We start from the raw sequence: 250,708 nt of genomic DNA on the forward strand, positions 1-250,708 counted from the left end.
TTTTTGAGGCAATTTTGTTTCTTTTTAAATCAGTAAACAAGTTTTCTTCAACTGACCTGTTTGAAAATCTAGCAGTCTACCTGTTACTACATTCACATTGCACTGCTTCTTTTGAGATTTAAAAACTTCTAGATCTGACACTGTAGAAAGTATGTAGCTGGTTGTGAAACACTATTATACACAGAGGTAATTCTGAAAAAGAAAAAAGTACAGTGATGTATTAACCTACAAGAGATGCCATAGTTTTATCTCACTGTTCTTTTTTTTCAGTTTCAACCCTACACCAGACGGCCAGACCTGTAATTATTATCTGAAATCCCTGGAAGATAAAGATTCAAGTTGTTTCTGTGGAAATTGTCTGCTGTAATTTGTTTAGGCTTTGCCCCTGTCACGGTTTACAATTTGAACTCTGACCCTACTTTTTTTAAATGTATATATATATATATATATATATATATATATATATATATATATATATATATATATATATATATATATATATATATATATATATATATATATATATATATACATATATATAGCTGTCTGAGGGAGTATTCAGAGAAGTAGTCTGGCATCTGCCATAGATGCAAATACCATCTGCTTTCCTGCAGCACAGCATGCCTCTACTCCCCTCCCACTGTTTTTATGTTTATTGAGGACTGGTATGATGCCTGTGCAAGCCAACCTCTATAAAATGTCATTCATCTCCCAAGTAAATCCATTTATTCACTCGAGTATTCAATAAATAAATAAGCAGCTCATCCACAGCAGGGTCAGTCCCATTTAAAATGGTACCTTTTCCATTCCTGGGCCGTTAGTGTCGAGATTTAGGTCAGATGGCAGCTCATAAAGGGGGAAGGTTTTAGACAAATAAAATACTGCCACCATGTGGAAGAAAAGGCTAACTAGGCTGTAAACGTCCATCGCCAGGAACCACAGACTAATTACATTATTCTCTTTAACTTAGATGCATCTAAATGTGTGTTCATGAATTATATATATTTTTTAAATACACACACTGAATTACCATTTGGCAGCCTCCAAATAGGTAAAAAGCATGTCACATTATATTTCACTTAAAAGCAAAGCTATAATTACAGATAAAAAAAAAAAAACATACAAAACAAAATAAATATGCAAAAAGATTAATCTCAGAAGACTAGCAATGTTAGCAGCCATCACAAACAGCTTTTTGACATCACCCAAACTAACAATGGCATACTCTGGCAAAAGGAACATTTACAAGCAAATGTTGAGACATTAAATCACAGAAATGATCAAAGCTCTTTCACTATGGCTAAAACATCTGCTTCATAGCATAAAGAGGATTTGGAATAACACAGATCACATTAAATGTCTACTCATTAAACTAGATTACTGCTAATGGTGTGATGTGAGATGATGGATATGCTGATAAAGTTAATCCCATTTGTAGACATTAAACATTTACATTTATTTAATTGGAGGCTAAGGTCAAATTGGACAATACCCACTATGCAGCTGGCCAACAAATATTTAATCACTAATCTACTGCGTATGATTTCTTATTTTATAGCATGTCATATCATGCATTATGTCAAAAGTTTAAACAAACACTGGGAACGAAAACTCTCAATATAATCACCTCCAGGTCCCAGCATTAAGAATTTAGCTTTGTTAATACACACTAAGAATATTAAAAATGGTGCAATATGCTCAGCAAATGAGGACAATGTTGTGATCGGCAATAATATCTGTGTTAAAAACCACTGTGGACATACTCACTGGCATGGTGGTTGGTTTCTGTCCCTGGGCCTCCGGAGAAGGAGCTGTTCGCAAACGAGGAGCTCCAGGACACTGAGTGGCTGATGGCAGCATTGATAGGAGTCTGTCTGTCGGCTCCAGAGGAGCTGCAGGCCTGATTCTCTAGCAGGGGGAGGAACATGTAATTGTCTGGATAACATGATCCTGCAACAACACACACATACACACACAACATATTAAAAATATTCATGAAACAGAAATTACAGTTTTAGCAATTCAAATTGTGGATCTTTTGAAGAAAATGTGATTTTAATGTCACTAAATGAATGTCAAATTGATTTTTTAATTTAGCAGCTGATTACAGCAATCCAGTTGCCAGCACCGTCTCATATTACTGCACTCATACATTTTTAAGATGAATTCAAACAGCCTTTTTGCTCTCTGACACTTGACACTAATGTGAGACAATGAAGTTCTGGTTTGTCAAAACCAGCTGCATGACAAGTAGTTTTTGAAACTAAGTGGCAGCTCTATGCTTTTATAGATTTCCATTTTACAGCAGTCACTCTTTAATGAAGCCACGATTGTTGCAGGTGGTTGCATTTCTGAAATTATATTTATTTTTGTTTTGAATGGTAAAGTTGTAACTTGGATGTGTACGTGCACTAATGAAGTGTGTTTGTTGATATTAATTTTAATATGCATTCCTGAATCCATGCATTGATTTCCACTGAAGAATTAATCGTGTCTGTTTTAAATGCAGTGCTCTCCTGCAGATCTCACATGATTAATGATTAAGGACTGGACAGCCCTGTTTCCCTTTTTGATCACTTCTCTACAGAATTTCTTTTTTTTACAGAGTCCACTTGGTTGCCTGTCACTGAAAGGCAACATTTTGAATTTGCAGTTTTAATTTCAGCCAGTAAAGTAAAGTTAGGGGATCTCAGTAATAATTACTACATGCAGGTTACTCAAGCTCCATGGACTGGTCAGGAAACACACACACACACACACACACACACACACACACACACACACACACATTCAACCTTAAAATGTGTCCATTAAAGCTGTGCAGGCTAAGTGAATACAGTCCTGATTATATGAAAACTTTGAGACATTAGACAGATCGATTGATGACCGACTGCATCCTGCATGAACTTCCTGTCCCATTGATTATGTACACTTATTTTTTAAAACCCAAGGTAAAAAAGATCATCCCTAGAACAGCAATAAATATTTGATGAGGTGTCAATGAACTTAATTAACTCCATGAGAGACTAATTTACCTAGGTGGAAAGGTATCACATCTAGAAAGCCTGGTAAGTAGGCTACTATTATACTTCCAAATACATATTGAAATTTCAGTCGTTTGAGACATTTCATAATATGATTAATTGGTTTACAAAATCATGAACATCAGCTGCTAAAAGCAGAACTTGTCATTTGTTCTAAGTGCAGCTAGCTGCACATCTTCAGCAGGTAATTGAGTAAGAGAGACGTGTTTATCAGCAGTAATACATGTAAGCTTAAGGGGCTGTACCTCAAGTGTAGAAGCCATTTACAGTGCAGTATTTCCCTTACATGACAGGCACTCTTAGCTGATGTATGTGCTTTACATTAGTGTTTGGAGTCATAACACTCCTGCTTGCACTTTTGTAATCCAGACTATGCATACATGGCCCTGAACTTCTTTGAGTATGAAGACAACATACTTAGAGAAAAGCCAAAACTTTATCCAGAAGAAGTTATGCTGATGCTTCAGACAAACAGCATTAAAACCCTTTAAAAGGTTAAAAATGATGATGAGATCTATTAGCAGACTGATGGTAATTAATTTATAATGGTCCATTTATATCCACTATAAGTATAAGAGTAAAGTTGTCAGTGACAACAGAGAATACTTGCAAATATAAAGATTTAAACTACTGTGTATTATACAAACAACTCAGAAGGGCACTGTCCTATCTTAATGGAAAATGCTGCATTAACCATTTCCATCTGTTCCTGAGGCAGTGATGATTGGGAGCAGCTAATAAAAGTTGGAAAATCCATGGATTGGTTACCTCACTGATATAAATTAAGTTGCACATCATTGCTGCTGTAAAACAGTCATGCCTTTGTTTTTCCAGTCTTTGTCTGACCACTGTATCCTCACAGAAAAACAATTGACATTTCTGAATGCTTTTGAATTCTGTTCGTGATCAAATTTACACAAGTACCAGAGAGGCACACGAAGCACCTCATGTCGATGAATACCATACTCCATGTTCAGATGTGACCATTTAATCTAGTTTTCATTAACATGATAATCACATGGAAAGAAATATATCTGCATGTCACTTAGGATTTCTTCACTAAGTTTCATGCCCATTCATTTATTTAGCATTACACTGTGAAATACTTTAAGACAAAAGGATCAGTTTCCATATAATAGATCTTCAGTACAATTCATGCATAGTGAGGTTGTCTGCGCGTGTCAGACTTTGCCAGTTTTACTCCAAAAGACTAAACATCTAAGATTTAAGCAATATATTATATATGACTTTACGATATGAGTCTGAGAGAAAATATGTAACCTGAACATTCTGAAACACCATATTAACATCTTAAACAAATTGACTGGATGCTTGATAAGTAAGACAAAGCAATTTACTGTAATCTGATAACAAATTTATTAATTCATGCAGTGGCTATTAGTTCACTTCAATTGTTAACTTTTTTTAAAAAACTTTTACAGTATTACTTTTATCCAAGACCCAATTTTTAGAGTGAAGAAAACCTACCTGAGGAAGTGCCATCAGCCAGTGACACTGTGATTTCCATGACATGAAATCACACCTACAGAATAAATCTCCTATTGATAGATCCAATTTCATGAATCTGTTATTCCCACAGTGCAGTACTTCAAGCTGTGAGACAAACCGGACACTGCAGTAAAGATGAATAGGTGGAGTTTGAAATGTTGACAGACAGATAAGAGCACAACATTAAACTCTCAGACTATTGATTGTAGAGTATTGATTTGACAGTACTGCTGCTGTATGAAGCATCACTCTCTCCATCGGGGTTTCTCTTTGGTAAATGTTACCGACAAAATAAAAAAAAAAGAGAGAAAAAAGCTTGTATTCTCTCAAAGATAGGATTGCTTTAATCTGCTTTTGTGAACTGAAGAATTTAAATATTGTTTTATTTATAACTTAGAACTGACAATGCAAGGCACCAAAGTACACATATTGCTTTTTCATTCATTCATTCATTCATTTTCCGAACCGCTTATTCCAATACAGGGTCGCGGGGAAGCTGGAGCCTATCCCAGCCGGCTTTGGGCGACAGGCAGGGTACACCCTGGACAGCTCGCCAGTCCATTCATTCATTCATTCATTTTCCGAACCGCTTATTCCAATACAGGGTCGCGGGGAAGCTGGAGCCTATCCCAGCCGGCTTTGGGCGACAGGCAGGGTACACCCTGGACAGCTCGCCAGTCCATCGCAGGATATTGCTTTTTTTGTGGGATTTTTTTCTTTTCTTATTCTTCTGTTTGTTTTTTTTGCCATGCTCCTCATGCAACATTAAGAAAACTGATACAACTAAATTAAATGATGTGATTAAAAAAATGCCTTTCGCAGCATAAAACGTTAAAAGGTACCCACGCAAACCACAAGAGTTTTATAGGAAAATGCAGCCTCAGTGGGAGTGCTAAACGTCTGGCATCAACATTATCCAAAGTTTATAAAGTCATGAAAAATTAAACCTTTACTGAATGAATAAATAATTGGTTGTAGGTTTAGGCTTAGGGTTCACACTAAATTTCAGTTTTCATTTTAAGAAATTTGGATTTCATTTTTAATTTGTGATGGTTTAACTTCAAAATATTATCCTGGAAATTATTCAAAAACCTTTTGTCTTAAACTTTTTTATGCCAAAAATGTATTCTGTCCCCACTGAACAATGTGACCATTTTTGCAATAAGCCATATGGTTTTCTTTTAAATGTTCTCAAAGTGCAAAGTAAGCACAACTACAATTCAAATTACCCACATTATAACTGAGCTCTGAAGTTTCCAGGCAAATTTGAAAGTTAGGGGTGTCTTAATCTGCAATAAAATACATATAATACTAAGTACACAAAAAAGAAACTGTTACATATATACAGCGGTAATTTATATTCTCCCTCCCTCTTTGCCCCCTCCAAAAAGATAGAAATAACCATAGCAACCAGTGGCTCAGAAGGTTCCAAGTGAAACAGTCCATTATGAGTGTTCTACGGAGCCTAAATTTCATAGCCTCTGCGCCATCTTGTTAAACAGGAGAATTAAGTGAAATTATTCAACAGTTTTTAGAACCAATACAAAACAATCAAGCATTCACTTGAAATAATCATTTTCTGAATTGTGTTCTGTGGAATCATCCTCTCATATCACTGTGGGGAACTTTTAGCACACTCTTCTGTATAATAGTACTTCAGTTCGTTGAGGTTAGTGGGCATTCATTTAGTTCTCTCGATGTCCCAGAACAGCATTACAGTCAGTTTGAGGTCTAAACTTTGACTGGCTTCACATATGACATTTGACTCTGAAGTACTTTGGCATATAGCAAAGCTAATGGCTGACTAAATGAGTGAGAAATGTCCACCAAAGCACTGCATGAGCTGCAATATTAATATTACTAGTTTCTAGTTTGTTTTGTTTCATGATCATATACATACTTGTGAAATATAGATAAAACGATGCCATTATTATTGACTCTTTGAGCACAGTATTTTTTTAAAATAAATTTTGAATAGATAAGAGTCAACATTGGAATTAAATTTACTAGCTAGATAGAGCCCACAGAAGAAACAGAAAGCAAGACAGATGCTAAATTAGCTTTCTTTAGAGGGCATCACAGTGAGAAAATGTGCCAAAATTCAGTAGTGGGGCATTAATATGGTTTGCAAATCTTGTATTTTGTTATTTTAATTCAAATAAAAAAATTGAAAGTCAACAATTGCTTGGAGTCATGGGAATGGTACAGGTTTGGGGGTCAGTGATACTCTAGATGCCCAGTCAAGTTGGAGAAAATAAAGTATTCTATGTACTTGGTTAAAACTTAGTAAAACATTCCTTGGCAAACATTATTATTATTATTATTATTATTATGTGTTTGTTTTTTCAAAATATAATTTATTCTCAAAATCATTCAAATAGATAAAAGTCACTATCAGTGGTGTTAGTTGAGAAAGGATGCATGAGAGTGGGGGTAGTTCACAAAACAACAGAATATGCTCAGTCTGCCAGAGCCAAGGTGATCGCCCAGCTTAACCCAGGAGACAACTCAAACAACTTTATTTATCCCTGATGGGCAATTTAGTAATGGATTCTAGGATACAACAGTGATGATGTGCCCAAGTTGTGCATCAGGAGAAGTTTTCTTAAACAACATGCAACATATTTGACCTGTTTTGCATTGTACTTTTGCCCATTTATGTATTTTTGTCTTGATATCTTTTTTTGGCCTTCAGGCTCAAGCAGTGCTTTGTAGTTATTCATTCATTCATTCATTTTCCGAACCGCTTATTCCAATTCAGGGTCGCGGGGAAGCTGGAGCCTATCCCAGCTGGCTTTGGGCGACAGGCAGGGTACACCCTGGACAGCTCGCCAGTCCATCGCAGGGCCACACACAGAGAGACGAACAACCACACTCACGCTCACACTCACTCCTAGGGGCAATTTAAAGTGACCAATTAACCTATCATGCATGTCTTTGGTGGGAGGAAGCCGGAGTACCTGGAGAGAACCCACGCATACACGGGGAGAACATGCAAACTCCACACAGAAAGGCCACTGACCAAACCAGCCAAGGATCGAACCAGTGACCTTCTTGCTGTGAGGCCACAGTGCTAACCACTGCCCCACCGTGCAGCCCTTTGTAGTTATTATGCTTGCTTATTTATTTTGTTCTGTTGTGACAAATACATTGAGAAATTACTTTCATGAGTCATCAGCAAAGGCAGGCAATACAGTTTTTCCAACGAAAATCTTCAAGGGAAACAGAATGCAAAATGCAATGCAGTTAGTTTTTAACAAATAAAAGAGAAAAACAAAAGAGAAACAGATTTAACTTAATGGTATTGTAGCCTCCTCCCTGAGCCCCCACCTTATCAAGGTGTAGGGGTTTGTCTGTCCTGAAGATCCTAGCAATATATTGTCAGGGGCTTTATGCCCCTGGTAGGGTCACCCATGGCAAACAGGTGTCTATGGGAGGGACCAGATTAAGTGCAGCTCAAAGACCCCTATGATGACAACGACCATGGGCGGAAATGTTCCCTTGCCTGTACGCGGATCACTGGGGCCCCCCTCTTGAGCCAGGCTTGGGGGTGAGGCATGAGAGCGAGCATCTGGTGGCTGGGCCTTTGCCCGTAAGGCCCGGTTGGGCTCAGCCCGAAAGGGTTACATGAGCCCCACCTCCCGTAGGCTCAACATCTGCGGAAGGAGCCGTAGGGGTTGGGTGCAACATGAGCTGGGCAGCAGCAAGAGGCGGGGACCCTGCTGGTCCCATCCTCGGCTGCAGAAACTGGCTCTAGGGATGTGGAATGTCACCTCTATGGTGGGGAAGGAGCATGAGCTTGTGCACGAGGTTGAGTGGTTCCAGCTAGATATAGTTGGACTCACCTCGACGCATGGCTTGGGCTCTAGAACTAGTACCCTCAAGTGAGGCTGGACCTTCTTCCACTCTGGAGTTGCTCATGGTGAGAGGCGCCCAGCAGGTGTGGGCATTCTCATAAGCCCCCAGCTTGGTGTCTGTACATTGGGGTTTACCCCAGTGGACAAAAGGGTAGTTACCCTCCACCTTCGGTAGGGGGACGGGTCCTGATTGTTGTCTGTGCTTATGCACTGAACAGCAGTTCAGAGTACGCACCCTTTCTGGAGTCCTTGGAGGGAGTGTTGGGGAATGAATCAGAGCCAGTGTTTTGTTGTTGGACTTCTGTGCTCATCATGGATTGTCCATAACAAACACCATGTTCGAACATAAAAGTGTCCATGTGTACACCTGGCATCAGGACTCTCTGGGCCACAGTTCGATGATCAATTTTGCAATTGGTTATCGGACCTGTGGTCACATGCCTTGGACACTCCCTCAGGGGCGGAGCTGTCAACTAATCACCACCTGGTGCTGAGTTGGCTCAGGTGGTGGGGGAGGAAGCCGGTCAGATCTGGCAGGCCCAAACATGTTGTGAGGGTCCACTGAGAACATCTGGCAGAGTCCCCTGTCCGTGTGAACTTCAACTCCCACCTTCAACAGAGCTTCAACCCGAGTCCCGAGTGAGGCGGGGGACATTGAGTCCGAGTGGGCTGTGCTGTGCTTCTATTGTTGAGGCAGCCAGCTGGAGCTGTGGCCATAAGGTCATCAGTGCCTGTCGTGGCAGTAATCCCAGAACTCGTTGCAGGACACCAGCAGTGAGGGATGCTGTCAAGCTGTAGAAGGAGTCTTATTGGGCCTTCTTGACCTGTGGGACTCTGGAGGCAGCTGATAGGTACCAACAGGCTAAGCGGCATGTGGCTTTGACTGTTGCCAATGCAAAAACTCGGGCGTGGGAGGAGTTTGGCGAGGCCATGGAGAATGACTTCTGGATGGCTTCGAGGCGATTCTGGTCCACCATCTGGCAACTCGGAGGGGGAAGGAGTGCGCAGTCAATACTGTTTACTGTGGGGATGGGGGAGCTGTTGACCTCAACTCGGGACGTTGTGGGTCTGTAGAAGGAATACTTCGAAGACCTCCTCAATCCTACCAACACGTCTTCCAGTGAGGAAGCCGAGCTGGGAGACTCAGGGGTGGACTTTTCTATCTCTGGGGCTGAATTGCTGAAGTGGTTAAAAAGCTTCTTGGTAGCAAGGCCCCGTGGGTGGACGAGATCCCCCTGGAGCTCCTTAAGGCTCTGGATGCTGTGGGGCTGTCCTGGCTGACACGCCTCTGCAGCATCGCATGGACATCTAGGGACAGTGCCTCTGGACTGGCAGACTGAGGTGGTGGTCCCCCTTTTTTAAGACGGCGGACCGGAGGCTGCATTCTAATTAGGGGAATCACACTCCTCACCCTCCCCGGTAAGGTCTATTCAGGGGTCCTGGAAAGGAGGGTCCGTTGGATAGTAGAATCTCGGATTGAGAAGAAGCAGTGTGGGTTTCGTCCTGGTCGCAGAACAGTGGACCAGCTCTATACCCTTTTTGGGGTACTGGAGGGGGCATGGGAGTTTACCCAACCAGTCTACATGTGCTTTGTGGACCTGGACAAGGCATTCAACTGTGTCCCCCGGGGACTCCTGTGGGGGGTACTCCGGGAGTATGGGGCACCGGACCCCCTTGTACAAGCTGTCCTGTCCTTGTATGACAGGTGTCAGAGCTTTGTCCGTATTGTCAACAGTAAGTCGGATTCATTTCCAGCGAGGGTTGGACTCTGCCAAGGATGCCCTTTATCACCGACTCTGTTCTAGGCGCAGCCGAGGTGTTTAGGAGATCCGGTTTGGTGGCCTCAGGATTGGGTCTCTGCTTTTTGCGGATGACGTGGTGCTGTTGGCTTCATCTGGCCATGATCTCCAGCTCTCACTTGACCGATTTGCAGCCGAGTGTGAAGCGGCTGGGATGGGAATCAGCACTTCCAAATCTGAGACCATGGTCCTCATCCAGAATAGGGTGGATTGCCCTCTCTGGGTCAGGAGTGAGGTCCTGCCTCAAGTGGAGTAGTTTAAATATCTCTGAGTCTTGTTCACAAATGAGGGAAGGATGGAGCATGAGATTGACAGGCGGATTGGTGTGACGTCCGCAGTAATGCGGACTCTGCGCCGGTCTGTTGTGGTGAAGGAGCTGACCCAGAAAGGAAAGCTCTCGATTTACCAGTCGTTCAGTGTTCCTACGCGCACCTATGGTCATGAGCTTTGGGTCATGCCTGAAAGAACAAGATCTTGTATACAGGTGGCTGTAATGAGTTTCCTCCGCAGGGTGGCTGGGCTCTCCCTTAGAGATAGGGTGAGGAGCTCAGTCATCCGGGAGAGGCTCAGAGTAGAGCTGCTGCTCCTCCGCATTGACAGAAGCCAGTTGAGGTGGCTCGGGCATCTGGTCAGGATTCCTCCTGGAGCCTTCCTCTGGGAGGAGACCCCAGGGGAGACCAAGGACACGCTGGAGGGATTGCATCTCTTGGCTAGCCTGGGAACGCCCTGGGATCCTCCTGGAGAGTTGGCAAATGTGGCTGGGGAGAGGGAAGTTGGACGCCTCCATTACGTAGCTAGGGACAGGGGATTAGTGAGTGTTCTCCGAGCTCCTACGTCCAGACTGCACCCACATAAAATGCAATAAAGCATACAGAGCTGATCAGCCCTGCCAGCACATTCCTTCGGCCCTGCAGACTTTCATACCTCGGCCCCAAAGGAGGGTCTTGTCGTCAGACCCGGGCAGAATAAGACATCACAATATTTTTTTCATATAATTCATATTGCGAGGGCGGCATGAGCTGCCACACAGTAAAGGTCTGGTAACTTTCTGGTAACTTTTTTTTTTCTTCTCAATTATGTAAACACTTTAAAGATACTTTATCATTTTTCATATTTTTATTAGCTGGGTTGACAGGGGGTTAACTAACTGGGTGCACACACTTAGTTAACTTATATTGTCACCTTGTTAATTTGGTTTATTTTGTCACCTTATCAATTTGCTTTGCTTTCAGTTAATATACTTTCCTTTTGAGTTGCCAGTTCCTTGGTATTCCCAAGCCTGCCGAAGAAGAGTCCTGGCTGCACTGGAGCTCCTTAAATCAGGCTGAGGCCTAATTGGGCAGAACCATCTTTTTTTATTGGAGGGAAGTATAGGAGGGGTTTAGGTTTTCTATTGATTGTCAGTTGGTTTGTATTATTTAGGTATTTCAGATTGTTTAGTTTATTGTCCTAATTGATTATATGTAACACTTGTTGATAAGTTAAGTTTATGTTACAGTTGGTATATAGTATTGTATTGTCTCCCCCCTCGTGTGTCAAAATGGCCTGATCAGCCAGTATATATGTGTCCCTTGTGTGTCAGTTAGTGTTTGAGGTCTTTATGTTGATACCTAGGTTGACGTTTGGTTTCTTTGACCTGTTTTACGGGCCCACAGTTATTGCACTGAAAGATTTATCTTGTTATTTTTGTTAAATAAATGTAGACATTATATTTTTCTAAAAACATTCCTTGTGCTTCTCTGGTTTTTTCGGCTCGGTCCCTCACACATATATTTAGTTTATTTCAAGAGCATAACTTTAATTAATTGTTTTTAGAACTTTTATAAGTCCGGTGCACAGTTATTTAGGGAAGCCAGCCGGACGGGTGGCGCTCCACGTTCCTGTCGTCATACGTGGGCGTGATCTTACCTGTGGTTGCAGTGATCCTAAACTGGATTCAATGTTGAATCCCCCTTGTGTGATGTGTGGTGCTGTGCAGTTACTCTTGTGAGCCTTTGGGTGCACTGTTTGTTTGCAGTGTGGACATGCTGAACGAGGTGTAGCGCCATGCCTGCTGACGTCTTTCTTTTTAGCTGCATCTTCAGACATTTCAGAAGATCATTATTGTTCTAATGAAGTTAATTGTCTGTACCTGCAATCTGTTGTGCTGGGTGCTCTTTTGTCTCTGACACTGGACCAGACCGGATGAACAAAGGTGGTGGCAATGTGACAATTTAAAAAAGAAAAATGATTACAGTATAATTAGCTTGGTCAATCTTCCAGTCCGATTGGCGGCGCTAATACACCAACAACGTTTTCTGCCAACAACAATCAAGCCTAAAGGAAGAAAACAAACCTAAACAGAAAAGTGCTTGGCTCACGCCGTTTGACTGGGTCATTTATATTTTTGCTTTTTCCTTTCTTATTTCCAAATGCAGCGTCGATTGAACAAGAGGTGTGAGGAGAGATAATTTATTATGCGCTTTGGAGAAACCAGCTTGGCTTGTAGCTATAGCTTACACTAGTCGTTGGCTGGGACGCTTATGTTAAAATGGCTAACTGAACCGTTAAAAGCTGTCGGTAACGTTATGCCCGATGATCCAACAGCAGTGGGTGGGAGTAGAAGCTGCCGCTTCTTTTGCCTTGTCTACCACCCTAGCGTTTTGAAACCCCCTGAAAACCAGCTTGTTAGATAGCTGCTTAAACAGAGATTCAAACAACTTTGTTCTACGTTGCCTTTTACTGTGGTAAAAACATTTCCAGGATGGGAATGTGCTTACCGTGCCTTGGAGGAGCGACGGACGACGTTGTTGTCACTCCAGATCCTGTAAGCTCCCACTTCAACTTTTGTCGTAATAGTGTCTCCAGGAAAGTCTGCCTGTCTTAATTGATTAAGTTTAGTATTGATTAAGAACTGATGGAAAGATATGGGCTGACACAAATATCATTAATAATCCAGAAGACACTAAAACTAGGCCCTGCTGTTGAATAAGAGGTGTTCAGCTTCAGTAAACTCGTAGAGGATGCTCCTGTCTGGCCCAACATGGTAAACACACTGCAATAGTTTTTTGGTTTTTTTTTTTTGCTAATAAACTGTATTTAATCTGTACAGGAGACGAGGAGACGGCAACTGGCTGAAGCTGCTGAGAAGAGACAAAAAGAGGTGGGCTATGAATGATTTTCTTTATTTGTTCGTGACAAACGGTTTAAACACAATAAACCCATGTAGTTATTCTAGCCCTTAAGGCACATTTATTTCTCAATAAAACAAGAGACCATCTTGCCACAGCATCATACCATGTGATGTGCCTCGTGGTAGATGGATAAACTAAACAATATATGGGGGGGAAAAAACCCAGGAAGTGGTCAGGAAGGAATTGTTAACAGGGAAGGATTCTTCATAGTATCATACAAAGCCCTTTTTTAGTTTTATGATGTAAAGCACTGTGCTTTTCTGTGAAAAGTGCTTTTTTAAAAATATTAAATGTTTATTAAAATGACAGGTAGAGAAGGGACAATGAAATCCTCTTCTCTTTTTGCAATACAATCAACTACATGGTATAACCAGAACTGTTTTTAATGCAAACCTTTGATAGGCTACTTACCAAATTTTGTGGCCATGTTTTGCATGGTTGCAGTGCCGTCAAAAAATCTGACCACATACATAACTTAAGAGAACATTCGACTGACAATACATATGTTCACACACAGACTCAAAAGGTCAAATCTGTACTGCAATTATATCATTTAGGAATGTTTAACAGTTTGCTACTATCTGTAGAGTTGAAACCAGTAGTTTTATTGCATATGCTGGGTTGTGTTTCTCAAGCTGTTAAGCATAAGAGTGTTACCAGACTTCAGTGTGACATTTCCCACAGTTGTTTTGCCACACATGGACAAAAAAATCAGGAAACCTCATGTTTGAGGACTTTATGACTGGAAATCTTCCAGAGCAATGCCTGAATAATGCCTGAAACATGGTCCAAAAGCTTAGTCATGGTTAAATTGCAGTGTTTAATTTACAGAGCATCAAAAGTGATGGACAAGCTTCCAGTTTGCTTGTCACTTTGATTATTTTTTCATATATATGTCTCACAACCATTTAAATTAATATACAGTGATGCAGATAGAGGCTGAACCAGCAGAAACACACACATTTTTTAAACACATCTATAGCCAGTCAGACAATACCTACTCTCTGTGATGTGGACAAGGCATTGTAAATTTCCCAAAATTGGCTTCAAATTATTCTCACGTTTGTTATGATGCATGCTTTTTGTCTAAAAATTACAGGACTTCAGTGAATGTATGAAAATGACAACATTAATTCTGGTGTTGCTAGAGATGCCTTTCAACATAACCACATACAAGTCAACAACAAAACACATCAACACCTTCAATTTAATTTAATTTAAATAACAAATTTAAGCTGCACCAAAAACTGAATATTAAAACCTTTATAATAACTGTAATGTTTTATATCATGTAGTCTTATGCCTGAGTATAAACATTTTAGCTCCATACTCCCACTTTTTAGATTAAAGTACTTTACAGCATGGTGAGTAATTTTCTATTGTGCAGAAAAGAAATTTGCAAACCCGTAAGAGCCATGCTAAAGTTGTATCAAGGTAAGTGGAAATAGGCTAAAATGAAACCCACCTTTGGAATTCACAACTTTTTGCTTTAAGTCACTTTTTTATCTTTAAATCTTCTGACATTGTTATAATTTACACATGTTCTGCTTGAGGCCCAGGTGCTGCGCTCTAACCCCACAGGTCATGTTCTAGTAAGCAGCACAGTTAAAAGAAGCTGATCCCTCCCACAGCTGCACTGCCATATTAGCAGTTGAATGCTCTCTTGCTCGTTGTGGCTTATCATAACTCTTGGATTTGCATTTGGATGGTTGCAAAATAGTCAATTAAAACTGCTTTTTTAAAACAAATGCATACCTGTTCATACAACATTTTTTATATAACAAAGAAGTAAATTTCTTTCTTTTCACTTAAACTATTTTTCTGTTGGTACTTAATCATATCCTCTGATTTTCAGACGGCATACAGGGGGGTTAAAAATCCAGAAGCGGTTGAAAGAAAAAGGAAAAAACAAGAGGAGATTGAAAAGCAGGCGATGACCACCTCAGTTTCTGGTGGTGGTGGGTTAAAGGTTAGTTTTGTGTTTATTTTAATGCCATTAGTGATTGCCAGTAAAGCGGCACTGTTCCAAACACAAAGTAGAGTTTGGATTTGTGGGGAGGTGACAAGTTCTGTCTTGACAAATGAGGATCACTGTAATTTTTGTCCCCTTTTTTCTTTCTGCAGTGGCAGGTGGGCTAAATATCCTGAAGCAATGTACTGCAAGGTTCTGGGTTCCAAAGCGGTCTTTAACAGGATGGGATATATATTTAGTCTTTTCCAGTTCTGGTACAAATGGAAAAACTTGTTTTTTATTTCCACATTATTGCCCCTCTGTTTATAGATTAAATGAAATTGATCAAGCAAGCAGTGATTGCCATACAGACTATGAAATGATGCTATAAAGCTATCTAATATTTTCAAGCCTTAAGTTTAGTGTTTTAGTCATTGCTAACTCGGTTTTGAAACTGCATGTTTGACCTACTAAGAACACATGGACACTGTGCATGCTTCTATCCATGAACGATGAAGATGAGTGACTCAGTTCACTGCCTTTTCACATGCTGAAGTGTCCTTGGAGTAAATCATTGAGCTTTGTATAGACAAAGTATGTTGTCAGTTTTGTATTTTCCCAGCATTAAAGCACAACCACCTTTTATTTAATTTAATTTAATTGAGACGGTTGTTCAGGAAAAAGATCGTCATGTGCTGTTTAAACTTGCAACTACTTATTAGACCAGAAAACATTCAGGGAACAGCAAACAAATCCAATTGGGACTTTGTCTTCAGACCAGATGGCCATGTCCTTTTCAATTATTTTTTCCTAAAAAGTCATTTGGAAATTTTCAAGATGGTTGAAAGAGGCCATGAAGATAGTTTTGGGAAAGGTCTGGTTAAAGTGAGTTTGATGTCACTGAAGATTTAACAGTCAGATTGTGGATGTCATAGGGACTGTGTACAAGCTATGCTTAACATGCACCATAGAAACATCCATGTACAACATTTCATGGAGCATTTTGGGACAGCCAAAAAACATGTTAGCCATTCTGTAAGATGGAGTAGCACAGTGAGTTTGCTTTGCTTTAGACAAGCATGTTTCACTGTTTTGACATTTCAGCTTGTACAGACTGCGGTTATCGGTCTGGCAGTAAATACTTTTATAAGCTACAAAGCCTACGATTACAGTTATCTGGCAAAATCTCTGCATTATAATGGCAAACAAAATGTAGCCTTTGTGTAAACAGTTAAGAGTTTAATAACATTTTAAAATCCAGAGTTTAGTACTAAGTGTTTTATTATCTATGCTTTTTAAAAAAGTCACAGTCTGGATGAATTGAATTGGAAAATATGAAGGAACTCTGAGCATTACTTGATGTTGGAACTGCTGTCATCTTCTCTTTTCTTTCTCTGCTTTTTTTTTTTTTTTTTTTTTAAATATTAATTTGTTTATTTTTTACATAAACAAGTGTTAGCATTTGTCAAAATGTAATGCAGAGCAGTCTGGACCTGTTCCAGACTGAACATAGCTGCACTTGCCAATTTAAACAAGTTTGAACCTTTGGACAAGTCAGGATGTTAAAGCAAACACAATGTCCCCTTTTAGTCAATTTTTATTGGACAGCCGATTAGATATATTGTACTAGACTATCATGAGATTACATGGAAGAGCTTATTGATAAAGTTGGTCATAACTTTTGCTGTTCTAGGTTTTCATAGTGGAGCATTAGGAAGCTCTGTAGCTGTTAATGGACATGTAAGACTCTTAAAAAACATATTGCTTCAAATGTTTCTGGTTGATACTAACTTTGTTTGGCACTCTGCTTCTTGACACTACATAGACTATTTGAAATGTCCCTTGGTGTCTCTTGTTGAATTTGCTTTGCTTGTCACTAATGTATTTTTGCAACTAGTACTGTGCAAATACCACCAATGGGGAATACTTTTCTGAGATGACAACAGCGCAAGGTAGTCTTATTGCCCCCCCCCCCCCCCCCCCCCCCCCATCTGTGTCTAAATTTTGAACAATTACTAAAACATTCTCCAGCCAATAAAAGTGAAGGCAGTGTGTGTGTGCAGTCTTATTAACTATTTGCAAAGGACCCATTGCACTTTACACCAGTTGTCCTGTTTTAACAACCCTGCTAGTTTTTTTTAATGTATGCATAATTTAAGTTTATTAGTTAAAATTATAATATGTGCATAACACTAATAAGATCATTGCTTTATTTAAATGATATATAAAATGTTTTGGGAATTGCCACAAGTCATCCGTTGTTAGATGCTTGTTTGTACCAGTTTGTCAGTATTTGGTGAAAAGCAAATATTTATTTCACTCTTGCCCGCTACAATGGAAATAGGATAAAAGAAAAAGAAGGAACTGGAAGAAAATGTAGTGAAATATTTACTTTTATTTTGCTCTATTAAATGCACTTCTTACAGCCTTCTTTTGATCCTTGAATGCTTCTGGTGCTTTTGCCATTTTGTAGAACAGAATATATGATATTTGCAACAATAAATGAATCACATTTCTGCTACTTTTGTGTGAATTTTTTGTTGAATCATGGTTTAACATTGAAGTGAGTCACATTAATGTTGGATACTGAAAGTCTACAGCTCATAAAAATAAAATAAAACATTTTTTCAAGAAAATTTCCCTTTTCAAGATTTATTTTATTTTTAAAAAAAAATAAAAAAAAAGCAAAGCAGATTTGATTAACATATTCAGAGAATGAAGATATGTCTTTCAGCAGGGATCACCAACTCTGGTCCTCGAGGGCCAGTGTCCTGCAAGCCCTGAGTGTACCTGCAGCAACACACCTAATTCCTAAAATTGTTAACACACTGCAGAACTTGACAATAAGCCGTTGGACATCAATTTTATAGCTTAATCGGGTGTTCTTGCAGTAGGGAGAAGTTCAGAATCTGCTGGACATCGGCCCTTGAGAACAGGACTTGGTAATCCCTGACCTACAGTAATAAGTTATGAAGGTTTGAAATTTTACACAAAAACTGTCTCCTCTCACTGCACATAAAAACTTATAAACAAACGTTACACAACCAGTGAGTTCAGGATATGACTTATTTCAGGAATAAAGTCAAAAATAGATGTAAGCATTCGAGATGCTTTTTTCACCCACTGAAATGACTGCATTGCCTCTAGAGGTCAGTAACATCTAACAAACTGCATACGGACCTCAAGTAAATCTGCTGAAGGCTTTAAGCCATCGAATCAAAGACATTATCATGATGACTAAAATAAAACTGCATTGCACTGAGATGAGAATTGTTTCATTTTTGGTCAAATGCATCATTAACACAAAAACCTTGAACATTTTACAATTATCTTAGACAATGTAGAGATTTGGCAATGTTTGCAGGAGCACCATACAAATAAGACTGGCTATTTTCTAAAGGTTATAACAGTTTACTTTTGCACTGTCATTTAAATCAGCGTTAGACAGGAAAATAACATAAAGAAAGAACAAAAAATGAAGGAGAAGGGAGGGGCAGTAGGGCACAATACATTGCCTTAAAAAACACCTGATCTCTAGTATACACGCGTAAAAAAAAAAGTTCCACATTTTGTAGCAAAGAAATATTGGCTTAAAAAAGTGCTGAAATCTTAATTCTAATCAACCAAGTTTCCAACATGTACAGACATGCAAAGGCCTCTAAATACTCCTGTGACAATAAGTACTGCTCTGCTTCAAGTACAATTAATGCTTAAAAACAAAAATCTGGAAAATCTAAAACTTCTTTTGCTTGCACCTATTACCTCATTATAATGTCAAGATCAGCACAATTTTTAAAAGCTGGCTTTTGTAAGGTAAAACTAAATTATACCAAAGTCAATAGGATAACAAATGACAGATGAAACAAACATAATATTAAGGATCGGTTTAATCACAAACAGTCATGATAGCCTCCCCCCTCCACCAAATGTGTCCTTTAAATAATGGCACTTTGCAGTTATATGTCCTCACTTCTTGCTGCGATAGTGGGCTGCCACCACTAAATAGCTGTCTGGCGTAAGGTCTTTGATGTTGGGGGACTTGGTGCTGATGGGGGATGTCTTTCCATCCACTCTGGAAATTTGGAGCATGCGACAGGGGTCGTGTTTCAGCAAGTAGCTCTCAAAGGTCTCCCAGCCTCCACCAACCCGCACCATCACATGCTTGTTGTGCAGCATCTGTAGGGAGAAGTTGGATAATGGAGTCAATTGTAATGCAGCAGATATCTGATAAATATACAGAAGCCATATCACAAATGAACTTTTTGCCTACAAAAATAATCCCTTTATTTAGAATTTGAGATCTGTGAATAATTTTCGATCTTCCTGAGTTTTTATTAAATCTCTATCAAAGTAAAAAAAAAATCTAAGATAATATCTCACCATAACAAAGGCTGCAGAAAAGATTTTTGAATTGATGAACTTTTGCAGACAATTTATTGCATTTTACATGTAGCTGCGATCCATGTAATAAGGCTTTTCACAGCAGAGAATAAGTAGAATTATGAGGATAGAGAAATTTAAGACAGTCTACTCAGTAGTTTGATTTACACCAAAGTTCTACACTGACCTGATTCAGGCTGTTAATGTGGCTGCAAATGTTCAGGATATTCCATCAGAATATATTTGTTTAAATGTTATTGCTAATAATCTTTCACAATAAGGTTTTTAAAAACTATTTTTCTGCAGCATTTGTTTCAGAATGATGCCACCTGCTGCATCCGAGCAGATTCTCGGTTTGCTACCATGGCAACATTAGCTGTTTTAGTAAAGAGAAGAAAAAAAAGGCACTGGTATATTGGATGATCAAACACTTGCATTCCCAAGAGGCCGTTCTCATAAAACATGTCTGCCTTACTGTGGAGTCTTATTGCGGTTTTTCCTTGTTAACACACAATTACACCTCCGCAAAAACAACTTGTTCACTGAAGAGTAAATAAACATGTTCTAATGAGTACAATTATGAAGCTGAATGAGTAATTAAAAACAAATACAACTAAAATTCTGGAATAACCCAAACTAAATAGTTTGATAAAAATGATAAACTACCTCATGATGCTGTCACAACAGTATGACCAGATATGAGACTCCCCACCCTCCAGTAGCACAACATACAACATTTATAAGCCTCTTAAAAGAATCAATCTACAATGCAGCAGTGGGACACTGACTCCAATCACCAGCACCATGCCTCAGGCCTTGTTACTATGGATTTAATGGACCTGTGATGCAGAGGGGTTTCAATCATGCTGCTTTGGGACGAGAACCACACTGGAGTCAAGTCCTTTCTCAGCAACTCATAGAAGTGGAGAGACCCGAGGCTGAGCTGGGACAGCACTTATCAAAAACACTATGATGTTCCTCTGCCTTCTCATACTGAAACTACAAACAGCTCATTTATTCCAGGAGCAGGAAAGGTCAGTCTCAGGTTAGACGGGTTATTGTGGGGTGAGACTATTAGATCTGCTGGATTGTCCTTTCAAGTGCCTACGGACAGTAACAACCCCTATGGTAGTGGTGGTTTTTTAGGAGAGGCAGCTGCTTGGTGGTGGTGGTTGGGGAGAGGCGATCAGGAAGTGGGGGACAATGGGAGTAATTTCAGTTGAAGTATTTTCACTGTACTTAAGCTAAGTTGTATTTGTCATTTCATTGCCACCTTTAAATTGTGTATATTTCATATATTTATTATAAAGAGTCTTTTTGATTAAGTTCAACATAGGTTGACTCTGTATACATATCACATATATGAAAGGCCTTTCACTGTGGAAGAGGGTACTCTAGGTGTTTGGGTGGAGCTGAGCATCTGAAGTCCTTATCTTTTATGTTGGTAATAAAGATTAAGCCAGACTCTGTAGTGTGTACAGACAGAATGAGCTGGACCAACGCCTTGAGCTTCTCACCATTTGTCCTTGGTTGCTCAGCAACACCAGGACACGAGGACTGAAGCATTCAGTCAGCATTACAGTATATATGATTCAGATTCACAACATGCTCTTCCAGCTGAAAAAGCTTTCTATTACAAAATAGGGTCTTATAAAAACAGTCTTCTTCATTCAAGTCTTTACAATAAGTTAGTTTTGACTTGGATAGGAATAGCTGCAGTATCATGGGCTGACAGCAGAGGACACCCAAGAGTAAACTCTCTTTTGCACGCCTGGAGATCTAAAACGCACTGTCGGCATGAATCACATTGTTGGAGGTGTGAATCCTGGTCGCAGGTTGCCAAGTAACCAGGATCCCAAGGACATTGATGCTTCTTGTATAATTTGTTATCATTCATTTATCTTTCTCAATAGCTCATCATTCTTCCACTCAGGCAGTAGGTTAACATTTCTTGCACTGATGGAGCACTTGTGATTATCGGATCCAATAAATGTAGCAGCCAGAACTGTGTAAGAGTAAAAAATGTCTAACTGATAGCTGTCATGAGATCAAATGGAAATAGATGGGTGTTTCTTTTTCTTCACATACAGAAAGCTCTGTTATATTTGCATGAAACACCATGAGGTGTAAATGACAGTTCACAGCAAAGGGTGGGTCTCCAGACACAATGGATGACTTTCATCCCCAAGCCAGCAGGTATCATCATACTGCCATATGCTGTGTAAATGGAAAAGGGCATGCGTCTCAATGAGACTTCACGTTACCAACTGCAAACTAGGTGGAAAAACAACAATTAATGAACCAATGCAAAAATAAAAATCCACAGGATTTTTGTCATATTTTGTCTCTTTGATATGTTCTTAAATTTGTTAATACCATAAAATACAGTTATTTCATATATTTACAAACGCATATTTTTATTCCTTAACTTGTGTTTCTCAAGCACTTTAAACTAAAAGCAAACCAGGACCTTGTTCAACAATTTATTGCAGCTTAAATACATGTACAGAGACATGCTCTCAAAATGTAGTCTCTGAAGATGATTATAGAGTGCTAACTCCACTGATTTGGATGAAATTTATTATTTCACTTTCAATTTAGCATCTTTTCATTGTATTATTCAAGTCATAAATACTTTATTGCAACTATTCAGAACTAAACTATTTGCTAAAACATGTCATATTAGACAACAATATAATATACTTACCCGTATAAAGAGCATCTTCTCCCCAACTCTGTATCGTCCTTGTGACTGTCTCTCCACACAAAACTTATTCACACACCTGCAGGGTGGCTCATCAGTAATACGTCTTACCTGTAGCACAAACAAATGTAAACACTTTACTATTGTGCCCCCCTGTGATATCAAATGCTGAACCAAACCAGAGGTAAACTTTTTTTTTTAAACTTACAGCATCATCCAACAGCTTCCCAGTACTTTTTTTGCTTGATGTGACTTTTGTTGGAATTGGGGATGAGGATGAGGATGGAGACGGGGATGCAGACGGAGACGATGAGGGAGATACAGGGAGGGGCTGAGCTGGGGGTACAGGTGATAGAGGCGGTAGAGGTGCCGCACTTTCCTCTTGTTCAATCTCCTTCTCCAGTTTTATAAGAGCAGGAGGTTCCACGTTGTACCTACACAAGGAAACAGGCTGTTGTGAAGTGGAAGTAATATAGAACACGCTCTAAAAAAGTAAATGAAAAAAAATCTAGGATAAAATAAAATCAACACAGAAAAAACTATAAAAAGCCAGAACAAACCGTGATGCTATCCGGCCCAACTCTAAAAGACAGAGGCACACCTCTCGCGGCTGTTTATGAAGAACTGAAAGGAGAAAGCACCCTTTAGCAATAGGTAATTAACACATTGTAATGTATCTGGAACAAGCGGGTAAGTGAGAATGGGTGGCTGTGTGATGATGAGATCCACATAAAAAACAAACTCATGAACTTCATGCAATCAAACATGGCTCTCTTTAATCCTGCTCAGCCCAAATTAAATAGAAATGAGTGTTGTCCAGGCTGGGAAGGTACAAGTAGACTTGAAATGTTAATTTCAACCTTGCCAAATGGCAGACCAGAAGGGAAGTGTGGAGGCTAGAAGCATGATAAATGTAACAAACAACACCATGCAATATAGACAATATATGCAGTGTATGATAGCAAACCTGATGCTGTAACATCTACTGCTGAACTGATCAATTCATCCAAAGAAAGAAAGAAGCAAAGAAAGAAAGACATTCATCAGCTGTTCGTGATTGCTGCAGTATTTTCACAGTATATTATCACATTTGATACAGATCATTGTTGATCATATGTTACTGTGGGTTATTTGACCTGTTGGGGAAAATGATTTGCATAGTTTAAGTAGTTAAAGAGACCTGTGGCCAGAAATGGCCACAGAATAATACTATATATTAAACTGTAAGGACAAAAGTCCAGCATAGAAATATAATCACTTCCAGCTTATTTCCGTCAAATAAAATGCAAGAAATGTCAGCAAGATTCAGAAAATAAATTAAAGTGCAAAAGAGGGAGGATAAGATTTATCCTGACTCTGAGCTGATGAACACATTTGCATCATGTTGTCCTACTTTCCCAATAACTCTCTGTTGTGTCTGTGCTCCACTTATTTTACTTTTGTTCATGAGCACAGTATTTAAGATGTGTTGTTGTAAGGTGGAGCTGCTCCCACTCCTGCACTCCCAGCAGATTGGATCCCTTGTGAGTTTTTTTGTTAAATGTCAAAGGTGGTGATACAGAAATGTGAAGGTTCTGGACCTCAGCACAGAGGAGATGGAAGCGCTCCAACCTGTGCGATACTGTAGAAGCACAATCCGCCCATTCATAGGGCACAGAAATCTGAGACTACTGAGTGCTAGCTTCTTTGTAAGGTCCCGGACCTTGTTTGTTATGCACTGTTGAGTAAAACTAAGAAAATATAGACGTACCTAAATCTTCTGATTCAAAAAGGCATGTTTCTCCAACTCCAACCTCGCGGCACCAGGCCAGGAAGTTGGCTGTGTTGTCCCGTGCAAAGAAAGAGCCAGAAGGAGCACTCTTTCTACAGGGTATCCTCCGAGTTGGAATTCTCTTCTGGAGACACAAAGACACAAAACAAAAACCAAAAGAAGATGGGGGAACATCCTCTCACGTTCACTGATAAACAGTAACTGTACACAGATCACAGCATTCTTGTTTAATTCTGCATTTAACTAGTTAGAATAAGTATCTGCTTGCTCAGTCCGGAGTTTCTTTTAAAACAAAGAGCCACACAAAATTTGGCTGGGTCTTTGCGTTGATGGAGACGAAGTAGACAGCACTGTCTACTTCACTTGCCGAGCCTCCGTTTTCAGCACAGGATCAAGAGCCTTTTTCATACAGATCAATATGAGAGATGACGGGTTAGAAAAGCAGTGCTACTTTACCAGGCCTTCCATGATTTGGGATCAAATGACATGCTTATGGGTTTCAGCCCCCACACGGTCCATTTGGGGAGATTTATGCGCTTTGCTGTGGTTTTATACAGGATATGTGTCTGTGCTTTGAGAAAGGTGCAGTGAGCTCATGCGGGAAATATGCATGCTTTTGTGGGTATTTTTATTCTCATTCCAGGCTCTCATTTGTGCTGTTCAATTTTTTTTTGCATTACTGTGGAAAAAAGGTTGACTCTATTGCTAGTGGTGTTCTATATAACTATCAGAAGAGCATTTTATCATTTGTGCTGTTGCTTGTTGTATTATCCACATCTTTGTGTGGGTAATTGCACACAAGTCCTTCTGGAAACAATATCTCTGTGCAGATGGTAGCAATAAGGACAGGGAACTACATCTCTTCTAATGAACAGCGGCAGATACAATCACACTATTTTCTTTTATTAAAGAGGATTGTAACGACCCAGCTGTTTGTGAATGCTTAAAAGGAAAAGATTGAGATGTCGTGAAGTGAATTTACTTTTTGCAGGTGTTAAGATGAGAATAGCATACTGTCATCACATCTGTCTACTAAACACGAAGCAATCAGCAGCTTTCTTCTGCAGCTTAGCATGAAGACTGGAAATTCTGATGAACTGTCTTTGATACACTTTACTGTTTATCCAACTATGTTCTCCAAAATTTCAGGAGTCATGAAAAGTTTAAATGAAAACAGACTACAATGACATGAAAAGAATTTAGACTTATCAAGATGAATCTGAGAAATGTGCTGGTGCCTATCGTAGCAGTTACTAAGCAACCCACAGGGAACACCCTGGACAGGGCCACTCACTAGCTCACCAGCTCGCTCGCTCGCTTGCTCACTCTTCTTTGTTTGCCCATTTTTTTCCTGATGCTCTTTCTTGGTATTTATTTATGCATCCTAGAGAATAGAGCACCTAAAATAAAGAAAATAAAAACATTTCACAAAACTTAATTAAGTAGGACTCAAAGACGGGACACACTCATCTGGGTGTTGTCTGTATGTTTGTTTGTTACATGTTATCATGCAAACTTTATTTGTGGATTTAGAGAGAAAAAAGAATATTCTGAAACCACTGACTCAGTTGTCAGCAAACAGTTGTGAGTTTCCTGTAACTTCATCCCTGAAAGACTCATCCCTGCGATGTTCTTTATATACCCAGTTATGTTACTGATTTGTTCCTGAATAGCTTATGGACTGTTGTACCAGCTGTTAAGCATTAAACAACTTTTCCAATCTTCTGTAACCCTAGTCCCAACAGTTGTCAGACTCAAATGAGCCTATATTTTAGCAAAGTGTCTCAGTTTCAACATTTGATATGCTGTCTTAGTATGATTTCCAGTTGAATTTAGGTAATCGCATTCATCTATATTTGTACTTTACATGAAACGGACTATTAAAAGAAGAAAAATATCATAACTGTGAAAACTAATGATTTCTGCAAACATATGGAAGAATGTTTAAGAAACAGCATCACCAAGGTGTGATTTAATGTTTCTATCTCAGCATTCATTAACAGTAGCCCCACTACACACATCTCATCAACTCAACAACAGGGCCTGAAAACAGATAAGGATTCTTATAATCCTAGAACTTATCAGCCAAGAAACAGTTGCCATGATAAGTGTCATAGGAGGAAATACACAAGAGTATCAGACATGGGAAACAGCATGAATCTTTCATATCTTATTAAACTGAAAGTATTAAATATGAGTTATAACATGGACAATATATCACGCTCACTGCAGAATGTCTGTGTCAGAACTCCTCTGCCGTCTTTCTGTGGGTCTCCACAATCAATAGGCTCCTCTATTTCAGTAGCTTCGCTGCCATCCCACGGTCACTGACCTCAAGTATTTCCTCACATCTGTGCTGCTGCACTCACGCTGAGATCAGGAGACCCACCGTCATCAGTGCAGTAATGCCTCAGTGAAAACACCAACAACTCTCACTGAAAAACCAACAAAAGAGACTTTGGCTTCTTTCCCTCTAAACTAGTAGGATCATCAGTGTTTCCCTGCGTTAAAACCTTGTAGTCTCACTGAGCACCAGATGCCTGATCAGTGTAGTCACTAATATTGTAAAAATGTATCGAGTCATCTGGATAATGCTTCATCAAAATAAACTTTTTTCATTGTGAAATCCTTGTACTGGAGGCTGTGTCTATTGGACCTCTATAGACTGGCGACTGAAATAAGTAACTTAAAATATCTGTATTTTGTATTTTGGTTTGTCAGAAAACATTGAAGACAAAAAAAACTTTGTCTTTCTCTCCACTTTGGAAGCTGTAGGATGCCCATCTCACACCTCACTCTTTGTTCATTCTGCTCTTAAAACGTGGAGCTCTTTGCAAAGTATTTTAATTATAGGTGATTATTTTTAAGTTTTTAGTTCGACCCACAACCACCCCCCTGCCAAACACACACACGCACACCTCACCTCCCCCACCCCTACACACACACGCAGACAACCCCCCCCCGATGTTATATCTGCATGTCTTTAAAATGTTTAAGATGAGAGGGATTCAAAAGGAACAGTATTGTTTTTTTTACATTGATTGTGAAAGGAAAGTTATTATAACCAGTAAGAGTAAATCAAACTCCTGCATCAGTTTGGTTTCAATAAAATACATTTCAAGACTGTTTTTTAAAGTATAATTTAAGAGGCAACACAAAAAAATTTATTTTTAATGCTGGATTTAAGCCAAGAAGCTGTTAAAAAGACCAAAATGACTGTTTTTCAATCTAATCAAATAGGTTGTTGCTTAAATGACGTTGTCCTGCTCTGAAACAATCCTCTGCTAAATCATTCACACTGAAAGTTAGTCTTTGAATGTTGTCAGCCAAGAGTTAGTCTCTAAATTAGCTTTTCACTGTAACCTGTATCACGCCAGGCTACTGCAATTCCCCAATTTCTTCATACCTTTCTGTTGCCAAGGGCAAGCAGGTCTCCATTACTTTGCCTGAACTTCTCCTGTAGTGTCTCAGCCAGCTGGCACAACAGGGAACCATTGTCTAACCGATCCATGAAGCTCTCAGCGGTGATTTCCAAACCTGAGCGGGGGACACATAAAGAAGGCAGACAGTCCAGCACCATAAATCCATCATAAAATGCTCATTTAAAATATATAAAGAGATGAAATTCAATCTCCAGTCCATTCCAGTCTGAGGCTGAACCTGATGTAATGTTGTCAACTCCCAGTATAGCTTTAAGGATTGAGCCGTTCTGTTGCTGCAGTTCTCAGAGACAAACTCTGAAATATTACAGGACGTGGGAGAATCTGGAGGGATTTCCTGGTAAAACACCATTGGATGGCAAAGACAAGGACGTATCAAATGGTGCATCTGTTTGTGCAGGACAATGCTTCATATTACGCCTCTGCACAGTTGCAGAGATATATTGGTGATCAACATGTGGTGTCCAGTTGACTGACTTCCAGAGGACCATTCTTTCTAAGTTAGATCATTGTGAAATAGGAGGTGGTGGCAGGGGGTGTCTGTGGAAAGAAACTGGAGAGATTGCTTTTTTTTTTTCTTTTCTTTTTTTTAAAAAGACCTTTCTGTTTCTTATAAAAGGAGGGGTTTGGGGGTTCAATGTTTAATGAGTTCCAAATGTTGCAACTGAGCCCAAAAAGAGTGATTGAATCTTGAGAATTACTCAGTGAGTTTCCTTTTTCTGCTCATACTCAAGCCATCGCTCCCTGTGTGTGAGAAAAGCATATAGCTAAAAGGTTTTTAATAGATATTTCAATTCATATGCTGAATTACTAAAGCTCCCCCACTTCTTTAACCTCAAAGGTCAATAAACAACATGACTCATGTATATACTAAGACATACCTCCCATCTGCAGCTCCTCCCAACTGAAACTGCCCTAATAACTTATATCAGCAATAGTGTGTGCTAAATGGAAACTCATTGACATTTCTGAAGTTTGTGGGTCCTTTACCCATCATCACAGCAGACCAGAAGTTTCTGGCATGGCTGGTTTTAGTGTAAACATAACACCAGAGACAACAGGGAAGACTTCTAAGTTGTTTAACCCAGCTCACACATGCACACACACACACACACACACACACACACACACACACACACACACACACACACACACACACACACACACACACACACACACACACACACACACAAAAGCAAACAGGAGACTGTACCAGGAACTAAACCTGTTTAGAGTTATCTTAAGAAATGGTTGTATACACAGCAGCATGCCAACTATACTAAACTCAAGCTGTTAAACACACCTATGTTTAAATGAAACACTACAGAAAATTGCTGATGAATATTTTTCACCCATTAAGTCCAAAGCAGAATTGAAAATACTGTTCTAATACAAACATTGGATAACAGCCTTTTGAATTTTATTCTAAATTACTGCTTTCCTCAAAATGTTAATCACTATGTATGAATGTATGTATGTATGTATGTATGTATGTATGTGTGTGTGTGTGTGTGTGTGTGTGTGTGTGTGTGTGTGTGTGTGTATGTATGTATGTATTTAATCTTTTGTTATCTCAATGTTAAACAACATGCATATGTTGCATCTTATTGAAAAGGAGAGCGGGTGACAACATTACGCATTGCATCAGGCGAAAAACTGCCACAGCATACAAATATAGGTATATGCATACACTGGGGAACCTCAAGCCCATTGAAATATTTAAACGCTAATAAAATATTGGTTAACAGAAACTTTGACATTCAAAAATTGAGCAAACTGTTGCAAGTTCTTGTGTGCCGCTACTGCCTGTAGCACAATCACACCTAGCAGCATCTTTTGGAGATGAACTTAGAATTCTCCAGGTTATTTACTTAGTCTTTTCATTAATCTTAACCATATTTCAGGCATAGCTTTGTACCTTTCATCAACAATTCTCCTTAAATCAGATCAGTGTGCTTTGTTTATCTATTTGTGGCTGAACTGTTGAAGTGCACTTCACAATGCTTGTGCTTCCCTCACTACTCATTCTTCACCAGTGGCTGTGCATTATTTAAGAGAAGTTAATGATGTCCATTCTTCATTTAAGGTAATGTATGGAAAAGTGTGGAAACACTGAAGCTGGTTCATGCACTCTGTTGACTTTAGAAAGCTTTGTAATGAGGTCCAGATTGATTCCAGCGCCCTGTAGAGGTGTCCACGTCAGCATTACCACTTAAGTTAATGCAAAAGACACAATGAGGAAATTTGCAGGATTTTTCAAGCCACACTGTTTCTAGATACACATTAAAATAAATCAGTAAATGCACCCTGGTTGTTTTTTTTTTCGCAGAGGTAGAAAAATGAGAGTGAAGTAAATAATGAACAACACATTTGATCCACATAAAGCACTACAATGCAGAAACATCAAATGCCATTGTTGTGACTGCAATTGGTTGTATTAATGAGAGTAATTCTTCACATCATAATTGATTGTAATGTTGCAAACTGGTTACACATTACCCTGATGCTCACAGATTTCCATATACAGGAACTTCTTATATACTTATTTTTATCTAGATGGGACCAGTATTCAGGAGCTACACTAGCATATTGTGTATGAAAGTAGCTTACCGAGAATATTAGAAAGCCAAAGGGCCAGGTCTTCTTTCATGGGCAGCAGGCTGGCTTCATGTCGACTGGAGAGCCACTGGTGATACTGTTGCATGTCAGTCAGCCCGGGGCCACAGGGCTGTTTTGGGCTCAGAGAGCTACACATTGTTCTCTACTGATGACCTAGAACAAGAAATATTGGAAAACGTGGATGATAGAATTTCACCTTTCTGCGTGCATGTATATTTTAAGAAGTGACACAACGTGCAAACTGCCTTAATTAATGAGATGTTGCTCAATCTATTAAAATGTCATGAATGCCATGTAAGCTTTTGATGCCACTGTTTTGGTGTATACTTTGTACCGATATTTAAAAAATCATCTGCTTTCCACCACACGTTGGCGCTTGTAGTTTGTTCCCTGTATGCATGTAGATGTACATTTGTATGTCTATTTCTGTTGTATGTATGATTGGATGTGTAATGCTTAATTGATACAATGCATTTTTTCCAGGCTTATTTGGGTAAGAACTTAGTTATTTTAATTATCAATTAATCAGATCACTTTTTCCTTCCTTATACAAAGATAATTTCTTCAGCAGTGTCAAAAGTACAACTATGACCTTGTCTGTATGTCTTCACCAATTAAACAAATCATGATGTACACTCATTCTTATGGCCACCTGAAATTAGTGTTACCAGCTAGGTAGACAGCTAAATGCCTTCATCAGTTCCTAAATTGTAATTTTGAATAATAGTTGAGAGAATTGCCTTTTTTTTCTACATTTTTTTCTTTAGCAGAACATTATGATGTAGGAATAAAGTTTACCTTTGACCTTTTGGTTATAAAATGTCATTGCTCTTATCCTATCATACAATTACATAATTTGACAATTTGATAATTTAAGTGTAAATGCAACTTTGAAATGAGACTTATCTTGGTATGGACAACCATAAGAAATAAAAACCTAAAACTATATTTAATGTGGCCAAAAATGCTGCTGGTCGCGTATTAAACTTTAACAGTCCACACTACAGTCACCTTCAGATCATTTATTTTAACTCAGAAACAGATACCCAAAATTCTTCAGCTGACTGTGAGTTAAAACAGAGGATGCTGAGTCCTCATATTTCAGTAAATCAGAGAACAATCTTTCTTTTTTCTCTTAAAAAATAGCATCAGTTATTTCTCATTCACAGTAGCTGCATAATAGTTTCCTGGCTACTGACTTCTACTCTTATACTGCTACTCTTTATATGTTGTGTTCAGGGTCTAAGGAATTTCTAAATTCAAATAAAGACGCGCTAAGAAATTTTTTTACATCCATGATATAATTGATTTCACACAATGACACTTTTAAACAGCTGCTCTTCAAAGTCATTTTCCAAAAAGAAAAAAAAGGGACCTAATAATATGGAGAATTGTGATTTTGAGAATTTTTGTCCTCAAGGCCAAATCCTCGTATGGATTACAATCCACCTGGTGACATTAGACAGTAGCATTCTAATCCATTTCTTCATTGGACAAGAGACACTTTCATATCAGCCAGACTCATACAATAAGAGTTTTATTTCCCAAACAAAGAGCTCTTTCACTTTACATATCCATCTGTAACAGAGTCTATCAAAGGATCTATATCAGTCCAATGCAGTCAGTGCTGCAGTGGAACTTGCATGGATCGACCACATTTGACATCAATATCAAGAGAATATTTTAGCAGTGGCTTTCTCTCCTGTAAAGTGATTTCATAGAGCGAATAAGACATTTCTTAGAGCTATCAGATGTCAGTTGACTCATTTCAAGATGTACTTCAGAGACAAATGGGTGACTTAGATAAATAGTATCTGCAAGTTATCAGCAGAGTACAAACACAAATCAACAGTTCATCCACTCAAATATAAGCTGTGGTGACCTCAGAAGGAAAGGAAACAATGTTGTGATGCAGACACAGAAGGGACAACCTTGTGTAAAAAGAAGGATCACACTCACAAGCATACAAATGCATTTTTCAAGGCTCAATCTGGAAGTTGATGTAGACATCAAAGTCACAATCAAAAACACGAAAGAATAAATAAAATATGCTTTTAAAAAAAAAGTTATTTAGAATATGTACTTAAAAAAAAGGTTACACCAGATGGAAAAAATCTATTCAGGTACAGATTATCTACTACACCTATGATGGGTTTCTAATTTAACTGGCATTATCTTATGACATTGTTTTCCAATAACTGAAATGAATTTCAATTAAGTTAAATTTTGAAACTGTAGTAAAGATACATATTAGACAAACAGGACCGTTTCACTTGCCTCTGTAGCAGGCAAATAGCAACAGGACATCTGATGCAAATTACTAAAGTAATTTATTCAAACAAGGAAGCAAAGCTACCATGAACAAATAGTTTATAGTGTGCGATGGCTAAAGATCTCCTCTGAATACTGAAGCTGTGTAACACAATGTGAGGAATGTGACCTTTATATCTGTGAGACATTTCAGGGTCCCTCTGGAATTACATGTAACCAAATCATACTGTGGTGCAAAACTGGACATTGAGACCTTGATGTCTGACTGAGGTTATCTTATGTCCACAAGGACAACAGCTTCTCACATACATACACATAGTAAACTCTGGAGCTCAGTGGTCACGCATAGGCACTACATTCCCATGTCCAGTGTGGTGGCGGCTGACAGAACAAGGCTACTGGAACAGCTTCAGACAAGCTCATTTCCTGGTGCTACATGTAAATGAACAAGAAAATGTGACATATTGTAAACACAGTCAGCTTCTGTTCAATTATTGATTGTTAAACAGTTTATTTTTAACCTTTTTATCTAAACTGTGCCAGACACTGAGAACAACTCATCTTTCAGTTTGAGTTTTTCTAAAGACTTAGTCATTAAAAATCCACCGAATTGGCAGAAATTGTTTTGGAGGGTTATTCTCATTTATTGTTTGATAAATATAACATACAAATATGCTATTTTTCTGCTTAACTGAGCTAAATATCAATATTTTTAAAGAGTTTTATGGTTTTCTGACAGGGTTTTGGATAAACGGTCTGCTAAATTTGCCCCACGTATTTTCAAAAGTCTCAAAGAAACATCATAAAACGTACATGTTTCCTCTCACCATACTGTAGCCTGACCTCTTCAACTTTAGCCCCCAAAACACCACGCTGTTAAAGCTGTGGATGTTATTCTCTGAAAAGAGGTCAGAATCTGATTCTTGATGATTATTAAGACACACAGAGATATAAATATATATTGTCAGTCCAAAGCCTCATGACTTCTTCAAAGCCGTCGTAACATGCCCCAGTTTGCTGATTGCTTCAGGAAAGGCATAAGGATGGGAATTCTGACTGTCGAATCACAGCCATTAGAAAATACAACAGTGGTTCTGTACTGCTAATTCTCATTGCCTTCCATGTCTTCCCCCATAACAACAGTAAATTGATTCAGAGTGGATTTGATGATTTACACAAGGAAACACTTCATGTTTTTTTACTGAAGTACTCAGGTACCAAACTGTGTCAGTTACTGTAGATACTTGGCAAAGTAAAAAAAAAAAAGTCTCCAGTAATATGCATCAATAAAACCAGTGTATAACATAAATTCCCACAAAAGAAAAACTACAGCAACAAGCCTGTTTATATATTAAAATATCAAATCTCATATTCCAGTACAGAACTTGATGGTTTATTAGTGTGCCATGGTAATTATTCACTGATTTCTTGCTGATTTTACAGCCTTATAACCAATAAGCAATGCCAGACATCTAACTACAAACCTCAGTGTGTGGTCGTCATTCTTACCATCAACAAGCAGCATGTCTGGCACACAATATGTCAAGAAAACAGATGCACACATTTTACTTTGAATTTAGTGCAAAGACATAATTTGATATTGGGTGGAGATGCATCAGACTCTGTTCTTCTTTGGAGAAAAAAAATTCAACTGCAATAACATTTTTGACTTGTCTCCTCTTTTACAACAGTCACAAATAAAAACAACCACAAGAAAGAATTTACCACTCTGAAAATAGGATCAAATGAGGACGCCTTGTGAGTTATGTCTGAAATCTGAGCACACACTAATTAAAACCAGGGCGACAAAAAGCAGTTGCCCAGGCAAATATTTAATATTCTGTGCAATTAGAAGTACCTTACACTGAATTTTACATCAATAAAGCATTGAAAATCCCCAGTCAACCAATAAAAATACTAAACCTCAATTTTAAATAAGCAAAAGATGACATTATTCTGGAAAGAATAAAACTTTCTGAAAGAAAAGCATTAAAGCATTAAGGGACTAAAAAATTTACAAAAACTAAAAGAAAGAAAACAAGAAAGAAAGAAAGGATATGCATATTGATTACGAACAGCATAGAACAGACTGAATATGTGCAGAAGAGTTTTTACCCAGTTGCTGCTCACCTTCCTCTCACTCGTCAGTGAGCTGCTGAATTCCAGTTTTCATGGTTTTCACAGCAGCGAGCACAGGTTTAACTCCAAAACACTGAGCTAATGTGAAGTGAAGAGCTCTCACGGTGCGTACCAGAGATCTGACTGTACACACAAACACACACACTCACAGCATGCTGCAGTTGATGATGATGATGATGATGGGAGGGAAGTTTGATCTTGCTGGCCGCACCACGTCCCTCCTCTTGCTTCCTTGACATAACATTTCTGGATTCAACAGGTCAGCCTGTGAAACTTTGAAATGATTGTGGGTTTTTTTATTTACTCTCTGCAAATGCTGCTAAACTAGGGTCACGTTGTGTTCTAAAAGAAGCTGATGTGTCTCATGACGGTCACAAAGAATAGAATCGAAGAACAGAAATCACGTTACTTTGGTCGTTAAAATGGAAATAAGAAAGAATACTGTTAAGTATTTACTGATCTTTCATAGTTGTATTCAGTTATGTGGATTAGGCTTAAGGAAAATGTAGTTAAGGAAATAAAGTTAACATTAACGAATGGAGAAAAAGGAAAAAATGTGAACGTTTTTTCATCGTTCGGGGCAGTGGGGGGTTTGGGGTAGTGTGTGTGTGTGTGTGTGTGTGTGCGGGGGGGGGGGGGGGGGGGGGGGGGGGGGTCGTGTCTGCTTGAATTTCGCCATTCAACAACGCATGCGCACTGAAGCGGCGTAACCCCACCGAAACTCCGAGTGGGAAACTGAAGAGACAAGTGAGTTTTACAACAATATAGTTTACTCGTGTTAATGTGTCATGTTCACATTTTATCACATTTATTATGAGTTGCTGCAGACCACTGTCCTTAAACTAAAATTTAAGAAATGCCGAGAAATTTGTTACCGGAAGTCATGTTTACGAATCCACAGGCTTGTCGGCTATTGCTAACTTATGGCTAACTAGTTAAGTATTTTAATAAAATTATAGCAGATTCTAAGACGAATGGAGTTTTGAGTAAATGTTGTTTATATATTCTCCTTCAGATGTTGCTCATCTCTGGAGATCGGAATCAAAACTCTGAATGCCGAGAGCGCCACATGGAGGCGGTGCTGAAGAACCTGGTTAGCACGGTGGAGCTGCTGGCTGTGGCAGCTCACAGCGGATCGGTGAAGCAGTGGAACGAGCAAACTTTGTGCAGAGCCTTTCACTGGGCCAAGTACTGCGAGCACATTCATTCCAGGTTTCACAAAAATTCATCGATAAGAGGACTTATGGAGAAGCAGCTGCACATCGTGAATCAGAATCTGCAAGAAGCTGTACCCGGATATTCACGTGTGTCCTTCTCGGACCTTCCCTGCTGCCAGCACTTGTTGCTCGTGGGCTTGTTGAACAATCCCAAACTGCCCAGCTCCATCATGAAGATACTTTTTGACAAAAATATGCCTGTTAACGTAATGGACAATGAGTATGGGGATGTCACAGGGTTCTGCAGCCATATTCTTCAATGTAAATCAGCTTGTAAAGTCCTGCGTCCCCTTTCAAGCTTTTCCTCTGTTGGTGCTGATGCTGAAGTGCAGGGTGAGATGCTGATCAAGAGGTTGGATGCTCTGCTGGGCCAAGGCAATGACCTCCACCAGGCAGAGGAGTTTTTATGCTCAGTCCAACAATTATTTGAAGGAGCAGCGCAACATTTTTGTCTAGTCATCGCCACAGCACTGCTGACGACTGAAGACTCTGCTGCACAAACTGCTTCACAGGGTTTTCTCCTGAACTGGCTGCAGAACCAACACAATGTGCTCCAACAGATGTGTTTTAAACTTCCTTCTACGCTTCTTAAAGACCTTTTAAAAAGACATCCGAAATTTAGAGATGCATACTACCGTGAGCTGAAAAAGTGTGCATCAAAGATGGAGTACAGTGTGCATGACGGTGATTGGGTTCAAACTGGAACAACCCTTGCAGTGTCCTTCAAGAAACTTGCTGAGCTTTTATTGGACTTTTTTGAGGCCTGTCCCTCTTTGAAGGCGAGCACAGAAGATGAGCTGAATGCCTTGAAGGTTTCTGATGGAGACTTTGATGTAAGCGGTTTGAGCGTGTGGGGGGACCTGCTGTCAGAATTAAGCAAGTGATTTTGAGGCTTCTTTAGAGGATAATGAATGGCATATAACCAGATTTGATAAAAAAAAAAAAAATTGATGATTTAATGATATAAACTAAAAGTTTGCACATATTTTCTGGAAATGGCCATGTTATTCTTAAGGTCAGGTAGTTACAGTTGTAACTTTAATTGTTAAAAGCTAGTTTTTATGTGGCCTTATTTGTTGTTTCATGAACAGCAGTGACATTTAATAACTTTGCTCTCTTTTTATTAATATTTATAACAGGAATGCCACTAAGTAATTTCAATATGAAAGCATGTCTTTATGTTTGGTTTTTACAGACTGATCTTACTGAATTTCTTGTAAGTTTATGAAATATAACAAACACATGAAAGATGTCATTAATCTTCCTTATTCGTCTATATGAAAGCTGAATGACAATTATTTTATTTTGTGGCACTGGTAAGACTTTAATGATTAAACTCTCCTTTGAAATACTTTTGTCATTAATTGTTCTTGTGAGATTGTGGGTTTCATTTTTAATGATTTCTTATCAGGATGGATATGTACCCCAGCTACTGGATTTAGATAGATTTTGACATTACATGCTGTCCTTTTAGCCATGGCACCACGTGATCTGATGGTATTAGATTGAAAGTTCATATAGGCAGTGTATCATTTCCACTTATAGATGTTCTTTGCAGGTTTAAGGACAAAATGATTTTTAAATTCTCTCATATCATTTACCAACAACCCCTTGAGCTTTGATATAAACCGGTACATTTTCAGCATAACGCCAGCTATGTGAGTTAACTGCCAATTCACACATCTCAGGCCTCGTCTGTGTGTCAGAACACCTCTGTGGCGAGGGATCAATTAGTCAGATCAGGCATCTTAAATCAGAGCAACCACAAAAGCTGATGTGTGACATGTCTCTGACAGGCAGCAGATTAGAGCCCTGGCTGCCATGTGGAGGGAAACACCAACACAGCTATGGCTCATTTAACACACCGTGAAAGCAATCCACGTAGAGACAGACAAGGGTCAGTGAATAAAGGGCGGCTTGTACACAAGCAATTTATTTTCAACCAATAAAGAAAACATCTCAGGATGGATGTAAACCAGCAACGACTGAGTCAGTCTGAGTCTCTTCTATGCTGAAGATATATTCAGATTAATTAAATGATTGCACTGTTTTACATTTAAAACAAACATAAAGGCAATATTTAAGTATTGTTATATTGTTATAGAGGTTTCGGTTTTGCCTGTGATTATCTGTCTGTGTCTTTGAGTGTATTTTTGGCATTTCTTTTTCTGAGAATGGGTCTTCATTTAACTTAGATTCCATTAAATTTTGGGCGTCAGCTGGAAGGAGTTGTCAACGCAGACATTTTTAAAACAAATATTCATAATCGGGGTGAAAATGAGCTGCTCGGCAGAGGTTTGCACTCTGAGTGGTTTCCTAGTTCCAAACACTAATGAGAGTTTTAGACTTAAAAATTCTCACTCTTATTAGCATCCTTAACACATAACTGGCAGATCGGGTGTGCAGCCATGGTGACGACTCAGATGTGTTACTGTGTGACACCCCACACACTCCACGAGCTAGACAATAATTTAGTTCACTCTGCCGGTGTCTAAATATTTGTTCTGCTTTCTTTTTGAAACGAATTGTTTGGAAAGCTTGACATGTAAAAAACCAGTAGGAGAAAAGAAAAATATGTTCTCACTGAAAAGGCTGTTATGTTCTATACCTTATGTATCTATACCTTTATGTATTGATGTACGCCAACTCTAACAAGAAAATACCATATTTCGATGTAAATGATTGTTTCTACTCCACCCACATTTTGTTCCTCCTTTAACTGATATTCCATCCAGTGTCATATTGTTCTCTGTCAGCATGGGGTGAAAGACTGCAGCGAGACATGCTGAGGAGGGAAACTGCTGTTCAGCGCCTCCTGAAGGGTCATGAAGGACAACATTCATTAAAACTCAGATCCAGCCACCATCTGGTGGTGTGAATAGGGAGTCCTCCGAGGGGGTGGGTGAGACAGAGTAGAGCCCTCCCTCGGCACGTGCCTAAGCCGCTCCAGCTTGGCCCTTATGTGGCCCCAGTGACTGATCACTGTGGCAGACGGACCCCAGTGCACACCTGTGTCCCACTCAGAGTATGCAGATGATTATCATGTAGCATGCAGTGAGGCACAGAAATGCTGTAACAATAAATGTGAAAAAAGATTCACGTAAATGTTACTATTTTTGATAAATGTTTCAGCCTGCAACAACAGCTGCACTGTTTACTTCATGACTTTCTAAAATCTGCACTGTCAGACTCTGCGGGCAGCTGCTGTGTTTGCTTAAGCATTTTCAAGTTTTGAGGAGAGAATAGGAGATACTCTGAAGTGTTGATAAAACAGAAAGGTAAAGGATGAAAATAGCTGAAAGTATAAGTTAATCTTCAAGCAAAATATCCCATTTATATCTTCTTTACTGTTCTTAAATGAAATTTAAAGACTATAGAAATTAAGTAATTGTGTTTTGCAGTTGATTTAGGTTACAGGCAAAACAAAGCATCACTAAAGGCTTCAGAAAAATTGTTATAATTACAAATAATTGGCTAATTGCCTTACAAACCTGATGCTGAAACTATGAGCTGGCAGTTTTTTTTGTAAACAAAAAATACAAAGCAAAAGTGAAACAACTGAAATATTTTATTAATCTCATCTTTACTGATTCAGATATCCATCCCAACTTGTAATGCTTTGTCATCCCTTTTAGTATCGTGTTAAATCTTATCATCCTTTGTCTTTCTGTGTGATATGGGCATGTTTGAAGGTGTGAGTGTTATCTGATACTGGGGGAGGGGAACCAGACCTCGAAGATTACATCACATGCAACTGAAAGAAACAGGTTTTGTGCAGGAAACCCAGTCGAAGCAGAAATCTTCTTCTGGGGAATTTCTTATTTTCTGCAGCTCTGAAAACATCACCACCTTGTCACAGTTGGTGATTTAAAAGCTGGAGTGGTGTTAACAAATGTTTAAGTGGGACTGGGAAGTAAGCACAGATGAATGTGTTGGTAGCACACAGTCCTCCATTGTTACTGGGAGCTGAGCAGGAGGAAGATTTGGGCACCATCTGCATATCACAGAAGGAGTTTTTTTTGTGCTGGCTGAGCATCCTTAGCAGAATATTATTTCAAAACATTAAAAAGAGAGAACAAAGAAGTTTGGAAACAGCTATGTTTTCAGAATAGTTATTTAATTTTGCACATATGTTATAGTGGGTGAAAAGCAGTGATTTATGATGTTATTATATGTAAAACCAATTTGGGCTGGCTGCTCTCCATTAATAAAGCCATTAACAAGGGAGGGGAAGGAGGTGTGTGCAAATTCATTTGCCCCGAAGCAGTGTATTGTCATGCAGGCGGTTGTTATAAAAAAGTAATTACTTCAATGTCGCTGTGAAACGCAGGGTTATAATTATTAGATCTTTTAGCATATAATGGAGCAGAATTGTACTTTGGAAATGAAAAAATATTGGGGCAGCAGTGAGAGGAGTGTGATGTGGACATTTGGAGGAGGGATCAGGAGGATAATTGCATGCAGGCAAAGTCTCAAGGGAAGTGTGCAACCCCGTCATCAAACGCTCATTCTGGCTGGGCCTCATCCCATTACAGTCCCAGAGGAGCTAAAATGCACCTGCCCCACTGACTGACAATTCCTCAACCTCCCTTCTCTCAGCCTCAGATTACACAACCAGACAAACATCACAATGACTAAGCCTGAGATGCAGAAAAAATAAAGAGTCAGTGTTGCAGGCAGGCGAGAGCAGTGAGAGTTTCACCTCTAAATGTTGATAGATTTAGCTGATTTACTGGTCGTCCTAACAGGCATGTCACAGGTGTAACAGCCATGACCACTCTGGCTGGTTAGGCATGAGAAAACATGTTCCACATGAGTGGTGACACAATTGTGTTTGCTGTCAAATTAACATGCACACTGAGAGGCAGGCAGCGGTGAGTCGTTAATGGCATCCCTCCTCAGCTCGACAAATAATCAGAAGAGAAACTGAGATTTATTGTGATTGCTGTCAGTGCTGCTACTGGGGATGATTCCGACATGGAGCTGCTCCCTATGATCCAACCATCAGTCAACACAGGAAATAAAGGATGTTGCACACAGACTGTCCATCATGTGCAGAAAACCAGTGGTCAACACCTTAAAACTCCACCCACACAGGCTTCATTCCTGTCTACATTGCACTTAAATATGAGACAAGCTGCAAAGCTTAATGTTTATTTATTGAAGAAGCTGCAGCTGTTTTCCGCAGTGCATATTCACACAGCACTGCGATCAGTGCACAAGGAAAACCTACACATTTAATGGGTTAGTCAAACCGACATCATGTTTAATCAAGTCTTTCAAGAAGCTAGTTGGACTAAATTATAGACTCATACACTGCTACCATATCTAGCATCTGTTTCACATGACTCAGTCCCACCTGCAGAAGCTGAAAGCTGCAGCAAGAGTCATAACATCTGTAGAAACCACACCAACACGGCCTATCATGTTTTTAGGAAGCTCTAAGAGAGATGTGTGTTGGATTATCATTTTCCACAGTGATGTACTGGACATGCAGCATAAATGCAGCATTAGCTGTTTTTTTTTAAAAGTTATTTTACTTGATCGTATTTGTTAAAATTTCAAGTACTTGCATCAACAATGTCATCTGTGTATGTGAAAGCTACATGTAAGCTCATTTACTTCAGGAAGTATTTAGACCCAAAGCACTTTTGTGCACTTTATTCCATTGTAGTTTTTGATATATTTTACAGTATGAATTTTTACTCATTAACCTTCAATGACATCACATAAATGTCCTGTTTTTTCACTAAGCCTCTCTGAGCCTTTGCTGTGACACTTCATGTGGTATCCTGGTGCATTATGTTTCTCTTATTATCTTTGGGATCATATTATATCTACATTGACATATCCCTGAAATAAATGTAAGAGATGAGACATAATTTAGGAAGACACACACCTCACCAAATATATATCAAGGGCCATTAACTGTGAAATTGATAGTTTACATACATTTTCTTTCCTGTTAATTTAACCCTTAAATGTTCTGCCAGCAAGAATAAAATAAACTATACCAAGTATGTTTGAAGCCTTTGGAGACCCAGTCTCAAAGAGTAAAACAGTGATGACTGTCAGTTTTGCCGTTATAAGTTGTTTATTTGTTGTGTATATGTGTCGTTAGCAAGCAAATCCCATACCACACAGAATTAATAACCTCAGCTCATTTTCAATATTTCTCCTTAGAAAAGATTTTCTGTTAACAATGTAAAAGCATAATAAAAGAAAGCATAAATTAAAAAGTAATTATTTATTTATATTTAGGAAAGAAATACTTGAACCATCCTTGAGAGAAATTCATAAGCCGAAATGACTGATTAATTATATATTAAAGGTTAGGATTGGAAATTTTTACATAAACACTTGTGGAAATGTTTTTCCATGTTGTATCGAGTCATTGAGTTCAGACTGATGGCAAAGCCTTCATCTGGAGTCACTTAACTGTAACTGTCACTTAACATTAAGAATAAAGAGTGAAAATATCCAAAACAATCTCCAAGCATTTTTCAATTAATTTCCCCTGTCACAGTTTAATATTTCATTGACTTTAAGTATCACTTTGATTTCCATATTTAACACCATTTTCTGGTTTTAGATTTTTTTTTTTATTTCTTATATTTTTATGATAAAAAAGTTAACTAGTCAAATTAATATAAATTTCAACTTTCTATACTGTCACCAACTATAGGTTTTTAAATGTCAGTGGCTTCAGGAGTTAAACAATATTGATTTGTCATTTGATTGAACTTAATGAGGGAGCTGGATCAATAACTGAATGTGTTACATGAATAGTGACCTCAGTTGTTCTCAGACAAAAAGAAACAGTGATTTTAATTTTCCACCTAATATTCTCATTTTTGCAGGGTTTTTTTTTTTTGTCTTTCCTTTACATAAACGTGTGAGCTACTGTTGAGGAAATTTAATGGATTCATCGCACTTTTATACACCAGCTTTATACACCTCAGCAGCAGCTTCTTCACTGCATATTAAAGTCAGAGGTCTTTGCAGAGACAGTTGGTCCCAGTTTGTGGGAGTGTAAACTGTAATAGCATTAACATTACTATACTTGATGGGCAACAAGGTCCAGTAATCTCTCCTGCTCTCCAAACACCTCTTCCATTGATTGACTAATGAGAAACATGGGGAGAGCAGGGGACACTTGACGAAGGTTATTACCTGGTTAAATAGTTTACATCCAGTCTGTGAGGAAGACAGTAAATCACAGAAAAACAAACAAAATCACAATGACAAGATATGGCTTTTTGGTTATCTTTTTTTATAAAATGATATGAGTATTTTTATAACACTTTTTGACATCAACATACCTCTTCATTAAACACAATATTAGAAGCCATAAAATCACATTTATCTGTTTACAGAACCTTCAGGCACAAAGCCATAATAGCATCTTTTGGTCATCATAAACATTCTTAAATATTCATATATTTTAAACATCCTTGCAGATTTCATACAGCAAATGAGAAGAGTTTAAACAGCAAATTAAGTCAAGTGGAAGAGCCATCTATTAATTCATGTGGTGCACTCAAAAATGACAATATCAACATGTCGGTAAAGTGCTCATAGTGGCCATGATAACAACCAAGGAACAACAACTTAGTTGTTTGCACATAGCACTCGATTCCTCACTGCCAAAATGCAACATCTCCTGCATCATGAGCACTAAAGCTGGATTTTCCAGATACTAGGAAATTGTTAAGAACACACACCTAAATGTTGATCATCACATGACTCCAAAACAAGTACAGTTAGATACAGCAAGCTATTTTTACGTTACAGAACAGAATGTGATGGGTAGTAGCTGGTACACAGAATTTATTGCAGTACACACCAAACATCAATAAACAATGTTTTCTGCGTAGTTGCCCTCAAAACTCTTTTTTTTAAATATATTTTTCATTTGTCTCACATTAAAACCTGAACCTGATCTTGAAAACTTATCTTATTATTCACAATGGCAGAAGACACTTATTTAAGAAGAAAGCTGTTGGCTGGATGAGGACTATCAGTGGCTGTGAGGCAGCTGCATCTGAAACATTAATCTGAGCAAATTCATGCAACAAACACACACTAAAACTCTACGTTTCAATTTCACTCACGCTATTTTTGTCTTATAATGTTATTGTAGGCTTCACTCCAGAAGAAGAAGACCTTTTTTGCAAGCAGACATCTCCCTGAAGAGGTACTGTCCATGAAAAATATGGCCTTTTATATTTATGTTAACACAGATCAACGACCCAAAATCCACAATAGTCTCACAGAAACAGTATACAGGTATATACAGTACATAAAACACATTTGAGAAACAGAATAGAATCTTATTTTTTAGAACACTTAAGAGTTTCAGTGCAATCAGAGTGGTATGTCAGAAAAAGACCCCTACATGATGGTCAAATGCAGTGTTATCTGGCTCACGTTGTTCAAGTAGATCAATGAGGTTTGGTCGCCTAAGCAGACTGCATGTCTGCAGTTTTCTTTGCAGTTACTGTCTGTGAGTATAGTGAAGCCCTACTGTATGCAGATGTGATGAAAAACATGAGATTCTAGTGAGGATTGTTCTGCATTGCAATTAAATTTTCTTTAAATTTTCATTTGAAACTACTTGAACACACAAAATGGATTTTAAATATCTGATATATAATGCTTCTTTGTGCAATCTGTGAAGGAGAGTCTCTTTTTCAGCAGACTCACCACAACTGTACGGTTTAAGAATAGCCACGCTGAGAATACATCTTTCCTGCTGGCTCCTGAACATATTCTTCTGTCTTGTCCCAGTCCTGCACCCACCCACCATTGAGTTGTGCTGTGGCTCCATAGCTTTTAGCCGTACCGCCCATCGCTCCATAGCTCTGCGTGATGTCACCTGTTTCCTCGGCCAGCTCATCTTCATCTATAAAGCCACACTTTTCTTCACTGGTTTCTTCGGGGTCGGCCCATGGCTGTTTCTCCCCAGAGGCAAAGATTCCATAAAACACCACTCCTCCATAATGCACAAGGGAAGCGATGAGGAAGACATACTGCCATTCTTCACGGGTCTAGAAACATTAGGAGTGGAAGTCAGACTCTGTGACCTCAAACAAGCTTCGTAAAAAAAACTTGTTTCAAATTTTCTGAGGTTAAAATTTTCAAGATTTTGTCATAATTTTGACCCTAAACCTTATTCTGACTTGGTTTTAGAGAAAGATAAAGACAGAGCAGAAAGACAACTGAGACAAAAATACTATCAATGGTAATTTGTATATTTTGGAATAAAACACACAATCTGTGACAAGAGCATAAACTGCTTTCAGTATCTTGTCTGACCGCTATTGTGCAACTCTTCCTTTAGCTTTTGGTTCCTCATACATCATTGATCAGTTTTGCTTATATAAACTTCCACCTGCCCATCTGTGCAGACCAGTGTCAGATTTGTAATGTTGGTGGGTTTCTCCATATGAACTTCTCAGTACAAGTCTTGCCACACATTTCAATTTGATTATGTACAAAACTTTAACATTATCAGTACAAGAAATTCACTTCAATTATTTTTTCAATTATTTTTATATTCAATAAAAAAATCCCTTCAATTCATCTACCCAATTCTTGGGTAGATGACCCCTTTGTATCGTTAAACATCCTGCAACCATGCCTTCTAGATCGCTCCGTTCCACAGACATCGCTTGTTTCTTTTTGTTCTGATCCTAATATCGCCTTGAAGTTATAGAATTAACTGCACCTGCATGTGTAGAGGCTTTCAAAACTTCCTGTTTTTAAATTTTGTCTCACAACATTTACTTTGTCTCTTCTTGAGTTGTATTTATGTATGAGCTTTTTTTTTCTTTTCTTTATTGTTTCTGTTTATGTAACTGCTTTATTAATTGATTTATTTGAATTGTGTTAAAGCCATTTGTCTTTCATTTCAATATTTAGGCTGTATTTAATTACGTTTTAAAAATGTGCAGCAAAACATCAGTTTGATCAACATGCCCAGTTTGTCCAGATGCAGCCCAAACCATGATGGTACCACCAATGTTTTACAGATATGATAAGGTTGTTAAAGTCTGGAAGTGGGGAGGCTGTATATTTATTTGTTTTTTCCAAACATATCCTTTTTAATAAAAACAAACAAACAAACAAAATCTGTTGGATTTAATCTAGCTACAAATCATGTATCTAACATCTTTCTGGTTTGTTCATGTTATATTTATCCAAATGTAGACTGGGAGTAAGCTTGTTAAAGTAGAACCACAACTTTAGCCAACGTTAGAGAGCCCTTTGCTTGCTCAGAATTCAACTTAGCACATGTTAGCTATGTGATTGTCACTTGACCGCACCTGGAGAAGGTAACAGTACTCTTAAAATCCTTTCATTTGTTTACTGTTTGTCTAACTCTATTTAGTCAAATTCAAGCTCTTTATAGAGCTTTATCCATGGTATTTAAGTTATCTGTATTATAATCATAACATTTCCATCCAGAAAGACTTACCTTGTTCTTTGTCATTGCACCCACAATGAGTGGGCATACCATGCCTGATAAGGTGCCAACCCCATTGGAAATGCCCATGAGGATACTGGCGTAGCGAGGAGCGATGTCTAAATGGTTCACATTGAAACCTGCAGCAAAAAGAGGTCAATTCCCCAAGCTTGGTGCATTATCGAATATACTCTGGGTATTCTAACAAGAATCCATTCTTTTAAGACTCACCTGATATTGCAAAACCGCTGAAGCCCACCGCCAGGACAAGGAAAGAGATGGCCACCCCTTTACTGTGAGAGTAGCCGACCACTAATAGGAGAGTTGCCTCCATGCCAAACCCTGAACAAAACAGGATAGAATGACCGGATGAGAACAACTCCAATCATTAGGAACAAACAAAAGTCTGATAACGAAAGCCTCACCTCCACAGTTCATGATTTTGCGGACCATAGTAGTAGACATGATGTTGTTGCTCCGCAGGTAGTCAGCTAACTGGCCTCCTAAAGGCACGATGATGGTCATGACCAAGTGAGGGAGAGCTGACAGTGCTCCAACCTGAGAAACCATCAAACACTTGTCTGAAGCTGAACTGTGACAGCCACAACGAAACTGTCATAACAGTCTGGGAACAAATGTCCCTTTCAATCAAGAGTTTCAACCTCTGACACTATGGAGTAATAATTCAGCTCAGTAAGGGCAGAAACTCATCCGGATCCTGAATTGGACCTGTCAGCGTAGCTTGAGTCATGGTTTATACTCTCACTGGAGGGCAAAGATCATAACTGTTTGCGATTGGCTGTATTCTATTGCCTGGATGGTATGTGTAATCTACAATCTATTCAAATGTTTCTCCTGTTTTATTAAACCTGTAATGAAATAGGAACACGTTAAATGAGAAATATATATCAACTGTCCTTGTAAATTCCACTAATACAAATATCTACCACCAGGGATTTTACAGCCAGGCAAAGGAAACTGGGACTGCTTGGATGGTATTTCATTGAAGCTCACATTAGAGAATATATTCAGGGGTAAAAACAGGCATTAGGAGGGGTCTATTCATTTACCTTGCTGATCTCAAAGCCAAACACCTCTTCAAAGTACGCAGGCTGACTGATGAGAAGCAGATAAAAGGTCCAGCTTCTGCAGAAATTGGCCACAATAATTGCATAGACAGGCATAGAGGAGAAAAACTTCCTCCAGGGGGTCTTGAATTTCTGTTGAAGGCGTGTGACAAACAGACCATTAGCTGGACGTAGGGAACGTTTTCTAGTGTTACATGCCAAGAAACAAAGAATGGAAACTCACTTCCATTGCACCCATCAGCTGGGCACTTTCACCAATGCTCTCCTCAATATAACGACGCTCCTCTTCGCTGATGGTGGGGTGCTCTGCTGGACTCTCATACGACACCAAAATCCAAAACATGTACCAAACGATTCCAAAAGACCCTAACCGGCACACAAGAACATGTTAGTATGACAAACAAAATGTGCCATGAAGTTATGTCCAAACCCATAACTAAGAATCCTGTTGGGGACCTTAACTTCTCATACCTCTTGGGAATATAGGTAAGAGTATTTTAATGGTTTTAGACATATGAAAGGATTAAAAAAAATGAGGCAAAGTGGTTTGGGTTTTTCAGTTACACACGACTATCTATCTACATATTGTTACTAATTCAAAGTTTATTTAACATTGTAGCATCACAGCTTAAAAACGCATAGCTTATTGCATCAGATTTCACCTTTTTCTAATAAAATATGAGTAGCTGAGTCTCACTTTAGGATGTAAAAATAGAGCAAAACTCACCATATACATAGAAGACTGAGGACCATCCTGTATACTGCACCAGGACACCTGCTAGCGGCATGGCTATCACTGCACCAGCGTAGGATCCTGTACAGGACACATTATCATGACTAAGCAGAATGTGATCCTGCCTGTTTATCCTGACAACAGTGTTGTTCCACTGTGTTACTCACAAATGTGGTCAGCACAGATATTTAGTGAGCAATATTTTGTAATTCTAAACCTGCATTTCAGTGTGTGGAGTAATAAGATGATAAAATCCCTCTGACACCAATGAGTCGATCTTGCTTTTCCTCAAAAACCACACTACAAAGTGTACATTTCGTACCACAAAAGGAGAGGGTTGCCAGACGACTTCTTTCCAGCGGTGGAGCCCATTTACTCCAGATTCCATGGCAGGCTGGGTAAGTTACTCCCTACACGGTGACAAATAACATTACAGTCACTGTAATATCCGACATGGATCATTTACCTGAACAAAAGTTGTTTTACCCGTTCTTTCACTTTAATTCACGGCTTCACTGCTGGAGTGATGCAGTCTCTTCTAATTTGTCAAAAATTTACAGAACAAATTGTAGTTAATAACAAACAGTCTGACGTGCATTGGAGCTGACCTTTCTAATAGAGACTAATGGCTTAGGTGTGAGTCGGTGCAAATTCAAGCTGACTCCTCACTTCATAAGAAAAAAAAAATCTAAATTGCTCCTATTAAATCTTCATTAAACACTAAGTGGCATACAATCAACTATTGATAGACACAAATTGCTGAGGCTTGCGGTGGGAGACACCCTGAAATGCGAATGCTTAATTTGTAGTAACAAGTTGTGGTGCAGAACACAGGCAGCTCTTTCTCTCAATGGTCATGTGCAGCTATTGAAATGACAGAATGCAGCTAAACAAAATAACAAAAGAGGCTGACCTTCAGTCTGATAATAGCATCTCTCTCCCTGAAATGACAGCCCTTCTTGAGCTGAGGGAGCCGCCTCCATCAAGTGTTGTTTTTTTTTTTATCTCTTTTGTTCGATGTATTTCATGTTAACATTGGGCTGTTTCATCTAGGCAAACCAATACACACACACCCTGCTATTCAAGGTTTCATGTTGTTTGTTGATTAATCTGTGTACAGTATGATGAATGGAGCTTGCTTATAATGGGGCTCATTTTCCAGTCAAACTCAAACAAAAAAAAACCTGGAGGGTTCAATGTGGACAGAGGATTTATGTATAATGTGGTTACATACAGAATGTCAGGACAATTTCATCAGAGGTCAGGAACAGCTTGACAAAGATGCATCATTTGTAGCCTTTTTAAATGTTGATATCTGATGTGCAAACTGTATATAAGTACCTCCACCAATCCTTGCAATATCCTCACAAAGATGACACATCCATAGTGCACACGGGCAGCAGAAGGAATGAACATGTTGAGGGTGGATGTCAGCACGATGGCAGCCCCGAAAACTCTGGATAAACAATTTGATGGCGTGTCAATTATTATCAGATCAAAAGCACCATTTTATCCAGAGGGAAAATATTCAGCAAATTGTTCATACATTCACAACACCAAAGAATAATCACTCACGATGAAGATAAACCACTCCTAATTGGATGCTGCACACTCTCACACACTCATATATCAAGCAGTTATTCAGTTTCCAAGGGAGTGAGGAGAGGACTGATCACAACAGAAGGCATCAGTGGCTCAGATACTTGGCACCATAAAGCCCTTCTGTGATTTGCATCCTTGTCTGACTTCCCTCTTAAATCAGCATTTTAACAGAAAACATGCAAACTGTTTTCCAAATTCATACAGATTTATATCTTTTTTTTTTTTTTTTTCCTGTTAAGAGGTTTTAGTTCTCCCACTTTTTGCAAAGTGGACGTTTACTTCCTTCCTTTGCGCAATTCTTGCTGACTAACCAGTCGTCATCATGTGATGATACATGGTCATTAAAATCGTTCTACAACCTTTTCTTAAAACCGAAATTCACACAAGGCTTTAGCTGGTGTGGTTACCATGCCGCTCAACAAAAGGATTAGACACGGTGGTCCCACAGGGGCTCATTAACATGAGAAGGCACGCCTGGCGGGCATCAGCCAAATCCCCAGTTCATCAGCTGGTTTCTATGACTGACGGGCACAAGTATTACTGGCTACCTTCAATTCAGTAAGATATAAACATTATTTAAACGTCATCTTATTTCCAAATCGTACACAATGATTTTCGAAATCGAGTGTTTTTACCTGTTTGCAGCCAGTCTTGAGGAGATATACCCTCCTGGAATCTGAGTTACTATGTAGCCCCAGAAGAACGACCCGTGAATCATCCCCACGGTCTCTGGGTCCCAGTTGAATTTCGCTTTCTTGCAGGCACAGAAATAAACAGAATTATTTCATATTCATAAGTGTAATTCGGTCATCATAAATGAAAACATATCGCGTGGTTTGTTAACTGGAGATAGAGACAAACTAACCTATATATAGCTTTTATTATTAGGTTCTTATAATTAATATACTGGTGAATTAGTAATGAAAAGAAGTTAATTTTCTAGAAAATTGAATAATACATTAACAAAAATACTACAAATGCCATTTAATTCTATTTGCCTTTCTTTCAAATTAAATGACTAAATGATTAAATTAAATGAGAAATATATTCAATCTTGTCTTTTTTTTTTTCTTTTCCCCGTGCAAATCTCTTTATAGTAGATATCTAACCACAGAAAATCTATTGGTTTACTGGTTCTGGCCCTCATCACCTATCAGATAAGAGGGTCCCTGTGTGGAGGGAGGCGGGGTTTACAGGCACCTCTTTGATGATGATCTTGCCGTTTTGATGGATTGTGCTGTTATTGACCATGCTGACGATGGCCACACCCAAGTTACACCGGATACCGAAGGAGATGCAGAAGCCGAGCCCACTCAGCACAGCGATGATGTATCTGCGTGGCAGCCCGAAGCACGTGCAGTCACACAGGGGTGTCTTCCGCTCCTGGTCCGCCCTGGGTCTCCCATCCTCTGTCAGCTCGATCGCCTCACCTGTTTGCTGTCTTCTTTCAAGCCGCCTGCACCACAAGGCATTATATAACAGGATACTCTGTTTTTTAGGTTACATTCAGCCGACTTGGATGTTCAGTAGAATATGAACATCCAAGTCATTCTTTTTTCACCAGACAAAATATGATCGATGTTTGTTATCGGAACCCCCATTTTTTTCCATCTCTTTTTAAAGAAAAAAATATCCACTTGTGCAACTATTCCTTTTACCCTCATTTTAAGAATTTTTTTTTTATTTTTTTTTATTGAAAACAGACTCCTAGTTTTATTGTGCTTTTCTACAACAGGCCCGAACGATGTCTCTACATATCCGCAGGCCGTAAAAAGTCTGTACAGTGTTTATAAAATCAAAATGTGGTTTATTTTCGTTTCTTGCAGGGAAAAAAAAAGCCCAGCTGTGAACCTAAGAAAAGGGTGACCCTCATACCGCATTGCAGTGTTATCAGCATCAGCATCGGTTGGGGTTCATTTTTACCTTTCTGGTTCAGTTCTCGTCAATATGCAGCTGGAATTATTTCTGTTTTATTTCTGTTTAATTTCTTCACGGGAATCCAACAAATTCTTAGCTGCATACTGAAAAGTGAGGCCGCACAGGGAAGATGTCAGGCCTGCTGCTGCTGAAATGCATCCATTACATTTTGTTCTTTCACGGGTTTTGGTCACGTTTCTGTTACAGCATCAAAATGTACAAGTCAAACCTATTGCACACCCTAACAATAAACGAATACGACTTGTGCTTGCACAAAAGGTCTCTTAAATTACGCATAAAAGCTCAATTTTTTTGTGTTTATTTAAAGCAATTTGTTTTTATATTTAACGATTAAAACAATAAATGTAATCATTATATCCAGTTATAGGTAAAAATATTTCTGTTCTAATGAGTTCTTACAACATCCAGCTTCTCTACAGTAAATCTAAACTGATGGGTCTGTGAGCAGCTTTCCTTGGGACTACATTTTCTGTAGGTGTAGTCTACCACTGTAGATTTTCATGGTAAAAAAAAAATATATAGAAAGTCTACTGATATGAAGCTCATCGATCTTGAATTAATACGGATGGATACGTAAGGTAATAGATATCCTCCGACCTTGTGTCACGACTCGCTCTGTTTCATTAATTATTTAAAAACACCCACAGCTGCTGGTGGAGGGTACCATCCTCCTGGGAAATATCTGATCCTTAAATATTCGGGCCACACGACTCTGCTTTCAGCATTCCGTACGTGATTCGTGCTTTAAAGAGGAGATCTCCCTTTTGATTTAACAATTTTGCTGGGAAAGAAAAGAATATACAGGACTAATTGACGTTTTACGTGTCAGCTTTACATTCACACATTTTCTACATTAATTAATCAGAACTTGTCTAATTCTGTGCTAACAACAAATGAATAATTCTTTTCCCCCTCTCTCTCTCTCTCTTTCTTACCTGTACAGACCACCCAGGGCCTTTCCTGCGATTTGTTTAAGCCCCTCTTTGGTGGTGGGGAGAGCTTTCTCCTTGCCTGGCTCCATATCCAAATGATCTTTTAACAATCCTACGATACTATAACAAATGGAAGTGCAGCATTAAAGAGCATATTGTTGAAATATTAATCCAAATATTGCGCCTCTTTCGTTTAAGCAGAACAAGTCTTGATGTCCGGAGGAGGATGAGCCAGAAAATGGAGAGAGAGAGAGGAAACACGCTCAGTCTGAAAGAGCTGGTTTCACAGTCACAAAACAGCAGTCAAATAAGTCCGCTTCTGCCTTGCGCAATGTTAATCCTTGCAGAGCCATTTTAACATCCAGTCAACGATTAGGAGAAAAAAAACCCAGCAAAACAGATATGGAGAAGATTGGATAGAGTATTTTCTCCTTTCTTTTCGGACATCAAAGTGGTGGGGGTGTACGTGATGAGTTCCAGCTGGTGGAGGTTAGTGGAGCTCCGGTCCAACCTGAGGTGAGGGTCTCCGGTGTGGCAGCAGCCGGAGGAGCTTTCAGTACCGTGGACAGCGCGCAGCTCGTGTACCTGTCAGCCTCTCCTTGCGGCGCCCCTCCTCCCTTCTGCTCCCACTGCACCGCTCCTCTCCCCTAATTCAATTACAACTTGAAAATCTGTGAATGAGCACAACTGCTTAACCAGACATCTTCACTGATTCCTAAGTGAAGTGAAATTAATTTTAAGATGATTTTAGGTGTTAATCACTTACTGCACCGCGGGCTCAGCAACAAAGATGCTTGCTTGTAAGGTCTGTCACATTGGGTGTGGATGGACCTGTAGCATTAAGTAGCTGTTTCGTATTTGGGGAATAAACAGAATAAATTATTTACTTAAAGAGGAGGGTGATTAGGTGCTTCCATTGTTCAGACGTCTTTGCTGTTTATGTGGAGACAAAGTGTAAAGTAGGCTACAGTATGCAGTCAACCACGCAGAGGCAGTGTTGTGTCAGGATAGACCAGCCTCAGCTAGTAGCCTATGAGATGGTATCTAAAGTAAATGAAACTGAACAATTGGCTTGCAGAAAGCATTTATTTCTCTCAAATAAAAGACGTTTTTCTTTACAGTTCTATGAAATAGACTGCAATTGGAAAAGCACATTAGCCCATCCAGTTACATTGCCGCTCAATCTGCGCACACAGGTGGGAAAACACCGGTATTTTCCTTCCATCATCATCCGGGTGTGTTTTAGAGAAGCCATCTGCCCTGTAGCAAAACGCCTTAAAACCCCTGAACCTGCAGCTTCTTATCAACCAGGCGAAAAGAGGATAGTTTAGGCCGGAGAAGTACACCTTCAAAACAAAAAATGACAACAGGGAAAAGCTGGTCGGCTATTTCGTTTCCGCGTTTTGTGGCGGCACCGGCGCGCCCCGGTGTCCATCTGCTTAGGCGTCTGTAGCGGCGGGAAAACAGGGGCAGTTCGTGGGTTAAAGGGTTTTTCACCGCGGTCTCACTCAGCAGTATGTAAACACTTCTCTTCTAACGGTGTGACAACTGCCAGGCCAGGACCAGACCCATTCCCGCAACAAAGAGCAGAGTGATCACAGTTACGCACAGCAGACATGTCTTCCACATGTCCAGAAAGCACGAGGGGGCGGGACGAGTGCACGACGCTCAGGTATATTTTGTGATGAAGATGCTGCTGAGGTAGAAGTAGTTGTAGAACCTCCAGGGCAGCTTTTACTATGGCCCATCCAGATGGTATTGAATGAAAGCATGGCAACCAGCCAGGAAGGGGTTTGCCAAGGACAGGTTGAGAAGGAGCAGGCAGTTCTGACGCGCATTGCTATTTATGAGGGTCATCTATTCAGTCAAGACCCAAGTTTCATGTACTTGTAAACGTTAAGGGGCTTAGGTAACATGGAAAAAAGAGAAAGATGTACATATTAATCACAGCTTGCTATATTAGAGAACCATGTCCATATTAGAGAATCCATGTTTCCATGACAGAATCATACTTAAAAATCACACTGAATCCATAAAAACTACCTAAACCAGAGTGTTGCCTGTTTCTTTGTCACAGTGGCTTCTGCACTGTCGCCAAGGCAAATAAGCCTGCCAGCATACTTGGGTGTAAAACACACCCACCAGTGTAAAAAAAAAAAAAAAAAAAAGCAGCAGCACAGAATTACTTATCAGTAGTCTCTTTGGCCATCTGTTCTGTGAACAAGTCTAATTTCATCAGGAAACAGATGAAGTTCTACGGCACTCAGGTTTACACCAAACATGTAAAACAACAGCACAGGTTAAACTGGTACTTTATTTAAGAGATTTAACTTTGTAACATATTACAGTATAAGAAGATTTTATAGAGAACAAAACAAAATAAAACAGCAAAAAATTCAATTTGAGCATACAGTAAACTAATTCACTTTCATTTTGAATAAAGCATTAGAAAATTAAAATCCAAGTCATAAAGCATAACAAAAGAGCGTACACAAGAATAGAAAAAAAGGTAAAAGAACTAATAATGAAAACAAAGATTTAAATGTATTAAGGCCTCCATGGGCATGAGTTCAGCTGAGCACAGGGCATAGATAAGGCAAACTGGAACATGGTCACATCTAAACACCTCAAACAGATTTAAATGCCTGAGTCTGTAGCACTCAGTCAGCTCCTGTACATATAAGTTAAATCTTTCGATAACATATCTATTACATATTTCAATCAAATACATATTTAAATGTCCTTCATATTCCATTCAAAAGATCTCTTTGACATTGAAACATGAAATCTTCATCGAAGCATCAAATCGAGAAGAGTTCTTATTCCACTGGACAGCTTCAAAACAATGATCTTGAATGTATAGTGTCATATAAACTACTAGTTTGATGTCTTGACGCCTTGGTAGTCGTGCTTTAAGTGCTTTGTGCAAAAATAAAAAAAAGAATCTATATCTTTCCTTCTACACGCACACAGCTGAGGAAACCAAAAGCACAACAGCTGCAGTAGGTGATGGCTGATGTGCTTAGTGTGACGGAGCAAACATATGTGGAGCAGGTAATCATCAGCTGCAACGTGCTGGCTGACATGTAACATACACCACCTGCTGCTTCTGCGGCTAAACAACTGGCCACTGCAGGACAAAATCTGTCCTTGCTCACAGTAATAACAGCACAGATTTTTTTTTAACTACTTCACATGTCAGACTGAACACTGGAGAAACTGGAAGGGGATTATGAAATCAGATTAAAAAATTTTTTAAAAATTCTCCAGGTTTTAAAACAGCCTCTAAAATTAGGATGCAATTTGGTAATTTATTATATATGCAGTGATAATGCAGAGAAACAACCAGGTGTTCACATTTTTTATAAACTGTTAAAGCAAAAATGAAAGGTGAACATATATTTTGATAAGATATTAGAACTTTTCACTGTGTGTCCTTAAAGTACAAACGTTCTGCCCTCGCAGATCCAAAGATAAGTTGGTGATTTATTAAGGCATCCAGTCTTTGGTTACTTATAGTGGCACTTAAAATAAATAGTATTATATTAAAACAAAGGTAAGCTGTCAGCTTTAGACACAGTGTGAAAGATATTCTCTCTCATTACAGCATATTCTGATTTCCTTCATTTTCATAACTATAAACACAAGACTTCCATATTTATAAAGAAGACTCAAATTTCAAGTGTATCAACCTGTCAGCATGCATGCAGACTTAGTTTTTCATGCTTCTCTGTGCTTCTCCACTGTCAGCAGGTAAATAGAGGAAGGATGGCTGTGAAGTGAGTGAACTCTTAATTAAAACAAAAGGAAAACCGCAAAATGATGATCGGTGTTAGAATGCACAAGCAGGGAGATGTACATCGCCGTGTCTGGCTCACTGACCAGCAGCTCGTTGGGCTAGAGACACTCTGACAGCACCTCATGTTTGGGTAGCGATGGATAGATCATCGGCGTGCAGGTACACTCATTATTGCTATGTTGGCTGAGTTGGATCTTCAGTTTCTCCACTTCATAGTTGTGGAGATATTCCTGAACCAGGTAGCGTTCCCTTTTGACCCGAGCCATCACATCAGAAGGAACATCCGGAATCAACCAAGCCACAAAGTACTTGACCATAAAAACAACATGCTGTGGAGGAAGAAGATGCAAGTGATTTAACCCTTTCGTGCATGGTGGACTTACAGCGGACACCTATTTACAAGCTTTTTTCTTGCGTATTCATGAATGAGGATGGTATTTTTGTAAATAAACCAGTTCAGTGGATGTTAGTGAGTCATCCAAAAGGTTTCCACTCCCTGGAGAATTAATAAACATATGCTATAATCTAACATTATGTAATTACGCACGTTTGCCTTTGTGAAAAATAGGAAAAGGAAATGATTGTTTGTTTGTTTTTTTTATGGAAGATTTGCATAATATGATTATATATTATTTCAGAAATATTTTATTGAGTACTTTAAAATTAATCATAAATCACGATAGATTTTAAATATTACTAATAAACAAAAATAGTATCACCGCATACGACTGTAGAGGTAAAATACTGTATTAAAAAAAATACTTAACTGTTTTTTATTAATTCATGCATGAAAGGGTTAAGGTAGAAGATAATTCACAGCAAGTATGAGTGCTGATGAAGTTTCTATTAAGTTAAAGATGAAAGAATACAAAGAATGAATGGCGAAGAGGAAAGGATATTTCATACAAACATAACTACAAAAACCTAAAGAAGAATATATTTAGGAATTTCTGTCAATAAGAAACTCTAAAATGAAAGTTTGGAGCGACTTCACCACTCAAAACAAACACAGTTGGTGGTTTTTTGTTTTTTTTATCATTTGATAGGTATTGTTTAGCTGAATATGTGTTAGAGAGCAGTTTTATTCTGTGACTACTGCAAATATCCCGTTAGATGACGCAGGCTGTAGCTTTTAGGTGGTTAGAAATAAAAACACATGTTAAGAAACACGTTAGATTAGATGGGAGTAAAGTTGCTCATCTCTCTTGTATATAGAGCAAGAATTGGCGAACAGCTGCAAAAGTTGAAGCTCTTCAACAGCGAAAAGGTGTTTTGTGTGCTTTCTCTAATCTGCTCTGTATCCCAGACAACAAACACATCCTCACCAGTTCAGCAGGGAGCCTTTCAAACCGTCATCTCATGGTATAATGTGGTAACACGTATTGGCTCTCTTTCGGGACATACAGCCTGTTTCATTTAGTGATGTTACTTGATGCATTTTTGACACTTCGGGGGTTAACTATTACACAAGGCAAGAATGTACACCAATCAGCAATAACATTATAAACACCTCCATAATACTGAGTAGATCCTCATCTAGCCAGTCCTGGCTTTAACAAAGAACATCTGAGGCCATGCAGGTCAGATCCTTTGGCCACAGTGGACTGTTGTGTCTGTGGATTGGTCTTGTTTCCCACAGATGCCATTAGATTCAACAGGATTAATGTCTAAGGAGTTTAAAGGCTATGTGAACAACAATTTGTTGTCTTTGTTGTGTATTTTTAGCCTTAACCAATGTTTGCAAGGCACAATGGTGTCTTGCTGGTGGAGGCAAATACCATGAGGAAGAGCGGCCAGGTTGGGATGTGGGTCAAAGTAACAACTAGAAAAAGGTTTTCTCAGCAAACCCCTTGACCCCGTAACAAGATGAAGGGTGTTATTCACTTCACCTGTCTGAGATCATAAAGTTAACGGCTGATCAGTGTAAGATTCGGTTTAAATCTCTGTAAGTGTTGGTGATGGATCGAGGCCTGGATTTACCTCCATTATTATGATGAAAGCCAACTTGGCAGCCAGAATATGCCAGAACTGCATATTGTGGGAGTACTGCTTCTCGTGTCCAGGAGGGTAGCGGTAGTCACGATACCTATGAAAGACCAGTGTATAAATAAGATGTTTAGACATAATGCAGGGATGAGATTGTCATTCTGAAGTCCACTTGTGCAGAGGAGAATGAAATCATATAGGACATTGCACAATTAGGTCTGTAAAGCAATATTTCAAACATGACAGCGTTGCTATGCTTTTTTTTAAGCAAAAAATGAACTTGTATTTTTCCACAACAGTTATAAGTGAAAATATTTTCTAACCAAATCAAATCTAATCAAATCAAAGTTTATTTGTATAGCACCTTTCATACAAGAACCATCTCAAAGTCCTTTACAAATATTAAAACAAGGAAAACAAATAGACACACAATCATTCACACACACATACTGACACCCCCTAAATCCCATGTTGCTTGAAAAAGCTTCTAAAGTAATTTTCTGTCTCTTTAACTGATTATAATAACAATGGTAAAAGAAAAATATAAAAGAGAAAACATCTGGCTTGCAATCCACACTTGCAATCTTACCTGCAGGTGGTGATGGAGCTGTTAAACCAACTAGGATTCTCCCCCTCTTCTGGTCTGTTGGCCAGTGGGATCTCAGAGATGTTAAACACAGACAAGCTGTTGTCTATGTAGCCTTTCATATTGATCTCACCCTGTGGCTGGTAGGCATACATATACACAAGCCGGGGGATCATATCAGATGTGAATGCCACAATGAAAGCCTACAAGAGAGGGAAGAAATCAGGCGTGGCTGGGTTAGGAAAATCTACATTTTGTATCTGGCAAAGACTCCTCGGCCAAGTTCAGCACTCACATTTGTGACAACGGAGAGTACGGCCACCCCATTGAGGATTTCCTCCCACGCTCCTATGCTGTGAGCCTTGGCTGCCACAGGACGCCTGAACTGAGTGGTGAGCTTCCAGGCGTCCACTCTGACCTCAATGATGTTGTTGACGAGTGCCAACAGGGGTGCCAAAGGGAAGGAGGCCACAAACAGTGTGATGAAACCAAACTGGATCACTGGGACACAGAGAGAAGAAATGTTGGAGAGGATGAAATGGAAAGAGCGCCACCTGCAGGACTCATCTATTTATTCATCTGTTAAGGACAAATTTATAGTTTGATAAAACCAGAAAGACTTCATAGCATTTAACTTTTTCTGCGATTTCTCCACTGAAATGCAGTGATTCCAGAGCTTAGTACCAGGTTTTGCTGTGATCATGGTCTTGGTCTGGGTCTGAATCAGATCAAATTGTACTTGATCTTGATAAGGATTAAAACTCCAGATTAAGATGGCCCTTTAAACTTCAGCTTTCATCTGTCTCTCTGTAAATGAGCTGATAATTTGCTGGTGTCTTACCCATTTCCAGGTACTCATAGAAGAGGCCCAGCTGACCAAAGCTCTGCAGGTCGTTATCCTGTTCCCAACGGCTGTATAGACTCTCTGGGTGGCTTCGTGCCTTCCTGCTGCCCCACCAGTTCATCATCCACCTGCATGGCACAGGGGGGCGACAGAGAGCTTTCAGGATGGGATTCTCCTGTTTTCCTTCTCATTTCTCAGTTTAATTACAGTCTAAATGACATTGCATTTATTTTTGTAATCATTACTAAAGCGATTATAAAGAAATCTATCATAGGCCTTTACTCAACTTGCCTTTTGACTTGCACCAATGGTGTATGTTGCTTTTTATATTTCTGTTAGTAAGACAGCTTCTTATTCAGTTGTCTCTGTCTTAACAGCGGATCATGTATGTTAATACATTAAACCTTTTTCCCAATGCATGTGACAGCAACGGTTTATATCTTTATTTACGGAAACAGCACATAAAATCTAAATTTCCTTTGACCAGGAAAATGTCATTTATGCAAGCTGAATGTAGGTAGCTACCCTCGTTCCAGGCTGGCAAATATTTGCTAACAGTAACAAACTAAAGTGATAAATTGTCTAAACAGTGTGCTGTTTTATTTTTTTATTTGTTTTTTTAACAATCTTTTCAATTAGGGAAAGTAAATAGTTAAACACTTTTCTACACAAGCGCCTCCGTAATGTTCTTCAGAGAAACAATGACAAACAAGCTACGTTAAAAATATGCATTTCTTTTAGTTAAAGAGTGTTAAACTGCTTCTGAAACATGATGAATGTGTACTCACGGGACCAAAGCTTCCTGAATGTTGCCCCACACCTGTTTGCCAGTCATCACAATCACCAGCTGTGTGGTCAGCTCAATCAGACAGCCACCCGGGTCACACTGAACACACATAGGACGAGATGGACAACGGACAGTAGAGTAATGGACGCTAATTCAGGTCATTCACGACTTCATGTCATCACTGTGAAACATTTACACGATAATGAATGAGGTACCTCTTCATTCCTCAGCTTGCTCCACTTGCCAAACATATAGGCATAATCTCCAGGATAGCCAACAAACTTCCCCTTAAAGAAAGCCACGTAGAAGCATGAGGAGTAGTAGTTAACAAACTGGAAGAGGAACATCTTCACAGTCAGTTTATTCTCGTACTCCAGGTGGGTCTTTGGAATTTCTGTAAAAGGTTTTAATACGTTGATTTTGAATAATATTTACAATAATTACATTTAAGACACTTTCATAATGAATATGTTATCATACTCCTGCCCTCACCCAGGTCGGTGATCCAAACAGCCACTCTCTCATACATGAGGTTGAGGATCATAATGATAATAAAGTTGATGCAAGAGGCAGTGACAGAGGTGGCCAACTGAGGGGTGATGTAGGGTCCAACCACCTCCAGGTTGTTGGTGGGACTGTTCTTCATGATGCTAGCAAACGCTGCATACACAGCCAGACGGTAGGCTATAACCCCAATGATGCAGGCAATGATCAATGAAATCTTCAGGGCAGAGAAAACAGAGACGACATGAACGGACAACAACATGGAACACAAGACGCCAAAAACATCTTTACAAAAAGCAAAGTGATTGCTTATTAACCCATGCAGATGTTAGTGGTGCTATGCTTGAAAGTGTGCGCACATGCCCCCGATCGAAATCTACCATTCTCTCCCTTTTTACTTCATCATATGTTGCAGTTTCTAAACACCAATAAACAACAGAATGACATTTTGGGCCAGTAAGGATAAAACTAAAAGTGTAGTGTTTGAAATTTAGAGAATCTCAAAATCTTGCCTTATATACAATATTTAGACACTAAGCACTACCCTTGATGTAGCATCAAGTGTTACAACATGGTATCAGCTGTCTAAATTCTTTAAGACATCTCCATACATTTAGTTTTACAGATACCAGCCCTGTTAGAAGAATATTAGTGATGATGGTGAATGGCATGATGAAAAAGACATTTGAGACGGGAAGGAAAGAAAAAATGGATGCTTTTCAAACTGATCATATTTACCAGAAAAAAAGAAAAAAAAACTATGCTCACCCACAACAGGACGGTGGCTCCAGACAGGCATGTGCGTGCACACTTGCTTGTTATGGGTAAGTAAGGCTCCATTTCCTAAATCAGAGGAAAGGTTGCGAGCAAAGCATGGACAGTAAGTCACCCTTTTGTTAAATCCTGAAAAGAGAGCTCTGAAAGGCCAAGTTCCTTAAATTACTTCTAGCCTCACATGTGAGGCCAAACTTCTTTGCCCAATCCAAACTCTTTGACTGGGTTTGTGTTTTCTTTATCTACTGGTCTCCTGGTGAACCAATGCTTTGTTAAAAACACCCTTACAAGGTAGCAAGACAAACACTGAAGGACACTTATGCCTCTGAGTCTTTCCAGAACCATCTGTTACCAACACAAAGTACACCACAACAAAACCTCTTCTTCACCAAACTAGCATTCCACGCTTACGGCCACCCTTACCCAGAGGATCACCGCAGCCCAGCACAGAAAGAGTTTCCCCACGAGATCTGTAGCCGTTCTTTCAAGTACCAACTCTGTTTCCTAAAGATGGGTAGGATGTGGTCATGGAATATTGCAACAGTCTGCTTCTGCTCATTTTACCAGACGCTATAGGAGTAATACTGATTTTAACATCAAGTTCATTAGTTTTCATTCAAACCAACTTTTTAGTTCTAATACCTGCGTACAAATAATTAACTGTTCCAGCACATAAAATGGTTAAGTTGTTATATTCAGTCTTGTCACAGCTAAACAGCTCAGAAGCTGCACTTTACGCTTAATATTAGTATTTCATTAGCTCAGACACACCTGAGTGATGCGGTTCATCTTGCGGTTGGTGCACTTGGTCTCATACTCTGGTCGAAGCTGCAGTTGCTGTTGTTCCTCCTCAAAATCGACCAGATCCCACTCGTACTCGAGACGGGCCTGCCGCCTCTTCCAGAACTCCAGAAACAGCGTCACTGCAGAGACACAAGATCCACCACACCACATGTTTCACTGTAGGACAGCTTTGGTCTTCAAGGGTCATAATCCTCCACGTTTTCCAAGCATCCCTGCTCCAGCACACCAGACTCAAATTAATCAGTCATTATGCAGAACTTCAAAGGCTGCTGGATCCATTCAATGGGAGTCAGGTGTGTTGCAACAGGGATACACAGAAAACGGCCAGGAGGACCGCGGCCATCGAGGACTGACACTGGACAGTTGTGGGACAATCATCCAGTTTTTTCACGTACCGTCACAAAAAAAAAAAAAAATTGTATCAAATATATTGTCTTGATTAGAAAACCTTATTTTCATGCGATTTTTCATTTTTCTTGTGGTGGTGAAGCTTCAGTTTCAGCCTTCAAGCCACAGTATGCAGGTGAAAAAAAACAAAGAGAATTGATAAAATTCTGCTATTATTTGTTAATCAATATCTCCATTTACTTTTGTTTGCTTGAAGCACTCATGCAAGTGGTAAATATAATTTAAACCATTAAGCCCACTAGATGGTGCACTGGGTTTAAAGACACATCATGCTGGAAGCAGACATTTTCACTTACCCCAAATTCCCATGAAAATTGCAAAAAACACCGTTCCGACATTGTCAAATAGATGCGATTGCTGAAACAAGAAATTCCCGTTTATGATATTAAGAGCTCATGGGAAACTAATTTTTATCCAATGTGTACTAGTCATCCTTTAAATGTTGTGTATTGTGGGTAGAATATGAGTCATGATGACCAAAAATCACTCACCCACGAGGAGTTGCACGTTGAGTTGAGTTTCCAGAAACTGCATTTCTTATCACAAAGAGGACACATGACAATGTTGCCCCCAATTTCCTCACTGCATATTTCTTTACTGTGGGGGACATAAAACATGATGAACAAATGATACAATGCTATCTGAAAGACCAAAAAAAAGGGGATTTTATCCTTTGTAGAGCTCACCTCCACTCATTGTCATCGTAGGTGAGGAACCCATAAATGAAGCAAATCGTTCCTACTACTGCAGCGAACAACAGCATCTCAGTGTAGAAGCCAAGCCAAGCAAAGTAAATGCCCATTTTCTCTCCATAATACTTCCTGAAGAAGAAAAATAAAGCAATATTTTTCTTTTGCTTCCTGCTGCTACTTTAATGAATAAGTGAATAAGTAGCAGATTAGAGGCCTTGGCTCTGATATCCTACCTAATGAGGTCGAGGGGTTGCTCCTTGAAGAAACAGAGGAATCTGGCCCAGTATTTGTAGAGATTGTATCTTTCACTTTCACAGTTAGCGTCTCTTGATCTTGTCCAGTACCTCGACTGCAGGCACACAGAAGACACATTTCAATTTGTTGGATGAATTCATCCCTACATCTCTAACAGCACCACTTTTCATGGCAAGAAAATGACCACATGTTGATATAGAAGCTCACGTCATGCAAAGGAAATGCAGCAGTGTAGCTCCCATTGTTCAGTAACCTCTTGATTCCCTTCTTCTCTTTGTCTCCACATTCATCCCTGATGTACAAGCAGCGTGACAGGATATAGTAGACCTGATGAGATAAAGAAAGAAATTAGGCTTTTATGTTAGCATTTTTTAATCAGTAAATCTGTAGTTTGTTCAGTCTTAAATGTTCAAATAATTTTGGGATTTGAATGTCCCAAACAAGTCAAACGGGACTCTGCTTACTATCCTGTTGCGAGTCGAGGGAGGGAAGAATGTGTCCTTGTTGTCAATAAGAAAGAAGTCGGACTTGCTCTTGTTGAAAGGAGCAGTGAAGTAGTCTGGTTCAGGGTGCATGACGTGCTCCGGCAGGCGAAAAGGTGTGGACAGCCAGTTCATTGGCATCTCCCTGTTGTCTGGGATGTCATTGACCTTGAATGGAACCTTGATCTTCAGGACATCTGCATAGGTGGTCAATACTTCCCATGGAGCGTGGATCTTCACAAAATATGTCTTTCCATCCTCTGACTCCTGATGACAAGGACAGTCAGCATGCAGCTAGCTTAGAAGTAGGCAAATGTAAATGTTCTCTTGTAATAGATACTTGTGGTTTTTTGAGTGCATGCCATTCAGATTATAGAATTTAGGATGACATGAGAGGCATCAGAATTTCAATTTAAAATAATTGATAATGATCAAATCTGTGATCTTACCAATTTATCTTCTGTTTCCAGCTCCAGACCAACCTTCACTAAGTTGGCCTCAAACACCCTCCTCCTCTCCTTCAACAGAAGCAAAACACTGAGTTATCAGCAATATAGACACAATATGTGCAAATGTAAATTAATATGATCAGATTAAAAAACAATAGCTGAGAAAATGTTAATATTTCAAGCCTATTTGGAAATTTCAGAAAACTAACATTTTTATTATTAAGTGAACAAAGTTAAATGAAATCAATTAGGCAAAGCCAGCAAATGTAATGGGACAGAAAATTGTTAAAGATCTGAGGTCAGACTTAATGCAGAGGATATATAGGTATGTCTCAGAAAATTAGAATATTATGAAAAAGTTCAATATTTTTCATCACTCACTTCAGAATGTGAAACCTATATATTATATAGATTCATTACACATAGAATGAAACATTTCAAACATTTATTCCTTGAAATGTGATGATTGTGGCTCATAGATAATGATAACCCAAAATGCAGTGTCTCAGAAAATTAGAATATTACATAAGATCGATGTTAAAAAAAAAAAAAAAAGGTTATTTTAAAAAGAAATCTCAAGCTTCTGAAAAGTATGTTCATTTCCATGTACTCAACACTTGGTTGGGTCTCCTTTTGCATGAATTACTGCATCAATGCGGCGTGGCAATGGAAGTGATCAGCATGTGGCACTGCTCAAGTGTAATGGAAGCCCAGGTTGATTTGATAGCAGCCTTCAGGTCATCTACATATTTGGGTCTGGTGACTCTCATCTTCCTCTTGTTAATACCTCATAGATTCTCTATGGGGTTCAGATCAGGTGAGTTTGTTGGCCAATCAAGCACAGTAACACCATGGTCACTGAAGCAGCTTTTGATACCTTTGGCAATGTAGGCAGGTGCAAAGTCCTGCTAGAAAAATAAATTTAAAAAATCTGCATCTACACAAAGCTTGTCAGCAGAAGGAAGCATGAAGTGCTCTAAAATTTCCTGGTAGATGCTGTGTTGACTGTGTACTTCAGAAAACACAGTGGAGGAACACCAGCAGATGACATGGCTCCCAAATCATCACTGACTGTGGAAACTTCACTCTGGACTTCCAGCAACATGGATTCTGTGCCTCTCTACTCTTCCTCCAGACTCTGGGACCTGGATTTCCAAATGAAATGCAAAACTTGCTTTCATCTGAGAAACAGTCCAGTTCTTTTTCCCCTCAGCCCAGGTGAGATGCTTCTGTCATTGTCTCTGGTACAGGAGTGGCTTGACACGAGGAATGTGACATTTGTAGCCCATGTCTAGGATTAGTCTGTGCGTAGTGGCACTTGATGCGCTGAGTCCAGCTTCAGTCCACTCCTTGTGAAGCTCCCCAAATTCTTGAATGGATGTTGCTCGACAATGCTCTCAAGCTTGCAGTTCTGCCTTTTGCTGGTGCACCTTTTCCTTCCACTCAACTTTCCATAAATATGCTAGGATCCAGCACTCTGTGAACAACCAGCTTCTTTAGAAATGACCTTTATGGCTTTCCCTCCTTGTGGAGGGTCAATGATCGTATTCTGGACACCTGTCAAGTCAGCAGTCTTCCCCATGATTGTGTAGCCATGTGACCCAGACTGAGAGACCATTTAAAGGTTTAGGATACCTTTGCAGGTGTTTTGAGTTAATTAATTGATTAGGGTATGACACCATGACTTTGTAAGATTTTCACAATATTCTAATTTTCTAAGACAATGCATTTTGGGTTATCATTATCTATAAGTCACAATTATCAAAATTTCAAGGGTTGAATATTTAAAATGTTTCATTCTATGTGTAATGAATCTATATAATATGTCGGTTTCACATTGTGAAATGAGTGACAAAAAATATTGAACTTTTTCATAATATTCTAATTTTCTGAGACATACCTGAAAAGTAGAACTGCTGCACTTTATGAACCATCACGGATAAACTATGTCAATAATCTAGGTATACTTTACAGTAAGGGTTGTTGCAGTAAAGCAATGGGCTGTAAAGACAAGTCAGAGAAGAAGGAGTATGATTAAAGTTATTATATGTTACTTTGGTTGAACCTTTTCAGAATCATGAATATGGAAAATGATTGTATCAGTAAAAAATAAAATAAAATCAAGCAAATAAAAAAATAAATCCTTCCTCTTAGAGCTGCATTTTAGAATAGTATTTTACTCAGGATCTGGATAATCTGCAGGAAACAACCTCTTATTTGCCCCTCCTCAAACTGTGGAAAAAGCGAGGCAGCTCCAGACGAGGCCAGAAGTTTTACTGTTGAGTCACAGACTGAGACTGCTGGTAAAGTGTGAGTCGGCTGTGTCCCTACAGCCCAAGAGTTGTAACACTCTGCCATGAAAACTGACAGCTCACTATGAAAACTCAACATCTTTCAGTGTAGATAAGGAATTGCACATATAAGGAAATATGGTACTACTCATTGATTGAGTGGATTTACTAAGAATAAATTGATCTACAATCTATCTATATGGTTAATGGCGTAGAATTTTTCTTCATAGAAAACAACTTGACAAGATTACTGATAAGCAATGAGCTGAGACGCCATGTTATCTAACTATCAGTGTTATTTAGGGAATGTTGCAGACACAGATCTCAGGAAATGCTACGTGGCTTCAAATAGGACTTTAGTAGTGCTGAAAAACATGGACATGGCTGCATTTGGTGAAGTAAGAAAATGTAAGTTACAAGCTAGAGACTACTTCTTACCTGTTTCCTCTCATCATCTTTATCATCAACATAAGACAAGACAAAATCAATCCTGCGGGCTCCATCACGAAAAAACACAGAGTCTTTACTGTGGTGCTGTTTGTCAATCTGTAACGAGATAACACAGAAATGCCGACACTTAAACACTCACAACAGGTATAGACAGCAACAGTGTCAACAAGTCTCGGGATGCAATCACCACAGCAGACCAGAGCAGTCAAATTATGCATCCAGAAGCTAATTTAAAGAATAAGCCTCCAAATCAGGACACACACATTGATAACCATGTTTTCACTCCAAATACAAATGGCATGCTAACACAGGGCATCTGTGATACTCTTTTACTGATGTTGTACATCAAAGTACAGAGAAATCTCTGACTCTGAACTTATCTGTAAACTCTGTAAAGATCTGGTTGTTATGAACCAACCAGATTCTTCAAGCCATCAGGGTCAAATTTACTTTCTGTTCCGAGTCACGACTAAACATGGAGAGAAAGTGCTCAGTTTTTATGCTCTTCACACGAGGAAAAACTCCCAGAAAACTGCAGGTCTGCTGAAACTCTCAGCAATTTTAAATGGTTAAAAACCTTCCTCTTATCTGTTAATTTCTCACACTTACTATTGATTCATACATTTTATATACTTTATTTTAGCTTTTTATGTTTTAATTTATTTTCTTTTTTTTAAATGTACTTTTCAAAGCTTCCTGCACCCAACTGTAAGGCTTTTATTGTTGTATGTAAAGCACTTTGACATTTTATGTCTTGTACATAAAATGTGCTATGCGAACAAACTTGCCCTGCCTAAACGGATGTTATGATTGTACTCTATGATTCTGTTTTCATTTTGAATTTAAAGTTGTTAAGGCACCAAAATTTATGATAAGAATACCAAGAATGATAAGCTAATGCTAGCACTGTAGAAGCTCCAAGGCTGAAAAAATGAGCTGCACAGGAATGTTTAAAGAGAGGACAAGGCAGAGCTGCTTGCAGTCGGTGCTGCTTCAGCTGTTCACAAGGGTAAAAATAGCTACATTCAGTCTACCTCCCCGAACCTAACTACAGCAGCAACCTACACACGAGTGGCATACAACACAGAGAATTCATCGAGTTAATAAATAAATAAATAAAACTGCCACATCTAGTACACTCATGAACTCAGCCAAGTGTTGTTTTTGTATCGTCATCCTGACAGAGTTTGCTCTGCCCACTGGCCCAATGCTGCAGTGGAATGGAGGAAAGGAAGTGCACTTTACCTCCATAGCCCACTTGCTTTACGGTTGTGATGCATCAGCAGAAAGGCCGGCTCCCTCACAGAGCAAAAATTGCCTTTCTCCAGGGAGTAAAATCCAACCGGAAAGCACTGCCTCACTCTCACTCCATTGATCTCCGTCCAGATGAGATCCAACCAGCCCACTGACCATCACAGACTCAGTCATCCAGTAAAGACAGAGCAAGATGAACAGGGGGTGGGGGTGGGGGGATGATAGCAGGAGAAAAGCAAAGTCCTAAAGATGACATCAGCACAGGGGTAACAGAGCTGCTGCCAGCTAGCTAATTTAATAAGGCCACAACCTGAGAGAATGGTGGGAGGGGCTGGGGTGCTCTGCTGTACAAACAATCCTCCAACAAGCTCACATTTCACATAATAACTTTAAATGCTAATCAAATATCTTTGGATTAGCAATCCATGTGCTCTTTGTTAGTTGATGCCCTGCTTTTATTATTCTAGTCTGTATCCATGTGCAGTGCTCTTGTCCTATTTTGTGAATTTACTTGCTTAACGTGGGCGATCTGTTTCATCAATGTCCTGCAGAAATGTCCTTTTGTTTTAGTTAACACGTGTAATATTAAAACGAGATAATTAAATATCAACATTTAATTTATTTATCATTCAAGAACAGTGAAAGATCGGGGCAATCTGTAGAGTACAGAAAACTGATATGTGTGGTGTATTATAAACAAATCAAACAACGTGAAGACACTGACAAGGGTAAAGCAGAAAATCTGTGGAAAAAGGGAATGTTGGGGGCAAACAGCTGTTTTTCACTTCTAAAGCTTCAGTAGGTCCATCTACGTTCCTGGTTCCTGCCTTTGTTTTTTAAACAGGCTAAAAGTAGTTAAACATGTACAGCATGTTCGCTGTCTCTACATTTCTACGGTTTTCTAATCCCAAATTGTGCATACTGTAAATTATAACCACTGGTCTGCATTACCTCCCAAACCAAATAGGACAAAATAAGACCATGTTCACCATAGCAGGATGGGTGCTTTATTTAACTGCAACGCTGCTGCAGAAACTCTCTAATTTGCCGTAATTATAGATCCACCATATGGAATCGGTGTATCTGCAGAGGCAAGCCCCTCTGGTTCCAGCCACAGATTTCTATACCTTTACTGAGTAACCCCTAACTACTGGGCGTTTTAACATGTGCATACCCTCTTTCTTAATTAAGGAGGATTAAACGTAAAACACAGTGTACCATAAGCAGCCTTTCAGTTTCAGGGAGGAGGTCATTTAAAATATCACTACTAACACTACATTTCTGTTTTTAGACCGAATGATTGGGAAACTGAAATTTGGGGTCATTTGAGTTGGAATAAATGCAGCTGCTAAGCCAACTTCATATCAAGCTTCAGGTTCTGTGCTTCAAAACTCAAATTATAAATATAATTTAATTCAATTCAGTTTTACTTGTATGGTGCCACTTTACAACAATGTCATCTCAGGGCACTTCACAGACACATCAGTTCAAGCCAGTGCATAATAAATAGCCCTGCTCAGGGAAACCAACAGACTGTATCGACAAAAAGACATTACTGAAAAGAAAGACACAAATGAAACAAACAATATCACTGTTATACCAAGAACATATAAACTTAAAGGAATTTTTATAAAAGCTCATGGTGAGCATGGTTAAAACTTTTTCATTCTGCTATAAACACAGGGTGGGGCTTTGGATACTATATATGTTGTATACTTATGCGTGCACACACAACACACTAATACAGATGGGAAAGTTCTAGTACGGAGTGCAATGTGTGTGAAACTGTGTAGGTGCAAATATGCACCCTCCAATTATACAGTAACACAACAAGACTGTTGCCTTCTCTTCACTGAAGCGAACAGTTATCACGGGTGAGAAAATCAGCAAGTTTTAATACATTTTCCATTATAATTAACTCTCATGACACATCAGTTCTTGTTTCCATAACTCTCTAAAGAAACAAACATGCTTTGCAAAAATAAAGCATCAACTCTCCACAAAGAAATGTGTACTGACGTCCCTCATGTCCGGGCTTTGGTTTAATATCTAGTACTGGAAGCGAAACTCAGCACTGAGCAGAAACTATGCAAGGAGGAGATAAAGTCTGGAGGTCAAGCAGGCATATGCAAAAAGCTGCATCAATCACAAGCCTGTTTTACCATGCCATACCCTGGAACGATACTTCAGGAATAGCGCCCGCTTTCTCGAAAGCTGTGGAGGAACCGAGCGTATAGTGAGAGAAAAGCCTAACAACATGACAAATTCAATAGCATAATGCTAAAATTGTAGCAGCAACCTCACAGAGGGCATTGAATAGATCAGTATATTAGGCATGCTGCACTTGCAACACGTCAAGGCTACACATCTTTTAAAAGTTACATCCACAAACACTTAATAACACACAAACACGAGTCAGGTCTTGGTGAGTTAGACGTTTGAGCACCAAGTTAACATGAGAGGACACAAAAACGCACACTGACACAGGAGCACGACTGGCATCTTACCCCAGTCGAATCACTGGTTTGCTCTAAGTTTTGACACTGATACTGCGGAGAGTCACTGTGGTCAGAGGGGGCCATGGAGGCTAAGCTGGTGCTGAGAGACTCACAGGTCTCTATGCACACACCAGGCATTAAAGAAGTCTTCATGTACAGTGTGAATGGAAAAAAAATAAAGCATGATGGGGGTTATGATTACCTCTGCCATAAGACAAGTCACAGTCATGGTAATAAACAGATAACAATTAGGTAATATAAACAGTTAACTATTAACTGTGACTCCTTAAGATACAAAACCTGTAATATTCTGCTTATGTGGGTGGGAAAATGGAAAGGAAATGATAAGGAAGGAATTCTAAATACAGCTTTTTCTTTGTGTACAATAACTTCCTGCAACCAGAAGGTGATGGATGAGTTTTTACCGTGGATGGCCCCTGCTGGAGGGATCCTGTGCTTGAAGAGGCATGTTGGTGATAGCCGTTTATTTCGTCTGCAAGATACAGAGCACAAACAGAATTATCAGACCATAAAACAAAATAGGAAAAACAGCGAGTCACAATAATGCACAATCTCAAACAGGCAGTGAAGTTTCAGGCATATGAGCTGGTGCATGAAGTAAACAGGGTAGCACTGACGGACGGCCAATGTTGTGGTCTATATTTGTACAGAGTTTTGTGGTAGAGGTCCCCCAGGGCACACAGGGTGACTTAACAAGATCACTCTGAAAGAATATACACAGTCATGTTGCTGCAATTCAACTATAACAGGAGTGACTGAAGGAAAGAAGAATGAGAAGTCTGGTCAACAACTTCAATGTGTTTGAAAATAAGCAGCCTGTGTGATGAAGAGTGACATTAACTACAACAAAGTTCCTCTGTTACGCTCTGCTCATCGCATGTCAGATGAAATGAGAACTTTCCAGAGCTCATTCTGTGAAAAGATTTGCATAAACAAATGGACAGAAGGATAAACAAGACAACCATCAGGTGCTGTTGTAAGAAAAAAAGATAGGCAGTATAAAAAAAACAGAAACAGCATAAAACAATGCACCAAGCTTCATGTCTTTGATTTGACATGAAATTGCAGCGGTTCTAATTGATGGTCTCTGAGATTATATTTAGACTGGACAGAAAGCAGTAAATGCACACACACACACACCCACACCCAAAGCTTTCTAAGCTTTGCTCCACATCATTATGCACCTTAAAGTTTTGAAACTGCAATAAGCAACATTTACTGCAGCACAACCTGTGACACAAGCTCCATTTTGATGTGCAGAATCTCTGTAATCTGTTTAGCCTTTGTAAACCTAAAGTGCCCCAATTTATGAACATTTTTGAGTCTGTCTGAATTGTCTGTTCTGTTTCCTTTAACAAAGTGGGGCTTTGCAGTGACAAGGTTCTCATACTGCACTATGGTTTGGTAGGAGTTAACAGCTACAGCTGCATCGTCTCATTGGTGCTGCCTTTAGAGAAACCTTAAAATTTTTTCTTTAAAACTTCAGGTATTCTCCACCAGAACAGCATCTATTTATATTTCAACATCTTAACAAATCTCACAAATGCTCCCCCCAGTATGTCAGTGTTATTTCTACCTTTACAGGACATTCAGGAGGAGGCGCTGTTTGAGGAGCATGCAAACGTGCAATAAGAACGTCTTCACATCTGTTGTGTCCGCAGCTGTTGATGTGTACATAAAACTAAGGTCTTGTCCACAAACAGCGAGCCCTTAAATAATCGTTGGTTTTACGATGTAACTTTTTTTATGAGTTTTCCTTAGATTTAAAAAACTATAATGCTAAATATGTACCATTTTTCAGAACAGCTTTTTTGTTTTATTAGCTTATAAAACAGACATGATCCTGGCTTTGATTTGAATGCATTTCATTCACAGCACAGGAGAATGAAACAAACAGCTGAGAATTTTGTTTCGCAGTTGGACGCTCAATTGGATGCAGCATGAACTTCCCAGTTCCGCCAAGAGTCTTTTCCTACTAAGTAGCCTCCACAGTTGAGGCTTTGTTCCAGAGTAAGCAGCTGATCACAGTGGAAATGCCACAAAAATGTGTCTGCCTCTTCTTTTTCAATCCTCAGAAACCAAAAGCTCTGAGAAAAGCAATCTTTGAGTGATTTTTTTTTTTATAAATACAAACTGATTAAGTTAGCTTACAACTCAACATGTAGAAAAAAATGTTCTTAAACTGTTTACATTATAGAGGTGAAATTTTTTCAGCACCCATTCTTTTAAGCCATCTACTCCAGAGGCCTCACTTCCTACATCTTGCTGGTGAATAAACTGGGAGGGTTTGTGTGATTTCCTGAGTTATGAGCACAGTGTTCAAGTCTGATGCTGGCACAAGTTTCACATGTATACAGAAGATACCCCAACACCCAGTTCCATTTTACATAAAGCTAAGAGCTAGTGTAATGTCACACAATAATCCATTTTTGTCTGAATCCTTCTGATCTAACAACATCTTCAAACAGAATGGCAATCGGTACTATGCTGGAAAACAAAGATCAACAGAGGTACAAATGTTCTCTGAGACGTCCCGACTTGTTAGGTTAGCTATAAGTATAACAAAGTGATCATATAAGTATATTTTTATGTCATGTTTGGGGTTAGAATTTGCTGAAAAAGCAGACATTGCAGCAAGGTGTACTGATATAAATGGATCATTTCGAGTCTAGGACAGGTCAAATCTCTAAACGGTGACATGTGTTTGAATTAATGTTGTGTGGTTGGAAGATTGTATAGGTCTATGGGGATTTTTATGACTGTAAAGATGAAGGGACATTCACAGAGCAATAGAGAAGGAGGAAATCTGGATAAAAGACCCTGGACGTAATAGATGGATATTTTCAGCAATAACAAGTGTGTGCTTACAATACTCATGCCTTTGTAATTATATTTAACTTGTAAAATTAATTTTCTCTAAATGATGTACGCATCTGCCTATCATGTTCCTGCTCGGGTGACACAGATGGAGAGATTTCTCAGCTCTTTTCTCTGTCTCATTCCATAGATGTAATATGGTTAAAAAGAGAGACTGGACATGCAACAACGGCACCACAAGCATGTGCATTGTGGTCAACGAAGAATTGCAATAAGCTGTGAGAACTTAAGTATTACTGAAATGTTATGTTGTGTGACGCGTGGCTAACCAACTTCCATTGTTATCTCAACACACAATAAACACGCAACACCAAGATAACAGGTTCACAATCCGGCAAAAATCCCTCAGATTTTCAACTTCACCTGACCGCATTGCTGTGAAGTTCTCAGCGCTGCAGATGAAACACTACACTTACCATCGATTCGTGCTGATTAGGGTGGCCAGAGAGTATCCATAGTTATTCATCTTTCATTCAGCACAAAGTAGTTTGCAGCCATAAATGGCTAAATCACACAGGCCACTGTGTAAGTGTTTGTTTGGGATCCACAGTCAGCCAGGAACAGAGAGGGATTTGGGGTTGTGCTGTGGATAGAGTGACTCCCTGTAGGTGACAGACTGTTTCCAGTGGGCAGGCCAGCTGCTAAGGCCTGGCTGCCTGTAAATCACTGCTGCTCAAATGGAAAGAAAGGCAAACTATGAAGTGTTACGGGTGTTTAAGAGGGAGATCAAATGAGGCTACTTTAAAATGTTAGTTGAAATGATTTTTTATCATGGCCTGAACACACATTATAATCACACAGCTTGTCACAAGCAAAGTAAACAAAATTAACAGTGATTATAAAGTGATGTTTACATTTAGTTATCAGCAGGAAATTCATTTAAGGCGCTTTAATCTTTCATTTCAAGCATATATTAATACCATCAATGAGATAATATCACTTAAAATGTTATAGTTTATGTTGTAGACTATTTTTAAACTCTCTTTAAGGACTACAGATTGGGAAATCTCATGTTTGCAGCCATTACTAAGGGTCTAACATATGAGGAACTAAGACAGTCCAACATGTCAGTACTCGTAAAGACTGGGTGCTGGTTCTGTTTTCTGCTACTCACCGTTCAAAGAGTCAGTCGGGCTCATCTCAATCAAACTGTCCCCTCCTGGTTTCCCCGTTATTCGGTGCATGTTGAATATTTCCGCGTGGCCAAACAGCCCCCGTTGGCCTTCGTTTAGTAAAATATCCCGTGTCAGGTGAATATTGTCTCGTCAGGCCACGGTTAAACTCCAAACCACCCTGCTCCACTCTCGTCGTGCCTCCCTGCTCGCCTCGCCTGCACCGCCTCGCCGGGGTGCCAGCCCTCCTTCACCGACTGACCGCACATTGCTGCTCCATCTCTCGGCCCAAAGGGAGGTCTACGAGGGGAGGGTTCACACGCCACAGGCCAATAGTTTCAGACCTTTGGGCGGAGAGACACGGTATTTACATGGCCACATGTAAATATGTATAACTCAGGAAGCCGAGTCAAGTAGACTAATGTTGAGCTAATAGTCAAGGTATTTATTGAGAAACTAAAAGGTACAGGAGAAGTTGGAGATGCACGTTTCCCCTTTGTGTTCATTAAATCTGTCGGTTACATTTGTATTACAATATGTTAAACACAAAGTTTAAAAAAAAAAAAAAGAAAAAAAGTTTACATGTAAGTTAAGAAAAAGTGGTTTAGAAATATGTTTAGTGCTTTTGTCAATTCTGTAAGAACAAAGAACTTATTGTCAGAAAAAAGGGGAAAAGTTTTGGTTCAGCTCTGCAAAATGGCTGGAAAAAACCCTCTATCCTGTAACATCCTGAAAATGCCTAAAACTAAGAGAAAAAAAAAGTTAGTTAATTATATATATAATATATATATATATATTTTTTTTAAAAAGTTACAACAAAAATACAGATTGATTTAAAAATTAAGTAAAAACTAATTTTACAAGTTCTGAAAGCTATGCAATCATCTCCACCATGATTGCCATTAAAACATGTAATGGATGAATACCTTTAAAAACATTATTCCTGTTTTTTAATAGCATCCCAGAGACTTCGAAGATATTTTCAACTGGATAAATTGTGTCCCAACTTCTTTTAATAATGCTCTTCTTTTATGAGAGAGTTTTGTTCATTCAACGTCTGCAGCAAAATGTTGCACATCTTGAATAATAATTTTGTGGAATGGGATTCGTTTTGAAGCCATCTGTTGCGATAGCAGCGAACTATCACTCCACTGGAGCTTGCTGTGTAAACACATTGCACAAGCTGTTGTACAGCAAACCCTCTACACAAAACAGTGATTAAAAAACAGAGGAGTTGGTTCAGACAGAGGCTTCTTCACCGTTAGTCCAACAATAACAGTATAGAGAAGGTAATTGCTATCCACAGGAATTACATTTATTTCAATGAACTATTATTTGTCAGTTTATAATGCAGTAGTAAGATATCCCATTTAGGGATTAATACAGTATCATACTTTTCAGTAATTTTAGAATAAAAAAAAGACTGAGGTGTGAGGTTATGCTTTAGGACTGAAGTTATTGTTTTGTAAGGGAAAAATTTTCATACTAGGAAAAATTTTGTGCTTTATTGGGAACAGAATACAGCAAATAATAGATTATTGTTTTTAAATTCCTTGGAGTGATATTTCCTTCCTAACACACATATCAGCAGATAACTCTGATAACAACAGATAACAGAAACAATTATAGGAAAACTGCAACTATGATAAAAAGAAATTCAAATAAATGGAAAATTGAATGTGCTTTATACCCAATCTGAAACAGTTCTCTGATATATTAATTAAACTTTGGAGCCCTGCTTTGGTAAATGTGGTTCATAGTTTGAGTGCAGCTGGGGGTGTAAATAAAGTATTACCAACCATCTGAAGAAAAAAAATTGTTTCTGTGTAGATGCTGTGTTGAACAAACAGATCATAAAGCTGCAGGGTTTCTTTGTCCCTCTTCGCGTTTATAGTCAGTGTTCCCTTGGATACTTGATTTGCTTAATTTGTTTCACAAAATATTCTCAATGAACTTCCTGGATCTGAAGATTGTTTGAAGATTGTTTGATGCTTTTGTCTTTAGAAAGACCTGTTTTAACAAAGCCCTCACCTAAAAACTATTGTTTAAATAATTCTTTATTTTTAAATCTGTGCTGAATAGATATTTTGCTGATTATGTATCTTGATGACAATGATCCCTTCAACAGGCAGGATGTTTTGTTAAGTGTTTTGTTTGTTTTCAAGCAGCTCTGTGTTCAGTTTCTCTCTCTAGGAAAGTAACAGATCTGAATATTTCTTCCTCTCTGACACAGAGTTCAAGAACTCCTCAGCTCATTGCTGCCCCTCCCAGCAACTTATACAGTCTTTACATCCACTTTGGTCAAATTTAGCAGCAGTGCCCCCCTCTGTTGCCCTTCAAGTGGTTTACACAGTGCTGTGTGGCTGTAATTATGTTATCCTCCTCTGTGGGGTGTGGCCGGGTACAGAAATACAGCTGCTAATTTACTATACCACATCATTTTTTACTCTAGTCTCACATCACCTCTACTCTTTGAGATGTGGGTCTTCTTGGGTGAGCACTGCCCTTTAAGGTTTCCTAAACTAATGGTAGAATCTTCTCTAATAACAAGGCATGGAGGACCACCCATTCATGTTACTTTACTTTCTGTGTTTGACAGCCAAAGGGAATCATTAGGAATTACAGTCAAGTGTGTGAAAATAAAGTAATGATGTAAAATATTTATGTTTAAATTAAAACAGAATATTGTCTACTTTCTAAGCTGCTTCATTTTTTATCCACTGCAGTGATGTTCAGACATTTTTTGTAAATTGTGCAACTTGGAAGGTAAAATCACAAATGGTGTAATTCTAAGATACAGAGACCAAATTAAACAAATTCTTATTGTGCTGATCAATGAAATGGTGAGTAACATTTTAGAAAGTCTAATAGTCAAAGGTGGATTGAGAACATTTTGATGGGTGTGCCAGATAGTGGCACAGACTGAGGAATGAATGGCACATGCAAATGAACCTTTGTTTTAATTCATTTTATTTTTTTCAAAAGCCTTTTTAAAAAAAAAAACAAAAACAAAAAAAAAACTAATTTTAATAACAGAAAGTGTTTGTCCAGTGTAAATGCAAACAATAAAACATATTCCTTTACTTGGGATGATCAAGCTTATCACAAAAACATATATGGAATTGATCATAAAAACTTTCACTGGGCCAAAACTCTGGTTTTACTAGTGTTTCTTTAGCATTAGTATGATTTTAAGTGAATTAATTAAATAAATATAAGCAGTTAAGAAAGACAAATATCTCCCACAAGGCTGTAGGTGAAATGATGCCGAAAGCCTAAACACCAGTCGAAAGTTTGGACGCACTTTCCCCATTGTATTTAATGGAAAATGTGTCCAAACGTTTTAACTGGTACTGCACATACTACACTGTAATCATGAACTTAGTAGTGCTGATGTAAGACAAAAAAATTAAAGTTGATTTTTATTGCATTTACTTGCACTTGGGCATCTGATGTTAAAAGGTTAAAGGTCAGTTTACATTAAAGATTTGTTAGAAAATGATTGTTTATTCTTAAGGTGGCTTCTGGTTGGGCCAGTCAGATGTTTAGAAGTAGCCCAGTGTGCACTCTTGGCCCTTCCTTGCAATACGTTGCATTCTACTGAAAAAGACACAGGTTTGTATTGTGTTTTAGTAAAACTAAAGTTAAAGTAAAGCAGTGATAAAATGAATATTATCAGATGCAACTACAATAATTAACAGAACAAAAGTGATAAATTAATATTAAATTTTAAGCTTTCTCCTTTTCAAGACTATAGTATGATTATCAAAAATGTTTATTTATGGGGCTGAATTCCATACTACCATTTATATCTTGGTATATCCTCTTTTTTTAAAAATAGAAACTAAAATGCAGAAGCAAAACAGCTGAGACAGACTTTTATTTAAAGGATGAGCTTTTCCATTATGATGAAATATGCTTTCATCACACGACATTTGATATGGCAAGTTTACTCTGAATAAGGAATTAAACAGTGGGCAGCCTCGTGTCTCGTCTCTTTCTTTTTTCAGCATTGATTGAATGGAGGTTTCAGTTTTGACATGACTTATTTGCCTGTCATAGATAAACCAGTTCAGTTTATATATTATATTGTTCGGGATACTCTCAGGTTGTAATTCCTTGGGGTAGAGGTAAGTCAAACTATTAGATACTTAAATGCACACTACCAGTTAAAAGTTTGGACACGGTTTCCATTGGATTTAATGGGAAACTGTGTCAAAACCTTTAACTTGGACTGTAGCTTTGATGCACTTGTACTTTCATTACGTTTTTTGTGACATGTTGCTTACCTACTGACATTTCTAAATTAACAACTATGGCACACCCAAAAAACTGGTACTTTCCCTTTTTACGCACATGTACATTAAAATACTTATTTACTTTTACTTGGACATTACTTGAACAAGAATATTTTTCAGGATTGATACTTTTATTCGAGGGAAGTTTTTTTCTTTTATTTTCTTCGCAAATGTCTGCGTTAGCCTTGTTGACTGATGTGTGGGATGATTCAGAGCCAAGCCAGAAGTTATAATCAGCAAGTTTGCTGCCACCTGGTGGTAGATGAGTGTAATTTCCAACCATGAGGAGGATACAGGGAAAAAAAAAAACAAAAAAAAAACATTCCATCCCATTGCACCTGACAAATCAAAACCACTCTCTCTCTCTCTTTTTTAAATCTGTGACTACAGTATAATACGATAGGCGCTGATTTCCTGTTTCTGACCACATAGTGGGCTGTGAGAAGATTAAAGGGTGGCGGCTGTGAAGATCAGCGTGGTAAGACCAGCAACAGGTAGTGTCGTTTATAGCTTACCTTCCCCCGCAAAAACCACTCTTTCAAGAGGAAATCCGGAAGTTGTTCACTGTCTGTTGAAGATCAGTCATGTATGTATGTATATTTCTTATAGCTAACCTGACTGGGGCTGAAGGGGCAGTGAATGGTCACTGAAGATTTTTCATTATCTGGGAGATCGCCGCTACATTGCTCATCATGCCTGGCGGCCACAGGAGGCAGGTGGGTAATCCTATTAATCATGTGGATTCGTAAAGAAGCTGTTTTCATACCCGATCGCTCTTTAAAATCGTGTGTTGTATCACCAAAGGGTCGTGTTTGGCGTGACTGCTTGTAATGTTCTTATCAGACCAGACAGCTTCAACAGAGCTGAATAAGGGCCACATTTACACAGACCCATTCCAGATGGGAAAACATTCTAGCATCAGTGTGTTCATGTTGTGTTTCAAGGCTGGTCACATCTTTATTATTATTTTTTTTAAGTTAAAACTTACATCTTACATTTGAACAGCTGGGAGTGATTAGCATGGCTTGGCATAATACTTATGAAAATGAATGTTGTTCACTTAAGTGCAATGAACCCACAGCAACAGTTTTCTGTGTTGAGTCAGGTTAGTCGCATGTTTTTCTCTTAACTGGAGCATTCCTTGACACACCTCCATGTTATAGTTAGACCAGATTCTTTTTGTAGGCGACGACCTTTCTACTGATTGTCAAAAGATTATTATATCAGATTTGCAAAGCCTATTTATCTGGTAAAAATAAACTATCACTCAGTTTTCATGCAATTGAATAATATATATAATGAATTGATTTGAGCCATGTTGCTTACAGTTGTGTGAACTACTTTTCTTTGTAACATTTCTGTTATCACTTTGCGGTAAAGAACAGCATTGAACTGCTGGAGTTAATGGGAGTGGTAAGAGAGAATGGCAATGAACAAACATCACTTCCTCCTGTGGTGAGATTGTTTACATTACTTGTATTAAGAACATGTATTGCTCTCCTGGTCATATTAATTTGCAGATTATGGTTAACCATTACATTATCAGGTGGACTAAATTTGCCATTTTTCTCACGCAGCTCACACCACTGTCCTATGACTATATCCTGGTTGCCAAAATGATGGATGATCAGGAGCGACAGGTTTACAAGAAACATATTGAATACATTGATGAGTTGAGGAAGAAGAACTTCAAAGTGACAGTGGGTCTTTTGCAAATAACAAATCACTCTTACTCTTTACTTTATATGTTGTAAAAAGTACACATTTCCACTTCATTTCTTCCTGTCAGAAAATTATTGATGATGATCTCATCTTCTACGGGATTCAAGCGCCGAAAAAGATATTTGAGAAATACAGGTACCTGCTCAAAGTGTCTGATGCCTGTAACTGGAGCTCAGCTCAGAACATTGTGCCTCTCAGTACAAGGTAAGCTAAATGCCTCTAGGAGTTTTGGCATTTTAACATTTTCTGTTGTTATTTGCAGCCCCCGCATTGTTTATATGTGACATATAATTGCATTATTACATGTCCAAAAAACTTTGATTAGGTCAGAACTATATTTTTTTATTCTGTAGCTTTTGTTTTACTCTGCAATACTGTTGGGATGTTTGTAAATTATCTCTATTCTCAACTGTTATTGTAAAAATGCAAGTTTTCAAGGATTCACTGTGTAAATTGACATTTTTAACCTCATTTGCTTTAAGAATGTCTTTACAAATTATTCTTATCCTGGTTTCAGGATAAGGGTTGTTCACTTTATCTTAAATCACACCTTTATCCATTCTGGAGGTGAGAGGAAAAACTACTAAACGTATCCTTCACATTTAACAAGACTTCATTTTTTAAATATTAATGTTATATGTTATGTTATGTTATATTCACAGAATGCCTACGGGATCTCATGAAGATGAAGGTTTTTGAGGCAAAATTCTGCTTACATGAGGTAAAATGAACATTGCAGGTGTGATATAATCATATCACTAGTTACAATGATGACTTGAGCTTTGATCATTGAAATCTTGAAAAGAGCTTTTCATCATCGGCTTCTTTTGGAAATATTCTGAATTAAAACAGATCATAATAGACGTGGAAAACGTGTCTGCAGTTGACTGCATCTGTAATCCCTGAGAAACCATAGAGAAAACAGTCAGATGTCAAGAGTATGCTTAACTGTGTTTTTCTTTTCTTTATTGCTACAACAATTATAAAGTGAAACTTGGCAGTGACCTTTCAAACAACAAATTGTTACTAAAAAAAAAATATTTGCTCAGAGATGCAATGATAGTCATATTAATGCAGTGAGTCATCCAGTGCTGGGAGTAAGTGGGCATGTGTGTGAGCATGCAGTGATGCATATGTGACCATGAAAACATTGACATATTTGTTCTTCTGTTTTCTCTCTGAACACATGCAGATTCAATTAAGTGTCCTAAAAATGCAACAGCACACTGAACTTAGAAGGGTTATTGTTCAGTTCTGAGGTCATATTTGTCTTCGATGCTTAATGATATAAATAAACAGGCCAAACCGGTTTTTTTTTCCAAAAAGAAGCCAGTTTCTGTTGTCACACTGTAAGCTCTACTCTCAGTGTAACATTGCCCTGTTTTAAGCTCTTCTTTGTGCTCATAATTCTCTTTAATTTTTTGTGCCTCTCTTTTTAGAAAAGGAAACAGAAAGAGCTGAAGGACAGATGGGCACGATGGACAGCCTGTCTCCAAGGGCAACCCATAACTGATATCAGGTTTGGACTGAAACACAGCCTATTTATTATTCAGATTTTTATACAGTTGCCGCAATGGCAGCATGATTGCTGCCAAAAGACAACTGCAAACATGTTGCCAGCGTGGAATAGGGATTCTTTAAGCAGGATTTACAATGTGTGCAGCATCTTGGTGTGTTGTAGGCTGAAGTAAGAAGAGTGTCTGTGGATTCACTTGCATACTGAGAATACAGTGCCAGCATTAATGTAAAAGAAAGAAGCTATAAATGCTGTCAATGCTGCAGACAATTTAAAAGGCTAATTAGATTCAGTTCATCTTAATGTTAGAAGCAGGGACTAAATGTCAGGGTTTTACTGCAGCTCTTACATCAGGCCCATCAGCAGACAGCTATGGCATGATGCATGATCATTATTTTTAGTGCACATTTTAACAGCCAACTGTGTTTTGAACACACAACTTTTCTTTGGAACAAGAAATTTATTGGATTGAACAATACTATGTGCATTGTTAATTTCCCTCCCAAAAAATCCTGGTCAGAAGAAGATACTTTTTAGTGTACTGGCTTTGATGTTGACTATCTTTAATTGGTTTTAAAAACCCAACATCTTCTTTCTGCTATTGTACTTCAGTTATCTCACTGTTAATCACCATCTGTCAGTTTTGAGTGGAACTACAAGCATAGTTGTTATTGCTTGTAAACATAGCATTAAGACTGAGCTATTTATGCTGTCTCCAACGAGTGGAAGAGAAATACTTGTTTGTATAGCAAGTGGGCTCGTGAATGAAAGGGTCAAGGGTGCAGCAATTGTGATGACAAAGAAGCCAAACAACAGAAATGAACAGTTATTGTGTGATTGTATAAAGAGGTTACATTCAAAGCACATATTAAAAACAACCACACTTTGGTACAATCCTGTGTGATGGTGCCACATTGCTAAATTGTTTGAAAGCACTCAGATTGCTCGGACAACTCAGACTCTATCTTTAGATGTTCCTTCCTCCCTGGTAGTTAGAATCCGGTGATAAACAAACTATACGTATTATCTATATTGCAGTTAATAAGCTAATTAATTAAAGAAAGACAGAAAAAAGAAAGAAAATCTGGACTGAAATTAATGGGTACTTTGGTGAAATTCTAGCTGAAGTGAGGCTTAACGATAACATGCTAACAGTATCATGCTAATTAGCTGACACTGCTAACATTTGAATAGTATTAGGTACAAGATTTAACAAAATTACCATTATATTTCAGGAAAGCATATTAATATTCACTAAGCAACACAAAAAAGAAAGAAAAAAACTGCTGTGATGAGATAAAATTTCAGCATCTTCTATCTTGGGAATAGAAATTGCCCTCATTGAGCATCTGGTGTTGTGTATCATGCTTTACACGTCATCAGAAATATATAAAGTATAAAACTTAGAAAGTATACACATATTAAGTCAGTTTACCAGATAAATCGCATAAACTTTGATTGATATAATATTAGTACTGAATATATGGTTGCATAGAGAGTTAAACACAAATTTGCGTAACTACACTAGCCACATTATATTTGTGGACATGGTTCATGATTTTCTCCCTATGTGTTTTTGTGTCAGGCAATACTTTGGGGAGAAGGTTGCCCTGTACTACCTTTGGTTGGGCTGGTACACATATCTGCTAATCCCACCTGCTCTCATAGGGGTCATTGTATTTTTCTATGGCTTCAACTTCTTTGAAAACTCACCCCTCATGTAAGTTTTCCACAGGTTTTGCTCAGTTGTTGAGTTACAATAAAGCATTTCCTCTGTAATTACGCCTCCATAATCATGCCCTTACTGTCTTGTAGAAAAGAGGTTTGTGAGTCTGACACAATCATGTGTCCACTTTGTGACAATTCTTGCAAAGTGTGGAACCTTTCAGAGACTTGCACATATGCCAGGGTAGGTCTTTATGTTTATTATTGAATAGCTGAGTGGTAATAATTGTTTGTTGGTGCTGAATGTAGGTGTTTTCTATCCACAGGTGACCCTAATATTCGACAATGGAGGAACAGTGTTCTTTGCCATGTTCATGGCAATATGGGGTGAGTTATTCAACAATCACATTCATCTTCAAGATAGATTGTGATATATAAGTCATACTCCACAGCCACTTAAATAAGATCAAATTTGCATTAATTATTATAGGGAACAGGATCGATCTCCAAAACTTTAAATTTGTCTAAATGTTTTGTAGCTGTACAGGACAAGTTATACAATCTTTTTTTTTTCTTTTTATTTTCTTTTATTTTGTGTAACTGCTAGTTTTTGTGACCACTGAGGTATGCACTGCCAAAGAGATACCACTTCATTGACAACCTCCTCCTCAATAAACAATAAAATATGTGTATTACTCCGTTTTACTGAAGATAAACTATTAATTCAAACACTAGTTTTACATTAAATACATGGAATAATTCTACAAAGACTGGTCCTCTTTTAATGAAAATTTTCAAAGATAACATACATTAAAAAGATTATTTGGGTCACACTTGATGGGGAAAAAAGCTTTATCACCTTAGAAAGCATTTATTGATTTTTTTCCACAGCAACTCTGTTTTTGGAGTTATGGAAGAGACACCGGGCTGCATTTGTGTGCCAATGGAAAGTCTCTGACTGGAGTGAGGAAGAGGTATAATTACTTTAAAATATTTCAGCCCATTAGGGTAACAGCCTGACCGTCCTGAAAGGGTTTCATGACTGTAGTTTTCTTTTTGTTTTCTTCATTTTAAATTCAATTACAGGAGGAACTAATCCTGGAAATAGTGAATGATGCCGAATGTGAAACAAAACCATTCAAGCACTCCTACCTACACAGCACCTTGGTCTTGATCTGTGTCACTGCTATGGTGAGAGAGATTTTCATTCCATCTGAAATCTGAAATGTCAGATTTCCATTCTAAATACATTGCGAAAGATTCTTAAAATTTGTTTCTGGAAAAGATTTTTTTTTTTTTTTTTTTTTGCAGTCACATTGAAAGGCTGAAGTTGAACAAGTGGGTGTTTGTCTCCACAGATACTGGTGATCATTGGCTTGACACATGTCTTGGTGGTATTCAGGGTGATCATGGCTGGAGTTTTTGCTCAGGAATCATGGGAGTTTCTGAGCAACCACTCAAACATTGGAGCAATGATGCTGGGAGCTGTCCTCCATTACCTCATCATCACTGTCATGACAAGGGTATAAATATCTTAAAAATTGGATCTTTTTGTGATTTTAAAAGTATTCCACATTAACCTTACCCATATTCATATAACACCTTTTTTATGTCATATTTGTGTCTTTACAGGTCAATGAGATTGTGGCCATGAAGCTCTGTGGAATAGGTATATTTATGGTCTGAGCCAAAATGTTCCAAATGTTTATTATTGTAAGCCCATTGAGTGCAAATATGACCCCCTGAATACCAATGAAAAGTTGTGAAATTTGGTCCACACAACAAGGCCAGTGAAAAATCTGACAAACTATTGTCTGCAAAGACTCCAACGCAAATTCAGCTCTACAGCGCCACTTAGACAAATGAAAAAAACTCCAAAAATTAATTGGGTCCCAAACATCTACTTTGACATAAGACAACAAAATTTCGCACACATGTGTAACACCCCAAGACAAGTACAACAAAAGGTCAATCAAACACCTGTTACCATGGCAACTGGGTGTCCGTGATCTTGGAGTTTACACCCTTTACCTGCATCATATTTGAATGAACTAGTCTGACAGTATTCATGCCATTAACTCCAGAACTCATTGCGAATCTTCCTGACAAGTTGGGGACCAAACTTTTAATTAAAATCTGTCTAATAAGACAAACCGTGTTACCATGCCAATCTACAGATAAAAATATTCTCGCAGTGAAACATGGTTTATTCATATTTCATTAGAATACATAAAATCTACATCAAATATGACAGCATTTATATTTGTTATGTTCTTAACACATTACACCAAGCTGAGTTAAGCTAAATGGGCGTATGAAATGGGTAGAGGGGGTAATGATGCTTGGACCCTATGGCTTGCAAATTTAATTACACTTCCTGTTCAAATTTTCAGCAATAGGAATCATCAAGGCAGAGGCAAAAAGCAGGGAACAAAAATCGAGGGAAGATAAAAAAAAACAAAAACAATGAGTTACAGTGTCACACAATCACAGGCTGTTGTCTATGACAGAAACAGACTTGGGAGCATATTGCGTGACATGGCTCAAAACAGTCTGATTACAAGACCAGCAACTGTTTGGCATATCAACCCTTTTCAGGTATTTGAGCACATTTTCTGCAAGTCTATAGTTACTGAGTGAATCATCCACCAAAGAAAAAAGCAGGTTACATTTTAATTCCAGGCGCAAATTCCAATGAACTGATACCATGAAGACTTAGTTTACCAACATTCATGTGATTATCACCTGCCCTCTTATATTTATCTTTACAACAGGTAGTTTATGATATTTCAGTATTCTTGACCCAGAACCAGTTCCTTATCACACATGGACATAGTACTGCGGTATGTGTATATCTCCATGTATGAGCAGAAGTATTTGGGTCATATTTAAACCACGGAAACATGAAGCATGACAGATGTAGACTATTGTTTAATCGGGGCGCTGCTGCATAGCATTTTGTTTGGGTACTCGATTGTTCAGAGATCTTCAATTGCGGATCCTTTACAACAGTTGTTTTATCTCATCAAGATGGGAGAAACACACACTATTAACTCTAAAAAGCCAAAGGTTTTATATTTGACACATATAGTTTCTGAGATATTTTGCATCACTATATGGTAGAAACTTTACTCAAAACCCTGTTGTACACCATATTATATTGGTCTTCACCAATATATTTTAAAAAAGGGACTTTTCTTCCCAGTGGTGCTTTAAAGGTTTAAATAATAATAATAGATGTAAATGTTTAAAGTGTGCCTAAAAACAGGTCTCTGCAACTTGCATCTATAATTAAAATTTAGCATCTGTTCAGAGTTTAGTAAACCCTAGTTCATCTTTGCTTCCTGAGAACCAAAAGGTCAATTATGAAGTGCCTTGCAAGGTTCAAGTCAGTTGGATTTTATAAATACTGACCAGTTTAACACTAGATTTTGACCCTTTTTAAAAACTGAATTTCAACACAGACAATAATGTAAAGTAAACCTACAACAATATTTATCCAAAGAATTTAATTGGGTCATCTGGTGGCCAAACAGTGAATTGCATGCATACTAAATCAATTCTTTTGTTGTTAGAGAAAACAAGATCATTTGCTGCAACAGAGAAGAGTTTCACGGTGAAGATGTTCACCTTCCAGTTCTTCACCTACTTCTCCTCGCTCTTCTATGTGGCCTTTATTCTTGGCAGGTAAAACTTTGTTGAGACTCATTGCATAAACTTCTCAAACCAGCTGTCCTGGCAGATTTGACTGGTAATGGCATGTTTTTGTTTGTTTGTTTTGTGTTAATCTATGTCGACAGGATAAATGGCCATCCAGGTGAATATGTGCGAGTTGCAGGAAAATGGAGGCTTGAGGAAGTAAGCAAACATGAAGACATTTTTACTTATATTTGTTTTACTTGAAGTGTCTGAATGCATCTAAAATATTTCACACTGTCTCATAAAGTGTCACCCCAGTGGATGTCTAACGGACCTGTTCATCCAAATGACCATTATAATGGTACTAAAGCAGACTTTCAACAATGTGTTTGAGTTCAGTGGCCCGTAAGTACAATTTAGTTTACTAATTACTTACTGCATGTACAGTGATAGTCTTGGCTGATCAGAGCTGTTCGCTTTTTGCATCAGTTGGTTCCGCCGGTTTCTGAAAAGAAAAAGAACCAAAAAGCTACAGAGGAAATGTGCTCACTGCTATCTGAAAGATGAATCAGAGGCCAAAGATGGAGCTGACCTATGTGAGAACTGCAAGCTCAGAGACTGGCACAACAACTACCAACTCAAAGACGTCAATTCTTTCAGCTTGTTCAGCGAGTTTTTAGAGATGGGTATGTGCTGTATGGTCAGGAAATCAACAGATGGTAATATAGGATTACTTTTTCTAGATATTCTTCTTTTATGCTCCCACTTTTAGTGATCCAGTACAGCTTTACCACCATATTTGTGGCAGCATTTCCACTTGCTCCTCTTCTGGCTCTATTTAATAATGTAATTGAGATCCGCTTGGATGCCATAAAGATGGTAACACTGGAGCGCAGAATGGTTCCCAAGAAAACCAACAATATTGGTGAGTCACTGCTGGACAAAAATTCACTTGTTTTCTTCTTATTACATAGTTGTTCACATCGATGCCCCATCTGCTTCATCTCAGGTGTGTGGATAGACATTTTGGAGGCTATTGGTGTCTTAGCTGTCATTGCAAATGGGCTGGTGATTGGTGTATCCTCAGACTTCATTCCCCGACTGGTGTATCGGTATTACTATGGGCCCTGTGCCATTAACAGCACAACAACTATTGAGTAAGATTTTGCATTAATCTGGAAATTGTGTACATTTTGCAATTATCAATGTAACATTTACTTCAAATGGATTCTTCTCCTGCTGTAGCTGCATGGCTGGCTACATCAACAACACTTTGTCCATTGCATCAATGGATAATGACAGAATCACGTTTTTACCAAGCCAGATGGTCACTTCTGATGGCTTAAATGTCACTTCATGCAGGTTTGTATTTATTTTATATTCTTCTTTCATAACATTCACAACTTCACATAATGCTGACAATGAGGTTACAACAAGTTGAAAGTTCAGTCAAACGATCAAAAGTACTAATTACCGAACCACCAGCATTATTAGGTGTTCGGATCTGATGTATACTATTCTATTCTACAGTCATTTGGCAGACAAAGCGACTTACATGTGATGAGAGATCAATTAATCATAGCAATTTACCTAACATGTATGCCATGTGGGTGGGAGGAAGCGAGAGTGCCCGGTGAGAACCCACGCTTACATGGGGAGAACATGCAAATTCTACACAGATAGGCCACTGTTCAAACCTCCCCCCCAGGCGAGGCTCGAACTAGTGAGCTGGCTGTGAGTCCACAGTGCTAACCACTACCCCACCGTGCTGCCCAAATATTATACTTGGATATTGTTGTTAAGGTAGTAATGCCTGTTGCTATACAGGTTCAACTTTCACTGGACTTTGACAACTTTTCTCTACAGCCATCCACTTTGTATTGATGTTTCAGAAGAAGAGAATAGATGCTCTCCACATTTCTCTTTGCAGCTATAAAGACTACAGGAGTAGTGATTACAGTTTTACTCCACAGTTCTGGCTGATTTTAGCAGCTCGCTTTGCATTTGTCATCCTCTTTGAGGTAAGCCTTGACAACAGTTTTGCCTTGTTTGAAAGAGTTAATATCTAATGATTCTGTATTTTCACCATTAGAAAAGAGGTCCAGTTTTAGCATTGTCTTCTCTGCTTGCAGCATGTCGTCGTCATATGCAAATTCATTGCAGCTTGGTTTGTACCAAGCGTCCCCATGGACGTCAAGAATGAAAAACTTACAGATAAACTGAGCAGACTAAAAGAGGAACTTAAGTAAGTAAATGAAATAGCAGCAGTTTTTTCATTGGTTTTCAAACTATTAAGCAATAGCATATCATGTGACTCTTGAATTTTTTTCTTAATACTATAAAATAAAAACATATCTTCCCAGGAGTTTCAAATCATACCTTGCTGTAACATGTAGACCTCATTTGGGTCATAATCTACTTAAGATACCATCCTGTTCTTTATCACTTTTCTGCCACAAGGAAATTTGCTTCCATTACATGTTGACTTAATTTTTTTATATAATTTGGACTAAAAACTTTCTAAATAATTTCCAAGCAGCCAAATTCATTGACAAACTTTGTGTTAGTGTTGATAAGAAGAAAGTTATGTCAGTTACTCCTGCTGCTAAAATGTAATTTGGTCTTCATTTTAACAAGTTAATATGTGCTGTTTTCACCAATATCAAAGACAGAGTAATGCTTATTATCAACTGATCTTGAATAAATCATAGTAGTAACTGCAAGGGTTTTACATTTCCTAAAAACAAATTATATTGTTGCAATAGAAATTCTAAGTATGAAAGTACGGATAATTAATCAACAGTCATTATGAAAGGGACTGTCAAAGGCCATTGTTGTGGGCATGAATGTTACCCTGCAACAGTCTTTCAATCAACAAACATTAGAAGCCTCTGAGTGCACTCCAGTCAGACACAAGTCTGTCTGATTTGATTTGAAAATGGATTTGTTATCAGAAAAAAAAAGTTTGATGGCCTTCATTTAAATAAAAAGCTGTTTATAATGATTAAATAAATGTAATTCATTGACTCTATTCACCAATTCTGCAGGACCGGAGCAGTTTAAGCACAGATGGACGATAATAAAAATAATTACTCATTACACTGCATTGCAGATGTAAAAAAATCAGATGTAAAAAGGATCTGTTAATTAATATATCTACTGCATATTTTTCCTCCATTGTTAATTTTGATGTCTGGAGGAATATTGTATACAAACTCTACAGTCTAGACAAATTCAGTAGTATTTCAGTATGAAATGTGTAAATTAATCCTAACCATCAGCATGGCAATGCATAAATACAAATCTTTGGGGTTTTTTTTTTCCTTCAGGTCTTTTCAAGAGTGATAGCGTTCACACGTTCAAATGGGAGATATTTTACACCGGAGATATTAAACCCAGTGTTGCCTTGTGGATTTAGTGTTCACACTATCTAAGTGTTGGGACAACCTTCTTCTCTTTAAGGCTGAAGACCGATAATTATCTTGCTGAAGAGTTCAGATGGAAGGTCATGGCTCTGTTTGCTGTCAGATGTGCTGGCAATTTTTTTACATCTATTAAGTGGACTTTGAAGACAGTTTTTTTTCCTGCGTGTGTGTGTGTGTGTGTGTGTGTGTGTGTTTGTGTGTGTGTGTGTGTGTGTGTGTGTGTCTGCAGTAGACTAACTGATATTACTGATCACACCTTTAATGGTTGTATTGCCCTTCTATTACTGAGAATGCACAGAAAGCTTAGTGTTGGAACTGTATTTGTGAGCCATTTGTGTGTTTTAAAGAGAGCCTAAAGTAAATAAAGTATATTGCTATTAAAAATATATTGCTGGTTGTTTAATGATATTGCCTTACATTGTAAAACAAAGCAGGGGTCGTGATGCTTTTTTGCCCTATTACAGACAGGCTCTGATGGTGTGTTTTGTAAATCAGAATGTTTTCCTTTATATTTTGTATTAATTAATAAAACTTTTAAAAAATCTGAAAAATATTTTCTTTATTCATAATATGTTCAGATATGGCTTAGTTGAACTTTTGAAGCTATAAGTTAGCAAGTGGCTATGTATATTTATTTTTGCCTAAATTAAGTAGTACTTATTTATATTTTAAGTGGCTGCTGTCACTGAAGTTATTTTTGTTATTACATTAAAGCCACACATCTCTTTAAGGGTGATTGAACATTTCTTATCCAGAAATAATTCCTTTCTAATTGGTTTACACTGTCACTTCCTCATAAGATACTAAAACATCAAGTATCTTAAATCAATGGTGACCAAATTTAGTAGTGTTTCTTATGATGTAGAATGCTGTTGAACATATATGTTTCAAAATGTTCTGAAATGTAAAGTATTATAACATAAAAGTAAATGCTAAAGTAGTGGCCACAAAATAAAACTTTTTAAGCATGTTATGCCTAAATGCGAACCTTGGAAGAAAAAACAAAACAATTAAAAAACAAAAAACAAGTTAATTTTTTGTGTGTGTGTGTGTGTTAATACCAGTTACACATAATGAACACCAGTCTGTAGGGGTTTTATTTGTTCATTAACTTATTTATAATAATGTTAAGTCCTTTAAGAAAATATTATATAAAAATTTTTACAAAAAATTATGTTGTATGATTTCATAATTTTTGAAGATTAAACTGATTAAACTTTTTTTTTTCTGGTTTTCTGCTTTCAAAAAATAGAACTTTCTGTAGCAGCTATTTTGATTGGTCAGAGTAAAGGGACAGGTGAAAATAGTAACATGGACAAAATATTTACTGTTTGTGTCCCAGTAAACATGTCAGCTATATAACACGCACCAACCATGTTCAAACATGTCTGACAAACCTGTTCGTGTTAAAATATCTATCAGGAAAACAGTTGGTATACTTCAATTACTTCCCACAATTGTTATTCAGCGAGTTTTCCATTGACATATGCAGGTAGAAACCGGTGTGAGGATCACGTGAACACGAAGAGCCAATCATCAGAGCTTCTGGTTCTGCCAGCCAGGTGCAATTGACGAGTACGACGGCTGACGTCTTTGTAGTCCCCTCCGCAACTTTGCGAGAAAACCGAACTATTACATACAAGTTCGTTTATTTTGTTGCGATGCAGGTTCACAAAAGGTCTTGAGGCTACTTGACTTCCAACCCCAGAAAGGACGAAAAGGGAAAACTTTGGCTCATGGCTGTGATTTTAGTTGTCTTCATATTTTTGAGCTTCGGGTTATGGAACAACATTTTCACTGCAGTCGGTAAGGATGAACAAAATGAAACTTTAAAATGGTTGGGAACTTTTAAAAATACAATTGTTATCTGCTAAGAGCTATCATTGCATTCGTATTTGTTTATATTAAAAAAAATAAAAAATGTCCGATTTTTTTTTATAGCGATTGTTAGAAATACCAGGTCAGTGCGCGTGGGGTCAGAGTGTGCTGTGTAACGCAATTGTCACAGTTGTCACATGATGTAGCCTGGCAACAGAATCAGATCCGGACTTTGGACCCGGATGCTTCTGAGGTTAAATAATTTGCATACAGTATGCGTTATATGTACAGCACCAGTCAAAGGTTTGGACACACCTACCAGTCAGGTTTTTATAAGTATAGGCGTCCAAACCCTTGACTGATACTTTCATACAGAAGTCATTAGAATGATTTTCCATATAAAGTCAGCAAAACGCCCATTTGTTGGGAGGGTGATAGAGTAAACATCTTTAAGCACCATCAAACACAGTTTTAGATGAGAGCTCTGATGAAGACACACACAGTCTTATAGCTCCTGGGAGTGTATGCAAAGTGGTTTCTCTAAAGGAAGAAGAACCAGTCATATTGAATAAATACAGTAATTTTGTACAGATGGATCAGATGGGATCCTACTTGTACATTACACATTACTTACACTGATGTTTAGTGTAATATTCAGTAATTAATCAAAGAAGGCTAAAGATGTGAAATTAAGTGGCATTTGTATAGGGTCAGTATTGTCAGTATATTGTCAATGTTGAGCTACCAGATTTAAATGAGAAAATTATATATTTTTGTATCCTTAATAACACAGTATAACACTTTCTCTGTTGTAGGCCAGATTTGTGTGGATGAAAGCAGGTTAAAGGAGCAGGTGGTATATGTTGGACTGCAAAAGCCTCCATATCGACTGCAGTGTCTTCTGGAGTCTCTTCAGCCAAACAGCACCCCTCAAACTGAGCTGACCTGGCAAAAGGACTGTCTGTCGCTCCCGAAGCAGGAGGGGAAGACTTTCCTGGAATTTGCCAGCTTCAAATTGAAAGATCAAGGAAATTACACTTGCACAAAACAAGGCAACAGCACATCATTTACTGTGAGGCTCATTATTAAAGGTAATGGTTCTCTATACGTGTAACTATAACAGAGTCATCTCAAACATTAAATGGTATTGGTGTAACTCAGTACAGTATGACTTATCCCTGCCCCAAATTTTCACTATATGTGTGTGAGACAAATTTTGAAGGGGATGGATGAATTGAAACACCTGTACAGATGCCTTTATGCTTTCCAGTAGCAGTATCAGTTGTTACAGTACAAGAAGCTCTATTGTCTATATTGCTCACAGTGAACACAGATAACAGTGTCTTATGTCTTTGCACAGAGTCTCAGTGCTCAAAAGCTCCGGAATTTAAACCAAAACAAGGCTTGACCAAACTCAGGAGGAATGTGGGATCCACAGTGAAACTGAACTGTACTGCTCTCCTCCTGTGGGACCCATCAGAGGAACAATGTGACACTACATTGCATTGGAGTAAAGCTGGCCAGCCTTTGACCAACCACACACTCTACTCGCACAACACATCCTCATGGTCATTAAAAGATTTTGAAATATTGATTTTCCATTAGTTTTACCTTAATCAAGGGTTGTTTTTTGGTTGAAGGTAGGATAATTTTTTTCTGCTACATTTTAGGTCTCCTGCTGCTGGCCAATTGATAGTTAATAGTTTGCTGGAGATCTCCATCAGAGTGCCAGAAGATTTTGGTCTCTACAGCTGCACAGTGAGGAATGTTTCCTCTGACTTCAGCTTAGACAATTCAAGTAAGAAAGGTTTGGAGAGTTGATGACTTTTGTCTTTCATCTTGTCTTAAACACCACTTCCATACATGAGCGTGAGAGGGCGTCTGGGTTATATGTGGACAAAGAAGACTGTGTACAGTTGTCTTTTTATATGTTCTTTACAGCATCAGGATTGATCCTAGGTGTGGTTTTAAAACTAGAAATATGCTCAGTTGGTCGGGCAGATTATTAGCCGGCTGTCAGATCCAATGGCTCAATTGTCAAAAGTCCCTTTTAACCAAACAGGTGGAACAAACTAATTGGAGGGAGTTTGCAGATAAATTAAGAACATATTTCAATATGATAAATACTGTTAATGTGTAGCCTTTTATTTAAGTTAAGTTAAAACATTTGATGTTGTTTTTATTATTTTTTCAGCTGCTCTGGGCAGCAAATCCAAGCAAGTTCTTAAGAGACCTGTGATGGACACTGTTGCACTTTGCAGTTTTTCATACTTTGTACAAGAAAGGTGTACAAAATTGTGGCTTTATTATTAACTTTTTTTATTTTTATTATCAATTTTGCGGTGAAAGATCCATGCCTCTTGTTTTGTCAAAGTCTCTTTCAATCTGCAAAGGCTGCCCCACTCTTTTTAAGCGGCAGACCCCTTTTCCACACACTCATCAGCACTTCTCTCCGGGTCATTGCCCTGCTGATGATAAAGGGACAAACCCACTCATGCAAATACTTTTTGTTATTAAACAAATGGGCCACTTAATTCCTCAAGACGTCAAGAGTAAACATGTGTTTTCTCGTGTACCCTCCCTGGAAAATGTGTAAAAATTCTGGCTTGCTGTGAATATGTTTATAGATGATTAATGTGTATATTTCTGATTTATGGGCGTATTGAAACCAAATCTCCATGAATTCTTTGTGATTACAAACAGTCTATTTGCAGAATTAATGTGACTTTATTTCCCCTAGGTTCTATATTTGTGTGCTTATTTTTTATGTTATTGTTTGTTATCTATGTGTTTAGGCAATCCCAGCCACACTGCTGCTGTTATTGCAGCCATTGTCATCATCGTTCTCTTGGGCATAGCTGCTGTTGTGTACACTAGGTGTCACCTGAACATCAAACTCTGGTACAGGAACTCCTACGGAGACTATGAAGTGAATGGTGAGACTTCCAATGACTCCAAAGAGACCATTGTACTCCTGTGTAAAAAGGGCAATTTTAACAGTGATTATGTGTTTGTCTTTCTGCATCCTCAGATGGGAAATTATATGATGCCTACATCTCCTATGTAAACAATGACTATGATAGAAAGTTTGTCAGCTTTATTCTCAAGCCTCACCTGGAAAATAAAAGTGGGTACAAGGTGCACCTCAATGACAACGACATCCTACCTGGTGCAGGTAGGACATGTTTATAAGATTACATTTTTAAATTTGTGTCCCATAGTTTTTTTTGAGCCACAACTTTTGTTTCCACAGGGTTACATAAAATGTTTATTTACTAAATTTGAAATCTGTCTGTCTTTGTATAACTTCTGCAGAACCTTCTGCAGAGCTCCTTATGAACATGAGCCGCTCCCGTCGTCTCATCGTTCTACTCTCTCATGCTTATCTTGAACAGGATTGGTGCTCCAACAACTTTAGGTTAGCCAGCTCAAGCATCTTTATACATACATGATTTAACAGATTTGCTCAAGATGAGGAGGAAAAAACTGAGAAAAATTTCAAATGCATCATTAAACTGTACCACCTGATGTCAGTGTTGCTGCTGTACAGTAATACTGGAGTGCCTCTAATGGGCTGTGGCTCTATGGTTTTAGACAAGGCCTTCTGCACATGTTGGAGTTATGTCAGCAACCCATCCTCATCATGTTGGAGGGTCAGTCCAAACGCATGAGTCCTGAGATCAAACAGCAGCTCAGTGAGCATCAACATCGCCTCACCCTTCTCATGTGGAGGCACAACTCTGTGGTAAGCTCCTCAGTGAGGCTTGCTTGTTCAAGTTTTCACACAAGATGAACTCTCACAAAAATAACTGCTACTCAGTTAAACATCTTTCCTTTGCAAGGACAATGTGTAATTTCATTGACCCTGTAATAGAGGCAAGTTAAAAATGTTCTAAACCCAAGCATTGTGGAAAGCTAGTTCTTTACACCCGAGGGCATTTGACATCAGATTTGTCAGCTTTGACAAGGGCCCCCTTTTTTTCCCCTAAAACGTATAACTACCTGAGGTCTTAGCATTTTTGTTGTAAGTTATTTCAATAGTAACTCTGTACCTTGTCTGCAAAGATTAATTGAGTGAAATTTTGTTGTTGTATTGCAGTGTTCAGTAGTGTTGCGCAGATTGAATTAGAGCATGTCTTTTGTCAGCTTTGACTGACTGTCATAATATTGAGGTTTCAAAATTTCACCATTCTGACTTGTTTCTGAAGGTATGCAATGTTCCCATTTTTAAGGTGCTGCATACTTGAACTCAATGACAGGACCTCAGGCCAAAACAGTAAAGCCAAAAATAAATCAAAGGGGTTTTTGAGGGGTTGTTTGGTCAAAGTAGCTGTTTTAGTCACTTAATATGGAACTGCCAAGATCCTGTATTTGAAAAAGATCAACTTTTTATGATTAAATATGTACAAGCAAACTTTTTGCATTTAACAAGGTTATAGTTACAAAAAGTGTGATGCTCTGTGTTGAAAGTGATTTTTGTGTTTTTTTATGTTTAGACTCCCTCCTCAGTCTTCTGGAAGGAACTGTCTTTAGCGATGCCTCACAGACTTGTCTTCCGCACAGAGTCTGCAGGTGACCCTCAGATTATGCTCCAGGATGACAAAGACCCAATGCTGACCACTGATTCGGACTATCTGGACTGCCGCTCTGATGCTGATCCTGCTGGAGATCTTGGTTAGTGGACAAACAGTCCCTGCATACTCATATAAGGTTTATTCTTGACATTAATGCATAAACTTTGAATATAAAATTAAATGAATTTGTTTGCACGTTCAAATTCAAAATACACATATGAAACAATCTTTACTAAAAATCACTTAGAGAGCACAGACCTCCCCCTAAAAAGCTCATTTCCACTCTGTTATAGTCCTACTTCCATTTTATATTCACTGCCTGATTTATTGATGATCAAAACATACTTTTAGCATTTAAAATAACAATGATATTCACAATAGTCCAGTGATTAACAGTATAGCAACCTTGTTCCTGTTCTTCTTTTCCTTGGAAATATGCTATAGGCCCAGCAGCAGTTCTTTCCACACAATATTTAGTGAAGTTGTTTTTTTTTTTATGTTGATGGCCGACTCTGCGTTTCAGACGTTTAACTAGTTTTTAAATAAATTTAAATTATAACCAGCTTATCCTCATATTTTGATGGACACTATGTTAACTATGTTAGCTCAACATGATACTGGATTCACCGTAATATTATTATAATCTATCTGGGAGGTACAAGCGACTTCTCAAATATTTTCTGTACCATTTAGATATGCAAGTATAATTTCATTGCATATTAATAATGTCAAGTAAAAAATAAATCTTTATTTTTGCACTATTTCTCTATTTTACAGTGGTAAAAGATTACTTCCAAAATTAAATGGAATCTTAAGTTGGACCACCACCCATTCTCAGAAAAAAAAAATCTGTCAGTGAAGTCGATTTTTCTGCTACTTCTCTGTTGGATGTAAACCAGACAATTATTTTTGCTCTTGTATCTTATGAGAATGAAAATATGAAACAATCGCACTTGTATGCAAGTTTTGTCAAAATACAGTTTAACATGCAGTGGCATTTACTAGCTTGAATCAACAAACACTGACTAAAGTGCATCAACATAATTACATTTACCAGCATTTCTTGAATATAATGAGTTTGCTCATCTATACTTTGGCATCTTCTTTTGTAATTGTTAGTGAAGCTGTATGGCAAAGATGTAACAATGTTAAAATAATTATTTGGCTAAACTGAAACTGAAACTGTTAATCTTCTTTGACTTATTTGGAGAAAAAAAAAGTGTGTACATACTGCTTTAGTGGTGGTGGGTTGTAGAAGGGCTTTTGGTTTGCTCCCAGCCGCAGAAACATTTATTAATCATTATCAAACATTTATTATCCTATCAACTCAGTAAGGAACCTCATCAGCTATTCTTGATGAAAACGGCAATTGTCCTGGACTCTCTAGAACCCAAATCTCAGATGGCCTCTATGGGAAGCAAATCTAAAACAACCCACCAAAGAATTCATTGCACTTTAAGAGCTTTTTTTTGGTCTTGCTCAGCATTTAAGCAGGCAGAATGATGGTCTGGATGCTGTGTTTGACTGAGCAAATTTACTTTGATATAATGATCCCCTTGATTTCCTGTATTCTTAATTTATTTTTCTATTTACTTTGCATAATTGTCTGTATTACAGAGTTTGTATAGTACTGCTGGACCAGACCAAAGAGAATAGAAAAAGATAGAAAAATAACAGAAAAGGAAGAGAAAAAAGAGGAAACACCCCATAGCGAGAGCACAAAAGCATACATACATATGCATATACGTCCACTTATATACACATACACACACAGATATACGCATGTACATACAAATACACACACAAATACACTTACAAGTCAACCACAGATTCATGGTCCCACTGCAGCAGAACAAAACCAACAACTGCCAGGAGCACCAGAAACTACCAAACCAGAAAGACAGACAGAAAACTACCTGCTGTTAGTGAATAAACCTGCAGGATGACTCAGTGACTGTCTCACTTGCAGAAAATACGGAGTGTAACGCGTTCGGAGAAAAGCAATCGTGTCAATCTGATCCCATCCACACAAAGGCAAGAGGCAGGCCAGGAGGGTCTGAGACCCAGGCAGCCAGCAGCTGCTCCAGCCAGAGTCCCTTGCAGTCAGGGGGAACAGGCCCCACTGGGCCCAGACCAGCAAAGGCCGGCCCCACCAGGCGCCGGCCGCCCAGGGCAGACAGAGCATGGGCTCTATGGCCCAAAGAGCACAAATGCAATCCCCCACCCCTACAGACAGAGAACATAGTCCACGCCAACGGAAAGCCAGGACCCCCAGCCCACCACCAAGCGGCAGCCAGGGCACACCTCAGTGGTCCAGCTGCATCACACCCACCCCCACTTAAGAACATTTTTCTAATGGCCCAGTACCAGACAACTCTGGACACTTTACAGATGTTCCTCATCCACATCACTGACTTGTCAGGTCAGTTTTAGCAGCCTCAGTAATAGCTATGTAGTTATAAAGTCATGGCTACACTGTGTACATTATCAGTTGAGAGGGAGAAAAAACGTATGTGATCCAAACCAGAACATTTCATCAGCAAGGACGCTCTAAACATGAGAAAAGGTTTTGATTTTCACTCGTGCACCTATTTCTTTCTATTTACAGGACTTCGCCTGCCTGTTTACAAGGCTCTGGCCTGTAAGGCTCCAGTTCTTCCTGCTGCATCGTTTTCAGCTGCAGAGCCAAAACCCACTGACATTGACGTGTCAGATCTGGGCTCACGCAACTATGAAGCACGATCAGACTTCTACTGCCTGGTCACTAAAGAAGACATCTGATCACCACCTGTGTGAAATTATAACCACCACTGCCACTTCTTTTTATTTGTATTTATTTGTATACGGTTACTGAAATCAATGTGCCATTTGTAATTATCTAGATTTTTGAGAGTGGTTGAATTTTGTAGCTATGCAACATATCTAGTCAGAAATGAACAGCAGTCTGGATCATTAAAGCTTTTCCCAGCTGCTATTAGACAGTTCACCCCGGAGAGGTTATCAGTTCATGCAAAATGATAACTTGTGAAGAATATACAACAAAAGGATTTTTTAAAAATGCAAGTAATTTGTCTTCATGTCATAGCTAATGATAGCTGGCAGAGATGCAACAATCAACAATACAATGTACTTATTTAACACTGAGCTGTTTCCCTTCAAGACTGACAGCCTGTCCTCATGGAGTAATGATTACCTGTGATGACCCGAGGGACTCAATAAGGGTGCAGCAGGGAACATCTGGTATTGTTCCTGTCTGAGCAGGAGCAAATGTGTAAACAGGGTGTGGCTGACATTTCAGCACGTTAGCGTCAAGTCTGCTATGACAGCACAGACAGATGACGAGAACCAATGTCATGATTTCATTTCCAAGTATGTATCTTTATTTGTTAAATCGCATAGTACATCTGTTTGTATGCAACATTAAAAGCAATAAAATAAGCATCCTTGCAAAACCCACACTGGTTAGTAATGCTTACAGTTTTAACATGTTATGTTCATTTTGCAAAACAAACTAAACTTTTATACAAATAGATCTTTGTCAAACTCGTAAGTAATTCTCATTCACAATAGTAGCACACATGCAAAGCAAAGATTTTCACTTGTTATGCTACAAAGTAAAAAAAACTACTTTCACCAATGTTTCACCATTACTCACACTCCCCCAAATAGATCAATCATATTTTAAATGGCTGGACTGGTTTTTACATGTCTAAAAGTAAATGGAGAAGTCAAACTTTGAGAGATTATCTTCTAGAGCAAATATATTTACATCCATATTTCTATAAATCTCTGGTTTACATTAAAACGAGTTAGTCACATATATTTCTAAACAGAAAAGTACAAATTATGATGCCTTATATTCAAACGAATTTCTTTGTGGAATCTGAATCTTTATTTACAAAAAAGCACTGCTATCAGATGTGTTGCTCTTGAGCTTGCAAGGAGGCAAGTGTCCTTGATGTTGTCTGTAGGCAGTTTAGAAACTGCTATAAACATGCTGCTCTGGCATGAAAGCAATCCCTGATTATACACGAAGCACACACTGTCCATAGAAAAAGGCTGAGGCGCACACATTCATATCAGTCTATTCATAGTCTTAGTAGATCCACAGTTCTTGGACTGCAGCGATGTCCATCATGTTGTAAAACAAATTCCATTGCATCCATTGGTCAGATCTTAGATCACAAGTGTGATCTCATCACAGAGTTGTTTAGATAAGGACTGAGCCTTTAGACTGAGGTGTCTGCAAAATGTGCTCTTTCGTATCCTTTCTGTAACATAAAGACACAAAAAGCGAGTGTTAATGACACTATATGAACATAAACAATTTTTTTTTAAAAATATAAATATATTTACTATGCTAGTATCAATGACAATATTCTTGTTACTCAACCTGGAACGACTTTGGACTCAAAATAAAAAAGAAAAAGCTAATCACTGAGATATTGTATTTATGTGCCCACAAAATACCAGACAAAACTAGAATGAAGGTTGAAAAACTGTATCTATGACAAATAGAGATGCTTTTTTTTCCCCTTTGGTTTGTTTGGACTTGTTAGTTAACAGGCTACACCACACCTTGGGGAGTGGCAGCTATAAAAGGCAGTCTCATCTAGTCCAGCCCAGGACATAGACCTGACTGCCTCTGCGCGCGCGTGTGTGTGTGTGTGTGTGTGTGTGTGTGTGTGTGTGAGAGTGTCTGTGTTGAAAGAACAGCAACATGATCACCTAAGACATACTTGAGTTTTGAACATGTGCCATTCATCTAACAGTCACCTGTCTCACACACATACAAGTAGATCTAAGAATTAGGGTGGGCCGCTCTGGCAAGGAAACAGACTTTGTGCTTTTTGGTTATTCATTTTAGTATATGAGAGTCTGGATTTAGACATTTTCATGTCTCTTGTTCTGAACTGAGAGTAATAACATGGAAAAAATATTTTAAAAAATAAGAATGACATATACAATTATATTAATATAAAAGGAAATTAATCATACAAGTATACAAAAATATCACAACCAATTACTAGAAAATGGCTGCAACAAAATTCAATCGGTTAGTCATCTGTGTCAAAGTGATTAAAGGTTTCTTTTTGCAACTGACAAGCAGGGATACAACCACAGTCATGCAAGTAGGTAAAATGTTGCAGAAGGACAACAGTGTAAACATCATAGATTCATTATGAACACTCAGAGCCCAGACCTCCAGCAAAATGTTTTTGCGCATTATTTTTTAGTTAGAAGCCCCATGAATTCCTATCTCTGCATGGTAAAGTATCTTTTAAAGGTAAAAATTTCATGAAGACAGACAGACAAACCAGTGCCAGACTTTCCAAGACTTTGTTTTGGACACTTAAGTTATTCATCATCCGACCTGTTTGCACTGATAGATTTCACCCAGATTCTACTGCCGGTCAACCCAGAGAAGGAATGCATCACTAATGCACTGTCTCTTACCTTCTTGTACTCTTTGTGCAGTTTCTTGTAATGGAACATGTTGGTGAGGACTGTGGCTGCTGCTTTGGCTGCTTTAATCCTTCCAGGGCTAAAAAAAATTTAAAATAAAATAAAAAAATAAACATATAATTTACGGTTAAAAGTTGCCATAAATGGCAGATTGCAATATTTTGTGCAAACACCAGAACTTTCTCATGACACATTTAACTAGAGTAGTATGTTTGATCAGTTGTCACATTACACACCTGCTGTCATGTGTGTTCTTGATGCCCATTAGCTTCTGCAGGCCATTGAAGAAGGTGATGTCTCTGGCAGCCATGCTGCTGCCGGTCACCAGGTTATTGAGAATACCGCAGATGTTGACGATCACTTCGCTGGAGGGCTCCTTCTCTTGGCCATTTTCTGGCAACTTTTCCACTAAGTTACTTATACACTTTGTGGCTGAACAAACCAGAAAGAGTAGAAATAAATACATTTTTAATCGAATATTTATTTTCCCAGATGGAATTTGCTCGTAATTTTTAGTCTTATAACTACATGTTCTGTATGAGTCATTTAATGGAATTTAGGTGTGACTGGTCATCCGTTACTTCATTAATTTCTCCAAATTACAGTTTTAAATTTTTGAGTACATTAAGTTTCACTACAACTCAGATTTTGAAAATTTGAAACTTAAAATTTGCTTGAAATTTTGACCAAATATGAGGGGTCAGATTTGGCATGGAAAAAAATGGAATCAAACAAAAACCACTTAAGGAAATCCCATCTCAGGTAATCACTAGAAAGAATGTCATCTTACAAACAGTTAAAAAAAAAAAAAAAAAAAATACATTAGCAACTAGAAGCATAGAGTGCAAACCTCTACCAAACCATTACTTTTATTTTTTTTAAGGTTCTTTTTTGGCAATGATTGTGCACATTAATTTTGAGTTACAAGCTCTAATGGCAAAATTGTCCCTTTATCCCCATAGAAAAGAAAGTTTTATTATATTCCTGAATTCAAGAAGTGATATGTTGTAACTTATTCCATTTCAGAGATTTCCTAAAAAAAAATTATCAATATCTGTCAATAACCTTTTGAGCTATATTGATAACCACTGATGCCTAATACAACCTCCAGATAATTAGCTACTGACCCATGTCATCCTTATTTGTGGCATGACGGGATAGATTCCTCATGAATCCTGTGAGAGAGCGCAGCTCCACATCTCTTTTTGTGTTCATGAGTTCAAGCAAGGTTGGCAGCATTCGCTCCTGGTCCAGAGCCCAGCTTGCCAGCACTGAAGCCCACTGCAAGTTAAACATAGATTTAAAGTATGATACGAACAGTTTTTTTTTTCAATCAAGTTCTATTAATGCAGTATGCCACTCACTCTCTTGTCTCCAGCTGTAATGTTCTGCAGAGCTCCAGAAGCTGCCTCGCGGGTGGTGGCATTAATCTCACAAGACTTAAGCACACGATGGTACACCCCCAGGATCTGTGGGTGCCACAGCCACTCCATACCTTTGGGATCCTTTGTAACCTCACTAAACGTGAAGCCGGTCTGATTCTTTTTCTACCAATCAAAAGAAAGTACATGGCGTCAATGTTTACATACATGTCTAGGCCTTAAAAACACAAAACCTGCTGATGAGTGACCTTTTTAGCTTTTTTACTCTGAGGTGTAAAGCAGCCAATAGTGTCACCGTTGCCCGTGGACTGATCTCTGGTTGGTCCTTCCAGACGTGTTGCAATGGATGGAGGAAGTTCATTGTAGAGTTGGTACGAAAGATTCCTCAAAACACATACCGCATTTTCCACCTCCTGAAACGTAATCACACACAAGTAAGAACACAAACAGAGCGAGACTCGGTTTAACAAGAAGAACAATATAAACCCACCTTGACTTCTCCTTTGTTCTTATCAAGAGAGGCCTTGATGTAGTCCACCAAAGATGGCACCAATCCTAAAGTTTCTCGCATTTGATGGCGGGTCTTATCACTCACTGAGCTCAGATTCCTGCACACACACAGGGCAAGGGAAAGTTCAGAGGGCTATCAGGTCAAATTCCTCCCTGACATTAGCCAGATAGCAGTCAAAGAGATGGTCCCAATCTGCCTGTCAGATGGCTAAGCATACCTGAAAATTGGTTTATCCAACAATAAAAACTTAGCGAGTGTGGTAAAACTTCCAGTGGCCATTAGATAGTACATTGGCTTGTGCGTTACACAGGAAGAGGTTCATGCAGTTGTGGGAGAGAAAAAAACTTAAAAGAAACTGAAAAGAAAAGTATTTTATAAATTTAAGGAGCCCTGTCACAGTAAGACACTCCAAAATACGATGCTAAGGATATACTTGTGGAAAAAGTACCAGACATTGACCTCTCCTAATTAAATCAAGATCAAAATTTTTAGTTGATTCATCAGAAACCATCAGCAGAGCATTTGCAACCCCTCACAAAACTGTCTGCCAAGCACTTCCTTGTGCTTTTATCAATCTTTTGGAAATGCTTTGAGGTTGCTCTGATGTGGAAAAAACCTTATATTTCCTCATCATCTGTATTCAAAGAACACAATATATCAGTGGATGAAATGATGAAACAGATCCTGGTTGTTCAACGATTCATTTTTACATGTTGACGGCAGATTTATGTCCATCTAAAAAGCTATATTAGAGCTTTATTTTAAACTACTGTCTCAAAATCTCTGGATTATTTATTTATACAAATGTATACATTACATTTGGAATATTGATTGCATTTTAAAAACTATATACAGTTATAAAATACAGTATAATTATCTGTTGTTGAATGTTTTCTTTTAATCCAGTGTTATGCAAAATGTTTTGTATTTTGATAAACACTAATACAACAATTTAATTTATTTCTGTTATATTCTAGACATGAACGGAATACTCTGAATAAAATAAAATCATATTAAATTAAATTAAAATAAAGTAAATTAATTAGCCACCTTTAATAAAATGAAAGATATCTTTGTGACTATCAGTGCCCCAGCTGCCTCAGTTTCATAAAAGTAAATAGATTATATATTTATTGATATCATCTAAGAAGAAAAAGCAGAATGATGGGTTCATTGTTAGTTTACTTTCCATCCATCCATTTCACAAAATATTTGTTGATCTGTCTTGATACTTTTTAAGTCTGGCTCATGCATAAGTCAGATAGTCTAGAGAAGCAAGATTTGATATATGATTTGCACCTGAGACATCCTGTGGTGTTGCAGAAGATTTCTGCCTGAGAAGGAGACTCTGTGATGTCGCCATATTCTGTGATCTTTTCTGCATTTTCCTTCTCATTGGCTGCCACTGGGACAAGAATCTTCTCCGTGAGGTCAGAAAGTGTCTCCTTGGCCAGTTTCTCCTTCAGGTTGTCTTTGGATGACAGATTCCACAAAATACCTGCACAAAACAGAAAATAAAGCTATTGTTTGTGCCTGTTCATTAACAGGCTATGAATTAGCTGAGCCATGCCTTATGCTGCAAGCTTTTTCTAGTCATTTAAAGTGTCATTTAAATTCATCTATCTTCTCAGTTAAGTTAAATTAAGTTAAAAAAAAAGGTACATAGAACCAACTTATTTTACTTAATGAAGTATTCTGCTATTGTCTTGAGAATGAAATAATCCTTTATGAGCTGGAAATCTTGCATGTTTGTTCTTCTAATCTAACACTTTTCCAAAGATTTAGGCTAAACTCACAAAATCAAGGTGTAACTGCTTGAAGGAAAAAGTGACAAGGTGTCCTCTCATAAAAGGCAGAAGCAGTTATATAATCCTAGATTACAGGCCCAGACAGCTCTTACACACTCCCCTATATTCACACACACCCTAAAAAAATTACAACAGCTCCTGCTGTCTGTGCACTCAGACTTGATGTCTTGCAAACCTCCAGTCCTCTCCTTTTTATCGTTGTGATATCAATTTCAAAGGCTACTGTTCACTCAAAGAATGTCAAGGACATTGGCGAGATGTTTCATCCAGAAAACACAATTGCAGTTGTTTGTAACGGTGATGAAACTCTATAACCAGAGGATTATGTTTGCTCTGCTTTTCTTATTCTAAAACTAAGCTAGAAACTGATGCAGACGTGTGTGCAACGTTGCAACTTCATAAAAATGAATGGGAAAGAGGTCATTCAATTCTTGAGTAGATATGTCTTACTTTCTGTAAGACTGAACTGTTCGGCATGGACCTCAGTGGATGTCTCTTTAAATGTCCTTCTAGCTGTAACGATAATGCTGATATTCTCGTACCTGTGATGTTTTTGCGGAGCTCGTCATCATTCTCGTTGAGTGCCTTGACCAGCTCTGGGATACCACCCTCTTCAATCAGGGCGATCTTGTTTTCCATGTTCTCATAAATAAGGTTGCGTGTGGCACCAGTTACATAGCGCTGCACTTCCTGGTTTTCGCTGTTGAACAGTTTCACCAGATCACCGATGCCATTCAGATTGCGTACCTAAAGAATAAAGATTATTTTAATCTTTTTCAGAAAAATTAGCTTTCATTCATTAAATCTTTGTTGAAAGTTTTATACAACTGCTGTACAGTGCACATATCATCTGTATGTATTTCTTATATAAACACATCTTACATCTGCATCTGCTGTGAAGGACTTGTTGTTTTACTGGACTACTTTTATTGGATCCTTGCTAATGTAACAGGATGCTTTTTCTTGAAATATCATCTGCTGCTGGAGTAAAGTATTCCTTAAAAAATAAAATCCACTTGTGACTGGTCAGAAACAAGTGTTTACTGAATTGACAGTTTTGACTGTAGCCTGAAATTGATTACATCATTCAGATCTCAAGAACCTTCGTTTCCAGTGGTGTATAACAACTGTAGGAATGTGGGATGAAGGCGGAGTAAAAATTATTTGTCACGCCTCACCAACAGGAATGTCTCATACCAACAGCTTAAAGGAATAGTTTATAGTGAGGAAAATATATTTATTACACAAAATTTAAAATCCTAATCATATTCAAACATTTGAGATATTCAGAAGACTTTGTTTCTTCAGACAGACATAGGTTGGTTTAATGTTTCCTGTCTTTATGGAGTCATAGCTTAATATTTACTACTCAAATAAAAGTTATACTCGTCTAATCTCATCGAACAGAAAATGAGCATGCTTACATAGCAAAAAAACAAAACAAAAAAACTGCCTTTATCTCTTCAAGAAAATCTTTTAAAATAGTTCACAACAGCTGTAGACAACTTAGAAAAACTAATAACTGTTTTTTATCACACCAGTTGATCGTTTTTCAACACACATGCAGAGTACTGCCACATCTGGAACACAACAGAACAGGCACAGCTGTAGCAGCTGTAGATAGTTAAAGATTACTATATATCATGCTATATTTTCTTATTTATTTATTTCATCGCATGGTTTGCATTGTTGCAACACTTCTCGTCGGGCTCATTTCTTGTCTGCTTCTGATTGGTCAGCTTATCATGTGACATAATGATGAACTCAAGTGAAGAAAAATAAAGCATTGCCAAAGAAATTAAGCATATCAAGCAGTTTAGGGGCAGGATCTGTGTGGGAGACAATAACTCTCACATAACTTAATGTACTGGAGGCCTTTGCATGAAGATGAAAAATATATCCCACACTGAAGGGAAAGGAAAACCATGAAAGCATTACAGTTTATGGTTTCTTTAATGCCAGCACAAATGGAGAAACATAAATCAATGGCTGTCCCTCTTTTTGAAGGAGAGCCATTTTCATGGCTGCACTTCTCTCTAAAGGAATGCAGAAAGGAAGAAGCCTGAGGAATTCCAACCACAAGTTTAATCTGTGAAAGTACCTCATTTTTAGCCTCATTTTCATTGTAACACTGATGCTGAATGAATGCAGCACCAAGGACCTGCAGCTCATAGTCAGGATTTCTCAGGTGTTGTACTGCGGTGGGCATGTCCAACGAGGCAAACCTGCCGATAGGATTAAAAAAAAAAAAAAAAAAAAGAGAAAAATTTAATCCAAAGAATCTAAAACATTTTTACTGTCTTAATACCACCGCTGTCATTTTTAGTGACACAAAATACTTCTTTTGGGAAACAGCAGCCGCAGCAATTATTCACAGATGATTTGTCACTTTGTGAAAAATTCAGCCTGCTGAATTTCTTCCAAATCACACAGTGTTCTGCACACCCAGGCACTTAACCACAAGTTGTGGGATGTGTGAAATGTTAGGCCTGAAACTGAGTTGCCCCACCCCAAACCTAAACGAGTTCCACCACTATGCAGCCACCTCCCAATTCACAGCTATTGGGAAACATAAACCCGTCCCAATGAAACCTTTTGACCCATGCATATTGCAACACCATCGCATTGATTCATAAATTTCAGGAACAGTAGTAAACTGACATTCAAACTAAATTAGTCACCTGAAGAAAAGACAATTTACTGTTAATGAGTAAGGACTTTTGTAACATCTTTAAAAAGAATCTATTAGCCTGTCTTAACAGCCTTAATACTCACTGCCTTTCAAAAACATCTGAATGCAATGGATTACTTTCAGATATAGATGAATACACATTTAGTATACCTCAGACAACTTGGGGATGCAACTTCAGTACAGTTCAGTGCATTATTAGAGAGCATGGTACCATAAAGTGTAGCAGATTTTTATAGGATAAAAACAGGATTATGCTACTGTATATCAGTGACATAAGAAATAGTTGTTAACAGGGTTATCTTTTGTTGAGTTGTTTAAACCTGCTTAAAATCTCTTAAGGAGGATGAAATCTAACAAACCAAATGTGAACAAAGATTTTTTTAGCAGTTACTGCTTTCAATGTAAGATCTGTCACAGCAAAGAAAACACAATATTTCCAGTGTTTTAGATGAAAACACCATTCATAAGTAAATAAATAGTTAATACATCTGAAAGTTCCTCACCCGCTGAGATTGCTCATGCTGACGCCCATTCCCATCTGCCCGAAGACATCCATGCCTTTGCCCACACTGTGAATGCTTTTAATTGAGGCAGCACGGGATAAGTTGCCCTGACGCTGCATCATCAGGTTCCCCTGGGAACCAGAGGATATTGTGGATACCATGAACCCTCTGTCCACTCTGTCTCCTCCTCCACCAAAGGAGCTTGCACTTGAGGACGCCTGGTTCCCAGACACTGATCCAACGCTCATCCTGTTTCGATTTGTGATTCTGTTGATTGTACGGTGGGCTGGGCCTTTAAATGAGTGCTGTTGCTGGATCATCTCAGTCCCTCCGCCTGCCATCCCGCCACCACGGCAGAGAGTGCCACTTAGGGATCGCTGCATGGGTGCCGGATAAGTCATGGTGCTACCTCCTTGTCTTATCTGGCCACTGAAGCCGTTGACTGCACTCTGAGCATACTGGTGAGTATAGGTGGCATCCCGGTCAGAGACCAAACTGCCAGCATCACTGGTGTCTCCTATCCAGGAATTCACTGCAGGCAGGTTTCGCAAAGAGTGCACAGAGATGGCGTCGTGCTCCATTCGGCTCTGTTGCCTGATGGGTACGTGATGGCCGCCCATACGCATCTCTTCTTGGTAATAACCACCACTGCCACCCCCTGCAATTCCACCCCCGATACTCATCCTTTGAAATTGGGCCAGGTCTGGGCCAGCAGACCGGCAACTGAAGTCTGTCCTCTGGGATACACGAGGACCCTGAGGGTACAAAGAGGACGAACAGTTACAATTCACCATGCTTAGTATGATCGAGTAAACTTTATGTGTCAATGACCTGGTTGCAAGTCATTAACCGAAAGAAAAACAACTTTCTAAATTTGACCAGAGGAATGTGACTCGCATCAACAAACATCCTCCCTTTTCTGTTTCCTTCATTCATTTCCATTACTTATCAAAGTGACAGCATTCTGGGGTCAAAAATGCAACGCACTCTTGCACTTCCAGCTACATTTGCAACACAAAGTTTGTGTCTTTCTGAATAACCACTAAAAAAAGAGGAATCTAGTGGGAGGACTAGAAAACTCAGAGCTGATCTCATCACAGCCTCCTGTGAAATACCACACTTGGTGTGCCCCCCCCCCCGAATTTGACCCACCTTTTCTCCCCAACATCCTGGAAATTCAAGTTAAAGTAGAAATTATTTGTCAACATGACCATTTTCCCAATATGTCCATTACATGCTGTTCTCACCATCGTTCTGGAGCCTGTGTACATGTAGGATGATTTGGAGCTGAATTTTGGGCTGTAGGTGCTGTATTTCATTGTGGATGAACCACCGTAGTCTGAAAAAAGCAACACATGAGAACTTTATTACATCTAATCAACAAAAACACATTTTGACATTATTTTGTAAATAAATATTGAACAATTAGCTATTCAAAAAGGATAATCAATAAAAATTGTATTCTTAGAACAATACATTGGTTTAGTTGAAAGACATTACAGTTTGTATAGTTGGTGTCCTGTTGCACAGAACACAGAGTCTCGGTCACCAGGTCTGAGGTCTCCAGTTACACGTTACTTTGAGAACAAATTTCCCTCGGACACACAAAAACGCTGGCATGTTTCTCTCAGCACACACAGTATGTGAAAGTCTCGCTCTCATTCCAGATTAGAGTGACCTGACGGGTGAGTGGTGAGTGTGACAGCAGGCATGTATCACAATGCTCACTGCAAGGAGACTAGAGCAAGTTTATTGACCTAAATAACTACTGTATGACAACAGAAAGCAGAACATGTCAGTGACCGAAGTATTTTAATCATACCCTATCTACTGTGGCTGTAATTAAGTTTATAACATTTCTGATCGCTGCCAGAAAATTAGGCAATTCTGCACCCTGTCATTTACATTTGTGTGTTGGCGCTTGGCGCTAAAACCCAGTAAACAAAGCACAGCTGTCCCAGTTTCAGGGTGAATCTTGAGGACAGTAAAACATATGTTAGTTACCAAAGCATGGCAATAAAAAGTAAGAAACCTAAACACTGAATTTGCATATAAGGGATTTAATTTTCTGTGCAACATAATAGTCTACATAAAGTTATGTGGCAGCTGACTAAATCATATTTGAAGTTCCACTCCAGCAGTAACTACTTCCTGAAAAACTCACCTATGCTCCTCAAAGCCATGTTTTCAAAAGGTTTGCCATGATAAGAAAAACCGGAATGTTAATCTATTCATTCAGTTTGTGGGGATGTATTGATGCAAATCAGCCATGAAACACATCTCCATCTACCAGCAGATAACACTGCCGGCCCTGTTGACGCTATGCCCTATTTACAGTATAACATTTGGACGACTCAGCTGTACAAGCTTGAATTGGAGAGTGAGTAACTGCTACATTATCCTTGATCACATACAAGTGGAAGTATTAGATTTGTAATGTGTTGATGTTTTGGCATTTTCACCACATCAGAAACACACCGCTTGCCTACAGCTTGTTAAGTTTCAGCCTGAGAGCTGTGGCTCATTTCTAAGCCTTGCATTTACTGCCTTATTCTCTTGCTTATTCTAGCTGCTTATTTCAGCACTCCCTTGCAACATGCAAACATCCTCAACCAGCAAGATGTCAGGACCGATATTTCATGATCTTTAATCATTGTTAACTTATTTCAAGTTAATCTTTGAATTTGCACATGGAGTTTTAAATATACAAATGTGATCCTGCATCTGTCTCTACATCAGTGTTTCTAATTTCCGGTCCTCAGGCCCCCCTGCCCTGTTTGTTTTAGACATGATCCTCCTCCAAAGCACCTGAGTCAGATTATTGAACTTCCTTATCAAGTTCTTTGCAACCTGCTAATGAGCCCTGTATTTCATTCAGGTGTGTTAAGGTAGGGTTGCCTATAAAACATGCAGGGCAGGGGGGCTCTATATCAACATGTTGAGCATAACTGCAGCTGTAAGCCAACAATACCTAATGTCTCTAAACTCCCCAATGACAAGTTGCAGTATTGGAGATGGCGAAGCTGAAACCTTGCGCTGGAATTTCATTCTGAGGAAGAAGAATTAGCAAAAGATGTTTGTTTCATCAAGGAATTTTATTTTAGGCATCCTTATTGACAATGACAAAATGAGATTCTGGCTTGACTATGTTATTAAATAACTGATAAAATGTTGCAAATGTAATTTACACAGAATTGGCTCATTGGGTTTGTTTTACATTAAATCCTTGCTGGTATACTGCAGTTTAAGGCTGGAAATACTCAGCAATGGTTTTGGTTTGACTGCCTATTGGACCCACCTTACAATGCCACAAAGGCGTGTTAATTGAGGTTAAAACTTTGTGTTGAATTAAGTCTTAAAAGTTCAGACAAAAAGCTCAAGTCAGTGATCTGTATTAAATCTGAGTCAGTTTGATCTTGGCTCAGAAGTAACTATTCCCTCACCTTGACAGAATTTAAATATGTAAAAGACTTTGAACTCAAAAATAGAAATGATAATATCAATTTGAGAAAACCTTTCCAAAACTGCAAAAACAGGTTTTCGTGCACAGTCTCCAGTGTGGGAAATATATTGTGCAAGTGTCTTCATGCTGTCTCTGAGAGGCTGCAGGTTTTCCATTTCTCAGGTGAGTGATGGCTGACGGCTGGGCCCATTACTATGTAACACACAACATCAAACCAGTTCTCTGGCGTGACCAAAACCCAACCCTGACAACACCCAACAGACCTCAGACTGGCAGTCTTTATAGCACAAACACACACAAGCACCCTGAGCAACACCTTCAGCAAGGAAACTTTATTCTTCCTCTGTGCTCTTCAGAAACATTCCTTTGATCGTTCTCCCTTTGAAAAGTTATGCTTTTCTGCCAAGACCCTTCGTCCACTTATACACAATCATTGTTCTAATGCACATAAATGCAGAGTTGCAGCAGCTTGCAGACACAGAGGAGGAAGCAATCCTTGCAGAATCCTCTTGGTATTTTGTTTTTCTTGTGTGCAAGCATTTATGCATTCATAATAAAGTCCTCAGAGGCCACAAACCACTAAAATGCCAGTAATTCTCTCTGTCAAGTCCCACTTCTGCGCAGGTTTCAGAAGATAACTGATGTGAAGACACACTGAAAGCACACTGTATGATTATATGTTTTTCTCCAAGCAAAGCTCAGGGCAAATGTGAAAGACACAAGGTGAAAGTGTGTGACTAGTATAATAGAAGTAAAAAGAAAAACAGAACAGTGACCTATTTAGCAGACGTGTTGTATTTCACTGTGCTTACACCTTTAAAAAAAAAACTGCACGAACAGCATGTTTGCATGTCGAAACAGGTATTGTCAATGCCTCTGGGAAATGCTAAATCAAAAAAAAGTTTAAGCATTTCCCAGACTTCTGTTTTGCCAGGAAGCAGCTCAAAAGTTAGAGGTCACATGAACAAAGGCAAAACGTTCCCCTTGTTCTTTTCGGTTTGACCAAGCGCAGACACTAAAAGGTGGGGAAATTTCCCCTCTCTGCCTTTCATGATTTTAACTGCTTCAGATCATCGCGTGGAATAATCTGAGGCAAACTAATCTTCATGAAATACAAATTACAATGGACTATAATAGAATAGAATACACTTTAATGTTCATTAGGGGACATTTACTATGCACTTACAGTGCCTGTAGCAACTACCTGTACACACAATAAATAAACAAATATACATTTAACACCAACACTACATATCCCTGTACAACATGAAACATGATGATAATGTGATTGTGTGTATTTCGTCAGCAGACTGGACAACAGCTGCTTCTCACAGCTGAGTAAGTCCTGAAACCCAGAGCCTCGGGGGAGGCTCTCACCTTAGTCCTCTATCTGGAAAGTTCATGAAAGCAGCACTTGTTTAGGCTTGTTACACATTAACAGTCACTTATGAGCAGACCTAAAACACACTGCCTGAGTGCTGCTGCTTGAAAGTGAATTAAAAGAAAATTCCCAGATGTGGCAAAGAGAAACAAATCCAGAGGAATTCAGTGGGGACAAACATGCATAAACCTCCCCCCCTCTCAGTCACTCTGACAGCTGAAAGCAAAACGCATTTGATGATATATGACTCATTTGATCTGTATGTAATGAATCACATGCGTAAGTGCGTAATCACTCATTTAAACAAATGGTTATTCAACACAAAATTTATACATTTTTGAAGCAAAATGTTAAAAATATTAAATAAAAATATAAGAAAAGTCATAAACTTGATATGGTATGACTTAAATAGAAAAAAAAACCTTTGAGTTTGAATGTTTCCTAAATTAAAAATGGATCATAGCTTTGTCCATTGTCTGATCTAAAATACAAAAAAAGGTCAAACGTCCAATTAAATATTTATTTTTAATCTTATTTAACTTTTTTTTTTTCATGGCCAAGTCAAAGAGTTAATCAGCCACTGGTTATAAACTTCTCTGGTTACATAATGGTACCAACACCTGCACCTTGTTCCATGATGTACTGTACCTCTAAAGCCTCCCACTTCTCAGCCCCGGACCCAAGTTCTGTTCTTATTCTAAACACGAGGTCAAACATGTCTGCTCTACACAAAGCAAAGAAACTTGTTTCTATTCACCTGACATGGCATACTGCGAGGACGACCCATTCTGACGCGGAAGTGTGGTCTTCTCCGCCAGCCTCATCTGGACCTGCTGCTGGACGCGCCGCGCTTTCGCCACCTCGTCCAGCACGGCGCTTCCATTCCCGAGCTGGATGTCTGACGGCAGGGCGTAGGTGGTGACCGAGCTGTTGGGCTGCAAAGCAGTCAAAAATACGCTTTCTGAGGCAATGGCACTCATGGTGAAAAGTTAAAGAAAGACCCAAGTAGGTCGTCTGGGCTGAACACCGCCGTGGACAAGTTTTCTTCGCTCGGCGTCGAGGCAAGGTATCCTGTCTGCGTGGACAGTCAGAGCGCGGAGGGAGGGCGGGAACAGGGCGGTGGGTGGGACCTCAGATGAAGACCCGGGTACCTGACTCATAGGTGAGCTAGTCCCCCTACAGATAAGGAGCTGGGTTGATTACATACCTGTTCGTCTAATCTTTCTTGGAGAAATGTTGAGCTTATTCTCCATGTTTTAGGAATGTTACCAATGTCAGTCGCAGCCCACTTAAGTTTATAGGAGTGTAATTACATGTAACACATATAGCTTATGGCTTTGTGTTTTGCTGCAACTGTATAAATACGCATATGGTACATATAGCCTAATAACCTACATATGATAAACTAGTTTTTTTTTTTTTTTTTTTAAACCTAAATATAACATGTTGGTTTGTCTGTGTGTTTGTCTGTCTGTTAGCAGCATAACTCAAAAAGTTATGGACAGTTTTTTTTTTTTTTTTCAGGGAATCTCGGGAATAGAATAAGGAACAAGTTATTAGATTTTGCATCAAGGATGTTGCTTAATATGCAGAGAAATATGCAGAGAAGCTCTCATAATTTTGCCATGAGAGCTTCTAACTAAAAATATCATTTCCACAATCATTCGCCAAAAAGAAAGAAAGAAAAAAAAGACAATGGCATCAAAACAATGTTTCTACAGGTATTAGTTTTATTTTCATGAGTTTGTTGCGAAAAACTGTGGAAATTTGTTTTCACAATATTTATTTATTGGTTATTTATATTAGTCTCAGATGTTAAATTCAGCTCCATGTGTGTAATATTTACTCCAAGCTATTTAACACAAAGTTGGCTATGATTGTTAACAAGTTGTACAGCTAAAGAAAACCTAAATGAAGTACAGCCTCAAGTAAAAAAAAAAAAGAAGACTATATTGTGTAGTGATGAACTTGGAGGGGTGGCTCACACACTCTTTCTCATCAGGGTTTCTCAGAGCTGATAATGTTATTTTCATTTTCTTGTGAAAGAAATGCCTTTAAAGAATATAATGGCTTTTGTGTTTGTTTGTTTTTTTTTTTATCATACTGATGTAACATGATTATGTAACCAATTTCTCAGATCCTCCATAAAATAGTATATGTTTTTTATTTGTGAATGCAATTATTATTGCATTTTCATTGTTGTTCAAAAGAAAAAAAAACTTTACTTGATTTATGCATTTATTTCCAACTCATTCTTTGTCTAATTGTTTTATATTCTATCCAGCCCATAAATTAAAGGCATTTATTTTATTTTTATTACTGTAATTTTGTTTCATTTTTGGTTGAGACTACTCTTATACAACTTCGAATTTAACCTTTTATTGTTCTTTTTTTATATTTTTGTTTCTTTAAAAAAGATCAGAACTCTATATGTTATTTCCAGATATCATGTTTTTCTCAGTTTCACAGCCTTTAGTCCCTTATACTAAGCTACTTTTTGTTTTGTTTAAATAGTTTCTGCTATTTTTTTTTACACATTTACATAAATCTGTGTTAGATTCAATTTGTATGAAAATAAAAGTGAAAATGAAGCCAGATTAATTTATTGACTTATAAAATGCAAGTCTGTAGATGCAACTCAAGTCCTTTTTCTTTCTTTTCTTTTCGTTGGGACATAAGCTGCCCAATGAACTATTTGTTGTGTGGTGGGGCCCCGAGGATGGTCAGACTCAACTGCATGGTGACCATGGCTACTGCACCTCCTAAAGGCAGAAAAATAGCAGTAAATATCACCACAGGGATGTGGGGCTGCGTTCTCTCACAGGATTCTAGAGAAATCGGTTCCGTCATGCCATCAATAACGATGGCATGGATCAGTAGTTAACTGAGTTGTATTTGGCAGCGGTGATTTGTTTGTTATCAACATCACTCAAAAAGTTAGAAAAAGATTTAGATACATTTTTCAGGAAATCTTAGAAACGTAATAAAGAACTCATCCAGATCACTGCCTGGATCTGTGAATTTTCAAAGGATTTTTTTTTTTTTTAATCATGGGGAGTTAAAAGAGCTTGTCACAAAAAAACAAAACAAAAAAACAATGGTTTGCCAAGAATCCGCCCTCTTAGTGCTTCTAATTTCTACTACATTCTTTTATATAAAAAAACTAGCATCTATGAGTCAAAAGTAAGACTTTCTTTTTGTTTTTATTAACCCTTTCATGCATAGTGGCCCTGCAGTGGACACCTATTTTAAAGCTTTTTTCTTGCAGAAACATGAATGAGGATGCAATTTTTGTAAATAAACCACTTCAGTGGGTGTTAGTGAGTCATCCAATACATTTCCACTCACTGGAGAACAAATAAATATATGATATAATTGAACATAATGTAATTACACAAGTTTGCCTTTGCAATAAATAGGAAAAGAAAATGATACAGTTATATGTTACCCAAGGTTTACATAATATAATTATGATTACATATTTTATAAATATTTTATTGAATACATTAAAATAAATAATAAATCATGATTAATTCTAAATATCACTAATAAATTAAAAAGTATAAGCGCATATGTCTGGAGAGGTAAAATACTGTCTTTAAAGAAATATTGCATCTTTATTTTTAATTAATTTGTGCATGAAAGGGTTAATAATTGATTTTAATATTTGAAAGCATATTTAGATGTAGATATGTAAACGTTATGAGCAAATATGGCTGGATTTTTTTCAGGACAGCTGAGGTAGGAAAATGTCAATTCTTTAAAATTGTAATGTTTTTCTTTAGCAGAATATCTTAATAATCATTCATTCATTCATTCATTCATTTTCCTAACCGCTTAATCTGGTTCAGGGTCGCGGGGAAGCTGGAGCCTATCTATCTTAACAGTCCACATTAGGAAATTAATGATGTAAAATTTAATGATATAAAATAATCTCTTTTTGTTTGGGCCACATGTCTCAGTCTTGGGTTCATTTTACTGTGACTCCTCATGGGAAGAATACATTTAAAGTGTCACACAGGGGATGGCAAATAAATGGAAAAACGAACAAACAAAAAAAAAAGTAAAAAAGGTTGGGACAAGGTGCGACCAGAGTAACTTTGATGTGTCTTGGCATTAATTTTACAAGTCTGTGCTATTTTAATAAATGTGTTTTAAACACATTAATCCAAAATCTACTCTTATTGGATGAGAAGACTGCAATGGCTGTTCACACTATTTCCATACTCATCAAATCATTTGGTGAGTCTTTATGTTCTGTGAATGAGAATCTGCATACCAAAGAGAGACAAAACCCATCGGGATGAAATGCTGCATCATGCTGTAGCTTAAAGGTGAGCAACTTTGTGCTGATTTGCGGTGACCCTTCATTCTTATTGGACAAATAGATCTAACACCAAGTCATTGAAATGCTTGCCTTAGAGTTGGTTGAAAGACTTTCTTTTTTAAAAAAAAAAAAAACTGAATCCATATCTCTTAGTTTTCTTTAAAATCTTTGAAACAAACAAACACAAGGACATCAGCATATGACCATATTTGTAGATTTTGGAGAATATCCAATTAGAGATCAGAACTGATCTATGAGTTGTAAAAGTTGTTTGCACAATTTGACATGATATTCATTTCAGTTTGACAATGATGTTAACCGTGCTCTAAGGTGTGGTCCAGTCGCACTCTGTTATTACGTGGGAACCACACCTTAGTTTTATTTGCTTTGTTGAGCTTGAGCATAGCAACAAGACTTGGCGTGTCTGATACAGAGAAAAATGCATGTACTGCATGTCTGCAGGGTCTATTATGGTGAACAGATATTTTGTTGTTTTGAAAATTGAAATCTTATCTTTAAATGCTCTTTTTCAAGAGTCCTGGGTGGCTTGTCTTTTGCACATTTCTTTGGGGGGGGGGTAGGATGGGGGGATTAAGTGAAGAAACACAACAAATTCCTTCCGCTGGTCATTTAAGGCCAAAATAACTGGATTTACACTGATCATAGCATTCTATAAACTTGACCATCTTGCTCAGTTTATCAGTTTAGAAATCAGCATTTTCTCAGACCCCCCCACAATGAACTCCACCCTAAGTGCCATGATGTACTTGAAAGCAAAAAGAATAAAAAACTGTACATACTGGAACTAAGCGTAAGAGGAACATTAGGATGAGTATAATTTAGCTTTAAGATTAAAACTTAATGAGAAAACAACCAATTTCCAATGAATATCCATGAATAAGTTTGTACTCACCATTGGGACTGGTGTTGAGTGTTGATGTTCTCCTTGGAAGTATTTTACCTGCTCTGATCCAGTCTGATGAGACTGTCAAAGTTTTGAAAGTTTTATGTACAGTTACCGCCCTGAAGATATTAATTCACTTTCCTGTATGAACATGCCAGTAATACTAAACAAAGAGATGAGTCAAGGAAGGGCATGACATGGGGTGTGTTTAAAGAACAAAGCCCAAACAAAAAAAACCTGGTAGGTCATCTGGCTTGCCGGCAGTATTGATGGGGGGGTAAAGCAAAAAAAGGAATTCGAGGTTGCTTTTAGTAAAAACTCGCACCTTTTCTCTTGTCTTCCTGAGGAGTGGCAGCTGGGTTTGTATTTATAATTTATATTAAAGGCAGCTTTAGTTTAAGTGTAATTTGATATATAAATCATAAACTTTTTAAAAATTTTGAATCATAACAGAATCAATAGTTTTTTGGGAGCTGACTCAGAGTAGTAGATGATCAGAACAGCACTCCTGCCGCACATCTGAGGTGTTGAGTGATAGAAATAAACTAAAAGAGGACTGTCTCAGAACTTACTTGCGTGCTGTGGGTGTGTGAGAAAGTGACTGCATGAGGATGACACCCTTTTTCTGCCTGCTGTCACATGTATCAGCAGGTAACACCTGGTCTGTCTGTGGCAGTTACTGAAACAATACAACATGGTGCAAAGTCTGTGAGCCCCCAGACATTACAGAGGAAAAAGAAGGAAAAAACACAGAAGGACATCTAAAGAGAAGCTGCTCAGTGAAACTGCTCTAAGGGATTGAACCTACAATCTGTAAATTCACACTATTTGCATGACTATTTAATGCTTTGTCAGCAAAAAATAAAGATATATTCTGTGATTAGCCAGGAGGCAGTAGAGGGAGGTGAGAATACTCATTAGTATGCGTTTCATCTGCTTTTTGCTTGGTTCTGACAGACCATGTTTCTGCATTAAAAACCTACCTAACCGCAAAACCAAACTAAAAATGTTCTCGCTTTGGTCGATGTGTGGTTTTACACAAATGAATGCTTTAATTCTACTGTGACTGACTACTCAAAACATTAAAAGTGACTGAACATATCTGGGCAACTCTTGTGTATGAGTGATTACTCTAAACACAGAGGCAGAAAGTCCTCACAAACATCCTGAGTTCACGTCCTTGTGTCTTGCTCTTTGCTGCTCACTTCCCCCTCTCTCTACACCCATTTTCCTGTAATCAGACTTTCTGATAAAGAACACTAGTGCCAATAAGTCTCTGTTTCTTTTTGTTTTATTGTTTAATACTCACAGATTTCTGAGTTTGCCAAACCTCAGTACAAATCAAACATTACCCATACAGAGTGTAATTATTAACTGTCGATCACATTAATATGTGTATACTAAAGCTCTCACAGTCTTTGGCAGTAAGATTGTTGCAGGAAACGACTCCCAAATCAAACACAACAGCATCTGCAGTCAGACACTGGTCTTGGCTATTGAGGCCCCTGTCTCACATTCAGTCTTTCACTTCATCATTAGGAGCATTGTCTTGCTGAAACAGGAAAGTTGGCTTCCTCTAATTGTTTGCACCTTGTTCAGCATACCACACGTTTGGCTAAATATGGTTGTCTGCGATAGCTGTAGGACGTCTCTAATCCAGAGCCAAAGGACAAAGTTCAAAACTCCAGCAACAGACCAAAGGAACAGTGGCAAGGGTGAACTTGCAGCAGAATTACACATCCAACACATACCATAAAAAAGAAGTATGAATGAAAAGTGTATAAATGCAGGCCATTCAAGAGGTTCATTCTGAGACTGTGTTCAACATTTATGTGAAATTGTTGGTCTGTTCGAGCTCAAGGTTATCCTGAAATTTAAACTTTGTTACACTGCACAGATTCTTTTTTCTCTGGAGAAAAAAGTGAACCTGTTCGGTTAACAAATGTGTCTGGGTGTGTCTGCTTTAATTGTGCTGGAAATACAAGTCAGTTGAGCTGTTAATGTCGTTAGGAGGGCTGCGTGGGAGAGTCCAAACTGAGGTAGCGCGTATGATGGTGCCCCCTCGTGGAGACCAACAGAAACTACAAGAGGCCTTTTAACTCAACTGATTCAATTCAATTCAATTCAGCTTTGTTACAGGTTCACTTCACAACAAAATACACCCCAAGGCAAGATAAAACAAAACAAAACAAACAAAAAAAAAAATCATAATACAATCCACTTCAGTCTAATTAACTGTAATCTAATGAAAATCTAATTAAATTAAATTCTTTACCATCTAAAATAGTCCAAATAATAGCTTAGCTATCAAAATCAAACAAATATATCAAATCTTGCCAAATAAAAGCCAGTAAGAGCAGCCATCTGTCTTGACCAGTTAGGGGTTGAACGGGCAAGAAAAAAGAAGGGTCAACAGCCAGCATAACTTCAAAGTAGGGATACTGCAAAACTTTACCAGGGATATTTCAAAACTGCTGATTAATGAAGTGTTTTTAAGTGTCTTTGCAGTTGAAAAATGACTGAATGAGGGAACTGCTCCCTGCTTACCATAGACTGTATAAAAGGTTGCTTACAGAAATAGAGCTCAGCCTATGATGGGAAACACATCTAATGGGTTACATGCAAAAATAAGTAAGTTAAAAAAGGACAGAAACAAAGTAAAACTGGTACAAGAGAGGTGACATAATTTATTAGCATTTTTAAAACAGGTTCAGACAGAAAGCATACAAAGTTTGCCTCTATCCAAGGAGAGGTGTTTTAAGTTGCAACAGAAAGAGAGGGTTCATCAGGGTCAAAGAGGAGACACAGTTGACTGAAAGCATCTTTGCTGATTAAAGAAACCCCGCTACTTAAATAATACTGTCACACTGCAGTAAGATGCAACATCAACAATCAACCAAAGAAAACACACTCACCAAAATGTTATCAACATACATGTATATCTACAATTTATACATCCATAAAAACAGAATCAGTCACATCTAGAGAAACATTTTCCAACAAACTGCGTGTATAAAAGTAATACAACCTGTGTTGATGACTAAAGATTGTCTCACCTCAAGAATGTAAACTATTGTCTTAAGATCAGTGGTGATAGATAAACAACTTTTTAAAAAAAACATGTCTAGTCTAAGATAATAGAAGATATAGCCATCTCATGTGAAAAGCAAAAAAGCCAAAGCACAAAAACACTTTAGCGTTGAGTAATGTGGCTTGTTGCTGCTTTCTGGACAACTAGTACACTCCTGGGCTGTTACGGATCCCACAGCAGAGCACCATGGTGAAGATCATCTCAAATATCTAAGTGAAGAAAAAAATAATTATGTTTAAGCAGTTACACCTCATAAAATGGGAGAATTCTTTGAAATATTGACAAAACACAAGACGATCATATTGATCATATGAATGAAATTCACCATGATGACGGCGACCACCAAAGCAGCCAGACCGATGAGGTAGAGCTTCTCGGAGAACAGCATGATCAGCTTATCATGACAGCTCTGAAAGTAGACGGAGGCGTGATGAAGAAACTATGACTAATGAGTTCTAATGTAACTCTCTCTTTCACACACACAGACATACACACACCCATTCTGTCATGGATTACAAGTTATTGAGAACTTTGTTAAAACAACAAACTCTTTTAATCACTAGTGCTGACTGTACATTTATAAAGAACTGATTACATAAAATATCTGATTACAATGCCAATACTAACTTGGAGGTGGTTTGAGTCAAGGTTATATGCTACTTCATAACACCCATGTGGACAAAAGCATAACTGAACACTATGATTCTGTCCAGAGATGTCAAAGTCCACTTGAAAGCCACTGTCCTGCATATTTTAGATGTTTCCCTGCTTCAAGATGTCTGACACAAATTGATGGATCATTGTTGTGTAGAACAGTAGCTCCCAACCTATTTCTGGGACCTATTTTTCATGCAACTCTTAAAAAGCTGTGGATCCCCTCCACCAACCTGCTGAAACTATGCTTGGCTCTGTATTGTTCTTAGCTAACTTCTCATCATAAAAGATGTGTTCTGGTTGAGATCTGCCATTTTCTATAACCACAGTTGAGTTAGAAATGAAAATATGGCCTTTTTGTAGGGTTGCACTGGACACATTTATGAAAGTGTCACGAAATAACATTTGTTGATGTGTTTGGTGTTTTGTCTTTAGTTCTAGTTTCCTGTTTTATTTTGTAGATTTTCCTTGTTCAGTTCGCTTGCCTTGTTTTTTGTGTAACCTTTGTTCCTGTTCATATTTTTCAGCTGGTCTCGTTAGTTCATCCATTTAATCTGTGTCTTGTTTTGTTTCCCAGTATTTATAGCCCTTGGTTTCAGTTCTGTTTGTGTCTGTTCAGTTCAGTTCTGAGTTCTGCAAATAAAACGTCTTCATTCATCATTTCTGGCTCTGTTCCTGCATTTGAGTCCTCATCTCCTCATCCTGATATGAAAGTACCAATGAGAAATGACGATGAATCAACAAGACAGAGTTTAAGTACTAAACAAAGAGAAGAAAATAAGGTGGGGCATATATGCCGTTGGGCTTGACCAGGTAATGGTCAACTAATATTAATAATCAGTTGTAGGTAATGAAGAGAGACCACAATGTGTTGTGTGTATCAAAATGTTATTATCTGATATTATGAAGAATGAAGACAAACATGCTACAGCCATTATTACAGTCCATGAAAAGGGGGCCCTGCAGTAAAAGTTTGGGGACCACTGATCTAGAAGAACATGAAAGAAGTGATTTGTTTACTCAAACAGCAATGCCATTAAACCTGAAAGATACATTTTTTATTTGTTCCAGAGATAGTCTACTTTCCCTCTGTTCTGCAGTCAATTAAACTCATGAGTTAAGTTTGTCTGCCAGACAAAATTCTTGTGGCCAAATATTAACTAGTATCATAAAGTGTTTCTTAATAACTAAATGGAGAATTTGGGCATACGTGGGATCTCTGAAAAGTCTCTAGATGTTTTCCAGGACACAAGGTAGTAGCCACTTGCATGAAGAGATTAGTGTCATCTCCCTTTCCACAGCAGTCGAGCTGAAGGAGAAAACAAGAAAAGGAACATTGATTAAACAACCTGCGCAACAGAAAACATATTTCTTTCATTATATATGACAATCTAATGTTGCAAGTGAAAATGTTCTTTAATGACATACCGTACTGTGGAAAACCCCCAACACCTTGATAGCTGCATCTTTACTGGGAGACCCTGAGACATCCACTGCCTTGATGTATGCAGAGTCGTAGAAATTAATAAGCTCTTTGGAGATCTATGGATAATCAGGATCAGGCAGCACCACAACAAACAGATCAGGTTTACTGGAGCAGAGGAAGATGCATACATGCAATATGCTGTGTGTGCTATGCTGTACTTACTGTGTCTCTGTTCATGAAACCCCAGATCGCTGCAGCAACTTCACAGGCAAAGAGGATCACCAAAAAGAAGAAGAACTACGGAAAAATAATCCAAATATTTAGAATTACATAAATGGAAAAGAATTTCTTCTGGAATAAACAGAACATTGAGCTACTAAGTCTATCAGGGAAACACTCACCGTCCCTAACAGGCACTGAGATTCCTGGATGGCACCATAACATCCAAGGAAACCCACAAGCATCATTACAGCTCCAACAGCTATGAGTATGTACACACCTGTGAACAGAAAAAGGGGTCAGTCAGACACTTGGTTCATCATAACACCACTGGGGGGCAGCAGTGATAGCGCTGGAGGTCTCTGCTCCAGCTTCCTGGATGTTTCTCCTGCCTTCTCAGTGACATGACATGTTGGCATCCTGAAGATAAACAGCTCCAGGGTGAGAAAGGGGGAGCTGACTTCACATAACTGTTGGCCAGGTTGAGGAAATGCCTTCCGGACACCCCGGACTTCCCTGCAAATCCCTTTATGCCCTGACCGCTGACCCTGAGCATTCCCCAGGAAACAGGATGGACCATGTAAAAACACATGCAGCCATACACACACTTTTTTGAGCCACACTGATGTAAATAAAAATCTATAAACATTTAGATGCAGAGAAGAGCGTGCAAAGGGCTCCACTGGAGGAAAAAATCAACTAATAGAAAAAAAAGCTCCATTTACAGCAGGTGACCGGGTTATGTTTTCTCTAGCTTACAAACGCACTGCAGAGATGAAACTACAGTATTTCTCCTAAATGTCCTGTACTATTCTTCAGATAGTTTAATTTCTACAAATTCTTTTTTTTTCCTTGAAAATCCATTTAAATTGCAGGATTTTTTGAATGCATCAGCAAAATGTTTTGAATATTTCAGAGGCTGAAGTAGGCTCAAAGAAGAAATTCTTAGGAATAGGTCTGTTTTCTATTTATCACAGGAAGAATGTGTGTGTGTGTGTGTGTGTGTGTGTGTGTCAGAGGGTGAGAGGGTGTGAGCTGTTTAAACAGGAAGTGACAAAAATAAATTCACATTTTAAATTCCCAAAGAAGATTAAATTCATTGTGATTGTTTGATAGTTATCTGATGACTAACCTTATTTGTTTTACTCCATTACCCACATGTAAGCACCCTCCCTTGATTTGATGGCAGATATGACATAAAAACTAAAAACATGACCATCCAAAATGCCGTGTCTTGTCAGGTGCTACATATTTAGTGCTATCATTTAAGTTAAAAAGATTATTTTTCTTTTATTTTAGTGAGACTCCATGGGAAAAATGCAAGTTTTCTGTTCTTAATCACACCCAAACAACCACACAAAGCCTCTAATGTCGCCTGTCAGAGCTCTCAGAAAGGAGCAGACCGTTTCAGACTTCTGCCAGCCTCTAACACCTCACACTGTATCTCATTTATCACGCACAACCAGTCCCCATCCTTATGTCTACGCCCCCCATCCCCCCACCCTGCCCCCTTTTTCTCTTTCAGAACTTTTGTTGTACTGAGAAACAGCTACCAGGGCCAGTAACTCTGCAATGCAGCAAAGGAGTCATTATTTCCACTGCTTTCCATTACTATGACAACACCCTTTGAGGTTTGGAAGCTATTGAGTCTTTAAAAGAGACATGCAATTTAAGGCCCCCGGAGAAGTTCATTTATTTCTTGTCTCACGGTGTAATCTCCAGAAGGAATGGGAGGGAGAGGAGGTGAACACCAGCTTAAAGCCTTGCTTGCACTTCTCACCCAGCATTTCAAAAAATAAGAAAACTATGAGGTCATTTTCACACTGCTGGAGAGCGACAGAAAAAAACTGAAATGAAATACGTCACATGTATGTAAATGGATAAATAATGAAGATAAATTATTAAGAAAGACCACATTAACCTTTCCCTCCATCATCTGTGCCAAAGACAGACTTTAAAACAAAAAGAGGTCAGAGAAAACATGCACAGAGCTCCGACTCACTGCAGTGAATGTCAGAGTTACCCAGCATGGGTATGACCCAGCTTACTGTAACCCAGAATGAGTCACTTCTTAGAAGATGTGCCACTAAAGGTGCCACTCAACATTTCTGGTTACTGGGCCTCCTGTAGTTTTGGATGACAATTATAGGGTATAAATAGCTACCGAGTTCAGTTATAGTTTAGTTACAGACAGCACAGTCTCACAAAAAAAAATATGTGTGATGTTTGTCCACATGTCCAAAGCATAGTACTAACAATGAACAATAAAAACCATTTTGATTTTTTTTTTATATACAGAGGCATTAAAATAACATGATGCAAATCTGTAACTGTTTGTAGGTCAAGCTGAGCCTTGCCAGGTCTTTTTTCATTTCTTTACCCTGTTTTTTTTTCATTTTTTATTCCTAACACTACTTAACTATGAAGGACACAAAGGTGGAAAAATGAGATTTGATCTCTTGCCTAATATTTGTGGAGCCAGAGTGAACAACCTCCTACCTAAGAATAATCAGTGATGAACATGTAAACATTGCGGTACAGGACATCTGTGACGGTTTCTGATCATAAAAAACTTAAACCTGTTTCAATTAACAGAGGGAACCTTGGCATGTAACATTTCCAACCTGAACCCTTGGTTGGTGGTGATTTGCATCACCAGTGACGCTGTAGGACAGGGTAAAAAGGGTAAAGGGTAAAAAAAAAAAAAACAGCAGTAATTTAACTGTGCTTGAGAATTAGTGACAATGCAATACAACAGCATGATGTAACATCACTCAAAAACATGTAACATCTATTATTTTATCATATACACACACACATATATACATATATATATATATATATATATATATATATATATATATATATATATATATATATATATATATATATATATATATATATATATATATATGTATGTATATATATATATATATATATATATATATATATATATGTATATATGTATATATGTGTGTGTGTATATGATAAAATAATAGATGTTACATCACTCAAAAACTAATGTTACATCATTCATACATTAAAATTTATTGAACAATCCTTTGATGTTTTCACTACAGTCTAGTTTTTTCTGCACTTCTCAATCAGACTTTTGCCCCTGCTGACAGGTATTTTGTCCCACTCATCATAAAAGTCATTTGTCCAGAACCCATTTGTTTGTTTTCCTTCAACTCAATTAAATGAAAAAACGTTGCCTCATATCAATAAATTATATTTAGCAAATATTTACTTATTGTTCCTTGTTTTACTTTCCAGTTATTTAAGTGACTGTTGTAAATTCAGCCTTTTCATTAATAAACAGGTATGAATAAATTTGAGGACACTGTATATATATCATGATTGTTAAACTTTACAAGATAATTTTTTTAAAAGTGGAAATCGGTGAATGAATGTGAGAACTTTGCTTAAATATTGATTATGTATTTGGGAAAGACTGAATAATGTCACAAGAGGTTACAAACAAAACAAGGTATGACTTATTAGTATGTTATACCAGATTAAATCCTAGTTTCTGAGTATGTGAAGTAACCCAAAATAATATCACATAAAGCTGTTAAAGCAATACTCAGAGCTTGAGTAAATGTACTTCCTGTCTCTGTAAATAACTATCTGTATCCTGCCTCCGCTCTCATGCCATGTTAACTCTCTACCCATTAAATATGAAGCTGGAACCAGTTCCCTGCCAGTCAGCTGTTATCCACCCAGCCACTTTAGCGTTTTAGTGGACAGATCCAGGCCAGCTGTTCCCCCCCATTCATTGTCTTTATGCAAAGCTAAGCTAACCCTGACCCGGCTGGGACTGCGTATTTACCATACAGACATGGGAGTGTGATGGTTTTTTCTCATCCACCTCTCAGCGGGGAGTTGAAAAGTTGAACTACAACTGTCTGAAAAGCCACAGCACTAACCAGAGCGGAAAACTGCCACCAATAATGATTTCAAGCACTGGTGCAGAGGTAGGAGCAAGTGTATTCTCAGTCTTATATAAATACCACTTTACTGAGCCAGTATGCTAAAAACACCCACTTCATACACTAATTTGAGGGATAATATGCACATGTAAGGCTGCTTGAATTATGCAAGGGCGTGTGTTTTTAAGGGAGGGTTTAAAAAAAAGAAACATTCCCTTGATATCACTTGGGTGGGCCTCTCTTGCCGCCCTGCTTTTAAAATCACGAGTTTGCCTCTCTTCTATAAAAAGCAGAGGTTTGCCTTTGCTCTGTATACTTACGGAGGGGTAAGTAGTACGCAGAGCGGCAGGAGCCCAAATGTAAATTAATAGGCTCACTTCAGTTCACCACTACAGCAAACCCAGATGATGGACCTTTGAAACATTTACATCATGTCATGTATTGCAGCCTGTGGATCACAGGAGGCAGAGAAGAAGGCAAGACAATGACTTGTGTCCTGAGTTCATGTAACGGCCACAACTTCTGACACATGCAACTGATTCTGTGGTATCATTTTTGCTAAAGCTAGCAAGTGCTTCTTTTGCAGTTTCAAAAACCATTCATATGATTAAAAAGTGTGAGCAAAAGAAGGCATTGGCTCTTGTTTTTTTTATTTATTTACAGTCCTTAAAGGCTATTTCTTCAGAGTCCACATCTGTCCAAACAGCTGTCTGAAGCATCTGGCTGCTTTCTTGAAAGTGCTTCAGCAAGACGCAAGACTAGTATTTTCTTCCTCAATATTTATCTGATACAGAGATCAAGGAATATCATGTGGTAAGGTAGATGGTAGCTGGGACACTTAAGTCAAGCTGCGGATTTACGTAGGTCCTGTTTCCTGGTCTTTTCTTAGAGGTCAGGACGCCCATTCTAACTTTACACATCACAGTCAGCTAATATTAGAAAGCTGTTTATAATATCTAGTTAACTTTAAATGTACATTTAACTGTGAAATTTTTTTTTTTATAAAGACAACTTTATGATAAAATATAAATTTACAGGAAATAAATAGATTAACAGAGTTAATTTACATAGTAATCTCTGTATGACTACTTCTCTGGTCACGACTGTAAAATGTGTAAGCTGAAGAAATTAAACTAAATTGGGCATGGGACATCAATGAATCAAACAATACAATCATATTTGTCTAAGAGATCTAGTCTTTTATTTGCAGATAAATCCTGTAAAGAGCTTCTATAACATCTTATGTCCTTAAGCCTATCTGAGTCAGAACAAATGTAAAATCCTTTTACAAAAATACCTGGGTATTGTGACCTAGTGTAGTGAATGTCAGACAGACTCTATTATTGTACATGACCTGTAGGTCTCCTGTAGTGTATACTCACTGATGTAAAAGGTGCCCGGTGCCTGTTGACCTTCAAACTGCAGTATGAGGAGGTTGCTGGTTTGGCTGTCATGTCGTAACCACAGAGCCACTCCTAGGATAACACCTCCAGCCAGCTGGACCCCCGACAAAAAAATAAATAAATAAAAAAGAAGGAAAGAGAGAAAGAAAGAAATGTAGGCTTTAATTATTTGCTCTTTCATTTCTCACTTTGATAAAACCTTTGGGGACAATACTAAGCGGCAGGAGGAATGTTACAATGATTTTTTTTTTTTTTTTTAAAGCCAGTCATTAACTTTTAAGACTTTAAAAATCCAGTCAAGGTGTTTTCATACATAGCCAAGCGGGAAATCTATGACATCTGGGTCAGCATAGAATAAGAATAACCAAGGATCAAATTGATATCCATCCTCTGTGCCTCAGTGACCTGCAGCACCGACTGAGCTGTCACAACATTGTTTAAAACATTCTGTATCTTTAAAGCAGATTTTTTCTTACAACTGTTATCATGAACTTTATTGTCCCATGCCAGCATTTAAATCAAGATAGCTGGCCATTTTTTCCCCCTATTCTTTTCTTTCTGCCCTGCCTCGGCTCCATTGTTCTCACATAAAAACAGGAAACTAAACCCTCTACGCTCTGAAAAATAGCTGAATGAGGAAGAGGGAGCTCAAGAGTTTTCACAAGTGACAGCTCTAAACCAACAGAGGAAACAGTCAATCAATGCAGTGTGTCCAGGATTTGGTGGCTCTATACCATCTAAGCCATTTAAAAAGTTAAACAACTGACATTTAACAAGCAAGTGATCATTTCTTCACAACCACAGGTCAACACCCACACTGTCCGATTTGATGTGAAGATGAGGGCATGGAGATGTTATGCCTTGTACCTTGCTACTGAATAAGTGCTCAGAAAACAAGATGAACTCAAGGAGAATCTTGAAAAAGAAGACACGTTATGATGAGGGATTTCTGCCTTTTTTAGATATTTTGAACTGCATTTTATCATCTTGTACTAAATAGTAGGTGTCTCCTTAAATACAACATAAACAATCATAAATTTTCTGCCAGTTCAGGACAGTGTCACGACTAAGTCGAGGAGATGCTGGATCCGAAGCAAAGTTAATGGGACAAACAGATAAAAACACAGCTGAAGAGGTCTGGGGAAGCCAACCCACCACGAATGGCTCACGTCTTTGACGTTTTAGTCACCTTAAACTGCTGTGGAAAGTAACTGGGCATTTACAGCTCCTGTTAGATTTAGTTATCCTGATTCTTTCCTTTGACCAGATTGGGCCTGTTGGGCGGGAATTTCTCAATTTTAAAACCAAAAGATCTGAGTTACACACATGCATGTATAAATATGCTTTAAAGCATCTTTAAAATCAGATGTTTCTGTTTTTAGGCGTTTTAGGTAAACAAGCGCAAGACGAAAATAAAAAGTTAAATAACTTTGACTCACCCAGAAAATGAAATTAAAGAAGAATAACATGTATTTTATGCATTTCGTGCAGCCCGCAACAGCCATGTTTTCACTTCTTTATCAGCTCGTTGCCTCGCCCCAAATCAAGAATTTGTGAGACCAGTCTACTTCCAGCGATCACACACTCTCTGCCAAAAGACTGGGTTTATTCAGGCCAGTTAGTATAAGCATCCATACAGCAAACTCCTCCCCCATAATGAGGAGTGAAAACCGAGACGGGGAACTGCCCACCAACTACAGCTGACAGGAGAAGAAGGCTGAGGGGAAATAAGATCTTTATCTAAGCCAGAAGATACCCCATTTCCCACTAAACGATGAAAAAATGAAGGAAAGAAGCCGTTTAAATTGCGAAAGAAAGGCATTAATCAGAATCAAAAACTTGATTTGGAAGTAATTTTCCTGAAATAGTTTTTCATTCTTTCCACATTTCTATCTATTTACTTGTTTTCTTATTTATTTATATGTCATACAATAATTACACTTGTCAGAAAGCGCAAAATGTGGGGATACCATCTTTGCAAGGGTAAATAGCGCCCTCTTCTGGTAGAAGAGGAAACTGTCTCATAAATTTGATCACACGAAACAAGTGCAGCTCAGCGTTTGGGCGAATTAATATCTGTTGTCATGGAAGCGTGCCTGATCTTAATAAAGTGTCACAACTATAAATTGAAATAAAAAAATAAACCAGCATTCTTAAATCGTACATTCGCAATTAGTGGTGTTATAAAATGGTGCAGTTTATTATCACAGTTGTTTTCCCTTCTTTTGTGTGTTTAGGGCGCATCTGCGAGTTCATGGCTCCAGGTCACACCTTCTCCAGCCAGCTGTGCGTGAGACTGATGAGTCCCCTCCTGACTGTTACAGCTGCTCACCGACCACAAGCTCCGAGCAACGACCTAATGTGAATTTAAAAAAAAAAAAAAGGTGGAAAAGAATAAGTGGGCAGCTTTAATCACTTCAGCAGCCTTAATTGGAAACTTGACAGCCTGTTTAAACAGACTGAATGCAAGATCCTCCACTGGGCATGCTCAATGTGAGCTGAGAGGAGCAGGGCTCGACGTGAATAACAGGCAGTTTGGGCGTTTTGGAGGAGGCTTGTCGCCCTCTCATCTTTGTTTTTTTGTTTCTCCACTTGATCGCGTTGCAGAATTGGGGGACATTATATTCCCTCAAACAAACTGTGGACTTCTTGTTAGGAACGCATGAATGAGAGGGAAAAGTCTCTGTGCAGGGTATAGCGTCTATCTGCTGAGACAAAGACCTGCTGTTTTGTGGCGGCGTGTCGTCAAACGCAGAGAGGGAGCTGGCTGAGCTCAGTGTGAAGGAGGTGAGTCTGTAGGCAGCAGCAGAGGCACCGAGTAGCGCGGAGAGCAGCCGGACAAGCGCTGTCCGCTCAGCACCACCGCAGTCACCTTGCTCTGAAAGTCACAAACCTACTCAGGACTCATCTGATCAATTGCGGCAACCTGGTGAATCCAATGAGCTGGATTTAATCTATTGACAGGGGGGGAGGGAGCGGGAAATTAGTCCGCGTTTGTGCTTTTAACTCGACATCTTGGATTAACCAGCGATGTGACGTCCATTCTTAATGTGATCCCATTGGCTACAAGCATTTTGGATAGAGATTCTTTACCTTTACAGCTGCAACTGTTTGAGGAGCTTTCCAGCTGCGTGACAGGTGCTTAAAGAAAGGGATGTAGCCTGGCGCGTGTCACGCACTGCTATAATTTCCCCCCCCCCATTCAGAGAGAAACGACAGGTGGCTCTGTGCGTAATTGTTACTGTCTGTCCAAGGTACGCCTAGATTTACCTTTGCGATGAGGGGAACTTATTGGAGAAATGCCTAGGGGACGCAATGGGCCTGAGCGACGACAAGGATCGCATTGTTATAAACGTGGGAGGGATCAGACATCAGACATACCGCAGCACCCTGCGCACCCTACCTGGCACTCGCTTGTCCTGGCTGGCCGAGCCTGATGCACCCAACCACTTTGACTATGATGCCAAGATCGAGGAATTTTTCTTCGACCGCCACCCTGGCGTTTTTGCACATATCCTCAATTACTACAGGACAGGTAAACTGCACTGTCCAGCTGATGTCTGCGGGCCGCTCTATGAGGAGGAACTGGCCTTCTGGGGCATTGATGAGACCGACGTGGAGCCATGCTGTTGGATGACCTATCGTCAGCACCGGGAGGCAGAGGAGGCCCTTGATAGTTTCGGCGGAGGAGGCCTTTTAGACCTGGGGAGCGAAGATCCAGAGCCCGAGCAGGAGCATGCTGAGGATGATGCAGATGAAATGACGAGGAGGCTGGCACAGGGGGACTCACCTGATGTCAGGAGTGGAAACCTGTGGAGTCGGTGGCAGAAACGGGTTTGGGCTCTGTTTGAGGATCCCTACTCTTCTAAATATGCAAGGGTGAGTTGCTTTTTAAGAGGTCTGCCTGAATTTTGGCTTTGTTAATATCTATAAGGCTACTTAGATATCTTAGATATAACTAAGATCTAAGGAGATCGTGACGAGGTACATTTAAGCCAAATATTGTTCCAACGTTTAATTGTTGTTTTTTTTTTTTTTGTTTTGTTTTTTTTAGACAGTCAATGCTGCATCAAAAGGAATCAACCTGTGAATTGTAGTCCCTCTGCTCCTTGTTGATTACTACAAAGACTAATGAGATTGAGAGGCTTTTATGACCTTGCATTGCTCTCAGGGGTTTCCATAACAGGTCGATGTTAAGAAGGAGGAAGCAGAGGGGAAAAAACTCTGAAAAGAATCAGTCTGATGAGCTAAAACAATTTAGATGCAAATCATTACTTCCACTCTTCCTCCGTCTTGTATCAGGAGATAGGGAAACTCATCCTGACTCCCACTGATCTTTGAACTGATATTTCCAGGGCACAGGGATCTCTGAGCTGGCTGGATCTTTGATTAAATAGGCCAGCTAGACATTAAACCAGCTCTTTGGCACCACCAGAATGTTTGTGGCAGACCTCCAGACAAAAAATGAGGTTGCTGTTAGAGGTGACATTTTTCATCTAGGTTATGGGCACTTTTCCATCTGGGCATAATGCCTCCAAATGGAAGCAATTACCTGCCATTTTAGATCTTTTAGTGATTTTTGACCACTGTGCTGCATGCTATTTGACAGGTGTAAAAACTCACTTAACATAATTAGTTATCAACTATATAACTGTATAAATTGGCATACTCCTACTCTTAAATGTGTAACCCCACATTGGACATATACTTGCACATTTAACCTTCTACATAAAAGAAAATCCCCCCCAAGCGGAAAACTCAGACATGTCCCACATTCAACAATAAGCATAATAAGAATGTGGATTGACAGAGCTCCACCAAGATTGGCAAGAAGATTAATTAGATGTGAGCTTCAGAGTTAATTACAGACTCTATTCACAGTGAATACATCATTGGAAAGGCCTTGTCACTGCATACAACTGTAGGTCTGTGGCTTGACAGCAACAATGAGAATCAGGGAGCAAACAATTTCTTGCCAGCCACTTTCCCCCAAGTCCACACTGTTCCTAAAAGTCTGTTTGATTAAATGCAGTATTTGCTTAACAGTCTGAAAATTAGGATACTCAGAAGACTGACAAGTCACCGTGTTTGAGGACAAAATGAAAGTAGCATATATTTAAGAAGGTTTAACATACTGAAGTTTGATAGAAAGTTTTTTTTTTTATTCCTTGTGCCATTTGAGAATAATCATTAAGAGAATAATCTTTATTTCCATCATGATTTTCATTATTATATTTATTCATCATTATTTATTCATTCATTCATTAACAGTCTAAAGTCTTTGTTTTCCTCCAAGCTGTAATATTCTTTGAGGTTATGTTTTGCAGTGCAGCTGAACTGGATTGTGTTAGGTCTAGGGACTACATGCTGTTTTGTACTGAACATACTGTAGAGGGGGTGGACAATACAACAATATTATGCAATCTGACATAACACCATCACTTGTTAATGCTTTATAATCTCTCATACCTCATATCAACCAAAACTAAGCATCATTAGCTAAACCAGCAGACTAATATAATTCTGCATTTGATTTCCTACATCAATCAATCAGTCCCTGCAATTAAAAAAAATCTTTGCTTTTAAAAAGCTTTGCTGACAGAAGTCAGTGTTCTAGAGTCAACACAGTTTCCCCCCCGGACTATTATACTAACATGGAAGGGAAGCAGACATTCATAAAGAGCAGTGATTTCCTCTGAACAATGCGATGAATTACCAGTGATGAGCTGTTATAATGAGGGTCTGTTTTCCATCTCATGCTGCATGCATGCCTCACTGTGAATGGATGCATCTGCAGAGGCACAATTTCCTTCACTCAGTAAAATACCCAGAAGACTTCATGCCTGGACCTGTCCATTTCCAACTTACACCTTCCTTTTAGTCATTCATTATCCTTGCCTGCTATATGACAATGCTGTGCATTAGTTTAAGAGGTACTACACAGGCCCTTTAAAGACATTTTCATGCAAGAACAGAATGTTATTGATCTAACTTTAGCATTTTGCATTTCATAGAATTGTTTTCTTCCCTTCCTGTTTTCTTTCCTCTCCATCTCTGATCCATTCACTTCAGGTTCCCATTAAGGGTATTCACTCATCAGTCATATAATAAATAAAGTACATCTTAAGATAGTAAGGCTTAATATATAGGACATAATAGAATACAAACTAGTTTTTAGCATTTATACATCTTGTATATCCTGAGATGAACAATGCATGACACACAATGTATACACGAAGTAATGCAAAATGCGGAAATGTGTAAGAATTGAACTACAACCTCAGCGTAAATGCTTCTAAAGGAATTAGGAAATATGCTCAGATGGTGCTAATTAAAGGAAGTTGATTAACTGATCATCAACTCATGTGAGCACTTCTACTAAATCATAGATTTTGACAGTATGTTGGTCTGGAAGATGCCAAAAAAACATCAATTGTTATTATAGAAAAGGTAATAATGCTGCTCATCAATCTGGGAAAGGTTATAAGTTCCAAATTATTCAGAGTCCATTGTTCTGTGGTAAGACTTTTCACAAATGGCAAGCATTTTTAGACAGTCGTCAATCTTTCCTGGAGTGGACATCTCTGCAAATTCATCCCAGTCATACCATGTAATGGTCTGAGAAGCTTTAAAAATCCTAAAGCTAGATCTCAGACTCTACAAGTCTCATCTGGCATGTTAAATGGCTTGTATTGCATGCATGGGCTCCTGACACCTTGTTGTTATTGAGTCAGTTCTGATCTCCATCCTAAATCGACATTTTCTAAACTCATAGGTAAAGCAATCACACATAGCCTACATGTGACTAGAATATACGTGTTAAAGGAGCTAAATCTAAACAAAGTTACTGAGATTGCTGGGACTAAGTAGGTTCGACGAGCCACTTTGCCGTAATTGATTTCCACTCATTTCCATTACTTCATTGCAGATTCAATCATCTTTATTCTTTTATGCATAAATTTGTGGCAAACAAACTACAACTTCTCGTGCCCTGTGGTCAAAAACCCTTTACCCTTCTGGGTCAAACAACTGCCAAACCAGTGATTCATTTAGCCTATATATGTCACCTGTCCAGGTAACAATATAGCGCCCTCTAACAGCAACAAGTTGGAAACCAGTTAAACAAATAGGCTCCTATAACATGGCCGAAACTGGGTCAGGAAATAGGTTGCAAGTAAATCTACAGCAGAATGACTATAAAGGAAAGAATGGATGCATTGCAATCAACCTCCGCCTACCTAAATATCCTGCACCTTAAAGCTTGTTACATTCTCCACAAGAAGTGAGAACTTTCTTCTTGCTGTCGAGGCCGCAAGAACAAGAAAACAATTCTTTTTTGTCTGGTCTATTCATACTCCACAAGAACCTTCACCTGCAATGGGGTGGGGATCACTGTGAGCTGAGATGTCTCCTTGTAAGTGTAATGAATGTGGTTATTTTATTTTCAACGAGAAACTTCGGGTTGTACATGTGTGTCCATATGTTAAAATGCCACATATAAAGAAGTTGGCATTTTCTCACCTGTCTGTTTAACCTGCATCATCAAAAATGAAGAAGAGACAACTTTCTGCTTCATGCTTTTTCGTGTTAACCACGCCCACTTCAAAATTCCAACCAATCACATGATACTTTTTAAAACTCTACAAGAAAAAGCTTTGCCAGCCTGATGAGTTGAGCACTGTCTTCTGCCACGTCCACGAAAACAAAAGTTATTTTTTTCTCCAGGCCTCAAGAACAAGAAAATAGTTCTTGCTTCTAAAGTATGTAGCAGGCTTGAATTATATATATCTACATGTCTATGTCTATATCTATATCTATATTTGTATCTATATTTATATCTATCTATCTATCTATCTATCTATCTATCTATCTATCTATCTATCTATCTATCTATCTATCTATCTATCTATCTATCTATCTATCTATCTATATATTTACATATGGTGTATTAATATTGACCTGAGGTTGATTATTTTAACCTAATTTTAATGATGGGGAAAACCACATGATCTATTCATGTTTTTATTTATCAATTTTTGAGTGTGTGTGTGTGTGTGTGTGTGTGGCTTGTTACATAAAACCTTGAAATTTAAAGATAATTTACTTAGTTTAATGTCTGTTGCTGTATGTGTAACATTACGGTAACAACCATTAGCAAACTTTAAAAAATAAAGTATCATGACATGAAGACATCATGAGAACTGGCCAGCAGTCAGTACCCTAGGGGAGGTGGTAGGCGGGGGGTGTTACTGTATCAGTTACACTCATGTAGTGTACATTAGAAATCTCTGAACCTAAATGTGATGAAATTTGAACATGAAATCAATACATAATGAAGGCTAAAGTACTCTTTTGCCATTAAGGGAAATATGGGCTTGTCTAAGCTCATTGTGATTCCCAGGAGTTGATCATTTGGACAGTATGACCTTGTGTAGGGAAGACCTTCTGTAGTGGCCATGCTGAAGGGAAGAACCCCAGCTAAATTTAGTCAAGAGAGTTGACACTGATGTCCTGTTTGCTTGTGCTGCTGCTGCTGCTATTGGCTCTTTACAATTCTGCGTGTAGCACACCCATGAAAATGCCTTGACCTTGAGAGACAGCAGAGGCAAGTGAAGGAAGAGCAAGCACATACTAATTGTCCTTTTTACAGTGACACTTCAGAGTCAAGACACACATGGGGATAGGATGTCAATGTCACTGTCAAACTATAGACGATGCTATTGTCTGAGATCATAGAAGGAATTGGATTGTGCCTAGCTAAGAACGGCTGTTAGACTGTCAGGGTTGATTTTGCTGCATTTGTTACTGTGCTCATTCTGCTCTCTGCCCCCCCCCCCCCCCCCCCCCCCCCCCCCCCCCCCCCCCCCCCTTTTGTTTCTTCTATGGCACCCTGTCTCTTTTTCCTCCTCAGTGGATAGCTCTGGCCTCACTGTTCTTCATTCTGGTGTCCATCACCACTTTCTGTCTAGAGACCCATGAAGCCTTTAACCCGATCATGAACCGCACTGAGGAGGAGCAGGTGGGCAACACCACAGTGATTAACACCTACCAGGAGACCGAGACTGCGCCCTACCTCACCTACATTGAAGGCGTTTGTGTGGTGTGGTTTACCTTTGAATTTCTAATGCGAATAACTTTCTGTCCAAATAAATGTGATTTTATTCGAAACACGCTCAACATCATTGACTTCGTGGCCATCCTCCCCTTCTACCTAGAGGTGGGTCTCAGTGGGCTCTCCTCTAAAGCAGCTAAGGATGTGCTGGGTTTCCTGAGAGTCGTTCGCTTTGTCCGGATCCTGCGTATCTTCAAGCTGACCCGTCACTTTGTGGGACTGCGTGTACTGGGCCACACTCTGAGGGCCAGCACCAATGAGTTCCTCCTCCTCATTATTTTCCTTGCTCTTGGCGTCCTCATTTTTGCCACGATGATCTACTACGCTGAACGGATTGGCGCTAACCCCAATGACCCAGGAGCCAGTGATCACACACAATTCAAGAACATCCCAATTGGATTCTGGTGGGCTGTGGTGACCATGACAACCCTTGGCTATGGAGATATGTACCCTCAGACGACCTTCGGTATGCTGGTTGGAGCTCTGTGCGCCTTGGCAGGAGTGCTGACCATTGCCATGCCTGTCCCTGTGATTGTCAACAACTTTGGAATGTATTACTCGTTGGCCATGGCGAAACAGAAACTACCAAAGAAAAAAAACCGGCATATCCCTCGTGCTCCCCAGCCAGGTTCTCCTAACTACTGTAAGTCAAGCATCAGCTCCCAGCATCCGAGCCCAATTGCCCATGACGATGTTTTCGAGATCAAATTTCAAGGTAAGATACAAACATGACCCACATTCTGACACAGTGTTGTGTCACTGCATCCCAGTCATTCTGAAGCAGCCATATAACTATCAGCTGTTTAGCTCTTCCCACACTTCAATCAACCATTGATAAAGTCATGAGATTGAACCAATGAAATTATGAGATAAGTCAATAAAATATGTCATGAAAAGCACATTTGACTGAATGGGACGATAGAGAGACTGAGGCAGACCCTGAGTAATCTTGTTATTGATTTTGCACTTCTTAATGCAGTGATTCACTCCTCCTCTCTCTTACGGCTAACAGAGCGGATGTATTTCTAATGTTATGGACAACATTAGTAGATGTCAGAAGAAATCTTCATGCTCTTCTGGTGATGCTAGTGCAAACATATATTGACATTTGATACAGTTTGTGCTAAAAAATACAAACAGAACTTTCACAAAGAAGAACAAGGTAAACATCAGACAACAGCTACACAGCCGGAGATATTGTTTGTATTAATCCCTGTGTGCATTGAGTTGTAAAGTAGGAAGAAAGGACAGACTGAATCCAGATGTGTTTGTTTTCTTCATTATTTCAAGACTCTAAGCTCAATGGTGAGGCAGCTAACGCAGCTCTGGCTAATGAAGATTGCCCCCACATAGACCAGGCCATATCTCCAGAGGAAATCTTCAGCCCCAGTGAGAGAGAGCGGCCCTGCTTCCTGGTCACCACTGCTGAATGCCCCAACCACACAGGGGGGAGAGTGAGGAGGGGTACGTACAGTAACAGCCAATCACAGGCCCCCCCGAAACACTGACACCCTGTAGATGGTAGACAGGAAACACCCTTCTTTGTCTCATCACTGACTGTTACACCTCAGTTTTTCACAAACACACAATGACAAACCTCTTTCCACAACGCTCACACACTCTCACAGCAGCTGCTTTTCCTTAATCAGCCTGCTGGGGATTGTTTTTTAATCTAACCCACAACAGCATATGTTAAAGCCAAGCACAATCATCACAAATGTCAAGAATTATTGTCAACATCTACATAATATATTTTTTGATACCATAATGTAATACCCCTATTTATTTACGAATAAGAAAGCTATTTTCAAGATTTATATGACTTAGAATGTGTTGTCTTATATGGCTAAGAAACTATTTATGTGCTACATGTGTACCATGTATGTATATGTGTTTTAATGATAATTATCATTTGGGAACTGGACTTATGAGTACATTCCTCTTGACCATAACGGTGCATGAAGTGTCTTGCTGATGGGTGCTATCAGTATGGTGAAGGAGCATAACACAAATGAAAGAGTGCTAATGTTACATATTATCGTTACTTATGAAAGATAACATGACTGATTTTGGTTTACTAATTCAAAACTCTCAAAAAAAGTTTATACAAAATATATTTTTAATTGAATATTGATTTTACAAAAATGTTGTAGGGCTGTGTGCAGTAAACAGCATGCAGTATGAAATTCTACCTGTAGCTGATTAAACATTCCCTGCCTGAGGTGCCTACCTTTTTTTTTTTTTTCAGTGTTTTACTCCAAACCATTCCAGTACCACCCGGTGCATGCTGTTGTACTCCTAATGCATACAATGCATGGAGAATAATAATCTGTCTCATGTCTGTACTGACCTGTTTCTTTGGAGACAAAAACAAGAAAGCAACAGGTGTAGTGTTAGCAGTGAGGAGAATCAAAACATTCTGTCATGGATTAAGCACTGCAGTGTACTCAGAACGTTCTCTGTTTTTCAACTGAAGGTTATGAAAAGCCTTGGAGCCTTAACAGCATGTCTGGCATGAGCGGGGATGCCTCTGGAGTGTCCTCAGTGTCCGCCCTGCCCTGCAGCCCACCCTGTCTAATGCAGCACTCACATTCTCCCATCCCATCCATTATGTAGCATGGTTAAGTAGCAGACACAATGCCATTGGAAGGCCAGTCCACAATCTTTTCTGTCAAATTTTGCTTTGACACTTGCCTTCGCTCTTGCTTTATTTTCTTTTCCTTTTCATTTTGTCTCTTTATTTTTCTGAAAAAAAAATGTATCCTAACTGTGCTGATACTCAAGCTTCCCAAGTATTCTCCTTGGGGTGTGTCATCATATGCTAGAGTAGACAATGTTGGAACATACTACTCTGCATGGGTCAGCTGAGTTGCAGACAAAGCACTGTTCTACTACAGGCAAACTCCACCTTTTTTGCCCTTGTGTTTACATCATTGCCTGTTGCTCTGTTGCTTTTGATCTCTCATACTCTTCTGCTAATAACTTTGATCTCATTTGCTTTTAACAATTTTTGTGAAACTTTCATGAGATGTAACCCCTGCTAATAGTATGCTGGACATTAATAACACATGACTTTTAAACATATCCAAAAGCTGTTAAGGCAACTCTTAAGTGCTTTGTGCGTTGCAAAGTAGAGACGTTCACATTTTTAAGGTGCAATCCAGAGAAGACTCAACGTTAGCTGAGTGGCCATTACAAAAACATTTGAACATGATGATCATGATGTCCAATGCAATGTGGAGATGATGACAAGTCCTATGAATACATCTATTGTCAATAGAACTAAAATGTTCATTTGCATGAATTGCATGAGAAATTATGTCCATCAAGGAGCTTACTGTAACGCAGTAAGAAAAAAAATGTTAGAAAAAAATAACATATTTCTTTGAAAAGCTTTCAAAGCTTTGTCATTTTTATGCATTCTGAGACAGCTTTACAAGAGACTCAGTCATAGCAGAGATTTCCATGTAGCCACCATTCTTTGCCTTTCCCCAAATTCATACTTTTTTTTTTTTTGGATTTATTTTAATAGGGCATCCAACTCAAACAGTGTAATTTAACTTGAAAAATCTGCCATGAAATCCACCAATGCTATTATGAGAATAAATAGCTTTTATACCAGTATGTTTATTGGTAGTTATAGTTTTTAAACAGTATTTATGATCTGCAGCAAATTCTGTAACTGCTGTGCTGCTAAATTGATGCAGGACTGATAAATCATAAAACAATGGTGCCTTCATACCTGGTGAGGCAACGTAAAAATGAGGAATAAATTAACAAGATATACAGTAAGTGCTCCAAGTGTAGCATAATTACTCTGAATACCAGGCTAATAACAGTGTATAAGCTTTATTTAATAAAGTGGCACCTTGTACCTTTTGCACCATTATCATATTTATAATCACTGCAAAACTGCCATCTTGGTTATTGTTGTAACACCAGTGAGCACATAGGATTGAACCTTTAGTGGGATTCATAATACCATGCAAAGCAAAAATGAAAAAAAAGGAAAAAAAAGAGCTAAAAATGAAAGGAAATAAACCGTTCAAACCATAGCTCTTTTTGTATATTAAAGCACAAAATAAAACAAAAGGGGACCAGGCATCATAGTATCTGGAGTTATGATCAGCCAGATGTTATAATAAGTACAGCTGTATTGATATAACATCAATACTGTTACATGTATTGATACTGTCCTAATAATTATGCACAAGTTTTCAGGGCACTTTATTAGATTTTACAAAGACCAGTCAGAAATGTTGATTTCAATGAGAAAATATAGTAAAGTGACCATAGCAACTCATCTAATTATTGTTCTTATTCCAAATGAGCAGAGTTTTACATTTTAAGTCATGTCTCTTGTGGTAGTTAATGAACGTTATATATATGAGAAAAAAAGAAAAACGAAATATTGTGACAAGTTTATGTGAAGAGATGCAAGTGAATCATATGGTCATGCAATTCAAGTGGGTAAAAGAAAAAAAAAGGTACAATCCAACCTAGAATCTTATGTGGGTCTACTTGGGGAAAGGTAAATGCATGTATTTTACATTTATGCAAAAGAAAAGTATTCAAATAAAAAAAATGTACATACAAGTCCTTGCATGAAATAAATTTTGTACACAACAAGCATTTAGACTCCGTTTTTATTCAGCACATGCATACATACATCATTCCTTTTCCACTGGCTTTACTGCTAGTGTTTTCAGCTGCTGTTTGAGCCTCTGTCTACTTGTGTTCGGGAAAAGAGAATCCAACAAAAAAAACAAGGGGGACTGTGAGAGCATGATGCAAAGTATACAAACGCATGACAATGACCGAACTACTCTACATCAACCTGTAAAATGCAGCATGATTGGGCATGTTTATTAACTGACTCAGAGTCCAACCTGTGCACCTCAGACAGCAGTTTGGTGTCTGACGCCTTGGCTGAGCATGGGAAGTACATGGTAAACCCACCATTTACCATGAGGAACTAACGGAGCACATTTTCTTTACCCACCATCATCGCCATCATTTCCACCATTATACATAATTTGTGTAATAATTTATTTTTGTTATTTATTTTTTTTATATGTTTATAGAGACCCAACGACAGCACCGGAGCAGACAACCAACAGAGTCAGTTTGTGTTATGAACCATGGTGTACCAACCACTATGTGTATGACCCATAATGGCCCATCACCCACCTGATAGTGCTGTAGCATTGTTGTGTGTATTACTTAGTATTTTTAAATGGGTGTGAAAGTGACAACTTGTACATCACAAACTCAGCATAGATGTAGCACTGAGGAAGTTTTGTTGTCAAGCCTTATGTAGCTCAGTATCTGTGACTGGTTACTGTGTTGTAATTTTATGTGCCTATTTTTTTGGTGTGTGCCAGTGCTGTAAATACGCTTTCTGTGTGCTGAAGTTGTGTGTACCAATGTTTTTGAGTGATCATCAAATATCTGTGTGCTTCTTCTGTTAAAAAAACAAAACAAAACAAAACGAAAGTCAATATAAGTCATACACCCTTCAGCAAAAACCTGTCACTTGTCATGTCAGCCAGACTTAACAGTTATAACTTTGCACTGTCATGGTCACATCTTCGTAGACTTTTGCACTGTTTTGCACCAGTGAACTTTTAACATTCCTTTGATATTTTTTCAAGCATCATAGAGATAACATCCACAAAAAAAAAAAAAACAAAAACAAGGGAAGAACAAGAAAAAGGGTCATGTTAAAAGAAAGCACAACTCTTACCTTGTTACAATGAGGCATTAAAATTTCAAGCTCTGATGTGAGGAATCATAAATCATAAAGAATAAAAGTGGTAAATGTTGTGCTTTAATGAAAATTGACAGCTTACATATAAAATATGCTGTATCACGCCTCAAACACCATTGGTTATTCTGTAGTACAGTAATAATTTAATTGACAATCATTTATAATTGGATTTTTTTTTTGTTTTTGTTATGCATGTATGCAGTTTGGTATACTAGTATGTAATACAAACTATTGCCAAACCATTATCATCATACTGGACAAGTGCCTCTGTTATGCTAATTTTCTGACCATTCAGGAATACGCAACACAATAACTTAATGTACTGTTTACTTTAGTTATCACTATCCACTGAAAACAAATATCAGCATCAGCTCAGCACCCCAAAACACCTTGTTACAACAAAGACCCCATGTACCGATCAGCTCCCTAAGTTAAGCAATGAGCATATCTAAATAAAAACTCATAGGATGATCAATGAGTAGAAAGCTCTAATGGATTGTTTGTGTGGAAAAGTTAGTGAGAAGGGACCAACTTTTTACCAAACAACTGCAATTTCACTGCCAATAGCTTGTTTAGATGTACCTGCAGTGAGGTACAACACATGATTCTGCCAACAGAGCTGAACATAAATGAGGGGGACAGGGTGCTGAACATTGTTTGACACAAAACTTTAAAAAAACAACAATACAGTGGCTGTTATTGTGAACAGAATCAACAATACAACAATGAGGCAACTAATGTATGCCATTTAGTGAGATTTCAGAGTGTGTGTTTTGAACACAGTGCATTCTGTGGTTAGTTATTTCCATGAGGTGTTCGGTGATCGTATTGGTTGGTTTGTTGTTTGGAGATTTTTTAAAAAAATATTTTTTTGTGTCTTTTTTTGACCAATACAGTTCCGACTTGTACAATAAATAGTAATAAATAAAAAACAAAGAAAAAAAAACACATAGAAATAATCAGCTTTCAACGAGTGTTGATTTATTTTATTTATTTTTTAAACAAATCCTGGTTAAAAGCATTTTAATTTTTATCAATGCATACTTTCAGTGATGTTCCACATTGGAGTTGCAGAAACCACAGTCATTAAACACAAAGAAAATAAAATAAAGAAAAACTAAAAGATAAATACAATGCAGAAATGGTATTCTGCATCCTGCTTATGCCTCTGACCTTGTCACAGGCTTAATAGATGCACTTGGTACACAGATGCTGCACTGCGGATGTCTCCTACTTATAAATATGTAGGTTGGGTCAGATAAAGTTGATAAGTTTCTCCCAATATAAATTAAGTATGACAGTGGGAGAAATTAGATAAACAGAGGATTAAAGAATATGACACAAAATGACAAGAACATTGAATGTGTGTTAGACCTTTATTAAAAGAATAAAAGGTAGAGACTCATAAAATGTTAAATCATACAATGACAGAGATTTTCAGGATTAAGTGCAAGAATTGATGACCTCCTGACACTCAAGATCCCAGCAATAAAGTCAGTGACGTGGGAAGATGGAGCTTTAGCACCAGTACAGTCAATCTTTCATATGATCCACAGCAGCTTCAGTCTGGAAGACTAACATGGCAGGTGGACCAGCAGCTAAAGGCACAGCCATCTCCTCCATCATGTCCATCAAAGTGACAGGCTAGCCAGAGAAATGATGGCTTCTGCCAAAGGAAACATAAATCAGGCTGTGTCTAACTACATCAGAGAATTTATCACTATAATACTTTGAAGTCTGGCCTGCTTAAGTAGCCCATGTGGCCTTTTAAAAGGTGAATGCTACTGCACAGTGAAGGGCACTTAAAATGATTGCATGTGGGCTTTTACAAAGTACCAACAAGCCACTGAAACAGTAATGTGGTAATACCCAGAATCATTGTGGGTATTTTTATTTTTTATTATAAGTCTCTGATTGTCAAGCCAAGTAATGTCCATGCTCCAGTATTATTCAGCTGGAGTTAGAGGACTGTCTTAAAGTAGTTGTCACAGTGCACACTGCCATAGAGTGTCCAGCTCCACAGCCAATGAGAACAGGTCTTAGATCAGAAATGAGATGAGGATGAAAGATGTCAGTCCGTGAACCGTCTCCACACATCCCATGTTCATTCCAGCCCCACGAGACGAGATGCTCGCCTGAAAAGGAGAAGGGTCATGGGTCAGTGAAGCTGATAGGAGAGAAGAGGCACCAAAAGTGTTTAATGTAGCCTAAAATTGGTAAAATAGTACAAAAAAAAAAGCTGCAAGCAAAAACACAAACCAAAATAAATGGGAGAAAAACATGCACTCACACAGAGCTTCTTTGATCAAAACACTGACACTTGGCCAGTAATAAATCCTCCCTGCTCTTCACAGCTGGTGAGCATGTTGGTGGGTGTGGTCAGGTCTGCACCACAGAGGAGACACGTGCCATGGCAACACGGTTACCTAATAGGCTCCATTGCCATAGCAACAGAAGCGAGCTTGCTTTCTCAAGGGTAACACATCTCCAAGCTTTCCCCATTTGGTAGCCGTGTGTCTTTCATGTCATGTTTTCATTTATGTCATTGAGTGGTTTCTTTGTCTCTGTTTTCAGTCTGTCCCTCAAATTCGGCAGCATCAAAGATTCAGATTCACCAACAAACACATATGTCTTCACCAGTTAAGAGTCTGCGATATGCCAGCAGCTTTTCAGTGTTACATTCTGCTAGATACAGCTTATGTATTACAAACAGTTAGTCCCGTCTTAGAGATAATGCATGAATCTGTAAGTAGACTGCATTTGGCATGATCTTTAGTTAAGTCTGTTCAGTAAATATTCTCAATTGGTGAACTTGATGCTTTGAAGCTTTATGCATATTGGAGAAAAATGCCTCATATTGGTGCTGAGCTAAATTCATGGACACACTGACTAGAAAACAGCACATCAGTGTCTCCATGGTAACAAAGTGCCTGCACAAAATCTGCTCAACAAAAGGATAAAAAAAAAAAAAAACACAAGGAACTCAAACCGAAAGCCATTTCCTGGTGAACAAATCCGGTCATTGACTTTCACATTTGACAGTACAGAATTTCTCACCTAATTAGCAGCACCACAGTGGCATAATCTGCAGGATTTGCCTCCTTTTTTAGACTGACTTGCATGAGCCTACAGGTACAAGTAAAACATAAGATCTAATCTAAGGTTTTATTTTCTTCCTCAGTCCCCGTTAAGTTTAAGTATTCACATAACAATTTTTCCTCAGATTGGAAGAGCTCTTCCCACAGAGTGTTTGGCCATCTCCCGCCTCTGACCACCGATGATGAATTTCACACACGAGGAACACTTGCTAAGGTGCAAATGGGCATGGGCTGAGCAGGCAACAGATATCATAAGCAGCATGCAATGCTCTCCGTTCCTTTCCGCCTGACCTACTTCAGCACCAGAAATAGCAGCACTCAGGTCTCTGCTTCCAATCCTGTTTTGCTATTTCATTGCTCCTGCCACCACGCACAAGTCAGGAGGAGAAAGAGGAGAGCATGGCAGAGGAGCGAGGTGTTGGATGTCCGCACGAGTCCTACCTCTACTGGTCCTGCTTTTGTGTTGTCTAATCAAACTTCTAAGAGTAAAGGATGGTACTTCCTGGCAACTGTTGTGATGGAAAGTCATTAAAAATTCCTTTGTATATTGACATATGCATCATCCTTATTTTGATAATTAAAAAATTGAAAGTGGGTGGCATGGATGCTTGTTCTGTAGCAACAAGAGCTATGTTCACTGGTTCAGTGTTCCCCCTCTCTACTGGAACCTTCTGCTTGCATTTCAGTGTTCATCTGCGATATTTTTATTCATGCTGATGTAAAAAACTGGGTCAGTGTTCAAAATTTAATGTAAAAGATTTTACATCCAAAATGTTTCATATTTGTTAGGTGGGACTATGGAAAAGCAGGAGAAATTTACCAAGCCTGCAAAGAATAAAAAGATGTTTGATCTCTGCTCTGTGGAGTTCTGATAAATAATTACAAACAAACATTTGTCTGTTTTTATTAAGTATTCATTGAGGGATGCTGCAGAGTCCATCTTCACCATCACTTTTGTAGATAGAAGGAAACTGCTTTCACAATATCTCACTGGAAAAGCATGCCTGTAAACATGCATGTAGTTAATTAGGCTCTTTTATAGGCCTAATCGCCTCAGTAATTGATACCCGTCTATCCATGCTGTAATTACTTCCTGATGCAAAAGACCACGGAGAAGTGAGGTGACCTCAGAAATCCTCTGCAGCTTTACAAGGATGTTTTTTTTCTTCAAACTACTGTTTAATTATAATAAATTAAACATTTCCCTGTCTACTTCCTCAGGAACAGGAGATGGACAGATTGATACAGGTCAGTTTCACCTGTGTGCATTCCTTGTTCCTCCATGCAACCTGAGTCAGTTCTGTCAGTCCTAAGAAATATATATTTCATTCATGAGCACTTAAAGCAACCAATAAAGCCCTGTTTCGGACAACGCATTAATGGCACCAACAGCCGGACATTGTTGTTAGTCTTTAATAATGTTCTAGACAGCTTTAATCAGATGCAGCTGTACAGTCAGTATTATAAATAACACTTACTGGCCTCTTACTTGAGGACACCTATAGCATAGTCAGTATTAACAGAAAGCACCTTAAACGCTATTTAGGATATGTTTGTCTTGTTAGTGTTGGATAATAGTGCCTAAGTTCTGCAGGTAACTGTAAAAAAAAAAGCATTGGAGAAGGAAAGTTTGAAAAGCAATGTTATTTATTCATGCAGGAACACAACTTGTCTTTGTCTTATTAATAAGACAGGAGCAGCAGTTCAGACTTGTACCAGATTGAAAAGTGATGTAAGCGTTACAAATCATTTTTCAAGGAAACTTTATGCATTACCAAAGCAACCTTTTATGACTGCTGTTGCAAATGTATTACAAAAACACACCAGGTTGCTTGCTGAGCCACCAATTAACATTTTCATCTGCTATCAGATCAGTGGAAAGCAGTGCATAGCTGAAAGGGGACTTTCCTTCTCTATTTATGCATTCTACTGCGGCTGTAAATGGTCACTTATGCAACACAAAATGTTAACATTTTGAATAAATACTCACCGACTATAGCAAGGTTATGTTCAGATCCACAAGCGATCTATGGAGAAAGTAATTTAAGTAATGTATTTACAGGAACATGTCAGAAAATTTTAATATTATGAAAAAGTTAAATATTTTTTGTCACTCGTTTCAGAATGTGAAACCCATATATTATATAGATTCATTACACATAGAGGGAAACCTTTCAAACATTTATTTCTTGAAATTCTGATGATTGTGGCTTATAGATAATGAAAACCCAAAATGCAGTCTCAGAAAATAAGAATATTACATACAATAAATGAAAAAAGGGATATTTTCAACATAAATAAACATAAATACTTTCAACATAAATAAAAGTACTTCTGAAAATTATGTTCATTTCCATGCACTCAACACTTGGTTGGGTCTCCTTTTGCATGAATTACTGCATCAATGCGGCGTGGCAATGGAAGTGATCAGCATGTGGCACTGCTCAGGTGTTATGGAAGCCCAGGTTGCTTTGATAGCAGCCTTCAGGTCATCTACATAGTTGGGTCTGGTGACTCTCATCTTCCTCTTGATAAAACCTCACAGATTCTCTATGGGGTTCAGATCAGGTGAGTTTGTTGGGCAATCAAGCACTGTAACACCATGGTCACTGAAGAAGCTTTTGGTATCTTTAGCAGTGTAGGCAGGTGCCAAGTCCTGCTGGGGAAAAAAAAAATCTGCATCTACACAAAGCTTGTCAGCAGAAGGAAGCATAAAGTGCTCTAAAATTTCCTGGTAGATGCTGTGTTGACTGTGTACTTCAGAAAACACAGTGGAGCAACACCAGCAGATGACATGGCTCCCAAATCATCACTGACTGTGGAAACTTCACTCTGGACTTCCAGCAACATGGATTCTGTGCCTCTCTACTCTTCCTCCAGACTCTGGGACCTGGATTTCCAAATGAAATGCAAAACTTGCTTTCATCTGAGAAACAGTCCAGTTCTTCTTCCCCTCAGCCCAGGTGAGATGCTTCTGTCGTTGTCTCTGGTACAGGAGTGGCTTGACACGAGGAATGTGACATTTGTAGCCCATGTCTAGGATTAGTCTGTGCGTAGTGGCACTTGATGCGCTGAGTCCAGCTTCAGTCCACTCCTTGTGAAGCTCCCCAAATTCTTGAATGGATGTTGCTCGACAATGCTCTCAAGCTTGCAGTTCTGCCTTTTGCTGGTGCACCTTTTCCTTCCACTCAACTTTCCATTAATATATGGTACTTGGATCCAGCACTCTGTGAACAACCAGCTTCTTAGAAAAGACCTTTATGGCTTTCCCTCCTTGTGGAGGGTCAATGATCATCTTCTGCACATCTGTAAAGTCAGCAGTCTTCCCAATGATTGTGTAGCCATCTGACCCAGACTGAGAGACCATTTGAAGGCCCAGGATACCTTTACAGGTGTTTTGAGTTAATTAGTTCATTAGGGTGTTACACCATGACTTTCTAAGATTGAAGTTTTTCATAATATTCTAATTTTGTGAGATGCTGCATTTTGGGTTTTCATTATTTATAAGTCTCAATTATCAAAATTTCAAGGATTGAACATTTGAAATGTTTCACTTTATGTGTAATGAATCTATAAAACATATAGGTTTCACATTGTGAAATGAGTGACAAAAAATATTGAACTTTCTCATAATATTCTAAGTTTCTGAGATGTACCTGTAAAATACATGTTGAATACAGAAAAACAAAACAAATTTAAGGTTTTAATATCAGGGAATTGCTGTGCTGTCAGGGATACATACATAACAAAAAACATCCTGTAAAATGATAGAAAATAAATATCTATCAAATATGTCAGATATTCTATGTTTTGGTTTCTATAATACAAAGCAACAACTAAAACATCCTGGAGAAGCATCGAATTCATTCTATTCATTCCTTCATTCATTCTGATGCATCTAATTCAGGTGGCCATAAGCCTTGCCATTCGAACCAAAATCCTCAATTTCACAGCTTTTCTCCCTCCTCCGCCCGGTGACAGGAATGGAAGGAATGCATTCAATATGTTTACATTCCAGGTATAATAAAAACACTACTTTCCTGCACATTTAATCTATTTCTTCAACACAGAACTATTTTCAATAAGACAATGTTGGAATTAGGCATATCCTTGTGGGAACTTAGAACAACACCTACCAGTTATAAACCAAAGACATATCTTACTTTGTTCCATCAAATATGTTCACGTCTCTTACAATTTTGGCAACTCATTAAATCTTTTCTTTGTAGCTGCAGTGTTTAAGCTCTATATTGTAGCAATAAGAGTTATAGTCCTATCATCCATATTATCTCATGTTTTACTTTTAACACACACACACACACATACACACACACACACAAGGTGACTGTGCTTTGACATTCACTAACACTACTGCAATGATCTGGGCACAGTGCAAGAATGATCCAGCACTTGCCCTTGCCCAACCCTGACATCCACTTTATTGACAATCTTCTGATGCATTCAGACCCCAGGTTAATGGATGCAATTCTAATGCTCAAAATAATTGCTCTCACAAGAGGAGAGACTTCTGCTTTTACTAAATGTAAGTGGTCCTCCCCCTACTGGGTTAAATATGATGTGTCCTGTGGATGTAGGTTATGGGTGAAACAAAGCTTCTTTTAGGGAGCATCATGTTTCTTCCTTTTCTAAACAACCTTGACTCCAATTGTTATCTGCAGTTGTCTGCTGCCCCCTTCTGGACTTTTAGACATTTAAAATTCAACAAAGCACAGATAAACAATAAGAAGGACTCTCGCATTCTTGTCATCAGAAATCCTTTGGTATTTAATTAGCAGAAGTGTTTCTCAAAATATTGTACCTGTGTTGCTCCATGAAGGACTTTCACTTCTGCCGACATGCCAACCTCCATAGCTTGGCTAATGCCTCCAGCTACAGATACAGTTGACTGCTCCTCTGTGTTCTGACTGGCTGACCCTTGTCGGCCCAGCTGTCCGTAATCTCCTCTGCCCCACGTGAAAACTTTACCACTCTCTGAGACAGATTCAGATCAGGTTGTTCAGATACAGCAATTGTGAAACTGGTAAGCATCTCTCAGATAAGATGTACTATTGTGCTTGTGTACCTGTTTGAGCAACAATGTGAGTCCAGCCACTCCACACATTCACAACTTTCTCTTTATTCAACAGCGATCTCCTCAGAAGTGCTGGAGAGGACAAGTAGGGCTCTGACACAGTCAGCTGGCCATGTTTGTTGCTTCCCCACAGAAATAAATCGCCGTCTTCTGCAAACATGACATAGGTAATATTACTCTTCATCTAATGGAAGCAGCAGCAGAAAGACAGAAAAATAATCACGGCACAATAAATTTCAGGACAGAGGGCAAACTAGACATGACAGATGTGTATGAACTGGAACACAGCTCTCTAGGGATGCACAGATCCACTTTTTTCCCCTTTTAATACGGATACCTGAGATTTAGTATCATCCAACACCAAAACAGATTAGAAAGGGGTCATCCTGCAGCATTCTCTAAATATAACGCTGGAAAACTTAGAATTTTCACAAGATAAGGAGGATAAAATAGGTTTTTGAAGGATTTGGTTCCTTACTGTAAGAAAGCAGCTACCTACATGCCCAACATTAGGTTATTTCACTGAGATAAGGCTAAAGGGTATTAGCGCATCCTTCACTGTAACAAGATTGCAGAATGTGCTGCATATTTGTTTTAAAATGACAGCCACACTGGTTTTATCTTTGCATCTAAAGATTAATTAGTTTCTTTAAAAAGGTATAAAATAATCAAAACAGCATGCTTTTTCTGTATACAGTTTAATCTGATTCTTGTCCAAATCTGGATTTCCTACCTGTAAGACACACACAGTGAGCTGAGCCTGCTGCCACCAAGCATGATTTCCTTTTATTGAGACCTGCAGCATAAACACAAACATCTGTCACTTCTGTAAGTCACTACTGTCATCACTTTAAGATAATGGTTTTAAGTACATCTTTTTCTGTTATTATTTCTGCTTAGTGTACATTACCTGGCACCAAACAGGGAACCTGAGAACACAGGTGCGGTGGAACAGGGTTTGGACTGAGAGCCCGCTTTGCATAACTGAAAAGACCAGTTCCCCACTGATACACACAACCTGAATCTGAAAATCAAATATAAAAAATAAGATTTATGGATGGACTGCCAAATATAGCAAATAGAAAAAAAACATGTTATGGTGCTACATTACCAGTAACTGCAAGTGAGTGTCTGAGTCCTGCTGCTACACTCACTATAGGCTCCCTCAGACTCTGAAAGCAAAACACAACTGCAATTGGTTTTTGATGACCAACCAGCAGGAAAAATTTGTTTTCTAGAAATTTAAACTTACTACTTAGGCATGATAAATGATCAGGGCTCACATTTTATTAGGGACAACCTACAAATATACATGCACTACGACTTCTTGAGTACATGCTCACCTCAACAGCCAGCAGATCTGCAGTGTGTGTGACTGTCTGTCCAACACCCAACTGTCCAAATGAATTGGAGCCACATCCCAGTAGTTGGCCACAGTCTATTATTGTAATAAAAAGAATAGCATGCACAAAAAAAATATATCAGCTGGGAACAATGCCATGCAATGGTCTGCCTCTTATTTCACATCAACTCCAGAGAAATTTTGGGAGAAGGTTCAGACAGTTTGGTCCAGTATTCTTCTGCAGTTGCTGCTCACATAAGTACATCCCTGCAAGAGACTATCTGCTGAAACTGTGAAGGGGGAGCCAGAGGTGTGTGGTACAGCTGTCTAATGGGCATAGGAGGCATCACGTGATGCAGAAATTATTGCATGGAAATTACTGTCTTTTATTTAAAACACACTGACAATGCCAGATGAGACTCCTTATTGTGTTGATATAAGTACTGCATGTAGTACTTTGTGTATATTTACAATTCAAAGAAGCAACCAGGTTGGCAGAAAGGACAAAGTCTCCCCAGCACAAACAAACAGTGAATACTGTTTGTTTGTCTTGTCTGCTAATTATCTGAAAATGTTACTTCGGGCAAGTGTAGAAAATCCTTTTGTGAGCTTTGTAGACATTTGCTTAGTCACATGCCACTGCTCTAAAATATTTCAGGAGTCCACGTGTCAAAGCAGCTTTCCAGAGGATAAACACTCTGCCCTCAAGCCCTACAATGGTTTGAAACAACTTCATCTTGGAATGCAGGTCAGAAGAAAAAAAATCTCCTTTTGATGACATGAAAGAGTTTGTGATCAAACAGATTTATGACTAATATTTATCTGTGAAAGACCTTAAGCAGAAAAAATATCTCCAAATCTTTATGACATGAATTTACCTCTGCACAAAGTCTTCCTGGCGATCACAATGATTTTATCATTATTACTTTTGCTGGTCACATTCATGGAATGGCAAAGCAGATTACATCTATTTCAACTGTTTTGAAATGTAATAATTATGAGTATGTGAGTTATATATGTAATACTAGGCTGTCTTAAACAGGATTATTTTTATGCTAAGCGGATTGTATGAATTAGACATAAACACTTAACCTAAAACTATTTGCAGTAAAAGTACAGAGTTTAAGTACAATTTAAAGGATATTTTTAGAAATGACTATTGAGTGTGAAATAGTGCTTTGTGCTCACCAGTAAGAAGCAGGGTAAAATCCCAACCACAGGCTACATTTATGACTCGCTGATTCAAGACGGAGCAGAGTTGAAGAGTTAAGATGTCGTCTTTGTGACCAAGTCCCAGCTGGCCTCTGTTGTTCTGTCCACAAGTGAACACTTCCCCACTGTCTGTCCGGTACATAACACATTACAAATATCTTGATTATATGCAACATATAAACATATTGCATATGGTAAAATGTTGCCATCTGAAATACAGGTACCACATGTGCACACAGAGCACTTAAAAAAAGAGAGGCAGATGAAAGTGTTGTTACAGTAAAATAAACAAACAAAAACAAAAGAAATAATAAAAAACAGATCAGAAATTAAATCTAACCAGAAATTAAGCTTTTTTTCTTTATATGTATTATATAATCATAACTCATATAGACAAAGCTGGCTTTTACCAAGTAACCCATTTTTCAAAACATTAATTAAATCTCTGCACTGATTTTTGAAAATAAATGTATTTTCAAAAAACATTAAACATTGCCCATTTACATGTTTTTATTTATTTGTTTATTATTTTTACTTTTTCAGCCAAGAAAAATGCAATATTACAACTGTCATGTAAGAAAAAATCATTTGTTGTCATTTGATACATAACATTAAGCAATTTACATAACGTTATTAGGAGTTCAAAAACATTTTTATTTATTTTAGGTTCATCTTACACATCGATTTCTTTTGGCGTAGGCTACAGGTTCACTATAACAAGGAAATAAGAACAAAAGCAACCATATCTACTGAAAACACCTAAAACCAACAGTTGTTTTTTTTTTTGGCCAGGAGGAGGCGCTATAAAACCTCAGTTTTTTGTTGTTGTTTTTTACCATGTTGAACATTTCATTTGAAGTTTTAACCCAGCTGGGAGAGTTTGATTTAGAGCAGTAACTTACCGGTGATAACCACGGAGTGTCCCCCGCCGCCACTTACAGTCTGGACGGCTCTGTTTTGAAGTGCTGCGTTGTCACAGAGCCGAGGGACAGACTGGTCCTCTACATGTCCCTGTCCCAGCTGCCCGTAGCTGTTAGCTCCCTGACAGAAACAACACGATTCACTCACTAAGACAAGCAATTCGCTGTAAGTTAAAGTAATCCGCAGACATGTAATATGGACAGCTTCCAAACTTCCACATGGGAGCTAATTGGTGATCTGCTAGCTAAGCTAGCGTTACATCGCGAGACACTGATGTTCTGCATTAACATGCCCCTTGGCAGTTAGCACGTGATAAGTATGTGAGGTCATTTAAGTACAAGATTAGACTTATATAGCATTTGGCAATTTAACGGTGAAGATACAACAAACTTACCCAAGAGTGTAAACAAAACTGCGGCCGTGAATGTGTTTCCATGGAGAGCCTCGCTTATGGGAACAGTATGATTTACGATACTGTCGTAGTGAAAGTCTTGGCATTCAACCGCAGGCTTATTACAAAAAATTGCAATTATGTGCTTACGTCCAACGGAACCTACAAATAAAACATATCGGTGAATGATAGTAAAAACGCATACTTACGAAGGAATGATTTTTAATAAAATCGCTTAACGAGCAGATGTAGCAATGTGCACATATACACCGCATTTAGTCCATGCTTCGTACGTCAACGGCGCCGCCGTATTGGTCCTGTCAAGTTCTCTATTTTCAACAGGATTCAACCACGTAAAGAGGCATAGATCTTCTGCATTTTGGGCTGAACAAACTGTAACAGATTTTAACATGATCACCATGAATTACTTTTAACAGTAACAATAAAAATAAATCGATAACTTTCTTTTTCTAACAGACACATGACAGAGAAGGTACAAGTACCACTGTTGTTAATGACTTTTTTATGGTGATAATGCCAAATATAGAATTTTAAAATGACATGTAACTTAGTTGTTTATTTGTTAATGTGTTTAAAAAAAAAAAAAGCTTCTAATTTCTGAGATTTATATTGCGGTTTTATTTTGACAACACTGGTTAAAATTACAAATTTATTAAATGTAAGCAATATATATTTTACAATTATTTGGCGACCCCTGTTAAGGTTCTTCTCCCCAGTTTGAAAACCACCAATTTACAGTACTGTATGCCACAGTCGAAACTTTCTGAAATGTGAAGTCACAATTTTCCAAACAAATGGGGAAAAGTTAAAATCTTAAAAGTAACACAATGGTTTGATGTCAAGTGTATAGCTGTGCAATTTGAGAGATAGTGTACATATTTGATTTGCATAGAGTAAGTGAAAGTAAAACGTTGTGCTCCCCATCAAGGGCATCAGAGTTAAATGACAGTGTATCCAACATAAGCAAAGACCAGACTTGTAGACTACAGATTTGTAGCCACAGATACACAAGATATGTTTAACCCTTTATACATAGTAGTCCTATAGTGGACACATATTTACATGCTTTTTTTTTGCATTTTCATGAATGAAGATGGTATTTTTGTAAATAAACCACTTCAGTCGATTTTAATGAGTCATCCAATATGTTTCCACTCACTGGAGAATAAATTAATATATGATGTAATTGAACATAATGTAATTACTCAAGTTTGCCTTTGTGATAGAAAGGAAAAGAAAATGATACAGCTATATTTTATACAAGATTTACATAATATGATGATTATATGTTATTTTATGAAGATTTTATAAATATTTTATAGAGTACATTGAAATAAATCATAGATCATGATAAATTCTGAATATCACAAACAAAAAAACAAATCTTTGCATTTGTCTGTAGAGGTAAAATATTGTATTCAAAAAGATTTAGCATTGTTTGTTTTTTTTTGTTGTTGTTGTTTTTTAAATTCATGCATCAAAGGATTAATGCAGAATAATAAATTAAAACAGGAAGAGAACATCAGATTTTACTTAACCACCTTACTTCACAGTTAGTAATTTCTATTGAGAGGAGCTATGCAAATTTTATTCCCTTGTTTTTATTGTCAGAAAAACAGGGAATTTGACAGTTACTTGAATATGTAAACACAAAAGGAAATACAGCACATAAGACCCAAAAAGAGTTTTTACAATTCTGACAAGCTTGAAAGAGTAATATTTGGTACGACTCTTTATTTTTTTGAACACCACCTCTTCAATCCTCTTATAGAAAACCTGTCTTTTAATTTTTTTTCTCCTTTGGAGTTTGTCTGTCTTTTTTCTCTTTCACGTTGGTCCCACTCTGCCTCAATGATGTTGAGGTGATTTATGACTCCGCAGGACTTGTACCTACTGTGTTTCAGTCCTTTTCTTCTGTAATTCTAGCTTTTCTCTCTAACTTCCCTTCTTTATCAGTGGTTTGTTGACAGTCACACTTTCATGGGCAGATCCCTTCTGAGACGGACAGCAGATCGATTGATGCATCTCTTAAAACTATTGTTTGATTTTTGTTGGCTTTTCCCCCCTTATTTCTGAAGGAAATCCTCTTTAAGTACTGTTCTTCTACTGCAGATAGTTTTCTTCTAATAGAGTTGTGATTCAATATGTCGGTGCAAAAATAGCATATCTGTACTATCTTTGGCATTTTTCATTTGTGCAATTCAAGATATGGGACCAAACTAGGAGTCTTTGTGTCACATTGATGTTAATGAATTGCCCAAAGAAACTACTTAAAATCACAAGAAGGCTGACTCCTTGGAAGCAAAACACATAGAAATGATTGGTGGCTCAAAATATGTGAACAGTTCTGTAATTTTAACATACAAAACATTTCCAAGAATTTAGGTTACTTTTTTCAATCTCAATGATTTTCATAGTTTTAATGGGTTAATAGAGAGATGAAGGGGAGACAGAGAGAAAAATAATAGTAGACACAATGGATATTTTCATAACATGTATTTTTAGTTTGAGACATAACCTACACTTAATTTCTATATTTCTTTACCGTAGAAAAATAATGTTTTGATTTCCAGAGTACTACAGTTATATTCACTTCAAAAGGAGGTATTCAAAATAATCACTGTAAAATCAACTGAAATGGGCCAAATCTGTCATAATTATGAAAGCATCTTTATAACACTAGTTATTGAAAGTTTTCTCTTTCATAATTTTTTTCAACAGCACACAAAAGACAACATTATACATACACCAAAAGAATAAAAACAAAGTACATTTTATAAATATCACTGAAATGAAGATGAATAAATGTAAAGAAGGATGAAGTTAAATACAAAAAAGGTCACATGATCATACACAACAGCAGCTGACAGGAAGCAAAAGAAACCACACGTGTTTGTAACAGCTAGGGGTGTTATAAAAGTGTACTTAAGTACCATGAAAGCACGTTGATTGTTTGCAATACAGAATCCAGTATAATCCAGGTACAGTGAAAGCAAAACGGTGTCTCAGATTAAGCAGCTCTTTGGGTTTGTGAAACATGCTGACATGAAGGACTAAACATACCTACTGCACCTATTAAATGGCATCAGCCATATACAATACAGTGGAGACAACAGAGCATTTTGTCAAAGTGATGCACATTCAATACACTGATGAAGAGCAAAACACAAGCAATATATCTACAGCAGTGCTGGGGATGACATGGCAAGCGTGGAAGGGCTGTAGATTGTTATGTCAGCTGAACTGTGGACAGTCAGACGCCCAACTGTTTGTTCAGCCGACTGAGTGCATCACCCACGATATCGAGCTCATGTCGAAGCTCCTCTACCACGCTGTTTATGCTGGGAGTGTCCTTTAGCACATCCACACTCTGGGTGTATGGGTTGTATCGAACTGTGAAGGGACGCTTGATGGTCTTGGCAAACTCCCTAAAAAGAACAAACCCCATATTGAATCATTTGTAAAACAACATACAAGGCTAGGTAGCAACATCATTAACATAAAGATAAATGACGGAACAAGCAGTCTCACCTCATCTTGACTTTGGCCTCTTCAAAGCTGTCCGACACAAAGTAAACATCCTGAAATGTTGTGATGATGCATTCTTGCTTGGATGTAACTTTTGGGTCAAAAGGCATTATCCTTGCATTACCAGAGAGTGCATGCTGTATAAGAGAAACATGATGTAAATGTTAGAAATATTCTAGTCAATCATCCTGTCAGTGTCATTCTTTTTCCAAAATGATTAAATCAGTTAGACCTAAAGGAGACAATTCTCTCTGCCAAGTTAAATTACATAACATTTAACATTTTTCAGGTACTTTATTTCTAGTTACACAATTAGAAGATGTCAGAATAATTCATGCATATTATGTTTCCTTCTGAGGCCTGTTTTAATGTCTTCACCTTAAGCTCACTGATGGATGACAGCAGCCCAGCTCCATATGCCCGCAGCTGTCCCTCCTGCTTGCATAGTCCAAACTCCACTGTGAAGAAGTAGCACTGCAGCACAGGATTACAAAGAAGCAATCATGGTTGTGTCTGGGGATTTCAAATCTCAAATATATTTGGGCAATGCCGTCAGCTATGGTACTCACTGTGGCCAGTTTCTGAACTGAGTCATCTGAAGCCCCGAGTGATGCAAGACCAATCTCCTGAGAAAACTGGGCAAAGCTGGGCTCTGCTAGCAGTGGCACATGACCCAACAGCTCGTGGCATGTGTCCCTTTGTAGTGAAAGGTAAAAGAATATTTAGACCATTGTTTTAATTGTAACACCACATGTTTGCTTATTGTGGTGATTATTACTCACGGTTCTGGGGTGTACAAGGGATCAGAACTGTGCCGCACATACTGGGTACAGTGGAACACGCGGAAGGCCAAACCAGCTAGGAAGTCACGTGGAGACAGGTAACCTGCCACAGGTCTGATGGTAAATCCAGTTCGCTCTGAAAAAAAACATTTGTTGGTTTTCTCATTAAAGACAAGTGAAAAAAAGAGTATTTGTTTAGAATAAATAAATAAATAAAAAAAACAAAAAAACAAAAAAACCCACCTCTAAGGAAGCGTGAGACATCTTCCAGCTGAGGGATATTGTCCTCCCGACATTCACAGTATTTGGACAACAGTGGCAGGTTCTTCAAGTATTCCCGGCAGGCATGGGTAGGATACAACTTGTTGAGCTCCCTGTACACAACTCCCCAAGTCTTCACCTCTTCCTCTGTGAATTCAATATGAGGGATGGGATCCCCACTGGAACAAAAAAGAAAAATCCTTTAGTGTCAGAGAAAATTTTCAGATTCTGAAAACTATACTTTAGAAACATACTGTTTGTAGGCCATAGCAAGATCAGCAAAGTACTTTCGGCGTTTGCGGTACACATTGTCTTTGAAACCCTGATAAACAAAGAAGATAAACATGATTGTCTGTTTTCTATAGCATTGAACTTTGTTTGCTTTTCTATTTATTATTCTGTTTTGTTTTCTTACGAAAACTAAGCCTAATACTGTACCGGGTGGTCAGCATCCAGCTCAGAGCCGTACATCAGGACACGATTTGCACATTTGTCCAAGTCTGCAATTTTCTTTGGAAACCAAGGTACCTTGTACATATCTGAAAAAAAGAGAAAAAAATACATTTTTACAGTTAATAAGGTCTGATGTGATATGTATCACACAGGTTTCAGAGTTTCAGTTGCTGCTGTCTCACCTTCTTCTTGTAGACAGGAGTTATCTGGGGGGTCCATGTCCACCACGTTCACATGCTTTCGAAGAAGTTGGATGATTTCATTCAGTTGTTCATGGTTGCTGTCGCAGTCCACAAAAATCTCAAACTCAGAGTTGCGTCTTTTGGATTTTCTGGATTCAATGTGTACAAGATTGACATGGTTTTCCTGCAAGAAACAATTAAAAGCATATTTAACTAATTTTGCATAATTATCTCTGTGAATGTCGAAACAGCAAGACGGCTACTGATGGAGAAAATAAACAAAATTATATCTTATAATGCGGATACTGCTTTCTGATTTAAGTCACTTCTAAACAGTTAGTTGTTTTATAAATTGACCATACTTGGAAAAGTTTTAGTGCCTTTACAAGTCCTCCCACTTCATTCTTGAGGGAAAAGATGATTGTTGCTCTTCCTTTCTCTGATGTATTCTTCTTTTCAGTGTTTTCTTCAATTTTTGTGAAAGTTGATTTATTTATCTGCAAATATCAATTAAAGGTTGTTAGATTTAAATCTGCCTATAGGTTATGTAATTACCAACTCATACAACGTCTGGTAACAACCAACATCCTCATATATTCATCTTATCAGCCTTTCTAATTTGGTTTACACCTGCATCAAGTTCATCTAATGCACTTGTTACAACTCAACCAAAGCTTAGCGTACATAATGACGTGAGTGCACAGCTTCTAATCACTTAAGATCATCTACCGATCCAAAAATCCTTTGAACATCTTGTCACACTGTATGTACGTGCATCACTAGCATCAGGTAGTGAGCACGGAGGGTAAGAGTCAAAGACAGGTAAACTTGGGGTGCATTAGTAGACAAATATTTCTAGCACACTGAAGAAAAAATACTGAAGAAAAGAACAACCACAATAAAACAATAAAATAGGTTCCCTATATCCACCAATATAAAATATTCAGTGTGAATCTTGCAGATCCAACACAAACCTGGAAGTTTGATCAGAAAAGTAAAGAGAACAACGAGCTTGTCCATTTCAGCACCTCGGACAGCGTCCTCACGTTGACGCACGGCTGCACACGCCAGGGGAAAATTCATGTAATCCTGTGTTAGTCTGTAGAAGTGGAACTGCTAACACCACAGAAAAGCTAATCTGTTTTAACTAACTGCAGGGTTTTATCGACCACTTTGCTTGAGACACAAAGTTGAGACAACAATTCAGAAGTAGAAAACTTTTAGACGTCCCATCAACTCATCGCACAGTGAAATGTACAAAACGTCCGTTCACACAGGAGGTATCCGAGCTGCAGGGAACCTACGAGAATATGTGAAAGTTAATTCAATCGCTTCCTACCATATTTCGTCCTTCAAACATTGTGTAGACAGCGCGGCAGACCAGTTTTCGGTGAACCCTTGTTAGCAACAACCCTGAAAGCATTAGTGCATGGAGACTGGATCAGGACGCTCTCTGGGGTCAACTCTTTGCGTCTCGGTTTAACGAAGATGAACTTGTCTGTCTCAAAGAATCGCCTTATGGCAATCTCATTTAGACAGCGGAGAAGCCTATTATTAGCTCCCTGCAAGTTGAAATCTTATCAGACTTTAGGCAGCGTTTAATCACCGAAGCAAACACGTTTTGGATCCAGTGAATTAAGCTTTTTATTCTAACTTTAGTTTAGTTTAAACTTTCCTTACATATCAATCCATTTATTTGCTGTCTGCCATGTTTTCTTATCTTCGTGCTGCAAAAACCATAAATGGATATGCGTTCTGCTTGGTAGAAAGCAATAGGAAACATTTTGAAACAATGAATTAAATTACTCGTTTTTAATCAATGCCACTGTGTATCTAATTGGACTTTGTGCAGTTATTAATGCAACATAAGTCTAACTTTTTATAGCGTGCAGTCAATTGTTTTGTAAATGACCTGATAATCCCCCAGAAAGATGCCAGCCTCTTATTCATGTGCCCAAATGAGACGGACAATGTAGACAACATGATGTTTACCTTCTAACGCATCTGTCGCTTGCTAGAGAAATCGATGTAACACACAAGTGAAGCAATAATCGGTCATTTATCAAGTGAAATTTGAAGGTATCCTCATCCAACCCTCTTAAACCTTTGACGCAAACACTATAACACTGCTTAAATTAATCTGCACTGACGACGAAAGTGGAAGCTTATGATGACCCGAACTGATCGACCCACCACTGTCACGGAAATTTTTTTACATTTTTACTCATTATAAAAACCCTTTTTGCTTTGCTAGTTGTCTTCACCTCGAAGTTCTCATCATGTAACACCTGTTACACTGTTCATATGGCTTAAAGTCATCTAAGTGCATCTTCTTTCTATCTTTTCTTCTATTTCACTGACGCATTTCTTACCTCATTATTCAGCAGTTTTTCCTCAAAGCCGATGTTCATGGAATCAAAGGATCTGCCTCTACGTGGTCCTTCAACTTTGTTTGAGTACATGTTAAACTACACCAGTTTAGTTAGTCTCTTTTTCTGTCCTTTTTTTTCCTTTTACCCAACTCTTCCACAGCTAGATAGTCTGAATAACCCTTTCTCAGTAAAAGGGGATTATCTACCCCGAGAAGCGGAGAGCTTTGCTATTTAACCATCCTGGGTAACAGGAGGGGGAAATAATCGCTCCCACAGCAGCAAATGGAAAAAGAGCAGCACCGCCCACGTCATTCAGACAAAAGGTGTCTTTTTTCCAGCTAAAGGCTTGAAGGCTTCAATGAGATCAATCAATCCAGATTTTAAGAGAATATAATGCACAGTTAAACTGGCTTTTTAATAACATAAAAGATAACACTTAACAGGAATAAAAATTACACTAAAATGACGCATCTTTCTAAAAAACAAGCAAATATATATATATATGGATTTTGTTCATTTTGACTGTATAGAAAGCATCCAAATAACTTATTAAACATTGAAAATATGGTATGATGGTAATTCTACATTTTAATGGAGACCTGAAAACTTGTGAGCTAAGATTTCATAATATATTGCACAAGCAATTATAATTTTCTTGTTTGTTAGCTCCTTTACACAAAGAAAAGGTCAAGGTTTAAGAGGATTCAAGTGCAGACCACCTGCCTTCACTCTAATGATCCAAACATGATCAACCCCCACCCGTGTCAAAATCCATTCTTTGGCTCTTTAAGCGCCTCTGGCCCCTTTGTGCACATAAGACATATAATCTCCATGTTTTCTTCTCTTTAACACCCTTCACCTTTTAATAAGATCAAAACAATCAGTGGAAAAGGCTTTCAGAAGCTTCAGCAAGTAAAACCAAGACAGGGGAGCTCTATGAGACCTCATTACTTTAAACAGATAACACCACTGTTCTCTAAGCTAAAGTCACCTTACAAATAGGACAAGAGAGATGTCTGGAGCCTCGATGAGCCATGTACTTCTAGCTTCTAGCCAGGTCAAAGTCCCCATGCACTGATACATGTGGCTGATTCACACACAGTTTGTCTCAGGTGGACCTGCTCTGTGTCACCCGTGATATGAACTGATGCTTTACACAAGCCAGGAGGTAGTGAAGGGAACTTCCCCTTCTCTGGAACTGAACCTGGATCTGCTCTTAGATGTTGTGTTAGACAGTAGCATTGACCAGAATTCCGCTTAAAGGAACAGTTCACAACCAATTATGTTGTCTCTGTGCTTCATGGCATTCATGGACACACACCTGGCCCTTCCCACTGAGGTCCTGCAGCACAGGGCAACATCAGCTGTCACTCCATGTTACAATTCGCTGTGGGCACGAAGTTTGCAGGAAAGAACATCCATTTTAGTTTAGAGATGCATGGGTGAACTTGTTTACCTGGCTGTCAGCAAGAGCTTTTTTCTATCTCCACACACAAAAAGGCAAACATTTCTGCCTAATTCTGGAGTCACACTGTACACTGCCAAAGCAAAAAACAAACAAACAAAAAAAAAAAACACATGAACTATTAATATTTTAAAGAGTTACAAACTAAAATGGAAATGGAGCACTGTCTCATCATGTCTGCAAAGTGACTATGAAATGTCTGTGACAGCTGGTCAGATTGATAAAGCAATGAAGTTGTTATCACTTTAAATAAAATACATTTTCGTAAGACTTGAGTTTGGCTGCAGAGTTCAAGGAGTTTAAAGAGTTAAAAATAAGTGAAGTAATCAGAATTTCATACAGAAAAATGGTGACCTTGGCTTTGTAATTAGTGTTTAGAGACATTACAGTGGCCTTCTGTTATTACCTGAGTACAGTAGAGGGAGCTGATAAGGCCACTGCCAAAAAAACCCAAAAGAAAACCCAAAAACAAGTTAACGTTAGAAGATGTGAACTCATGTTGTCCAGATCTAATAAAGTGAATGCGTCATTCGGACAAGTTGGAGACTTGCTTCCTTGTCGGTAACAGATTTAAAAACAAGGACAAAGGCAAAGCAACCAGGTTATTGTTCAGGATTCACTGACGACATACCTTTCATCAGTCTCAAACCCTCTAGCGCGCTGGTTCACAGCAGAATATATCATCTCCATTTTGTTCAATTTCATGTTCGATTCAGCAGAGAAATCTTTTTTTCTGTCCATCTTATAAACGGCACTACACCATGTCTTCTTTTAATCATCATTTGTCTAAGCAGCTCATCCATGTAACTGTTCTTTTCATTTGTAAGTAATTGTAATTGTGATGTTGCTTCAATTGATACTATTTGCTGCCTCTTGGCTAGGATTCACCTGAAAAATAGTTTTTTTTTTTTTTTTTTTTTTATCTCAATGGGACTTTCCTGGTGAAATAAAGGAAATAAATAAATAAATAAAATACAAACAGTCTTGGCTTGACCACTCAGTGTGTAAATATTACATATGCTTACAAAGGATGCAGTGGCAATAGAGAACTCTTTGGGATTCACTTGCCTTTTTAAAGGTCCCATTGTAATTTGATTTTAAGCTCAGTTTAACTTCAAGGATTACAAGCAGACATTAAAGATACTGATTAATATTTTCAAAGGGAATCATTCAGGTCATTCTCAGCTAGAGAAGTCCATTTAAACTATAGTAGGGATATTCTTCTGGATAATGCTGTGCAAAATGTGTGAATGCAAAATGTGTCAAAAAGATGCAAGTAGATATTCCTATTTTTCCCATCCTGATAACAGATGTATGTCGAGTTTTAACTGCTATGGGAATTTTTCGTCTTTTAGTTTCTTTAATCCAAAATAAGGTTGGATACTGAGCTCTTGTAGATTCTGACAAAGCCTCTCCTGCTCTTTAATGGTCAGGCTTTGTGAGCACACAACACATTCATTCATGCCACATGTAGAATAACTTACTTCTCCAGAAAACAGCACCGGGAAGTTTCTTATATTGCTGCCAGGCTTACCAGGCCACCAAACAGACTAATACCCAACTAAAAAGAAAACTGTAGAGATGCTCTTATGACTAAGTCTGTGATAGATGTTACTGTGGGTGTTAAGAGCTACACTGTGACCAGTCTGTCCCAGTTCTGTTCACTCCAATCAGAGGGATTTACTCACAGTGTCTGAGCATCAAGCTACAAGAGATCTCTGCAGTTAATCTCACCCATGGCACTAAGACACCATGCAAGAGGAACATTTAATGAACTAGAAGTTTATGGCATCTCGTTGTGTGGTTGGGAAAGATGTGATATGAAAACACAAAAACGATATGCGTTCATATTGTATTCTTCAGTGGAGTCAGGGGTTCTGGTTCAAGTGTCAGAGATGCTGCTCAAAGATGCTTCAGCAGGGCAGATGCCACCCGTTACTGCCACTGTCCATAATAGAAGAAATTCATCATAAAACACTTGTGACTGTAATAAGTACTTCTCAAACTTGCTCCGTATGATAAGGCGACACATGCACAGAAAAAATGAGGCACTACAGAGGTCCAAACTAATGTAAAATGTGCTTCTAATCTCTACTTCTAGCACACCTTTGAAGAAATAAATAGCGAGATCCTGGTTCATTGATATGTTCTAATATTACCTGCTGCATGTACAGATACAAGAGTTGGACATTTTAAAAAGCAGAGTGATTCTAGATTTTACATTACATTTACATTTTGCCATCAATAAAGAAGTTATAAACAAAGGAAATATCAGTGTAAGGTTTTCTCAGTATTTTTTACCCTCCCTAAACCTTTAATTTTTTCTTGACATTAAAAATCAAAATAGGCATGTTTGTACATTGCAATTAAGCTGCTCTCTCTCGCTGTCTTTTAAAGTCGAATGTATATTTTTTATTATATGAAAATTATTGCACTGTGCTTTATTTGAAACACTCAGTTTTTGGAGAAACAATGTTTTTTCTTTAGTAGATAATATTTTGTTCATCCTTTGTAGTACGTCTGGCCTCCCTTTTCCACCTTTAATTATGACACCAGTGTTTAAATTTCCACATATTCAAGGCCTTGTAATATCACCTCATCAATAGAATTCCAGTCTTTCACCTGATGTCTGAGGCCTGTTTGAACAACTAACTAATCAGAACAGTGAATGGTCTGCTTACGCACACTTCCTGTAGCAGGACTGCATCTCTTTAATTAGCTCCAATTCTTTCATTGCTGAGCAAACAGCAGCATGGGCTGCTTGGTGACAGACGTCAGTTTACACAGGACAGGCCTGCAGCAAGAAACACCTGCCACAGTTAGGATACCTGTGTTACATGACTGGAAAAATATTAAGAAATACCTGCTTTATAAACATCACACGAAGTAAAATTTGTTCTGTAAATGTTTTGGATTAGGTTCTTAATATTTTTGTTTTTTAAAGTTTACCCTATATGATTTTATTAAAATAAACAGATTTCAAATGATCTGGATTTTGATGGCACATGCTTTCAACGTCACACAAAATGGGTTGTTTACAGTGTTATAATATGGTGTACAGACAATGCCAAAGATCATAAGCTGACTACTGTCTACCTTTTTTTGTGATCAACACAGGTCTGCGTAAGTGACATCAAAGATCAAATAAGGGGAACATTTCATTGTAAATCTGTTGACAAGAGATAGAAAGCCAGGGAACGCAGGAAATGAGTTGAAGGGGGCTTTGATTGCACCCACTAGCATCATGTATCTTTACTAACACACCTTGACCAGGTGGTGAATAAGGCAGGGCTTGGAATCAAAGGAAATGCAATTTGAAAGTGCACACGTACGCTTTGTCCGTTCATTGTCACACGTACTTGCACTCTATCAGGTACAGAAGGCCACATACAGAAGGGCTAATTATCATAATCCAGGTTTGTCTAATTGTGATTGTTGTGGTTATTTTCATTTTGGTTTTTTTTTTTTTTTTTTTTTTAAACCCCCTTTGGAAACAAAAAGTTCTTCACCCAGTGCAGAATGTAAAACTTCCAAGAGAAATATGCTGCAATTTCTTCCATAGAGCGTTTCTAAGTTCAGTTTCCTCAATACATGCTTCAGAAAAATATATATATGTTTATATCTTCCTGCAGATTGAATGTTTATGTCTGCAAAATGAATGAACAAAAAAACCCTTAAAATCTAAATATTTATAAAACAAAAGTTATTTAATGTCAAATGTAGCTTTTATTCTTCTCAGGCCTGAATGAATGTGGTAGGATGTAAACTTCAATAAAAAAAATTAAAAAAAAAAAGACAAACCAGACATGAGCACTTAATTTCTTGTGAGGCAAAATGTAATATAATTTGAAAGAACGTCAGACTGTGTGGGCAGGGTTGAGAAGAGAACTAAATTACTGACATTCAGCATCAAAACAACCAGCAGGGGCTCATAGTCACGGATGTATGCAGTAGAATGCACCATTCACACATGAAGTCAGATCATATCAGGCTGCTTTAAAGACCACCAGGCTGAAAATGAAGTTTGGCAGAGCAACAGGAAACATCTGGGCTTCAACTTGATTTCCGTGACATGACTTGCCTGCAGCGAGGCCTGCAGAAAGATTAGCCAACAGAATGCAAGTCATTGCCTACAAGCAGCCTTGAAAAGGCCAAGCATGACTATATTGTTGCCATTTAAAACACATATGAGATAGTTTTCACATGAAGGCATCAATAATCCATGTGCATCAGGTCTTGACGATGCACATTTCATGTCTGGCATGAACATGGTTTAAAAGATAAGTTTTACCCCCTCCCCCACAGGACGATCACTTCCTCACGTACACTCTAGACTACCTTGGGATTTCCATAAGAAAGAGTGTTCTACATATCAATCCAAGCTTTAATTAAAAAGCTGCTATATTCAGAGGGCCTTCGTAAGCCTGCTGGAAATGCGCAGGTTGTCCTGCTCTTCTCCATGAGTGGGCGAAATGGTGCATTTGGAAACCAAATGAGCGTATTGTTGCCGGCTTCAAGCCTTTCATCTAATTTTATTATCCTTATCAAGTAACTATCACCCTCTGGTAAACACTTGATGTTGTCATCAGCATTAGGACCATTACTCATATGCTTAAGAAGGTGACGCAATCCAGCTTCTTTTCCTTATGCGTAAAGATATATTGAAAATAAACACAACAGATTTAATATTGCGTGTTAAATAGATGCAAACAAATACATTATTTTTGGTTCGATAGGCTAGATGACAGATTTATTTGAAGCCATGTAGAAACTTAAGAAAATAAAATACAGAGAAATCTAAATGTAAAACTGTGGCATGCTCCAGATAAATTTTATGTTAATGGACTTCCCTGTTCTCATTTTTGTCTTTTTTTTAAAAAAAAATTATTTCAGACAAGTCAACATTATTTATGTTATTTTTTACATACATATATGTATAGCCTCTACAAAACCCATGTATTCTGTTGACAGGTCTAAAAAGGGGTAGGAAGAAGTATAACTTATTTGCTCCTACCCCTGCACCCAAACTACCCCTATACATACTTACATTTCTACAAATATACACCTCTACTCGTTCTCACACCCATGTATACCCCAACATAACCACCTAAACATTCATGGACACATCTATATACAGTCCTTTTTCTCCCATTTGTACCTCCTTTGAACTCATTTCAAACTCTCATCCACATACTTACTGCAAAGCATCTGTCGAAATCTTTTTTTTTTTTTAAATAAACTCATGCTTGAACATTGTTTCAGCTCATGGGTGAGCTTATTCCAAACCCTCACACCACCAACCAAAATACACATCCTCTTCAACGTAGTTCTTACACTCCTTGTTTTGAAGTTAAGGTTTTCCCTGTAATTATAGTCCCCATCTCTATCAGTAAAAAAAAATCTGTATATTATTTGGTAGTTGTTTGTTTCTGACTTTATACATTAATTGTGCTGTTTGAAATTCTACCAGATCTGGGAGTTTTAATTGACAGGAGTTCATAAATAGCTCATCAGTATGGTCCCGAAACCCCACTTTATGCACCATCTTAATGGCTCTTTTCTGGAGTGTGCACAGTGGTGGTTCGATTTCATTGAACAACATAATGAACTTTTGTGATGAATTGAGCAGCTATTTTTTGCTTTTTTTTGTCCAAAATTCTTGATTAGTGAATCCCCCCTCAACAGAATTGACCACTTTTTGCTTTAGACCTGTGTGTCCCACCACGTTGATGGCTCTTGTAAAACACATTGATCTTTAATTTTTAAAAAAATACATATAAACTGTCACCCACTTGTTACAAAAATACTGAACAATTGAAAACTTTTATACATAAATACAACTGTAATCAGTCTAATTTCATTGTGGTGAACAAGATTAAAACAAAATGATTAAAGTCCGTCATTTGTGATGTTGTCTCCCCAGTGGAAACGCAAATATTCTGACATGAAGCAGGATCTTTGGAGAGGAAATACTGGCTGCTATAAAAAGAAGTGTGTGAAGTCTAAATGAGTTCTTAAAATGGATCTGGAGGGATCTTCAGACAGGAAACTGTATCCTCATCGCATCTGCCAACTGGGGATCAGCCTCAGACAACACGGCCAGTAGGTGCTGAAACTGTACAAGAGGAGGAAGGTTAGGATGGAAACATGATGTTTACTTTCCACAAAAGCTGGTGCAGCTTCAGTCCCTCACATCCTCATTGCACACAAGCTCTAAATAAATCCTTCGGTGCTGTATTAATAGCATCACAGCAAATGAGAAACTCGCCTAAGGTGAGATTTAGTTGCATTTCAAGGTATAATTCCTTAAATTAATAAAGTTATTATGAAGTAGTTATGAAAATAGGATTGCCCTCCTTTTAATCCTTAAGTTTTATGTATCAGAGAAATAAATGGGGAAAAAAGTGATCTTTTCAATGTTTAGAATTTACACAAATAGGCAAAGCAGGTTTATTTGTATAATAAATTTCATGTATAAAACAATTCAAGGTGGTTTACATAAAAACATTAAAGCATAAAAACTGAACCCCATGTTTGGTTCTGACTTGGAACAGAAAGTAGACCTGCTCCTGATGACCTGAGTTAAAACTAAACACCAAATATTTCAGTGCATCGCTACATAATCAATATCATCAGCGGTTGTGAGCACCTTTAAGAAAAGCAATTGGTTGGTCTAGAGCACTCAGGTGTGTGTTAACACAAAGCCAATGGGGAAAGACATCAGCTATGATCCTAAAAAAGCAATTTTTGCTGCTCATCAATCTGGGAATGCTTACAAAACCAGTTCCAAATAGATCTTAAATCCATCCTTTTGCAGTAAAAACGATCATTAACAAAGTGAAAAGATTCAACATAGTTTACGATCTTGAGTCTCTACCAGTTGCATTTAGCATGTTAAAGCTTGTGAAGATACATTCAGAAAAAGACAGAAAAGGCGTGGCTCTTTCGAAGGGATGAAGTCTTCTCCTTCTTATGACAGAACACCTTCATAGTCTGTACAAACAATAAGATGTTTGGCCATAATGCTGAGCGCCTCTTTTGGTGAAAACCAAACATGACATATTTCACTAACACTGAATACCAACGGCCAACCTGATCATTTGGGCTTGTTCTAAAGCCACAATAATTGCACACCTTGCAATTATCCTATCAACCACAAACCAAAACATTAACCTAAAAGCCAATTCTGAAACTTTATCTGTGGCGGCTAAAGCTTGGCTTGAAACGGTGTCACCGAACAGGACAATTATTCCAATCACACTCTGCTTCTGCTTTTCTGGCTTTGCCTAAATGATCACATTGTTATACTGCAGTTGCACCATCTGATGAGCTTTCCTTGTTAGAGAGTCTATGAACACACTGTTACAGTGAGTAGTTCTGAATATAAAATTCAGATACAATACGCTTCACTATAAGGTCATGAAGTTAAAGTCAGAACTATACAGTAAAGCTGAGTTTTTTTGCAGAACATGAAAGTCAAAAGTGATATTTTTTCTGGTCTATTTCATTATTGGTCACTGTGCTCTTTACAGATATCCATTATGATCATGACCCGTCTTGAAGGACATTACAAACATACTGATAAAAGTCCAGGAGCTTCTACATTTTCTGTTTACTGCACACTTTGAAAAGTACTTACTGAAGTTTTAAACTTTGGAAGTAAAATGGTGGCAGCTGTGAGACAGGTTTTCTGTGTCAGGTGACCTTTGTTAACCAAATCTGTAACCGTGTCCTGCAATGAATGGAAAAACAGTCACAAGCTGCATAAAGGAATCTCATAAAATTATCTGAACTGTGAAAGATGAGCAGACCAAATCTACCTGAGGAATGTCATCACAAAGGTCGGCTAGAAACTCAGCTGTGATGTCAGCAAGAGTTTGCAGCTGGTTGTCTAATGGGTCATCTTTGCTTGTAGCTTCTTCTTTGCATTCACTGTGGTACTGACACACCCGCAGAATGGTCTCAATGAGAGGCAGAACTGAAGATAAATCAAATACAATTAAAAATAAAACAAAAAAAAAGAACAAATGTGAAAATGATCAATTAATGACTGCATAGTCTGAGAACATTTGCTCCTTATTGGTGTCTTTTCATTGTCATGGATAACACAACTGCACATTAAACACACACCCATCACCTACTGTGTGGATGGCATGATGGCTGATCAGATAGTCACGACATCTGCCTTTGGAGTAAAACGTGTAACAGCAGAACGGTGGAGCTGCTGGAAAGCTTACTTGTGTCACTCCTGCTGCTCTGCTGATCCTGACATCTGTACAGAGCCTGCAGCACAGCGAATGCCTGAACCAAAATGTTCTTCTGCTCATGCAAGACAATCGGAAGATCGTTTGGCTGGCAGAGATCCTCACACACAACGTCACAGACAAAGTCCCACACCAGTTTACCAGGCCCATCAGATGCAGCTTGAAGAAATAAAGATGACAAAAGCTTAGTTCTCTCTATTCTTAGTTTGTGATAAATGTAGCAAAACACCTTTAATCACTGTAATAATGTTTAAAAAGCAAAATGAAACTAAAGTGGGTGGTCTTACCAAAAACCTGAATGCCTTCCTCGACAGTGGTGAGGAGCTGGAGGATGTGAAGGTAAACCTCGATACCATTCAAACTCTCTGACCTGTGATAATGTGCATATCATCATCATCATCATCATCATCATCATCATCATCATCTGCTGCATGAAGCCAACAATAAACAACATGTCTGTTGTAGTCAGTGATAATCATGCAAACAATACAAACTATAAGAGTCTCTCACTCAATTCCCACCTCAACTGTTTGGCTCCCTCAAGGAGACATAAAGTCAAATCCAGGTGGCTTTCGTGTTCATCCTTGCCTTCCTCATTTGGCTGAGCTGTTATCCAGCTTTTCATTAACTCTTCATCAAGGTCAAACAATTTATCCACCAGCTCTCCAACCTTCTCCAGCAAATCCACTGAAAAAAAAAGAGATTAAATATAGACTTAAATTAAGGATTTTACAACCTGGACAAAATTCTACAAATAGTGAAGATAAACAGCATAAACATTTGGAGGCTTCAGGGTATTTTTGATTATTTAACAAATCTTTAAACTGGTAAAAATTGAGAAAAAGAAAATCACTGTTGGTGGAACTGCGCATGATGAAACAAAGGTTGGAGCACACAGATGTCTGCTGTTGTATTCGCTGAAGCCACAGGGATGAGACATCTTTTTGGGACAAGCAGGTCAGCAGCAATCTGCCAAAATCAGAAAGTTGTTATTTCATTCTCAGTCCTTCCATTGCAAAAGTTTGCAGAAAACACAAATAATACCTGCAGGTTTCCAAAAGGGTGGGTGGATCTGTATCACCAAGAAGCAGCAACAGCACAGCACTGTGGACGCACAGGGAGCTGCATTACCCAGAATCTTCCACACCAGAGTATAACCTCTATGAAATAGTTACTATTTCATAGAGGTTATACTCTTACTATTTAATAGTAATTAGGGACGATTGCTTTAACTTACCCCAAGTCCTCATTTTGGCTCAGAGTCACACAGGTGTCAGGGAAACAAGCAATATTCCCAAGGATTCCTACACTTATTTCCTAGTAAAGGAGAGAAGCGTGAAAGTGATTAAAGCTTAGAAATAGCAAAGTAAGAGCTCAACAAAACATGAAGGATTTCATTCTGGGATGAAGTATCATTTGAAAAGATTTTACTGACCGTAAGCCGTGGGCAACGAGATTTGGCTATCACTCCTAGGAGGATATCAGCAGCTTTGAATTCCTGCAGAAAACCAACTACATCCTGCAAAGATAGTTCATAAACAGTCAGTAAATAAGAAAACAACGAATATGTTACTTAACTATAACAACTGGTGTAATTAATTACAAATTAAATTTCCTGAGAGTTTATTTGATCTGGATAATGTTCAATTTGAAATGTATTTTAGTACAAAACTCTAATCCAGAACATAGAAAATGTCTACAGGACACTGATGACAAATTGCACCTTATCCATTGCCATATCCCAGATTTTGCACAGATTTTCTTCATCGTCATCAGAGAGCTGGCCTTCAGAGTCCTCTTCTGAAGGCTCTGTGACCATCTGCAAGACCAGTCAATTTTACACATATTAACATAAAGATAACTATAACAGCCTGCAGGAGAGAAGACTGTATTAGAGAAGGGAAGTTTGTGTGTAATCACTATTAATTTAAATTTGTGAGCTCATTAAAAGCTGCTTGTTATATTAGCTGAAAAAATAAACTAAAGCATTCCCCCATAATCTCACACATACATACCTGTGTCTAAAACAAATTTTGACCACAGAGAAGTCTAAGAGTAGAATCTGAGCAACCAAATATGTTTCTTGATCAGATGAAATTTTACAGTACTTGTCTGATACTTCTCAAGCAATCTAAACTAGCTTATTATTAAAAGGTATTTAGAAGTGCTCCAGGTTGAACTAAATTAGCAATAACAGGATTCCTACATTAATGAGGTGAGTCAAAGTGCTGAAAAGCCAGTGCTTGCTGTAAACCGTGTCTCCAATGGCATCTAGGTCGTCTTCCTCCGATCCAGCAGCTGTGTCTGGAGGTGGCGATGGGTTGCGGTCCATCACAGGAGACTGTATTTCAGCCGGGGATGAGGATCTCTCCTTTTCTTCCTGCTCTGCACCATCAACACTACTGTCTGGATAAATGAAAACGAACAACATTAGAAATGGAACAGATGGGCAACATGGGTAGATTAAATGTTTTTTTTTTTTTGTTTTTTTTTGTTTGGTTTTTTTTTGGGGGGGGGGGGGGGGGGGGGGGGGCAGCCAATATTTCTTGTGTTTTGAGGGTATCATTAAGCTTCTTCTTGGCGGTATTTCATTTTACGCTATACTTCCGTTTTTAAATCAGTTTAAAAGATCAGGTAAAAGAGGACAGAATCTGTTGTTCGTGATTCCTACAAATTTAAATTGTTCTGCTAAACTTTACTTTAACTTGTGCATGTTTTCAATATTTATTAGTTTAACTAGTACCAGTAAACAAAGCAGCCCGAAAGCATATCTTACCTCTGAGGAAGTTACTAGATTCAGTTTTAAAACACAAAGTAATACAATCCTCGGAGTGTGTAGTACATGTATCAAAAACATAACCTAGCACGTAGCTTCGGTGCCGTCTGGGAAACGTAAAGCTAGTCACCGTAAATCGCTGGTACAGCGTGCAACGCAACATTAACTGACACACATTAACTTCAGATACATCGACTTACCCATAGTGGCCGTACCTGACGATAAGTAACAAGCTGGTAATTATAAATGTCAACTTTATGAGATTGAATATTTAACTTCTGTACAGCTCAACTTCAAACACCCTCCATATAAGACACATTGCATTGCGCATGTGTAAACTTTCTTGTTGCGGATGAGCACTGAACAATAAAACGAATACCGCCACCTGTAGAACAGAGGAGGGAATGACCACTGGAGAATAACTCATCCAATACAATACAATACAATGGCATGCATACAATACAAAATTTATACAATACAATGCTTATGTGAAATATGTGAAGAACTGTGGCTACTGGTGCAGTTTTTTTTTCCCGTGCTCAGTTAACACCCAGAATTTTGTCTGCATATTTCTGAAATTGCTACAAGAGAGCAATTGACAGACAGACAGACAGACAGACAGACAGATAGATAGATAGATAGATAGATAGATAGATAGATAGATAGATAGATAGATAGATAGAAATATGAAAGATTACAAAAGTCGTTATGATTTTTTATTCATAAATGTTTGGCCCTCAGAGATTAATGCATTCCTTTTTGCCAATTTCAGAGCCATGGTTACTGCTTTGTCTAGTTTGCCTTGAATATGTATTTGTTATTTTTGCAAACACAAAAGAACAAAAACTTAAAGTACCATAAATAACCAAAGTAGAAATAAATAATAACTTTTTCTTGCATTTTGGAACTGTATATTACTGTTTTTTTTTTTTGTTTTTTTTTGTTTTTTTGTGATTTTAACTAGATCATGTAAATTTAAAAAGCTTAAAAAAGGAAATATTTCTCAACAAAGTATAAATTAACAATAATTTCAAAATTTGAATAAAAGTCCAGTAATTTTTAGCTCATTGTTGAGTTATATTGATGTATTTGGCAAAGATAATGTTGTATTCTGACGCATACAGGTATATGGAAAATTATGACAATGCTGGCTGTTGAATAGCATTGTCAACAAAGATACCAATGTTTTAAAAGGTATAAAAGAAGATACCATTTGTACTGTCCTCCTTCAATCAACATAATAGCAATAACTGAGGATCATTCTCATTATGCAGCTGTTCTTCTAAGGGAGTGGTGTGAAGCCCTGTTTGCGCTTTGAGGAGCTTAAACTGGCTGGCTATATGAAATGTCTCCTATATTTGTTTCCAAGATATGATCACAGATTTTACAAATCACCACAGTTTTTGTCAGAATGAATTGTATAAATGGTTCACAAAGGGATATTTGACCAGCTTAAGCAACGCATCATCTTTAAAGTTATGCATTGGCTGTAACATTGCAGAGCTCTAGACCATATAATTTTGTTTTTATAAAAATTACTATTTGCATACCATAAACATTCTGCTAATGATCAGATTAATTAGGGCAGTAACCACAGATCAGAAACATGCAGCTGCACAGGTACAAGGAAGAAACTGCGGAATAAATGAGAAAGCCAAATTAATGTGACGCGGCAAAAAGATGATGATAGTAGTCAAGGATGTTGCACAGTTAGTGTAAATGCACATCCTGTGCTATTCATCAAACATGCAATTAAGATTTTACAGTATTTACTTTTGCAACATTCAAACAAATATTAACTTTTAGGTACTATATTTTTATGACTTTTGCTATTGGTCAAAAGGGTTTGATTTGACTTGAAATCTAAACAGTTTTTAGTGTTGCATCTATTTTTTAGACTTTAATGAGATTATTTATTTTTCTAAAGGTTTTTCAGAGTCTTGGAACCCAAAAGAAAGATGGAGAGGAACGACATACAGCAAAAGGACAAAGGCCTGGGACTTGAATCCGGGCTGCTAGCACATGGGGAACCTGCTCAAACCAGAAGAAGTACCCAACACACATACATCTTTTAAAATTTGAAAAAAATTCAATTAAACAAAAGACACAATACTGACATCAGGAAAAAACATAAAGTAAGACTTATCTATGGATTAAAATATCCCACAAAAGCTAAAACTACACCAGAAGTTAAAATGTCAATTGCCAAAGTCAATAATTTTGTATTGGACTTTTTTTTTAATTTTAAATTATAATTTTGAAATCAAAATAAAACAAAATGCAATGACTTGCAAATTTCATAATCCCAACAAAAAAAAGTAACAGATAATGGAATTAAGACACTTTACATTTAAAGGAAGACTGGAAGACTTAGCTCTTTCTGTGTTTGAAGGTAACAAGATAATATTACTTATAATTTTTAAAAATATATCATAATTAGCGGGTTGCATGGTGGTATAGTGGGTAGCACTGTGGCCTCACAGCAAGAAGATTGTGGTTTGATCCTCGGCTGACTTGAACAGTGGCTTTTCTGTGTGGATTTTGCATGTTCTCCTCATGTATGTGTGGGTTCTCTCCGGGTAGTCTGGCTTCCTCCCACAGTCCAAAGACGTGTGTTGGGTTAATTAGTTACGCTAAATTACTCATTGGAGTGAGTATGAGCGTAAGTGGTTGTTTGTCTCTGTGTGGCCCTGCGATGGACTGGTGACCTGTCCAGGTTGTACCCTGCCTTTCGCCCAAAGACTACTGGGATAGGCTCCAGCTTTCACGTGACCCTTAATCGGACTTGGAAAAGGAATGAATAAATATCATAATTAGTCATGTTTTTGTTGATATGAGCTGTTTGTGCCATTTAATCTTGCTAATCCCTGTGAAACTGAATCATTTGAAATGCCATTTATATCACAACTTTTTAAAAAATGTGTTTAGAAAAGATGTGCTCAAGGAGCTTTAATGATTATCTGTAAGGATGCATATTTTGAGTTGAAATACAAACATATTTGTTCAATTAGGAGATAAGGAGGATGTAAGAATAATTTATATGGGACTTGTGAGAGGCGTTGGACATCTACTCAGCAAATATTTGCCTTGTCCTGATAATAAAAATGAAAGTTCTATTCAATGAGAGGGTGTGAGCGAAAAACTGCATTCTCAATATAAACGGCAGTCAAACACATTCTGACAGCTCCAGTTCTGGTGATAGCAAGCCCACAGTGGCAACAATGAGGTGGAACATGGTGTGGTTGTGTTTTCTTGCTCTGTCTTTTGCCAGTTTCTCTGAAGTCCAAGCCAGACTGGGTAAGACTGATGTTGTTTTTTTTTAATTATAAGGTTTTTCAAAACTAAAAATTGGTGTAAAATACTTGTATAGGACTGTATCCATTGAAAATCTAATGTCACATACTTGTTTCAATGTTAATCTTTTCCAGTGCGCAACCATGTCAGCAGCATCTGCAGCACATGGGGCAGAGAGCACTTTAAGACCTTTGATGGCAGGGTGTACCAGTTTCCTGGTATATGTGAATACAGTCTGGTCTCTGACTGCCATGAGGCATATCAGGAGTTTTCAGTGCACATGAAAAGAACAGAAAATAACGGAAAACCTGCAGTGATTTACGTCGTGGTTACCATCAATGACCTTTCTTTCCACCTCAGCAAGAATCGGGTTGCTGTCAACAGTAAGCAGTAAGTTAAAAAAAAAAAAAAAATGAGAGAGAGAGAAAACATAAAGCCACTGGAAGCAATTGTAATATAGGTTCATAACAGTTCAATAATTAATCTTTTTTTCAACTAGGATCTCATTACCATTCCACCAAAAAGGAGTTCAGGTGGAAAAAAATGCTGTTTACATCAAACTCCAGTCCAAAGTTGGATTGACTGTCATGTGGAACAGTGATGATGCTATCATGGTAAAACCTGAACTCTCCTTCAAGACTTCAACAAGTATTTATGATGCAGAGATTATTTAAAGTCCTTCATGATGAATTTTAGTAATCTAAGATCAAAATGCATTCTTCTATTATTCTATAGCTGAAGAACGCCTGAGATACAGCGTTTATTTGTGTATATAAAAGACGTGTTGGCTTTGTATTTCAGGTGGAAATCAGTCATGACTATGTAAACCAGACATGTGGGCTTTGTGGAGATTTCAATGGTGATCCAGTTTTCAACGAGTTCATTGTTGATGGTATGCATTTTTTTCTTTTAGTTTTATTTAGTTATTTTTATTTTGGTTTAATTAATGTCTTCAGCGGGCTGCACGGTGGCGCAGTGGTTAGCACTGTGGCCTCACAGCAAGAAGGTCGCTGGTTCGATCAGTGGTTTGGTCAGTGGCCTTTCTGTGTGGAGTTTGCATGTTCTCCCTGTGTATGCGTGGGTTCTCTCCAGGTACTCCGGCTTCATCCTGCAATCCAAAGACATGCATGTGAGGTTAATTGCCCCTAGGAGTGAGTGTGAGCATGAGTGTGGTTGTTCGTCTCTCTGTGTGTGGCCCTGCGATGGACTGGCGAGCTGTCCAGGGTGTACCCTGCCTGTCGCCCAAAGCCAGCTGGGATAGGCTCCAGCTTCCCTGCGACCCTGAATTGGAATAAGCGGTTCGGAAAATGAATGAATGAATAATGTCTTCAGTCTGTGACACTATAAACTCGTTATACACAGGTCGTGAAATCAGCCCAATTGAGTTTGGCAACAAACATAAAATTCATATACCTAATGATGATTGTGAGGATCCCTATGAAGAGGAGGATGAATCACTGGAGGACGTGAATGTGCTGGATTCATGCAAGGAGTTTGTGAGTTTGTTAACTATTACATTAACTATTACATTTGGACATCGTGGTAATGTTGGAAGTAGTAAAAGCGTAACTAGACCTCTACTTCCTAAATTTTCTCTTTTAGCAAACCACCTGTGAACAGCTGCTTCTATCAGAGTCCTGGAGCTCGTGTACCAACTTGACCAAACCTGAACCTTACATCCAGGCATGTGTGCAGGACATGTGTGGATGTGGCAACCATACAAATGGCTCCTGTGTCTGCGACACATTGTCAGAGTTCTCTCGACAGTGTTCCCATGCAGGCGGAGAGCCTCCCAACTGGAGAACAACTGAGTTCTGTGGTAAGGATGCTTATTTTCTCTGTTTTTGGTTCTTATCTCCATATTGTGTACCATGTCATGTTGAAATCATACAGAACACTAAAGTGATGGAATTTGAACCTGGGTCTTCAAGGCCCAGGTCCACTTCTCTAACCAAGATACCACTGCCTCTATTTGGTGTGACATGTGCATGTTTAATATTTGATGTACTATTTAGAAATTCCCATGAATTCCCTCCCAACTTTAATTATTCCTAACATTACCAAATATCCTCACAGCTAAAGAGTGTCCATTCAACATGGTGTATGAAGAAAGTGGTTCACCTTGCATGGATACTTGTACTCTTCAGGACACAAGTTCACTGTGTGAAGACCACAAAATGGACGGCTGCTTCTGTCCCCCTGGTTGGTTTGCATATGAATCACATTAAACTATAGTGTTGCATTGTATTATTACACACAAATTAATCTGCTTTCTTCAGGAACTGTGTTTGATGACATTTCTGAGAGGGGTTGCATTGATCAGTCTGAATGCCAGTGCAAACATGGCAAAATCTATAATTCCGGAGAGATTTACCATCAGGGCCGAGAGGAATGGTAAACCAGTCACCTCAATATGCAGGCAGAATTTAATATTGCAGTAAATATATGTTTCATAACAATGACTTGTTTTTTATTTCAGTACCTGTGTTGAGGGGATGTGGGATTGTATGAGTCTTGAAGCACCTGGTACATGTGCAGTTGAGGAGGGTTCACATTTCACTACCTTTGATGGGCAAACATACACCTTCCACGGAGACTGTTACTACACCCTCGCCAAAGTAGAAAGCAAGGTGAATCAGTCAAAGCTAAATACAATAAGTTGCAAAAGATAATGTTGGAAATGCAAATCATTGTTGAATTTATGTGTTTTCGCTTTGTACATTTTTAGGATGGGACAAGTCCAAAGTTTACCATCCTGGCCCAGCTGTTGCCATGCGCTCATCAGCAGTTTGACACTTGTCTGAAGACCGTTAAAATCCTGCTGAACAATGACAGAAACAATGTGAGTTCATTTTTATAAATACTTCTAAAAACTCCCGCTGCCGTCTATAGAACTTTGTTGACCAGCTTTGTTTTAATTCAGGTTATAACCTTCAGCCCTGATGGAAAAGTTGAGCAGAATATGCAGTCCATCAATTTGCCGTACATGTCAGGTTTGTCAGACAATAAGAAACTCAAACTAGCATTTGTCTTTTTCGCTTTTACCTCAGAAGGGGAACTTTGTCATTTTGTATTTCTTTCTTTTCAAAGGAGACATCAGTATATTTGATGCTTCATCCTTCCACATAATCCTTCAGACCAGTTTTGGTCTACAAATCCAGATCCAACATGTTCCCGTCATGCAAGTCTACATCAGTCTGGAGCAGAGCTACAAAACAAAGACCCGAGGTGAGTTTGGTATTTCACATGATAAACATTTAGTCAGATATGTTGTGATTAATATAAACATAATACTTTCAGTTTGTCCTCACTGGTAGTTTTAATGGTCTAGTTTGATTAAGATAATTACAGTTATGTTTTATTTGAACTGAATTAAAACATCTGTCGTCTGATTTTGCAATACACAGTTCCAAATGATTATAGTATTTCTGTTGAGCATGATTAATTTATTGACTGATTCTTTTTAAGTGCCATACAATTGCGTGACAAGCCCATTAGGCTTACATAGCATTAGTAACATTCAAAGCTAGAAGATGACTAAAATACAAAATATAGACTCAGTTGCCCCAAGGTGAGTTTGATATTTCACATAACAAACATTTAGTCAGATATGTTGTGAGTAATATAATAATCATACTTTCATTTAGTCCTCACTGGTAGATTTAATGGTGTAGTTTCATTAAGATGATTATTGTTAAGTTTTATATGCAAATCAATGAAAACATTTGTCTTATTCATTATTCACATGAAAACTAATTAAAATAAATCATTATATGTATAGCATTTTAAATAGGGGTTTTGGTTTTTCTGTGAGAGTTTTAGTTTGTGTTGTTTGATAATTAATGTCCCAGGTGAGCTGAATTACTGGGGAAACTGGGGAAGGAGGCTGTTCCACACGATTTAGCAAGTCACAGTTTTCATGTATTACAGGAGAGAAAAGGATCTTTCAACAAATTAAAAGCATGAAACAGTACAATGCTTTGTGAAAGAAATGGAAACAGACATTTAATAAAATCTTAAGTGAGATCAACATACTGTTAAGAAATTGTGTCTGAGCAAATGTGTTCAGAGAAAAGCGCAACAAAGAAAGTCTCCATCAGGCAAATGTATTGTATCAAACGAGCAGCATTTAAAAACCCACTGATGAGCAACAAGCAGGTATTTCAAGCTGCTGGTGTTTGTGGAACTCCCAGAACTTCCATGCAGGATACTCCAGATACTTACTTATTGGCCATCCTTAACCAGGGATATCAATAAGGGATCTTTGCAGCAGACTCAAGAAACACAAAAAAACTCATTTTCATTCACCGATGATTGTTGTACTACACTTGATGATCCAGATAGATGGATTACTGGATGACTGATGGGTGACCACTATTTCCCTCCGTAACTGAAAAGTCAGCAATGTAGTGGTGGAGTGATGATTTGGGCTGGATAATATATATATATATATATATATATATATATATATATATATATATATATATATATATATATATATAGATAGATAGATAGATAGATAGATAGATAGATAGATATAGATAGATAGATTTATTTTTTTCATTTTCTTAATTGCGAAGTACAACTACATACATCCACACTAAGGATCACATGTGGAATTATGTTGTTAACAAAAAAGTGGGAAATAAACCAGAATTTGTTTTATATTTTAGATTCTTCAAAGTAACCACCTTTTGCTTTGGTGACAGCTTGGCACACTCATGACATTTTCTCAATCAGCTTCATAAGGCACTCACTTGGAATGATTAGTCATTAACAGGACTACCTTGTCAATAGTTAATTTCTGGTATTTCTTTCCTTCTTAATGTGTTTGAGACCATTGGTTGTGATGTGCAGAGGTATGGTTGCTACAAAGGTCTATACAGTGGTTTCACTCTGTTTGATCTCTGTTATAATCCATATTATGGCAAGAACCACTCAACTAAGTCATACTTTAAGACATGCTGGTCAGTCCATCAGGAAAATTTCAACAAGTTTGAAGGTATTCTTTAGTGTAGTGAGAAAGACCATCAAACACTATGTTGGAACTGGCTCTCATGAGGACCTCCTCAGGACAGGAAGACCAAGAGTGACCTCAGCTGCATAGGATAAGTTCATCAGAGTCACCAATCTCAGAAACCGCAAATAAACAGCACCTCAGATAAGAGCCTACAGAAATGCTTCACAGAATTCAAGATGGTGATGCGTTCCAACATCGACTGTTCAGAGGAAACTGCCTAAATTGGGCCTCCAAGGTCAAATTGCTGTAAAGACGCTACATCTGAGAAAGAACAATAACAATAAGAGACTAATTTGGGCCAAGAAACATCAGGAATGACCTCATATCAGTGGAAATCTGTGCTCTGGTCTGATGAATTCAAATTTGAGATTTTTAGTTACACTCCCCATGCTTTTGTGAGATGCAGTAAAGATTAGCAGATGGTTTTTATATGTGTGGTTCCCACGGTGAAGCATGCCAGAGGAGACGTGGTATGGTATGGGGGTTCTTTGCTAGTGAAACAGTTGATTAATCAGTCAACATCCAAAGAACTCTTAACCAGCATGGCTACCACAGCATTCTTCAGCGACATGCTATCCCATCTGGTTTGCACTTAGTGGGACCATCATTTGTATTTCAAGAGGGCAATGGTCCCAAATACACCTCCAGACTGTGTTGGGGATGTTTGACTAAGAAACAAAATGATGGAGTGCTATATATAAGACAACCTGGCTTCCACAATTGCTTGACCTTAACTAACTTGAGATGGTTTGGGATGTTTTGGACCAGAGAATGAAACCAAAGCATCTAACAAGTGCTCAACACCTCCAGGAACTCATTTGACACTATTGATAAGATATTCCAAGTGAGTGCCTTATGAAGCTGATTGAGAAAATGTCATGAGTGTGCCAAGCTGTCACCAAAGCAAAAGGTGGTTACTTTGAAGAATCTAAAATATAAAACATATTCTGGTTTATTACCACTTTTTTCTTGACTACATAATTCCACGTGTTCCTTCACAGTGTGAATGTATTTAGTTGTACTTTGCAATTTAGAAAATAAAAAAATAAAGAAAAACCACTGAGTGATGACATGTGTCCAAACTTTTGACTAGTACTGTGTATATTTAATATACACAAGGTTCCTAACTGACCATTTCCTGTCGTGCATAAAATACCACTGAATCTTCTGCATTTATAAATGAAGAAAAAATTCAGCCCCAACTTCAGCCCCACTGAGAACCCGTGGAGCACCTTGAATAATAAGATCTGTGAGGGTGTAATGCAGTATACCTCCAAACAGCAACTTTGGGAGGCGATTCAAGAATCCCCATAATCAGAAATTGTGTCATTAGGGTGATACCAATGAATCAATCTGTATGTTTAAAAAACAAACAAAAAAAAAAAAATACAGAAAACATCTATTTAACGCAAAAAAATATGACAGCTGAAACGTATCAGCACATTACAACATTTAAAAAATACTGGTGTTTTATACATTTTTAAGCACTAACATTATATGTTTTATTCTAATTTAACTCTTACACATTGGCTGTTATTCAGGGTTATGTGGGAACTTTAACCTGGTCCTCTCTGATGACATGAAGACTCCTCAAGGCATTGTGGAGGGCAATGCAGCAACTTTTAGTAATTCTTGGAAGGCAAAGACCTCCTGCACAGACAGGAAGGACAGAATAGATCATCCCTGCTCCCTCAGTGTCGAAAATGGTAAAGAGCAATAGTTGCTTCTTTTGTTAATCAAGTTTGGTGTTCAAAATACAATTTTCCACTATGAATTGATTCATTATAAATGGACAATATTAAAGACATTCAAACCAAAATTGTTCTCTCTCAGAACGGTATGCCATGCACTGGTGTACTTTGCTCTTAAGCTCAAACAGTACATTCTCCCAGTGCCGATCTGTGGTGCATCCAGACATATACTATAAGGTAGAGTAAAACCTTCCTGTCACATTGTCATTGAATTTAGTGAGTTTGTCATTTCCTAAGAATTTTCTATCTCCTGCAGCGATGCCTTTATTCTAGCTGTAGCTGTGAGAAGAGCGAGGCCTGCCTGTGTGCAGTTTTTTCCTCTTATGCCCGAGCTTGTGCAGCAAATGGAGTGTACCTGACAGACTGGAAAGAGACAATGTGCGGTAAGAGCAATTTCAATCATGGCTAATGATTTTTGGAGCTGAAAAATTTTTTCTTCCTTATGTTTGGTTGAAAAATTAAATAATAATCTCATCCTTACAACAGACAAATACATAAAGAGCTGCCCAGAATCTCAGGTCTTCTCCTACAAACAGAGATGCCAGCTGACTTGCAGATCACTGAGCTCTGAGCAGCAGAGTTGCAGCTCCGACTTCTTGCCTGTTGATGGATGCGCTTGTGCTGAGGGTCTCTATCTGAATGAACACGAAGTTTGTGTCCCCATGTCAAAATGTTCCTGTTACCACAATGGAGTCTATGTTAAGGCAGGAAAGTCCATCACCATAAACAATGAACACTGGTGAGTTAGTTGAGGCTCTTATATTAGTCATTCAACATTGTATATACAGCGTGACTATAATAAACAAAATATAAAATGTTTTATCAACAAACAGGTACTAATCTGTCTTTTAATTCTTTTTCCAGTTTGTGTAACAATGGAACACTTCATTGTCATTCTTGGAAAACCCGTTTATCAGGTGAGGTTGTTTGTTAACTCTTTACTTTCCCACATGAGGGTTTGGTTGGTACAGTGTATGTTCATGCAATTCTGTTTTGTTTGTTTTTTTGTTTTTTTATACAGGGTGTATATCTCCAAAAGTGTTCTTCAACTGTTCCACTGCGGGCAAAGGAGAGCTTGGAGTGCAGTGTGCTCGCACTTGTTTAAATCTGGACAGTTATGATTGTGTGAGTTGCTTTTGTGATGTTGTTTTTGTCGATCTCTCAGTCTCAAATTGTAGGGACTTATATAATTGTTCCTAAAGTAAATGTGGTGTGTATGTTATGTTTTGTAACTTTCAGTTTATATGCAAACAGCAGTTTTGAGTTACAATAATCCACAACATCGCAAGTATTGCCTATCTTCTTTGTTTCTATCATTGTGATCTTTCTGCCTTTGCAGGACTCTGCAGACTGTGAGTCTGGATGTCTGTGTCCTGATGGCCTCCTGGATGATGGCAAGGGTTCCTGTGTGCAAGAAAATGAATGCCCATGTATGCATAATGATCAGCTTTATGCCCATGGAAAACAAATTCCAAAAGACTGTAACACTTGGTAAGGCCATATTTCAATCAAATATATAATATGGAATAAATATCATATTCTGCACAGTTTACTTAAAGTATTCAAACGCTGCATCATATTGCAACTTTTCTGATAAATCTAGTACCTGCAAAAGTGGGAAATGGGACTGCACTGACAAAAAATGTCCAGGAACCTGTGTTATATATGGAAGTGGTCACTACAATACATTTGACCAGCAAAGATATGGGTTTCAAGGAAACTGTGCATATATTGCTGCCAAGGTAAATAAAATACAGGCCAAAATCAATTATGAAGGTATTTAGACAAAATGGAGGTTAAAAAAAAGTAACTCAGAATTTGGAAATCTGTAACTTCAAGATTAAGAGGTAATAGTAAGATGCTTTGACTCTTGGAAACATTCCCAATTTATATTGATTAATAGCATGTTGGAATAAAAACTGAATGCTTTCTAAATGTTCTCTTTTCAGAACAAATGTGGAAATAAAACAGCTGAGAACAACTTTACAGTTATCACAGAAAATGTAGAATGTGGATCTTTGGGTACCACTTGCTCCAAAATAGTTAGAATTCATATTGGGGTAAGATCAGACACCCTTGTTTTCTATGACCAAACTGTACCGTATGATTAATTTAATTTTTGTAATAATTATAACGCAAAGCTTAAAATGTCTATTTTACATTACAGAGAATGGAAATCAAACTGTCAAATGGTGAATATGAAGAAGTGGATCTGGAACACGGTCCACAGATTAAGTACAGAATAAGGAGGGTTGGTTTGTACCTGGTGGTAGAATCTGACATTGGTCTGGCAGTGATGTGGGATCGCAAAACAACTGTTCGTATTCTTCTGGAACCACAACACCGTGTAAGTCACAGTAGTTGTTTATTGAAGATGACTCATTGATATGTCTCATAATGGTCACAAATGCCTTTTGCATAAATAAAAACTGTGAGCCATCACCTTTTGTGTAGCTTCGGGTATTTATGTATGTGATACTTCGCACATACTGTCACTTTGAAATGTATAAGACATTTTACATTTGTTAAGCTCCAGTGCATCTTCATTCCCAAAGGACCTTTAGGCAAAGCACAATTTTAGAAGTAGTGGCCACATTTTACATAAACAAGACATTTCCACAGGGTATGAGTAAGATACACTGAAAATCAGGCCCAATAAGTCAGCTAAAGTAAGTCACTCTTTGACAATGCTACACTGATTTCACAGCAGCCAAATAAGAAAAAAAACAAAGAAATCAATTTTAGCTGTGTAAACTTAAGATTTTATTATATACTTATTGCTTAAGGCTGCTAAAAAATTGTGGTAGATGTTGGTAAAGTAAATTTTTTTTCTATTCAGCCATAAAACAAAACTATAATTAAAGGAAACTGATAAATGATTTATTGTTTTAATCCACCTCCTTTTGTCAAGATTTTGTTAGAATTAAAGTGGTTCATTTAAAGCATGTCTTCACATTTGTACAGGCCATAATTGCATTTATCTCAATGTCGATTTTTTTAAAATATTATTATTTATGAATAAAACAAAAATCTATGGATTCTAATCAAGTGGCAATGAGCTATTGCGTTTACTCAGGAAAGTATCATTCACACACAGTGATAGAGGGAAATAAAACATGAATCCAAACTGGCCCAGCTTTCTACCAGTACTTCAACGTGGCATATGTGGTACATGCATTTGAGCTAAGAGTGCAAGAATGGGATCAGTGCACAAATATATAGCCTGATATGTGCTGTATACACACATGTAAACAAGTATTGCACAAGAAGCTATTCAAGTGTAAAAACAGTGACATGTGTGATGTTGATGTTAATATCTGTACGTAGCTAAATCTTTAGTTTGCAATGTGCACATTTGTGAACTTTTTTTACACTGTCAAATTATTTTGTATTTGTTTGCAGATTAGTGTGTTAGACACTTTTGTAATTCATGTTGATATTGATGTCTCTCGATAACAATTTACTCAACTCAACTCAACTAATCTTTAATTATAGAGCACTTTAAAAAGATGGATATTGACCAAAGTGCTGCACACACAAATATTTCCACATAAAATAATTAAGAGCACAATAAAATTTTAAAACACTTAGAATAGGTGAATTAAAGCAAAATTTAAGACAATAAAAGAGGAAATAATAAAATAACTATCTTCTCACACTCATTTAAAGCCAAAGAGAAAAAAAGTGTTTTAGGAGAAAATTTAAAAGATGGAAATAAGGTGGTCTATCTGATGTGCAAAGGCAACTTATTCCAATAAAAAGTGCAGTCACATTTATAAGAAATTGACTTATAAATGTTATATATATAATGTTATATATTATATATATATATATATATATATATATATATATATATATATATATATATATATATATATATACATATATATATATATATATATATATATATATATATATATATATATATATATATATTTATTTATATATATATATATATATATATATATATATATATATATATATATATATATATATATATATATATATATATATTTATATATATATATATATATATATATATATACATATGCCAATGACTTCGTGACTGTTTTCTGTTTGCACAGGGAGAAGTATGTGGATTATGTGGAAATTTTGATGGCGATGGGCAGAATGACTTCACAACGCAGGGTCAGCTGGCCGTGAGTAATCAGTTAGAATTTGCAAACAGCTGGAAAGTGTCCAGCTCTTGCCCAGATGTGGAAGAGAATGTTGACGCTTGTGTCGCAGCTCCCCAACGACACAACTGGGCTAAAATTATGTGCAGCATCATTACAGGACCTACATTCAAAGACTGCCACAAAAAGGTTTGTGTAAACTTTTCTCTTTGAAGTGATGTTGTTTAAAAATTTAACAATGTGTAAAATAAATTATAACTTTTGAATGACTGAACAGGTAGATCCCCGTCCATTTTCTGAAAACTGTATACAAGACTCATGTGCGTGCGACAGTGGTGGAGACTGCGAGTGTTTCTGCTCAGCAGTTGCAGCTTATGCTCAAGCTTGTAATGAGGCTGGTGTCTGTGTTGCATGGAGAACGCCAGACATCTGTCGTGAGTGAAACATTTACTTATTCTTGAAAATGACATTTTTTAAATCTTAATTGGGAAGCATATCTGAAATTTAACTCCCTAAAAGAGACACAAATTTACAAAACAACTGAGAGGTTTTAGCTTGATTTGAAGAGCTTTGGACCTCTTTAATACAAGCTCTGTCCCCTTTTCTCCATTCTTATGGTAAGGGGTAAATCTAACATTCTTCTTGGCATATTTGTAATGCAACAATTTTTCCCAGTTCAAGTGTATGAAGACAGAGCTGGAAGGAATTTTAATGCTTCACTTTGAGCTAGAGTCAGACTGTTTACAACACGGAGGGTTGAAAGGTTTTTCTCACCACAGACTGCAGACTCGGAAAAAAAACAAAAATTACATTTTTTTTTTTTTTCATTCTGGGTTTAATCTAGAAAGATGGGAAATAGTCATTTTAGAATTAAATCTAAAAAACAGTGATGTGGAAAAAGTTAAGATGTAATAGTTTCTCGAGCAAATTATTATTAATATGAATGATATATGATTTGGTGACACCAACTAATTTAAAAGGCTAAAAGGAATGTTAGATTTAAATTGTTTGCTACTTTATTGTTGGCTTTAACATCTATGCCCAATTTGCACAAAGAAATTGGTCAAATTAAATTTTGCATTCATTTATAAGTTGCATATTCGATGTTCTTTTTTAGCTGTGTTTTGTGACTATTACAACAACCCAGAGGATTGCATATGGCACTACAACCCTTGCCACACACCTTGTTATAAGACATGTTTAAATCCAGAAGGAATTTGTGACAACCCTATACCCAATCTGGAAGGTAAGACTCTATCTTTTTAATTTTTAGCTAACAGGTTTAAAAAAAGATTAACTCTTAATGTAATAAAAAAAAAAAAAAAACCCAACATAGATGAAGAATTAAAGGAATTGTTTTTTTCAGGCTGTTATCCAGTATGCCCAGAAGACAAACCAATATTTGATGAAGAAAACCAGATATGTGTGGACATTTGTCCTTACTGCATATTCAACGGGACAATCTATGATGAAAATGATGTTGTTTACAATGTCACTGACAACATGGGGATGTGCTACTATGGAATCTGCATTAATTCAACTGTGACACATATAAGTGAACCCTGTGGATCAACTACACCACCTATTACCACTCCAAGTACAACTACACCAACAACTACCACAAAAGCTACAACCTCACCCACCACTCCAACTATAACTACCCCTTCCACAATCACAAAGTCTACAACCCCACCCACTACACTGACTAAAAGTACACCATCCACCACCACAAAAGCCACAACACCACCCACAACTCCAACTACAACTACCCCAACCACCACCACAGAACCCACAACACCACCCACTATACCATCTACAACAACCATGGCAACCACTACACCTATTAGCTCAGTAACACCTTGTGTTCCAAGGTGTGAGTGGTCAGACTGGTATAATGTGCATAACCCAAAAACAGACAAGAGTGACTGGGAAACCTATGAAAATATAACAAATAGTGGCCTACATATTTGTGACAATCCCACAGAAATTGAATGTAGGTCAGCTGATATGCCAGATAAAGATTTTGATGACTTTGTGGAAGAAAATAAGCAAGTTGTTACATGTGATGTGAATTACGGTTTAATCTGTAAAAAAGAAGATCAGCCTTTGCGTCCAGGAAAGTGCTTTGACTATGAAATCCAAGTATGTTGTCCAGTGGTAATATGTGAGACCACAACACCTGAAACTCCATCTACCACACCCGCTACCACAACCACCACAAAAGCTACAACCCCACCTACTACACCAACTACAACTACTCCAACCACTACAACTGAAGCTACAACACCACCCACAACTCCAACAACTACCCCAACAACCACCACAAAAGCTACAACCCCACCCACTACACCAACTACAACTACTCCAACCACTACAACTGAAGCTACAACACCACCCACAACTCTAAGTACAACTACACCAACTACTACCACAAAAGCTACAACCCCACCCACTACTCCAAGCACAACTACACCAACAACCACTACAAAAGCTACAACCCCACCCACAACACCAAGTACAACTACTCCAACCACTACAACTGAAGCTACAACCTCACCCCCTACTCCAAGTACAACTACACCAACGACTACCACAAAAGCTACAACCCCACCTACTACTCCAAGCACAACTACACCAACAACCACTACAAAAGCTACAACCCCACCCACAACACCAAGTACAACTACTCCAACCACTACAACTGAAGCTACAACTCCACCCACAACTCCAAGCACAACTACCCCAACTACTTCCTCAAAAGCTACAACTCCACCCACCACACCAAGTACAACTACTCCAACCACTACAACTGAAGCTACAACACCACCCACTACTCCAAGCACAACCACGCCAACTACTACCACAAAAGCTACAACCCCGCCTACCACTCCAAGTACAACTACTCCAACCACTACCACAAAAGCTACAACACCACTCTCTACTCCAAGTACAACTACACCAACTACCACAAAAGCTACAACACCACCCACCACACCAAGTACAACTACTCCAACCACTACAACTGAAGCTACAACACCACCAACTACTCCAAGCACAACTACACCAACAACTACCACAAAAGCTACAACCCCACCCACTACTCCAAGCACAACTACACCAACGACTACCACAAAAGCTACAACCCCACCCACTACACTGACTAAAAGTACACCATCCACCACCACAAAAGCCACAACACCACCCACAACTCCAACTACAACTACCCCAACCACCACCACAGAACCCACAACACCACCCACTATACCATCTACAACAACCATGGCAACCACTACACCTATTAGCTCAGTAACACCTTGTGTTCCAAGGTGTGAGTGGTCAGACTGGTATAATGTGCATAACCCAAAAACAGACAAGAGTGACTGGGAAACCTATGAAAATATAACAAATAGTGGCCTACATATTTGTGACAATCCCACAGAAATTGAATGTAGGTCAGCTGATATGCCAGATAAAGATTTTGATGACTTTGTGGAAGAAAATAAGCAAGTTGTTACATGTGATGTGAATTACGGTTTAATCTGTAAAAAAGAAGATCAGCCTTTGCGTCCAGGAAAGTGCTTTGACTATGAAATCCAAGTATGTTGTCCAGTGGTAATATGTGAGACCACAACACCTGAAACTCCATCTACCACACCCGCTACCACAACCACCACAAAAGCTACAACCCCACCTACTACACCAACTACAACTACTCCAACCACTACAACTGAAGCTACAACACCACCCACAACTCCAACAACTACCCCAACAACCACCACAAAAGCTACAACTCCACCCACTACACCAACTACAACTACTCCAACCACTACAACTGAAGCTACAACACCACCCACAACTCTAAGTACAACTACACCAACTACTACCACAAAAGCTACAACCCCACCCACTACTCCAAGCACAACTACACCAACAACCACTACAAAAGCTACAACCCCACCCACAACACCAAGTACAACTACTCCAACCACTACAACTGAAGCTACAACCTCACCCCCTACTCCAAGTACAACTACACCAACGACTACCACAAAAGCTACAACCCCACCTACTACTCCAAGCACAACTACACCAACAACCACTACAAAAGCTACAACCCCACCCACAACACCAAGTACAACTACTCCAACCACTACAACTGAAGCTACAACTCCACCCACAACTCCAAGCACAACTACCCCAACTACTTCCTCAAAAGCTACAACTCCACCCACCACACCAAGTACAACTACTCCAACCACTACAACTGAAGCTACAACACCACCCACTACTCCAAGCACAACCACGCCAACTACTACCACAAAAGCTACAACCCCGCCTACCACTCCAAGTACAACTACTCCAACCACTACCACAAAAGCTACAACACCACTCTCTACTCCAAGTACAACTACACCAACCACCACAAAAGCTACAACCCCACCCACTACACCAACTACAACTACTCCAACCACTACAACTGAAGCTACAACACCACCCACAACTCCAACAACTACCCCAACAACCACCACAAAAGCTACAACCCCACCCACTACACCAACTACAACTACTCCAACCACTACAACTGAAGCTACAACACCACCCACAACTCTAAGTACAACTACACCAACTACTACCACAAAAGCTACAACCCCACCCACTACTCCAAGCACAACTACACCAACAACCACTACAAAAGCTACAACCCCACCCACAACACCAAGTACAACTACTCCAACCACTACAACTGAAGCTACAACCTCACCCCCTACTCCAAGTACAACTACACCAACGACTACCACAAAAGCTACAACCCCACCTACTACGCCAAGCACAACTACACCAACAACCACTACAAAAGCTACAACCCCACCCACAACACCAAGTACAACTACTCCAACCACTACAACTGAAGCTACAACTCCACCCACAACTCCAAGCACAACTACCCCAACTACTTCCTCAAAAGCTACAACTCCACCCACCACACCAAGTACAACTACTCCAACCACTACAACTGAAGCTACAACACCACCCACTACTCCAAGCACAACCACGCCAACTACTACCACAAAAGCTACAACCCCGCCTACCACTCCAAGTACAACTACTCCAACCACTACCACAAAAGCTACAACACCACTCTCTACTCCAAGTACAACTACACCAACCACCACAAAAGCTACAACCCCACCCACTACACCAACTACAACTACTCCAACCACTACAACTGAAGCTACAACACCACCCACAACTCCAACAACTACACCAACTACTACCACAAAAGCTACAACCCCACCCACTACTCCAAGCACAACTACACCAACAACCACTACAAAAGCTACAACCCCACCCACAACACCAAGTACAACTACTTCAACCACTACAACTGAAGCTACAACCTCACCCCCTACTCCAAGTACAACTACACCAACGACTACCACAAAAGCTACAACCCCACCTACTACTCCAAGCACAACTACACCAACAACCACTACAAAAGCTACAACCCCACGCACTACTCCAAGTACACCTACACCAACGACTACCACAAAAGCTACAACCCCACCCACCACACCAAGTACAACTACTCCAACCACCACAACTGAAGCTACAACCCCACCGACTACTCGAAGTACAACTACACTAACTACAACCACAGAATCAATTGTCACTGGTCCCCCAGAATCAACAATCTCTTTTTCAACTCATCCTCAAATCAGTATTTATACAACAAGTACACACTCAACTCAAACTACACCCAGTTCCACAACACAGTGTTTCTGTATTTTTAATGGAACCCATTATATGGCAGGTAAGATTCAAACATGATAAAAATCTCTCAGTTTTTAAAAGAACCTTTCCTTTATTCATTAATTCCTGCATTGTTTTTTTTTTTTTATTCTTCACTTAATCAGGGGAAGTCATTTTCAACATGACTTACATTGGATCAGGCATATGTCTGACTATAATATGTTCGGATGTTTGTGAAATCCACAACAAGACTTCCATTTGTTTGACCACCCCTCCACCTACACCTATACCAACACCGACGCCAACACCCATACCTGAATGTCCTGAATGGGATGTTGTTGTAAGACCTTTACTGTTTCTTACATAATAAAATAATGCTATTTAGTTATTTTTTTCTAGAACATAAATATTTGCATCTCAATAATTGCATTTAATTACTAAAAAAGTATTTTGCTTTAGCAATTTTTAAGTAAAATACCTGTTGCATCTGTTGTTTAATACATTTCCTCTATAATCTGTTCCTTTTCATTCTTTAAAGCAAAATGAGACCTTCTTTTTGTGCAACTGCACCATGGCCAGATGCATTGAAAACAATACAATTGAAATAATTGAGTATGAGTGCCCACCCATCCAGAATATAACTTGTACTAATGGGAAGAAACCAGTTCTTGTTTATGATGAGTTCTACTGTTGCCAACATTATGTGTGTGATTGTAAGTTATTTACACAAGTTAGTTTACATTTGACTTTTTGTCTGTTAGCCTATGTTTCTCCTCTGATATATTCCTGATTCTTTTCAGGTGTTTGTGAGGGCTGGGGAGATCCCCATTACATCACATTTGATGGACTTTTTTACAGTTATCAAGGAAACTGTACTTATGTTTTGATGGAGGAAATCACAGCAACACATAATTTAAAGATTTATACTGACAATGTATTTTGTGATCCTACGGAAGATGTTTCCTGTCCACGATCAATAATCATATCATATGGGTCACAATCTGTCACACTCATAAATCATAACCTTATTGGAGCACCACAGCTGGAGGTAAAAAAAAAAGATATATCTGCATTTGATTTATATTCTACTTAAGATTTATTTTATCCATTGAGATTATTTCAATTAACTTTTGTGGAAATATTCGTAACAACTTACATTTTTGTCTTTATTTTTTGTTTGTGGTATATTTTCAACCTTTAGGCATTTAAAAATGGAGTAAGTCTAAAACTGCCTTATTCACAAGATGGTATTAAGATCATGAGTTCTGGTATTAACTTGGTGTTTGAGATCCCTCGCCTAAAAGTAGTCACTACATTTGGAATGACTGGCTTCAGTATCAACCTTCCATATCAGTACTTTGGTAGAAACACACAGGGTCACTGTGGTAAGAAATGCCTCTCAAGTGACTTTTTCAAATTTAGTCTTTTTTTTTTTACGTTACTGTAGCAACTGAAGTGACTGTATTACAATACTTTTGTTAGGAACATGTACCAACAATCAGACTGATGATTGCATGTTGCCGGGTGGTAAGGTGGTGGAAAATTGTGCAGTGATGGCTGACTATTGGCCAGCAAATGATATTTACCAACCCAACTGCCCAACACCACCTGTGTTACCCACCAATGCACCTGAACCTCCATTGGAACCAACACCATGCAAACCAGACTCCATATGTGACATACTTAAGAGCAGGTAGATATTTATCTCACTAAACTAGTTAACTGTCCACACAAATATAGTTATGTAATTAAAGAAGTTTGTTATTTTGTTTTGCAGTGTCTTTGCAGAATGTCATCCTTTGGTCTCCCCAGACAATTTCTACAGAGGTTGCGTGTTTGATAGTTGCCATGTGTCCAACCCGGTTGTCGAATGCACAAGCTTGCAAACTTATGCTGCTGCCTGCACTCAGGCTGGAGTTTGTCTCCACTGGAGAAACCACACCACACGGTGTGGTAAGTGTCTCCATCATTCAGGATGGAGTAACTGGAATCAGGAAATATGTTACTTTTTCTTTGGTGGAATTTAGCCTTCAACGAAGATGCTAATTTACATTTTATGATATGGTTGGGAGTATTTATTAAAAAGAGTCATTCGTGGTTATGCCACATTGCCATTTATTTTTCCATTTGTCTTTGTTTCATCACCAACAGCCAGCAACTGCCCATCGGACAAAGTTTACAAGCCTTGTGGTCCTGCAGAGCAGCCAACGTGTGAAGACAAGTACGTTTATGTAAAACAATAAAATTATTCTGTATTCTTTGTGTCAACATTTTTTTTTCTTGTGCTTTTCTTAACACCATGATCTTTATATATTTTACAGTCCCAATGAAGTACCTATGAACTTCACAGTTGAAGGCTGCTTTTGCCCTGACGGAATGAAACTCTTCAACAGGGAGTCTGGAATATGTGTTGAAAAGTGTGGTAAGTATGGTGTTAAATAGAATCTGAACAGCCTTTCCACTGAATGACTCATGAACTCCTCCTGGACTATTGTTGACTTCTAAACAGGATGCCTTGATCCCGAGGGAATTCCTCGTGAGGTGAGCTAAAACTTCATGTCACACTTCAAATCCTTTCCCTTATCGTTTACTTGCAAAAGACAATAAATTTGTAATTGTGGTTTACTCTTTTAGTTTAACGAGAAGTTTGAGTACAAATGCCAGGACTGCATTTGTGATGAGGCCACAAAGACCGTGATTTGCAAGCCTAAGACATGCCCAGCACCACCCATCTCTAACTGCACTGGTGCAGGGTTTGTCCTTGTGAGCCAAACAAATCCAGAAGACCCCTGCTGCTCAACCTATGTTTGCCGTAAGATATATAGCATCAAAGCACATGCACAGTAACATTTAAAGATTATTATTTGCTGCTGAATTCAACAATAGTAACATCTTTTTTTCATCTCTACAGAATGCCAAATCAACACCTGTATAGTACACAGCGTAACCTGCCCTGTTGGATACAAGCCAGTTATCAGTGTTCCTGATGGGAAATGTTGTCCAGAACATACATGTGGTAAGCTAACTAATTTTATTTGCCCTGATTTTTACATGAATAATAAATTACTTTTGTGCAATTTTTTGTTACTGTTTGTGTCTTACTCTTTACTAGAACCCAAAAGAGTGTGTGTACACAATGAAGTTGAATATGAGGTAATAAAAATCAAATGCTTTGTTACTTATTTTACCATCTTTTACATGTAATTAATTCTGCTGCACATGCTGTACATGGCTAAAACTGTGAAATTATTTCCCTTTTTCTGTAAGCTCGGTTCTTCAGTTCCTGTAGTTCAATGTCAGGATTGTACCTGCAGCAATGAGGTTGACCCAAAATCCGGTCTGTTCAAAATAACTTGTGTGGTGAAGCAATGTGAAGAGAATTGTGACTTGGTAAGAATGTCTAAAGTCATTCACACATAAAACGCACCCCATCTACAATGTTGCATTTGAGTTTCTTTATTTCCTTTGAAAAAGGAAAATGTATATAAATGGACATATATCATGTAAATATACAAGATTATCGCAAAGCTAATTTCTACACTTGGTCTCTTTGCAGACTATCACTTTAAATCAGGCTGCTGTTGTTTATCTCAGTGTGTTGAGTAAAAAGGTGAACTTTACTGCCTTATCTTTTAGGGTTATGAATATGTGGAAACTAACTTAGGTGAATGCTGTGGAAAGTGTGTGCAGAAAGAATGTGTCTTCAATGTAAATGGTACCGAACAGCTCTTAAAGGTAAGGCAAAATATTTTTATGGGATCTGATTCAGCAATTTAATGATAAGAATGTGAAAAATACCAGAAGTTTGATATTTATTTGTACTGCTGCTTTTATGTGCTGATATATTCATGTCATTCCTCTCCAGCAAGGAGAAACCTGGTCGCCATCTGATAACAAGTGTGAGCATTACACCTGTATTAAAATTGGAGAGACATTCACACCAATCAGGTCACACATAGTCTGCCCGCCATTCCAGCAAGCAAACTGTCAACCAGTGAGTATTTCTTTGAAAGAGTTGGATTGTTCACGTATGTGGGAAACCTGCAAACCAACTTCTTTATTTTCATCCACAGGACACTATTCAGACAGCAGCAAATGGCTGCTGTAAAATTTGTGAGTAGAACATCTTTGTTTCAGTTGCTTAAATGACGCTGAAAAGAAAACAAACTAATGGAAATTACTTTTTTTCAGGTGTGGAGAAAGAGAAGGCGTGCAAGTTAGTGCCCATGAAAACTAAAGTTTCCAGCCGTGGCTGTCAGTCTGAACAGGAGGTGGATATGCCATACTGTGAAGGATCCTGCAACACTTTTACCAAGTAAGGATACAAGTTCCATTTATTGTCTCCTCTAAAGTGTCAAAAATATTCAGGAATAATTGGTTTCAGTGTATTAAGGCCTGCCCTTTCTTTCTTCAGATACTCTGAAGCAGCAGCTGCAATGCAGCATTCTTGTTCCTGCTGTAAGGAGATGCGTTTCAGCAATCGCACTGTTGACCTGGTGTGCCTGAATGGAGACACACTTCCTCACACTTACATGCACGTGGAGGAGTGTGGCTGCAGCCACACAGAATGCACCAAACCTGCTCGTAGAAAGCGAAGCATCACACTGCTGTGATCGTACACATCTATCATTATGTTGATAGACGTGAAAAATACATCTTTCATTTACACAATTCAAAAATCATTCATCCAAATATTTCTCAGCTGATCAAATAAAAGATGCAACTCAGTTACCGTCTCATTGTGCTGTTTTCACCATTCAACTTTTTAAAATCATTCATCATTTTCAAACCCAAAAATGTCTTTTGTTTTTTTTTTAAACAGCAGAAATTATTGTACTGCCTTTTTATTTATTATTTACACCTTCCATTTATAAATACCATCCTTTTTTTTTTTTTTTATCGTTGCTGTTTAAATATTGATGTTAACTGTTTTAGTGAATTTGATTTTGTGTTAAATAAAACTGAGTTTACTAGAAAAGCACTTGGAGAGCATAAACCTCCGCCAAGGGCCACAGCTCTAAGAAATTCCTGGATCCAAACAGTGATCTGGATTACCACTGAAACTAAATCAGGTCTTGCTTTTCACACAACCAACAACTCCTAAAAATATCATGAAAATCCGTCCATAACTTTCTGAGTTATTTTGAACACTAACAGACAAACAAACAGATAAATGCAATGCTACATAGATCTGGATAACAGATCAACTAATATAAAAACACTATCTCCTGACCAATCAGTTCTCTTGGACAAAAATCTCCATCTCTCCTGAGGCCACAGAGCCAAGCAGGCTGGGCTTGCATTGTCAACCCTGGACTTAAAGCCTGTGACTTGCTCAGTGTTGTTTGACCAATAAGCCCATATTATGTTCCAGTTCATGATAAAACTCCATATTTACTCAAAATTACTCACATAACAATCTAACATGAGAGTCAATTCTGAAACATAAGAAGACAGTATCTGAGGTATTGCTATCTTAGTATTTCAATACACTGTGTAACTCAAAGTTGCTCAAATATTTTGCCTCCCAAGAAGTCAGCCCTTCCCAATCGCACAACAGAAGAGCTTTCAGAAAAACCTAAAAATTTATTTTGCACACAAACATCAGAACCAAACAATTATAAATAATTAAGTTAATCAAATCAAATTAAACAAAATATAAAAAAAACATAATAGGTCTAAAAAGTTCAGAATATAATGCTAACCTGCTAATCCTGGCTCATCCATTTCACACTACCACCATGTATTCTACTCAAGAGGAAGTCACTGCAGTGTCTCATTTTGCTGCCAGCAGTGTATTCTTTTATACATTGTGCATACAAGGACACACTGGTGCCCTTAGCAAGCAAACATTATTGAGCCAGATAACCTAGAAGTCAACTGGTTCACGTTTATTTTTCAGCTTAGTAGAATGTTTTTCACTTCCCTGTTACAACCAACTCATTATGCAAGTTGCTTTTAACGTGATTTCTGTAATGTTGGAGTATTTAGAAATGGTAAACACTGACACCATTTGCTCAACTCACTTTTTAAGTAAAGAGGACTATTCTCAGTATCAGGCATTTAAATTAATAATTATCAGAAGTTATTTCTGCTGCTTTGAAAAATATAATTTTGTACAAAAAACAACCCCAGAGATGGATTTGGCTTGACTTTTAATAAGTTAAATACTGGAAATCAATCCCAAAAAAATTAAGTAAAAGTATTTACAAATTATTGTAAATGAATAATTTGAAGAATTATAAGTATTTTTGTGACCAAAGTGTTATAAAACCAGTCTTATCAGGCATTTTGAAATAATACACTATCCATAATATATATATTAGATGTAATGGCACTGCAATCATTTTATGTTCTATCATATTTGTGAAATTGTAAAATTTATAAAAATTTTGAGAAGTAATAAAAGGCAACCTTTTCCTTTCTTTTTTAAAAAAAAAAAGAACTATTGTATTGTGTCAACCAGGGGGAGTTAAATCATAATTTAAGATTATTTAGATTGATTTAAGGCTTTAAATTAAGTAGAAAAATTCTACAATACTGAAAACCATTACACCACATTGAATTAAAATGTAACTGTATGAGTATATATATATATATATATATATATATATATATATGTATATGTATATATATATATATATATATATATATATATATATATATATATATATATATATATATATATATATATAAAGAAATTTTAAGTTTGATCAAATAAAAGTTATACATTTAATCTTCTAATCTCTTCAGTACGGGCTGACTGAAACACACAAGACTACAAGCAACATTGTATGAATTTTTTTAGGTACGAGAAAAGAAATAATGTGATTATCATTTACCATTCAAGGGGAACCCATAATTACAGATGCAGCCCTCAAAGTTTGATGCAATGAGCTAAAATCCCTTTACTTAATATTCAAGTTTAGTTTTTTAAAAATGAAAGGGAAATCTAAAATTAATTGACATGTCTGCAAGTTACTACTCAGGGATGAGCTCCTCCAAGAGTAAACATGACTTTAGATCTCCTGCAGACAGATAGAGAAAGAAAAACAAGAAGAAGAAGCTGTAATGTTTATATACTGGGAGGTCGTTACTTTGTCAATTTACATAGAAGGAGTTGTGATTACAAGTGAAATTGTTTAAGATGTTATCAATGCTGATACAACATTGTTTAATTTCCAACTACTCATATTGTTCCACAAATAATAGAGGAAAGAAACAGTGGAGGAATGGTTAATGGCTACGTAAGAATAGATCATAGACATTAATGAAATACAATGACAAAAACATGTCAAATAGAAGTTTCCATCAATTTTTAACTTCCCTTTTGTGTTTGATTATGTATTATTTCATATGTAAGTACTTTTAACAGTCTTTATGTATCTTGTTGTGCTGTGACTTTTTAATAGTGTTATCGACTGTAATTGAAAATGCTCCAAACTTATTAATTATGTTTACAGTGAATCCAATAGAAACTGAAGCAAATTTCTCAGCTACATTTTACATTAAACTGATTTGCAATCAGTAAATGATAAAAATAAAATTTCAATAATTGTATGCGAATCAAAAAGAATATCACAAATATAATGTGTTACCTGGATAACTTTTGATTACAGAGTCAGTGTTCAGTCTGATACTAAATACTGTTATAATCAAGCATAAAATGGCACAGCTGGTTATTGTTTCATATTGATCTGTGTATGGTGCATGTATGTTCAGGCAAAATATTTTTTATAAAAAAAATTTTTATTTTACCTTTTTTTTAACCAAAATCAAAAAAAGCAGAAATACCACCACCAATTTTCCTTCCTTTCCTCTCCTTGCCTGCCATTTTCCTGCAGTTGGGGGCCTCTCAGGTCTTTCGACCAGACAGGTACTTGGCATTTTTACATGCTGAACATCCCAATCTGCCAAAGCATATTCAACATTTTGTCATTCTGAGTTGCCAGTAGGTATGGTTGTGCTGTTTTCTCAGTACAAATGTAAATGGTGGCGTTTACAGAAGGAATTGCATTAGTATTATACAGGGCGACTTCTAATTATTTTCTTGCCCAACTGATGTTACCAAATTCCCACAAGGTGGCAGAGTCAAAAGGGAAAATGGACTTTGGCAAATTACACATACTGGAGTCAATATTCCATGAGGGAATGAGAAAGAATGAACATTGTACCACACACACTCCGTTGTACAAAGGTAGCTGATAAAACACTTTCAACAACAGAGGCTGATATTGAGCCTCAGTGAATATCAGCTTGAGTGTAATCAAGATCTGTTTCTGTGTTTATATCTGTATGGAATAAGAATAATAACATTAACACAGTCCATTTAAGAATTAACCACACGCTATAGTAAATCCTATTTAAATCAAAAGTTAAATTCTCTAGTTTTCCCATACTGGTAATAACCAAAAACACAATTACTATATTCATTAACACTCTGACAGTAATGACAGACACAGTAATGACAAACTGAAACTGTAGTGTGTAACAGTTATACTTAATGTTATCAGTGCCAGGCTTGTGTTCATAACAATAGAAAGAGAAAACAACCAGTTTGCAAAGAAATAACAAAACTTTTCATTTCTTAAATTCTTTGAACCAACTCAATAAACATAACTTCATGCTTGAAACAGAAAAATATATTTCTAAGGACCAGTTTAATCTATCCCCTGATGACAGGCTGGAGGATGTCTATGATGTCTTCCAGTCTTGTCAAACAAAACTGCAGGTCCCCAAAGCTTCTTTCTCTACATTTTGGGCAATTGGGTGAAGTTATCACCCATTCTGACTCAGGTGTCGCACACAATCAGACTGTGACAGTCGTGTGCACTTGTCTGACCATCCCATCTACTAATGTTAGAATGACTTATCACTGTTCTGTAATTATATAAAAGAGACTGAAATCAAGTTGGCCCAAAACGATTATCCTGATCACTCTGTTACCTGAATATTGCTGTGATGGTAACCATACTATACCCGAAAGTAGAGTTGACATCATCTTACATATCTCTATAAATAACACATTTAAATGTCCTTGACAGAGGTGGGCTGGGTCGATATTTTCTTGGTTGTGGCGTATTCTGCCTGCTGATCAGCTGATAGCGCAAGCTTTTCAAATTTTTCCGCTCTATCTTTAGCATGATGACAACTGTGGGAACAAGTAAAATTTAAAGAAAAATATAATCTGAACTAGCCCTTGACTCACTTCTAAGCTAGGTACATCTCTACTGTGACCTATAACAGTATAATTTATATAAGCGCTATATCCATTTTGCATTTAAAAAGTAATCACTGTTTGAAAACATTAGCATAGTTTAGTCTACAATAAGAATACTTACCTTCCTTCTAATTTTTTGCAACAATAACATATAATTTAGAATGTGCAATTATGCGATATTGGCTTAAAATACAAAAAAAAGTGTTTAATAAGGTTCAGTGTACAGAACAATTACTCACAGTTATCGTCTGTGGTGAAAATGTTTTGCATTGTAGTTTATTTTGGGAAAATGCAATGTTACCTACGGAAGCATATTGCATTCACTTGAAAAAAATAAAAAGCTCTGTTTTTCTGAATTAACGAGTTAGGTTTTTCATTCATTCATTCATTCATTCATTGTCCCAACCGCCTAATCTAACTCAGGGTCGCGGGGAAGCTGGAGCCTATCTCAGCAATCTTTGGGGAAAAGGCAGGGTACACCCTGGACAACTCGCCTGTCCATCGCAGGGCCACACAGAGACAAACAACCACTCACTCCTGGGGGCAATTTAGAATAACCAATTAACCTCACATGCATGTCTTTGGATTGCAGGATGAAGCCGGAGTACCCGGAGAGAACCCATGCATACACGGGGAGAACATGCAAACTCCACACAGAAAGGCCACTGACCAAACCCCTCCCCAGCCAAGGATTGAGCCAGCAACCTTCTTGCTGTGAAGCCACAGTGCTAACCACCATGCCACCGTGCAGCCAGGAGTTAGGTTCTTCAAAAATAAAAAAAAATCTGTTTTCTGAATTAACGACATAAATAAAAATAAAGAAAAAAAGGTTATTTTTCTGAATTAACACTGTTGTATTTTATAAGCCCATAATGCTGTTGTATTGTCTAAGCCCATTAGCTTTATAAACAGGCTTGATCCAGAGAAGGTTCAACATGTCCCATTCATGTAGTGTAATTCATTTTTACTTTGTTTTGGGATTGTGACATTGGAAAATGCTTTAATACTCTAAGTTATGTTTATGGGATCATTATTAGTTTGTCCACAAGACACCTGTTTTTGTGCTTGTTTATAAATAAAACCCCATCTGATGCTCTGGACACAGTATGCTCCACAGATATAAGCTGATGCATATGAAATGTACATACATTAACTCAGAAAAACAGAACTGGCTTTTTGTAAAACCTATCTCGTTAATTCAGAAAAACAGACTTTTTTTTTTTTTTTTTTTTAAAGTGAATGCAATATAAATATGCTTCTGTAGTATTAGTCACCTATCCTTCTCTTTCTTTTTTTTTTGCTGATTGTGATACATGTTCTTGTCGAGGGGCATTATTTGCCTGGAATTTTATCACCAATACCCCAGCCCTGCACAGAAAATATATACTTTATGGATCATGAATCTGGTTTTCTTTGTTTTAGGCCAGCACAGGGTACAGCAAAAATATTTACAAACATGAAAGTTGAATATATGGTGGTCTTATCTTGTTTTACGTCTGGGGTGCAGACCCCATCTTCTGAGTCTGCATCAAAATATTTCAGAAGCGCCCCAAAGTGCCCCTGAATTTACATTAAATTACAATATGTAAGTTTATGCAAATACATTAAACATGCATTACTTATCCAATTAAAATAAAAATGCCATTATACACACGTTTTTGAGCATTGAAAATGCATAACACATTAGTTAACACACAATTGCCTTGGCATAAAACCCTCTAAATTATTTAAAAAAAAAACTAAAAAAAAAACTATATCACAAAGAATAAGTGCATAAGTACAATCCCAGTAGTTGCACTTTGCCTTTTTTTCTATACAAAGACCTTCAGCTGTAATATCTGGATCAGACACCTGCAAACAGTCTTAACCCTGGTGTCACACAATAATATTAGCATATTGTTTAACCTTTTCATCCATTATACCTTCCATGTGTTGACATGCATGTCAGTGTTTTTCCAGTGTACACTTGCTTCAGCACCTAGATAATAAATATAGAGCCTGTCTGCTGACATTACCAGAAAAAATATTAACTCATAGCAGCATGTTACTAACACCAATATGTAGAGCTGCCAAAGACACCATCATTTAAACATTAACCTAAGACAGCCAAAGCAGTTATAACACAACAAATGGGAAAATCTCCTCTTTGTTTTATCGCAGTCTTGTGTTGGTCGTCGCTTTGGCCTGAGATTCCACTGCCTCTTGAAAAGATGTGCACATGGCCTGCTAAATTTTTCATTCATTCATTTTCTGGACCGCTTAATCCAATTCAGGGTTGCGGGGAAGCTGGAGCCTATCCCAGCTGGCTTTGGGCGACAGCGTGCTAAATTAATGTTGCTAATTCCCATCAGATTTACAATATGCGATGAAAGCTTAAAGTAACACCAGCAATCAAACACTCCCAAACCACAGAGTGTTTTGTCCCTCGCTGTCTAAGAAAAGCACTCCGGCATTTCAACTCTAGAGCAGATTTTCCCCTAAAGCTAGGACAACACTGAGAGTCTCACTGATTCATCTGCGTGAACTTTACTAAACTAAGCACCAACTACCTCACATTTTGCACACCTCAAAATATCCAGACCAAAACAGTGAAGACAGAAAATAAATTTTAAGCTCAGTTTAACTTGATTATTGTCCAAGACTAAAGAGATGCTCTGGAGGTAGACAAAACTTTCTGGGAAGGTACTTGGACAATAAACTGAACTGAACTGGACTTATTATAGATGCACACTGTGGTAAGGGTCCTGCAGTGAACTGCTGATAGTTTATCACTGTGAATTCTTTTTTAGGCTGCTCTTTGCTATAAAGTTGGGATTATGAAGAGGGATGCTGGAAAACTGGACGCACTGGTCAAAAGGTCTGCTTTGTTTCCAAAATGTCATTCATATCAGTGGTTGAGAAAAGAATCTAGGACAAGCTGCTGTCAGTCGTCGGTAACAACTGCTATCCCTTGTACAGAGGAGCATGCTCAGTGGAAGACTTCGGTCAATGCATACCCAGACAGCCTGTGGAGGTCGTTTATCCCAGCTGTTCATCTGCACCCAGAAAGATTAGTCTGATGTATTCAACAACCAGCACATCATATGAGCCCCAACCTTCTCTGTTGCTCACATTAGCTCGTGTAAAAGCTATCTTTTTTTTCTCTCCAACACAAATGACTGAGTGCAAAATATTATTCAGTCTACTTATTCAGTCTTTTAAAAATATTTTAACTGTATTGTAATCTGCCCTGTGATGGACTGGCAACTTGTCCAGGGTGTACCCTGCCTCTCGCCCAAATATTGCTGGGATAGGTTCCAGCTTCCCTGCAACCCTTAATCAGACTAAACAGTTCAGAAAATGAACAAATGAATGAATGTGTTGTAATCTTGCTGTTGGCAATGATATTTGTATGGCGAAAATCATATATTATTAACACTCTAACCCAGTAAAACCACAAAGGAGGCATAAAGGGTGTGTGTGTTTTGAGGTCCATTTATTTTTTCTGTTTTTGGTTCCTAAACCACACAGAAGGAAAGTGGGAAAAACACATAAAAGGGGAGTAGATTTTTTTTTTTTTTTTTTTTTTTGAGACTGGTAATGTGACCCCATATATATGATCTCTGCTCAGTGTATGATATATTGGCTAAACCTCCATAACTGTGTTGGAATCAGAAAATCATCACCATAAATACGTACAGAATTCAGTATTTCCTTAAGGGAAAATATTGTTACAATTAATTAGTTGTAATGTGATAACTATTGTATCCTGCTCTGTCAAAAGTACCTAAACAAATTGGCAAAGAGAAAACGCCAAACCTTGTTTTCCTTATGTTTGCATGAACACGGACAGTAAAAATCTGATAGATTTCACATGTGATTATATGGGTTTTACTTGGAAATTTATACAGGTGTCGTATGTTATTATAACCTTAATTTTCCAAAACCCATATATTTCCCATGTCCAAGAAAAATGTTTCATTGTTTTACATATTATATATGTTGGTTTAAAAATTTTATTAAACATATGACCCATATGATTACGCATGCGTAAATAAGAAAAGAAAGGAATTGTAAGGATCATGACACCCTGATTTTATTAGTATGTTTTTAAAAAAAACTCAAGTTGTCCAGAGAAGCATCACGGTGGGGAACATTGGCTTCATGTGTCAAGTTGCTCTGCATCCTTCTCTCTGACACTGTCATCCTGCTGATGAACAGAAAAGAATAAACAGATAACATTTCTCATCACGCTTACCATGCTTACATTGTCAATATGTGCTCAACTCATTTTGGATAGTTGCATCTAGCAACTGTGTCCACATTATGTCACAAATGAGGAAAAGCTTCCTTCTCTTTCCAGACAGCTCCAATTGATGCATGATCAAACAAAACTATCCAAAGGCATTTTCAACTTCCACCTTTCCTCAACATATCATTTCATTAATAAAAGAAAACAGCTGAGGGATCCCCTTGTTAACCTGTTATCATTAAATATTTAAGTATTTTAGAAATATTCAGAATTTTTAATATCACCAATCATAAATTTTCTTTTTCTCAGTTATTCAATTCAGAATCAGTTATTCTTTGCAGTAGTTTCAACTATTTCTTTATCTCTAAATAACTTAAGAGTTATGCGTCAGACAAACATGTTGGTATAGGCTCTCTGTTTTCTGTATCTTGTGTTCTTACAGATCCTGAAGTAAAGTTCATCTTTCACAAACAAACATTACAATCTCAATTAAATGTATTGTTATTCTAAAATGGTATCATGTACTTCAGAGGTTGATCAGCATCCTTCTCTCTTACAAGTTCATCCTGCTGATGAACAGAAAAGAATAAATAAGATTTCTCATCATTATTAACGTGTGTACATTGTCAATATGTGCTCAACTCATTTTGGGAAATTGCATTCAGCAACTGTGTCCACACAATGTCAGGAAAACTTTCTTCTCATTCCAGACAACTCCAGACAGCTCCAGTTGATTCATGATCAAACAAAACTGTGCAAAGGCATCTTCGACTTCCTCCTTTACTCAACGTATCATTTCATTAATAAAAGAAAAAAAAAAACAGAACTATGACAATTTCAATATTCAGATAAAGCAACAGAAAGTAAATGGTTTGACCACCATCGGCGTCACAATGAAACTGGATGGGACCTTAGTGGAACTGGCAAACACTTGGATGATAATTAATGATAGACTGTAAGTGTGTGGTTTTAGTTGATAAGGGTTTTTTTTTAAATTGCCAGCTAATGTACTGGTTTGACTAGTGGTGAATTTCTTAAGGTAATCATTTACTTTTCCTTCCTTTGTGTCTCCATTCACCACACCAATGCAAATTAAAACTGTATTTTTAATATCAGGGAGAATTTATTTGAAACCAATCATCGTTTTGTAATAATTTAACAATTTCTTTTACTCTGAAGAACCTGTAACAGTTCTGTGTTTGTCAGGCAAACTTTTAAGGAGGTGTCCTTCTACATCTCACGTTCTCACAGATCTTGAAGCAAAGTTTATCTGTCACAAACATGTTTCACCATCTTAATTATGTGTATTATTATTCTAAAATGTGATCATGTACGTCAGAGGTTGATCAGCATCCTTCTCTCGGACATGTTCATCCTGTTGGTGAACAGAAAAGAATAAATAGAAAATATTTCTCCTCACGGTTACAATGTTTACATTGTCAATATATGCTCAACTCTTTTTGTCACGTACGAGGGAAAACTTCCTTTTCCCTCCAGCCAGCTCCAGATAACTTTGGTTGTTTCATGACCAAATAAACTATGGAAAGTCACCTTCAACTTTCTCAACAAATCATTTCATTATGAAAAGATAAAGGGAAAGAAAAATTTTGTAAACCTGTTCTCATTCAATATTTACAGTCCTCAGAAGTATTCATTCCCTTTCATTAAGGAAAAGGCTGAATTTACAACAGTCACTCAAATGACTAGAATAAAAATAAAGAACAATTTTTTTTTTTTTTTCAAAATTATAATTTATTGATATAAGAAAATGTTTTTCATTTAGTTGAGTTGAAGAAAAAAACAAACAAACAAACAAATCGGTCCTGGACAAATTAGAGCACTTTTCTGATGAACAGTGGGACAAAATACCTGCCAAGAGAAGTCTGATTGAGAGGTGAAGAAAACAGCTGATTGTAGTAACAACATCAAAGGATTGTTCAGCAAAATATTAGTTTATGAGTGATGTATTATATTTGATCATATTTGTGTGCTTTAAAATAATATTTCTATTGAACCAGAATTAGAAAATAATCTAATAATTTTCTTTTCATTTTTAAAAATTTTTTCATTACTTTTGTCAGTTTAAGCTTATATCACAGGCAGCTGTGGGTTTTTTTCCTTCTTTAATGGGAGGGTATGAATAAATGTAAGGATGACATATGCTACTTTCATTATCATAAGACCTGAGGATCACTGAAGGCAGTGAGAAGGCCTCTTGAAACCCTTAACTCTTTTTATTATTATTTTGATCCTTCTGTCAAATGAATTATATTAACAATGCTTAGAAACGCCCCATTTTTTGTGGTTAAAATGAAGAAGTCTAGCTTTGACTCCCTTTTTCTTACCTATCTTGTTTCATTGTCATAAAAGTGCCTTCTACAGAGTTCAAAGTGGATGTTAAACCCTTGGAGTTTCTCCAGATTGAGAACTGTGGAGTGCCTTCAATTGCAACTATTTGAATTATTATCAAAAATTACACCTTGTGGCTCAAATCTGGAATACAATCAAAAAATTATATTTTGGACTTCCTGATTTCACTCACATTAGAGGCCAAGGTCCTTTCATAATGCACCCAATTTGTGCATTCTTTCCAAGGTATGACTGACTCCTCCTTCCACCTTAGCAACATGCTCTCTCAGCCCAGAATTAAACTGAGCCTTGAGTTCCACTTCCATCAGACAATTTAATGACTGAATGGTTGCCACAAGCCTAGTAAAAACTTTTCGTCACCTTCTCTTTCAAGTTTTTATAAGTGCCAGTTTAATTTTGTCAGTTGTTTGGCCCATTTTAATACAATGCCATAGGTCTGTCCATGAGCCCATATCTTTATTCTGTTTGAATGGTTCTCGTGCATCTTGAGTAGGTCACTGCAGCTTTTCCAGTCATTATTACTGTCTTTGCTTAATTTAAATGCTTTCTGGGAGAAAAACGGGCAACAGAAACAGTATACACCTTCTTTTTTCTTTGAATACATCATCCATGTTCTTTTCATTCTCTCCCAATTTGCCAGTTGTCTATAGAACTAGCGGTGATGGCAACTTCTTCCACCCTGGTATTTGGGGGGATGTGAAATTTGATTTTTACCACATATGGGCCAACACTGACTAACTATGTCTTCTCAGAACTAGACAAGACTGGAGTCCAAACATTAGGATCAGGGGAGGTTGCTATGAAAAACTCACAAACACCTACTGAGGTTGATGAAGCTTCTTCAGACTGGTAGACTGCTCTAACATTGGGTCAACTGGTACTGGGGCCTTCTTCTGTCAGAAAATCAAGCAAACACAACATCTTATTAAGAAGACCTTTATACATGCATCAGTGCAATCATAAGACAAAGGTGTTAAGTTTTTGACTGTGCTTTAACTGTCCTAATATTACAGTATATATTTATTACGACCAATAAAATGATGAATAAAAAGGGTTGGATGTAATTAGTTACTGTTACTTTTGACAGCAGAAGATTTAAACTAACAGCGACAAACTTTTGGCATTGATGTGTCAGTATATTAAAGAAATATTTAATTCAATGACAAAAATCTGCAAGACTCACCTGGATCTACATTTTGAAGGAGTGTCTCACTTGCTGAAGCTCTGCTGCTTGACAATCTGCTACGGTGGGGGAAAAAAAAGTCCTTCAAGCAATCAAATAATTTTTTTGAAGAATTTTTCATATGTAAGTTATGTAACACATGAACCACGTAGTGGTTTAGTTATTAAGATGATTCCCTCATACCCCTCAAACCCCCCCCAGGCCCATGCACTCTGAGTGACACAGCCAGTCAGTCATCTTTAGGACATTTCTGTTCCTGTTCATTCAAGGTTCTTCAGATCTGCTTGCTACAGAATTAAGGATCGAGGCGAGGCTCAGATTGTTCAAAGAGGTCTGAGGTCTGTAGTCGGTAATTCACTTCAAAACCCTCCATACAGAAAGGGGGGTAGGGGTAGGGGGGCCGTTGACAGTGGGCTGCTGCTGAGATCTCTCCGAAAACACATATCTATGCTCTCCTCACTTCATTGCTAAACCGATTTTCCCCCTCTGTGTAGCAGTCCCTGTCTCCGCTTTTGAAAGATGCTTCTTCTCCTTCCTAATCTGTCTGAGTTTGGCTGCGAACCAGGTCTCATCAGTTCAGGCTGCGTTATTGGCGCATCAAATTACAGAATATTGTTCTGTTTTGTTTTTTTTTGTTTGTGTGTTTGTTTGTTTGTTTGTTTTAAATATATATTTTGCTTTGTTTAGTCATTAATTACGAGGAAGTGAAGTGGAAATCAAATAGACGTAAAGAATCCCCCTTTCTCTTTCTCTGTCTCTCTCCCAGCCCCATACTCTTTTTTTTTTTTTTTTTTCTTTACGGCAATTCAACGCCCCTTCCAGCAGATGGCGCCCTAGGTGACTGCCGAGGTCATCTATGCCAGAGGTCAGCCCAGGTTTTATTTTTAAAAGTGGGTGTGAGCGAAATACTGTGCAATCTCAATATAAACGGCGGTCCAATACATTTTGGCACTTGCACTTTTGGTGATTGCAGGCCCACAGTGGCAGCAATGAGGTGGAACAAGGTGCTTTTGTCATGCTTTCTTGCTTTGTCTCTTACCTGTTTCACTGAGGTCCAAGCCAGATTGGGTAAGTCTGATGTTGTTGTTTTTTTCAATGTAATGTTGTTCAAAGGTAATTTATGATGTAAAAGACTTATATGGGACTGTATCCATTGACAATGTAGTGTCTCAAACTTGTTTTTTACATAAATCTTTTCTAGTGAGCAACCATGTCGCCTACATCTGCAGCACATGGGGCAGACAGCACTTTGACACCTTTGATGGCAGGGTGTACCAGTTTCCTGGTATGTGTGAATACAATCTGGTCTCTGACTGCCTAACATATAAGTTTTCAGTGCACATGCGAAGAATGGAAAATGATGGAAACCCTGCAGTGAGTTACATCGTAGTTGATGTCAACGAACATTCTTTCAACCTCAGCAAGAATTCAGTTACTGTCAACAATAAGCAGTAAGTTAAAAAAAAAAAAAAAAAAAAGACAGAAAGCAAAAACATAGCTACTGGAAGCAATTGTAATATTAGTCCATTACAGTTCAATGATTAATCTTTTTTTTTTTTCCACCAGGATCTCATTACCATTCTACCAAAAAGGAGTTCAGGTGGAAAAAAATGCTGTTTACGTCAAACTCCGGTCCAATGCTGGATTGACTGTAATGTGGAACGGTGATGATGCTATTATGGTAAAACCTGAACTCTCCTACAAGACTTCAACAATAGTCTTTAGAGAGTATTTTGAATCCTTCATAATGAATCATCTTGTAATCTGAGATTAGAACATCTTGTTTTATTATTCCAGAGTTGAGGAGCGCTTGAGATACAGCATTTATTTGTGTATATAAAAGACGTGTTGGCTTTGTATTTCAGGTAGAAATCAGTCATGACTATGTAAACCAGACATGTGGACTTTGTGGAGATTTGAATGGTGATCCAGTTTCCAATGAGTTCATTGTTGATGGTATGCTTTTTTTAAAATTTCTTTTGTTTTAATTAATGTCTTCAGTCTGTGACACTATGAACTGGTAATACACAGGTCGCGATATCAGCCCAATTGAGTTTGGCAACAAACATAAAGTTAATATTCCTAATGATGATTGTGAGGATCCCTATGAAGAGGAGGATGAATCACTGGAGGACGTGAATGTGCTGGATTCATGCAAGGAGTTTGTGAGTTTGTTAACTATTACATTTGGACATCGTGGTAATGTTGGAAGTAGTAAAAGCGTAACTAGACCTCTACTTCCTAAATTTTCTCTTTTAGCAAACCACCTGTGAACAGCTGCTTCTATCAGAGTCCTGGAGCTCGTGTACCAACTTGACCAAACCTGAACCTTACATCCAGGCATGTGTGCAGGACATGTGTGGATGTGGCAACCATACAAATGGCTCCTGTGTCTGCGACACATTGTCAGAGTTCTCTCGACAGTGTTCCCATGCAGGCGGAGAGCCTCCCAACTGGAGAACAACTGAGTTCTGTGGTAAGGATGCTTATTTTCTCTGTTTTTGGTTCTTATCTCCATATTGTGTACCATGTCATGTTGAAATCATACAAAACACTAAAGTGATGGAATTTGAACCTGGGTCTTCAAGGCCCAGGTCCACTTCTCTAACCAAGATACCACTGCCTCTATTTGGTGTGACATGTGCATGTTTAATATTTGATGTACTATTTAGAAATTCCCATGAATTCCCTCCCAACTTTAATTATTCCTAACATTACCAAATATCCTCACAGCTAAAGAGTGTCCATTCAACATGGTGTATGAAGAAAGTGGTTCACCTTGCATGGATACTTGTACTCTTCCTGACACAAGTTCACTGTGTGAAGACCACAAAATGGACGGCTGCTTCTGTCCCCCTGGTTGGTTTGCATATGAATCACATTAAACTATAGTGTTGCATTGTATTATTACACACAAATTAATCTACTTTCTTCAGGAACTGTGTTTGATGACATTTCTGAGAGGGGTTGCATTGATCAGTCTGAATGCCAGTGCAAACATGACAAAATCTATAATCCTGGAGAGATTTACTATCAGAGCCGAGAGAAATGGTAAACCAGTCACCTCAATATGCAGGCAGAATTTGTTATTGCAGTAAATATATGTTTCATTACAATGAATTGTTTTTTTTCAGTACCTGTGTTAATGGAAGGTGGCAATGTATGAGTCATGAAGCACCTGGTACATGTGCAGTTGAGGAGGGTTCATATTTCACTACTTTTGATGGGCAAACATACACCTTCCACGGAGACTGTTCCTACACCCTCGCCAAAGTAGAAAGCAAGGTGAATCAGTCAAAGCTAAATACAATAAGTTGCAGAAGATAAAGTTCATAGTATTTAATATGGAAAATACAGATAATTGTTGGATTTTTGTGTTTTCACTCTGTACATTTTTAGGATGGTACAAGTCCAAATTTTACCATCCTGGCCCAGCTGTTGCCATGCGCTCATCAGCAGTTTGACACTTGTCTGAAGACCGTTAAAATCCTGCTGAACAATGACAGATACCTGCAAAACGTGAGTTTATTACTAAAAGCATTTCTAAAAACTCACAATGCTGTCTAAACAACTTTGTTGACCAGTTCTATGTTAAATCAGGAATTAACCTTCCATCCTGATGGAAAAGTTGAGCAGAATATGCAGTCCATCAATTTGCCGTACATGTCAGGTTTGTCAGACAATAAGAAACTCAAACAAGCATTTGTCTTTTTCGCTTTTACTACACTTTCTCATTTTGTATTTCTTTCTTTTCAAAGGGGACATCAGTATATTTGATGCTTCATCCTTCCACATAATCCTTCAGACCAGTTTTGGTCTACAAATCCAGATCCAGCATGTTCCCGTCATGCAAGTCTACATCAGTCTGGAGCAGAGCTACAAAACAAAGACCCGAGGTGAGTTTGGTATTTCACATGACAAACATTTAGTCAGATATGTTGTGAGTAATATAAACATAATACTTTCAGTTAGTCCTCACTGGTAGTTTTAATGGTCTAGTTTTAATAAGATATTTACAATTATGTTTTATTTGCAAATCAATTAAAACATTTGTCGTATTCATTGTTCATATAACAAACAATCAAAATATATTCTAAGGAAATGCTCCTGATATTGCAATACACAGTTCCAAATGATTATAGTATTTCAGTTGAGTATGATTAATTTATTGACGGATTTTTTATTTAAGTGCCATACACTTGCGTGCCAAGCCCATTAGGCTTACATGACACTAGTAACATTCCAAACAAGAAGATGACCAAAATACAAAATATAGACTCGGTTGCACTCAAAAAATCATTTTTGATCTGGAAACAGAGTCTTTTGTTTAAGTTTCCATGCATATTCCAGAAATCTATAGCTACATTTCTTTATTAAATAGCCAACTCAACATCTCCCTATCTGCCACGCAGAACAAATCAGGCTTTTTACACTGAATTTTCTTAAACAGCAAAGTTTGGATATCATGATTTAAAGGACAATAAAACAAATAATGCCATTCATCCTCCACAACCCTCAAGGTAAACATAACACATAATTTTTCTTCTTCTGTGATGCTTTTATAATGTCCCACTTCCACCTGCAAAGGCAGTACATCTGCTCTAAACTGAGCACACAGAGACCTCTGTACTCTTCTTATAGCACTTTCAACACGGGGCTCTCTAAAGAAATCATTTTTAAATTGAATATAACTTCTTAATTTGGGCTTCTCTAATGCCGGCCCCTTCCATTGCTCTTTATAAGAGTCAAACAGTTTCTGTCTGAGTTATTACCCTGTAAACTTTCCTGAATAAATCGAACATTTGTAGAGGATAATATTTCTTGAAGCTCCCTTGACCAGGCATATTTGTGATCTTTATCCCAATTGAAAATCTTTTGAGTAAGTCTATCTTCTGGTAAATAAACAAGATGATTCCATAATTTAATTATTTCAATTTTTTTTGCTTAACTATACAAGGTTCCCAACCCATGTCTCCCTCTAGTGCCGCTCTCAGGGTAGACCTATGCACTTAAAGAAAATACCTTATGGCTCTCTTATGACCTCAATTATACTCTGGAACACCTTCAAAGCTCCAAACCCCTGCTGCATAGAACAGTATAGATCCAACCATAGAGTCAAACAGCCGAGTAAAGTAAAATGTTATTTCTTGACAGAGCTTCATTTTATTAATAACTGCTCCTTAAGCCCTATGTTGACTCAGAACCCTACAACCTTCAGACAAAGTCATACCTTTGATGAAAAGTAAAAACAAAGATATTTGTGAGTACTATGTATAAAAGCTGTTTTGATCCAAAATGAAAATCATGCTTTCTTCGAGATACAAATGATTTTCTAAAATGAACTATTTGTGTTTTATCAACATTGATGAAAATTCTACATTTATTGCACCATTTTTCTATAGTATCCAACATTTTTTGCAATTTAGATTCTTCTTCTGCAACCAAAATTATATCATCAGTGTGTAAAAAATCACTGAAGTTCAAGTCATCAATGCCTGTAATGTTCTAAAACAGGCTGTTTGCCTGCCTAAGGCAACTTGTTATTTTCTTGGTTGTACACGGTACTGTGCCTTTAAGGACAGCAGGTGTGGCTTACTGTAAGGTCATAAAGGTGTGTAAAGGCAGTATACCTCCAAACAGCAACTTTAGGTGACATTTCAGGATTCCATAGACCAGATGAGTTACAGGCAGAAACTGTGAATTTAAGGTGATACCAATGAAGGGCTCCTATTGTTCAAATTGTTCATCTGTAATTTAAAAAAATGTGAAAAAATATGACAGCTTAAACTTTTCAGCTCTTTACAATACATTTAATTAATGTTGTGAAACTGTTCTGCAAAATAATATGGAACACTATTTTAAGTGATGGGCACTTCAGTTGTTTTCCTTTGTGGTGCTTTCGCTTACTAAAATCAAGATTATTATAAAACCTGACCTAATTTTTGACTATTGAAAAATGGTATTAACTGTTTAGGTAAATACAGCATTTACATAAACATTTGTAACCCAGTGTAATATCACTTCTCTCTTCTGATAAATCTCTAGTGTTCGAGCCAAAACAAAAAAGTTTAATAAATTTTCCTGACGTCTTTTTTATATTATTTTTATTTGTTAACCCACCCAAAATATAGCTGTTTTAAAGATTTTTAAGCACTAACATTATATGTTTTATTCTAATTTAACTCTTACACATTGGCTGTTATTCAGGGTTATGTGGGAACTTTAACCTGGTCCTCTCTGATGACATGAAGACTCCTCAAGGCATTGTGGAGGGCAATGCAGCAACTTTTAGTAATTCTTGGAAGGCAAAGACCTCCTGCACAGACAGAGAGGACAGACTAGATCATCCCTGCTTCCTCAGTGTGGAAAATGGTAAAGAGCAATAGTTGCTTCTTTTGTTAATCAAGTTTGGTGTTCAAAATACAATTTTCCACTATGAATTGATTCATTTTAAATGAACAGCATTAAAGACATTCAAACCAAAATTGTTCTCTCTCAGAACGGTATGCCATGCACTGGTGTACTTTGCTCTTAAGCTCAAACAGTACATTCTCCCAGTGCCGATCTGTGGTGCATCCTGGAAGGTACTACAAGGTAGAGTAAAACCTTCCTGTCACATTGTCATTGAATTTAGTGAGTTTGTCATTTCCTAAGAATTTTCTATCTCCTGCAGCGATGCCTTTATTCTAGCTGTAGCTGTGAGAAGAGCGAGGCCTGCCTGTGTGCAGTCTTTTCCTCTTATGCCCGAGCTTGTGCAGCAAATGGAGTGTACCTGACAGACTGGAAAGAGACAATGTGCGGTAAGAGCAATTTCAATCATGGCTAATGATTTTTGGAGCTGAAAAGAACTCTACCTTATTATTAGATGAAAAATTGTGAAATAATCCTCTTCATCTCATCCATACAACAGACAAATACATAAAGAGCTGCCCAGAATCTCAGGTCTTCTCCTACAAACAGAGATGCCAGCTGACTTGCAGATCACTGAGCTCTGAGCAGCAGAGTTGCAGCTCCGACTTCTTGCCTGTTGATGGATGCGCTTGTGCTGAGGGTCTCTATCTGAATGAACACGAAGTTTGTGTCCCCATGTCAAAATGTTCCTGTTACCACAATGGAGTCTATGTTAAGGCAGGAAAGTCCATCACCATAAACAATGAACACTGGTGAGTTAGTTGAGGCTCTTATATTAGTCATTCAACATTGTATATACAGCGTGACTATAATAAACAAAATATAAAATGTTTTATCAACAAACAGGTACTAATCTGTCTTTTAATTCTTTTTCCAGTTTGTGTAACAATGGAACACTTCATTGTCATTCTTGGAAAACCCGTTTATCAGGTGAGGTTGTTGTTAACTCTTTACTTTCCCACATGAGGGTTTGGTTGGTACAGTGTATGTTCATGCAATTCTGTTTTGTTTGTTTTTTTGTTTTTTTATACAGGGTGTATATCTCCAAAAGTGTTCTTCAACTGTTCCACTGCGGGCAAAGGAGAGCTTGGAGTGCAGTGTGCTCGCACTTGTTTAAATCTGGACAGTTATGATTGTGTGAGTTGCTTTTGTGATGTTGTTTTTGTCGATCTCTCAGTCTCAAATTGTAGGGACTTATATGATTGTTCCTAAAGTAAATGTGGTGTGTATGTTATGTTTTGTAACTTTCAGTTTATATGCAAACAGCAGTTTTGAGTTACAATAATCCACAACATCGCAAGTATTGCCTATCTTCTTTGTTTCTATCATTGTGATCTTTCTGCCTTTGCAGGACTCTGCAGACTGTGAGTCTGGATGTCTGTGTCCTGATGGCCTCCTGGATGATGGCAAGGGTTCCTGTGTGCAAGAAAATGAATGCCCATGTATGCATAATGATCAGCTTTATGTCCATGGAAAACAAATTCCAAAAGACTGTAACACTTGGTAAGGCCATATTTCAATCAAATATATAATATGGAATAAATATCATATTCTGCACAGTTTACTTAAAGTATTCAAACGCTGCATCATATTGCAACTTTTCTGATAAATCTAGTACCTGCAAAAGTGGGAAATGGGACTGCACTGACAAAAAATGTCCAGGAACCTGTGTTATCTATGGAAGTGGTCACTACAATACATTTGACCTGCAAAGATATGGGTTTCAAGGAAGCTGTGCATATATTGCTGCCAAGGTAAATAAAATACAGGCCAAAATCAATTATGAAGGTATTTAGATATTAGGTGGAAAAAATAAAAGCAGAATAACCAGAAAAAGGTGGAATGGCTTTTGAAGTCTTCAACACATATAATTAACTCAGAACTTCAGAAATCTGTAAGTTCAACACAATAAGGTAATAGTTTATATGATTCAACACTTGGAACCTTCACTCCAAAATGAAACATTTCTCATTCAGCAAAAATAAGTACATGGTGCTGTTCTTCTGGGGATAAACTAAATATTAATCTAATCTATGGTCTACCATATCTGAAGTTTATTTTGATTAGCAGCAGGCTGGGAAAAAACATTGAATGCGTTTCTGAATTTTCCATCTTTCCAGAATAAATGTGGAAATAAAACAGCGGAGAACAACTTTACAGTTATCACAGAAAATGTCAAATGTGGATCTACGGGTACCACTTGCTCCAAAATAGTCAGAATTCATATTGGGGTAAGATCAAACACCTTTGTTTTTTAATGACCAAATGGTACAGCATAATTAATTTCTTTTTTCTGAAAAAAAATTTTTATAATGCAAAGCTTGAGATGTCTATTTTACATTACAGAGAATGGAAATCAAACTGTCAAATGGTGAATATGAAGAAGTGGATCTGGAACACGGTCCACAGATTAAGTACAGAATAAGGAGGGTTGGTTTGTACCTGGTGGTAGAATCTGACATTGGTCTGGCAGTGATGTGGGATCGCAAAACAACTGTTCGTATTCTTCTGGAACCACAACACCGTGTAAGTCACATAGTAGTTGTTAAATGAAGATGACTCATCGATATGTGTCATAACGGTCACAAATGCCTTTTGTATTAAAAAATGTGAGCCATCACCTTTTGTGTAGCTTCGGGTATTTATGTATGTGATACTCCACACAAACATACTGGCACTTTAAAATGTATATGACTATATACATATGTTAGGCTTCAGTACCTCTTCATTACCAAAGGACCTTTAGGCAAAGCACAATTTTAGAAGAAGTGGCCAGCATTTTAAAAAACAAGAAGACATTTCCAATGAGTAAGAGTAAGATACGTTGGAAATCCAGCCCAATAAGTCAGCTAAAGTGTGATGATGCCACACTGATTTTGGAAATCAATTTCAATTCTGTAAATCCAAGATCCTTATTATATACATATTGCTTAAGGTTGTTAAAACGTTTTTTTTTTAAATATATTTGGGCAATAAAACAAAAAGCTATTATGAAAGGAAACGGATAAAGGATTTTTTGTTTTAATCCACCTCCTTTTGTCAAGATTTTGTCAGAATCAAAGTGGTTTATTTAAACAATGTATTCACATTTGTACAGGCCATAATTGGATTAATCTTGGTATAGATTTTTTTAATCTATGAAGGAACCATAGATCTACATTTTTTAATCAAGTAACAATCAGCCATTGTATCTAGTCAAGAAAACATTTTCAGACTTTGAAACAATGATAGAGGGAAACATGAATCCAAAGTGGTCTGGTTTTCCATCAGCGCTTCAACACAGCATTTAAGGCAAAAACGTTTGAGCAGAGAGTGCAAAGATGGTCGTTGAATTCCATGTGATCATTGCATTAATATAGCCTGATATGCTGATATGCACAAGCAGCTATTTGAATGTAACAATTATGACATCTGGGATGCTGGTGTAAATATCTTTAAGTAGCAAAATCTGTAGTTTGCAATGTGCACATTTGTGAACTTCTTTTTTTTTACACATGTTCATCTTTTGTATTTGTGTGCATACTACTGTATTAGACACTTGTGTGATACATGTTGATATTGATGTTTCTTTATAAAAATGTATAAGAAAATGAGCTTATATATCTCTCGTAAATGTCTTATTTGTACTTTGTCTGTTTTTGCTGACCATTTTCATATATACATATAAAAGTTTGGACAGTAATGATACAATGTTACATGCCAATGACTTAGTGACTGTTTTCTGTTTGCACAGGGAGAAGTATGTGGATTATGTGGAAATTTTGATGGCGATGGGCAGAATGACTTCACAACGCAGGGTCAGCTGGTCGTGAGTAATCAGTTAGAGTTTGCAAACAGCTGGAAAGTGTACAGCTCTTGCCCAGATGTGGAAGAGAATGTTGAGGCTTGTGTCGCAGCTCCCCAACGACACAACTGGGCTAAAATTATGTGCAGCATCATTACAGGACCTACATTCAAAGACTGCCACAAAAAGGTTTGTGCAAACTGTTCTCTTTGAAGTGATGTTGTTTCAAAATTTAACAATGTGTAAAATAAATTATTATGACTTATGAATGGCCGAACAGGTAGATCCCCGTCCATTTTCTGAAAACTGTATACAAGACTCATGTGCGTGCGACAGTGGTGGAGATTGCGAGTGTTTCTGCTCAGCAGTTGCATCTTATGCTCAAGCTTGTAATGAGGCTGGTGTCTGTATTGCGTGGAGAACTCCAGACATCTGTCGTAAGTGAACCTTTTACTTGTTGTTTAAAATGCTATTATTTTCAGTTTTTCACATGACCATGACCACGTTATAGAAAAAAATTTTTTGGAAGTTTATCCTGTTCTTCCTAGCACATCCTGTCAAATTCCATGAGGTTAAATGGGAAATGTATCTGAATTTCCAACTTTAGATGTCTTTAGGGTATGACTTGACAGTTAAAAGCACTTTTTACACAGCAGTCACACCATATCAGCAATAAATCCAGCTATTGGTGTATCACTTTGCTTCTTCCGCCCTCTATATGAGGTCTCGAAACTTCTACAAAACTCAAAACTCACTACCTGTCCACTTGATCCAGCCCCAACGAACATCCTACAGAGCATTTTACTTACTATTACAGCTGCAATGACCCATATTATCAGCTCATGTCTTGAATCTGGTGTCTGTCTCTCTGTCTTCAAACAAGCTCGGGGTACCTCACTGCTGAAGAAACCCACACTTAACCCAACCCAGGTTGAAAACTACCACCCAGTCTCACTGGCGTTGTTCATGTCAAAACTATTAGAGCATGCCCTCTTCAGTCAAGTCTCACGGTTCCTCCATGAAAAAAACATATTCGATCCTTTCAGTCTGGGTTTAGACAAGGCCACTCTACTGAAACTGCTCTCCTGTATTACTGATTACCTACAACTTGCCAGATCCACTGGTCAATTCTCAGTGCTGATACTGCTGGACCTGTCCGCAGCTTTTGACACAGTCAACCATCAGATTCTCCTCTCCACACTCTCTGAGCTTGGCATCTCTGGAGCTGTCCTCTCATGGTTCACGTCCTACCTCACAAGAGAATCATTTAGAGTATCCTCGTGAGGAGAAGTGTCCAGAATGCATGAGTTGAAAACAGAGGTGCCTCTGGGATCTGTGCTTGGCCTTCTCTTTTCACTATACACCTCACTTGGTATACTCATAAGCTCTCATGGCTTCTCCTACAACTATTACGCTGATGACACTCAGCTCTTCCTTTCCTTCCCACCAGACGACACAACCACTTCACTGAGCTTGTCTTGCTGGTATCTCCGCATGGATAAAGTCTTGTGCCTTCAGCTAAATCTGTCCAAGCACTGCTTGTCTGTTCAGCCAATCCTTCCTTACCTTCTGCAAATAAGAGTGATACTTGACTCTATCACACTTGTGCCTATATCTACTGCCCAAAGTCATGGTGGCATGGTGGATGATCTGTTGACCTTTATGGTCTATGTTTCCTCAGTTGCCTGTACTTGCCAATTTGCTCTCTACAACATGCTGTGTCGTGTACCTGACAAAACACATGACACAACAATTCCCTACTGGCAGGTCTGCCTGTATGCTTGGTTAAACCCCTGCAGATGACTCAGAATGCAGCATCACGTATGGTCATTAACCAGCCCCAAAAGTCCTCATGTTACTCTGCTGCCAATCATGTTTCACTGACTTGCAGTTGCAGCACGCATTAAATTCAAAGTCTTGCTTCTGGCTTACAAAACAATAACTCAAATGATGTCCTCTACTGTTTGATTTCTGGCTTGTGTTGTTTACACTCTCAGATGTAAGTCTTTTTGGATAAAAGCATCTGCTAAATGACTGTAAAATAGAATAAAACTAATGTCTTTGTTAACCAGCTGCTGTTCCTCTTACACTTACATTGTCACTTAGATTGTTTGGAAAACTCAAAACTAATTTTCTTGTTCTTTTCAAAATGGCTTTATGCGTAATAGAATACTTCTCTGATGGTCACCATTTTTGCTGACTCTTTAACACTGTTGACATTTATTTCACTGACACATTTATTTCACGTTAACTTTTTCTGTTTAAACTTAATTAGCATGGTAAATTAATTGTGCTTTAGCATTAGTGAATGGGCTTTAGCACAATGTTATTTTTTTAATTGTTGAAACTTAAGTACCCAATAGATACACAAATTTACAAACCACTTGAGAGGTTTTAGCTTGATTTGAAGAAAGGCTTTCCAGAATTGTAGGCCTCTTTTTAATACAATCTTTGTAACAATCCTCTTCCCACAACAAAAAATTTACTGGTCAAATGTTTGACATGTACGTCTTTTTTTATATACGAGTGTGACTAAAACTGGAAGTTATAATAAATGAATTTTTTAATGTAAAAATCACATATGTAAAAATCACATTTCACAAATTATGCATGGCAAAACCAAATTATTATTATGTGATATTTCATGTCACATCTAACTTTTCATGTATTATGTATTTATCTATTTATCTATTTAAAAGGTGGGTGTTTTACATGAATGTTTCTTTTACACAAAGAAATTAGTGAAAGAAAATTTCACATTTATTTGTAAATTGTATCTCCCATGTCCTTCTCTAGCTGTGTTTTGTGACTACTATAACAACCCTGATGATTGCATGTGGCACTACAACCCTTGCCACACACCTTGTTATAAGACATGTTTAAACCCAGAAGGAATTTGTGACAACCCTATACCCAATCTGGAAGGTAAAAGTACCTTTTTCATTTTTAGCTAACAGGTTTAAAAAAGATTAACTTGATTTAAAGAAAAAAATAGGTGAAGAATTAAAGGAATTGTTTTTTTCAGGCTGTTATCCAGTATGCCCAGAGGACAAACCAATATTTGATGAAAAAAAAAAGAGATGTGTCAACGTATGTCCTTACTGCATATTCAACGGGACAGCATATAACGAAGATGATGTTGTTTACAATGTCACTGACAACATGGGGATGTGCTACTATGGAATCTGTGTTAATTCAACTGTGACACATATAAGTGAACCCTGTGGGACCCCCTCCACCACCACAACAAGTACAACCCCATCGACCACCCTAACTACAACTACCCCCACCACAACAACTACAACCCCATCCACCACCCCAACTACAACTACCCCCACCCAAACAAGTACAACCCCATCCACTCCCCCAACTACAACTACCCCCACCACAACAACTACAACCCCATCCACCACCCCACATTGTGTTGTAGTAGGGTGTGAATGGACAGACTGGTATAATGTGCATAATCCAAAAAAAGACAAGAGTGACTGGGAAACTTATGAAAATATAACAAACAGTGGCCTACATATTTGTGACAATCCCACAAAAATTGAATGTAGGTCAGCTTTAAACCCAGAAATAGATTTTGACACGTATGTGGCCGAAACTCTCCAAGTTGTTACATGTGATGTGAAATATGGTTTAATCTGTAAAAAACAAGATCAGCCTTTACGTCCAGGAAAGTGCTTTGACTATGAAATCAAAGTGTGTTGTCCAATATGTGGGACCACAACACCAGAAATTACGACAACAACCCCATCCACAACAAGTCCAACTACAACCCCTTCCACCACCCCAACTACAACTACACCCACCACAACAACTACAACCCCATCCACCACTTCAACTACAACCACCCCTACCACAACGACTACAACCCCTTCCACTACTTCAACTACAACTACCTCCACAACAACTACAACCCCATCCACAACTCCAACTACAACAACCCCCACCACAACAACTACAACCTCATCCACCACCCCAACTACAACCACCCCCACTACAACAACTACAACTCCATCCACCACCCCAACTGCAACCACCCCCACCACAACAAGTACAACCCCATCCACCACACCAACTACAACTACACCCACCACCCTAACTACAACTACCCCCACCACAACGACTACAACCCCATCCACCACCCCGACTGCAACTACCCTCACCACAACAACTACAACCCCATCCACCACCCCAACTACAACCATCCCCACCACAACAACTACAACCCCATCCACCACACCAACTACAACTACACCCACCACAACTACAACCCCATCCACCACCCTAACTACAACTACCCTGACCACAACAACTACACCTCCATCCACTACACCAACTACAACTACCTCCACCACAACTACAACCCCATCCACAACTCCAACTACAACAACCCCCACCACAACAACTACAATCCCATCCACCACCCCAACTACAACCACCCCCACCACAACAACTACAACTCCATCCACCACCCCAACTACAACCACCCCCACCACAACAACTACAACCCCATCCACCACACCAACTACAACTACACCCACCACAACTACAACCCCATCCACCACCCTGACTACAACTACCCCCACCACAACGACTACAACCCCATCCACCACCCCAACTACAACTACCCCCACCACAACTACAACCCAATCCACCACCCCGACTACAACTACCCCCACCACAACAACTACAACCCCATCCACCACCCTAACTACAACTAACGCCACTACAACAACTACAACCCCATCTACCACCCCTATCACAACCACCCCCACCACAACAATTACAACTCCATCCACCACCCCAACTACAACCACACTTCCCACAACAACTACAACCCCATCCACTACTCCAACTACAACTACCCCCACAACAACAACAACCCAATCCACCACCCCGACTACAACTACCCCCACCACAACAACTACAACCCCATCCACCACCCCGACTACAACTACCCCCACCATAACAACTACAACCCCATCCACCACTTCAACTACAACCACCCCCACCACAACGACTACAACCCCTTCCACCACTCCAACTACAACCACCTCCACAACGACTACAACCCCATCCACAACTTCAACTACAACAACCCCCACCACAACAACTACAACCCCATCCACCACCCCAACTACAACCACCGCAACCATAACAACTACAACTCCATCCACCACCCCAACTACAACCACACCTACCACAACAACTACAACCCCATCCACAACAACTACAATCCCATCAACCACACCAATTACAACAATCCCCACCACAATAACTACAACCCCATTCACCACTTCAACTACAACCACCCCCACCACAACAACTACAACCCCTTCCACCACCCCAACTACAACCACCCCCACCACAACAACTACAACCCCATCCACCACCCTAACTACAACTAACGCCACTACAACAACTACAACCCCATCTACCACCCCTATCACAACCACCCCCACCACAACAATTACAACTCCATCCACCACCCCAACTACAACCACACTTCCCACAACAACTACAACCCCATCCACTACTCCAACTACAACTACCCCCACAACAACAACAACCCAATCCACCACCCCGACTACAACTACCCCCACCACAACAACTACAACCCCATCCACCACCCCGACTACAACTACCCCCACCATAACAACTACAACCCCATCCACCACTTCAACTACAACCACCCCCACCACAACGACTACAACCCCTTCCACCACTCCAACTACAACCACCTCCACAACGACTACAACCCCATCCACAACTTCAACTACAACAACCCCCACCACAACAACTACAACCCCATCCACCACCCCAACTACAACCACCGCAACCATAACAACTACAACTCCATCCACCACCCCAACTACAACCACACCTACCACAACAACTACAACCCCATCCACAACAACTACAATCCCATCAACCACACCAATTACAACAATCCCCACCACAATAACTACAACCCCATTCACCACTTCAACTACAACCACCCCCACCACAACAACTACAACCCCTTCCACCACCCCAACTACAACCACCCCCACCACAACAACTACAACTCCATCCACCACCCCAACTACAACCACCCCCACCACAACAACTACAACCCCATCCACCACACCAACTACAACTACACCCACCACAACTACAACCCCATCCACCACCCTGACTACAACTACCCCCACCACAACGACTACAACCCCATCCACCACCCCAACTACAACTACCCCCACCACAACTACAACCCAATCCACCACCCCGACTACAACTACCCCCACCACAACAACTACAACCCCATCCACCACCCTAACTACAACTAACGCCACTACAACAACTACAACCCCATCTACCACCCCTATCACAACCACCCCCACCACAACAATTACAACTCCATCCACCACCCCAACTACAACCACACTTCCCACAACAACTACAACCCCATCCACTACTCCAACTACAACTACCCCCACAACAACAACAACCCAATCCACCACCCCGACTACAACTACCCCCACCACAACAACTACAACCCCATCCACCACCCCGACTACAACTACCCCCACCATAACAACTACAACCCCATCCACCACTTCAACTACAACCACCCCCACCACAACGACTACAACCCCTTCCACCACTCCAACTACAACCACCTCCACAACGACTACAACCCCATCCACAACTTCAACTACAACAACCCCCACCACAACAACTACAACCCCATCCACCACCCCAACTACAACCACCGCAACCATAACAACTACAACTCCATCCACCACCCCAACTACAACCACACCTACCACAACAACTACAACCCCATCCACAACAACTACAATCCCATCAACCACACCAATTACAACAATCCCCACCACAATAACTACAACCCCATTCACCACTTCAACTACAACCACCCCCACCACAACAACTACAACCCCTTCCACCACCCCAACTACAACCACCCCCACCACAACAACTACAACTCCATCCACCACCCCAACTACAACCACCCCCACCACAACAACTACAACCCCATCCACCACACCAACTACAACTACACCCACCACAACTACAACCCCATCCACCACCCTGACTACAACTACCCCCACCACAACGACTACAACCCCATCCACCACCCCAACTACAACTACCCCCACCACAACTACAACCCAATCCACCACCCCGACTACAACTACCCCCACCACAACAACTACAACCCCATCCACCACCCTAACTACAACTAACGCCACTACAACAACTACAACCCCATCTACCACCCCTATCACAACCACCCCCACCACAACAATTACAACTCCATCCACCACCCCAACTACAACCACACTTCCCACAACAACTACAACCCCATCCACTACTCCAACTACAACTACCCCCACAACAACAACAACCCAATCCACCACCCCGACTACAACTACCCCCACCACAACAACTACAACCCCATCCACCACCCCGACTACAACTACCCCCACCATAACAACTACAACCCCATCCACCACTTCAACTACAACCACCCCCACCACAACGACTACAACCCCTTCCACCACTCCAACTACAACCACTTCCACAACGACTACAACCCCATCCACAACTTCAACTACAACAACCCCCACCACAACAACTACAACCCCATCCACCACCCCAACTACAACCACCGCAACCATAACAACTACAACTCCATCCACCACCCCAACTACAACCACACCTACCACAACAACTACAACCCCATCCACAACAACTACAATCCCATCAACCACACCAATTACAACAATCCCCACCACAATAACTACAACCCCATTCACCACTTCAACTACAACCACCCCCACCACAACAACTACAACCCCTTCCACTACTCCAACTACAACCACCCTCACCACAACTACAACCCCATCCACCACACCAACTACAACTACATCCACCACAACTACAACCCCATCAACCACCCTAACTACAACAACCCCCACCACAACAACTACAACTCCATCCACCACACCAAATACAACTACACCCACCACAACTACAACCCCATCCACCACCCCGACTACAACCACCCCCACAACACCATCCACCACCCTAACTACAACTATCCCCACCACAACTACAACCCCATATCCCACCCCGACTACAACTTCCCTGACCACAACTACAACCCCTACCACAACCCAGACTACAACTACCCCTACCACAACAACTACTATCACATCCACCACCCTTACTACTACCACCCCCACCACAACAACTACAACTCCAATCACCACACCAAATACAACTACACCCACCACAACTACAACCCCATCCACCACCTCGACTACAACTACCCCCACAACAAAATCCACAACACCATCCACCACCCTAACTACAACTATCCCCACCACAACAACTACAACCCCATTCACCACTTCAATTACAACCACCCCCACCACCACAACTACAACTACATTTACCACACCAACTACAACTACACCCACCATAACTACATCACCATCCACCACCCCAACTACCACCTCCCCCACCACAACAACTACTACCCCATCCACCACCCTAACTACCACTACACCCACCACAACAACTACTACCCCATCCACAACCCTAACTACCACTACACCCACCACAACAACAATTCCATCCACCACTCCAACTTCAACCACCCCCACCACGACAACTAAAACTCCATCCACCACACCAACTACAACTACACCCACCACAACTACAACCCCATCCACCACTCCAACTACAACTACCATCACAACAACTTCAATCCCAACCACTACTCCAACTACAACTGGCCCCACCACAATAACTACAACACCATCCACCACAGCTACTACAACCCCAACCATCACCCCAAGTACACCTAACCCTACCAAAGAATTTCTTGTCACTGGTCCCACAGAATCAACAATCTCTTTTCCAACTCATAGTCAAATCTCCATCTATACAACAAGTACACATTCAACACAAAGTACACCTATTTCTACAACCCAGTGCTTCTGTATTTTTAATGGAACCCATTATAAGCCAGGTAAGATTCAATCTATATAAAGATCTTTTTGTTTTTAAAGGACCTTTTGTCCCTCTAATTTATTCTTGTGTGTGTGTGTGTTTTTCCCACTTAATCAGGAGAAGTCATTATAAATATGACTTATATTGGATCAGGAATATGTCTTACTATAAAATGTTCTGATGTTTGTGCAATCCAAAACATCACTTCCACTTGCTGGACCACATCTACGCCTACGCCAACACCTACACCTACATCAACAACAACACCAACACCAACATCAAAACCAACTCCCTCGACCATATCTACACCAACACCTACACCAACTCCTCCACCTGGATGTTCTGAATGGAATCTTCTTGTGAGATTTTCATTATTTTTAACAAAATGAAATCAATGGTTTTTTTTCGTTCTTTTTTTTTCTAGAATATAGACATTTCAATAATTGCACATCTTTACTAAGAAGTCTTTTGTTTTAGCAATTATTAAGTCAAATATCTAATATATCTAAATGCATTTCTTCTATAATCTCTTCCTTTTCATTTTTTAAAGCAAAATGAGACTTTCTTTTTGTGCAACTGTACCATGGCCAGATGCATTGAAAACAATACAATTGAAATAATTGACTACGAGTGCCCACCCATCCAGAATATAACTTGTACCAATGGGAAGAAACCAGTTCTTGTTTATGACGAGTTCTACTGTTGCCAACATTATGTCTGTGATTGTAAGTTATTTAGTTTACTTTTGACTTTTTCTCTGTTAGCCTATTTTCCTTCTCTGATATATTCCCATTTCTTTTCAGGTGTTTGTGAGGGCTGGGGAGATCCCCATTACATCACATTTGATGGACTTTATTACAGTTATCAAGGAAATTGTTCTTATGTTTTGATGGAGGAAATCACAGCAACACATAATTTAAAGATTTATACTGACAATGTGTTTTGTGATCCTACGGAAGATGTTTCCTGTCCACGATCAATAATCATATCCTATGGGTCACAATCTGTCACACTCAAAAATCACAATCTTATTGGAGCACCACGGCTGGAGGTAAAAAAATTTATATATATGCATTTGATTTATATTCTCTTTACGATTTATTGTATCTATTGAGATTAATTAACTGTTGTAGAAATATTAGTACCAACTTACACTTTTGTCTTTTTTTGTGTGTGTGTGGTGTATTTTCAACCTCTAGGCGTTTAAAAATGAAGTACGTCTAAAACTGCCTTATTCGCAAAATGGTATTAAGATCATGAGTTCTGGTATTAACTTAGTGTTTGAGATCCCTCGCCTAAAAGTAGTCACTACATTTGGAATGACTGGCTTCAGTATCAACCTTCCATATCAGTACTTTGGTAGAAACACACAGGGTCACTGTGGTAAGAAATGCCTCTCAAGTGACTTTTTCAAATTTAGTCTTTTGTTTGACGTTACTGTAGGAACTGAAGTGACTGTATTACATTACTTTTGTTAGGAACATGTACCAACAATCAGACTGATGATTGCATGTTGCCGGGCGGTAAGGTGGTGGAAAATTGTGCAGTGATGGCTGACTATTGGCCAGCAAATGATATTTACCAACGCAACTGTCCAACACCTCCTGCGTTGCCCACCAATGCACCTGAACCTCCATTGGAACCAACACCATGCAAGCCAGACTCCATATGTGACATACTTAAGAGCAGGTAGATATTTATTTCACTAAACTAGTTAACTGTCCACACAAATATAGTTATGTAATTAAAGAAGTTTGTCATTTTGTTTTGCAGTGTCTTTGCAGAATGTCATCCTTTGGTCTCCCCAGACAATTTCTACAGAGGTTGTGTGTTTGATAGCTGCCATATATCTAACCCAGATTTTGAATGCACAAGCTTGCAAACTTATGCTGCTGCCTGCACTGAGGCTGGAGTTTGCCTCCACTGGAGAAACCACACCACACGGTGTGGTAAGTGTCTCCATCACTGAGGATGAAGTAACTGGAATCAGGAAATATGTTACTTTGTTTTTTGGTGGAATTTATCCTTCAACAAAGATGCTAATTTACATTTTATGATATGGTTGGGAGTATTAAAAAAAGTCATTCGTGGCTATGCCACATTGCATTTATCTTTTTTTTATTTGTTTTTGTTTCATCACCAACAGCCAGCAACTGCCCATCAGACAAAGTTTTCAAGCCTTGTGGTCCTGCAGAGCAGCCAACGTGTGAAGACAAGTACGTTTATGTAGTAATAGTAAACCTATAGTGTATTCTCTGTTGTATTTTTTTTTTTTGACACCATGATCTTTATATATTTTACAGTCCCAATGAAGTGTCTATGAACTTCACAGTTGAAGGCTGCTTTTGCCCTGACGGAATGAAACTCTTCAACAGGGAGTCTGGAATATGTGTTGAAAAGTGTGGTAAGTATGGTGTTAAATAGAATCTGAACAGCCTTTCCACTGAATGACTCATGAACTCCACCTGGACTATTGTTGACTTCTAAACAGGATGCCTTGATCCCGAGGGAATTCCTCGTGAGGTGAGCTAAAACTTCATGTCACACTTCAAATCCTTTCCCTTATCGTTTACTTGCAAAAGACAATAAATTTGTAATTGTGGTTTACTCTTTTAGTTTAACGAGAAGTTTGAGTACAAATGCCAGGACTGCATTTGTGATGAGGCCACAAAGACCGTGATTTGCAAGCCTAAGACATGCCCAGCACCACCCATCTCTAACTGCACTGGTGCAGGGTTTGTCTTTGTGAATCAAACTAATCCAGAAGACCCCTGCTGCTCAACCTATGTTTGCCGTAAGATATATAGCATCCAAGCACATGTACTTTAACATTCAGACTATTGGCTGCTGCATTTTACAAAATTAACTTTATCTTCATCTTCACAGAATGCCAGGTCAATACTTGCCCAGTACCTACTGTAATCTGTCCTGTTGGATACAAGCCAGTTATCAGTGTTCCTGATGGGAAATGTTGTCCAGAACATGCATGTGGTGAGCTAACTAAATTTATTTGACCTCTTTTTTTATGTGAATAATAACCTACTTTTGTGCAATTTATTTTGTTACTGTTTGTGTCTTTACTAGAACCAAAAAGAGTGTGTGTACACAAAGAAGTTGAATATGAGGTAATAAAAAGCAAATACTTTGTTACTTATTCTACCATCTTTTATCTTTAATTAATTCTGTCGCACATGCTCTCAATGGCTAAAAGCATTAACATATTTCCCCTTTTTTTATTAGCTCGGTTCTTCAGTTCCTTCAAATAAATGTCAGGATTGTACCTGCAGCAATGAGGTTGACCCAAACTCTCGTCTTTTCAAAATAACTTGTGTGAAGAAGCAATGTGAAGAGAATTGTGACTTGGTAAGAATGTCTAAAGTCATTCGCACATAAAACACGCCCCATCTACAATGTTGCATTTGAGTTTATTTATTTCCTTTGAAAAAGGAAAATGTATATAAATGGACATATATTATGTAAATATACAAGATTATCGCAAAGCTAATTTCCACACTTTGCAGACTATCACTTTAAATCAAGCTGCTGTTGTTTATCTCAGTGTGTTGGGTAAAAAGGTGAACTTTACTGCCTTATCTTTTAGGGTTATGAATATGTGGAAACTAACTCAAGTGAATGCTGTGGAAAGTGTGTGCAGAAAGAATGTGTCTTCAGTGTAAATGGTACCGAACAGCTCTTAAAGGTAAGGCAAAATATTTTTATGGGATCTGATTCAGCAATTTAATGATAAGAATGTGAAAAATACCAGAAGCTTGATATTTATTTGTACTGCTGCTTTTATGTACTGATATATTCAAGTCATTCCTCTCCAGCAAGGAGAAACCTGGTCGCCATCTGATAACAAGTGTGAGCATTACACCTGTACTAAGATTGGAGAGACGTTCACACCAATCAGGTCACACATAGTCTGCCCGCCATTCCAGCAAGCAAACTGTCAACCAGTGAGTATTTCTTTTAAAGAGCTGGATTGTTCACGTATGTGGGAAACCTGCAAACCAACTTCTTTATTTTCATCCACAGGACACTATTCAGACAGCAGCAAATGGCTGCTGTAAAATTTGTGAGTAGAACATCTTTGTTTCAGTTGCTTAAATGATGCTGAAAAGAAAACAAACTAAAGGAAATTACTTTTTTTCAGGTGTGGAGAAAGAGAAGGCGTGCAAGTTAGTGCCCATGAAAACTAAAGTTTCCAGCCGTGGCTGTCAGTCTGAACAGGAGGTGGATATGCCATACTGTGAAGGATCCTGCAACACTTTTACCAAGTAAGGATACAAGTTCCATTTATTGTCTCCTCTAAAGTGTCAAAAATATTCAGGAATAATTGGTTTCAGTGTATTAAGGCCTGCCCTTTCTTTCTTCAGATACTCTGAAGCAGCAGCTGCAATGCAGCATTCTTGTTCCTGCTGTAAGGAGATGCGTTTCAGCAATCGCACTGTTGACCTGGTGTGCCTGAATGGAGACACACTTCCTCACACTTACATGCACGTGGAGGAGTGTGGCTGCAGCCACACAGAATGCACCAAACCTGCTCGTAGAAAGCGAAGCATCACACTGCTGTGATCGTACACATCTATCATTATGTTGATAGACGTGAAAAATACATCTTTCTTCCTCACACTTTCTTAATCACAATACTAAATATTTCTCTGCTGATTAAATAAAATATGCAACTAAGCTACTGTCTCATTGTGCTGTTTTCATTAATATAAAATATGGTAATGTGAAGAATAGAAAAAAAATAAAGTAATATTTAAGCAGCTTGTTAGTTTTTGGTGAATAAGTTAAAAGTAAAAAATCATAGAGAGAAAAAAATCTTTCTCTTGTGCTGACAACCTCTGTCATCAATCTTTAATCACTTAAAGAACATATCAGTCAAGGGACTTATATCTCAGCAGGATTTTTAAAAAAAACGTATCTATGCATTTATGTTTATGCATTTATCCCTCTCCTTTCAGATCTCCCTAAAACATTCATCAGACATATGCAGTTAGTCCAAAATGCTGCTGCTCAAGTCCTCACTAAGACCATTGAATTGATCATATAACTGCAGTACTGAGATCTTTACAGTGGCTTCCTGTCTGCTAAAGAATTGGCTTCAAAATCCTGTTGTTAGTTTATAAAGTACCAAATGGTCTTACGTTCATGATCTTCTGGTTTGTTTTGAACCAATCAGATCTCTCAGGTCACGAGGAGAGTCAGACCCAAATATAGACAGGAAACATTCAGTTTTTAAGCTCCTCACATGTGGAACACACTTCCAGGATACCACAGGTCTCTTGACATGCTCAGACTTTAAATGCTTTACTTGAGTCACCACAAATTTAAACAAATATGAATATTGAAAAGATAGCAAACTGTCTTGCAGCAAGGTCATTTCCAGATGAAGTTAGATATCCAGCACCCCTGACGCGTCAAAATATCCAATATCAGGGCTGTATTAGTTTGAATAAGAAACACAGCAAGAATTACTAGTTATGTACAACCCTGATTCCAGTGGCATTTGGAGATTGTGAAAAATGTAACTCAAAACATTTCAGTATTAATAGTGTATTCATAGATGTGCAATTGTGTATTCATCAATTACGTGGACACTGACCTGTATTAGAGACAAATTAAGTATCAATACAATCGTAAAGAAGTAACATATAGCATCACATAACCTACTTTAGGTATTTCCCTACAGCAAATATCTCAACCGCAGCAACCATAGTGATGCATTTATCACAAGAACACCTGACTGTGAGGAGCAACCATCAACTGTATACCAAGATGTTTAATTCTGCAGCACTGTGAGGTATTATCAATACCATACAAAGTTATTGTTATATAGGAAAATTTTCCAAAAAGGCGCATCTGAATGTCATGTGAAATATTTCCAAAACCAAACTAAAATATTAGATGCTGAGTAAGAATAAACAGCAGGGGTCTCTTCAGGCGCTATGGCCACACTAAAAGTCAGTAGTCATCCCTGTGGCCACCTAAATGGTGATTGGTGGTTCGTCAACTTTATCAACACAGAAACTAAAGTAAATGCTTATCCTCTTGCTTTTCTTACATTTTTTTTTTTAAATTTATAGTTAATTCCATATTTATAAATGCATGTTTCATCTTTGTTGCTTAAACAATTTACATAAAATGCATTTGATAAAGTGATAACTAAAACTGAGTTGATTATTGTTATAAAATATAAATCTGTTTTTTGAATTAATGACTGAAGGGGTAACAAATGTTACGCGTTTGTTCAACAGAGATAGATGATTATATAACATATTGCTGCCACCTACTGGCAAGTAAGTCAGTCTTTTATTTCTGATTTAACGGGCTAATGTGAGTTAAATGGACAATCATTCTCATATTCTTGTGTTTTGCTTATACAGATCAACACTGAGAAAATACGTATTTGTTTTGTTTGTTATTATTGTTTATATAAAAAACTGTTTGTCCAAATGATGCAAGCCCCATGAACATTTTTTTCCTGTGTTGAATGTATTTCTTACACTTAATTAGGAAGAAACATTTATAACACATTCTTATTTATAAGATCAATTTGGAAATTTGAAAAAAAAAATTAAAAAAAAAAAAAAAAAAAGGCGAGGGAATAAGAAAAATAACCAAACTTTGTGTCAAACAAAATAAAAACATCCAATGTATAAATCTTTCAAAACCTATTAAATTGAATAGACTATAAATACAAGATATTTAATATTCAAATTGTTTTCTTTTTCATATATTTCCTCTTTGTTCTTTACTTTTGTAATTATGCATTTTTGTAGTTTTCATTTCTTGAATATATTTTTTTAAGTATTATTTTTAATTTGTCTGGGATGAAAAAATTTTCAACAAATCTCAGATTTCCGTTATTTTTTGTGTGAATCTATTAGAAATTAGAGCAGATAGAGTTAATAAAAAAAGAACTACAGTAAACTATAAATTAGAATAGAATAGAATAGCTTCACTATACACATGAACAATGAAATTAAAAACTGTCACTGATAAGTGCAAAAAAGCTGTAAACGAGATATTTAAATATTATATTATACATTTAAAAACTATAAAAAGTATTTACAATAAAGGTAAGGAACACAGCACTGACGATCATTGCAGACAATATGGAATATTCAAGTAAGCTAGCACATCCATATATGCATTATATCCTATCCTGAATATATGCACATACAAATATGGTGTATATACAGTATACAAGTATAAATATATTACATGCAAAAATGTTGTTCATTTTGGATTTGGAACATTTGACATTTTGGAAAGAAGCTGTTTTGCTTATTGATGCACCTGTAGCACCTCCCTGTGAAATACACTTTTCATTAGACTTATCTTTACTGTCTTTCAGTAAACAGAATGGGGGGGGGGGGGGGGGGGGGGGGGGAACCAAACAAAAAAAAAAAAAAAACAGGAAAAAAAAGTAAATAAATAGCACCATTGGCAGCATTGTGAGCTGGGCGGGAGCCGAGGGCGGAGACACTGATCCCGGCTGCAGAAGGGACGTGACATTCCACGTTCCTAAAGGACGTGGAATGTCCCTTAGGGATGTAGAATGTCCCGTCTCTGGCTGGGCTGATCTGTAAGGTTGTGCGGGTCCAGCTAGAAGGACACACCTTGATGCGCTTCGGGTTGTGTCTCTAGGAACGTCACCAATAACAGTGCGAAGAAACAAACAGCTGTTCAGCCTGGTAGGCTACCCACTGGAACTGGAACCACTCAACATGTTTGGAGTCCTTGGACGATGTTGGAGGGCACTAGTCCTGGGACTCCCGTTCTGCTGGGGGCCAATGCTATTTACAGGCAGTAGCATTGGTACTGACAAGGAAAGACAACAATAAAATAAAATAAAATAAAATAAAATAAAAAAGATGAACATGTGATCTGGGAACTTATAGCACTGGGTTTTTCATACAACAAGCCCGAGTTTTTCGCCAGTGGGTTTAGCGGCTCTAATTTATGAGAGGTGTGTCCACACAAGTGGGACCTTCACTTTACTTGTCAATTATGCAAGAATACATCATACACAAGCAAATACCACAACAAAAACCGATTGTCAGCTGCGTAGTCCCTTCTTCAGTTTCCACACCGCTGCTTCACTGCAGGAGGTCGCTAAATGTCAGCGAGGTGAGCGTACGTCCGAGTGGTCATGATCCAGAGCCCTGGCGTGACGAACTAATTGGAGATTAAAATTGTTATTTATTAATGTATCCCCACCTCCCACCTTACCCCAACTGCAAGCTTAATAGTATAATCATCGTGACACTATAAACCAAAAAAGTTATAAAAGGCAACCAGCACCATGCAGCTGCTTTCTTTTTCTTTCTTTTTTGTTTGGAAAAAAGGAATTCAGCTACAAATCAGTCAAATTAATTCAGAGTCAAATCCGAGTCAAATCTTAAGATCATTTAGATTAATTACAGATTCTAAAATAAGTGGCAGAAATCTAAGGTTTGATCAAAAATTAAGTTTATACTTTGAATCTCTTATTTTCTTCAGTCCATGCTGGCTGAAGTAGACGACATGCTATCCAATCACACAAGACAAGCTATGAAATTTTTAAGTAGAAAAAAGGAAGAGAAAAATTCCGATTAAAAATCTGATTATTAATTCAAGTGAAAACTTGATCATTGCTTGATGAAAAGGATGCAAAAGTGACCGTCAGAAAGCCATCATTGCAGATATACTCCTCCCAGTTCAATGCAATTAGCTCAAGTATCTTTATATTCAATTTCAGTTAATTGAATATTAAATCAAAATGTAAAATTTGTTGACATGTCTGCAAGTTACCCATCAGGGAAGAGCTCCTCCAAAGGTAAACATGGCTTTAGACCACTCCTTCAGACAGCTTAATGAAACAGAAGAAAAAACTATTTCCCAGTAAGAGTCTGTAATGTTTATATACTGGGAGGTCACTGCTTTGCAAATTTACATAGAAAGTTGTGATTACAAGCAAAATTGTTTAAGATATTATCAGTGTTAATAGAAAGCTGTTTAATTTCCATCAACTCCTATTGTGCTGCAAATTACATTAAATGATTGTGTCACAATAGAGCGTAGACATTAATAAAGTACTATGATATAAATGTGCACATAATGCACATTCCATTCAGTTTTACTTATCTTTTATGTATGTATTATTATATGTAATAATATGTAATATTACATATGTAAGTACTTTTTACAATCTTTATGTAGTATTTCTTGCAGTGACTCAATAGTTTTTTTTCAACTGATTAAACAAAATACTCAACACTTGTCAGAATTTACTTCAACTTCAGTTGTAACTCAAACAAGATACATTTTGCATTAAAAGACAAACAGAAAAGGTAAATATTAAAAATGAAATTTAAAAAACAGGAATCGAAAGGATATCACAATTGTAATAATGTGTTAACATTATCAACAATTGCAGCCACATTCTTTTGGTGACAAAGTGTCAGTCTGACACTAAATACGTTTTCAGTCAAGCTTAAAACCATTTTCTTTCAGATTACTGGTGATCATGTCTAACTAATATGAAAAACAGAATAACTTTGAGATTACCAGATAAATTATCTTCATCTGTAATTGTGGACCACTGTGTAATATTAATATTGATAGCCTGTCCATATATCCCTGCTTTACTATTAGCAAGAGGCTTATAAACATACTAATTATATATTGCATGCCTTTGTCTTTTGTCCTTTTCTTCTTTCTTTCTTTTTTGCAACTGGGCTGATAGCTTTTTGGACTTATTTTCCATCCTTCAGCACTTGACTCAACTAATGAATTAATTTCTCTGACGCAATCCACATCTGTCTTCTGCTTCTGCAAACATGCACTGCACGTTTTACATATTGATGGAACAAGAAAAACCTTAATGGTCCAATTAGTACATATATCACTGTCAGAAAAAAAGGGGAAGACTAAGAATAGGTATGAAACCAAAACTTTGTTGATCTACATTTATTTGGAAGAAGTTTGGACTAGATATTATTGCAGTGTGGCCTGCCAAGTGCAACACCCCCCACCCTTCTTTCAACCCACACTGTTGCTGACTGCAACAGCAACTCTCTGAGCAGCAGCAGGAATGCGATGAGCATGCCTGATGCCCCCTCAAACAAAAAGCGCCCATCCCCAGAAGCTGACTTAGAAATGGGTGGAAATTAAGTTGGGGTTTTTTTGTTCTCATATGCTGGTGAGCTCTTGTATGTGGCCCAATCCCAGGCTGAGCCCTGGACGCTGGACCAGATCAGCCATAACAACAACCACTCAAGCTCCCCGCCTAAACTGTGCAAACTGGAGGAGATTGTCAGGAGGGCAGGGTCATCTTCAGCTCCAAGACCCAGCATGCTCCTCTGTAAGTTGTAACTGTCCCCAGGTGTTCAGGACACGGTGGAAGCTGATGAAAACAGCATGGAGGAAACAAGTCTCAGTAGAGTGGCAACAAGTCATTGGTGTGTTAATTCCCAAAGATCAGAGGCCTTCCGCAAGGTCTGAAGCATCACCTTGTTGAACATAGAGGGAAAGAGTTCCTTCTCAACTTTGCTTCCTTTACATCCTGACATTTTTTTAAATGTAATCATTTATTTAATGGGGACAGTGCATATTTAGAAAGATCACTAACACATGACAGATTACTAACATATTACCACATGCTGAAGGCTTGCCTTGGAGTTCCCATAGTGGGGAACAGAACAGCAACTCTTTATGTAAAACACTGAGTGTATTCTCCAATTTTAACAGTATCACTTCATTTATATTATTACAGTAATAAAACATAGTTCAAACAAATGCAAAACTTAAGCTCACAAAACTAATTTACTAACAGCGCGCACTAAGGGTTGCATCTTTCAAATTTACACATCTGTGTAAATTAATATGCAATATAGGGAGTTCATAGGTTATTTTGTGCTTGTTGGGAGGAGAAAATTTTAATATATATATATCAATTTGGCAAATGCAATTAGATCTATCAAACCTAAGAACAATTTTGCTCATACTGTGCTTATATTTAATGTTTCAAAAGGACATGCAAACAGTCTGTGTAGACATGAGCACAAGTCTGCGGTTTATAGTCACAAGAAGGCAACATCAAAACAAAGCAAGGAGACACAGAAAACAGGCTTTGGATTGAATGAGGAAACAATCATCTAAACATATTGCTTCTCCAGAAACCCCGTTTTTCAGACATGCTGTCCAAGTGCCATGTGCCGCTGGATGGTCACAGTTATTTTCCACATACTCTGCAGTCATTAACTGAGGCTAAATGAGTTTTTTTTTGTTTGTTTGTTTTTCTTTCTGTAGTTGGATTTCTTAGATTAATATGAGCACATGATTGCACCCACAAAATGTGCAAAACCCTCATTTAAATAGAGAGTGTCAAACTTGTTGCACCTTCCACCCATTACAATCACTCTTTGTAAAGCACCTGCAAACTGTGGTTCAACGCTTCACACATTATTTTAGATTGGATACGTAAATTAGTATCTCACATCTGGCCCTAGTAGATAGTTATTCTAAACTGTGATCATGCTTGTCAGAGGCTGATCAACATTTTTCATTTCATTAAACAAACAAGAACAAATAGATAACATTTCCATCACAGTAAACATTTTTACATTGTCAATATGTGCTAAACTCAGAATGGGAAACTGCTTCTAGCATCTGTGTCCACATTATATGTCACATATGAGGAAAAATTTCCTTTTCGCTCCAACCAGCTCCAGTTGTTTCATGATCAAACAAGACTAAGAAAAGTTGTCTTCAATTTCCCCCTTTGCGCAACATTTCATTTAATTTCTAAAAACAACAAAAGGATCATTTTTACCTGTCATCAAATAATCAGATTCTAATTTCAGAATTAATGATAGTTTGTTTTTCTTTACTGATTAAGTCAGTTAATGTTTTATAATGGTAAATCTATAATGGTAAATTTAAACTTTAAGTTCTGTGTTCATCACACAAACAAGTTAGGCACTTTATTTCTGTATCTTCTGTTTTCACAGTTCCTGGTTTACCTTCTTAGCTGAGACTATTCTTATTCTTATTCTAAATCGTGGGTGAAAAAGCATATCAAATGGTGTTTGGGCAGAAATGGGATCACTAAACTCTGGAAACTTTTGATGGATCCACGTGAGCCCATATCTGGAGATCAAACCTCTTGAATTAAACAAAAAAAACCTTTCATTTTGGGATTAGGTAGACAACTCTTAGATGCATGAAGGCAAGAATTTTACTTAGGTTTAGGACTCAATCAGATGAAATAGTATGTTATAAATAACATGTTATAAAAGCCACCTGGAAGCTTGTTGATCATAAAAAGTGATATTTTTGCAATATTCAACATAAATTAGGTCAAATTTCATCCAAACTTGGGAAGGCTGATGAACTGGAGGATTACTGGCCCGAGGAAACATACATACATCTAGGGTAGCGTGTTTATGCTAGGTAGTCAAACAGTTATCACACTTCAGTTTGTAAGTCAATGGCAAATGTTTTGTCAATGATACATTGATTCATGGATTTACTCTCCAACAACACAAATGTTCTTAGTATCGATGGAAGCAAAACCCACATTTCCAAATACTTTGGTCCAATGAGAAAAGTATACAATTCATATTTGAAAACGTATGCAGGCTCATCTGTGGTGCAACAATATACTTGTACCTAAATTCTTTTCATAATGAACATTTGCTGTGATGTAACTCATTAACTGCATACTATTCACTGAAACTTGTGATGATTATTTTACATTTAAAACTGACATAGTATAAAGGAGCCTAAAATAACAAGTTGTTTTAGATGGAGTGTTGTTTTATGTAGCTTCCTTATGAGTGTTATCTCAACAGAGACAAAAAACACAGACGTTGACAGCCAGAATTTTTTTTTTTTTTTACCCCTCCTAAACTGCAAACACCCACAGGTCTATATTACATGATGTTCATGGTTAGGTACCAGTTGGCTTGAAGATCCATCACAGGACTCAGACGATTCAGGACAATGGGACCAGTAAGGATGCCTCTTGAATGGGTGATACCATGGTTCAGCCTTTGCCTTGGACTGTCAGGAGCCAACAATGGTATGTGTGCCACAACAACATAATAAGAAGAGTGTACATTATTAAGAAGAAAAATGGTTTAAAACTATTAAGATTTTTATGCAGCTGTAATATAAATATCTCTTTCTATTTTTATTAGTTATGGCCCAGAAAGTGACCAAAATACCGGTAATTACAGGTAAAAGGTTTTTTGAATTTAAGAAAATAGAACAAATAAATAATGGTCTGAGCTATTATTTAACAGGAAATTTTACCCCCCAAACTAGAAGTGAAACTCTCCCACAACAACCAGTTCTGCAGCACATGGGGAAACTACCATTTCAGGACTTTTGATGGAGGTTTTTTCCAGTTTCCCGCCACTTGCAACTATGTCCTTACATCCCAGTGTAAGGCCAGCTATGAAAGTTTCAATATTCAGATCCAGCGACAGAAAGTAAATGGAGTAACCACCATCAAGACAGTCACAATAAAACTGGATGGGACCTCAGTGGAAATGGCCAACACTTCCATCAAAATTAATAATGAACTGTGAGTGTGTTTCATTAATGAGGTCTTTTTTTTATTACCAGCTAATGTACGTGTTTTACTAGTGCTTAATGTCTTATAGACATCATTTATTTGTCCCTCTTTAGTGTCTCCATTCCATACAACAAGGCTGGCATTGAAATTGAGAAAACTGGAACTTATGTCAAACTTGAAGCAAGGCTGGGTCTCATCTTGATGTGGAATCAAGTGGCTTCTCTCTGGGTAAATTTATTCATGTCTGCTGTCTTATAGCCAGTCCACAACTTGACCAAACACACTTGAAGAATATCAAGTAGGCTATGTGCAACAAAAAAAAAAAAATAAAAAATCTGTAAATGAGTCATGACTCTGCAAAAATGGAAAATGCATAAACAATATTATTTAATTACAAAAGGTAACATTCATTATTGAAACAAAAAGCATTGTTTCACAGTTGATCAAATTCCTGATAAGATTTCCACACTAGACATTGAAATAAATTATCAGATATTATTTGAACTTGTTGGGATGGTAATTGTTTTTACTTTCTATTCGACATGGTTTTAGACCAAAAAAGAAGTCACAGCTGGCAGAACCTCTACAGAAATGGTGCCAGGTGTAAATCACTGTCACAAAATCTGATTTTTGTATCTAATAATTTCAATTTGACCAATTTTAAGGTGGAGCTGGATGCAAAATTCAAGAATCAAACCTGTGGTCTGTGTGGTGACTTCAATGGAGTGCAGACCCATGATGAGTTCATACAGTCAGGTAAATAGTGAATACGTAAATAAAGAAAGAAAGAACAAATTAAATCATCAAACTTTTAATAAGAATCTGTATCTTTTGAAAACAGGGGCCATAAAAGTTAATCATCCCAATGAAAATTGTGAGGAGATCGATTCTCAAGCCTCCCACACTTGTGAAAATCAGGTAGGAGACACTTTATTCTCTTCTCAGGATCCTACACTCTACAAGTGTTACAATCTAAATCCATGATGTGCTTCCACCCACAGACAGACCTTTGTATGAACCTCCTGACTGGACCTGCATTTCTCAGCTGTAAAAACCTGATTAATACAGACTCCTTCATTAAAGCCTGTGTGAAAGACATGTGTGACTGCACGAGCAACAGCACTTCATGCATCTGTTCAACTGTGTCAGAGTACTCTCGGCAGTGCGCTCATGCAGGCGGTAAACCACAACGGTGGAAGACCGCACAACTGTGTGGTAAGAATCAAAATAAGATGATTTTAACAATGTGAAATTTGACAGAAATTATGTAAAAGAAATGTTTATTTAAACTTTAATAGTACTTTTTGTGTTCTGAACAGCAAAGAAATGTCCTTTCAATATGGAATATATGGAATGTGGAAGTCCCTGCACTGACACCTGCAGCAACCCCCAGAGTAGCCAAGTGTGTGATGAGCACTGCATAGATGGATGCTTCTGTCCATCTGGTGAGTTTAACAGCTTTTAAAAAAATTATAATAATGATAATTTGTTACAGAATCCAAGATCACCCGTGCTCACATGTGTTTTACAACAGTTTTCTCTAGATTACACAAATGCAGGGTTGCAAGGAGGGAAGAGCTGTTAATAGTCCATCACAGACCAACACAGAGAGACAAACTTTGATTCAGACTAACAGTCATTCCTAGCAAAAATTAGACACTCTAATCGGTCAAACTTGCATGTCTTTGGAGCATATCTGCAAGAGGAAAATACCCATACACATGTGGGGGGGGGGGGACTTCACACAGTTTACACATCGACGTCTATTTGTTGTTAACACATACGAATTATAAAAATAAGAAGAGAATAATATGTACATCACAAAACTGGATCAGCATTTACAAAGTGTGTGTGTGGTTTACTGGTAACAGTGCTGGTTTCCAGACTAACAATTGCAGGAATCAAGGACCTACACACATTGGATGCAGTAGTCTGTCTCTAAATGAGCTACTCACAGTAGTCAGAGGAACTAGAGTATCTTTTTTTAAATTTTCCTTCCACTGGTTGTAATTTGTCACAGCATAAGAACAGTCTTTTGTTGTGACTTCTGGGAAGGTGTGGATAAAACATCAAACTCTGCCCACATCCAAGTTGGCCATCTTTATTTTTAGGAAGCTGTCCCCATGACTGAGACTTTCAAGTAAAACAGAAAAGGAATTTTTGAGCAAATCCAGCTCCACATGTCAGTGGGTCTTTGTCCTCTTGTGTTGTCTTGTTGTCTTTCCTAGTATCAATCTAAAAGCCATTGATAAAATTTGTAACATTTAAATTATATTCTCACAGACTATTCATAAATATTTTAAATGTGACTTTAGACATGAAAATATACAAATTTTTATTTTGCATAACAATAGATGAATATACATGGATGTGTGCTTGTGAACACAAATCCTAATTGACAGCTTTCGTATACCATCGTTCTAATGTAATATTATTACTATTTGAGCTGTTGGGTTATTAAATGAAAGGCACTCGAACTTTAAAATAATTGCAAGTAATGAAAAACATGCAGACTTCATTACATCAAAGAAAGAAAGCATACATAAAATTTCTCAAACACTTTAGTTGAATGTTGT

General features: G+C 38.2%; 15 protein-coding genes across 24 annotated transcripts; 7 read left to right on the forward strand and 8 right to left on the reverse strand.

Moving 5' to 3' along the window:
- The first annotated feature begins 12,536 nt into the window (after positions 1 to 12,536).
- On the forward strand, positions 12,537 to 16,771 carry svip (small VCP interacting protein). The gene is made up of 4 exons (XM_079251161.1): positions 12,537 to 13,015; positions 13,301 to 13,351; positions 15,238 to 15,351; positions 15,507 to 16,771. Exons 1-4 carry the CDS (start codon positions 12,953 to 12,955, stop codon positions 15,519 to 15,521), a joined length of 243 nt encoding a protein of 80 aa, XP_079107287.1. The 5' UTR covers positions 12,537 to 12,952; the 3' UTR covers positions 15,522 to 16,771.
- On the reverse strand, positions 16,718 to 34,764 carry gas2a (growth arrest-specific 2a). Of its 2 annotated transcripts, XM_079251140.1 has the most exons (8): positions 34,649 to 34,764; positions 30,239 to 30,400; positions 27,595 to 27,725; positions 24,168 to 24,312; positions 22,978 to 23,041; positions 22,626 to 22,851; positions 22,421 to 22,528; positions 16,718 to 19,509 (listed from the first exon to the last, which is right to left on the reverse strand). In XM_079251140.1, the coding sequence occupies exons 2-8, from the start codon at positions 30,381 to 30,383 to the stop codon at positions 19,300 to 19,302; spliced, it is 1,029 nt and encodes a 342-aa protein (XP_079107266.1). In that variant the 5' UTR covers positions 30,384 to 30,400; positions 34,649 to 34,764; the 3' UTR covers positions 16,718 to 19,299. The 2 variants fall into 2 exon arrangements, with proteins under 2 accessions (XP_079107266.1, XP_079107265.1); XM_079251139.1 differs by lacking the exons at positions 30,239 to 30,400; positions 34,649 to 34,764 and adding an exon at positions 23,385 to 23,405 and having other exon boundaries at positions 27,595 to 27,885.
- Positions 34,765 to 35,369: 605 nt separating this feature from the next.
- On the forward strand, positions 35,370 to 37,156 carry fancf (FA complementation group F). Its single transcript, XM_079251127.1, has 2 exons — positions 35,370 to 35,404; positions 35,673 to 37,156. The coding sequence occupies exon 2, from the start codon at positions 35,673 to 35,675 to the stop codon at positions 36,756 to 36,758; it is 1,086 nt and encodes a 361-aa protein (XP_079107253.1). The 5' UTR covers positions 35,370 to 35,404; the 3' UTR covers positions 36,759 to 37,156.
- A 7,438-nt stretch (positions 37,157 to 44,594) lies between these two features.
- Positions 44,595 to 52,724, reverse strand: slc17a6a (solute carrier family 17 member 6a; the record flags this gene model as incomplete). The annotated part of the gene is made up of 12 exons (XM_079251115.1): positions 44,595 to 44,924; positions 46,355 to 46,482; positions 46,574 to 46,684; positions 46,768 to 46,900; positions 47,413 to 47,562; positions 47,654 to 47,796; positions 48,158 to 48,244; positions 48,486 to 48,573; positions 49,505 to 49,619; positions 50,401 to 50,519; positions 50,966 to 51,221; positions 52,639 to 52,724. The coding sequence occupies 12 exons, from the start codon at positions 52,722 to 52,724 to the stop codon at positions 44,595 to 44,597; spliced, it is 1,746 nt and encodes a 581-aa protein (XP_079107241.1).
- A 2,215-nt stretch (positions 52,725 to 54,939) lies between these two features.
- ano5a (anoctamin 5a) lies at positions 54,940 to 75,757 on the reverse strand. 8 transcript variants are annotated; one of them, XM_079251025.1, is made up of 23 exons: positions 75,511 to 75,757; positions 71,924 to 71,991; positions 71,508 to 71,645; positions 71,173 to 71,214; positions 67,735 to 67,842; positions 65,006 to 65,074; positions 64,539 to 64,823; positions 64,282 to 64,401; positions 64,053 to 64,168; positions 63,814 to 63,948; positions 63,619 to 63,724; positions 63,424 to 63,484; positions 62,687 to 62,838; positions 62,339 to 62,419; positions 61,910 to 61,984; positions 61,130 to 61,358; positions 60,853 to 61,031; positions 60,639 to 60,736; positions 59,848 to 59,978; positions 59,302 to 59,507; positions 59,010 to 59,209; positions 58,415 to 58,520; positions 54,940 to 56,763 (listed from the first exon to the last, which is right to left on the reverse strand). In XM_079251025.1, exons 1-23 carry the CDS (start codon positions 75,578 to 75,580, stop codon positions 56,533 to 56,535), a joined length of 3,006 nt encoding a protein of 1,001 aa, XP_079107151.1. In that variant the 5' UTR covers positions 75,581 to 75,757; the 3' UTR covers positions 54,940 to 56,532. The 8 variants fall into 8 exon arrangements, with proteins under 8 accessions (XP_079107151.1, XP_079107152.1, XP_079107154.1 ...); XM_079251026.1 differs by lacking the exon at positions 71,173 to 71,214; XM_079251028.1 differs by lacking the exon at positions 62,339 to 62,419.
- A 4,741-nt stretch (positions 75,758 to 80,498) lies between these two features.
- LOC306766943 (anoctamin-9) lies at positions 80,499 to 90,597 on the forward strand (the record flags this gene model as incomplete). Its single annotated transcript, XM_079254803.1, has 23 exons — positions 80,499 to 80,522; positions 81,187 to 81,261; positions 81,384 to 81,506; positions 81,596 to 81,732; positions 82,046 to 82,095; positions 82,191 to 82,249; positions 82,968 to 83,047; positions 84,630 to 84,764; positions 84,860 to 84,953; positions 85,036 to 85,096; positions 85,601 to 85,683; positions 85,796 to 85,900; positions 86,068 to 86,232; positions 86,342 to 86,378; positions 88,285 to 88,396; positions 88,510 to 88,567; positions 88,656 to 88,753; positions 88,838 to 89,034; positions 89,121 to 89,273; positions 89,358 to 89,505; positions 89,594 to 89,710; positions 90,279 to 90,369; positions 90,481 to 90,597. 23 exons carry the CDS (start codon positions 80,499 to 80,501, stop codon positions 90,595 to 90,597), a joined length of 2,319 nt encoding a protein of 772 aa, XP_079110929.1.
- A 3,268-nt stretch (positions 90,598 to 93,865) lies between these two features.
- On the forward strand, positions 93,866 to 100,946 carry sigirr (single immunoglobulin and toll-interleukin 1 receptor (TIR) domain; the record flags this gene model as incomplete). Its single annotated transcript, XM_079257316.1, has 10 exons — positions 93,866 to 93,917; positions 94,407 to 94,682; positions 94,952 to 95,159; positions 95,262 to 95,389; positions 96,387 to 96,527; positions 96,623 to 96,766; positions 96,907 to 97,009; positions 97,186 to 97,336; positions 98,088 to 98,265; positions 100,774 to 100,946. 10 exons carry the CDS (start codon positions 93,866 to 93,868, stop codon positions 100,944 to 100,946), a joined length of 1,554 nt encoding a protein of 517 aa, XP_079113442.1.
- An 883-nt stretch (positions 100,947 to 101,829) lies between these two features.
- On the reverse strand, positions 101,830 to 120,696 carry pkp3a (plakophilin 3a). 2 transcript variants are annotated; one of them, XM_079254716.1, is made up of 14 exons: positions 120,612 to 120,696; positions 116,129 to 116,306; positions 111,775 to 111,866; positions 110,528 to 111,282; positions 109,434 to 109,557; positions 107,875 to 108,079; positions 106,824 to 107,022; positions 105,504 to 105,621; positions 105,262 to 105,426; positions 104,996 to 105,178; positions 104,759 to 104,912; positions 103,868 to 104,063; positions 103,623 to 103,710; positions 101,830 to 102,436 (listed from the first exon to the last, which is right to left on the reverse strand). In XM_079254716.1, exons 1-14 carry the CDS (start codon positions 120,612 to 120,614, stop codon positions 102,395 to 102,397), a joined length of 2,502 nt encoding a protein of 833 aa, XP_079110842.1. In that variant the 5' UTR covers positions 120,615 to 120,696; the 3' UTR covers positions 101,830 to 102,394. The 2 variants fall into 2 exon arrangements, with proteins under 2 accessions (XP_079110842.1, XP_079110841.1); XM_079254715.1 differs by lacking the exon at positions 120,612 to 120,696 and having other exon boundaries at positions 116,129 to 116,426.
- A 2,579-nt stretch (positions 120,697 to 123,275) lies between these two features.
- On the reverse strand, positions 123,276 to 132,911 carry LOC306770260 (CD81 antigen-like). The gene is made up of 8 exons (XM_079259105.1): positions 132,767 to 132,911; positions 131,307 to 131,421; positions 126,175 to 126,272; positions 125,996 to 126,070; positions 125,776 to 125,889; positions 125,558 to 125,656; positions 124,019 to 124,102; positions 123,276 to 123,902 (listed from the first exon to the last, which is right to left on the reverse strand). The coding sequence occupies exons 1-8, from the start codon at positions 132,830 to 132,832 to the stop codon at positions 123,837 to 123,839; spliced, it is 717 nt and encodes a 238-aa protein (XP_079115231.1). The 5' UTR covers positions 132,833 to 132,911; the 3' UTR covers positions 123,276 to 123,836.
- Positions 132,912 to 134,642: 1,731 nt separating this feature from the next.
- On the forward strand, positions 134,643 to 143,055 carry kcnc1b (potassium voltage-gated channel, Shaw-related subfamily, member 1b; the record flags this gene model as incomplete). The annotated part of the gene is made up of 4 exons (XM_079249079.1): positions 134,643 to 135,206; positions 140,239 to 141,154; positions 141,730 to 141,903; positions 142,916 to 143,055. 4 exons carry the CDS (start codon positions 134,643 to 134,645, stop codon positions 143,053 to 143,055), a joined length of 1,794 nt encoding a protein of 597 aa, XP_079105205.1.
- Positions 143,056 to 147,577: 4,522 nt separating this feature from the next.
- Positions 147,578 to 158,322, reverse strand: sergef (secretion regulating guanine nucleotide exchange factor). The gene is made up of 11 exons (XM_079259092.1): positions 158,269 to 158,322; positions 157,856 to 157,994; positions 156,930 to 157,082; positions 155,743 to 155,837; positions 155,511 to 155,571; positions 155,310 to 155,423; positions 155,133 to 155,195; positions 154,391 to 154,549; positions 154,127 to 154,299; positions 151,298 to 151,334; positions 147,578 to 148,344 (listed from the first exon to the last, which is right to left on the reverse strand). The coding sequence occupies exons 1-11, from the start codon at positions 158,308 to 158,310 to the stop codon at positions 148,160 to 148,162; spliced, it is 1,221 nt and encodes a 406-aa protein (XP_079115218.1). The 5' UTR covers positions 158,311 to 158,322; the 3' UTR covers positions 147,578 to 148,159.
- A 3,217-nt stretch (positions 158,323 to 161,539) lies between these two features.
- On the reverse strand, positions 161,540 to 165,954 carry tph1a (tryptophan hydroxylase 1 (tryptophan 5-monooxygenase) a; the record flags this gene model as incomplete). Its single annotated transcript, XM_079256079.1, has 11 exons — positions 161,540 to 161,714; positions 161,818 to 161,951; positions 162,193 to 162,288; positions 162,384 to 162,510; positions 162,597 to 162,732; positions 162,840 to 163,036; positions 163,112 to 163,179; positions 163,296 to 163,396; positions 163,493 to 163,676; positions 163,855 to 163,989; positions 165,865 to 165,954. 11 exons carry the CDS (start codon positions 165,952 to 165,954, stop codon positions 161,540 to 161,542), a joined length of 1,443 nt encoding a protein of 480 aa, XP_079112205.1.
- Positions 165,955 to 173,122: 7,168 nt separating this feature from the next.
- saal1 (serum amyloid A-like 1) lies at positions 173,123 to 178,695 on the reverse strand. The gene is made up of 13 exons (XM_079249539.1): positions 178,570 to 178,695; positions 177,800 to 177,999; positions 177,317 to 177,412; positions 177,029 to 177,112; positions 176,831 to 176,910; positions 176,638 to 176,697; positions 176,447 to 176,562; positions 176,115 to 176,280; positions 175,881 to 175,963; positions 175,567 to 175,752; positions 175,150 to 175,307; positions 174,969 to 175,061; positions 173,123 to 173,444 (listed from the first exon to the last, which is right to left on the reverse strand). Exons 1-13 carry the CDS (start codon positions 178,571 to 178,573, stop codon positions 173,367 to 173,369), a joined length of 1,404 nt encoding a protein of 467 aa, XP_079105665.1. The 5' UTR covers positions 178,574 to 178,695; the 3' UTR covers positions 173,123 to 173,366.
- Positions 178,696 to 181,590: 2,895 nt separating this feature from the next.
- Positions 181,591 to 202,934, forward strand: muc2.1 (mucin 2.1; the record flags this gene model as incomplete). The annotated part of the gene is made up of 44 exons (XM_079257332.1): positions 181,591 to 181,666; positions 181,798 to 182,053; positions 182,163 to 182,277; positions 182,465 to 182,555; positions 183,026 to 183,159; positions 183,266 to 183,482; positions 183,740 to 183,865; positions 183,943 to 184,057; positions 184,143 to 184,293; positions 184,392 to 184,505; positions 184,587 to 184,656; positions 184,754 to 184,891; positions 188,225 to 188,389; positions 188,517 to 188,611; positions 188,691 to 188,817; positions 188,921 to 189,173; positions 189,299 to 189,351; positions 189,456 to 189,559; positions 189,774 to 189,925; positions 190,038 to 190,176; positions 190,384 to 190,494; positions 190,602 to 190,781; positions 192,520 to 192,763; positions 192,852 to 193,004; positions 193,688 to 193,816; positions 193,937 to 198,202; positions 198,486 to 198,661; positions 198,860 to 199,034; positions 199,122 to 199,369; positions 199,523 to 199,706; positions 199,804 to 200,014; positions 200,099 to 200,278; positions 200,477 to 200,542; positions 200,643 to 200,743; positions 200,831 to 200,862; positions 200,956 to 201,133; positions 201,233 to 201,337; positions 201,434 to 201,474; positions 201,589 to 201,711; positions 201,958 to 202,056; positions 202,187 to 202,315; positions 202,395 to 202,434; positions 202,513 to 202,636; positions 202,736 to 202,934. 44 exons carry the CDS (start codon positions 181,591 to 181,593, stop codon positions 202,932 to 202,934), a joined length of 10,185 nt encoding a protein of 3,394 aa, XP_079113458.1.
- A 13,741-nt stretch (positions 202,935 to 216,675) lies between these two features.
- Positions 216,676 to 239,131, forward strand: LOC306768875 (uncharacterized protein; the record flags this gene model as incomplete). Its single annotated transcript, XM_079257340.1, has 34 exons — positions 216,676 to 216,776; positions 216,892 to 217,006; positions 217,191 to 217,281; positions 217,357 to 217,490; positions 217,585 to 217,801; positions 218,059 to 218,184; positions 218,262 to 218,376; positions 218,460 to 218,610; positions 218,725 to 218,844; positions 218,926 to 218,995; positions 219,084 to 219,221; positions 221,533 to 221,697; positions 221,825 to 221,919; positions 221,999 to 222,125; positions 222,770 to 222,873; positions 223,088 to 223,239; positions 223,352 to 223,490; positions 223,857 to 223,967; positions 224,083 to 224,262; positions 225,470 to 225,713; positions 225,805 to 225,957; positions 228,317 to 228,445; positions 228,546 to 234,398; positions 235,357 to 235,604; positions 235,753 to 235,936; positions 236,032 to 236,242; positions 236,327 to 236,506; positions 236,704 to 236,769; positions 236,857 to 236,957; positions 237,045 to 237,076; positions 237,170 to 237,347; positions 237,440 to 237,544; positions 238,710 to 238,833; positions 238,933 to 239,131. 34 exons carry the CDS (start codon positions 216,676 to 216,678, stop codon positions 239,129 to 239,131), a joined length of 10,458 nt encoding a protein of 3,485 aa, XP_079113466.1.
- Between the last annotated feature and the right edge of the window lie 11,577 nt (positions 239,132 to 250,708).

The sequence above is a fragment of the Telmatherina bonti genome (genome assembly GCF_933228915.1).
Source record: "Telmatherina bonti genome assembly, chromosome: 2".
Taxonomy (NCBI): Eukaryota; Metazoa; Chordata; class Actinopteri; order Atheriniformes; family Telmatherinidae; genus Telmatherina; species Telmatherina bonti.

Coding starts and splice junctions, on each gene's coding strand:
- svip (XM_079251161.1), top strand. CDS start 12,953: ATGGGAATGTGCTTACCGTGCCTTGGAGGAGCGACGGACGACGTTGTT. Junction 13,016..13,300: donor TTGTTGTCACTCCAGATCCT/GTAAGCTCCCAC, acceptor TAATCTGTACAG/GAGACGAGGAGACGGCAACT. Junction 13,352..15,237: donor CTGAGAAGAGACAAAAAGAG/GTGGGCTATGAA, acceptor TCTGATTTTCAG/ACGGCATACAGGGGGGTTAA.
- sergef (XM_079259092.1), bottom strand. CDS start 158,310: ATGGAAACACATTCACGGCCGCAGTTTTGTTTACACTCTTGG. Junction 154,550..155,132: donor TCACTGTGTGTGTCTTACAG/GTAGGAAATCCA, acceptor TCATGTTTGCAG/AAGACGGCGATTTATTTCTG. Junction 151,335..154,126: donor TCCTTCATGGAGCAACACAG/GTACAATATTTT, acceptor CTTTCTCCATAG/ATCGCTTGTGGATCTGAACA.
- fancf (XM_079251127.1), top strand. CDS start 35,673: ATGTTGCTCATCTCTGGAGATCGGAATCAAAACTCTGAATGCCGAGAG.
- gas2a (XM_079251140.1), bottom strand. CDS start 30,383: ATGTGTAGCTCTCTGAGCCCAAAACAGCCCTGTGGCCCCGGGCTGACT. Junction 24,313..27,594: donor TTGCCCTTGGCAACAGAAAG/GTATGAAGAAAT, acceptor TTGTGTCTCCAG/AAGAGAATTCCAACTCGGAG. Junction 19,510..22,420: donor AGAAGATGCTCTTTATACGG/GTAAGTATATTA, acceptor TTCTCCCTACAG/ATGCTGCACAACAAGCATGT.
- LOC306770260 (XM_079259105.1), bottom strand. CDS start 132,832: ATGGCTGTTGCGGGCTGCACGAAATGCATAAAATACATGTTATTCTTC. Junction 125,657..125,775: donor TGGGGGTTTTCCACAGTACG/GTATGTCATTAA, acceptor TTTCTCCTTCAG/CTCGACTGCTGTGGAAAGGG. Junction 123,903..124,018: donor TGGTGGTCGCCGTCATCATG/GTGAATTTCATT, acceptor TTCTTCACTTAG/ATATTTGAGATGATCTTCAC.
- ano5a (XM_079251025.1), bottom strand. CDS start 75,580: ATGCACCGAATAACGGGGAAACCAGGAGGGGACAGTTTGATTGAGATG. Junction 64,169..64,281: donor CTGCATTTCCTTTGCATGAC/GTGAGCTTCTAT, acceptor GTGTGCCTGCAG/TCGAGGTACTGGACAAGATC. Junction 63,725..63,813: donor TACGATGACAATGAGTGGAG/GTGAGCTCTACA, acceptor TGTCCCCCACAG/TAAAGAAATATGCAGTGAGG.
- saal1 (XM_079249539.1), bottom strand. Junction 176,281..176,446: donor CATGCGCAGTTCCACCAACA/GTGATTTTCTTT, acceptor TTTTTTTTTCAG/TGGATTTGCTGGAGAAGGTT. Junction 175,062..175,149: donor TTTGTGATGACATTCCTCAG/GTAGATTTGGTC, acceptor CATTCATTGCAG/GACACGGTTACAGATTTGGT.
- pkp3a (XM_079254715.1), bottom strand. CDS start 116,351: ATGAGTGCCATTGCCTCAGAAAGCGTATTTTTGACTGCTTTGCAGCCC. Junction 107,023..107,874: donor GCTCCGCAAAAACATCACAG/GTACGAGAATAT, acceptor TGTTTTGTGCAG/GTATTTTGTGGAATCTGTCA. Junction 105,427..105,503: donor AGAACAAAGGAGAAGTCAAG/GTGGGTTTATAT, acceptor ATTACGTTTCAG/GAGGTGGAAAATGCGGTATG.